At 45.0% G+C, this 213,079-nt stretch overlaps 2 protein-coding genes and 1 long non-coding RNA gene across 7 annotated transcripts; all 3 read right to left on the bottom strand.

The window, feature by feature from the left end:
* Positions 1–13,026: 13,026 nt before the first annotated feature.
* Positions 13,027–17,506, bottom strand: LOC128898624 (uncharacterized). Its single transcript, XR_008462923.1, has 3 exons — positions 16,563–17,506; positions 14,600–14,752; positions 13,027–13,281 (listed from the first exon to the last, which is right to left on the bottom strand). It is a non-coding gene; the product is annotated as an uncharacterized LOC128898624 (long non-coding RNA).
* A 1,564-nt stretch (positions 17,507–19,070) lies between these two features.
* Positions 19,071–46,685, bottom strand: TRAF3IP2 (TRAF3 interacting protein 2). Its single transcript, XM_054173991.1, is given in 14 exon segments — positions 19,071–20,071; positions 21,666–21,740; positions 22,878–22,994; positions 24,905–24,973; positions 26,675–26,763; positions 28,143–28,315; positions 30,831–31,020; positions 34,808–35,563; positions 35,793–35,835; positions 35,838–35,879; positions 38,070–38,172; positions 40,557–40,632; positions 44,398–44,836; positions 46,644–46,685. Coding segments are annotated over 14 exon segments (2,361 nt in total). The 3' UTR covers positions 19,071–19,924.
* Positions 46,686–53,185: 6,500 nt separating this feature from the next.
* Positions 53,186–179,651, bottom strand: FYN (FYN proto-oncogene, Src family tyrosine kinase). Of its 5 annotated transcripts, none has more exons than XM_054173961.1 (14): positions 179,291–179,651; positions 118,957–119,027; positions 99,059–99,193; positions 86,069–86,326; positions 85,035–85,131; positions 80,179–80,277; positions 78,979–79,082; positions 74,756–74,905; positions 72,299–72,463; positions 67,847–68,026; positions 65,938–66,014; positions 65,667–65,820; positions 56,777–56,908; positions 53,186–53,594 (listed from the first exon to the last, which is right to left on the bottom strand). In XM_054173961.1, the coding sequence occupies exons 4-14, from the start codon at positions 86,313–86,315 to the stop codon at positions 53,386–53,388; spliced, it is 1,614 nt and encodes a 537-aa protein (XP_054029936.1). In that variant the 5' UTR covers positions 86,316–86,326; positions 99,059–99,193; positions 118,957–119,027; positions 179,291–179,651; the 3' UTR covers positions 53,186–53,385. The 5 variants fall into 5 exon arrangements, with proteins under 5 accessions (XP_054029936.1, XP_054029939.1, XP_054029940.1 ...); XM_054173964.1 differs by lacking the exon at positions 72,299–72,463 and adding an exon at positions 71,595–71,750; XM_054173965.1 differs by lacking the exon at positions 72,299–72,463.
* Between the last annotated feature and the right edge of the window lie 33,428 nt (positions 179,652–213,079).

Raw genomic sequence — 213,079 nt, 5'->3', positions numbered from 1 at the left:
CATCACAGAGAGTATTTTAACTATTGAGTTAAGAGAGTCATAAGGCATAGATTTTTCAATGCAGAAGGTCATGAGGCTGCAGTTTCACTGGGTTATGTGCTGCATTTGCATAGACAGATATTCAGACAGTTAATGGTAGTGCAGAATGCTTTAATGATTTTCATTTGCATCAAGCTGTTCTCACCTCTTAGGAACATAATGGATAAATAAAAGAGGCCTTTTATTTGCTCTTCATGAAAGTTACCAGTGATTAAGTGATGCTGAGGGAACAGATTCATGCTCTCATTGGAAAAAAAACCCACACAAAACCCAACAGCAAAACTGCCCATCAAAGCTGACTTCTAAGTGACCTACTTCATTCTGATTTAAAATGGCACTTGAATAATTGATTTTAATGTTATGCACATTTCCTAACTCAGACCACAGGACTGGTCACCCCAAAGCAACAATACAGAAATAGTTATTACATCATACACCAAATACTCATTTATTGTGGTACCCTTTGTAGTGCTGAGTTACAAACAAAGCTGTATACACTTGGATCAGTATTTCACCCAAATGGATTCAGCAGTCACTTTTAGTACTAAAGATTGTGTCCAGAGTGTAGTTGTGGGGAAACTGATATTTGTTTTGTACTCTACTCTGGTGCTTCATAAGAAAGTCCATGCCATGGGCTTGCTAGAGATTCCTTAAGGTGTTTCCTCTAAATTTTGTTCTCAGATACAGAGTCTTCCTGTGGAAGATTTGTCCAAACCTTCCTAGAACAGGGCAGATTCTCTTATAGTCTTGCAAGTCTTGGACTCTTGCTGCTCAGCATCAGCTTTTCCTGCCATGTATCAGCTCAGAAGCCCTTTCTTGGCAGTGGCTGAAAGGAAGCTAGCTTACATTTTCTGAAGGAATTTGTGTGCAGCTTGGCCTCTTTTGGTGTGATCATGGAAAAAAACAACCTGAGTGGTCTTCACGGCTCTTTGAGACTAGAGCTCTGTTCTTAAATCCCTTTGTGTCAGAATGGTCACACTTAAACCTTTCTTCCTAATCTACAGTCACCTGTGCCACGATTCCATTGCCCTAATACAAGCACTGGCACCTCTGTGCCAGTACTTTTTCAATTATGTTTTCTATATATTTTGGCATTTCACCTTTATGTGTCAGGTTGAGAAGCACAGCCAAGCCACTCCATATCCCAAATACCCAAATTCCAGTAGTCTGCATGTAGGGTACTAAAGTACAACGCTCCTGATGGCAACTAGGATGAATAGGCTTTCAAGTACTTGGGTCTTTTGTTTTCAGTTAATTGCTTCCAGCCCTTTCAGTTTCTAACCTTCTGCCTTTGAGATACTGATCTTGAGTACTTCTCGAGGCATTCAACTTCTGTCTCTCAAGCCTATGTCATTTAAATCGAGATAGAGAATTTGACTTCATGTGTTTAGAATACCTTCCATTTTCACGGGTTTAATAGGATATTTGGGGAACACAGAATATGCAAATTCAGACCTGCCGAATACATAATTTTAATGGCCCTTCTGTTTTATACTGGCTTTGTAATTTGTCCAGTGTTTGACTGAGGGCTAATTAAATTACTGAATTTACAATGAGAATGTATTAGTCCATCCTTCCCTTCACTGATTTTAATTTTTTACTCCTCCAGTTAATTTTCTTTTAAATCTGCCTTTGTGTTCCCAGTGTGGCAGAAAAGGACTAGTCAATGGCCTGCACCCAGGGGCTGTCGAGGGAAATGTCTGTCTGCAATCAATCTGCCCACTGCAGGGGAAGTGCTGGGTATCCTTACACATACAACAAGGATGGCTGAATTCAGTGATCACTGCCTGACCAGCATAACAATTCCTCTGTGATTTATGGCAGGGTGGGAGAGCAAGGCTTTACATTATATCTAAGAAGAGATCTGTGCATGAGAGGCTATGACTCTGCTGTGTTAGGAAGAAAGGACCCGTTTGGAGGGATCTGTAATTTCACTGTATGGGAAGATGCAAAATGTCCTCACACATGAGAATAAAGTTAATTACTGACAACCTACTTCATTTACATGTGTTGTTGTCAGTGGAGGTACTTTATATATTGTGTTTACAGCCTCACAATGGCCTTGATCATCTTAATCTGGGTGTTTAGTCATGCACTTAATTGCAGTGCATGGGAATATAATTTACTAAGTATGTATGACTAAGGAGATGTTCCAGAAACAAAATCTAGAAGGGAAGGTGAAGCTTTCCAGTTGCTCTGATAGAATTACAGCAACTCCTTGCTGTTGTGGGAAAACTCTGTTCAAACCCAACAGTGTTCTTATGGTTTTAATTGAGTGGCAGAAAATGACTTCAGTGTGGTCATCCCTGCTAAGAGATTCTTTAAACCCAACATTTGCCATTTTTTCTCTTGTGATTTTTTTGTTGGGATTTGTTTGGTTGGTTTTGTTTTGTTTTGTTGCTAATAGTTGCCTCAATGAATTGAATTTCTAAACTATGAATCCAAGGAGGATGAAATGTTTTCTGGAGAATCTGATCCAGATGCATATTACTGTTTCAATTAATATCTTTTCAAGTGTTTAGGGTGAGGAAGGGTTTTTTTGAGGGGGTTGTTGGTTTGGTTTGGGTTTTGTTTGTCTGTTTTTTAACATATCCTGGTTAACTTAGGAAGAGCCAAATTTTTGCTGTGTAAAACTCCAGGAAAATCAATAGCACTTCAGCAGGGATTCATGTGGCCTTTGGGTTTGGGATGGTATCATATTGCAAGCTCCTAAAATAAGACTGTTTGGAAAGCTACAGGCTTCCCATCTTTTTGTCTGGAAAAGTTATAAAATGGAACAGGCAGGCCTTTCACTGAGCTGCTGAGAATGCAGTTCTGGCTGTGTAATCAGGACTAAATAAGGAGCAAGATCTGCACTAAAAATAGAAATTAGGGCTGATCCAACTGCAGTGTGAGTTATAATCCTCTCACAGCAAAGGGCTGGTAGGTTCAGCTGAGGACACTCAGTTACAGGGAATCAAACTTTATCCTGCTCCTAAAAAGCCATCATACCCTAGCTGCCCTGACCAGATTTTTACCAGCCAGCAGAACTATTAATCATTCCTGCAAATTATTTAACGTGTTCTTTCAGATTACTATTTTCATTATTATTATCATTGTTGGAGAGAGGATTATATTTGCCACATAGCAAGAGGGAAACGTGGGTTGGATTTATGTAACTGTGTTTGAAGAACATGGGGGAAGATGACAGAGGGAGATTTGCTGCACTTTCCTCCTGGCTGGATAAGCACATTCTTATCGCTGCTGCGGGCGCTGAGCTCCCTGCCTGCTGGCATTACGTGACTCCAGTGGGCACCCTGGGCTCAGCTGCCTCGTCACAGGCTGTGCAGTTCCCCCTGTGTGCTTTGAGGGAAGTTACTCTGCTTGTTTCGAGAACAAAGTACAGAGCAGGGTAGGTCATTCCTGCCCCCTCCCCTCCGCACCGTTGGTAAAATAATTCAGAACATGTTCATCTTGTATTTGTGTCTTTCCCTCCAACTGCCACATGCCTCGTAAGCTCAAGCCAAAACTTGCCCAGGGACTTCAAATATGTCCTTTGATAAAGAATGGATTATTATTGCTTATTTATTGTTAGGAACATTTAGCTATTAAATATTTGGATTACATGAGCACAGCCAGCTACAGCTATGCTCTGCTTGCTTTCTTTGCCTGTTCCTGTATATCTTCAGGCAGTGCTACAGCAAGCATGAACAAATGTTCTGTTACTCCAGTCTTAAAAGTGAGAGATTTTGTAACAGACTTCTGTGATTAATCATCTAATTTCATCTTCTTTATCACAGAATCATAGAATGCACTGGGTTGGAAGAGACCTTTAAAGGTCATGTAGTCCTAGCCCTCCTGCAGTAAGCAGGGACATTCCCAACTTTGTATATGATTGCATATGAAAGTTAAAAAAAGCCCAGTAGACACCAAATCAAACTCTTCTACTACCTAAGTGTTAAAAGTATTTTCATCACTTTTTAGTTTTCCACGAGCCACAAGAATGTGTAGCTGGAAATGCACTCTGCTGATGTACTGCTTGCCTGCTGACCACAGAAGTAGCTCAGTCACACTGGAAAACAGTCAGTGGAGGAGAAACATCTGGGTCATTTGACACATGGGAAAGCTTAGACAGCAGTGGGAGTATGTGGAAGAAGTCCAAAAGGCAGAGATCATCAAACTTGCATGGGCCAAGAACAAGGCAAATAAAATACACAGCAACAGTGAGTCACGAATCAGTTGTTTGGTTGCATTTTCCTTTCTTCCCTCCCCCATAATATGAACCACAATATTCCTTGTTTCTAAACTGCTATCCCAGCACCCACATCTCTCTTCCACCTCCTATGCTGAGTGCACAGCTCAGCAGAAGCTGTGAGCAGCTGCCTCACAGAAAGGCAAACTGATCAACACCATCTTGTTAATGGAGAGGCAGCAGCCTCCTCCAGCTGAGTTCAGAGGCCTATTTTTCGTTGTTTTGTTGTTGTTGTAGCCTCATTACTTGTGCCTTAAGAACAAAGAGCCTATTCTCAAAGAGCCATGAAGGCCACTCAGATTGTTTTTTTTTTCATGATTACACCAAAAGAGACTGGACTGCACACGAAATCCTTCAGAAGATGCCTAAGAAAAATACAACACAGACAGAGACTACGCTGACTTACTTTGAGCCCTTGTCAAGAAGGGGCCTTTGAGCTGAGCAGCGCAAAAAGCTGATGCTGAGTTGCAAGACTCCAGGACATACTGTGGAAAACTCTACACCTATAAGAGAATATGCCACATTCCAGGAAGGTTTGGAGAAAGCTTCCACAAGGAGATTCAGTAACCAAGAAAAAAACCTTAGAGGAAACACCTTAAGGAATCATGCCAAGCTGAATTTTCTGGGGGTAAAAAAAAGGAGTGCATGGAGTCCAGGAGGCAGAGAGAAATTATGGCAACCAGTAATTGGTGTGAGTGCTGAACACTGAGATGTGTGTCTCATTGGGGTTTGGTCACATTCAAAACTTCAAGTGATGAATTAGTTCATTTACCAACTTAGGCTAATTTTTTTCCTAAGTCTGTCCAGGGCTTTGCATTTGTTTAACCATGGGCTATGCACACCCAGGTTTTGTATATTTGGAACAAATCATTTGGTGTCATAAAAGCAACATAAAAAGAAAAGAAAAGAAGTAAAAGCCTGCAGTGCAGAGACACTCATTTTAGTGAATTCCATGTAAATAAGCTAAATAGTTAGAGCAGTTTAAAGCTTGTGCTTAAGAAATCACACCCAACTCAGCAAAGGCTTGTTACAATTACACATGGAAAGAGAAAACTCATCTTAATAGCGTATTTTAGGCAACTGAAAGCTGTACAAAGGGGAAATGGCACTACTTTGACTCACAGTTTCAGCCCAGGTAGGGACTTGGATGAGCCTGATTTTAAGCTAGAAAAAGTGGTGGTGAGCTAGGCAGTATAACTGCAATGTGAAGAGATAACTCCAAAACTGAGCATGAACAGATGTGGAATTCTCCTTTATCTGCCTTTTCACAATTAACTTTGAATGTAATGAAAACATGGCATAATTCTGTGGGTCCTTACACATGCAGAATGAATTAATTGAAATGAAGATTTATTTTTTTTTCCTTACAGAGGATTTGCTTATTTATTTTTTTTTTGTCAGGGCCCTTTCAAAGTACAAGGGGAGGTCACAGCTGTTCTTTTCATTCACATGTAGCCTAATAAAACAAACAACATATGCATGGGGATAGGAGTTTAGCACTCAGAACACGGGGATTTGGATGTGCCTTTGAAAACTGTAAGTAACAGATTCTGCTTAACTTTTATCCTAGCCTGATGTTTGTGTTGGAGCTGAGGTTTTTGTGTGCTACATTGGTCAGGAAAACAAAACCTCCTCTCACCAAATGCAAGACAGCAAGGTCCACATTGGCATTCTCAGCCATAATTGCAATTGTCATAAGGCTTCTAGATGTGCAGAATTACTATGTTTACATAATTGCTTATGACCTTCATCTGTACTCCAATGAAAGCTGACCTGAAACCTTGCTGAAAATCCACATTTAACCTCCATTTTATACTGCAAGCATACAGGACTCACCCCAGATATGGGCACACCACCTCCTCCTCAGAGCACGTTGGCATCTGGGTACCTGGCTGAGCTTGGTGGGTAGCACCAGCACAAGCGGTCTGCAGCTGGTCCTTGCTGTCATCATGTGTCTGGAGCAGAGAGAGCCTGGGGAGAGAGGGAACAGAATACACCAGGCTTACTTCTGGTGCAAAGGACTTTCTGTTCCATCACAGTGTAGGCAGAGCTGTGGTGGTCTCATTTCCCCTGGAACTTCCAAATACTGAAGATTTGAAAACAAACCCAAACCACATCACTCAATTTCTTACAAGTCAAGCAGGAAGATGAGCTGAATCTTTCATTCAAAGCATACTTCAAAAATATAAATCAATTAGTTCCTCAATATTTTCTTTTCTTATTGGGAGACACAGAGCTGCAGGAAGCCATCAGTTTGCACCTTGTCAGATCTGCTTTTGAATCAGACACTGAATTTCCCCTTGACTTCCTCAAACCACAGGACACTTACCTCTCACTTTACTCTGAAAAGACCTTAAATCCAGGGAAATTAGACTGAAACACTAGAAAGCAGACAAATATTTCAGTGCAGAATAGGTGGTTGCTGTTCTGTGAGAGTAGCAAGGATGGATTTCCTGTAGGAAATGGGTGACTCACAGCTTACAGATTAAATCTTGACCCCACACGAGTCATGACAGAAAGTTATTGTCATCTGATACTTTTTAGATGGCCTCTTCACAGTTAATTCAAACCCTCAAACCAGTTTCCAGTGGACAAATACCTAAACCAAAAAAAGCTATCATCATTGTTAGTGATTTTGCAGGGCTCTGTGTCACCAGTGTGAGAATGTGGCATTTATTCTTTGTGCCAGGGAGATATTAAATTACAGCACTTGCACAAAATCTTCCTTTGGGGGGTGTGTGTGTGTGCTGTGCTTAGTCTGCAGAATAGTTGGGTGAAAGATTTCAGCAGACACTCCTCTTCAAAACACAGACAGGAAATCAAAAACATTTGAAGGAGTCTTCTCAAAACAGAGCTCTCTGAATGGACATATTCACAGCAGAGGTCAACAAGACAATGAGTTCTATGTTCCAGGGATAGCTGTTTCCCTTTGTACTTACCTGCCAGTCCTTCTAATTCCCAGATTACTTGGCAAAACCAAGTAAAACACAGCAAAATTCATCTTTGTAATCTCAACTTGTCAAAAGAGTCCTGGCTTCCAAATATCCTGAATAGAAGATCTGCAGAACCTACCCACTTCCTGCATTTGGAGCCACTGAACAGAGGAATGGTTTGATAGTCTGTACTTAAGCTGGGTCCCTCTCTTGGCCTGCATGCTGGGTGGCTGTTTTCCCACCTCAGACTGGAACCTGTGTCTGGCTCCTCAGCTTCCAGCAGTCCCTATCCTTGACACAAATGTTATGCTCTTGGATGACTTCCTGGAGGCCATCACTTCAGTGACAAGAGTGAGGGAGTACAGCTGAGCACTCAATGGCATCCTCCTACCAATGACAGTGACAGAGCTCCATGTGAACTACATAGAATTCATCTTTCTGTGTTCTTCCCTCAAACCACATGTTCCTGAGGACAGTCATGTCTCCACACTTGGGGTGTAACAAGTACCCTCTGAACTACAAAGGTGATGTGCTTTAGGGTATTCCCTTGACTCTTTCTACCTGGTTACATACTGTACTGCAAGTCTGTTTGAAGGTTGTCATGGCAGTTCCAGGTAAACCCTTAGATCATGTGCTGTCAGAGCAGCATCTGTGCTGGCAATTTCACCAAGAAAATTATTTGTCTTAGACATTGACAGAGCATCGACCTGCAGCTCTGTCTTCCCAATTCAACAGATGTTACACAGACTACATTAACAACTCTTGATGAGTTACAACATAAAGCATTGCTCCAGCTGCAGCCTCCCAAGGATCTGAGTCAGCCGTGGAAGCAACTGATTGTGCTGAGTACTGCATGGTGGAAACACAGATATATGTATATTGCATACAGATAACTGCTAGGAGGAGAACAGAAAATGTGTTACCTGCCAGTAACTGAGCAGTGCTAGACATGAACATATCCTACACAGCTCACATTTTCTGTCATTGTACTCCTGCACACTTGGGTTTCTCATCCACATAAGGTGCACTGAGTGTGCTGCTGCCCAAATTAAGATCTCAAGGAACCTCAAGGCTTAAATGTGCTGTATAATGGAATGCCAGGCCTCACAGCCCCATAAGCAAATGTCTAACTCTAGCAGATATGAGGGTGGTGGAACACTGGAACAGGTTGCCCAGGGAGGTGGCTGAGGCCCCTGCCCTGGAGATATTCAAAGTGAGGCTCTCCAGGGCCCTGGGCGACCTGGTCTAGTTGGGGATGTCCCTGCTGACTGTGTGGTGGTTGGACTGGATGACCTTTGGAGGTCCTTTCCAGCCTGGGCCATTCTGTGATTCTATGACATGCACATAGTCCTCTCCTTGAACTACTGGTGCTATATTGGACGTCCCATTTCATTTGATCAGAGGCATGAAAAGCTTTTGCTACAGGTTCTTTGTGCAGTGAAAGCAGCACTATCTGATAGCACAGGCATATTCAATCCTGCAAAGGATAAAGCTATTTAAAACCCACCCACAAGCCAACAGTAAGAATACCTGAACAAAACACATTTGCAACAGTCTAAGCTGTTACAAGTTAAGCTATTATTCTTAAACTCCAAATTGTACAACATTCTAATGACATCATTAAATAGCTGGGTTTAAAGCTGTGCCTGCACGGCAGTGTGCAGTTCTGCTGTCAGGTACAGCAGTTAAGAACCCAAACAAAATTACCAACAAACATCAAACAGTTCTAAGACAAGAGTAAAGCCTTCATCTCTAAAAGCAAAAATATGGACCAACCCATGATGAAATAAAAATTGGCAAGACCACATCACACTTGCTCTTGAAGAATTCTGTGCATTTGCAAATCACAGCCAAGCAAAACTCAGGTAGCACCTGTCTACAGTCTGTGTAGTTGCAGGATGTATCTTCTGCCAATTCATCCTTTAAATAATGAGCACTTCAGTGCAATCACATTGTTGTCAGACTTTACATACCAGTGGCTGCAACTTTTCACTCTCTCATAAACAACAACAGTAAGCAAAACTGGGGACTGGATAGAGCAAAACTGGGGAGTAGAATAGAATAACCAATCACCCTATCAAGTCTCCTCCTAAACACCTCCAATGATGGTGACTCCACCACCTCCCCAGGCAGCCCATTCCAATGGGCAGTCACTCTCTCTGTGTAGAATTCAGGTTGGACTTGATGATCTTTGAGGTCTCTTCCAACCCTGGTGATACTGTGATACAGTGAATTTCTTCCTAACATCCAGTCTGAACCTCCCATGGCACAGCTTGGGACTGTGTCCTCTTGTTCTGACAGTGCAGAACTGGAGAGTGGACAGTGCAGAACTGGGGAGTGGACAGCCTGATAGAAAAACCAGGATTCAGAAGACTATACCAACATGCAGAAAAGACTGGGAAAGTGAGAGCAGAGCAGAAGGAGGGATAAAGAATAAGTTCTGATGAAAGAGTCAATGCCAGCAAATGTCATATCCTACTCTCAAGAAAGAAAAGCACAGTAGAGCACAGATGGAAATGGGAGGGTGTGTTCATTCAAACCCACTGTAGGAAAGCAAGGCAATTGTTTCTGTCCCATTCTTCACTGTGTTTAATGCTACTTCTGCACAGAGCTGTGCATTGTGATGACTGAGGGAAAGCTATACCCAGCACTGAGGCTCTGAAAGGCAAGCACGTGCCCTAAAAAGAGTCCTGAGCCACAGAGACTGGAAATAAACAGTGGTGCTGATTTCTAGAGAATTCATAGGCCTCCTGAAAGGCAGGGATCACATTCAGACTTGATCTCCCAGTTTAGTTAAATAAAGCTACAACTGTTCCCAGCAGGTTTGTTTTCTTGTGAGGCAAACTCCAGCCTTACCTTTGCCCTTTTGTCTCAGTGGCAGACCAGCATGTACATATGAACACAGAATTATTTGATTTTCTGTAATGATCAACCCCAAATGTTATTTTACCTTTGCCAGCTTTGTGTAGGGTGATGTGCCATCTTGCATATTTATTTTCCTGGAGTGATTCCCAGAAGTATGCTATGTTTTTTTCTTGCTCATATCTCATCAGCTTTACTTCTGAGTTATGTACAGCAAGTTTTCCATCCCTGGGGACAGGCCTACACAAGAAGTCTGTGGACAATGTTTAACACATCCAAGAATGAAGCTAGTAAAAAAAGCACCTACAGAATGGTACTCAAAAATTGATCCACTCCAAAATTCCAGACTAGATAGTGACTAGGTTAGCATCCTGTGGTAGGACAAGAGGGAGTGGGTTTAAGCTGAGGGAAAGTAGGTTTAGACTACATTTCAGGAAGAATTTCTTCAGTATGAGAGTGGTGAGACTCTGGAATGGGTTATCCAGGGAGGTTGTGGATGCCCCCTCTCTGGAGGTGTTCAAGGCCAGGCTGGATGAGGCCTTGAGCAGCCTGGGCTAGTTGAGAGGCATCCCAGCCCACGACAGGGAAGTTGGAGCAGATGACCTTTAAGGTCCCTTCTAACCTAAGCCACTCTATGATCTGTGGTTTAGAGCACAAACAGCCTTTACCTGCTTTGCCGTGTAGAAGGAGGAGACAGTGAAGATCAGTAAGTTGGAAAGAAATGTTGCTTGTTAGTCACTGAAGCAATTCAGCTGCTACAGAGTTAAGTATCAGTCTTACAATAGACCTTTGTAATAGGATTATGTGAAGGGAGCAGCACAGAGAGCTGCCAGCCATAACCAAGAGCATTCTCCAAAGTGTTGTGCAAAAGCAGCCTTGTGGCCACACAGGCTTCCTGGTGGTGATGCTCAAGTGATTACACATCTGTGCCAGACTGGGCACTCTTGCCCTGTGCAGTATGTCTGCAGAGCAGGAGGGAAATGCAAGGGCTGTAGGTGTGATGGAGCAAGGAGCACTGCCAGTTTGGTTCCACCAGGTGTCATTGACAGTTGTCAGAGGTGCAGGACAGAGCTGCTGAGGTGACATGATGTTTATCACCCTTTACCCTCTTGTTTCCCCTCACATATGAACTCCCAAAGCAATTCCTTTTAAGATGCTTCACCCAGTGACCCTAAAGAGCTGCTTACTCACCAGGATGATATGGAGTGAGGCAGCCTGGGGACAGGCACACCAGATCTGGCTTTGCAGCTTCCGCCGCCCCAGCTACAACTCTCTGAGGTCTGGAACCTAGGCTCAAGAAAATGCAGCGTCAGTAAACAGCTAAAAGGAAAGGCATTACCCATGCCCCAACCCCATGGACTGAATGAAGGGTCCCAAATAAAACCAGTTACATTGCTTAAGCCCAGCACTTGTGTGTCTCTCCACATGCTCGCTGACAGCAGAACCATACCCAGCTGAAACAGCTGCCTCTTCTCCCCTGACACCTGAGTGCTGGCAGGGCTCCTGGCCCTCTTCTGTGTAGCAGAGCCTTTGCAGCTATTCCAGTCTGCTCTTGGCTCACAGCAGATACTGGCACAGCAGATCCTGGCATCTTACCCTGGTCACTGGTCCTGTGGGCATTGGTGAAAGCACCAGGGTTGAACAAGGGCTGCTGTTTGACCTTTCCCTGGCACCAATGAAGTGTGGTTTACCCTCTGGTGATTTGGGTTGAGTGAGATTTTTATTTTTTAAACAAATCAAAGTAGCATCTGTTACTCCTGCCTTTATGCTCAGTTTTTGTTTGGTTGAGGTTTTGTTTGTTTGTATTACTTTGTTTTCTTCAATAAGAAAGGAATCACTCAGAAGCATGACCGGGCTTGCTCACAAGTGGTTACATTTAGCTGCAATCTGCCTGCTGAGCTGCAGGAGGAAAGCTGCACTAGTTTGAACTGGATTTAGTAGCAAGGATATTTTGATGTGGGGCAGCAGAAAGAACATTGCAGAACACTGCTGTGCTGTCCTGAGTGGAGGCAGCCAGTGAACTGCACGATTTCTTTCCATCTTTGTAACCAGTTTGTTATGCAGAGAGGCAATGTCGTGGGATTCAACATTTTATCTGCTGGATTTCCCCTGGCAGCATCTGAAGAAGTTCATTATAAGTGTTTATCACATGATCCACTTAATCAAACCACCGACACTGGGAGAATAAAGTCATTTTAACAAGACCCTTCAGAGCTGCCTTATAAGCTACTCACTGATACCCTCTTCCTCGGTGAGTGTACAAAGAGTTTCCTTGTGCCCTGGTCCATGATACAGGAAGTTCATTATCCCCAGCCCAAATTCAGATGTAAAGAAAGGAAGCAGGGCTTACAAAGAAGCAACAGATAATTTGCAAAGGATTTTAGTTGGCCACCCAGATCCCAGATAGAGTCACACTGTGAGCTCTCCAGAAGAACAGCTTTCTGCTTTCCAGCCTTAGGCACAGGCAGCAATCTATGTAGCTGACTCTAACACAAAGTACAGAGACAGGTGAGAAATCATTTGCTTCTGTTAATTAGAGGTTTGCTAATGCAGGCATGTGAGGAAAAAAAAGAGAACTCAGAACTGAAATAATGTTTTTAGCTGGGCAACAACACATATACTGCAAAACAGCAGAAGAGCCAGTACCTGGGCTGCTGCAAAATGCCTTGAAAGCCTGCTAAACCCCAGTGTGTGCTGAGATGCTGAGGCTTGTCTGACAAGCTAGGAGCTCACAGACATGCTGCTGTTTAGCAGCTATATGTCTGGTGGGATAAAATGTATTTCCCTGGGACCTTCCTAGGAACCGTTCTGGTGACAGGGAGCAGGTCAGGGGCTACTTTGCCTCCTTGAAGGCATTCATTTTACTGAGCTCAGTCACAAGCAAGGTGATGCCAGGTCTTCTGTCCTTCACTAGATTTTCTCACTGATGCTATTTCACAGGGTCCTGTAAAGGCTTACCTTCTTGCTATCTGCTGCAGACCAGTCTGGGTGCCATCACAGACCAGTCCTAATATAGACATGCCCTGGATAATCTTCCCAAGCACCACTCAGTCTCCATGAAATAGCACCACTCAGCTGCACCTCTTCTTGCACCTCCCAAGCTCGTGTGAAGGTCACACCAGACCAAGTGTTGACCTTGTGTAGGGATGCACAGGCTGAGCCTGATGTAGGGCTCCACATAAACAAGGAGCATTGGGCACTTCAAGACAAGCTGCTCTGCAAGACACCAAGAACAGGAAAGGTTGCAGGACTGAGAAATATGGACAATGGAAACAAAAGCTCCCTAGCTGGTTTGATGGGGATGATGCTTTTGCCCCAGTGCAACTTCAGTGAAGCAGGTCACAAAATCCATGCCAGTGTCCAGGTAGTGCTTTGGGGGAATGGTGAAACCTGTCTCTGCAATGCCAAAGTCCCTCCAGCCTAGAACTTTAAAATTCATCCTGTTAATTACTCCTGTGAGTAATTAACTCCAGCCTGGAGTGAGCAAGGAGTCTGGACTGCATCACTCAGCAGATGTGAGGATTTGAGATGTGCAGTTTTCATTTGTGGTGCTACAGGAGACTTGTTTCCCATGTGTTTTGTCTTCTTGTGATGCAGCCAGCAGCCTCTTAATTGCTGGTGCACCAATGTACCAAACAGGTATGGCTCAGGAGGGAATGTGCTGCTTTAGGAGGTTGGCTTCCAACTAATGATTTAAAACAGGGCACAAAATACTGGTTTGCTGTAATTTTCCCTCTTCCTTAAAGAAGTAAATACTAAATTATTTTAGCTCTTTTAAAATGCAGCATGAAGCCAAGAAGAAAAAAGAATCTATTGCAGCTGGTTAGTTTTGCTGCTTCATCCAGTTTTATTACAGTAGAGTTCCCTTCCCTTTTCTCACTTCTTTATCATACTCCCTGTCTGTCTACTCAGTTTCCATTGTGCATATTTAAAGGGCCCTCCTCCATCTCTCCTTTGGGACAGTCTGACTGCTGACTTTCTGCTGTTTCAGCTGCTACACAGACAGTGCTTCAAGAAAAAAAAGTCCCTCTCTTGTAAGGCTGTGAGGAGAATGGACCCATAAAACTCAATACTGTTTGTATGCACATAGTACTTCAATCATTAAGGCTCCCAAAACTTCACCTAAGTGGCCAGTTTGCTATCACTTCATCTGCTTAGCTACAGGGAGTGGAGCACAGGGAGTTAGTAACTTTCTGCTCTCTGCAGCAATGCAGTAGTATCACAGAATCTCAGCACGGAGGGGGTTGGAAGGGACCTCTGAAGATCATCCATTCCAACCCCTCTGCTAGAGCAGGAATAACCAGAGTAAAATCACACAGAATATGCTCAGCAGTGTTTGAATGCCTCCAGAGACAGAGCCTCCACAACCTCTCTGGGCAGCCTAGCAAGAGTGAAGAATAAAACTTCTGTTTTCCAAACGACTTTGCAGTGCAAAGGATGTTGTGTACACCTAGGGATGAAAGCATGCACTCACTGCTCCTGGGCCAGTCAGCAAAATCCCCAGCAGTCTTACCTGTTCAGAGATTTTTCTCACCAAATTGCTTCCTTTGAAGACTGCAGGCTTTTTGAGAGTGGGCTGCAGCACCTGCTGCTTGCTGGAAGTCCTGAGGCTGGCACAGGAGAGCTTTGCAGTGCTGAATGTGCCAGTCACAAAGCATCTCATTTAGCAGATTTTCACTGGAGGCAGCTGATGAGAAACAGAACAGACGTGGTGTAGGGGTTGTCAGCCCAAGTCAAGGAAGGCAGCTCTGTAGAAAGCCTCTAAGATAATACTTCCAGAACACAATCCTTTAGGAAAAAAATGAAATGGAAAACTCCAAAGAATGAGATTCTGCCAGGATGAGTTCACTGCAGGTAGTGCTGGCCATGATTTTTTAAAGTACATTTTAATTAACTCTTTTTAACACTGGGGGTTTTGTGTCCAGTGTCTGCCATCACAGTACCTTCTCCTGCAGCCCCAGAAACCCCACACTTCTGTGGCTCACTGGGGCTTTCCCACTGTGCATCTTCTCCCTCTCACCCCGCCAAAGACTAGTACAATACAACAGAGAGGACTTCATCTACCCAACCTGCAAGCTGGGTACTGAGAAGTCACCTACTCCCTAGCAGGATCTGGGCCACCCCTTTGCCCACAGCAGCCAGTCCTGCAGGGATTTGCTGTGTTTCACCTGAGACTCCCTGGATCCATCCATTAGCCCCAAGGGTTTGGTGGCTGCAGAAGCTGCTGCAAAGCTCCCCTGGCCTGAGGGTTAGGTGGGCAAGCAGCCACTTGTCCTCTATCCCTCTGCAAACTGGACAGGTCCTTGCTGTCTTTCAACAACAAAGAAACGTTTACAAGCCCCCTGCCATTGCTTTTGGTGGCACAGCTCCCAGTTTGCTCAGGCCTGCCCAGCGGTGCGCGGTGCCCAGAGCCACGGCGGGGCTGAAGTGTGGTCTCGTTTGTGTGGTCCCATCTACAGCAGCGAGCCCTTGACATGGAGCCTAGCTGGCAGGTCTGGCCAGGCTGGGACACTTTGGTTTAGATGCTTTTTTGTTTGTTTACAAGTGATCTTGGCTGCAGACAGGGACACACACAGCTGGTGGTCTGTGCACAGCTCCGTGATCAGGCTGAGGCAAAAGCTGGAGTGAGGCTGAGCTCTTCCAGTTTATTCCTGGATTAATCTGGAGCTGGCATTGGAGAGGCTGCTGCTCCGCTGCCTCCTCCTCCAGGCTGGCATCTTGGACCATTGTTTGGCGTTGCCTGAATGGGCAGCAGCATCCAGTGTCCATCTGAGCTGTGGCTCAGAGCAAGCATGTGATGGATGCCTCTGCTTGCTCCAGATGTGCTTCTGCCATGGGCCAGAGAAGCCCTCTCGCTGTCAGCAGTAATTGGTTTAATACAAATACTGCACAAACACAGATGTTCCTCCTCCACCAATTACAACAGCATCAGACGAGCTGGGAGGAGAGGTTCCTGTCTGAAGGTCTAGTGCCTCAGAGGGGGCTCTGCAGGTGGCTTCTGTGAGATGCTCAGGTGCCAGTGAGGTTCGTGCTGGCTGCAGGGACCTGTGTGAGCAGCCACTGGCACAGCTCAAGGAGGAACACCACAGTGATTTCCACGGATGCTGATGTGCCGCATGCAGACCTTAAGCTTCAGGAGAGCTGTGCTGGGGACTGGGGAGAAGAAGCAGCAGCCCATTGGTACTGGAAACACAGTATTAAGGGAGTGCTTTCCTGCAGCAGTGTTGTGACAGAGGGTGGTGAAGGGGGAAGGTTATGACCTTCTGGGCAGGATCTGTTTCCCAACACCTGTTGAACAGCAGCAGACCTGCAGGTGTGGGCAACCTGTTAAATTAAAGCCACAGTATGACAAGAGAGATGTTTGCTTTGGAAGATAACATGCACCTGCTCAGCATGCTGAGGGTGAGGAAACTCCCTGAGCTGTGCTCTCCTTTGTTACCACAGCAGATCTTTCGCACTTTGAGACCACATGGCTCCCTCTTCTCCTCCTCCATTACCTTGTAAGACCAGGCAGCTCCTTCAACTTTCCCAGTGCCTCCTCTCCCACAGCCCAGAAGTTGCTGCTTGTCCTCCATTAGTGCATCTCGTTGTGGAGCTCCCCTGAGCAGCTGCTGAGGTTTGCTGCCTGGACTGATGCCGTTACGAAGATGCCCAGATGTCCAGTACCTGCAGCCCCGTTCCTGGCTGGAGACAAGGCAAAGCCATGCTCCCAGCAAGGTGCCCTTTGGTGGGGCTGCTCTAATGAGCCAGCTTCCTTATCTGCCTTGCTGCTGGCCCCAGAGAGGCTGCAGGGATGTCTGCTGCTTTACTTTCTTAAATGGCAGCAAATTATGGCAGTTAAGAGCCTACCAGGAGAAAATGAGCTCTTAGGGCAGCATTTCATGTCTTGTGTGCAAGGCTTTATTGGATTAACTTTGTAGAAGAGCTGCTGCACACTTCCCTTGCTGGAGCTTAACTGTGATAAAAACTTTACAACCATATTTTTGTCACACAGATGACTTGCATTAAAAAAAAAAGTAATAATAAAAAATCTTTAGATGTATTAATATCATCTGAGCTTTGGCAAGCCTGCAAAGCAGACTTTTTCTCAGTGATCTCTCTCTCTTTATCTCAAGGCTGCACTCCTCTCAGTGTTGAGTATGTGACTCTCTTGTTTGGCTCCTTATTTTCCAGGTTGGGAACAGTGCATTTCCTCTCCCACACACCCCTTGCACACGTACAGGTGCTGTCAGAGACACCCCCAGTGCCACCTTAACCGTTCAAGTGAAGCCTTCTGCCTCTCTGGGTACCTGCCAGCCTGTGGGGGAGAGACTTGCATACTTCAGCTACTTCCCATTATTTACACATTAAGTTAATAACTGACTCAAGAGTTCATCTACAAATGTATTTTAGGGCTGCTCTTAGTACATTTTTTCTCCTCTTGGCCATAAAGCTCTTGTTTTCTGTAGTTCCCTTCCTGTATTTTCCCATAACTCTAATCCCTGTGAGCGCTAAGATGTCAGGTTTGAAACAGGCACTGTACCCTCAGCCTCTCCTCCCCTACCTGCTGATTATTTCATTTTTTCCACTGTCCCCTATCCCTACTTTTGTTGTTTGCAAAAAAAAAAGGCTTTTCCCCTCCCTCTCCCTCTTCACAGCTCCCACCATCTGTCTCTCTACAAATACAAAGCTTTAGGGGAAATGATTCACTAGGCTGCTAGCTCATTACTCACATTCTTCCCATCATGGTTTCTGTCCTTGTAGGATGCTCTGACTAATGTAAAGATCAATGAATCCTGGGAATTGTTTTTCAATTAAAAAAAAAAAAAAAGGAAAAATAATGTCCCAGCAGTTCAATAGATTGAGCTCTCTGCACTTCCTAAACACCAATGCTCAGTTTCTCTTCCTGGCTCTGCTAGCACTGTTTTTCAGAAGAGGAGCACTGAAACAGAAGAATAGAAATGATCACTGGACCATTAATGCAACCTTGTGTAGCACATGATGCAGGAGTTACTTAATGAAATTCCTTGGCCCAAACCAAGCAAATCTGTGGTAAATCTAGAGCACATATTTTAGGATGACAGCCAAAATGATGAAAGGAATTTACTACCCAGCCTTGCTAATCATTCTGAATGCTTAACTGCATTCCCTAATATGCTGCTTTGCAAGCAGCAAAACTGACACAGCCTCATTCCCTACAGATGACTCTCCTCCAGAGTGCCCAGACTGTGCACCCCAAAAGCTCCCAGCCCCCTGACAGTCCCATCTGGGAGCTCCCTCAGACACTCCTCATAGGCCAGGTGCTCCAGGCCCTTCATCAGTCTCTTTGCCATTGTCTGGACATGCTGAGCACAGGGGGATGATCACCTCCCTGTTTCTGCTGGCCACTGTGTTTCTAACCCAAGCCAGGATGCCATTGGCTTTCTTGGCCACCTGGGCACATTGCTGACTCATATTCAGTTGACTGTTAACCAACACCCCCAGGTCCTTCTCCAAGTTGCAGCTTTCCAAGTCTGTAGCTTGCTGTGGGGTTATTGTAACCCAGGTGGAGGATCTGGCCTGTGGCCTTGTTGAACTTCATACAATGAGCCTTGGCTCATTGATCTAACTTGTCCAGATCCCACTGCAAAGCTTCCCTACCCTCTAGCAGGTCGACACAGGTGCCCTTACCCCACTCTTTGTCCTCATTTTGATGAGCTTTTAAGAAGGATTTCTGTCCTGATGTTAGGGTTGTCACCATATACTAGAAAGTTGATTTCTTACTGGGAAGTTTAGTTTTGCATTTTGTCACATGGAAAATGGACATCCCTTCCCCACAGGCAAAGAGGTAGCAAAAAGCAGCACTGCCTAACACAGTCTCATGGAGCCTTGCTGCTGGCATGGCAGAATTTTAAGCCAAAGGGTCCACTGTTACCTCAGTAAGGTTAAGGCAGTTTTACAAAAAAGAATCCTCACCAAAGTTGTACTTAAGTGCTCTGCAAAAAAAAATGTTCAACTTGTAGCACTGGTGATGTCACTGAGCCTCCCTGGTTGCCAGCACCCCGTGGCTCTCCAACGTCTTCGATGATTTTACTGTTCCATACTGCACACAAGTCGTAGGAGTCAGTGTTACTCCTCTCAGCAGCTGCTGGCTTTCCAAATGCCAATTGTCCTCATTTTTAAGTAGGGCTGAGGAGCAGTGATGAAGCTAAAGGCCTGCTCTAGAATATCCTGTAGTGTTCCATGGTGCTGCCAGCACACCCATACCCACTGGGGCAAGCTGTAAAGAAATGGAACTCCAGAGGTTTCAGATTTGAAAGTATTCTAATTGAAGAAAGTGTCTTTGTGCAAGACAGGCCAAGGAAAACTTGCATTACCCACCAGGCAGTTACCATTTCTCCATTGTTCCCAACAAAACCCAAAGCTGATGCAGTCTGTAAGATTGCCTTACAAAAGGCAAATGTATTTAGTGGTGTATATACAGATTGGCTGTTTGCTAATGCTATCCAAAGCAGGAATATCTTTACAGAGAAGCCCTGAGCAAAAAGGAGGATGCAATTTTTATTTTACACTTATTGCAACATTATTTCTGGTATTTTGTTTGCTGTGTGGACTGATAAAGGAGCATGTTAAGACCAGATGTTCAAATGAAACTGGGCAGTCTTATCATTTGCAGCTTATCTAAAGATCTAGAGAAGAGTGCTCTGGACCCCATCAGCTTCAGAAATAGATGTTGAACATGGTAGAGGTTACAAGCCGAGCCTGAGTTACCCAAGACAACCAATTGCTTTAGCAGAAAGAGTGTCTTCTGTCATCAAAAAGAGCCATCTGGAAGAGGGCTGTCTCCCTGCCAAGAACAACCCCTTAACAACAACTTGTGGTGCACTTTAAGTAACAGCCTTCATAACGGCACAACCTGGAGCGTCGGTAAAGGTCCGACTGGAGGGGCGATGTACTCCTCCTCCCTCAGCAGCCTCAGAAGGATGTTCTTCTTATTCTTTGGCCAGTTATAAATGTGAGTGTTCTGCAGCCAGGTGGGCACATGTTCCTGAAAAATAAGGGGGGAAAAAAACCTATCAAAATCCTGTAAATCCTCCTGAATCTCTACCAGAATCTTGCAGATTCCATCAGACCCTACCAAGCAAGGTTTCGTTTTGTCTGTTCTAGGCACATTTTAATTTGGCTTCAGAATGGTATTTGGGTTCCTAAATAAATGAACTCTGTGTGATCTCACAGCTTGCCTGCCTCTCTTTTCTGCCATCAGGTTGGCTAATTTCACCATGTTTCAAAGGGAGTCTGATCTCACTGACAGGCATCTAAAGGCTTGTGAAAATAAACACTGGGAAGAGAAGGGAGACATTTCAGTGCCCCTGCCAGGGAAAGGCCACCACCTTAGTAGCTGCTGAAGGATCCACACAACATGCCCAACCTTCAGAGGAGAATCAATAGGGAAATAGCACTTTTCATCCTGGTAGCCTTCTCTCCCCCCTCCCCTTGCACCCTCCTTTGCCAAGCGTGGTGTCCTCTGGCCACCTGCTGAGCAGGAGGTTGAAGCCACTGCTGAGCTTGTGGAGAGGCTACTTACTGCATCTCCTGATTAGCAGGGTCAAACCCCTACCACTTCCTGCATCCTAGGAAAGATGCAGCTTTTCAAAGGGGTTGGCTAATTCCCATGAACACAATGAAGCTGGGACCACCAAGGTTATATTAGATGGCCTTTTGTTACGCTCCAATCCACAAGCGCACTGGGACCTCACAGCCCTACAATCATTGAGAATGTCTAATTTTGACTCATGTTCCAAAATTTGAGCATCCAAAGGAACACAAAGAGTATTTCCATAATCTTTTAACATGCAGCTGTACCTGGGGGGTAAAATGGCAGCTACCCAACAGTGCACAGAGCATCTAGCCACAAAAAGTGACCATGAATGCAACGCATCCATTCCACATTTGGGGAAGAGTGCAATTCTCAACTGGTACTGAAGCATTTAACTGTTTTGGCCTTGGATAAATCCAAGAGATTCTTTCAGAGTGAGGAAGAAGCAAGGGGAATCTGTTGCATTACTTATTCTCTAATGAATCTTCAAAACCAATACAGAGAGCAGATGAAATTGCAAGTCCTAAAAAAAAAAATCATCTTAGCTTGCCTTTGATGGGCTCATCAAAGTTCAAGCAACAGCCTAGTACTTTAATATTTATCATCCCCTTTATTTTTATATTCTCAAGCCACCCTCTTCCAGATCCTCACTTCACATCAGTCATAAATCTCTCCCATCTCACTCATCAGCATCACATCTGGACAAGATTAGAAAAGGGTTAATATAAAAAGCATGCTGGCTGGATAGGTTGTTTCTCCCTATTTAAATTCCTTCAGTGCTCAAGACAATTTCAGTTTTAGTTGTACATTCAGCAGCAGCAATAGATTTAAGCACTGATTTATATTGTGGGTGAAATGGTTTTTATCTGGATGTACATAAACTTACAAAACTCTTCATGTAAAGTGCAGCTTTGCAATATTACTACTGGGATGCTAAGAAGCAAGAAATTGAGGGTTTGGGGGTTGAGATTTCATCTGGTGCACTGTGATCAAAGTAATATGTGCTTAATGATGCAACAAGAATACGTGCATGCATGTATCTCACCTTTCTGGCATTTGGGAAGAGCACAGGGATGAATCTGAAGTTCATGCTTCCTTGCTGTATAAACTCAATCTGCATCTAGAATAGAACAGATTGCCTGGTTTATTGTCAGGACAAACTCATTTGTCTCTGCGTGCACCTGAATCCTCTGCACAAAAACGTTTGCTGCTTACTTAAACTGCTCTGCTCTTAAGTGATTTGATCTGTTGCTGGTGGACTCAGTACTGTTGTGTTTGGCCACTTAATCTGATTCTTCATTGCTAAAGAAAGGGTACAGGAAAGATCTGTCAGCGTTTCTTGAACATTTAGTTCTGTAGTGTGAAATAATTGTGGGTTTAGCTGCAGTTGCAATCCCATGAAATCTGACTGCAACTGATGAAGCTTGACTTGACTAAGGCCCCTCTTCAAGTCTCCAACAGGGTGAAAGATTTCAGCTGGAGGCCAGCTCTGTGTCCCAGTCTGTGACTCGTGTCTGAGCTGGGACCTGGCCTGTCCACCGTGTCCCTGAACACAGGCACCCCAGGGATGGTAAGGACAGTAAACAACTGCTGAGAGCCCAGCTATTAGTGACAGCTTCTGAGAAGTCTGACTGCAGGATCAAACTGGGGAATCAGATGGGTTATAGACTGAGATAGACAGCAAACTGCCAACTGAGGGAGAAAGGAAGCATTTCACTGCTCTGTGGGCCCTTCTGGGCTAAATATCCATCCTGTGGTAGACTGCAGAGATGGGCATCTGTGACCCCTGCTGGTCCCCTGCTACCCTGCACTCCACAGGAGCCCCTCTGTGCAGCTCTGGCCTTCATTTTACAACTCCACCTTCCAGTCAGCCTTACTGCTGCCCCAGAAAAGACCTCAGTTACAGGATGGCTGAAGCAATAGGGGCTGGCTCATAGGTCAGGCGCTGCTGGGTAAGAGCGCAGGACAGGGCAACAAAGGCTCGAGAAGGTGAAGGAGGGAAAACCCCACTGAACAATGAAGAATATGGAGAATAAGATGAGCACGTTGAATAGGATTTTTCTCCCTTGAACCTCTTAGCAGATGTTAATGAGCATACGGAGCTGATGAGAGGGAGGATTAATGAATTCCAGAGCGGGTGTTTAACTGTGGGGATTAGGGCAAACAAAGCAAAGAACCTGCCATTTGGAGACAGATTTGTCTTGCGAGAGAGAGAGACGGAGCCTTTGTCAACCGGCAAGCGCACGTCCTCGCTTACCATCCTGTGGATGTATTTGGTATGTAAGCCGTGTTCATCCTTGTCCAGCTGGGATTCAGCCCCTTCCACATCCTGTTTGTACTTTGGGCTGATTGCTATGATTATCATCACGCTCTTCTGTCGGGGAGAAAAGCACTGCGATGAAACCCAGCGCGTTTGGGAGAGGCAGATCGGAAATCTGCCAGTTTGTGTTTTAAGTGATCTTTCTGTTCTTGGCAAACACCAGAGGGTCTCATTCATCCTGGCAGGAAATACAGGGGAACTCATCCTCCTCATTATTTCTCAAGATCTCATAATATAGAAAAATCTAAATGTCAAGAGATATATCAGCAGCTACCAGTTTACAGTTGGAATCCCTGTAATAAAAAGCTACTTTTTATCAGTGTGTCTATGTACACACAGAGGAAAGTTTGAGCTTCAAATTCAGACCTAAATGTTTTCCAACAGCTTATGCAAAAGTGCATCCATTTATCCATCTAGGGCTTTTCACACATAAAGCCACCAAAGGCAGGGGTCTACGGAAGCTACATCTGGGGCTCTTGGCAACAGTAATGATTTTTCTTGCTGATCCTAGTGGCAAAGTGTGCAGAGGGGGAGGGCTGTGCAGAGAGGAGGGGCTGTTGCAAATGGCTTGGGGCAGATTTAAGAGTACCTAGAAGCTTTGTCCCATCTTGCTGCACTGGGCAGAAGGAAATGCTCCTTGACTTTCTGGGACAGCCTGGATTCTACCTGTGACCTGTTTAATCCCAGGCCCCCAGTGAGCTCAGGTTTCCACAGAGGGGCCATCCTTCATATCTGGGAAATGTCTGCTCCTTAATGGTGGGGCAGTGAAGAGGCTCAGCAGATGAAAGCCTCCTGCTTGTGTTTACCTAGGGCCTGTCTTTCATCCCTATCACATCAGGCTACGTAAGGCTTCCAAGTCTGTGGCTCATAGTCAGCCTGGCACCTAATTAACTCTTTCCTTCTGTGCAGTATCAAGGGAACTTGCCCCACCACAGGGTCAAATACGGTAAGGAGCCATTATCCCTTACACAGACTTAACATACTCCAGAATTACTTTTGCTTGTGCCTGACATGCATGTAAGCACTTACAGATGTTGAGGGTTTGCAGAGACATGGCCAGTTGCACACATCCCCCTGCCTGTGTCCAAGCAGCCCCTTCTTCCTCACATGTGTAAGGGGTTTGAATTTAGAAACTGCCTCTACAGACAGTGGAGGCAAACAAACATTTCTGGGGGAGGTAGACACAGAAGGAGCCTCATGTGGTGGCAGGGAGTTGCTCTTTGCACATCCTGGTCTCTCCTACTGATTGTGCACCCAAAGGTGATCTGCCAGTCTGTATTTTCAGTGATGATGATGTTCTTGGCAAGAGCAAATTCACCTGGCTTCCCCCATGAGGGCATGTGTTGAGCAACAGAATCTCCAGTTTCTGTCCAGCTGAGCTGCTATGCTCAGCTAAACTTTAGAGTAAGCTGTGGCTGCAAGGGACTGCACTGGCAGCAACATAAATCTCTATTTAACTGCTTAGAGAGATACAAGGTGATGAGAGCAAATCCATTATTTGACTAACAGAATACCAATCTCCAGTTTGCATATAGGATGGTTTCTCCAGAAGAACCCCTCAGCATTCTAGGCACCAATATAAAAGCTACAATGAACATGAGCCACTACTATGCAATACAGATAAAGCTTTAACCAAGCACAGCTAAACAACACTATTTAAAAATGAGATGGAGGAACAACTTGTCCAATGGCAGCTCCAGGATGAATGTAACAGCCCACACTAGAATTTGGCAGGAATGCCAGATTAGCACTTCATTGCTTAAAGAAAAAGCTTTGGGACCAGAAGATAGAAGTGAGTGAGATCTCCCTATGCTCTCTCTGCTAGGCCTCTGCCATTTCTATAGGGATATGGAAGACAACAGCAGGGTCTTGAATTTTGATTCTGCTCCTATTGCTATTAGAATAACTCAACCACTTTCCTCAGGTCACCTCTGCCATGAAGAAGTGAAGTTGCTTTTACATACATCACCTAGGTAGCGCTCCATCCACTTAATGATGTCAATGCCACGCACTGCATCCTCAAAGATGTCAATCTGCAAAAGAGAGAGGGGCTGTGGTGAGCATCCTTTCATCTTTCCTCCCATGTGGTGGCACTGCAAAGGCACCTGCACTGCTCCTTAGTTCCTAATGTGCATGTCTAATTCCCTTAGGAAAGGGACACAACTTCCCCTGCAGGCTGGTCAAGGTGGAGAGGCACTGCTGGCAGGTGGAGTGGGGGTGCTGTAGGCACACTGCTGGGCTCCTGTTCAGCTGGCCTGCCATCCTGTCTCCCCAGTTCCCACATCATTCTTTCCTCAGTGGAACCAGGAACAAACCATGCCCATAAAGAGTAAACAGGCAAAGTTTGCAAAGCGGCTGTCCACCTTCTTTATCTGTATGGCTGCAAATGTCCGCTCTTGTCTGGCTGCAAAGGTGGATACTGAGCTGTGTCAAGTTTTAGCTTCATATTGAACTCAGTTGTCAGGCTGTGTGGTTGGAAGTCAGCCAGGTCACTGACACTGCATACCCAGAGTTTGCAGCAGCAGAGAGGTGGGTGGAGGACTTCATAGGGCTGGATACAACCAGCACCACTCACTTCCCTGCACATTCAGTAAGCCCAGCAACTGGCAATCGATGCAGTAAATATTAACTTCTCCAAGCTTTTGACAGAAGAATCGTGCTCTGCTCTCAAGTCCTTTGAAAGCACAGAGCATATTTGTTCCCTCACTCTGGGGCTATTTTGCTGCATTTATTATTCTGCATCAGTCTCCAAGAATTGCCTGTCCAGCAAAGGTGCTGTTAATGAGCCTTCTAATCCCTACCTCTGTGGTGCCCAAAGCTTTCACGTGAATTGGGCATAATACAGAACTGCTGGAGAGAAGTACAATTACAGTGTCTGGAAAAAATCTTTTGATTCATGAAAATAAATAAGCATGTGCAAAGCCCCCCAGTGAGTCTTGTTCACTTTAATGATAGCCACTTGCTTAAATGCTTTCCTGAACTGAAGCCAAAGAGTGAAGGCTGAGGGGTCAGAAAGCACATGCACTTGAAATAAGAAAATGTGAATCAAGATTCTGATGAACACTGACTCCTAGAGCCTCTGGGGATGGTTCCCTTAGGGCTATTATGATGAAGCAAACTCAGGAGAAGTTAAATGAAAATCTGGATGGTTTATGGGATTAGACAGTAGGACACAGACCTTTTCAGGCCAGAGATTTTGGAATCCCATTTAACAATGCAAGAAAGCCAATGAAAACATGAGATGGGCTGTTTCATGAAACTGGGTGAAATACACTGATTTTAGAGCATTTTTTAGCAGAAAGGTAGTGACATGTGAAGAACTGACAGTGTAATGGCACTGCAGGAAAAAAAGCTGGGATGGGGTGAAAATGAATGTGACCTTTTCTTTAATATTGACATTACAGCTCAAATGAGAGACAATGTTAATGGAATAGCTCACACAACCTCATACTATTGCCCATCTGCTATCTGGTGCCACAAAATGAAGTTTTCCAAGGTCATTACTAACACATTAACACAATTTTATGCTTTGAATAGTATGAGAAACAAAAAGGCAGATCATTTAAGTCACAACTTTTAAAGGCAAGGCTAGTTCATTTTAGTTGTATCTTTTAACCTGCAAAACGTGGTGATAAACAGAACATTGAAATGGACGGTGTCTGGCCTCTGCTCTTTAGAAAAGCATCACTTTCCTACCTTGGTTAAAGCAATTTTGTTCCAGGAGGAATACTTACAGCAGTTTGAAATCCATTTACAAGCAGGAAATTCACAAATTTCATGACCTCCACTGCTGCATCCACCGAGTAGGTTATAAAGACCTTGCCTAGGAGAGTCCATATGGAGATGTGATGCATTAAAATGCAACGTTCAGAAGGTGAGACTTCTCACAACCCTCCTTTCCCACCAGGGAGTTCTGCTCACCTGTGCCTCTTTGGATTATTTCCAAAAAGGATGTGGATGGTGCTGTGGCTTGGTGCTGAACTCAACCCCCTGTACAGAAACCTTGCTCTAAATCTAAGCCTCTACTGCCTTGCTGCTGGCAAGTACTGCTGTGGAAGCTGTAGAGGGTAACTTGAGCTTCTGCTCACCCTGCCCTGTTGCCACAGCTGCTTCTTCCTCAACTCTCTGGCATACAGGAGGTTGGGCCCTCACTCAGAGCTCGTGCCACTGGCACCGGCTGTAACCAGCACAGCTTTCCCCCAAACCTCACTGAGGGCTGCAGAAGCCCTTGCTGGTGCTCTGCTGCCTCACCCTACAGCAGCATTAACCCCTTGTGCAGGCAGGATGGGTGGCAGATGACACCAACATCTTCAGCTGTCCTTGCCATCATGAAAGGAGATTTTTTACTAATTAAAGAAACTAACTAAAGGGATTCTTTAGTTAGCAAGGAAAGAGAAAACCAGCTGCTTAATCAAACCCAGCTGTGCATGTGTCACAAATGACACAATTTTACACAGCAATTCCTGTATCTAGGACACACTAATTGATAAAGCAGAGTCTATCCAAGAGTCTGTCCCCAGGCCAGAGATATGCAGCTGTCTGGATTTGAAAGGTGATTCACAAAATGAAGAGCAAAGGAAAAATCAAAACTTTAGGAGAGATGTGGAGAGTTCTTAGTTATGGTATACCTCACCTGCTAGCCAGCACAGCTAGGAGGAAGACAGTTTGCTGAAACCTAGTTTCAGGGGCTGGTGGCAGGAGAAGCACCTCAGTCAGTGCCTGTGCTGCCCTCAGCCCTCAGCATGGGCTCCCAGCCTAAAGTTCTCTCCACTCAGCACGTCAAGGAGAAACTGAGGTCAAGACTCAACATCTTTGTCTGGTTTGAGACAGGCAGAAGTGCTTTATCCCTAAGGCTTTGTTTGTTATTAGTCTTTTACTGTAAGCTTCAGTGCCTCCTGCCTCAAAGGGACATCCTGTTTAGCAAGAAGTCATGAAAACACTCTAAATGGTATTTATTTTTTGTAAACAAAACAACAAGCAATTAATGACAATTATGTTTGCAGGATTCAAGGGAACGATTCCCTCCCACCAAACACAAACACTCATACCCTACAGATGTGGCAACACTCAGTGTTTTCTTTTCTTGTTGCCTTTGTGTCTTAATGTCTTTCCTCCTGCCTTCCCACCCCCAGAGCTTTCCCACCTAAAGCTGTCAGGCTGTGCTGTAAAATCTTGCACAGAACAAATTTGCTAACCACTTACGCAACTCCTCGGGCAAATTGCTGGTTCTCAGAGTTCCCTTTGCTGCAGGGTTACTGAGAGGTCTTGGGACAGCAGCTGGAGAAGGAAAATTGTCAGGACAACAGCATGCTTCATCTGGGCCACAGGCTTGGGGGGGCATCTGACCATCAGGTAGCTGGTTGTAGAGTTGGTTTCTACAAAGCAAAGCAAGTCAGGGTTTATAAATGGTTTCTTTCCAGGTGAAATTGAGATTGCTTTTTAACAACACACTAAGAACTTTATCTGCATATTAACTAGGTAAGGTTTTTGCAGACATGCTTGGCTTGACATTCCTACTTAGTTATTGCAACATCTTTTGAGCAGATACCTTGGTGACCACCTGCCACAAGAAGCAGTTGATTGCAGAAGCAACATTAGCCAGAGGAAGTAAATACAGCTCATAGCTGAAAGCTGTTCAGTTTGCCATTAGCAGAGGCAAAGGCTGTTTCTGGGAGAGAAATAATGCCCTGTTGTGGAGCTTCTTAGGCATGTATGGGAGCAGGGTGGCACTTGGGTGACATCTTCCCATTATCTAAAGGGTGCTTCCTGGCACCTTAGATGCTCTCAGAATGTTTCTGTGCAGCTTTGGAGGCACAGCACAAGGTGGGGATTAGGAAAAATGTGTGTACAAGGCTACTCCAGCTCCAGCTCTGGCACAGGTTGGAGTGTCTCCAGTTTTGGACAAAACTCAGAGCCTGGCTGAAGAGAACAAAGACAATTTACTTGACCAGCAAGAGCAGACCCAGTGAGGATTTGTCCTGCCAGGGAGTTCTACAATAACCTTGCCTAACGTCTTCTCCATTGTAACAAAGGGAGGGAAGGTGATGATTTCAGCAAGTTTAGCTGTTCTTGTCCTACTCCACTTTGCCTTCATAGTTTAAGCCAATAGGAAGGGGAAACTGTAGAGATTTTTATGTGAGGTGTGCTTTGAGTCTGCTGGGTTGAATCTGTTGGTCAAGTGTTAGGTTTCCCTAAGAGCTGTTCCCCACAGAGCTGTGATGTTTAGTCAATCAAGCCCACTCCATTTTTTTCCCCCTTTGCCTTCGCCTTCCTTAAATGAATGATGACAGGCTGGTCACAGCATGTTTTCTGTTGTCACATTAAGATTTGGTTTATTCATTTTGGTACAGATGTTTTCTGTTACAAAATACTCTATAGGCAAATATTACCAGCATATAACTGCTGTTCCTGGAATCAGCATGGAAACACCAGCCACGCAGCCGCAGGACAGCCCTCACATATTCTGCATTTCTTTTAGCAGAAGAAAGTAGCAAGAAGAGCAACAAATACCTCAGCAGCAGCCAAAAAAACCCCAATGAATTACCCTGGGGCTAATTTACAGATCTTCCCAACACTTCACCTTATCTAACAAATACACTACTTATTAGGAAATGTTACTATTGCAAAGTAGTACTTTTCCATTTTAGAATAGAATAAACCAGGCTGGAAGAGACCTTCAAGATCATCGTGTCCAACCCATCACCACCTAATCAACTAAACCATGGCACCAAGCACCCCATCCAGTCTCCTCCTAAACACCTCCAATGATGGTGACTCCACTACCTCCCTGGGCAGCACATTCCAATGGCCAATCTCTCTTTCTGTGAAGAACTTCTTCCTAACATCCAGCCTAAACCGTCCCTGGCACAGCTTGAGACTGTGTCCTCTTGTTCTGTCACAGGTTGCCTGGGAGAAGAGACCAACCCCCACAAACTCATACAAACTCCTGAGTGCAACAATCTCTGCTGCAGGTACTGCCTCATCTCACTGACACTTTTCTGTCACAGACCCTAAATTCACAGGCCACAGCAGTGTGGCTTTTCAGTTATCCACCCTCTTTTGTCCCAACTATTCTCCCAGTTTTCTGCCAGGAGCATGTCATGGAAGCGGACATTTTCAAACACAGATGCCTGGAAGTTCAGAACCTCTGAAAGCATGGTGGAACTTAAATAAAAATGGCCTGATTTCAGCTGTCCTCAATACCTGAAGCTTTGATTTGTCTTCAGGTAGCTGAGTCCAGAGAAAGCCCTGAAGAGACAGTATTGCCTATCTGTCAATAACGTCCTTATAAGGAGGCAGATCTAATGCCTAGTAAATTAAGATTGGAAATCTAGTCAAAAAGCCTGGGCTGAGAAGTGCTAGACATGGTTTATTACTAGATGAAACAGCAGAGAAAAGGCTACAAACTGCAATGTAGGGAGAGATAGCAGTGGCAGACCAGATTTTCTCCCTTTTTCTCTGCACTACAGAAGAGATAAGAAGGAAATCAGTGGAAGCCAATGATTGAGGCGTCCCAGGCTGGTGCAGCATAAAGCTGAAGCCTGCAGCGAACTGCCAAATTGACCTCTGCTCTTCAGCAAAGCTCTAAGGTTTCAACTGAGATATTTTTCAAGCCCTCATCCCTTTAACCTTCAAGTGTTTAACTTCCTTAAGGCACACGTTTCAGGGTGTGCAGTAACAACATATCGAGTATCCGGCTTTGAAGTTCTCTAGGGTAAGGTCAGGCCCCTGCTGAGTGTGAAACAGCAAATAAAGACAACTACCCAGCATCTTGCAGGCACCCCTGCAGCCTGGGCACACTCATGCTGCAAAGCATCACAGCTGCTGGTTGAAAGTCCACCAAAATCAGAGCTCCCAGCACACGCAACCCACCCCTCGAGGCATACTTACGGGAAGCGAGGAGGACCAGGGGAGGAGCACATCCTCTGGGGCGGTCGCTCTGCAGTGCCCTTGGGAGGAGGAAAGTTGGAGTAATTGGGGATGACTTGCTGGGCCGGGCGGATAACTCGGATGCAAGGCCCAGGGCCGGGAGGAAGCGGTTGTGATATGTGTGCGAAGCGTTGGTAAGGAGCTCTGCCATCTGGGAGGGTGAGAAAGGAAAAGACAGCAACTTAACGTTTCAGCCAAGACTTTTTTGCCTTAATTTGTGTTTATTCCTTTCCAGGCACGTCCTCCCTTCATGTCTTGGGAAACTGAGCAGTTTGGAGGCATTTACAGGTATCTTAAACCCCGATTAAGGAAGGGTCTACAATCTGAAGTTTCTTATTTCCCGTTCACACATGGCGAGGCTCAGGCTCCCAGGCTGGGCTGGGCTGGGCTGTTTGCACGACAGTTAAACACTCAGGGCTGCTTTGTCCCTGCACTTACCACACCTCAGTGTTTTCAGCTGCTTTATTTTTTAAACACCCCACCCCTCCACCCCCCCTTTTTAAGTTTCTTTTTGGCACTAACTTGTGCAAATGAATCATCTCGGTGCTCTCCTGAAAGGAGATGCAAAGTCCTGGAACAAATCAGTTTGCAACGCTGAGGCTAAACAGACTGTGATTATTGTAAATGAAAAAGAGATAAAAGAATCTCTTGGTTTGTTGCTTCACCCCGTACGAATTTTCTGCCTAAGTGACCTTTTAAGGCCTTGCTGCTGCTCCTGTTGCTATCCAGGAGGCTGCAGGGGAAGCCCAAAGCAACAATTTTGCTCCAGTAATTCTGCAAAGCCGTGCACACAGAATGCTGCTTAATAGCTAACGTGCAGGGGAACTGTTGGCATAAACTGAAAGAGAAAGCATGGTAAACTGTTTGTTTCCCAAACAGGGAAAAGGAATTTCCACCACCACCCCTATTTTTTTCAGCCTTTCTGCCTGCAGTTTTCATTAGGCAGCAGCTCTGTGCACTTTCAAGCTGCTGTGTGCAGATCAAAGTCCAGACTGGCAGGGCTTATTAGCACTGCATGATTATGGTGTTATGAGCAGGCTCTGAAAGCTGCAGTACTCAAACACTCTCCCTCCTCCACCCCTAGATTTTGTTTCTAATCCTTTAAGCTATTTTGGGGTCATGCTTTCCTCTTCCTAGCAGCCATGAGGGCTCATTTTTTTATTTCTTAAAAGAGAGGGAAAACAAAGCTCTGATGAAAAAGTCCAATTACAGGAGATGATACTTAAAAAACATCCCCAACCAAGCAACTGCAAAGAGATTCCTGATGAAATCGTGACTGGGCAACATCAAAGAGTCACAGAATCATCTTGGTTGGAAGAGGTCTTTAAGAGCATCAAGTCCTACCATTAACCTAGCACTACCAAGTCACCACTAAAGCAGGTCCCTCAGCATCACATCTATACATCTTTTAAATACCTCCAGGAATGATGCCTCCATCACTTCCTCAGCAGCCTGTTCTAATGTTTTACAACCTTTCCAGTGAAAATTTTTATTCTTAATATCCAGTCTTAACCTCCCCTGGTGAACCTTAAGGCAACCTCTTCTTATCCTATCACTTGTTACTTGGGAGAAAAGACCAACCCTCTCCTGGCTAAAATCCCCTCTCAGGTAGCTGTAGAGTGTGATGAGATCTCCACTCAACCTCCTTTTCTTCAGACTGAACAACCCCAGTTTCCTCAGTCTCTTCTCACAATGCTTCTCTCGATTCCTCACCAGCTTCATTGCCCCTCTGGACATGCTCCAGCACCTCAATGTGTTTCTTCTAGTGAAGGGCCCAAAACTGAACCCAATATTTGAAGTGTGGCCTCACCAGTATCCAGTACAGTGGAACAATCATTTCCCTCCTTCTGCTGGCCACACTATTGCAGCTACAGGCCAGAATGCTGTTGGCTTTCTTGGCTCCCTGAACACACTGCTGCCTCATATTTAGTCAGCTCTTGACACACACTCCCTGGCCTTTTTCTACTGGGCAGCTTTCCAGCCACTGTGCCCCAAGCCTGTAGCATTGCATAGGGTTGTTGTGGGACCTGGCACTTGGCTTTGTTGAGCCTCATACAAGTGGCCTTGATCCATCAATCCAGCCTGTGCAGGTCACTCTGTAGAGTGTCCCTAGCTTCAAGTAAATCAGCACTCCTGCATAACTTGGTGTCATCTGCAAACATGAGAAGGGAAGGTGGCAGGGCTGTGGGAGATTCAGTTTGGTCTCCAGGCTTTTAGGCCAGTGCTTCAGCAGCTTCCTTTGGATCTGTCTGATGCTGCAGTGTTTTGGTGGCTGCACAGAAACACGGCACAGCCAAGCGCTGGTGTCTGCACACCCCAGCAGCCAGCAGTCCCATGGCGCACAGCACTGCTGCGAGCAGTTCTTTCACTTCAGAAGCACTTCTGTTGATGCATCTCAAATAGCAGGTGTCCAGAGCCAGCTCAGAGCCTATGGGCACAGTTGCTATTCGCTGGGTGAGGCATGTTGCAACACACAATCTGCAGAGCTTTGTTGTGGGTTGCCACTGCCCAGCGATTATCTGAAGCACAAGGAGCTGTCAGGAGGTGATTTACGCTGTACCGGCCATGTGAGAAACAGAAGTGCTGTTGCCAGCCTCTTGGCCCTGCCCAAATCTGCTCTAGCCATCTGAGTTTATTTCATTCTTTTTGCCCTCTGGATATGGTTGAAATGGTAGTGATTTTTCCAAAGAAAGCCTTTTCAGAGTTCCTGCTTTAAAACAAAATGGCCTCATTCAGTGAACGTCCTACTTCTCACGATGCCTGCATGTGGAGGAGGTAAATGGAGGCAAACACTGAGGGGTGTTGTGCAACTAGGCCTTTGTCTGCTTCAAGCTGAACTGAAAGGAGAAGGTACAGAAAGAAAACCAGAGGATGTTTTGCAAGAGTTCAGCTGTGGACACTGACGAAAGTTAATCTGCAGCCCCTTCCCCTTGACAAAGTCCCAAGCTCAGAGGTGCAAACTGAGGCTTGGGAACTCCCTCTCTCTTACATACCTAATTAGAGCACATTGCTGGAATGACAAAACTCCTCAAAATGCAGTGGAGTCAAGAGAAGGTTAAGAAAACAACAAAAAGGGTTATCAGAACTGGCTTTTTATTACAAAGCCAGCCCAAAACAGGTCAGGGTCTCATGAGTCTAATGTAATATAAATTATATTAAAACAATGATATTGCTGTTGAATGTTCAAAGCTCACTTCATAAGAGATAAAAATCTCAGAGACTGCAAAGGAATACTAATTAGCAGCAGGCTGTAAACTGTGTAGTCTCCAAGAGCCAAAACACCCATATTGATAGAGTCACACCAGTTCTCAGTGATACAATCACCAGCAGCTGAGAGGGCTCCATTTTAAGTAATGAGCTTTCATTTAGAGCTGACAACAGGGAAAAAAAATATATGAGGATGATGGATGTGGTGGCTCTTTTCACACAGAAATAGAACACATGGGTCAGTTTGGTCACAATGCTGGGAGATACTATTGACAAACATCAAGGGTACCCTCCCATCCTGATTCAGCAGGAAATTCTGCACTTTGGGGACCCAAGTGGGAGCAAGGAAAGCTTAAGAAAACAACAGGAATTAGCTTGGTATAGGAGGCTGCTGAATGACTGATGCAAGGAGGAAGGAAATGACTAGAATATGAAATAACAGCAGGGAGAAGGCTGTGTCTGCTCAGCATGACTGACAAAGGCTAGTTTCTAGGCAAAGTTATTAGCCTTCAATTGATGAGGAACTGTGAGCTTTTGAACTTTTGATCTGGCTCAGTGGTTCTGCACCAGAGAGTCTGGCTACAGAACCCTAAAATATGGAAATATAGAACACACTGCAAGTAAAAAGGTTAATAATTGCATGCAGTGCATTGCCATGGAGTACAGTAAGAAAACAGTAGCTTGGTGAATGATGGCTGGGATACCCCTGTGGGCTGAGCAGTGCTACTCACATGGACCCTGGAGGGGCTGCTCCACCGGGCAGCGGTGCCCAAAGCAGCCATGGGCTTGCGAGGAGGCGTTGGGATGGGGCAAGCGCTGGCACATAGGGCACTGCTGCTGCTCAGGTCCTAAAAACTCCCTGGAGATCAGTGGTCCTGGCAGGTCCTGGGAGTTCAGCACAGATACCAGTGGTAAGGGAGGCTCCAGGTGCCTGATGCCCATGACATCTTGTGACTGGGAGTCGCACCCCATGTCCACCTTCCCCAGTTCTGCCGGGGGTCTGCTTCCTGAGGGTTGCTGTGACTGTGTACTCCCTTGGCAGCTCTCCTCCACGGAGACCTCAGGAGCATCAGACAAGCTCTGCTCTGATTTACTGGAGTTGTGCTTGGTGTCAGCTGAAAGCTGTGATCTTGGCTGCATGTCTGGTCTGTCCACAGCTACAGGATGCATCTTGGAGGGAACCACTCCAGCTGTTGATTCACCAGGGGGACAGAAGTGTCCATCTCCATCAGGATTGGTATATCTTGACCACAAGCTGCTGTCTGGCTCTACTGATGGTGCTGACTGATGATGTGCTGGTGCTCTGCAGAGGCATGATGGATCAGCCACAGGCTGAGGCATCCCAGTGACATATGGTCTCTGGGACTCCTCATCCTCAACATCATCTCCAGAAGGCGGCAAATCCTTTTCCAAGACATGCTCAGGAAATGGGGACCACGGCATGGACTCATCCACTTCTACCGGTATGCTTCGCCCCACAGAAGTGCCTGAAGAAGTGGGAGAAGAAATACTCAGAGGGACAGCACTACAGAGGAATACCTGCTGTCAGCCATCCCTCAGTGACTGTGAGCTGGAAGACTGAGGAACAGTAAGGTTTCTCGAGAATGTCAAGGTTTTGTACAAAGAAAGAAGCAAGAAAACAGCCAGAAAAATCTGGCTGAATTTTGGTGAGGCAAGAAAGCAGAAGGTTAGCACAGAGTTACAGTTTGGACTAACCTGACACAGAGGCCATTTCCAAGTTTTGAAGTCACACTGGAAACAAGAGTCAGCTGCCTTACTGCAAGGCCAGGATTTCCCAGCAAACTGGAAAACAAGAGAAAGGACTCTTGTGAACGTGGTACGGTTTCACACAGGCAATAACCCTAAAATAACTCCATCTGAGAGACTGGAAAAGAAATACTGGTCAGAGTTCTGGAAACTGCATTGTGCAAACCAGAGGCTTTTATGGGATTTCTGGAACTCAACTGTTCCTGCTGAGGCTGGAGCAAGGAAAAGCACATGAGCTGTCTCTCAAGGGGGTAAGAGCACACGAACTGTCTTTCAGAGGTAATTTCTGCACCTGTCAAAAGTGCAGACTGCTTAGGTCTGGAGGTTTGGCTCAGGCACATGCCAGGGAATACAATCACTTGCAATTATTTCACTCTGGACCTTCTAATACCAATCAGCTTCACACTGATGCCTTGGATCTAAACTTCACCACACACCTAGCTGAGTAACTTCAACTCTAAAGCTTGTCTCCTAAGTGTTGCTGCTGATTTTATCAAACCACTTCATCCAGCCCATTACCACATGGCTGCTGTTGTTTCAAATTACTGAAAATTAGAAGACAATTCAGAGATGTTAGTTACTGTTTGGATCTTTTCCCCTTCCATCAGAACATCAAAATTATCACTTTATTTTGGGCGTGCTGTCAGTACATTTGCTCCAGCCAAATGATCCCTGATGATGGATGCCTCTGCTCCAGCTTCACTCAGAATGACAGCAGCAGTGGTGGGTGAATGCTGAGTGGGCTTCAGGAAGTGCAGCCATCCTCATCCTCATACAGGGGTGCTGATTAGCTTGCTCCCAGCAAATTTTAGTCTGTTACTGTTGAGTACAAAGAAACAAGCCCAATGCTCAATTTCCCCAGCTATTTTCCTTCTATCACATTGGAGAAACTAAAATCCCAAGCAGGAGAGCTAACAAAGAATGCACTAAGCACTCAAGTGATGGGCATTATGTTTGGCAACAGAATCTGCCTTGAAAGCTTGGTAAAGAAAGTTTGGGGAGATTTTAGCAAACTAAGGATTTTTCCCAACTTAAATCACAGCATCCTGAACAGAAAGCTCAAATGAAGAACAATGACCACAGTAATTAAAAACACTTGAATAGGATCACAGGGAAGTATAAGGCAGTGCCACAACCTTTACCCTGTAACCCACAGCAACTCTGTAAAAGCAAATGATGTGCCCTGTGCTGTAGGGCAAGACTGAGGCTTTACATTTATGCTGGTCAGAAAAAAATGACACATATTTGCCCCTAAAAGCACCTCTGGCATAGAAAATTCTGGGTGTAACCTAGGCTTATTTGCTGGGAAGCAGGATAAAAAGCTGTGCTTTGCTGCTGAGCTGCAACATAAATCTCCTCTGTGTAACTTAAAAACTCATCTCTGCAGAAGATTTACCAAATATTTGTATGTATCTCACGTTACAACAAGCATGTCCACAGGGAGATTTATCCTGGGATAACTGCAGTGGGATAAGGGGTAAATTTCCCCACGTAGGCAAGTCCTGAGCACAGTTATTGGAGGCACCCACCCAGACTGCTCTGACAGCTGCAGGCTCTTGCGTGAGAGCGCTGGGGCTGGTGCCAAACCAGCTCCTTCCCATACAAGCTCCCAGCGTTGAAATGCTGACAGTCAGCTCAGCACCATCACACATCTCTCCCTGTGGTTTGCATCCTTTTTCCTCTATGCCACATCACTAGGGCCAGCTCTGCTTGCTGAGTCACGGTGCTCTGACAGCCATAACTGGTGTGATGGGAAAGGGAAAACCTTGAGCTCTCACCATCAGCTCAGGGCCATGACCGGGACTCGTGCCATGCTGTCCTCTGTGGTGCTGGCAGTCTCATTTACCCAGGACCTTTGGTCAGATGGCACTTTAAATGACGGCTGCCCCATGACAGTGACTCACTGGGACTGCACAGTGCAAGTCAGAGTTACATCAATTGGGGTGTAAAGCTGCTGAGTGGTCCCCTGCCAGACTCAGAAGTGCCTGTGAAGATCAGGTGTCAAACTCCCTGCACGGCATCTGCTCCTCTCAACAGTTTTATAAACCTGACCCTGGGATCATCTGGCCTTGAACTGACTCATCAAGCATGTTTCAACTTGTGGACATCTCCATCCATTTGCTTGCAAGATGAACAACACACACTTGAGCTGCACCAATCATACTGTAAACTCTTATTTCACCTACTGAGCATCTCCAGAGAACTAGTTCCTTTTGCTAAATTCACCCTGGTGATCACAAAGCACAAGTTCAGCGATGGGGCACTGGGGTACAGCTCCACCTCATGAGCCACACACATTAGCTGAGCACCCCTCTCATTAGGTGTAATCCTAGGCAAACAGCCAAACAGGACTTTTCAGAAACAAACTTGCAATGCCTCATACACGAAGACACTTCCTGGATGGTCTCTGAAGTAGCCAGGTCAAAAAAGCTACAAAGTACTTTTGTCATGGTTTAACCCCAATCAGCAGCTGCTGGCTCACTCCCCACGCCTAGGAGAATGGGGACAACCCAAACCCAGAGTGTAACTTGTGGATTGAGAAAAGAAGAGTACAATAACTAAACTATAACAATAATTTTAAAAACTATTATAATCATGGCAATGGAGAGGAATGTGATGAAAAGAGAGAGAGAAAACCCAAGAAAAGGACAAGTGACACACGATGCAGCTCCTCACCACTTGCTGACTGATGCCTGAGCGGTGATCGACCTGTCCTGGCCAATTTCTCCCAGTTTATGTTCTGAGCATGACATCCTATGGCATGGAATATCCCTTTGGCTAGTTTGGGTCAGCTGTCCTGGCAGTGCTTCCTCCCAGCTTCTTCTCCACCTGCTTATTGGCAGAGCCTGGGAAACTGGAAAATACTTAACTTAGGATAAAGGCTACTTAGCAACAACTAAACCAGCAGTGTGTAATCAACATTACTCTCCCCCAAATCCAAAACACAGCACTGTACCAGCTACTAGGAATAAAATGAACCCTCTCTCAACTGAAACCAGGACAACTTTGAGTTCTGATCCTCTATATTCAACAGCCTTTAGTTTAGCACCATGCCAAGAAGACATCTCTGTGGAGAGAGCAAGAATGCAGTCCAGAGTTCAGTGGAGGGAATCTCTCTATTGACTTCAGGAGGGTTTTGGACTGGGTGTCAGATGGGATTTAAAAATTACTAAATCCCTTTGGAGCCTACAACCTCTGAAGTTTTTGGTCTTTTTTTTTTTTCAGTTCCATTGCTAACCTCTGACTCTCTGTGAAAAGGATCATGCACAGGCTGAGTGAAGCTAATGAAAGGCATAACATGGGCAGAAAAGAACTTGTTTCCTTCAAGTTTGTTATGCAGCATATTTACTCTGCCTTTTGGAGGAGATATCATGGCTTTGTTCAACTGTACTGCAAATGCTCAGCTACTAAACTCTTCAAATGGAGAGGTTTAAAAATGTCTTTCCTATTAGCTTAGCCCTCTGTGAGTATAAATGCCTCTCTATCTCTCACATCAACTTAATATTTAAATGACAGCCTTATTTCCTTCCTGTGCAATAGGAGCTAAACATCACGACAAAAATCACTTCAAATATCTCAGTAAAAATAATGTGGTCAGACAGAAGAGAGATCTGATTCCATCACTGCTGGCTTTACCTGCAAAACTTCTCGGTTTTTTAAATATGGTTTTGCTTAGACTCTCTTGCAGGACAGCTGAGCTTTGATACCCATGCACAATCCCTGTGGAGCCAAAGTAGGAGACATGGGGGAGCTGAGGGCTTCAGCTGTGAAAACAGACATCTGGTTAAAAAGGAGGCAAAACGACCTCCTCCTCCTCCTCCCTCAGTAGCTCTAGTTGGAGATAGAAGCTGTTACAACAGCAGGGCTCTGTCTGTAGAGATGGCCCTGAGAATAAATGAAGCCCAGGACAAGCTGAACACTTTTTGAGCAATGCTGGCAATGGTATGTGGATGGGAATTCCCGAGAGAAATCCCCACGCTGCTGGAAATCTTACAGAGGATTCGGAAATCTCTTCCAACAGCAGTGCTTCAGGATGTTGTTTCTGCTCTGCTGAAGATCCTCAGCTTTTGGGAAAAAACCCAACACTGAGTCCATGATCCTGGTATTCTGTGTTGCCTTACGCTGCAAAGTTTCATCAGGTTTCCTTTGACTTTTCTAGTTAGCTTATCCTGCAAGCATAGTTATGCGTAGGGCACCAAAGCTTAGGTCTCCCACATCGAAGCATTAGGGTAAAGGAATGCTTTAGCATATTGAAACATCCTCCAAAACCTGTAGCCTGATCCCCTTTCTGGCACAGAGACTGCTGGAGAGCATAGGCTGTGCCCAATGTAATTTTCAAAGGCACTGCAGCTTCAAGTCAGATCATGATACTGCCAGAAAGCTTCACGAAGTTAATATCCCCCCTGCACCTATGACTATGCAGAGATTACTGATAACCAGCTGGAGCCCTTGCATGTAATAAAGTGAAGAGGCCCTTCCTAAAGGGACGGAGCAGTCAGGCCCGGGCTGCTCTCAAAAATGTTGAGGCAGCTCCTCATATCACCCTTTCTCCTTCTCTTCCTTCTGCTGCTCATGCATCCAGCGCTTCAATGTGCATTAACTCAGCAAATAACCTTCCTGTGTGGGTGCTCAGTGACCCAGGCTCCTGGGAAAACCCCCATCCTGCTCCCTTGTGAGGCTTCCCACCTGGAGAAGTTCTTCCAGGGCTCCTACCAGGGAGCTGGGAGGGAGGCTGCCCAGCCTTCCTGCTTACAGTTGGCAGCTGCTGGTGATGGCTGCTCCTGGGAAGCTGCAGGAAGAGCATAAATGAAGAAGAAATTCTTCTGCAGATTAGTGGAGCTGGACTTCAGCACTCAAGTTGGAAGCAAGGCCTAAAGTTCCCTAAAAACTGTCCAAGAAAGGTCAGGGTCTGGTCAGAGAGAGGAAAGGTGTTGAGCTCGGGCTCTTATGTGCAGTTTTCTTGTGGCTAATTGCAAAATCCATCAGGTATTTCATCTGCTTCCCAGCACAACAACTTGCCAGGATGCACTGTCCCAAACCACACTGAACCATCTATCTGGTTTTGATTAGGAAACTTCTGTCATGAAGAAACAGAAGAGAGACTCTGCAATGCAGGCACAGCTGTGCTCTCTGTCACTTCCAGAAAGGGGTAAAATGTCTTGGCTCTCTTAATTGAATTTGTATTTGCCTACACTGCTAGAAAAGAAAATGCTAGCATGAGAAGGAAACTCACCTTCCTTGGTGCACAACACACAAGGGAAGGGGTTGTTACTCACTGGTCATGGCACTTCTGAAGTGGCACAGGGTATAGATTAAGGGGAGATCACAAGGGGTGAGGACAGAACTCTGCTTGAGTCCTTTAAGGTCTTTGGTACTGCTGATATCCATCTGCAGGATGGGAGCAAGCGGATGCAGAATTTGCAGTCTGCCACAAGGATGTTGTTGTGGTTTTGCTGGGGGAGAATCACAGAATCAAAATTCTGTTGAAGAAAGCTGTGGTTTTGGAGAACGCTGCAGCACCTGAGCTAGTAAGAACAAAGTTAATAAGCCACTTTGCTTTTGTTCATGGACAGCCATGGTATGCAGGTCTCCATAGCGATCACAGTCTTCAGCAGTTTTGAGCCAGCCAGGTGCTAAAGCCAGGGCAGCTGACCCAGGCTGGCCAGCAGAAGTATTCCATACCATAAACATCACACTCACTATAAATTTACATTTACTAGGCATGGTCTCTTCACCTCAGTGGTCACTATCCCTGGAGGGTCCTGCCCCTGATACTGCTCCCAAGGTCTGCTCTCCTGTTTGCCGTCAGTCTTGCTTTTGCTAGGGGTTGTGCTCAACATCCAGCATCCACTGCTGGGAAGTGCACGGCTCACCATCACTGCCTGGGCTGAGCATAACTTTGTGTACTTTGTATTAATGTTAGGGGGTAGGGTAGTGTTTATTATTATTCTATCAAAGCTGTCTCCATTTCAACCCACAGGTTACTTTTCCTTTTCCCAACTCCCCTCTCAGGAGGTCACTGAATGACAAAACTGACTAAATGGAGACAGATGTACAGCTTGAGGTTGCAACAAATGCTGTTGCCATGGGGTCAGATAAAAGTATATAAATACACTTGCCTTAAGTGCAGCTTTCTCTACACAAACACTAGACACAACTTTCCTCAAAAAAAGATGTCAGAGATGAATCCTGGAAGAGCAAGTGCAAATGTGGGAACTGTTTTGAGTCTACAACCTAAATAAACACAGCCAAGGAAATACCAACTCCAGAGTTTCACACTTCACCATGAAGAATTTTGGCTGCTGTCACCATGGGCACTTAGCCTCTCCCTTGGGTACCCTCCAGAGAGAAGACTGGAGCAATGTGCCATCTTCCTAGCTCAGATCTTAAGCCCTCTAGGGCAGGGAATATTTATTTTTATGGCTTTTGGAAAAAAGAAGTAAAAGAATACAGAAGCAACGTTCCTCTTCCACACTGACCATATAGTTGATCTTACATTTTTTCTGCAGCCATGGCATGAAGGACTACATGAGCCAGGGGAACATCCTTCCAGCCCTCCCTGCATGGCAGATTTTGCAGCACTAATGTCGCTTCACTGGGCAACCCATGCTGCAAAGGCTAGTATAGACCTGATATTTTTTGCCTCTTCAGTGTAGACTTCAGTACTCATGTAACTGGAATGCTAGGCAACAAGTAGTAAGAAACTGGAAGAGCAACACCTTCAAGTAGGATCCAAACAGGCATCTCACACATAGGCAGCATTCCCTGACACTCTTCAGATATCTGTGGAATATGAAAATGCCTGCAATGATCTCAGATAACCTTAAAAGCATGTTTGCTTTCCAGAAATTACTTCCCACCCACTTCTGATGCTGACAAAACTCTCATAGGCACTGAATAACCCACAAACTGCAAGATCCCACAGCCCCAGGACATCTGAAAATCCTGGCACAAAATCTGGGCTAGCTGAGTGTGACTGGATGGGGGGACAACCCTGAAGGGTGTGAATCTCCCTAGCCTGCTTTCCCATGGCCTCCTGCCTTATGTTGAAGCCTTCACTTCCTACTAAGGGAGAACCTGCAGCATTTCACAGGGCTGAGTCCCTAACTGCTCTCCCTGTTCTGCAGGGCAAGGGCTGCAGGGTGTGCGGGTGGTGGAAGGGCGCAGGGAAGCCTCGGGGACCTGATCCATCTTCCTCAGCTGGTGTGAGAGCAGCTTCTCTCACTTGCTTTCAGACATGCATGAATGTATTTCTTTCAGATGTGTAGCCTCTGCTACACTTTAAAAGCCACAGTGGAGGGCACTGGCACACACAGACACCAGAACTGCACATGCCATGTTTCTGGCCTTAGAAAGACAAAAAGATAACCCAACCCCACAAAAAAAGACCAACATCATGCTTCAAGATATTGCTGGTGTTCAGCAAGAGCAAGGCCAACCTCAGAGGCTGATGGCACCACAGGCAGCAGCACAGTTGGCAGATGCTTGCCAGGAGCTGTTGGGACAGCCCTGTTGCCTGTGCCCCTTGCACTTCTGTCTTCAATGTCACCTACTGTGGGGTTCACAGCCCTGTCTGGTGGTGGCTGGGCATTGCTGCCTGTCTGAGATGGTATGAACACAGCCTGAACCCACCTAAGCTTGCAGCAAACATGAATTTCTGGTCTGGTGTGCAGTGGTGGTAGCCAAGGACCAGCAAGCCCAGATCTGCCATTCCAGCTGCCTAGCCAACACTAATCCTACAAAACCCATGTCTTGAAACAACCAGGGAAATGGCAGCGGGGTTTATGCAGCTGCTTTTATCCTAAGAAACACTACTGCCTTGCTCCGACTGTTTCCATACCAATGTCATGGAGGATGGCACAAAAGGGATCTATGGTCCTGCTTTCTGCAGGCTTGTCAACCACTTCTCCCGGTTCCAGGGGGAGCTGGAGAGGAGGAGAAAAGAGAGGAGAGAGGAAAGAGGAGGGGAAAAGAGAGAAGAGGGGAAAGAGGAGGGGAAAGAAGGGGAGAGAAGAGAGGAAAGAGGAGGGGAAAGAAGGGGAGAGAAGAGAGGAAAGAGGAGGGGAAAGAAGGGGAGAGAAGAGAGGAAAGAGGAGGGGAAAGAAGGGGAGAGAAGAGAGGAAAGAGGAGGGGAAAGAAGGGGAGAGAAGAGAGGAAAGGGAGAGGAGAATAGCCGTGGGCCAGCAAACCACCTTGAGCTTGCCCAGTGGCGCAGGGCTGGAGCGGGCTCAGGCCTGGCTGCCAGGCACCGCTACGTAAAGCCAGCAGGCCAACATTTCGACACCAGGCGTGTCCCTTCCCTCTGTTTACCCCCAAACCCTCCCGACTTTAAGAGGAAAAAAACCAACCTCAACAAACAACAAAACTGCAGCGAAATGGCTAAAACATGTTGTAGCCATCTGCAAAACTCAGGCTCTCGTTAGACGAGAGGAGGAGAAAAGGAGCAAGGAAGGAAAAAACAACCCAACAAAACCCAACCCCAGAGAGCCAGAAGTGGGTCAACAGCTAATTACAAGCAGGGACCGAGACCGGCAGCATCTCTGACAGCGCTTACCTTGTGGGCTGAGGGGGGCCGAGCACAGCGGGAGGGCTGCTGGGCCTCCCGCCCGCCCCGCCGCTCCCCGGCTCTCCTTCCTCGCCGCCCTTCGCCTGCTTTTACGACACCCTCCCGGCCTCTCCCAGGTAAGCGGCAGAACTGGCTCGGCAGCAGGAAGTGGAAGAGGCTCGGCACGGCTTGGCGGTGGCGGGAGAGCCTCGGCGGGGGAGTGACACTTGGACGCCCAAAACTCTCTCAGAGCGCCTGGCGCCGCGGCGGGCTGCCTCTCCCCGGGCTGCCTCTCCCCGGGCTGCCTCTCCCCGGGCTGCCTCTCCCCGGGCTGCCTCTCCCCGGGCTGCCTCTCCCCGGGCTGCCTCTCCCCGGGCTGCCTCTCCCCGGGCTGCCTCTCCCCGGGCTGCCTCTCCCCGGGCTGCCTCTGGAGCGGCCCGGCGCACAGCTGGCCGTGGGGGAAGCCCAGGGTGATTCCTCACCGGTGCGCCTCACCGGGAAATCACCATTCCCTTTCAGTCCTCGGTCACTCGCTGCCAAATGCTTAACCAGCTGTGATTCAGGCTACTGAACCCAATCACATGGTGGTTGTAAGAACTATATAAAGAACAACAAAAAGGGATTTCCTGTCTGTTTCTTTCTTTCTTTCTTTCTTTCTTTTTTTTTTTTTTTTCTCCTTTTCCTTTCTTTTTAGGTTAGACTTCTAGACAGCTCCAGCTTTCTCTCTGCGCCCTCAAGGAGCAGAAGCTGGCTGTTCCCACACGTTGAAACCCTTAGGCAGCTGCACAGCTCCTGACAGCTGAGCAGCACGTTGCTGATGGGGGCACGGTGGGGTTTGAAGAGCCCCAGTAAGCCACACCAGCTGGTACATGGCCACAGTGCCAGGCTCCGCAGCCTGGTCCCTGCTGTGCCCACTGGTCAGAGCTGTGTCCCCCAGCCGACACCGCTTTCCTGACCCCCCATTCAGTGTGTCTCCCTGCCAAGAAGCTCTGCCTGATCTTTAGCCTACATTCCCTCAGTTTAACCCTAAGAGGAGTCTGACTTGGCTGGAGCTTGTGCACGGCTCTTCATCTTTCAGGCATCCATGGGCTGCCGCCACTTGCTGTCACAGCATCTGATCGACCAGCCCGTGTGTGCAGGGACATCTAAACCATCCCCGAGCTCCTTGCTTAGGCAGTGCCACCACTTCTCCTTCCTGTGCCCCTGGGGCAGAGGCGGGAGCCAGCTGCCCGGCATTCCTTCCCTGGCACAGGCCCTCGAAGGGTGCCCACTGCTCTGCCAGCTCCTTTTCAAGGCCAGGAGGTGCAGCTGTGAGCCAGGCACTTCTGTCCTCTTGTCAGGGAATCACTGCTCACATCTCTGGATGGAAAACTCAAGCAGCTGGGAGCAGTGTGTGTTCTCAAGCCCGGCGGTAAACACAATTGTATCAGTGGCAGTGTAGTGACGCCCTGCATCCTGAGCTTACCTGCCTCCCAGAGAAACCCCATGACGGTCTGACCCATCCAGATTTATTTCAGCATTTCAAAAGCCTTTTCTGGCCCCCAAACTCAGGCCATCCTAATTGCTTTCTTTTGTTTTCTTTTTCTTTTATTTATTTATTTTTACTGACTTGACTGAGAGCTATATCACACTCTGAACTCATTAGAGTTTCTCTCTTGTATGTACATTATTTACTAGCAGAGTGTGACACATCCTTTTGGGCCCTTCATAGAAAGTACAGATAAATATTCAAGTGCAGGATGAGTGTTTTCATTGGCAAGGCAACTAACATGGACTTTTTTTTAACACTAAGTTATTCCCAATCCTTCAGGACTTGTAATATTTCTTTTTTTTGGTTAGGAAGGGACTGTGAGTACTGAATGTACTTCTTGTATTGCCTACCACATCTATATATTCAGAAAACTAAATCAGGAGTGGTTTTGCTTCCAGATGATTTAGTGTTCAAATAAAGAGCTGTCATGTTACTCTGCTTTAACACTGGTGCTGTGAATTAACCTGGAGACACTGCAATGAGTATTTAATCCCATCTGCCTCAGCACAGCACACACAGCACTCTCACTCTGGTTCTCAGCATTTGGGTTGCCCCTTGTTGCTTTTGTGCTGTGCCTGAACCTGGGGCTTTCTTCCATGTCTTGCTAGGCACATGTCTACAAAAAATATTCTCCACTTACTTTTTTTTTTTTTCTTTTTTACCCTGCTTTGGCATTTTTCAGTCACACCCTGGAGAGGGCACCTGGAAGGAAAGAAAACAGTACCTGGATGTTAGCTTGTGCAATGCTTCTAATTAAAGCTTGCATAATGACAAAAATCCCTCCTGCCATTTGTTAAGATTTTTCCCCACAGCATTATGCATCCTCTTAATTAAGAGCAGAAGCTAAGTAATACCTATTTTATTCCCTCTTGCTTCCAATTAGTCATCCATTGATAATTACCCACTCAACATTTGACAATTAACAGAGCCCCCACTCTCCACAGAACTGGGGTGTGTAGTCCTTCAGAAGTGACACGTCTAGAATAGCATGAGGGGAGCTGCGTGGGTGAGTAATGGGGCGAGAGGAAGGGGGAAGGAGAGAAGAAGGCCACCCAAGTGGAACAAAAGATGTGTAACATATGCAAATGTTCAGTATGTGGGGTGTGTTTTATACACTGGATGTATATGAGGTCATATACAAAGCTCAGCTGGCAGCCGTGCTTCTTCAGGGAGACATGGGAATCTGAAGGAACACTCGAGCTCTTGTGTGATCAAACATACCTCTCCTCTGTCTTCAGGATGCAAAGCAGTTCCTAATTTGGCTCTTTACCTCTACTTCAGCAGGAGTTAGCATCTGCTTCTCCACTGTCACCAGTTCTGCAAGCTGTATCAACACAACCCAGACCAAGCCACAGAATCACAGATTGTTAGGGGCTGAAAGCGACCTCAGCAGATCATCTAGTCCAACCCCAAGACCCAGCTGCAGCTATATGCAGTCATGCCTGAGCTGCAGACAATGGCCAGGACCATGACAGCTCTGGAAGCCAAAGGGACATCCAGGGAAGCTACAGGTCCCTTCTGCATCCTTCTCCCCTCTGGGAGCCTGGCTCAGTGGCAAGGATGACCTTGGCCTTGTGCAGCAACAGGAAAGATGTGCTGGGACCACCACACTCCTTTTGTAGAACCAAGAAACCTTCCTGTATGACTAGCATTTTCTAGCTGGGGAAATACAGCAGTGTAGTGGGGCTGGAAGGCAGCCCAGAGCCTGAACAGCAGCAGTGAATAAAGCATTGAGGATGCCAGGGATTTTGGACAGGCCTCCAGCGTGAGGCTGAGCCTGAGGGTCAGCGACAAAGGCTATGACATGGTTAGACAGCTTCTCTGCATTGCTTTTTCTTTTTCCAGATGAAAATCCATCCATTACAGGGCTCAGGGATTTTGTGTGAAGCTGTGACAATAAGTAGCTGAGCAAACTTCACAGGGCTGCGGGGCCTCGGCAACAAACGCTGATGCACAGAAAAGCAAACCAGAGCCCTCGGCAAGCTCTAGCCCGGCTGCAGAGCAAGGAGGATAATCTCACTTCTCTGCTCTTTGCCCTTTTGGCTATTCAGAGAGCTTAATGCTGACTTATTCCCAACAATGAGCCAAACAATCAAACTTCCATCTGGCCTGGCCAGGCAGATGCAACATTTGCCTACCACTCACAGGCACACCAGTCCTGCAATATTTTTTCCCATCTTGAACATAGACTATTTACCCCTCCCCTGTGACACACAAGATATTTTCACTTGGTAACAGAAACTGTAGTTCATGCTCACCAGCCTGCTCTAATCTGATCACCTAAATCCCTGGGCACTGCCAAACACAAGCACTGCGAGCACAGCTGGTGCTGCAGCCTTTGGGTCTCCCCCTCCACGACATGATGCACTGCCTGCCCCAGCTAATCACCGTCTTTTCCTGGGAGAGCACTCTTGTGCCCTTCAGCCCCACTGCATACTCACATCACAGCTCCCAGACTGCAGCCATGGCTTTGGGAGAAATGTTTTCTCTTCCTGACTTGAAACTCAGCAGCAGGTCACTCTTTGCAGTAGTCAGAGATCTCCAGTATGACAGAGCTGCGGCAGCAGAGCTTGCTGCTATCACCTCTCTCCTGGTCTGGGAACAAAGGTTATAACAGATCATGTAAGGGGGGAAAAAAGAAGTGGAAAAAAAAAGGTCAAAGCCCACGAAATTCTCTTGTGGTTAACATTATTCTGTCTTCTAATCTACTCATGTCCCAGTCTCACATTTTTGTTAAGCATTCAGCTGCAGGGGAAGAATACAAGGAGATGGATTGACACGTCTGTAGGTGTAGATGTTTGTGCGTGTGAAAGGCATTTTGAGATGTAGATTTATACACACCCAAACAGAAGAACACTGGCTGTATGAAAAGTCAACAGAAAATATCCAACAGACTCAAGCAAAGCTAGCATTTCCCCTCTAGCATTCAAAGTGAACCTCAGTAACCTGGTTTTAGCTGTCAGAAGTTCTCCTGACAAATTCAGAAGCACTGAGACAGAGAGGCTAACACCCTGTGCCAGTGGTATGCTGGCAAGGGGTCTCTTTCCCTTTTCTGCTGAAAGGACACGGGTTCTTACCAGAAAAACCTGAAATTGAAGTGCTCCCTTCTTCAGTTAAGATGGCAGGGAATGCTGCCCCAATTCACAGAAGCCCCTTCAGTGATAGAATTTCCCTGTGTATGAGTCACAGGAAATTATAATCACTGCTTCCCGAGACTGCAGAGCACAATGAGATTTGTGAGCTACACACAGACTTCAATTATTCTTGAAAGACAGACAGACCCTCAGACTGACACAATTGGAGAAAATAAATATCCTTTGTCTGCACTGCTGGTGGTAATTTCCCATTAGACAGGAAAAGACTTCTTTGACAAATGAATATTGTCTACACATTAGAAGAGGAGCTACTGTATATCTCCTAATAGCTCTTGCATGCCTGGGCTCAGGGCCCTTTAGCCCCCTGGGTACAGTGTGGTAGCATTCATTAGCACACTGCAGCATGTGAGAAAAGCACGGAGCGTGTTCAGATACATTTGAACAACTTCCCACTCAACTTCAAGTTATGCGGCAAGGTCAGGTCCGTTTAGCTATCTACCTTCTCAGTCTGCAGGTAGTCCAATCCAGTCTGGAAGATCCAGGAGGAACACTTGCACTGGAGAGAGGGATTTTTTCCCTTGTCATTTTAGCAGTTAATCACTTTTCTAGTCTGTATTTACATCACGTTGCTATGGTGGTAATGAAATCAAAAGCGGAGCGTTACCCAGAACTAAATTCAGCGCTGTTCAGAGAAGCCAAAGACTATAATATTAGTGCAAGCTTTAGCACAAACTTTGGACCTTTTTGAAGATCACCAAGTCTCAAACCTCTCCACAGAAACATCTCAACAGACATTAGTGGCACTGACAGTCCCTTGGCAGCGTTGCATTTCTCTCTGCCACTTTTGCTGGGACCGGCTTAAAATCTTTTGGCCTAGAGCTGCCTGGGTCCACCCCACAAAGTCCTTTCAGCTGCTTTTAGGTCACCTTTTCTGGAACTTCACTGCCACACCATGGATTAATTTGGGGTCAGGTGTGCTGGTGGGGGGAAGTGTTACGCCAGTTTTTTATCTGAATGGGATTCATTTAACCTTACATTAAAAAAACCCCACAACATTGGAGGCAACAGGAGATACTTACTCTCATAATACTACTTTTACAGTCACCACACAGCTGTTAGTGGTGCAAACACCGTGCTTTAGAAAAGGGTTTTTATTAATGTATAGCAAAAATGCTTACAACCTTGTTTAAATTTTTGCTAATGTTTTTATTTGAGAGATTAAAAAACCCAAACAACAAAACTCCCAACATTAAGAAAAAGAAGCAGAAGAGCTACCGACGAGAAATGGTCTGGATTTGCCACTCAACAGTGGCAGCAGTCTGCACACAAGCCAGTTGCAGGCAGAGATGTGGCAGAGACCAACATGGTACTCGTAGACTGAATGCAATACAAGAAACAGCAAATCCAAGAGTCAGAATAAAGGCCATAAAACCCCAACAACGCCCCAATCCGAGTCTCGCTTCCAATGAGAAACAGGCAAAAGTAATGTCTTAGGCTCATCCCACGTTACAGATGGAAACTACACTTCTGTCTGTGGCACAGCAAAGGCTGCTAAGAAACGTGGCAGAAGGGCCATGCTTTGCCACCGAGCACTGGGCTGAGGATGTGACATGTTGGCTTCACCAGCCTGCTGAGTTTACTACAGAGTCCTCAATTCAGTGGATGACATTTTAAGGCAGGGGGGTAGCTGTGGGGAAAAAAAGAAGACCACAACTTGCTTTGTAAGTACTAACAAGAAGCTAAAAGTCTGACAAGAATTATGGTCTCTTTAGTACTCCACAGCTACAGGTACAGCAACATTGAATATATCATGTACATAACATTACTTAGAGACTCTACATGTAAAACGTTAACCAATGCATCATGGAAGTCTGGTAACAAGCAACATTGTCATAGAAATTCACACTTCAAGAAAGGCTAACTGTGGCAGCCTCCTTTGCAAGAGGATTTTCAGTCAATGTTTTATATATATTCAAACAAGGATGACACTTTGTTCTCCGAATCTCAATTCATTATTGGGTTAGTTTTCAGGAATGGGGGGGGGAGGAAAAAAGGTTCTCCTTAGAAAAACGTGGGAATGGTTGGAATATGGATTCACAACCCAAGTATTAAATAATTAAAGGGAAAAAAAAAAAGGAAGAAAAAACAAACCCAAAAAAGGTTTCAGCTATCAGGAAGTCTTACTTGGCCCACAGTATTTTAAAGCAATAACAGCAATACAAGGCATAGAAAAATCTTTTCCTGCAACTCTTGTAGAAGTATTCGAGTTAAATGCCACAGAACTACAAAAGAACAGGCTGCTGGTAGAACAGAGAAATGAAAGACCAGCTCTGCATTCAACCATCTTCCTTACAGTCGAACTCCAGCTGTTCCAAAACACATTGGCTTCAGAATTTGGAAGATGCTGTCCCATAGGCAACTGGTCTGCATACTCCTATGAAATATGATGTCCCAAATGGATGACACCCCTTCTGGGAAAGTTTTGATCTCATCTCCACCGCTATCTTCACAGTTTAAACCAAAGAACAACTATCCAAATGGAAAATGCTCTTCCCCCACCTCCCCCTTTTTTTTTTCCTCTTTCCTTTTTTCTTCCTCTTTCCTTTTTTTCACCTCTTTCCTTTTTCCCCCCCTCTTTCCTTTTTTTTTTTTCCTCCTTCTAATTACTAAACAAAGAAAGTTAAACAGTTTTAAAATGCCAACTTGCAAATAAACCATAACAAAATGCAATTAAAACTTGAAAATGTGCAACTCAGTATTAAAAACTCAATAGAAATAGAAAGGATTTTTTTTTCTCTTTTTTTTTTTCCCCCCCTTTTTTTTTTTTTTTTGAGGGAGGGTTAAACCTAAGTAATTCAAGGCTGGGACAGACAACTGAAAAGGTAATACTTTGTTCTGTGCATCCCCCATGAAATGTAAAAGAAGTGCATAGTAATTCCACTGGAGAACTTGCAGACAGAAGGTAATTTCATTAGCAGTACAGGACACTGAACACACTTATTTTACAATGGAAAAATGTTACACAGAAAACAGGGAAGAAAAATAAAAAGAAGAAGAATCCTAGTTGCATGACCAACAGTTTAGCAGGTGGACATGGCTAAAATGCTATGATTTTAAGACCATCTGAATGTGGTTACACTGTTTAATAAATCCTTGTTTTTTTTTTCCTGTTGTTTGTTTGTCTGCTTTGAAACATTTCGGTACACAACGTTTTGATACAAGAAGTCCTTGCAGTTTCGGCTTTCCAGTTCAAATGGTGATGGTGCCATTTTGTTTGTTCTCTCTCTCTCTCTCTCTTGCTTTAAATATGCTCCTTTTAAACTCCAAGAACAGATCATCACACACTTGTCAAACATTGGAAACATTACTGTAAATACAGCACATGGTTCCTGAAAGAGCAAAGTTTTACAACCATCTACAGGTACATCATCGGAAAGAAAAAAAAACAAAAAACAAACCACCCCAAAAAAACAAAACCCAACCCAAAAAGTGCAATCCAATTTAAAAAGAAAAATAAATCATGCTTGGCAAAAGCCAAAAAATTCGATCACTGGCTCTTCAGAATCCCACCAGTGGTTTCTTGGTTGTTTGTGGTTTTTATTTTGACGCGTCTGCAGTAAAATTATCGCTTCCTGGGTACGGCTGCAGCAGGATCCATTCCATCCCAAACGAGTCTCCCCTGCACTAGCACCCATATACTGTATGTACAGGTATGTATATATATTATATATATTTTATATATAAAAAAAGCAAAAAAAGAACCCAACAAAAACCAAACCAAAAAACCCCAACCTGTCCTGATTTATCTATTTTATTTTTTTTTTATTTATTTTATTTTATCTGTTAAAACATTGGGAACAAAAAAAAAAAACCAAAAGAGTTTTAGACAAAGAGGCCACTTCTGGAAAATAATACTTCTTTGTTGGTTTTTTTTTTCCTTTTTCTTTTTTTTTTTTCAGTTGACTCAGGGAGAAGACTGGTTAAAATCACATAGGTTCTGCATCTTAAAAAAAGGAAAGCACTAGGATCAGTTATTGGCACTGAGTTGCTATTTACAATGAACAGAGAGGGGGTTGTGGGTTTTTTTTTTTGCAGTTTACAGAACATCGATACAATGCAGTTTTGGAGTCTTTTGATTAAGATTAAAAAAAAAACAACCCAAGTGTTTTTGTTTCTCTCCTTTTCATCCAGGACATTCAGAGTATTAGGACAAGTGGTCATAGGTAAGGGCTGCAGAAGTTCCCGGCTTCAGCCCCCTCCTGTGCGCGGCAGCGGTGCTGGAGGACGATGTTGCGCTCTGGGGAAGCCGAAGGGCAAAGGTGGGGCAGGAACCCCCTGGTAATTCATGATAGTGTCTGGAGACCAGGGGATTTACAGGTTGTCTCCGGGCTGGTACTGGGGTTCTGTTGCAGTGAAGTAGTCTTCAAGGAAACCCTGCAAATATTCAAAAGTTGGACGCTCCTCTGGGTCTTTTTTCCAGCAGTGGATCATCAGCTCATGCAAGGAGATGGGACAGTCCTGAGGACACGGCATCCGGTAGCCACGCTCTACTTGCTCCAAGACTTCACGGTTGTTCATGCCTGTGAAGGGCAGACCAAGCCACACTGTTAACCTGCAGGAAAATGATCTACAATACAGATGTGGTTTGCTCGATCTTACTGATTTCTTCTCCTTCAGACAAGTGACACAAAACCATCCCAGTGTCCTGTCTCAGCTCCTCTTCCTGATTTGTAACCCTGAGACACCAAACATTTGATATTTTGATCCTCTGAGACCCGATAACAAACTGTATGCTAGTAGGTTGGACCTGATGATCTCAAAGGTCTTTTCCAACCTGGATAATTCTATTCTACGAGCCACCCTGAGGTGAGAGCGGGGGATGGAAAATCATAAACAGCTCTTCACTTCCCTTTTTTTTTTTTAATTAAAAAATATAGGGGGGAAAAAAAAAACCCAACTTAGAAAGACATTTCTGCCTGAAATTGTTGTGCTTTTTTGTCCCTGGAAAGTCACTCCAGCCAGGTTTTGTCACTACAGTATAATCCAGGAAAATGTTCTCCTTATCCTTTCTCCTTTCCCCTCCCTCCCAGTAAAACCCAGATATGAAACTGAACCAAGTAATCCTCATGTTCCTTACTGGAATTTGTGCAACCAGCCAGGGCTGCAGCACCTAGGATTTGCCAAAGAAATCCTGTCAGCTTTGACACGTGCTGCTAATTTAAAAATGAACTTCAGACCCGTTTTTTAATTCACAATCAATTGGATTGTTAGTCAGACTTACAAAAGTAGCAGCATTTCAGGCACACTCTTTACCTCTTAAGAGGCCTATTTATGTTTACAAATCTATTATCTAGATTTGCTCATCTTGTTCTACAGGTTTTAGTGTTTCTCTTTTGATAGCAGAAGCCTGTTGTATCTGTACCTCCAACACCACACAGAATATCTGAGCAGCCTCTGCAACTCCCCTCTCCTAATGAATACCTGAGAGAGTTTCAACTCTTCTAGTAAATAATAAATTAAATTCAGCTCTCAGTATGCTTCTAGACCCCTCAAAAGTTTACCCTAAAATCCTTAAATCTGTGGAATAAAATACTTGGCAATATTCTTCTGCAGACTCCAGCTATTTCACCTGCTTGAAAAGTCACTTTGTACTCATGAAGTTTCTAGAATTACCATTTGGATCAGGAAGGAAACATCCAGTTTCCCAAAGATGAGTTTCCCATTAGCTTGTTATTCCCTGAGAAGAGCAAAAGTGAAATAGCCACCCACCATCCAGCTTTATTAATAAAACCTCCAATAATCTTAGGATATGGCTACTCTAATGCTCAAAACAATACAAATCTACTGCCCATATGGACTGGGAACAGCCATGCAGTGCTGCTTGTCTCTTCCTAGGAAAGCTGCAGTAGTTAAGAGTTACTGTGACATAAAAGAGGATGTGAGGTTTCCAGATGTGGCTGAAGAAAACACTGGAAAATGCTTTGGAGTGCTCTGAGGAGCTTCATTTGGTGGAGCACAGCAGATGTGCCAACAGCACAGATTTGGATACTGCTAATGGCAACACTACTGTCACTGGGCAGCATCCTCACATCCACAGCAAATAAGCTGTAGAGATTACTCTGGGCATTGTGAAGTCCAGTGAGTACAGGGATGGGTTTAAGTCACTTTGTTCTTGCTTTCTTCTACTGGAATGAGAATTGTGCTCTTTCAAGGCCCACTGCGTGCTTTGAGACCACCGATCAAACAATACAGGCCCAAATGTTTAAAGCAGGACTCCCAACAGCTTAGCTGTTGCCCATCCCCAGAAATGCTGTGGTTTAGGTTCCCCAGGAACCCAGAGCTGTGCCTCTCTTTGTGTTCAAAGGCTCCTCAGATGAGGACCCATTTGCCCTTCTCCAGCACAGCTGAGAAGGTAAAACTGTGTGGCACTCCAGAAGTTCCGGATCGCTTTGGCACTCTCAATAGAGATACACAACCGAGTCAGGCTGGGTTTTGAGATTGGTTCATTCTGATCTAGAAGCAGAGTTTCTAACTCAAATGGACAGCCCCAAAAGGAAAAACAGAGATGAGAGCACAGTAATGGGATATGAATCTTTCCTGAGAAGCTCAGGAGGTCTTTGTCACCTTAGGAAATCTGAGCCCTCTCAATCCATCACACCCACATTGCAAAGATGGACTCTTCTGAGAAAGCTTCACTTCCCCTCTCTTGTTGCCTCAGGCCATAAAAGCTTTCCCAGTTAGGGACTGGGGAAAACGAGACCAAACTGAAACCTCTGAACATTTGTGAGATTCAAATGCAAACTGAAGGCTGTGAGGAGTGTTGCCCACCCCCTGGAAGCAAGGCCCTGTCAGTTAAATCCTGCACATCTTTAGGCCCTTTCCATCAAACGCACACAGCTGTACTGGTGAGGGTGGAGAGATCTTTTTTCTTTTTAATGAAAAGAAGAAAGGTGCAGCTCGATGCCCTGTTGTTGGGTATCTGCACTGATAGGAAAATGAAAAGATTAAGTTCTTTTCTATGTAACGGACTGCTTTCTCCTCACCCCTTTTCTCTTCACCTGAAAGTCTACATCTTCAAGGGGGCAACAGGATGAAAAAGCTCTTTCTGCACAGGCAGATCCAGTCTCTCCTCCTACAAATCTTAATCCATTGGATACTTGGCAGGGTTTCAACAAAGAGCCATGGGGCCTCTGGTTCCCCCATGCAGAGAATCTGGCCCCACTGTGACCCTGCTATGAGCTCTTGCCTGCACATTACAGATTTTTTTTTCTTTCCTTTCCATCCATCTCAAAACCAAGGATTGAAATGGAACAGTTTATCAAAAAGAGATTTGGCAACAGCAGACATTCAGTCATCAAACCTTGCAGAGACCCAGAGTGACAGAATAAATGGAGCACAGCCACTCTGGGAGTTTAACTGTTGGTATCTTAGAGTGAATGCAATCCCATGGAGAGCCATTTGCTCCACAATATAGTCATTTTACATTGCTTTCATTACTTGGCTAGAAAGTGTATTAATTGAATTGAGAACAATTAAAATTATTAGAAATGATAGGTTGGATTTTCTGCCCTCTTGTGATTTTTATCATGACCATCACATAGCAGTGTTCAGAGTCAGGACTGTTTTCAAGCATATGCAGAACTTGGGTATGATAACCATCATAAACTGAGCTCAGTGAACATAAATTAACATTCCAGCTTAAGCATATCACTCATTCCCACTCCTTTCCCCAGGTGAAGCAAGGCTCAGGCTGTTTTCTTACCTGGGTATGGCACTCTCCCTTTTGTAACCAGCTCTGTCAGCAAGATCCCAAAAGACCACACATCTGACTTTATTGTGAACCTTCCATACAATGCTGCTTCTGGGGCAGTCCATTTAATGGGAAACTTTGCACCTAGTGACAGAAAAAAATGAGTCTTAATCAGAACAGAGGCAGAATGGAAGCATCAGTTCACAGGTGACTGTGGTGTTCTGCAACACGTGCAGGTGTGCAACCCTGCAGGCAAGTGTTAAACAGCTCCGTGGTCTGAGAGGGCAGGCAGGTGGAACATGTAGGGCAGAAGGAAAGTCTTAGCAGGGAAGGGGTGGATTTGTCCCATGTCCCAAGAGAAGGCTAAGGCATTTTAATTTGGGTTTGAAGTTCTACAAAAGAAAAACGAAGTTCTGAAAACCATAAGCCAAATCCAATACACATCCCTGCAAAATGTTTTAAATTAACAGCTCCCTGTGATATCTGCAAGTCAAACCCAGCCAGCACGTACAAATGGAGGGCTGGAAATGCACCTCCCTGTTCCTCTGCTTGAGCTGAGCAGAACACAAAACAAACAAAGATGGTAAAAATATCAATTGAAAACAAACCTAATATTTCATTAGAAACACGCAAGGACTTCAAAATAATGCTGCTATCTGAGTTGCTCAGAGTGCAGTGATGTCAAGGCACAACTTTGGCCTGTGATTTATAACTTAACAGTGTACTTTAAGCTCCTGGCACTGGAGAGCCTGCAGTGCTTTAAATACGTGCAGTTCTAACGTGCTCATCCATCATCAGAGCTTGCAGGAGCCAGTTGTGGTAAGGATGGTAGGATAACAAGCCTTTAAACACTGATTTATTTGCTTTCCCAATCATTTAACTGTTTTCTTAGGGAAAATATTTTTCAGTATGACTTTAAAGAAAAGTCTTGTGGTACTAATTAACTCCTAGCATGTATGAAAAAAATATGCAGACACGTCCCTTGTGCCTTGGATTAACATAGAGGCAAAAAGAGTTGTGTTGCTTATTGCTGAGCCCTAGTGACAAACACGCTTCCATTTGGAAACAGACTGACTTGGGCTTCTCACCTCCCCCTCATAAAAGTTCCCTTGGCTTCCAGGAGGAGTGTGGAAAGTGTAACAACGTGGACAAATCAGTCTCAGAGAGTGAAGTTACAGCTCCCTGCCGGCGCTGTTCTGCTGTCGCATCCAGCGCTCAGTGCCCAGCGTCTTCTGCCGTATGCTGCGGGGTCTGACTTGACTCAGAGTGCAAAGCAAACACGGTGATTCTCATGTACTGGCTTCATAAAACATCAGCTGTGCTAAAACTTCTCCTGCTCTACATGTAAGCGACTCTAAGAGATGGTATTCCTCAGAAACAAATGCATTTTTCTAGGGAGAACTGCAGTGGCTCAATCAAGTCCTGCTAAATGGAAAGATGCAGGACAAAGTTTCAAATCCCTACTGCCTGAAGCCAGGAATTTAAATCTAGTTAAGCATCAACACACCAGAGGTTAGATTTGAAAGGAGGATTTTTAGGTGCCTATCCACTTTCACGAGAAGTTGCCTCCTCTGTATTTGCACTAGTTGCTATGTGGGCAGGAGCTAAAACGTGGGTACTCCATGCTGAACTCGGTCTCCCTTAGACTTCATGAGACTAATATTCATTTACAAGACTGAAAGTTTACAGAATCTCATCTTCTCTTCTCAACTGCCTTGCTCATGGTGTCCCAGATCTCTGCAGCAGCAGCAGCCTGCCATCACTTGAGCCTCTGTCCTTGACACTGGCCATGCTCCAGCGGCATTGGCAGCCACGTGGGGTTGGCAACCAGCTCTCCTGGCCACTGGCACATCCTGGGCCTGCATGTCCCTTGCCAATCCCCAGAAGAACTGCAGGCTGTGTATGTGTGTGGTGGCTAAGTTCCCTAAGCCCACAGTGCATGGCTTTAGATGGGCTTGTGCTGGCCTGCCATGAACAGGGGCCAGCGTTCCTCTGCGCTCTCATACACGCAGCTGAGGTAGAGCACACACCCCACGCCTGCTGAACACATAGCTGCAGGCAGGCCAGCAGCCTGGAGCTTTGGATCTTGGCTGGTGGTGTGTGAGGTAGCTAAGTATGAGGGTTTGCTCATTTCTGTGTTGCACACATTTGATTCAACACTTTTAGTTCTTTTTCTTTGATCAGCTGTGTTTTTCTGAGAAGCTGGGCCAAAGCTGGTCTAATTCCCTTGGGCTGATTGCTGGTGCTAGCAATCACCTACACCTCATCTTTGGAGGAAAGAAGTCTCTTCAGACTCCTTTGTGGCCAGCTCCCCTGGTATTTTTGCCTTCCCTACCTACTGCTGGTGTGGCCCTGGGAGGGGAGTGTGGGGTGTGTTGAGGGACCATGGGAAGATGAGAAGCAAGGTAAGGAGGTGAGAAGGGAGGGACAATCCCAGCACAGCTCTTTTCTCAAGAGCTGGAGCAGTACAGGCCCCACTGCACTGTAAAGAGCACTGCTGGAGAAGACAAATGGTCTGTGCTACAGGTTCTCCGTGACAAGAGAACTACTCATGACATTTTTTTGTGGCCCCTGCTGTGGGTGACTCTCTGGCTAAAACAAGTAACACAAAAATCACACGGTCTGCATTCTGCAGCATTTCCTCAGCTTTGGTTTGAATGATAGATGGGGAGGAGGGAAAGGCCAGGTTGGCAGAGAAGTCATTAGCAGAGCCTCGTGGTTTGCTGGTCCTGCAACACATGCTGATGATTCCCTGCAACCCAGTATGGCAGAGCCATCAGTGAGGGGACAACAGAGACCAGTGAGGATGCATCAGCGTGGCCATGCCTGCACAGCTGCAGGTACCACATACACACTGCCACAGCACAAAGGGATTACACACAGCTTGTGTGGATATGTGTGTGTCCGACAGGGATCCTCCCAAACTGCTGCCTCCCATACAGTGTCTGGCACAGGAGACATGTCTTTGAAAACAAAAAAAATCCCCAAAGGTGTTGAGCACTGCTCTGAAGCCTCCTGACGCTGTGCACGGCTCCTGACTGACACAGTCTCCAGGTTTACTCTCTTCCCAACACATTGATTAAAAATCCCATCCCCTCCCTCTTCCCGGGCCTCAGTAGCTTATTAAACAAGCTGACTTTGTGCTGCAAACAAATTACAGCATCAGATAAAATGCATATTACTGACAAGCACGTTAATAAATCTGATAAGCCAAATTACCCCAGCTGACAAGGCAGCCTCTCTCCTACTTTGGAGGCAGATTTTACATCAGTGAGGGGATTTATCTTTATCTTTTTTTTGGTCTTAGCTTTGCTGGAACTCATTTCATTACAAACTAGCAGGTCAGTAACTCCATGAGTACAAATCACCAGTGCACTGCATTCATTAGGTCAGGATAGCCTGTCCTTGCCCCAGAGTGAGGTACTAATCTGCAGCTTTTATCTCTGTCCCTTTTTGGGAAACATTTCAGCCAGAGGAAAGCCTTTTTGGGTTTCTGCTCACAACATCAAGTCAAAGCTGCTTGTACAATTTACTGTTAAGGCAGCCAGCCCTGCCTCCTCCTGAGTATTTTTGTGAGGCTCAGCCCTGTTCTTGGGACCTCTGCCCGGCTCTGCCCAGGCATTCAGACAGGTTACGTCCCAGGAGCATTTCCTTGGGAAAAATCAATCAGTGGCTCTGTTTTAATTCTTTGTCAGCTATAAGCAGGCCACGTGATGAGGAGGAGTGGAGGGGGCTGGGATAATGGAGTGACCTTGATGTACAACTCTCAGCACTGTTTCCTCTGAGTGGAGCAAAAAATCCCTCTGGAGAAGCAAAAACCTCTGAAATTCCTGCCCCAGGGCCATGGCCAGCTTGATCCTGATCCTGTGTCTGGAAATGCTACAAAGCTGCTGCCTCTTGTACACAAAAAACCCCAACCCAAACGCAGCACCCCAAGGCCTAAGACCCGAGAACCGGGGCAACTCTTGGGTTAGCGAGCAGTGAATGTTGTGCGGCACCGAACTGCTCCTGGGGCTGGAAAGGGAAAGCCACAAAAGGTAAAAGCCAAGAGCTGAGGCAAGCCTGGAACAGGAAACGAGTCAGCCCTGGTAGGCGAGGGGGATGGCGTGTGGGAGACTCTGCACAGCTCCCTCTCCTGTGCTGCGAGAACCAACGTGAAAGTACAAGCCTGGCAACACGTCAGTGATCAGAGGCAGGCTCTGCAGGCTGACCCCTCCCCAGGAAATGGGGTCCAGGGGGGGAACTGGGAGTCTAAATGCTGCCCTCACCCTCTGCCTGCACATCCCCCCCCCCACTTCCCCTCACCCTTCCTTTTGACCTGGCCATGCTCCTTCTCACAGAGCAGATGGCATCTCTGTAGGAGCAGACCAGTGATCCCCATCTGGGACCCCAGGGACTGTCTGTTAAGAGCAAGAGTCTTTCCTCCTGGCCGCTCCACGGCTTGCCCAAGGCTGGCAGGTAAAAGCAAGAACAAAGCCCTGGGTGTTACAGCCCACAGCACAGCCAGTGGTGAACAAGAAAGATCTGATTAGCTGGTGAGCTGGGAGCCAAGCCTCTACAAAAGGACAGGGGAAAGCCTAGAAGGAGGGGAAAAAAAACATTTAAAAAATCCCTGCTCATTTCTAGGAAATCAAAATAACAAACAGCACTTGTTTTAAAGCAGGGCTGCAAGGAGGTATTTCTAAGTGTTAGGGAAGCAAAAATGATCTGAGAGTTTACAAACACATACTAGAGCTCCCAAAATAGCTCTGACTTGTCTGGAAGGCATTGGAAAGATCCTTATTGTTTAATGTGTGCTCCTGCAAGTGCTGCCAGTGTGTGCCGTAGAAACATGGCCTGGAAAAGAACTCTGCTTTTTTTGGGTTGTTATTATTATTATTATTAAGGCACTTTAAAATTTGTATCAGCTGCTACTGCTTAGAATAGTAACAACTCTTCCCCACAAACTCTATGGAGCAGTCAGCACTCTCCACAAAAATGCCCTGTGCTTGGCCAAAACTCCACATAGCTGCAAGCCAGATCACTTCAAGGGTAGCAGAACTGCATGGGAAATTCTGTGTCGGATGGAAGTCCATCTCTGGCCTGTAGGATACTGGGAGTTTAAAGTCCTGCCTTACAGGACCGACACAAGCACCATCACCAATGGAAGGCAACAAGACTGAATGCCTGACACTGTGGTGGGTGGGGAAGATGTTGCAACAGCAACAGGCAGAAGCAGCAAGCCCCAGCGGTGCAGGCTGCAATCCTGTCCACCAGCGCAGCCTTTGCAATGGGCGTCACTTTAACAGGCATGCTTTTCCCCCTTGATTACTCACTTCCTCTACTAGCAAGAGGAGCCAAATGCTCATTACAAGCCAAAACCTTTTTTTTTTTGGTTATAATGTAATGGCAGTGTATGGCTGCTAGTCACACACTTTAAATCATTAACAACACGACCATCTCTTTCCTTCCTGACAGATGCTGAGAAATGGCAGTGCAGACAACGAACTGCTTTTTATTTACCTCTCATAAATCAGGAGCAGTCAGGCCTCCTTTGTTCAAACCAAAAAGAAAATAAACTGGTCAGTAAAGTGTTACCAGTGCACTGAGTAATACCCATACAGGTTCAGGAATCCTGCACTCCAGCCTGCTGGGGCTCAAAGCATCCCCATCTGTTTCCTTTCAAAATATTTAATCCGAGACAAAAGTGACAGTGGGGGAAGGGAACGAGAGATCAAGCAAGGCTGGAGAAAACCACCTCTTCCCCACATCAACAAGGAGCTCTGTACTAAAACACTTAAACCAAGAGAAGGACAACTGCTGAGGAGAGAGTGACCAGAGGCTTTAATCTTCACATTTTGTAAGGCAAAACATTTCCTTTCTCCCACAGGAGCTGCCAGTCTGGAGCGCTCCTCTCCCCTCTCCCCCCTCCCCTCTCCTGGCCAGACTCTCCTCCAGTGTCAAAATTCCCACTGAACCAGTAGTCAGCTAGACAAACAGAGCAGTCCCCAGATGCATCCCCTTGGAGGCTGAAGTAATAGGTCATGGGAAACAAGCAGAGGCAACCATTTCCTTCTGATACTGTGGCCTCCACCAAGCAGTGTTCAAACTGAGGCTTAACTAAACAAACCAGGACTGAAACCCACTCAAAGACAAATTCCAGCGGTGCATTAGAAACCACCTCTCTTCCTCAGTAAACTGAAGGTCCTAGGCTCACCCTGGCTGCCCAACTGGCTTGGCAGGCAGGTTAATTGCAATGAAATGTAAATTGAGACTGTGCTGCATGGTCAAAAATGCACCCCTGCCTAAAATAAGCTACCACTTAGGAAAGGATCAAACACCACATTAGTGAAAGTAGGAAAAGCTTTCTACAAGATGCCTGTGATCACAGCTCTTTGGGTCTCTCTTTTAAGGAATTCTGCAGCTCTCAAGGACTTAAGCCTGACCCTGAGGCCAGGGGAAGGAAGCACTGTCCATTGCCCTGAAATATGTGAAGGATGGGGTGAAATCTCTCTATCTGCACCACGAGATGAAGCCAGGCAAACATGACTCGGATCTCTGGATCATCAGAGATGCAGGTTAAATGCCAAACTGCTTCTCCTTTCCCAGCCCCTCTTCCCACAGTACAAGTGATTTCTGCCCACTGAAGAAGGACAAGAGATGCCCACAGCTCTGCTCTCTCTCCCTGCCAGTCCTGGCATTCTGGCTTAAAGTTTTCCCATCCAAAATCCAGTTATTTTGATCGCATTAAAAATATCTAAGCTTCTCCCTCAACATCAGTCAGGTAGGTTTTCATGGCTTTCTAACATGTGAAGAGGGCAAAACTATTCCAAGAGAATTAAACCAGGAAGCAAACAGGTCACCAGAGGATTTCCTAGGGATCAGGAGCCTGAAGAGATGTGGCCAGAAGTGGGTCACATACTTGTCTATGAAAACAAATAATTTGTCGTGTCAAACTGTATGTTGGGTAGCTTCCAAAGGGAACAAAAGACATGGCAGTGCAACAGATAGAAACTGAGATAATACGGGGCCCTGTTTCAAAGCCACTTTGCAGGCTGGATCTGCCTGCCTCATTCAAGGAAAACTACTCTCACTCTACACAGGGAAAGGACAAGCAGGCAGCTTGCTTTCTAGCAGAGACTGCAGACACTCTTGTTACTCTGGAGAGAGTGACATGAGGCTATTTTTTCTAGCAAGGAGCAGTTCCCATCCTCAGGCTGAAATCAATAGTGGTCAACTCTCTGCATTAGTACCTACCATGGGTTTTGCAAGGACACCCCAAAATAACCCAGCTTCACCATCCAAATGTGAAGCAGACAACTTTTTAGGGTGGATGCTGCCTGTGGTCCATATCCCTGTGACTAAGTGCTGTTGACAGCAGTTCAGAGGAGTGTGAAGGGCATGAGAGCTGCTGCTCCCAGGCCAAGACAAAGAATGCTGGAAACTCTCTGGCTCCTTCTGTCAACACTTGAAAGATACAGAGAGGTTAGCTCTTTCCTAAGAACTAATGGCAAACCCCAGGCTGAAACAGGGACTTCTGGTCAAGAGAAGAAACTCCCAGCAGGGAGGGGTGACTGCAGGTTATGAAGTACTTAACCAACCTGAGCTTTCTGAAGGCACACAGCAGAGTTTAAGGGGACACTGCTTGGCTTTGGCACCAAAATGGACAGAGCAGTATTTACCGACACATATTGAGCAAGCACGACCAATGTGCTGCCAGCAGAGAGAGAACAAAACTGTAGCTCTGCAAACTTGGACCAACATCTGAAAACTAAGCATGACTTGCAAAGAATGAGTAACTACAAAGAGCCTGTGCCATTGCCTCAGTCTGAAAACACACACACACACACTTTACCAAAAGCTGTAATAGTCTTTGATACATTTTTGTAGTGGTGGGCTGTGCCCAGAGCTGTGTGGCACTGCAAAGCAGCTTTCCAATTAAACTGACTTTGTAAGTTCCCAAAGAAAACACAGCGCTCAGAGAGACAGCTCCATGGCATACAGACAGAATTCTTTCCCCCATTTCAAACAAAGAAAGAAGAGCACAGCAATGTTGGTAGGAGTTAGTAAATACTAGAAGGCACACTGCAGCAAAAAGACTTTACAAAGGTTTTTCTAGATTACCCCATTTAGACTTTCAAGGCTGGTAAGTAAAGTATCCTCTTTGTTATGGCACCACAAGGATCTTGTCTTTACTGTCCCTTCAATCACCTGTGCTCTCACTCACCATCTGTGTCATTTAGGTCAATTTTTTTAAGGAAGACAACTAAGTATGTTCTCTTTAGGACATGCATTAATCAGTGAAGGTCTGGGCCCAGGAGTTTAGAATTCACTAAAAGCACCCCCAAAGGATATCACAGAATGTGAGGGGCTGGAAGGGACCTTGGTAGATCATTCAGTCCAACCCTCCTGCCAGAGCAGGTTCACCTAGACTAGTTCACACAGGAGTGCATCCAGGTGGGTTTTGAATGTCTCCAGAGAAGGAGACCCCACAACCTCCCTGGGCAGTCTGCTCCAGTGCTCTGTCAGTCTCTCAGTGAAGAAGTTTTTCCTTATGCACATATGGAACCTCCTCTGCTTCAGCTTGCACCCATTGCTCCTTGTCCTATCTTTGGACATCACTGAGCAGAGCCTAGCTTCATCTTCTTGACACTGCCCTGCACATCTTTATAAACATGAATGAGGTCACCCCGCAGTCTCCTCCAAGCTAAAGAGCTCCAGCTCCCTCAGCCTTTCCTCACAAGGGAGATGTTCCACTCCCTTTGCCATCTTTGTGCCTCTGTGCTGGACTCTTTCAAGCTGTTCCCCGAGGCTCTTCTTGAACCTAGGGGCTCAGAGCTGTGCAAAAGCTTTTTAGAGCCATATGCCACTCTACCCCTGCCACAAGAATGACAGTCAGTACTATGGCTGCTGCCACACCTACCTTGTCTGGCTGTATATTCGTTGTCCTCGATCAGTCTTGCCAACCCAAAGTCAGCAATCTTGCATATAAGGCCATTCCCCACCAGAATGTTTGCAGAGCGCAGGTCCCTGTGTATGTAATTCATCCGCTCGATGTACGCCATCCCCGCAGCCACCTGCCAGCCGGGAGAAGCAACCATTGTCAAACGAACTCAGACATATCCAGGCTATAAACCCAGACATAGCCAGGCTATAAACCCATGCATGTACACCTCAGTGCTCAGAAGACAGACCTGGGCTGCCATGTCCACCAAATTCGGTAACTTCAAAGCTCTTCCTTCTCCGTCTTTTAAGAAATCCAGCAAACTGCCTGCAAAGGCAAAGTTGGCACAACAGAGAGATGTTAGAGGCTCCTGTTCATCAGGATGGAGGTGCAGCAATGTGTACAGTGTTAAAGACAACAAAGCTTCCAGTCCAAGGGGACAGTTTCAAAACTCCCCCATGCTATCTTAAGAGTTCTCCTGCTCTACTTGTTGCACTCTGCTTTAAGTCTGGCTTGAAGAAGAGTGTGTCACTGGCCCTAAGAGAGCTGCAAGGAGAAGAAGCAATGTTAGTTTTAATTTTCCTGACCATTACTAAGAAAGTTGATTTTTCTTAACTTGGCAGCGCTCTCTAAAGCTGCATACCTGCTGCTCTCAAAGGCCTCAGCTAGCAGCAAAGCATCGTTTCAGTTCCAAGCCACACAAAAAGTCAGATCCCAGCTCAACTTTCTCCAACAGAAAGGCCAGCCTGGAGGCTGGGAAGCTCAATGGGGCTAGCATTAACAAGGGCTAATTTTCCTTAGGAATTAGTGGTGCTCTGTCTCTAGGTAACCCATAACCAAAAGTAGCATGAAGCACTACATTTAAAAGGCTGCTATGCAAAACTAGAGAAGACAAAAGAGATCAAACAAAAGCAATTTCAGCAAAAGCAATAAGGCCAGAGCTCCTCTGTGCCAAGGAAAGCAAGGAGGCTCCCTGAAGCTTTTTAAAGAACACCTGGGATGCTACAGGTCCCTTCCCAATCTTGTCTTCAAACAGAGAAGTGTGGCAGTCTCCTTTAAGTAAGGTCAGTGAATGGGCTTAATAAATAAGGGGGAAAGACAGATGATTAGGCATTTCTCCCCTGACAAATCTTCAAGCCTCAAGCTCTGATCCAGAGATGTAAGATGTTACAGTAAAAAGTAGTAAAGTGAGCCAAAATAAACCACGTACTTCAGAAGGATTTTGAGAATTCTTTTTAAGGGGGAAAGGCAAATGCTTGTCACCAAGACATATGATTAAAATGTGAGTTAGCCAGGGCTTGGATGCCTCTGAGGAGGGACGTGGGCAGGCACCTGCCAGGAAAATAAAACTCAACTCCAAACAGACTGAAAAAAAAATGCACTTAAAATTTCAGAGTGTATCCTCCAATGTACAATGAAACTTCCCTGTGAGAACTGATGTTTCCTATTTGCTTCATTTGCTTTTCCAAAACAAGCAGATTTTTTTGTGTGCTGCTCTCAGCACCCCTGCTGGAGATCTGATGGAGTGAAAAGTTTTCCTTGTCTCAGCTTACTACATTGGTACCAGATAAGTAGCTTGAAGGGAAAAAAAAGAGAAGGGGGAAAGGAAGGGGAAAGAGGAGGAGAAGAATCACATCTGCAAATCATGTATTAAAATGATGAATGGGGTGGACTGAAAATTAAGCTGAGATGGGAGAGCGAGGTGCAGGCGACAGAACTCAGGGCTGCTGAAAGCAGAAACAGAAAGTTTAGGCTGACAAGTGAACGCTGCAAGGACATGCCACATTGAACTCTCTGGTGCCAGGAAAAGGCAGGATCTTGGGGAGCAGCATGTCACATCATTCAAACCTAGAAAATGCAGACCTCCACTTGCCAGGGAAGTTTAGATGCTGATGCAGTTGGAAGTACTCAGACTGCACCAACTTCTCTCTCCTCCACTTAGTGCAAATTTTCTTTGTAGATCTTGTGGATTTCAGATTTTTGAGCCCAGTTCAGAGCCAAGTTCGTAATTCTTTTGAAGCCAGAGGTGAATTCAGCTTTCTGTTCCCTCTCTCCTTCCTCACACCCTGTTAATGCATCACCCTGCACCTTGCTCTGTATCCCCGGGGAACATCAACACAGAAAAAGACAGTTATCAATAGCAGCAGCTCTGACTTCACCTTTGCTCATGTACTCTGTGACAATATAGATAGGTTCTTCAGATACCACAGCATAAAGTTGGACCAATTTGTCATGTTTTAGCTTCTTCATGATTTGGGCTTCTTCTAAGAAGGATTCTGGAGACATAGTGCCAGGCTTCAGGGTCTTGATAGCCACTTTAGTATTTCCATTCCACGTACCTACAAGCACAGATACTTAGTTAGATCAAACATCTTCTGCTCTTGCTGTCCACCTGATGCCTATTGTGACCAAGGAATAAACTAGCAAGGACAGGGTTTCCCATGTTGCCTTCTAATTGTGCCCCTCCCACATTTCCCTCATATTTTATTCTTTTTTCTATTATACTGAAAAACAAGAGTCCCATTGGCACAGGAGCACAATCACCGCTGTCCTACTCAGACAATGCTTCACTGCTGTCCATGGAAGCTTTCTCTGAGCGTGAAACAGGAGTCTCCTGAAATCCACCTTCATGTATTCCCTTGCTAACAAGTAATTGCTACAGACAACACAGATTTGGGTAACAAAACTGCTTAAACTTTCCTTTTGCAAGACATTTTGACATTTTGTTTTTGTTCTGAGTCAGTGGCAAAGAAATATTCACAGAAAAACTCCCAAGAAACAAATTCTGAATTGATTTAATTCTAGAAACACAGGCCTGTTTCCAAACTGAAATGTGTCTTTTTTCCCCCCTTCCCCTCCTCATCCCCAGAAGCCCAGCAGCTGTTGATTGAAAAGGAGGAGGTTCCTGTCCACTACACTTTGTTCTTTACTTGTGGCCAGCACTGAAATGGACAAGTTCCATGGCTTTTCAGTTATCATCTAGCAAGCCTTCTGCAACACCTAAAGCCTGCACAAGGATCCGGAGAAAGCTGACTCAGGGTGTCCCACAAGAGGTGGGACTTCATTTAGGTATTTGCAAGGGGGAGGAGGACTGGAAAGGAAAAACAAAAAATAAATAAATCCAAGCATCTACCTATGTGAACAGTTGGTTGTTTTTTTTTTTTGCAGATGGGGACTAGGGAAGGGAAAGGAAGAGAAATTAAAGTGGGAAGAAATATCACTTCCCTAGTGCCTTCTGGTTATCCCTTACCCAGACTTGCCAGAACCCTGCTCCAGAGCCAGGGCTGAAATGGCTTTGAATGGAACTTGTGATCTGTTGATAGGGAGCTGCTGTGTGATAAGGCAGAACAATGCTAAATGACTTTGGGAATTAATCACATTGGGTAAAAATTACTCCTCTGCACTTCAGCATGAGGATAGCAGAAAGCTTACAAAGTACATGAAGATGCAGACAAAGATCTGATTCCTATAAATTAAGATGTCATCAACAAAGGCAATGTGTGAAATAAGCCTGGTTTGTCTTTGTTAAAAGCACATTAACAGCTACCAGGGCTCAGCTGCTGCATGGGAACTGGTTAAGCCAAAATAACTTCATCATGAGCTTTTGCAGCCTGCCAGAGCACAAAATGAGATGGACTGGCTTTTGTGCAAGTGGTCAGGTCCCAGCTGCCATCTTGCCTAGCCAAGGCCAGGGAAGGAGCAGTGGGGGAGCCTCTGCCTGCGCTGTCTCCTCACTTAGAGGGCAGTCCCCAAAGCCACACACAACACTGTCTGTCTGAGAGGGGCTTGAGGCCCGTTAGCCAAAAGCACGCAGCACAAGTTAAGTTCTCACCATGCCTTGATTTTCTTCTGCTAGGTGCACAGTGATGGAGTAATGTCTTGAGTTACTACCACTGCTACCCGAGCACACTTGAGGAGGACTCTTGAGGTCTTAGTTTTACTTCAAATCAGAGCTGAAGCAGGACATTACCTTAGTGGCACTCCTGTGTAAGCTGGGAAGGATGTGAATTTGCCTCCTGAGGTCCAGGAGTGTGACCAAAATCTTTTCTGATTTTTCTGGGGAAAGGGAGCATGTTGTATCTGGAACCACTGAGGTTCTAGACCAGAAAGTGCCATTGGTCACAGCTGCTTTGCAGAGGTACAACAAGCGATAGGAACCAAGAATGAAACCCTACTTTCATGGGCAACAGGGTTTCTGTCACTGGCATTATTACAGTAGGATTTTACCTGGTGTGTTTCCAGTATTAATTGTGTACTACCTTAATAAAAATCCCAAGACTCCTCCTGTTACCAGGACAGGGTTTCAGCAGTTCTATTTTTAGATGTGTTTATTACTTTCTCCAGTTAAAACAAGAAAACAAACCAAAAAGCTTAGCTATCCTTTCAGCCCAGGTTTCAGTTTAAATTGCTACATTTTGGTTTGGTTGTGGCTTGGTGTGCTTCTCTCCACTAGAAAATTAGCATAGACTTCCCACTGAGTTCCTCCCATCTGTAGTTAGTTACTACTTAATGCACTTTTTATTAATCTTTATTGTGTTATTCTATTCCAACTTGGTAATGCTTCAGGGGCTGTTAACGTTTTTATTATACATTACTTTAAGAAATGTAATTGTCAAAATGGTAACACTAATTATTGCATTTCTGACAGATATTTGGTACTGGTACTTGGCACTTCATTTCTCACAGATGATTTGTTTATTCTTTTCCATTGCATTTGCTCCTTTAGCTTATTGTATCAGTCTATGGCATACAAAGCTGACTGCTTAACGTGAACTTGAAGCTCTCACATGCATTCAAGATGGAGAACAAGAGGAGGAAGCTGCAGCTAACTGGCAGTGCTTTCTCTGCAACAGGTCAACTGTAATTCTCTGATATTCCATGAAGATCCATATTTCTAGTCTAGAAGTTCTATACTTTTCACAGACTTGCTGCAGTCTTGCCATGGAAAACAGCTGCAAGAGCCCAGGAGAGCCTGCTGGGTATTCTGGTTGTACATACTTCAGTGCCACCACAACAAAAAGAGAAGCTAAATGCCTCCACCAGATTTTTCTGAAGGAACAACATACAGCAATTCTTTACTGGAATTGGTCAGTTTAAAGGGGCAACACTGAAGGCATGAAGCACAAAAAAATTAAGCCCATCTCTCATTAAATGACCACTATATTGTGCTTCCATTCTATGGTCATACTAAGATTTATGTAGCTTTTAAATTGCTATTGTTTTACAGTCATTAAAAAAAACAGGGAGGCCCATGGTGGGGCAGTAAGGAAAGCTGGCAAATATGCAGGAAACAATGCCAGTGGGTTTGGAAAATGTCAGTGTTTCTGGACTTCAAAATGAGGGGTCAGCTGGGCTGGGCAAGTCTTGCTTCTATTGTCCCCTGTCTTGATATTGAGTTAGGGGGTTCTGCTGCAGACACAAGTTTCAACAGAGGCTTAAGAAGTGGGTGCATGTGAAAGCTAGCTTGACAATATCAGCTTGATGATCCTTGGCCTTATTTTTAAACTGGGAGAGTGGATGGAAGCATTTGCAGGGTCTGATCCCATAAGAGCTAAGAACAACAGTCAAGGAAAGAAAAATGTCTACTTACAGATTAATTTCTGGTCAGCCACTCTGCCTTACAAGTTTAGCTTCATTCCTATTTTAATGCCTAGCATGTGTGGAGTTACTGAAACAAACCCAGAGCAATTAATGAGGTTTAATGCTCTAACCTCTCATACCAATGTGTGCGAGTGAAAGGAAGCTTCCCCATGGATTACCCTATTCAGGTCTGACCATTTTAGGCAGCACAGACTAACATTCCTACTACCCTGAGGATCTAGGTTTAAGATCTCTACTTGAAATGTTTATCTCTGCCAAGAGGGCCTTAAAAGATCCATCCAAAGCAAAATATATTCTCTGCCTTACCACGCCACACTTCAGCGAAACAGCCCTGACCAAGCTTCTGCTCCAGAAATAATGAATCACGTGCAACTTCCCATGCATCTTTAGCCAATCCAACAGTTTGGGGGGTATTATTCGTAGCAATCACAGTTAAGTTAAAACACAAACCATCAGCTTTCTCTATAGGAGAGGAAATTAATAAAAAAAACAAAACAAAAACAAAACACAAACATACTTATAATCCAAAATGACGCATGCATTGAGAAAGATGGAAGGTGACTCGTCTCTCAGTGCTGCACTACAGATCATTTGCAGACACTGACTTCTGGAAGTTGAAGGCAAGGACTCTTTTTTTCTTTTTTACATTTTATTTTATTTATTTATTTATTTATTAATTAGCTTGCAGAAAAAAGGCTCCTTGGGATAATTAATAGCTTACTATGCAAGCCTTAATTTGTTCTTAAGGCAGCAGTCATTCGTCAAAATCCAAACCTTCCAAGGAGACACAGAATTTCAGTTTTCTTTGGCCACCAGGTGCAGTGAAAAGTGAAGACTGAAGATTTTTCAGAGTCAAAGACATGATTGTAGAAAACTTTTCTCCTGACAGTTTGAGTTTCCTTGGTGTTTTTTTTTCTCCCACTTGTGGGTCACAGTGTCCTACACGTTCACCTTCCATCTTGTAATCCCCACACTGAGAGCTATTTTAGAATAATTGTTTTTCTCCATACCCATCCATACTTCCCCAAACTGCCCATTTCCCAGTCTCTTGATCAACTGTAGGGATTCTCGTGGAATTTCCCAGACATCTTTGGTTTTGACAGACAGATCAGTAAGCCTTGGCATTCCTTTATGACAGGGGACTACTAAGCGGCAGCAAAGACCTGCAGCTCTCTCTGATGGAGCCAGAAGTGAAGCCAACAGCAAAGGAGAGGAAAGAAAAAAATAGTGTGACATGAAACAAAAACAGTAAGCATAAAAACAATGCTACTCACAACAGTTGTTAGTTGCATACCACAAAGCATCCTGGAAGATTAGGAATTGAACACTGAAACATATTCATTTGAGAGAGAACAGGGAATTTGTTTAGTCTCTGCTTTTCACAGCCTGAAATGGAAGGTGACAGCCAATGGTTTCTGTTGTGGGCTCAGGATTTCCCTTCTCCCACAGTGCTGCATTAAGATAACTTCACAAGTAACTGGTACACTAGAGCACAGCACAGCTTTTTAAAAGTCATCTCTGAGTCACAAACAGAATTCTTTCTGTAGTCAACGGAAGAAACGGAGGAGATCAACTTCTGAAAATCACAGCAGGGAAAATTTGGCAGACACTTGTTGCTGTTTTTATTTGCCTAGGTATCCTGGGACAAGGTATTGTCTATATTCTGCTCTGTGAAAAGGTGGTTCTGTAGGTGTCTTGTGAAAGACTTGTTCTGCCATTCTTCCTGGAGGAAACCTTTATTAGTGCATGCTCCAGACCTACATTGTTTAGGGCAGGTTTATTACATTAATCTCTTGCAAAGCCTCAGAGAAGACTGAGCTGTGACAAAAGTCACAAGACACTTCAGCAAGAGTAAACCCAGTTATATATATACACACAAATATGTATACACAGTGCTGTGAATGTCCTATACTGCACAAAGCAGGCTACAATAGAAAGCTTATACAGTGACTTGTATCTTTAAACAAATGCAGGAGCCATGCTGATCTTTACAGCATCATTTGAGCTCCTCTGACCTCTCCCTAGAAGCAAATCTAGGTACTCACAAGGCACTGAGCTGATCTACCTCCCACAATTCAGGGTAGGCAGTTAGAAGCAGCCTTTATGTTACAAGTCAGCTGGGCTAGGCATGGAATGAGGGCTCCTGTGTTCACCTGAGTCTGGGAGACCACAGGTGAACCCTCTGGAATGCGGGGCTGTACCATGCCCTCCTGAGCTACCCTGCCTGGATCCTACTGGTTATGCCTCTCTGTTGCACAGAAGCGATTGTTTCCAGATCTGTTTGTTTCTGCATCTGTGTATGGAAAATAGCCAAATAATTTGACCACAGAAAACTAAAATTTGGCATTTATCAGCTGGTACAGTTGAACATTATCTTCCTTAGATGTCATTTTTTTGATACATTATTTAGCTTAGTTTAATGTAGAGTCACCAGAAACAACTAGAAATTCTCCCAGGCAGCATACAACCATCAGAAACTGGGTGGAGAAGACAGCCAGATGTCTAGTATGAATAGCACAAGAATACAGCAGAGAGAATACAAAGAATACAGGGAAAAAACCCCACCCCACAGAGAAGTTGATTTACCAAGTGAAAATAATGAAAAGTTTTGGAGCAGTGAGCATCTGGGGGCATCTGTTAATGTCATGGAAAAGTAAGGGAAAAATCAAAAGCAAAACAACTCAAAATGCAAATTCCTGCTTAAAAAGAACAGCCGTGCTGAGAAGCATGGCAGCCTCCTATGCAAGTCTTCTACTGGTTGTCCTATGGAGAGGTTTTGGGGGGCTTTAAAGTTGTGTGTGTTGTGCACCAGTGACAGCAGGATGGACTTTTGGCTCGTGCATGCCACATTTTAATCACAGGAATTAATAACCCCCCGTAAAAGCCAGAGCTTGGTGGGCAGACACAAGCAGTGTACACAAAGAAATACCCACCTGGCCATATTTGTATTTAAAATTAGAGCAATCATGATTTAAATGTGAATACTTGGCACATTGAACACAAGTCCACTGGGAAAGGGAGGAAAAAATAGAGTCAGGTAATAAATGCAAATCTTCTGGTCATTGGTTTAGGTGACTGAATCCCACAGTGCAATTCCCTGTTTGCTTTATTAGCAATAGTGCGCTGCAAAGTGGTGCACATCAGCACTGCCTTCTGCACAGGGAATTCATGCTTTGTGATGTGCAAATCAAATTCAGTAATGCTGTTTGCTTAGAAGAGGGAGAGCAAAGGCAAAACCTTCACCTCAGCAGAGTGCTAACTTTTAAAAGCTCAGCTGCTGTACGCTGTGAATGGCACTCAAAGCCATTTGTAACCGTAATGGGAAAGGGATAATGGAAGATGCATTACAACAAGCAAGAGCCATAGCTCAAATGACTCTTTAGGGCATCTTACACATACATCAGCTTAGCAGTAAACACTTTTGTTTTAAAATCCTTCAGAGTGCCATTTGTTATCTGAAAACTTACCTGAATAATGCTGAACCAGCTGCTGGAGAGTTTCAAACTGTGCCCGGGTTGTGATATAATAGCCACCGTTGTCAAGTTTACGAATCTTATAATGTTTGACATGATCTCCTTTCATATCATCCCAGTCTCGGATAGACAGGGAATAGGCACCTGTTCCAAGCAAAGGAGAAAGGAAAAAAAGATGGAAGCAGCCTTTAGACACAAGGATTTTGGTTTGCTGGTCAGTTGATATCAAGAGAAAGAGACGTTGCTTCCAAACAGGTGCTTACTGTAGCTTCAAAAGGAACAAGCGAGTGTAGCACAATGAAGTAAGCATCACAGAATCAGAAAACATCTGGTTGGAAGAGACCTCAAATCTCATCCAGCACTGAAAGGTCAACACTAAACCATGTCCCAAAGTATCAGGTCCACATACTGCCTAAACACCTCCAGAGACAGCGACTCCACCACTGCCCTGGGCAGACCATTCCAATGTCTGATAAACCTCTCTGTGAAGAAATATCTCCTAGCATCCAGTCTGAACCTCCCCTGGTGCAGCTTGGAACCATTTCCTCTAGTCCTGGCTCCAAAAATCAGTCAGCCAACATTAGACTCCTAGGGAAGAGTAGGATGATGGGGCAAGTACATAGCAATGCCTTCTCAAAAAGAGCTCTTCTGATGTTCACACCATGTCCCTTTCACACTTTTCTAGACAGAAATCAGGACTTCTGTGTAAATGAAAACTCACATTTTAACATTTACTACTTCTGGGTGTTAAACTGACTTTTCCTGTTCTACACGCTGGGTTACACTTCAAATACTACAGTCAGTAAATGCCAGTGGATGGCAAATAGCAAGCTTTTCATAGGAGGCACTGGAGATAATGGGTTGCTTTCACTGACACCATGTCAGCTAAGGGCAGGAAAGGAAAACCCCTGGCAGACAACATGAAAGGTGAGTGATTTCCTACAGGTCTGACAGCAAACAGCACCAACAGCTGCTTATCCCAAGTCAGAGTACTTTCCAACATACCCGGCAGCCCCACATCCTCTAGAACCACCTCCAACTAAAGAGATGTGGTCAAAGCCCCATTCCTGAAGACATTCAAGACTGCAGGGGGATTAGTCCCTTCCAACTCAATGCAATCTGTGAATCTGCAAATGAAATGGTTTCAAGAACTCCCCCCAGCTACGTGGTTAAGATGTCTTTCCTGGATGTCTCTCAAGGGAGACTTTTCCCTGACCACATTAACCTGCAACAGGTCACTCTGGTGAGATGCTCACTGCCAAGAGAGCTGCCATACAAAACCATCTCCACCCTGACTCCAAGGACTTCTCAAATTCACTGTTGTTCATCCTCTAAATAGGAGGAAAAGAGCTAGCAGTTACACAGATGATCCTGCTTCATGAGAATGGGAGGCACCCTGAAAGGACTGACAGGGTTTTCATTCCCAAGTGGAGAAAACTACTGTTTAGGATGTTTCTCTGAGGAGATTCTGCCACTAAGTACATCTCTCTCATCTAGGAGTTGAAAGCTTTGTGGGAGGGTTGCAAGTACATCTTGCGCACTCTTTGAACCACCATTCTGAGCTGCACACTGTCAGCCTGCTTCCAGGCCAAGTTCTCCACCTCTGCATTTATGAGTCTTGATCCAGTGGCAGCAGCTGTATTTGCTTTAGTCACGCTCCCTGCCTATCTGGTCACTATTTTAGATTCTTTAGGAGAATATAAACAATCTGTGGGCTCCAGGTCTGCAATCAGAGCTGTGTGGGTGGCCCTCCCTGGACCCCCGCTGACCTCAGATCAAGTTGCAGGACCAGAGCTTTAGTTGAAATCTGGACAAAAACATGGAACCAAGATGGATTTCATTATTCATCTATTTAGGCTGTTGGTTATTTATACTGCTCATTATTATCTGGTGACGAATTCAAGTGTAAAAGATACACGTAGTAAAAATTTGGGCACAAAGACGACATGACAATATATCATACTAATGAATTTTTTAAAACAACAAACCTGAAACCAGACAGCCTTGGAGGGCAGAGATTGAAACCAGGTGAAGGATTACACAGACAAGAGCTGATGAAGTACCTAGGTAGTGAGGCACTGGAAAAAAAACCCAAAAGCCAGCTCAAGATGATTTATTTTGGGAGTAAGAGGAGAAGGCAACCACGATCAAGGGAGGTTAAATTCATGCTGAAGTCATCCACGATGATACTTTTAACATGATCCTGATTAATTTTATTATTGTTATTATTTAAAGCAGAAGGGACACTTCTAGGTCACAAAACAATTCCTGCCTCAAGCCCAAGATGACTGGGCTGGAGCAATGCATTTTGAGAAGGCTTATGGGAGAATCCACCACTCGAGCCCTCCCAGATGTCTCTCTCTTCTCTCATGAGCAAGATCTCTCTGTTTGCTTCTAATGACATGCTGAAATACCACAAGGCAGAGAAGGGGAGTAGGCATTTCTGACAAAACCCAAGCCGGCTGGTTTTTTCCCCCCTAATGGCTTTGATTCAAACTTAGCCTGAAGATGCAGAAAGCCTCAAGTTCAAATGCAGAGAAATGAAGCTTGTGTTCTAAGTCCATCCATGGTGGATTACTCCATTTCCCCAATGCTTTTGTGTCTCACAAGAAGCTCTGGAAAAAAAGCCTTGACTGAGCTAAGTAAGCAGCCCTGCAAAACATATCCTCTGTTGCTGTAGAGAAGGTGGTCAGCAGACCAAACTGATAATGTGGTTTAGAGAAACAGTTTTGTGTTTGTGGTTAGGATCCACAGATGTCCTCACGAGTAAGATTTTAAATGAAATCCTGCTCCTCATACCCATCACAACAACTGCTGCTGAAAATGAACAGGTGGAGGCTATCTGCAGAATAGCCTCACTGCTACAGAAGGTATGGTGAAGCTGTGGGGTGACAAGGTAGGAAGCTAGCTGTCTGAAACAACAGCATGTCTGCTCAGGTTTGGTATCAGGAAAGTCTTCAGAGTTAAAGGCAGTGATGGAAGAATCCAGTGACTGCAGGACTCAAAAATACAACACAATTTTAGATGACAGAAGGATGGTCAGGTAGAGAAGAGTGGGAAGTAGTGCTGCTCTTTAAATCCCTTTGCCATCCAGGATTCCAACCCTTCTGCATGCTAACTCTAGCTGACAGAGTGCTCTGATAAAAAGGCACTGACAAGGCAGTGCTTTACTACATGAACCATCATCAGACTTCAGAACTTACATGGAATTAATTCTACTGAGTTATGCTTCCCAGAGCTATTGTTTTGGGTTGCTGGTTAATTGAGAAATGGCCAGGTTTGTTTTCACTTAGTTGCAGGTTTTCCACTTAATAGCTGTATGAGTTAAAGAGATCTTTTCATACATGTGAAGCTTTGAAGATGATGTTGACAGGCCTCATGAACACAATGTAAAAGCAAAGACAGCACACACCAAGACAACTGGAACTCCTCCAATAATTTGAGGCAAGGAGGAGGAGGATATATCCTTCCACTTGACTACTTCAGTAGAATGATGTATCCATCAACAGTACATTCAAGACTTTATGAATATATCAATTAGATTATTATTTTTATTGCTAATACCTTCATTTAAAACTGCCACAATCTTTTAATTTATTTTTAAATTTAGGGTTTGGCTTTTTTTTTATTCCCCCAGGCATCTAGAATTTGAAAAGGCCAGGAAATCCTCTCTTTCCAAAATAACATGCCATACCTCCTTCCTCCCAGAATCTTACCTTATGTGCTCCAGGCAAGAAGGTTCAAATATTCTGCTTGCTCAGAAAGAGTAATTTTCACCAAACTAGACTGGACAGTCCCAGCATATATTCCCGGTAAGCTGTCTGGCTGTGCCTGGATCTGAATATGGGCACCAGGAAGTCTGGCTCCTGTAGCCCCATAGCTGCTGTTCTGAGGGACTACTCTCCACCCAGCTCCACTGCAACAGTAATGTCCTAAACACTGGTGTTGAGAGAGACAGGGTGATGTTCAGAGTGTGACAGCACCCTGCCTGTGCACGACTTGCCCTGCAGACACCATGCCCATGGCATGGGTTGCACTTGGTCTGCTCTCTCCTTTGAATGGTCACTTGAAGACCTGAGATGCCAACATCTAAATCTGTAGCACATATCTACACAAGATGACACTTACCTCTCTCCTCATACCACTGAAAACAGAACTTCACTAAATTAGCACAGTTTTTCTCATCTGTCTTCTCATGTGATTTGTGGTCATCTTACCTTTGGTAGTTTCACTCTCTCGGATCAGGAAGGTACCTCTGGGGTTTCCGAATGACAGCAGCTGCCTCTCGGCGTCTTTTCGGCCAAGTTTGCCAAAGTACCACCTTGGGGAAACAACAAACTTGGTAAGAGAAAACACTACACAGGATTGCTAGGTAGTGTCACAGAGCTCAGATTATTTGCAGAATCCATGGCTCCTCCAGTGTATTCAACCACCTTTGCCATACTGTGTCTCTTTGACTGTGATGAGAAGCTAATGTGACACACTGCAGAGCAGATGTTGTGTACCTGATGCAGTAGCACTTTGCATTAAGCCTATCATCAACAGATGCTGAGGATGCTTGTTTGGGGTTCTTACAGCATAGGGCAGGCTTTGACAAAGAGGGAGAAAGACATAGTGAGGGGGAAGGAACAGTCAAGGAAAAGGTGATGCTGCTGAAGAGCATCACTTTTACAGATGTTGCAATAAACTACCTATGAGACTTACACACTGATGTATTAGTGTTCAATGTTTTTCTTGCAGCACAGCTATAAAACCTCAGCAGAAGGAGCAGATGCAACCACTTTACTGTGGCTGTATAAGACTTCCAGGGTTTCAGTACCTTTTTCCTTCCTGCAGCACTTTTTATTTCTAATGTTGTGTGTTTCACAATCAGCCAAGTTCAACCTGAAATACAGACTACAGCAGTACTTGCTCAGCTGTGTAAACTCTGCCAGTGTATCTTTTCTGCTGTAAGTAGTAGGGATACACACAGCAGTCCATTGTCCACGTGGATATGTCCTCATTATGCTGCCAGCTGTATGCATTGTAGGCATCCTACCTGTTGGAAGGTATTTGTTGATACAATGTGCCCTCTTCAACAGTCTGCACACTAATTGATTCCAAATATTTTTACAAGTTGATTCAGGGAAACCAAGGGCACCTTTTGCTTGAAAGCTTGAAATTAGTTGACACTTGAATAAAGGAAGCAGATCTATGTTCCTTTAGACTTTCTTCCTTTGTTTTGACATTGAAAAAGCACTGGGCTTGTGCTGCTTTTGTTACTAATTACCTAATTATTTATCAGTGTGACTAAGGACTGAAGTTAAAATAATGTAAATCATTTGAAAAAAAATTGCTGCAATCAATCAAACCCAACTCCTCAGGCCTCCTTCAAATACCACACTAATGGGCCTTTATGACAAAAAGAGAAAACATACTCTTCTGCTTGGATGGAATCGACTGGAGCCACATAATTACTGGGAATGTAACCAGTTTCTCCTGTTGTCAAGGACCGGGCCTCCCACCAGTCTCCTTCCCTGCAGAAACAGAGGTGAGGAGAAGTGAGAGCAAGACACAGCTGTAAAGGCAATGATCTGACTTTGCTAACAGCACCCAGAGCTGTGTGGTGCAAGAAGAGACAGCAACTCATCTCTTTATCACCAGCGTGCTTCTGAGGGAGCTGTTTGCATCTGCACCCAAACACCACACACAGTTCTTTATACCTGCTGTTACTGCAGCACTGATAGCAGTGCAGCCTTCCTCACCTAGCATAATGGCCTAAACAGTCCTAACAACCCAGTGAAAGCAGGTTTGGTGAGGGCTGGATTTGGACTAGAATGTGGAAAATTATCTCCATAGCAATTATTTCCATCTAAACATGAGGAAGAACTTCTTTACTTTGAGGGTGGTGGAGCCTGGGAACAGGCTGGCCAGAGAGGTGGTGGAGTCTCCATCTCTGGAGTCATTCAAAACCCAGCTGCACGTCATCCTGTGCAACCTGCTCAGCTAGGTGGTGGACTAAAGGATCTCCAGAGGTCCCTTCCAACCCCTACCATTCTGTGACTCTGTGGTTATTCTAACACAGACCCTTGAGAGAGCTTATATAAAAGCTGCTTAACTGAACACTGTCACATCCACTGCCAATTTTTAACTGCTGATGGGGATAATTAACCTGAAACCCAAAGGCATCAAAAAGCTATCTGGCAACATGGAGTTTTAGCTGGCCCTTAAGGATCACACTTCCTTCTCTAGACTCCCTCTCCTGGCCACCTAGAGGAGGTATCTGAACATAGCAAAGAATTTAGCTGCATTTTCAAATACTTAAAACCCCTCTATTCTTCTACAAGAAGTAGATATAGATGCAGGACCATCTTATGTCAGCATTTCACAGCTGTGGCATCCAATTTTGTCATGCTCTGGTGTGCACTGGGACACGGTGCAGTCCTTCAGACAACTTGCACTGCTGCAGAATGAACAAGTTTGAGGGAAGTTTATTTCCCAGCTTTTAAGAGGAAGCAGCCATCTGGGATTTGGCAATTTGCATTTCATCCTCAGCACCAAAGTTTCCAGCATTTAATTCCTACCTTTACTCAGAAGAGCTCTCCCCCCCCCCCCCCCTTTTTTTTTTTTTTTTTCCCCTCTCCTATTTCTGGACTGCTTAGAAACTTTTCCCCAGTTTCCCTCTCTGTAAAACAGAGATTTGTTCACTGAATAAAACACTGTTATCAAACGTGGCCAGACAATTCAGCCTCTTCTGTCAGCAAGCAGTTACACAAACCCACATTGCCAGGAAGGGCTGTGTCAAGGTGAGCTCTTACACTAAAGTTTGAACTCTGCTTTCTTTAACATTTTGAAAGGAGGATGAGCTCTGTGGAAAACAATGGGAAAAGAGCTTAGTCAGAAAGGAGACCTTCCCCATTCCACAGTTCCAGAGCAGTGAAGAAGAAGCAAGCAGCTTTTCTAGAGGCTGGCTGCTGACACTATTTTAACAGACCTTGTGGTAAATGGCCCTGTCTGTTTACAGCCCTAATTTTGCCAGCTGAAGCCCCCACAAGCTGCTGCAGAATGTTTCTGAGAGATTATGCCATACTGTGGCTGATAAATTGTACCATCACATTTCTCCTCCTTGCTGTACAAAGAGCCCACTAGATGGAGATATTTTATCATATCTAGGGAGGAAAAAAAGCAGTCCCTTGGATGATCACAGCGTCAAGAACAACCCCCTCTGCTTTGACAGAGAAGCTTAAACCTTTCAAAGCAGTGCCAAAAAGGAGGAGAAAAGCAGACTTATTTGACAGCTCCTAATTTTAGACACCCAGCTGAAGTAGGAGTAGTATAAGTCAATGGGGCTAGCCAGGGTGTACAGGAGTGGTGGTGGGGATGCAAGGGATGGCCAAGTGATTCTGAACCCCAAAGTCAGGCTGTGCTCTGAACCACCCCTGTGGTTGCCTCTTTCCCCCAGACTGCCCTGGGTATCATTTCTGACTTCAAATCACAGGGATAACCTCTGCACACCACTTCAGGTATTGCTGACCTGAACTCCTAATCCAAAGCATAAATCAAATCTCATTTAGCTATAAAAAATTAAATCCCTACCTCTCCAAAAATTCCAGACAAATTAGTTTTGTGCACATATAGGCATTCTGGTTGCAAGTAGCACTGTCAGACTCTTAACAAAAGGGGTTCTTTTTCTTCTCTGGTAAGACCTCACCTGCAGTTCTGCATCCAGCTCTGGAGCCCTCCACACAGGAAAGACATGGACCTGATGGAGTGGGTCCAGAGGAGGAATAAAAATGATCAGGGGGCTGGGAAAGCCTGTCATACAAGGACAGGCTGAGGGAGCTGGGATTATTCAGCCTACAGGAGAGAAGGCTCTGCAGAGACCTAATAGAGACCTTCCAGTACATAAAAGGAGTTACAGAAAGGCTAGGGAGGGACTGTTTGCAAAGGTGTGCAGTGACAAGATGAGGTGCAATGGTTTGGAGTTAGAGAAGAGCAGATGTAGATTGGATGTTAGGAACAAGTTCTGCACCACGAAGGTGGTGGAACACTGGAACAGGCTGCCCAGGGAGGTAGTTGAGGCCCCATCCCTGGAGATAGCCAAGGTCAGGCTCAACAAGGCTCTAAGCAACCTGACGTGGTGGAGGATGTCCCTGCTCACTGCAGGAGGGTTGGACTAGATGGCCTCTGGAGATCCCTTCCAACCCAGCCCATTCTGTATAATTTCTGTTACAAGAGAGGAAGCACTCTTACAGCAAAGCTGCTTTCTGAAGATTCCCAGCCTGGCTGTCAGTACCCCAGGACTGTGATGGGATCTGTGTTTATAAGGAGACAGAGATGACTGTGATAGGAACTGAGCTTCTATGACCCTACAAGAAAATCAGTGGATGCTTGTTGTGTGGGTTTGGGTTTTTTTTAATCTCTGTTTTTTTCTTTTCCTCCTCTTAGAAATCCTTCCTCCAGGCAGTAATTACCTGCATCAGAAAGCAACCACCCACACATGGGGGAATCTCTCTGCTGACTCCAGCTATGATTACTCTGCAAGTCCTGGTGAGCACCCCCTGACTTCATCAGCTGGCATGTGTCAGGAACCGATAATCTGTGGAATACCTTCTTGTTTCAAACTGTGGCACAGTTTGTGCAAGGTTAGGAGAGCAGCAGGCAACATGAACAAAAATGGGTAATAGGTTAAAAGAGGTGTTGATTTTTTTTTTTCCCTCCTAAGTGCCAATTTAGAAGTAGAGAGGTTTTTAAACTGCTGCTCCCTCTACAAGTTGTAACTGAAGCTTCTGTGCTTTCATCTACATCAAAGCTCTTCAGCCTCATGGCTTCATGAAATATTCCAGAGAATTACTTGATTTTTAATTTTTAATTCTTTTTGTTTAACTTTAATGCACATTGAGTCAACTCCAACCCTGGAGTTGTTCCATTAAAATTAACAGGAGTAGCACTAGGGATGAATTTGCCTCACTGATACATGGTGGAACAAAAAAAAAGATGAGAGCAGTATCAGAAAGCCTCTAGAAAGTGACATACTTGGCTGTTAACCCATTTTTACCTCTACATGACAGCAGTACTGCACAGAGCCTTCCATTTTATGTTCTCAGCCAAGAATTACAAGATGTTCAGATATAGGTCAGTGGCACATTAACTTGTAGATGTTATTTTGAAATGGCTAAGGGATTTTTTTTTTCCCTTTCCTATGAGTAGTTAATAAAATTACTTTTAAGCTGATGGTTCTCAGGGTGGAGGCATGGGTTTCATCCCACTGTACAACAGTGCATTCTCTGCAGAGTTTCCTACCGTGTTCTGCCTGCCTCATCTACCTTTAAAAGAAAAAGCTTTTACACTTGGAACACAATTATGGGCAACATCTCTTTTGTCAATCAGCTTTTAGCTCACTTCTGTGTAGAGATACTTGCAGCAGATTGCAGAAAGTGTTGGTATCTGCCTTGCAGAAATTCTGTGACAACTGGTGAAGCACAGAGCTGGTACCCTCACTTCTAAATGTGAGTTCTCTGTGAAACGGTAAGCAGTGAATCACAGAATTGTCAGTGCTGGAAAGGACCTCAAAGATCATCTAAGTTCCAACCCCCCTGCCATGGGCAGGGACACCTCACACTAGATCAGGTTGCTCAGAGCCACACTCAGCCTGGCTTTCAAAACCTCCAAGGATGAGGCTTCCACCACCTCCCTGGGCAACCTGTTCCAGTGTCTCACCACCCTCATGGGGAAGAACTTCTTCCTAACATCCAATCTGAATCTACCCATTTCTATTTTTGCTCCATTCCCCCAAGTCCTGTCACTACCTCACATCCTAAAAATTCCCTCCCCAGCTTTCTTGGAGCCCCTTTAAGATACTGGAAGGCCACAATAAGGTCTCCTTGGAGCCTTCTCTTCTCCAGACTGAATGGCCCCAACTCAGCTTCCATAAGAGAAGTGAATAACACAACCTAACACTTGTTTTTGAAGCAAAGCTGTGTGTGCTTGAAGGGTTTCTTTCAATAACAGAGCACTTTCCAAAAGTACACTAAACTCAAAGACAGTAAAATTCACAAAGTAAAATTCACAGAAGAGTAAAATTCATAGAAGTAAAATTCACAGAAGCACAGAATGTATCTGGTTGGAAGAGACCTCAAAGACCATCCAAATCTAACCCTAAATTCCTACTTGACTATCTAACTACTTGAGTATCTTGAATATCTAACATTTGTATTTGCTTAGTTTATAAGTAAAATCTAGTGTCCACATTACAAGTTTAAAAAGAGTAAAGCACAAATCAATCCCCACTTACGAGCTGTTCAGTATTTGAAATTTTTCTCCTTTCTGAAAACTCAAGTCATCTTCTGTCCTTGCTTCGTAGTCATAAAGTGCCACAAAAAGGGTTACACCTAAAGAAGAAGGTAGAATAGAATAGAATTAGCCAGCTTGGAAAAAGACCTCTGAGATCATTGAGTCCAACCTATCACCCAACACCATCTAATCAACCAAACCATGGCACCAAGCACCCCATCCAGTCTCTTCCTAAACACCTCCAGTGATGGTGACTCCACCACCTCCCAGGTCAGCACATTCCACTGGCCAATCTCTCTTTCTGTGAAAGAATAAGTGAGTGAGTTACACTGCATCACAAATAAAAGGATGCTCTAGAGATGAGGTGGGTAAGCCAAATTACTACTGTGGCTGCTGAGAAGCAAAATAAACTGAAGTGTCCTACTTCCTGGGCAACCATTCTAATCCCTGTGCTTTTCTGAAGCCACTGGGCATGCCACCTCCCTCACTCTGTGCAGTCATCAGTACTCTGAGTTTGGTATCCATTATACACACTGTAGGATCTCAAGTGGGCAAAGGGGATTTGGAGAGAGAGAGTTTAGATATAGCCACGCCATGTATTAACTGTTAACTGCTTCAGGTGGCTTGGACCACACTTTGCACTCCCCAGCAGAGGGATGAGGCAGTCAGTTAGCCAAAGACATCATTTCTCACCCTGGAAGTTAGGAAAGGCAGGACTGAACATCCAGTTCCACTCCTACTTCCATTCCTTGCACTATTTAATGATGTAACTTCCCAAAAGCAGCATGCTGAGACAGGTGTGCCTCTGCTAGAATTACAGTGATTGATACTCACTAACAAGACTTTGAGACTCACCTGTTCCTCCCCCAAAAGCAGCATGCTGAGACAGCTGTGCCTCTGGTAGTTATGTGATTGATACCCACTAACAAGACTTTGAGACTCACCTGTTCCTCCCCCAAAAGCAGCAAGGTGAGACAGGTGTACCTCTGGTAGAGTTATGTGATTGACACTCACTAACAAGACTTTGAGACTCACCTGTTCCTCCTCTCGTACGCAGCGTCCCTGTATGAGAGGAGGAATTGACTCCACCAAACACAGTCAGTCCTTGGCCTCCTGTGGCATGGAAGTTGTTGTAGTTTGGGATCGAAGTCACACCAAAGCTAGGATAGTGCTGCGGAGTGGGATCTGTCCCATAGCGGTAGCCTGAGCTTTGAGTTAAACTGCCATCCCTCTCGTCAGTCAGTTTGGTTGCTTCTTTATCCTTACATTGCACACAGCCCATTATCTAAAATCCTAGGAGAAGGAGGAAAAGGACAGGTGTTCCTCATTGGTGCTTACTGGATCTCTACCTATGATGACAATCAAATTAAGCTCACCTCTCAAAGGCGAAGTACATTGAAAAACACCCCACAGTGGTGTGACTATAAACAGCAAGATGCTGGGGAAAGCTCACACAAAATCCTCCTCACAGTGGTTTCCTACAAAGACATGGGGAAGGCAGGTCCTGCCTGCTCTTAGGGTAGTGGCAGTCCTCTGTCCTGCCCAGCAATGGACTGCACGGAGATAGTGTGGGATGGAATCCCTCTTGTTCACCCTTCACCACAAGAGCAAGAAAGGCAGGGAAAGGACAGCCCAAAAGCACAGCAGGAGCTATTCAAATCTCACCTCAAAACACAGAGAGAGGCACTTTAACCTTGCCAGCTACACCAGAGCTGACCTCACCTAAAGGCAACACAACATTTTGCATTGCAGGAGCTCTGCATGACAGGCAAAAAAGCAGACATGATGAGCCCACAGTTATTAGAGCCCAGGAAGGTAGGGGAGAGTTATCAGATGGCACAACTAAAACCAAAGGAAGCACCTTTTATGCAGCATTGAGCTGAAGGGTAAAACCTGCTGGGAGCAGAACATGAGTTCTGTTTTCTTACCTTGAGTTGAGAAACTATAGAAAGTCCTGGAAGAATGAACATGTCAAATGCAGAGCATCACAAAGTAGATTTTGAACAGGAGGAAACCAAGAGAGCACAGCTTGGAAAAGGCTGCTCTAAGGTTTCTAATCCTTGTACTCTCTTGTACAACACCCTCACAGGGCACTACCAGGGCCTGGGATAATCTCTCTTAATTTTAGATGCCTACCTGTCTCTGGGTGGAGGGGGACAGAGGGTGATTTGCCATAACTGAGAAGCAGCCCTGACAAGTTAGTTCTGTTGCCTAGCCTTGCTTTTCATTCCTGAGCTCTAACAACATTTTGTAATCCACGTCCTGGCATTACTGAACTCTTTCCTATTGACTCAGGCTGAACCTAGATGCAAAACTTAAGTTTCTAAAGCCAGGTATGAAGGACCCAGCGAATCAGATGCTTGTCTAGATGCATTCTTGATCTGAACTGGTATGGTGACTCTTAGATGCAACCTGGCAAGCAAACAACATCCTCTGAACACTGGGCTACAAGAAAAGCAGTGACAAGAGAAAAATCTTTAAAAATTAGACTTACTACAGACATGTTGTCCAGACTGTATAAACAGGGAGAAAATGCAGACAACAGAAAAAAAATGTAACAAACATCCTGCCCCCAGCCCCAATTGCTTTTCACATTTCAGCCCGTATCTGTCACTCAAGGTAAATAAAAACCCTACCACATGGAAGCACAGAATGTTAGGGGTTGGAAGAGACCTCGAAAGATCATCGAGTCCAAATCCCCTGCCAGAGCAGGATCACCTAAAGTGAGTCACAGGAAGGCACCCAGGCAGGTTTTGAATGTCTCCAGAGAAGGAGACTCCACAACCTCTCTGGGCAGCCTGCTCCTTTATCAAATATTCTCATTTTCCTGTAGCTGCCAGCCTGACTGTTTTCCATGCCTTCCCTACCCCAACATCAACACAGGAAATTGGTTTTGACAGACTCCTGGGAGTCAGAAAAAGCATATTCCTCTGCTGCTAATGCTTGAGAAATTGTGCAGCAGCTTCCTGCCTGCCTGTGACAGTCCAGAGTCTGGATACCTGCTTCCTACAGCTAAGCTGCCTAATTACAAAAATAAAAAAGAATAAAACCAATCCTTCTGTTGGAGGCTGTTTTCTACCATTTGAAGATACCTGCAGTTATTCTGCAGGCCTGCTCAGAAAAGCAAGCACCATTTTAATGTATTTCCCTGCACTGCATTGCCTGCAGTTAGCACAGCTCTGCTGTCTCTTGCTCTTAAGCTTAACTTCAAAGTGTTCTTTTTGCTTTTCTTTATTTCAAGACATCACTTCCACACAGCAGAGCTCCCTCACCAAGACATTTCAGTGTCTTCACACAGACACAAGGACTCCTGACTCTGCACTCGCTACCACAGGTGGCACGGCCTGGGATTCCTCAAGAAACTAAAGTGACAACAGGTTGAGGGAAAGCTGTTTGCAGCCTGGAAGCTGCAAAATGGACTGCTTTTTGCTACTGCTGTGGCTGCAATACCAGCCTCCAGCCTCTGCTCACCCTGCTAGCTGAGTTGGTGCTGGGGGTGCAGGACACCATGCTGGGGTTCAAGGTTTTCCATCCCCAGGACATTCAGTGAGCCTGCAGGGACTACAACATATGCAGAGTGCCCATCCAGCTTCGTATCAGCTGTGAAAAATTGCCTGTGGAGATCTCTAGGCTGCTTTTACCCATTTCAACAGCAAGGCAGTCAAGATCCCTCTGTCTGGAGACGTCAGAGATGAGGTTTTTCCAGCCTCTCTCAGAGCCAAGGAACCCCACAGGCAATGCCATGGAGCAACGCAGGACCACAGGGAAGATGAAGGCCTCATGGGGTGACATCTTATCATAGAACCAGTAAGGTTGGAAAAGACCTTAGAGATCATCAAGTGCAACCTGTCACCCAACACCTCCTGACTACTTAAGCCATGGCTTCAAGTGCCACATCCAATCCCCTCAGAAACACCTCTAGGGATAGCAACTCCACCACCTCCCTGGGCAGCACATCCCAATGGCCAATCTCTCTCTGTGAAGAACTTTCTCCTCACCTCCAGCCTAAACTTCCCCTGGCACAGCTTGAGACTGTGTCCTCTTGTTCTGCTGCTGGTTGCCTGGGAGAAGAGACCAACTCCCACCTGGCTACAACCTCCCTTCAGGGAGTTGCAGAGAGCAAGAAGGTCTCCCTTGAGCCTTCTCTTCTCCAGGCTAAGCAACCCCAGCTCCCTCAGCCTCTCCTCTCCGGGCTGTGCTCAAGGCCTCTCCCCAGCCTCGTTGCTCTCTCTGGACATGTTCAAGTGTCTCAATATCCCTCTTAAACTGAGGGGCCCAGAACTGGACACAGGACTCAAGGTGTGGCCTAACTAGTGCTGAGTACAGGGCACAATGACTTCCCTGCTCCTGCTGGCCACACCATTTCTGATGCAGGCCAGAATGTCATTGAGCCTTCTGAGCCACCTGGGCACACTACTGGCTCATGTTCAGCCAGCTGTCAACCAGTACCCCCAGGTCCCTGCTACCGGCACAGGCAGAGCCCAAGGAGGCTTTGGGAGGAAGAGATGAGTCTGGGAATCACTGTGTGGGCCCTGATGCACCTCTCTGAGAGCGTGGCTCTGGTACGCAGAGAGCAAAATGCAGGCAAAGAGCAGATGCTGCATGGGAGACGCCACAAGGGAAATCCCAGCTTGAGAAAAAGGGCAGAGAGAGGAACAGGGAAGAGCCATTAAAGCAAACTGGTTAAAAGATGCAAGTCCTGGAATGTTGGCTTATTCACCTCAAAACAGTTCAGTGATAGCAGGGCTCAACTATTTAAAGAAGAATCTCAGCAACCTTTTTGTCAGCCTGCAAACTGACTTCCCTGTGAAACACTCCTGCCGCCTTTTCCTCTCCCAGCTCAGTTTCTCCTCTTCTACTTTTCCCCATGTGTTTTCATGGAAAAAGGGTAAAAAGGAAAAACAGAAGAATAAAAAGAGATGGGGCAACATGAAATCTGGGAGAACAGTGTGGGGAAAGAAGTTCAGCTAGAGCAGGGGTGAAAAAATAACCAACCAACAAACCACCTCCCCGAAACACGGGGGGATTTCACGCAGCAGTTTCCAAGTGCTGACAAGACAGCCCTACACGCTTCATTTACACAGTGATGAGGAGGAAGTTAAAATGGCAAAGCAGCTGCAGAAATAAAATTGTTCATGGTATTAATTCTGGGGGGAAAAAAAACCCCAACAAAACAAAAAGTGAATGAAGCAGGAGATGGCATACATGTGTACTGGTAAGCGTCAGAAAAATAATGGGTTGAGGTTTTCTTTTTACTATGAATAATATGAATAGAAAACCAGCAAATGATGTTTCTTGATTTTGTTTTTTTTGGGGGGGGAGGTTTGTTTGGTTTTGGCTCCCTTCATTTTTTTGCTGCACACAGGGAAGGAGAATGTGATGCAAAGTGAATGACTGAGGAAAAAAGGCTTTTTCTTTCACTTGCCCTCTCCCACTTCGTCAGTGTCTAGACAATCCGTGTATAAAGGCTGCTTGATTGTAGCCTCTTGTAAAATGTGACAGAGGGTGTGACATGCAGGCATCTTTTCAAGCCCAGTGCCTGAAAGTTGTCTGTTCCTGGCTCAAAGAAACCAGCATCACAGGGAGCTGGCTAAATGTGAGAGAATACATGTGTGCATCTCCATGCTTCAAGTGATTTCAGCTAACTCAGGGGTTTCACAGACAATAAATATAACCTTCACTCAGCATTGGCCTTTGTGTCAATGAATGGATTCCAAAAAACTAATCTCCTTCAGTATCACAGAGCAGGCTTTTAATATCCTAAACTCTCATCTCCCTGCATGTCAGCATCTGGAGCTGTGGAAGGCTGGAGTTCCTCAGCCAGCTCTGAGATCACCAAACAAAATCTGGAGCTGTTTTACACTGAACTCCCCAGAGAGGAGCACACAACGTTGTTTATCCAACATGCTGCACAACTTACAGGAAAGGAGCAAGATTTTATTCCCTTCCATCAGGAGAGGCAGCATTTCTCTGATGTGTGAGTTATGGCTCTCATGCAGCATTATCATAAAGTGACAGCAGTGGTGTTAGAAGGTGTGGAACTGGCCTAATTAAAATGAACTAATGCAAGCAAATTGAATGTGTTTGTTTGAAAGCAGCGTTTTCATGGGCAAAATAAAACATGTGTTTTCATGAACACATAAAACATTTACATGGTTTTAAAGACTTCCTTAGAGACAAATGAAACTAATCATTATGTGATTTGTCTCCTTTCTTGCCCTTGTTCTATTTCTTGGACTCCAATATTCACATGGCAAGCAATCCTACATTAACCTAACCTGAGCAGTAATTTCCTCCCACATGGAAACATTATTCAACAAAGATATAAAATTAATTATGTCATTATTAATTATTTATATAGGCATAGCACCTTAATTACTTTCAGTTAAGAAACAGATGAAGGCAAAGGAGATCTTAACACTGCTTTTACTATCACAAATCACTCTCCTTCAGCTTTGCTAATGGCTCTCAATACAAAATGAAAGTCAAGGCAGAAACACTGGCCAAAGCCAGACATCCTCTCCATTCAGAAAAGCAAAAGTAGTCCTCTGTTAGCTAATGAAAGCTTAGGAAAAGCCCAGGGGCACCAGGAAAAGTCAATTGGTCATGCTTCAGTTTTCAAAGTTAAAGTTGCAATGTGGTATTTTAAAAGCAAAAGTTATTGATAAGCCATTGCTTAATCTACCTCCTGCAATTGTAAGCCATTAGGAGAAGATGGATGGGGGCAAGACTGGTGTAATTCCCTCCTTCAGAGCATCAGAAGTTTTGCCATAAGACTTTGCAACTCACAGTTGAAAGTCTGAATAAGAGCAGCTTTTCAGAACCTGCTTTTTTTGTGTGGGGGTCCTCAAAATGTTTGAGAGAGGAGTACAGGGAGATGCAGTCTATTCTGCAGCCTCCTATACATGCCATAGCTTCTATCCTCCAAGCCCTAGTGTAGAAAAGGAGGTCTCCAACCTGCTGAAAAGATGTGGAGCAGGTTCAGACCCAGCAGGGTGCATTTTCCTTCCTTTGGGTTTTCTCTGATTTCAAAGAACTTATTTGAGTGAAAGACATGAAAGAGAAAGGCTGGATGACTGGTAACTGTCAGCTGTCTTTTTCTGACCAAATCTTACAAATCTTGTCTGGAAAGCATCAGCAGGAAAGCTGAGTTAAGAAACAGTTATATTAAAAGGGAATCAGAAGAACAAAATCCTTGGCTTTTATTCAGTCTCTGTGGCGAACGTGCTTGTTAATCAAACCAAGGGTTGCAAGCAGCATGGCTATGAAAAGTATATGCTCTAAGGGACAGCTTCTTGGTGTTTTATGTTTTGCTGAAAGTGCCACAGAAGTTTCAGTCTGTGACATCAAATAAGCCAAACTGCATGAGCTATGGTAGGATTTCATATTGAAAACGCCACATTCTGAGTTACTGTGAAGATGCAGAAAGGACAGCACAGGCTTCCCAAGAAAAAGAACTATAAAAATTGTTGAGAGACTGTAGTTTTCTGTGGAATGCCTCCTGCAGGCTGGATAGGGGGAACAATCAACACTGAAATTCACCCTGAAGTTGAAGTGTCTTACTTTTTATGCCACTATTAGTAGCTCCCTGGAGAGAAACTGATGGAGAGTGTATTTTGAAACACAAGCCTAGGACACATTAACCCCCCCCTAAGTTTCATTAAAATCTTGTTCCCCCACTTTGGCCACTACAAGTCCTCAGGAAGGCATTCCAAGTTGGGCAACAAACAGGCACTTAAAACTAGTCCTATGTAGGTCAGTAATTCTCATGCTGCCTGCTTGCTGACCTCTCTTTGACTTCCATCTATGCTGATGGGGGCATTTTGGATTTCCAGAATTAATTCTGTGTCAGTTTAAAGCTAACACACATTAAACATGAAACAAAGCAGCAATGCTCATTGCATTATTTTTATCTATTAACTCTGGGACTTTTTAGAGGTCTGCCTTTATTTCAGCTTGACCAGTGATTCCACAGTTTTTAGGAATCAGAAAGCAGGGCAGAAAGATACAACAAACACTTTCAAATACTTCAAACTCTTGGGTGTTACTCATTATTTCCTCAGGCTTGTGAGTTACTATGTATATACACACATACACAACATCATTTTTATACTACTGACCTGATCTAGAAAGAACAGAATTTTACTGCCATGTGATAGATCTGGTTCAGCCTTGAAAGAGACTGGGGATTTGTGCAGAGTGCCTGCAAATCTACATGTGCACCACACCTGTCATACTGCATTAAAACATATAAATCAGAGAAGCAGCAGTAGCTGTCCTGTGACTATTAAAGATATGCAGAAAAATCTCACATGCACCACGTGGATTTGTGAACAAAAGGTCAGAAACACCAGGGCCAAACTTCAAGTCAAGTATGATCAATGGCTGCATTGAAACAGTGCTTTCAGGAGGAAAACAGCAGTGAAAAATGCCTGAGCTGCATTTGAGTCTTTGAAGAGAGTCCTATAACATTTCACTCTTGGATTCTGCTTTAGTGGGCTGAGCAGAGAAATCTCAGCAGTTTAACTGCCTGTTTGTCTGCAGCAGCCAAAAATCAGGACACTGCCCAGTGTCAATGGACATCCGTGGCTGGAGGAGTAGTCCTGGATGAGCTCCTGCTGCCATACCGTGCTGGCTCAAAGCAAATGTCTTTTACAGTGCTGGAGTGATCTCAGTATTATTTCTTGTCAGCATAAAGTTGCTTTGGAAGTCTTCTACAGTGGTGGCAGAAGGGATTCAGGAAAAGGAGCAGCTCCTGCTGCCATGAGAAGAGCAGACCCTGCATGAAGCTTTGAAGTGCCATGTTCTGCCCTGCTGTTCCTCCCCATTTACTGAATGACTGAGGAAGCAGCCCTGGAATGACAGCTTCTTGACACTAAAGATCATGCTGAAGTTGTGACATGTCTGCAAAGCACAGCACTGTGATCACCTTCCACCTCTTTTCACTTTGGGACTGGAATTAAAAGTTAGTTATGAAAGATGAAGATTTTATCTTCCTGCCAGCCTTGGAGGGCAGCACCAGAGAAGAGAAGGTGCATGCTGAAAGACTGCACTGGACTACAACCAGACCCTTGACTTCAGCTTTCCATGGGGCAGGGTGGGTGGCCACTGAATGCCAGAACAAGATAGCAATGAATGTCCTGATAAGCAGATCCATCATCCTGCTGGTGGTGTATGGTCCCTCTCCAGCAAGAGATTTATTACAACCTAGACAATCTATTTTTTAATCTATAAATCCATACAATCTATTTATTACAAAATAGAGAGGGAAAATGAAATCAATCTCCCAGCCAGGCAGGAGGGACAATAACTGTGTCCACCTGCAGTGGTGGTCTGAGGGACAGTTGTGGTGGGGACTGGCCAGTAGCTGGCTGGAAGGGAAGTCACCTGTATTAGCACAATGGGCCTGATTGAGTAGCCATAATCAAGAGCCCCCCAATGCAACTGATGCAAAGAAAGGAGACAAGGCCTCCATACTGCCTATAAAACGACACATTGCCACCCTTTTAGGTTTCTGCAGCTTCTCTGCCAGCTCAGCCTGTGAATGGCATTCAAAACCCAGTGAATTCTTTTCCACCCTCTGTGATACAGCCCTTTCAGCAAAATCAAACCAGAACAAAACCTAAGCAGCGATTAAAGCAGAGTCTCACCCTGCAGTCTCTTACAGTAACAATAACTGAGTTGTCTCCTACTGTCTCAGGGCTTTTATGACTTGGGAAAAAAAAAAGATGCCCTAGAAAAACACAGCACAGGAAGATCAGTTCTGAGGAGTTCTTTTGCCACATCATCCAACTTCACTTGTAATCTGAAAGAAAGGAGCTTACATGTAGCTAACTTGAGAAGGAGGGTCTGCAGGATTCACACTCATCAACCAAAGAGCAAGTCAGACTCAAAACTGCACTTAGGCTTTCTTTCTGCCTGCTTAAAACGAGGGAAAGAAAGCTTTGAAATGAACAGCTAAAGGTAGCAGCCAAAGGCAGTCATTCTGCCCCTGTACTCAGCACTGGTTAGGCCACATCTTGAGTCCTGTTGTCCAGTTCTGGGCCCCTCAGTTTAGGAAAGATGTTGAGATGCTGGAAGGTGTCCAGAGAAGGGCAACAAAGCTGGGGAGGGGTTTGGAGCACAGCCCTGTGAGGAGAGGCTGAGTAATCTGGGGTTGCTTAGCCTGGAGAAGAGGAGGCTCAGGGGAGAGCTTATTGCTCTCTACAACGACCTGAAGGGAGGTTGTAGCCAGGTATGGGTTGGTCTCTTCTCCCAGGCAACCTGTGACAGAACAAGAGGACACAGTCTCAAGCTGTGCCAGGGACGGTTTAGGCTGGATGTTAGGAAGAAGTTCTTCACAGAAAGAGAGATTGGCCATTGGAATGTGCTGCCCAGGGAGGTAGTGGAGTCACCATCATTGGAGGTGTTTAGGAGGAGACTGGATGGGGTGCTTGGTGCCATGGTTTAGTTGATGAGATGGTGTTGGTGATAGGTTGGACTCGATGATCTCAAAGGTCTTTTCCAACCTGGTTAATTCTATTCTATTCTACACAGAGTAAACACACTGCTTACTCTACAGTTAAACCCTCCAAAGGATGGGTCTGGTTCTGAGTAACACAGGAGAATGCCATGTGAATACAGCAGTGAGATTTCAAGCTCCACTCCTCTTTCATCAGGCTGCTTGCGGTGACTATTCAGGAGCTCAGAGAAGGGGGGGGGATGGTCTGCACAAGCGTTTGGAGCTAATGTGCCTAAATGTTAAAGTGCCTTTTAAGTAGACAAATTAGAAAACCTGTATCAAGAGCACCACTGCTGCAAATGCCAGAACGGCTTTACCTTGAAAAGAGAAGTGAAACAGTGTCTCCACTGATTTCCCCTTTCTTTTCCCCACCCTTAAGAGAACAGAAAGATGATTGCAGGTTGATTCGCACTGTTCTGATTCCCCCCCCGCCCCTTTTCCCTTTCAATTCTTATTTTTAGAATCTCCCCAGGATTAATGGATGTTCATCTGATCCACAGCATGGGAGCAGCACAGAGCTGAATGTAAAATGGGGAATCAGGATGGGCAAGGGGGAAAGGGAGCAGTACAAGTTCAGCCTGTTTGGTTCTTTGCAATAGCTATGAGGCACAAAAATTGCCTCCAAACCCCCCTCATCGCTCCCTCTCCAGCCCTCTCTGCATGTGCACAAACAGAACCAACCTCCTCTCTGCCTTGTCTGATTTCTGTTTGGTGACTGAAGAACTCAAGAGGATGTGACAGCAAGGAAATGGGAGCAAGCTGACTCTCAAATCAGGAGATGATTTACTTTGAGGCCATTCCTGAAGCCGTTCCCTCCTGAAGGGGCTCTGCTTTCACCTAGGTTGCTACTGCTAATACTTCAGAAGTGTTATTTAAATTCCCTATTTGTCCAGTTACACTGGGGAAAAGAGCACACTCTGTACTAAACAGAAGCAAATGTTTGCCTGTGGCCAGCACACAGAGAAATCCCCAATCTTCTCACCATCACTTTAGACAAGGTGGCAGACACATTGAGTTGAAGGCCAGTGAGCAACCTGAGTGCTGATGGTACTGACTACATCAGTAACAGGAAGATGTGAACATTCTGCCTACATTTACACACAAAAAACCACTGCTAGTGAGACCTGTTCTCTCAAACCCTGCTGTTGCCACTGTGGTTTCAGTGTGTGGCAGCTTTGCTTAAGTGTCTGGATGGGGTTAAGTTTCTTCTGAGCAGCCCAAAACCTGCTGTGCTCTAGATCTGTGATCTTTGTTCCTCCCTTTGCCTCTGCAGTGAGGAGGCTGGAATGGGTGAGAGGTTTGGAGAGGACACAGCTGTGACAGCTGTCTACAAGATACACTGCATCTATGTGGGCTGCACCAAAAGAAATGTGGCCAACATATTGAGAGAGGTGGCTCTACCACTCTGCTTTGCTCCGGTGAGACCTCTCCCTGAGTACTTGTCCAATTCTAGGGCCCTCAAGAGAAGGATATGGACCTGATGGAGAGGATCCAGAGGAAGGCCACAAAAATGATCAGAGGGCTGGAGCACCTCTCCCATGAAGACAGGCTGAGAGAGTTGGGGCCGTTCAGTGCATGGCAGATCTGTTTTTAAGCTTTATGTCCACATCTGAGAGGGAGTGGAAGAGACAATTTGATTGTTCACAGCACAATGACCACAACGGGAAGAGCTTGTGGGATGCAACTAACCACACACAGAGCTAAACCCCATAGTGGTCACACCCTCCCATGCCACATGCTGCAGGACCTGCTGTCTTGTCCCTGCCCCACCAGGGACAGTAATGGGCAGAAGCTGCAGTGCTGACACAAGCACAGCTGACTGCTGGTTCTATGATGGAGCTACACCTGAACTGCTTTTGAGTCAACTGTGGTTCAGCAGAGGAGCCAGACAGTCCCTGCTCTAGACCTTGCCTCTGTAGGGAGAAATGCTCACAAACCAGAAAGTTTCTGGTTGTTTAGACAGAAAGGGAATAGCAAATAGCTAATTTTGTCTGTGGCCAAATCCAGACTAGTAAAAATTTATGCAATACATGCACATGCCCTCTTCATATACACACAAATTAAAATCACAGTGCCTGCTTTCTGAGAGGCAGTTTCACAAAACTATGGCAAATGGAAGTCAAACCAGGCTGAAGACAGAACACACAGAAAGTTGCTGACATCTGCAAAAGCATTCAGACCTTCCCTATATGCCTACAGTGTTACAACCAAGAAAAGAAGTCTGGGCTAGATAAAAATAACACACAATGGAAAAAAAAAACACCCACAACCCAAAATAAACAGCTGGTAAACCCACCAGGGAAGTGAAAAACCCCAACATATAGAATCTTACACACAAACCAATCACATGAAAAGGGAGAGGAAAAGATAATGAGTAAGAAAAGTTAAAAATAAATGAATATATATATATAAAGGAAGCAAGAAGATATGAGGAAAAATTAAGGCAGAATCAGATATATAACTTCCTATTTTTCTCATCTGAGTATGAAAGGCAAATCCTGAAGAATAAAAGCAGGAGAATCATTCACAACAATACAACAGTGGCAGAAGTTATCCAATACATATTTCTGATCAGCACCCAGGTAAAAGGCTGATGATCTGTTTATGATGATGATGAATTAACTTCCCATCACAGCAGCCCCTGGAGAGGGGATGTTAAGCAGCAGACAGAGGATTGTGAGTGCTGCAGATTAGCTGCTAGGAATAAACTTGTCTCAGAAGGTTCTAGAGCCTCAAAGCTGCTCCTGCTGCACCTAAAGCAGCTCTAATTCCCTGGGGAAGGACCAGAGGTAGGAGGAAGGCTCATGCTGGGCCACTGTTTAAGAAGGGTAAAAAGTAATTACAGGGCAGTTGGCTGAGTTTGTAGCACTTTGCATAGGTTAGACTAATCAACATAGGACTCAATAAAATCTTCAAACAAAAAAGCTCTATAATTAAAGTCACTTAACCTGGCTTTAAGGAAAACAGATCCTGTCAGGCTAATCTTACAAAAAATTCCAAGTTCACTTGAGGAAGGCAGCATTGTTGACAGCTTTACAAGTCTTAAGTAATTTGACTTGCTCTGTAGCACCTCTTTATGAAGAAACTGAACACTTTGAAGCTTGTATGGAGTGTCTCCATCTGTACATGAAGGCCAGGACTTGACAGGTGGGGAGCACCCTGTGAGGCCAGGCAACAATCTCCAAGCTGACTTTAAAGTGAAGTCACTTCTGAGCCCACAATTACATTAAATGTATTAAAAAGCTGATAAATGAAGGAGGCCAAAATGCAACTGTAAATGGGAAACTGTTCATTAGCCAACAGATGGTTTCCTGTTGGGTTCCCACAGCTATTGGTGATCATCCCTTTACTATTTAATAGCCTTATCAGTAACCTGGATTAATGTTATTGTGGCTAGACATGAGACTAGTGACAGCAAAACCTAAACAATGAAAGGACAAGCCTGGCACAGAGCAGCCATGCTCTGCAGAAAGATGGGAGAAACCAGCTGAGGTGTTAGAATAAAGAACACAGGCTGTACTTACAGGATGAGAGGGAGAGAGAGGACTCTATCCTCCAAAGTAGAGACTGAATATGAGACCAGGGCTCCTGGGAGGCAGTCAGCTCGACATGAATTCCCCACAGAAGGCTGTGGCCAAAAGGGCTAACGTGAGCCTCAGCTGTACAAACAAATGAAAATCAAGAGATGAGTAGGTAGGTTACAGTGACACTGTACTTGGCTCTCCTTCCTATGCTCTGTGTATAATGCAGCAGGTTCTGCTGCTCCATTCTTCAAATAAAGTGTTGGAAAAATTGGGAAAGCGTTCAGAGGGCAGAAATTAAAGAGCTGAGAACACTGGCCAGCAAAGGCTTTGTATACACAGAAAGCTTAAAGGGAATTCTCTTATTCACAGCACAGGAGAATTCATACGGGGAGTGGATTTGCTGAGAGCAAGCTTGAATCTAGCAAGGGCGGAAAATGCATTGGAATCAGAAGCTAATCCAATCCAGACTGTGAACAGGTGATTTTGGGTTGGTTTGCTTTTCCAGAAGCGATCTGTTATGGGCAGTTAACCAGCAATTAACCCTCTAGTACCCCAGGTTGTGAAGCACTGCCCATCTCTGCAAAGCTGTGAAAACCACCACCCTGGATTTAAGGGCACACAAGCATGCAGCTCAGCCTATAAGGCATGAAGCAGGAACTCCTGGCTCCACACAAAACCTCAGTGTGCAAGTTCCTCACACTGAGATGCCAAGGAACCAACTTCTAGGAAACTAATGGGGTTTATACCAGCTCTGCCACTGAGGCAGTGCCTGTGACTCCTTGCCTCAGCAACTCACTTATCTGCTGCCTGCTCCTGCAACCACGTCCCAGGGATTTACCTGGGATCTCATCTCAGGATCCCCCAGCCACAGATGGTGTTCTTGGAGAGTTAGGCTGAGGGAAGGAGTCCTCCATACCTCTCCCAACTTTACCCTTTGAGATGAATTGATGGACTAGCTAACTTCTGCAGGAAAACAAGCTAGGGGTGAGTGGACATGAGAACCAATTCCACAAGCACCTCCCAGATCACTCAGCGTATCTGCGTGTCTTCTCCTTCCTTTTTACCCTGCTGAGTGCTGCCAAGTAAGATTTTAGCTATGTGTCCCAAAGATGGAGTCTAGCAGGTGGGCTCCTAGGTACCATGCACTCAGCAGGGGTCCATGGCTACTGAAATAGCTTTAAAATAGTAAGAAATAAGTCAGCTGTGAGGGTTGTCCTTTGATTCCAGACACATAGAGAAGGAATTTAAATGAGAAAATGTGAGACTAATCCCATCTGGGTCTGTAAGTCACCCAGACCAGACACAGAAATGGTATGGAATCTAATGCAATGAACCCCAGAAGTGTCACTTTCACAAATCTCAAGAGGCATCATTGACCTGAGGCTGGCTGCAGTTTCTGCCCCAATTCCAGTTTAATGTATTCCTGTCTGACCCCCAAGCGACAGCGCTGCTGGAGAACACACTAAGAAACAAACGCAGGCAATTGCTTTGACATAATCCTCTTGGACGCAGGCAGAGCGAATGTGCTGATGTCAACAGAGACCAGAGAAGAGTTTTACCCAATCTCCTTTCTTCACTGAGGAAAACAATGAGAGAAAACAAAGCATAACCCAAAGCCCAGCTAAAGACATGCCTATTGCTCCAGCAGCAAAACTGAGAGATGCTCTCTAAGAAATGAGAGAGCCAAGACAACTGCTGCTAAAGAACCATTTGGATGTACACACAGCATTTTATTTATAGCTTGAATTTAGAGGACTTCTGCAGATAATTGATTCTATGCACGCAACACGCAGCACTAAACATCTGCCCATAAAGAGTATTCATCTAAAACCACAGGCACAGCATAATTCAGTCCCTTATGGCCACACAGTACATACAGAGGAGTTCCAAGACAACCTGCATCAGTGTTGCAATGTTGAGGAAATATGGGCTCCAAGACCACCAGGCATCAGGAATTATCTAACACTCTGGCCCCTGGATCGTGTGGTGTCCTGCTGCTTGAATAAACATGCAAGAAGAAAACATTGGAATCGCTGCTCTAGACAGTCAGGGGACAAAGGCTGATCAAAATTACAACTGAGGGTCCTAAAGAACTCCTTGGCTTTCTCATGCTGTCATGCTTGCTTTGAAAGGCATTTTTTCAAGATGATAGAATAGAACAGACCAGGTTGGAAGAGACTTTCAAGATCATCGCGTCCAACCTATCATCCAACACCACCTAATCAACTAAACCATGCAACCAAGCCTACCAAGACCCTATCAAGTCTCCTCCTAAACACCTCCAATGATGGTGACTCCACCACCTCCCCAGGCAGCCCATTCCAATAGGCAATCTCTCTGTGTAGAATATCTTCTAATACTAGGAACTGAAATGAAACTTTACCACCTACACCGACTCCTGTAAGGTCTTTGACATGGTCCCCTACAACATCCTTCTCTAGTGGAGGATGTCCCTGTCCAGGGTGGGAGTGTTTGACTGGATGACCTTTAAAGGTCCTTCCAGTCCAATCTGTTCTCTGGATGATGATTCTCTTATTAAATTGGATTCCCACCTCTGTGGCTGCTCTCAGGATAAGAGGGTGGTGCAGTCAGTGTAGCTGGAACTTAATAGGGTGATCAGTTGGTCTTGACAATCTTGGAGGTCTCTTCCAACCTGGTTGATTCTGTGATTAACAGTGCTGGAAGACAGCTTGTGGGTTACTCATATTACTGTAGACAGAGAGAAACAAAGCACCTGCCCTCTAGGATTCACAGAATCACCAAGGCTGGAAGAGACCTCAAAGAGCATCAAGTTCAACCTGTCACCGCAGACTTCATGACTAAACCATGGCATCAAGTGCCACATCCAATCCCCTCTTGAACACCTCCAGGGATGGGGACTCCACCACCTCCCTGGGCAGCACATTCCAATGGCTAACAACTCTCTCTGTGAAGAACTTTCTCCTCACCTCCAGCCTAAACTTCCCCTGGCACAGCTTGAGACTGTGTCCTCTTGTTCGGCTGCTGGTTGCCTGGGAGAAGAGACCAACCCCCTCCTGGCTACAACCACGCTTCAGGTAGTTGTAGACAGCAATAAGGTCTCCCCTGAGCCTCCTCTTCTCCAGGCTAAGCAACCCCAGCTCCCTCAGCCTCTCCTCACAGGGCTATGCTCGAGGCCTCTCCCCAGCCTCATTGCCCTTCTCTGGACACATTCAAGAGTCTCAATGTTGATTAAGGCACATGAAAAAGAAAGGACAATACACCACCTGATTTTGCCTAAATGCATAGATGATACAAGACTAAAAGCAAGAACCAAATGCAGCCAGCTCTCTTCACTGCCATTTGTCTGAGAAGAGCAAGTTTATTACTTCTCCCATGCTGCAGAGCCGCAGTTGTTATGACAATCACAGCACTTATGTAGTTCACGCTCAGTATCTTTTCAGAGCATGAGACATTCAATCATCTGCCAGCTACAAACACTTCCCTCTAAACATGCTCATCTGACTCCAGCTTTCAGTGGCAGCAGGTTATCACTTGTTTGGCTACTGTGGGCCGTTACAACGATTTTTTTTGGCAACAGGAAGCGTGTGCTCCGTACGCAAGAGCACTACACTTACAAGAAATAATGCAGGAAAGTGAGCTAATTTCTATGCTGCTTCCTTCCTTCTGCAGTGTGCTGCATTGAGATGTTTGTTCCAATACACAGACACTAGTTCAAGGCCAAGATTTTATTTACCCTGATCCCACAAAACACAGCCGAGCTGCAATTCAGACACCTCAAGCTGTTGTACTGCATTCGCATTCATGGAGGTGAAATTTCTCTTTCCCAGTCTTGTCCACGACTGGATAGCTGCCTGACAGCACCAGACTTTTAAAGCTCCCGTGAATTAGGAGCACTTCCCCAAGACACAGACAGTACATCAAGCAGGAAGCATCAATTCTGAAGGGTCTTTGTTGTGGCCCTGAACCTCAGACTGTAAGAAAAAGGCCATTGTGCTGCTTTTAGGGAAAGAACACAACCTCACAAAGCGCTGCACCCATCCATGGACATCACCCTGCTACCTCTGCTGGACAAAGAAACGTGGCTGAGTGCTACGCTTCACTCCCCTGCTTCAGCAAAACCAGACTTTAATTTAGGAAGTCTGAGGCAGCCCTTTAAGAGCCAACTTTCAAGCACTCTCTTATACTCATCCTATTTATTACTGTGACTGAAGATACATGTAGGTAATAAATTATAAATGGCCACATGCAACTGCCTCTGCCTGTGAGCTAAAAGCTGGCAGGGGACTCTGCACTGCTCCAGGGCCAAATCTGCACCAGGCAGGCTGCTGAGTTTGGGGAGTGTTGAGCACCAGTGGATTTGCAAGCTGACCAGTCAGTGCCGACTGCTCACTGCTGAGGTTCTTGGGAAGGGACATCCAGATGGGTCAGGCAAGGCCAGTACTCTGAGCTGGTTGGCATAGCTGTGGAAATAACCCAGACTTCATTTGTTCTATGCCTTCCGTGCTGTTCCAGCACTACAAACCGATAAACCATCAAAACTCTTCCCCAGCCTTATCCTGCATTTTTGGTGAGATGACAGGACTAACTCTCTTTCATCTTTATGTCTTAGAGGGGTAGGGGAGTTAAAAATATAAAGCTTGCTTTGTTTTGTTTCTGGTGTCAGCAGCATGCAAGGCAACACTGACTCGGAAATGCAGAAGGTTTCCCTAAGGCTGGGCTGGAGCTTCTGCTTTTTGTTTGCATTGAGGCATTTAACCATCTTCAGTGAAGATTTTCTTGAGTGTGAAAAATGAAGCTACATGTTTGCTTCTGCATATTATCTCTCTTTTTTTTCCTTCTTCCCCCTCCCCCCCTTCCCCCCCCCCCCCCCCCCCCCCCCCCCCCCCCCCCCCCCCCCCCCCCCGAGCAGTTTCTCAGATGCCAGGAGCACAAATGTAAGCAAAAGAAAACAGTCCCCATCTCTGTCAGCTTCCCAGCACTATATTTTGTTTTCTTGCAAGTTCAGCACTGCTTTAAATGGCAGCACCCTGGAGTCCCCCTGCCCCCAACAAGTGATACATATTAGTACATCTGTTTTCTCTGTAAAGTCTTTCTGCATTCTTTGCAGGGCACAGGAAGGATGTGGGCTCCTTTTCACATTCAAATGAGGCAAATTAGCCTCTGCCTGGTTTCTACAGTATAATGCTTATTTTACATTGAAGCGTGAGAACAGAGGAGGAAATCAAACCCAACAAGCTAGGTGGGTTACAGGTTTCATTTTGGTGAAGCCCCTCTCAGCTTTCTTTTGCAGACAGCTTTCCCCAGCGTGTGATTTCAGGATGGGGTTCAGAAGTTTAGGAGTGTAAAAACAAGCAAATAGTTTGCACAAAGAAATTGCAGCCACAGATAAATAAAACATGAGAAAAGGCTGCAAATACCAACCTGAATCAGCAGGGCTCAAGCAATCCCAGAGGATTCCCGGAGTGAGTGGCTGGCGACAGTGGGAAATGCTGTGCTGGGCCTTATACTTGCAAACAAGGATCAGGAGGTGTGCAGGTCAGGGGCAGCATGGGCTGTACTGACCAGGGGACAGTGGATGGTCTTTTTTCCTAATTCACAACCCCACAAAGAACAGACTTTGGTCTCTTCAAGATGTCTGCTTAGAAGCATCCTGTGGGATACAGCCCTGGAGAAAACAAAGGGTCCAGGACAGCTGATTGATTTTCAAGGATCACCTTCTGCGAGCTCCAGAACAATCCATCTCAATTTGCAGGGAGTCAGCTCAGGCAGCAGGAGGCCCACAAAGAGCACCTGACTAAACTCAAACACGAAATGGAAATGCACGTGAGATGGAAGCATGGTCAGATAGGTTTAGAAAAGCCAAAGCCCACCTGGAGCTGAATCCAGGGAGGGCTGTCAAAAGCAGTAAGAAGGAAGGGCTGCTTTCCACAGGTCCTGCAAAAGGGTTCTGCTGCTGAATGGGACATCAGTGGTCTACCCCACAAGCTGATACTAGGGCAAATACTGTTTAACATCTTCATTAGTTGTAATGGTATAGATCTGTATGATGGCACAGAATAAATTCTCAGATGGTTTGAGAAGACTGGTTGACATCCCAGATGGTTGTGCTGCCGTTCACAGGTACTTTGAAGGGCTGCTGAAAGGAGCCAAGAGAAGCCTCATAAAGCTTGACAATGGGAAAAGCAAAGTTGTGCACCTGGGGAGGAATAGCCCCATGCTGAGGTTTGCCAGCTAGAAAGCTAGGTGTTCCTGAGGACACCAAGTTGGACATGAGCCAGCAATACTCCCTTATGGCAAAGATGGCCATCAGCATCCTGGCCTGCATTAGAAACAGCACTCCCAGCAGGTCGAGGAAGGTGATCCTTTCCCTTTACTCAGCACTGGTAAGGCACACCTGGAGTGCTGGATTTGTTTGGGGGACTCCTGAAAATATGAGGCTCTCCAGTACAGAAGAGACATGGCCATATTCAAGTGGATCCAGCAAAAGGCCACAAAGACGGTTCAGAGTCTGGAGCATCCCTCCCATGAGTAAAGGCTGAGAGAGATGAGACTCTTTAGCCTGGAGAAGAGAAAGCTCAGGAGGATCTTATTAATATGGATAAATACCTCAAGGGAGCCAGTAAAGGAGACGAGCCAAGACCTCCCAGTGGTGCCCCATGACAGACAATGGGCATAAATGAAAACACAGCAAATGCTTTTTAAACATAACAACCCTCCCTTTTTACTGTGAGGGTGTTGAACACTGGCACAGGTTGCCCAGAAAGGCTAAGGAGTCTCCACTGCTGGAGATAACAGGGCTGGACAGGGCTTTGAGACACCAACTCCAAGTCAACTCTGCTTTGAGCAGAGGGTTGGAGTAGATGATCTCCAGAGACCCTTTGTAATCCCAGCAATTTGTGATTCTGCCAGCTCATATGCAGACCTGCTGCCCTTATTAAAATCCTCCTCTGGCTGCTTTTGGAAACTGGAGACAAAGGCAGCAGTTCAGGTATGTAATCAAAGCAGGGCAGGGAAATGGCATGGTTCAAATTCCTGCTTCTTTTAGTAAAGCTAAGAGACAGAAGAAAACCTGAACAACTGCTTGGTAAACTGTGGTTTACCACAGGCAGTTAGCACTAGGTGGAAATTCAACAGAGAGCCGTTATGCTACAGCAAGCTCTGGTACACTTTGTGCATGCTCTGTGTGAGGTAACAAGCTCCATAGACAGGCAGCTGCTCTGGAGTACTTGGGTGCTCTAATCGTGCATTGATGGCAACCTCCCAGGACAAACAAGCAAGCCCTTAATACTGCTGACAGTCATGTGCTAGGTTTGACAGGTTTTACTGAGAGACCTGGAGGAAGTTTTGGCACACCTCCTAATGCATGGAAGTGCTTTATCCAGCTCGGTTGCATCCTCATCCACGGTTTTGAGAAGCTCCAGTCTTACAGCAACCAAGGGGCTGTGTCCTTGGCCAGGAGATCTCCAAGGCCCATGGATGAATTCCCCCTTCTGCTCACACACCATCCTTCAAGACTAGTTGTTTTTTTTCTTGTTTTTCCTCCTGGTCTGACCTGAGTCACTGTACAATGACCTCCTGTCCCAGCCTGCATGAGCACAGCCCAGCCATGGCCTCCCACTCACCCTCATGGGAGCCCTGAAGCCTGCTCCGGCCTCAACAGGGAGGTCACAACAGAGCAGCAATAATTCTTGCTTCCTTGGTGCTGACATGGGTTTTCCAGACACCTGGCTACCCAAAGCACACAACATCTACTGTTCTAACTCTCCTCTCTCCCCTCCAAAGCCAAAGGCATCCAAATGGATTAGTCTTGCAGGGTACAACAGGAATGGGGACACCATTATGTATGTTGGCCTCAACTCTCCTTCTTCTTGCTCTCTCCTTAAAACAGCAGCACAAAGCTTCAGCTCAGAGACCTAGAATAAAGGCAATCCAGTCTGGGTTTAGCTTCAGACTTCCCCCAAAGCCTGAGCTTGCTCAGTCTCAGGCTCTGGCTGTGCTCAAGCAGCAGGAGCAGCAGGGATGCTTGATCAGACCCTGATGCCTTTAACAGTGGCTTACTCAAAAAGTGTTGTGCCAAAGGGGTCTGTGGAGGGGCTTGAATAATTCAGGAAATTATTGGGGGGGAAAAAAAAAGGCAAGTGAAAATATATTTTAGGCATCCTAGGAATAGCCAGCTTCTCTCTACTGAGACAGCCACAGCCCTTGTAATCCATAATTTACATTGTAGCCTGTTAAGATAATGAGATTTATTATTCCTGTCACATGTCCTTTCTGAAGATGCTGGGAGGGTGTGGGAGAAGGAAGAGAGAAAATTAGTTATCAGTCACTACTTGCCAAGAGTAGATTAAGCACTCCAGAGTTATATATTCATGTATAAGTGACTCGAGGGAGTTTCACCTATTCTTTTTCTCCTAGTTTATACTTTTCTCCTCCTGTCTCATGTCCTTTTGTTCTCCTGTTGCTCTTGGTCACAGCCTGCCTGTGATGGATGAGGTGGTGAGTGGTGAAGTTCTGGATTTTTCCCTTTCACCATGAGATTTCTTTTGCACTCCCTTTTTCCCTTTTCCCAGACCTCAGAGCATGCCTGACTCCTGGGAGCAGAGCAGAGACCAAGAATAGAGTTAATCTTCAGCAGTGTGATAAAAATCACTCTCACACAGACAACTGGAGAAGGATTTCAAAAGAGGTGTTGTGCCAAGCACCTGATAGCAAAACCTGAAATTGATGCCAACCCACACCTTCCTGCTCACAGACACAGCCTGCTCATTTCCTACCCACCCAGCACTCCTTCTCTACTAATTCTACCTAGAACTATCAGCTCAGTCAGCACTGAGCATACTCTCACACCAAAATGTGCTGTGCTTTCAGAGGCCACTATTTCCACAACAAAACAACAAGCACTGCCACACTACAAGTGGGGTCACCTCAGAAAGCTAGTGAGGGAGCTTTTAGGGTGTCAGGTAGTGATAGGATTGAGGGGAATGGGTCAAAACCAGAAAGGGTTGGGTTCAGATTGGATGTTAGGAAGAAGTTCTTCACCGTGAAGGTGGTGAGACACTGGAACAGGTTGCCCAGGGAGGTGGTGGAGGCCTCATCCCTGGAGGTTTTTAAGGCCAGGCTAGATGTGGCTCTGAGGAACCTGCTCTAGTGTGAGGTGTTCCTGCCCATGGCAGGGGGGTTGGAACTGGATGATCCTTGTGGTCCCTTCCAACCCTGACAATTCTCTGATTCTATGATCTCTTTTTAGCCCCCCTCCCTTGGATATAGTTAGTAAATGCATATTAAGCAATCAGATTGGAGGCATGGGACAGGAGAACAGGACACATGGAAATTTGATACCTTTGGTGCAATCAGTCTAAGACACTGAGGAGTGTACAGGTGAGCTAAGCAGCTGGGGAGGGAGGAAAGAAGAGGGCAGCATGAGATGCAGAAAGGACTAGCAGCTTGCACTCTTAATCCTGGAGTGCCAGCTGGCAGCTACATGTTGCTGGTTGCGTGTGGGCTGTGAATAGAAGAGAGGAGATGAGCCTTTAGGGGAGGAGCTGTCTGATAAATCATTAATGAATGAAAATATGAAGTAATCTGTCTGCCTAGAAGGCAGACTTGTCTAATGATGAGGATGATGGACTAGGAAGGCAGAGATGAGGATCCTGTCTCCCCCACAAGACCACTGGCACACCAGCTCCTTTTGCTCTGCCTAAGGACACACCCCCACGTCCTTTCTACACATGGACACAGAAACCCCAGGATCTAGGTGAAAACACCAACATTTAGAGCAGCCTTTTGTGACCGCTGCACCCTCAGCTTCTCTTTTGTTGCAGGCAGCACACAAAGAACCAATCTCCCTTCTCACAGACAGCTTTCACTAAACCAGAGCTTTTTCCAAAGCCATAACAAACCCCAGCACGACCTTTCGCCAGCGCCAGTGGCATTTCATTTCAAATCGATTAACTCCATGCACAGCACCACTTACCCAGGGGTATTCTGTTTTAGCCATCAGACTGCTGGTTAGAAACATAAGGGTATGCCTGTGTGTGGACAGTGACAGGCTGCTTTCTCTTTGCTCTCTGAAATCAAGAGGAAAAAAAGCAGCAGAAGTGATGTTGAAAGGTGCGTTGGTGGTTCTGGGGATAGTTGCAGGGACACCAGACACAGGCGGTCAGGAAGTGTTGAGCTTGTCAGGGGAAGGGGCAGGAGGTCAGCTTGGTTTCTTTTGCACAAAGACCTAGCAGGATGTGTCATGCAGCACAGAATCAATACAGACCCTGCATGAAAAAGTAATCACTGGGTTTGTACAGTTCTCAGGCTTATTTGGAAAGATCCTCACAAAGGTGAGTCCCAGATGGTGTGAAAGCTTCCACTGTCTTCACTTTGCTCTGTCTTAAAACCCCCTGAATGCTTTAAAATAAACACCTAAGTAAGACAGGGCACAAAACAATGTGAATCCATCTAATGCTAGTACATATGTGAGTTAAGAGACAGAAGGGCTTTATCAATCAGTGTCCTTAAACTCATGATTTTCCAGAGCAAGTGATGAGTAGATTGCAGCAAAAACCATAAATAGAAGACACATATGGCCATGACAGAGCCTATGTGCACAGAAAATTAACCAAGTACCTGAGCAGAGCTGTGGAATTTAACTGCAAACCTATTTGCAACACTGAAGTCCAGTTTAATTAGCCTGCCAAAGGCCCATGAGCCACAACAAAGTTATTACCATTCACCAAGGGACCTGTTCAGGCAATTTTACAAGGAAATTGCCTGTGCCTATCTAATTGCTAAGAAGTAACTAAAATTACCTTAGACCTGAAAAGACCAACAAAGAAGAAGAAGGAACCTCAAAAAAGAAGCTTCAAAAGGCTGTTCCTGTAAATCACAACCATGGTAGCTCGAGGATGAGCTCCCTGGAGAGGCTACCAGTCACAGTCGAGCAGTTTTCCACCCAGGACAAACATAATGCAGGTGAGATAAGCTTACACCACACAGAAGTAGGATTTCTCACACATGTGAGCCTTCTACTGGTTATTGAATGCATTTACATGATAAGTGGGCTTTGTAAATTATCCACTGATGATGTCATACAGATTTAAATAATCTCTGTTCTTTGCAAGCCGTATCTGACACTCTAACAGCCTTTGCAAAAGATTTAGCTGGGCTCTATTGAAGAATCCTGTTTTTAAGGGGTGGTGTTATTTTTTCTTAATCACAAGATGAGCAACAGCTATAAAATTTAATGAATGGATTGGGAGGGCTTTAGACATTTCCAGATCCTTGCAGGAAAGCAATACACAGCGTCAGAGGGAATTACTTCTGTGAATTACAGGGAGTTGAATTGGAGACTGCTACAGCTAAGCTTGTTAAGACCATAAATGCACAGCATTACCTGTCAAATAACCACAGAAAGACATTTGGCCAGTCACTTACTAGCTGATGTCTTGCCAAACTGACCAAGAACAGCCTGGACATGAGGAGGAAGTTCTTCCCCATGAGAGTGGTGAAGCCCTGGAATGGGTCGTCCAGGGAGGTGGTTGAGGCCCCATCCCTGGAGGTGTTTAAGACCAGGCTGGATGAGGCTCTGGCCAGCCTGATCTAGTGTGGGGTGTCCCTGCCCATGGCAGGGGGCTTGGAACTAGATGGTCCTTGTGGTCCCTTCCAACCCTGACTGATACTATGATACTAACAGGTTTCTACCAGCACTGTAACCCACAGCTACTTTGATGCTAAGCATGGATTGCCGTCATTTCGGTCCGTGCACCCCTCGCCTGCTATTTTGCTCATGTGTTCTGGGTTTAAGGAAATAGAAAAACCAAACAAACTCCCTTCACACTCCCCCACTGCACTGACACATCTGACTGGGACAGATGACCTGGATTCAAACTGGTTAAATACAAGCAAGGGCAAGTGGCGAGCAGACAAAACAAGCTCCAAGGGGATTTCTCTCAGACTTCCACAGTTTCCCAGTGCTTCAGCAAACCCTGACTTGCAGAGCACATTACATTTGCTGTTCCTCTTGTCCAGTATCATTAGAGAACTGTCTGTCAAAGAACAGATTTCTACCAGAGCTGACTATCAACCCAAAGAAACTCTACAACTAATTGCCAGCTGTGCCTGGGGTGTCTTCCTCTTCCACCACAGAACTGAAAAGACTTTTATATGTGTGTATATATATATTATTTTATATACTATATATTATATACTATTTTCTTGTTTTAAACAAGGAAAGTTTTTGTCTGGGTGACAAGTAGTAGTATCACCAACCTACAGGAGCCTAGAGCTACACCTTAAAACTCCTGGAGTTTATCCCAAACAAAGAAAAAGAAGATAGCAAGACATTGACTACAGTCTGAGACAGCTTCAAAAAGAGGAGAAATATTCAGGGGAAGAAATTAAAATTGCTGGTTACAGTGGAAGAGAAGCAGCAGTGATAATTTGACAATCCACAAAGCAGTGTCTTCAGCATGCTCTTACTTTCTCAGGGCGGGCAAAAGGGTGCTGCAAGCAGCCCCTTAATTTAACACAAGCTTCCCTTCTGCTTTGCCGGCTTTGGATGGTGCCCTCTCATCTGAAACACTTGGCTTATAAATGGTCTGATCCAAAAAGGAAAATGAAGATACACACTGTCATGTAAAACTGTTTATGCTAATCCCCCAACATCATCTAATGACATCCAGGAAAAGCTGGTGGTTAGACTCAAACTAAGCCTCCCTGCGTAATTACAAACAGACAGAGGGCAAAACCCCAAAGCAAAACATTTAAAGAAGCAAAGAGAACAATCTTGAGCTCCTGCAAAGGCATTCAGCAGATACCAAAATGGTCATAAAGGATATCTTAAAAATAGGACTCTGGATGTTGCATAGTTTTCCCAGCCAAAAAAATCTACCACTTCACTCAAAACCAAATTTGTTTCTCTGTGTTTTGACACGTTTGGCATAATCACCATGGCAGAAAACAATGAGAAGCCTACAGCACCCATCAGCTGTCACTCCCTATGTTTGCTGTGTGCCTACAATGCATTTGGAGATACATTGCTCTATAGATAGAGAAGAATTCCATGTAATGGATAAGGCACGTAGTGACCTAAATATTTCTCATCAAAGGATATAAATGGAAAGAAATGGGGGGAAGAGGGAATTATGTTTGATAGCAAACAGCATGCAGCAAGAAACGAATCCTCTACTAGTGTAAATTAGCAAAAGGGAGGAAATGGACAAAAACTCTTAAGTGTCACATACAGCCAAGAAACACCAGAGCAAAATGACAAAATCACTTCCTAAAGCAATGACCAAGTCCAATTACAGCCAACCAGACTCAGCACCCACCACAGCGACGGGTGCTGGTGTATCTCGGCAACCACTAACTTTAAGCACACTGTATTACACCTTGGTGTAAGTTCCTGCTTGAAAAAACCCCAAACTTTTTAACTCTAGACAAGCAGCAAAAGAGGGCAAGAAATGATGGGAAATCCTGGTTCCAAACTGCGCAGTTGAAATTTCTTCCCACAGAGTCTTCTTGCTAACTAGCATCTTAACTGCATGAATGGGAAGGGTTGTTAACCAAGAACCGAAGCAGTTAACATTTCAGGTCACATCCAAGATCCATGCATATTCAGGCTCTGAAAAGCCTCCTGGTATTCCTGCTTTTATCCTTCTGCCTGTAAAGCTGCTCTCTTCAGTTAGGCTGATTTTTGTACAAAATAAAATACAAGGTAAGAAATGCAGCCTGGTTTTTAAAAGAGGCAAAACTTGTGCAGGTAAGTCAATACAATCTGAGAGGTTATTACAGGGTTAGATACCACTTTGCATAGGAGCAGAAAGGCAGGAGTCTAGGATTCTCAGCACAGTATTCACAACCCTAGCAGGCTGAGCTAGCAGATTTTATATTTCTCACAACTGCTGTTGCCTGACATGATCAAGGACACACACAATCTTTAAGGCTTTTCAAGCTTTTGCCATTTCAAAGCAGATTTCTCCCTGCCTTGTAATAACAAATGGGTTGGGCAAGAATAGCATTTACACAGTCGTCCCCTTTCTTATTTTCTCTTCCCTAAAAACAAGAGGAGCAATACAACTTGCTGTGTTAGGTACATTCCTAGAGGTGGGCAGAGAACAGGTATAAAGGTCACCAGGACAAAACATTGTTTATTAGAAGGCTGTATAAACCTCTGCTGGCTCTGAGGTTTTCAGGGTGTTTTCTTCAGCATGAACACAAACTGCTCATGAATTCAAGCTCACCAAAATTCACCATCAGTGATTTTTCCCAATGACATGTCTAGGGAGGAGCTCACACTCCCAGACCAGCGGAGGCTGTGTGGGACTCCTTGGAGCCCATGAACGCTGTTCACCATTGCTGGCAGGGCTGCTGCAGAATGATTCAGAGTGCTCCATGACAGAGCACTTGGTAGTACTATACTAGGCAGGAATGTCCCCCACACCACTAAGCACAGGCCTTCAAGATCTGCTCCTCTTCATTTTTGTTTTGAAATGGGTGTTGTGGGACAGCACTGCAGCGTTCTCGAAGCACACACTATGCATGATCTCCACACTAGTTTCTGTTCTTGGGTTTTCTGGACCGCATCCCAGGCTTTCTTTTATCTTTGTGCTCAGCAAACTGATTAATATAAATAACTCAACACCCAAAACCATTCAGCTTTTGTAATCTCCAATGAGATCTCTCCTCTTCTTGTGCTCCTCTGTACACTGTTTCATTTTGTTCGTGCCAGATGAGCCTTTAAGCCAGAGGGAGACGTAAGGAGAAATGAGAGGTGGAAACAGACACTTGTGCCTAGAGGACCATTCCAAACTTACTGGAGAGATAACTTGCCTATATGCAAAGTACTTAGTGCCCAACATCAAGTTTCACAGAAGGCACAGAGAAATCTCCCAAACAAGTAATAATAACTCAATCTCCTTGGTACTACAGTATCCTGTATCACACAGGTCCATTCCGTCCTCCATTTACTTTTGGCAACCTCTGCTGTACTTGGATGATAAAATAATCTCCCAAATGATTGCAGCTCTAAAATCTATTAAATCCATGAAGTATTGATGAGGCAGAATTAACATCCAGAGAATTACATTAACTGCCTACCTCCCCCCTGTATCCATAAAAGAAACTCTGGAAGTAAAGCAGTACCACAGCTCTGGTCAGGAAAATACATCCATCCACACACCCTAAGCTCTAGCTGTATTCACCACTACAGGATGTATTCATTTAGTAAGAGTCTTATCCACAGAAGTGGCCTTATCTGATGCCCAGAAATCATGCTCTTTTTTTAATCTCATGTATGATTCATGTCTTTCACACAGCACACCATGCAAACCAGGTGCTGGGGAAGAGCCCTGCCCCTCTCCACGGCATTTCTCACTCCCAGTGCTGCAGGGCTCACTAGCTGCAGGATGAGTGCACTGCCTACTAAGACCCTGTTGCTGCCTGATTATAAACTTGGCACAAACAGCCCCAAGTTTGGCAATACTCTCCATGCTGGATGTTTGCTGGGAAGTTGGTTTCTCTCTCTCTTTTTTCTTTTCCTCTCCTTGCTTTGTTGCTGCTTTGGATCTTTGGCATGACCTCAGCCAAAATTTTTTCAAGCTAATTCTGAAGCAAGGCATGGGAACCTAGAGTGATTTGTTCATGTTAAAAGCTTCTGCTCACCACTTGAACAGCTTGAGAGGTTTTGTGATTTGGACCATAATCTCGTGAGATGTCAAGGCAACATTTCTGTAGTTCCATCTCCGCAGAAAACTCCCAAACAGAAATAAATTACTAACCTCTGAAAAAACAAATCCCCATTTGCATGAGCTCACTGAGGAGGTGATGCTACCTAGCAACCAAGTTCCCTAGAAATCCCACCTACAATGCCCCCAGATCCTGTTACCAGCTAGGGGGGGACCTGCCTGCTCCAAACTCCACTTTAAATGATCAGAGCTGGATGTGAAACCAGGGATGTGTAAGGGTACTCCAACTCTGAATCTGAACGCAGAGCAAGTTGGATGGCAGTAGCTCCTGCAGGGTATCACATACACATCTTTATTCCATTCTGAAGAGTGGAGGAAGGGGAACAAGGAGGTATGAGAACGTGCCAGTGTGATGGAACGGGAGTTTTTGTATCAACTGTGCAGTGGCCAAATTACCCTGCTGCACACAGAGAAAAGAGCAAAGTTGATGTAACACTCCCTGAAGCAACATCTGAATTTCCAAATTTAATGCTCTTCTATCAACAGAGCACTTGGAGGGCTTGTTATCTAGATGTAAAAAAACCCAACCAATTTATCACTTGCAAAATCCTATCATGGATCTTTCAGCTGCTGTAACATCACTATCTACTTTAAACATCTCTGCCATTGAGCCAGCTAAGAAAGCTTGGCGGTCTAGCTGCACCTACTGCTCTGTTCCACCTGCTGTCTTATCTGCCCATCCCTGTTTCTTCTCCAATGGCTACAGCCAGAGGGGCAACCAGTACCTACTGGGATCATACAGGAAGGCTGCATGTCAGGTTTATAATACAGCAGCCCCTCTGTTCCTTCACAACTTGATCATCCTCTGATCTTGATGACCGCAACCAGCTACAGGGTCTAGATGGATAGGGACAGAGCACCACCAAGTACAGCATAAATCGTCCTTAGAAATACTAAAAACCTCTTATGAAAGGCAACAGTTTCAAGGGGAGTCTGGACTGGCAAAGAGCAGTCTACGGAAAGAAATCAAATCACAGATCACCCCAAGCTTTGCTGCCATGCTCCTTGCAGTTAGAATAGAATAAACCAGGTTGGAAGAGACCTTCGAGATCATTGCATCCAACCTATCAGCCAACACCACCTAATCAACTAAACCATGCAACCAAGTACCCTATCAAGTCTCCTCCTAAACACTTCCAATGATGGTGAAAGACCACCCCATGACCGCCTGCTGAATGTTGGGTTCAAGGCAAGGCAGGTCAGACCTGTAACGCCACAGAAATACCTGCTCTGATGTCCACAAGGCTGCTTAAAGAAATCTCATTCAAATGAGGTCTTTCTCACCCTGCTCAGGAAGACATCACCAGCTTAGCTGAGGGAGTTTTAAATTCACCCAAACTTTCCCTCCCAGTACTCAAGTATACTTCCCTAATTGGCTCCTAAAACCACTATGAATTTTTGATCTGGAGGCTGCATGACCTTTTCCAGGACTTTGATACATGATGAATAAATAACCACTGAGCCTCTGAAGTCAAGACAAATTTAAAGTGTTCTCTTGCTGTCCAGTCCACCTTGGATCAGGGGGTGAGGGCAGAGAGTGGACAAAACTGTTTCCTTCTCTTATATGTTCTGTAATTATCTTTAAACTCTCTGGGAATTCTGAACACCAAAAGGTAAACCTACAGTGGGGTCAGAGATACTTCAGAGATCCTTACAGATGACAAACTCCAGCTTCCTGATTATTCTGCTTCAAAATAGTATTTTGCAAACAATCTGAAGTAGGAAGAGGGGAAGGAACAGCTGTGAAAACAAACAAAACTCAGAGCCTGTTTAGATATTATAATGGCTGCAGGAAAACAATATTAAATGCAAGGGCAGAATCATTGAGTATGGAGCGGTAAAAACCCAGCTCCAGACTGGCCTGAAGAAATTCCTGGTTGTTTATTGTTTACAGCAGTGAGAGGTAGTTTTCAGGAGCACCAGTTTATCACCTAACCTTTTCTCAGGTTCTAAGATTCAACCAAGTCAAGCAGCCATGCCCTCCAAGCCTGAAGATGAACTACAGGTTGGGAAAAAGTCACCCAAGCAGAACCTCTGTGAAGCAGATTGTGCTTTTTTCACCCCCACTCACAAGATTCTAGCACCAGTGTGGCAGCACATTGCCTTGCATTTACCAGAAGCAGCCTTCGCTGATTTTGAAGTCTTCTCCAAGACTCCTCTTTCACAGGCAGGGAAGATGCAAAGTCAGCACTAATCAAGAGTGAGAAATGATGAGAAGCAACAAGGAAGCGCTTCTTCACTCTGAGGAGGGTCAGACATGGGAGCAGGTGCTCAGGGAGACTGTACAGTCTACAGCCAGTTGAATTTTGACAATCAGGGCCCTGAGAAACCTAACCCAACAGCACCTGTTTCAAGTGGGGGGTTGGACAAAATGGTACCTGGCAGTTTCTTCCAACCAAAATTATTCTATGATTCCCAGAAACATGCTGCTTCTGTCTCTTTCCTCCCGCTGCTCTTTAACTATGGTCTTTTACTAAGGCCAGCCATGGAGACCTGGCTGGTCTCAGCTGATGTACCTCTGACGGCAAAGGAAAACTCTACAATCTGACTGCCAGGTCTGCCACAAGAGATCACTGTTTGTGAATTGACTCTACTCCTTGACCTGTGGGCACCACAGAGATCAGCCAATCTATGAGCAGCTTTTAGGATCAAAGTATCATTACTACCACCAAAAAGAACACTAGATATCAATCCTGTCCTCTACTGCAGAAGCCAGCATAAAAATCTCATGGACTAATGAGCTTGTGCTCTGGTCTGTGGCTCACCTTTGGCTCTGCAACTAAGTTCTGGTTAAATAATAGTTTGCATTTCCCAGCATGTGGATATAGCTACAGGAGGTGCAATTGACAGAAAAGTCAAATTGAGAGAAAATTGCTTGAAAGGATTTTTTGGGTGTGTTTAGCCAACCTCTTTGTAAAATCCTGCTCTTGGTTACCATATCTTTGCTTATCTCTAGAAGCATACATTCTGCAAAAGGGTAAACTGTCTACATTTTAACATCTGCCAGCTAATCCAGATCTTTCTGTATGATGTAACAACATCTGGGTTGGTTTTTTTTTTTCCTTTCCTCTCTTCAAATGGCAGAGAAGAACAAGTGTTCTCACAGAGCCAGTCTTTGATTTTTCAGTTTTCTCCCCTGCAGGCTATCTGACTCTGAAGTCTTCTGCCAGTGGAGAATAAGCCAGTTTTCATCGCCAATCTGCACACTCTGGCTGAAGAAGAAAAAATACCAGTCCAATACTGTTCCTGGCCATGGGAAAGAAGGAACACAATCTTCTGCTGGATTCTTCCCCTCCCTTTTTTTCTCCTCAGGAATGATGGCAATTGAATTGCATTAGCCAGAACTGTTATGTATTGGCAGTCTACTAGAGAGAAAAGCAAGACGAGCCTACAAACTTCTCTCAGGGTTACTCCCCTCCAGTTGGGGCATGTCTCTAATTACCTCCCAGTACTTCTCTTCCTCCTTCTCCTCACAGCAACACTCCTCAGCAGCAGAAACACACCACACATGACATGCTCTAGTCCCACAGTGCCTGTAGGACCATGTCTGAAGGAAACCGGTGCCTCTGGAAGTGTTGCATAGAGAGCAGCCAGAGAAGCAGCAAAGCTTGTCACGCGAGGTGGAAAGGAGGAAGAGGAAAACTGGTACAGCATGCAAGCGTTAACTACAGCCTTATATCCCAGGCAGAGTCAAATCATCTTAGCTCCATGTGGCAAGTGACCCAGTCAGATGTTCTGGGAAGGGCTGGAAAGATTTCAGAGTGACTGGACACCCCCACCACTTTGGGAGGGATGTGCTCCCTCAACGTTATTCTCGCTCCTGATGTTTTTTATACCACCAGCACGCGTCTTTGTTCCCCTTGCTTTTGAATCAGGCCTTTGTGCTGCTTCTACTCTAGGTTTTGGCTCAACCACTCTCCAGCAGAACAGAACAGCTACAAACACACCACGCAGATGCCTCTGGAGCAAATGAAGCTCCATTCCTTGCCCTGAGGCCTGGCATGCTGTTTTCTGTTAACGCTTCTCATCCTGCCACTCGCTTTACCAGAGAAGGAAAACCACATACAAACAACTGCACCTCCCTACTCTCCATCAGCTAAAAACTCGGGGGGTGGGGAAGCTAAACCAATATTTCTGAAAATCTCATTGAGAACCAAAATTGATCAAGACCACAACACTTACCAGAATTTCCCCCCCAAACAGAGCAAGTTTACATTCACCACATTTCCTCAGAAATGGCTTGAAAACATGCCCTGTAAAATAAGAGAGAAAGGGAAAAGTTAGTGACTGGAACACACAAGTTACCATAAGTTACACTTATTTCTCCCTCTATTAGCATTTATCACCAAACTTCCACTGTTCCCCACCCCGTTAAAACAGGAGGAAAGGTAATTGGATTTAGAACCTTCACAACTAATTATTAAATCCCACTGGTATTATGCAAAACACCACAAGAATTGCAGGACTCCCCCAGCCTGCTCAGACACATCACTGTCACCGGCACGACAGCTCTTCAGGGCGGCGAGGTCCACAGCACGAAACACGCAGCAGCGTACGGCAAGTGTGCCAATTATTTTTACACCCAGCCCTGAAGAAAATGCATTCAGTTCAGTATCTGAGGAGGGTGATTTTGCTTTAACAAACTGTTGGTGGAATACGATGCACATAAGGCTCTCAGACTTCTTGTTTTGAAACCCACACAAAGAATAGCGTTTGAGCCACGTTACATTTTTAGACTATATTAATTACTCTGCATTCTCTGGAAGAACAAAGAAGGAGAAGTAGTTAACACAATATCCAGTCTGACACACACTAGGGCCACTTTGAAGAAGACACAGAGCAGAAGTGACAAACGCCATCATTTTGCCAACCCTGAGTAAATTTCACATGACAGCTCCTCCTTATTGCTCCTCGAGGCGAAATCTTTGAGCGAACAACCCGTGGAGCACAGGCTAACAATGATGTGAAAACGTTTAGTCTGGAAACTCCTAAAACTCCAAGAAGATGGAGGAGCTATGGCCCTGCTGGTGTTCAGGTTTGGCAGCAGTAACTGTACAACAAGCGGAGAAGGGCACACATTTCAGCACCCAAGTGCCCGCACCAGTGAAGCCAGACTGAATTTGAATAGCTTTAGACTCTCGTTCCCCACCAAGTGCATGGCTGAATTTTCCACAAGCCACAGACAGATGACTTGCAGCTCTGCATAACTGATCACAGAAACCTGCCTCAGCTGCAGAAGCAGCAGATCTTTGCACCAGCACCTCTCCTGAAGGATGCTGGAAGCATCTGGAGGAAAGGAAGGGGTAAATGGCTTCTTAGAATCAGAATCAATAAGGGTGGAAAAGACCTCAAAGATCATCAAGTCCAACCTGTCACCCAAGACTTCATGACTACTAATCCATGGCTTCAAGTGCCACGTCCAATCCCTTTTTGGACACCTCCAGGGACGGTGACTTCACCACTTCATTGGGGAACACATTCCAATGGCCAACAACTCTCTCTGTGAAGAACTCTGCTCACCTCAAGCCTAAAGTTCCCCTGGTGCAGTTTGGGACTGTGTTAGGTCAAATTACTTTTACTAGTCATCATTACATGAAAAGTAGCTAAGAAGAAAATTTCTACTAAGGAATAACCAAATAAATCTTCCCTAAAACTCAGCAACTGGATTACACTGCTCTAAATCCAGATGAGCACACAGACCTCTGATCTCACCAGGCCGAGGCTTCATTTTGGGTGGAGAGTTCAGGGAAGGGGTTGAAGGGAGGGGGGGGAAAATGAAAAAGGAATCATTACAAATCAGAAGAGGCTGTTGTGAAAGATTTTAGGAACAGGCATTTTTTTAATCACAAAACTACAAACCCAAGCATTGTCTTTCTGTGCTTGCTTGCTTTGATTAGTGTCTGAGGAAAAAACCCGAGGCGTATCAAGGAAGAAAGACAAAACCCCAACACCTCCTCCCCTTCTGCACAGTTTGGCAGAATTTGTGAAATCACTGGATAAAAGATGGGTCTTAACTGTTTTGCTCAGGTTCAAGGAAGGTGATTATTATTCCAATGCCATCTATTTCCCTCCCTAGCTTCCAGGCATTTGGCCTGGAAAGAAAAATCAAGTCTAGAAACTCTGCTTCTGCCTCCAAACTAATTGGATAACATCTGCATGCAGAAAAGTTAGAAGCCTGAGATGAGCCAGGTCCAAACCAATCCAATAGCACCTCCACTCCAGATTAGCTCATTATTTTCTTCTACACCAAGAGACTGACTTAATTTCCCCAGAGAAGTGACAAATAAGGGAAACTTCACTTCATGCTGAGAGTCCCATGAATACTTGAAAGACAGCACCACTGCCAAGTGGGACTGAGCCCCTCCCGGCACTGGTGCAGAGCTTCTGTATGCAGCCCAGCAACACTCCCTCCCTTCCTCCTTCCCTCCCTCTGTTCCTTCCTCCCTCCCTCATCCCAGCTCAAATGCCTGTGCAGCGAAAGGGGCTAGAGGAGCAACCAGGATTACAAAGAACTGGCTGAGACAATCCCTGCCTACTCTCGTCAACTGCCAGATATGTTTTTGTCAGTTCATACTGGGAGCAGAATGAAGTTTATTACCACCAGCAAAAGAGAAATCACTGTCAGGAGACTTAGTAACTACTATATCCTCAAGCCTGCACTCTCAAAGCCATTAACATCCACCAACTTCCAGGATCTTTGGACCAAGTCCACTGTAACTCTAGACAAGACCCCACAAAACCCTTTTATTACAGCAAAATTGGTTCGGTGACAATTTACCCCCCATTTGCAACAGATGAGAACATGATTTAAGGCATAAAACCAGTTGCACAGAGGATTCTGGTCTGGTACATGTTGCAGTTATTCATGCAAGTTTCACCCAGCTAGAGGAAGTGTCTGGCTGAAGTCATAAGTGATCTTAAATACTTTCCAAATGCTAGCAGATGTATTTTGGTTTATGAGGCTTAAACAGAGAAGAAAATCTACCTGATAATAAGCATCTGTCAAGTTTCTATTAGCTATCAGCTTCTGCTGATGTTTTCTCAAACCTCAAGTAGAAGTGGACATCCCTAGCTCTTGGGTTGCAATTTACTCATCAAAAACTGGTAAGAAGGTGGTTTTCAGGTAAGAGAACAGTTTGCAAAGGAACATATCTGGGTCAGGAGGTGTAACCTATCAATGAGCTGGATCCACTTTGTAGGCAAAGTGCTGGTTAGACTGCAGAGCAGTAGCTGTTTTACAGCACATCATACCACATACATTTAGGACCACAAATTAGCCCGGGAAGCGTTTTTCAGCAGTGGGTTACTATGGCCCTACTGTAACAGACAGATTTCCAGACAGATTGAGGACTCTGTTACCTGGGAGGCTGCTACAAATGTTCAGAAGGGTGCATTGTTTGCTTTTACTTAGGGTGCAGCATTTTCCACCTATTCCTACCATTTTACGATTTGTAATCCTACTAAACCCCCTCCCAAACCCATTAAAATAAAACTTTCTAAATGCAACACTGAACCCAAGAAGACAAAAAGTCTCCTGCATACTGACTGTATATGGCCATAAAGGAACTGCACATCTTAACTTACATACAGTAATCTTTTGCTGTGCAATGCCAGATTGTACATAAAAGACTCTTTATCCTGTGAACATCTGAAAGCTTTCCAACAATGAAACATTTAAATTTTAAGGGAAGCTTGTAGGCTTGCTCTTAGACAGAGACAGAAGCTTCCCTGTTAGCCTGAAGCTACCCCTTGCAAAGTGAGGGTCCCTGCTAGCAGGCACATGGTATGAAAAATCCCAGTCAGCAACAGGATGGGGGGGGAGGGAGAGAGCTGAGCAGCAGAAAAGGGAGCTCCCACAGGAAGCACCTCTAACAACGAGTCCAGACACAACCCTGGAAAACATCAGATGAAAATAACAAGCAACACCATTAGAAGACCCTAGGAAGACTAAACACCACTCTGGTGGTTCATCTTTCCAGGCCAAAACCTGGAAAGAAGACAATGGCTACAGGACAGGCACCTTGCATTTCTTTCATGTGAAAGTCACTGGGATTCTGAAACAGTTACTCCAAAGCTTCATGCAGTTGCAGGATGTAAATAAGGATAACTAGGTCTTTGTCTCAAAGGCCTCCCAAAGGAGTTAGTAGTTTCAAAACAAAAACGTTTGTCTGTTTGGATGTGTAAAAATACAGCTTACAAATGTTGCCCTTTGGAGCAGATGCAAAGTCACTGCTGCAGCAGCAACAAATCCTAAGAAACAGGAAACACAGGAGAAAAACTTCAGGAAAAGCAGCTTTGCTTGAACATTTTGTGCTTCTATATAATGGAGCTATCAAGAGAAAAAAAAACCCACAACCACAAACTGTGTTAAAGATCATAAGCTGAATTGCTTCATTTCTTTGATCTCCTCACACATCGGATCTATTGACTTATCTTTAGCAGACATGCTGCTGTCAGCTGGTCTCCACATCCTGTGTGTCCTGTGGCTTCCAGCCCCACTGAAGCATGCTGTTTGCTCTTCTTGTCCCTGGGATGCTTCTCTCCCACAGGCAGTTTCAGCCCCTTGATTGTGCCAGCTCAGTCACAGTGATATCAGCACCTTTCCTTTCCAAGCAGGATAAACTAAACTTAAAATCTTCCTGCATGGAGAATACCATCACAGGTAGAGCATGCAGATGTGTATAGAGGTAGCAGAGGAAGACACAATGAATTAGAAGATACTAAAATCATTAAGAAACCCTTGGTGGGACAGCTAGAGGTTATGATAAGCCAGTGGAGCACAAGACTGTGGGTACCAGTCACAGAATGGCAAACACAAGGGCACTCGTGGCCCATTCCTAAATCCTGCCTTTTAAAATCATTCTGAGAAGACCTCACAACCTGTGGCATCCTGTGCCACCTGCGCTGCGTGGAAGAGAAGCCAATGTTTCTCTTGGTGAGATGAAAGCCAGTGTGTGTACTGCTCACTGTCCCTGGGTCAGGCAGCCACCAGCAGTCACGAGGGCTGAGCAATCAATAGAGGAAGCTCTTAGCAAGCTCAATACCGAGCATGCATTTAGACTGAGAACATCACTCAGACATGAGGAGCACGTGATGGCAGCAATGAACTCAAGTTCTCAACACAGTAGCAAAATGACTTCATTAATTGTGAGGAGAGTGCTGGCATTTCTCTGTGCAGAAAAAAGAGAAGTACTGTGCCCCAAATAATGGCAATAATAATAAAAAAAAAGAATAAAAAGAATGAAGCCAACAATCCTAAAAATAGGTTGCACTCTTCAACCCTCTGAGCTGGCTCCTAGAAATGCTGCTGGGCAACTCTGGAGCTGAGGGAAGGCACAGGCAGCCAAGGACGCAGTTGTTGGAGCCAGTACCACATCCCTGCCTGCACATCCTTACCTGCCTGATAGCTCAGCGGCATCAGGGAACCACTTGCACGGCCAGAAATAAACCCTCACATCATTACGAAAGCTAAAGAAAGAGAGAGCAAGGACAAAAAAAGGCAGCATAATGTAAGATTTTCAGAAGCTTTTGGTTCAATAATTGATTTTGCAGTTTGTCTCCAAGAAGAAAATGTTTTTCTTCTGAAGATACAGGATTGACCCTGAAGTACCTTTAGCAGAAACTGGCTAAACAGCACATTTATAAACCTTCTGTAAAAGCAGTGAAGGCCATTTAGAAATCCAATTACATTGCAAGGTAAAACCAGGATTTTATAACTAAAGAAAATTGGCTTTAATACAAAAGGGTTTATAAATACTTTTGCCCTCCCCCTTAGGAGAGACTCTTACTTATGCAATAAATATTTGTGTGTTTTAATCAGGATATATAAATGTAAAGAAACTAATATATATATATATATATACACAATGAAAACGAACCCATAAATATACAGTATATATAGATTTTATATGCTAATGTTGCCAATACTCTAGTATCCACAATGTCAGCCATTCTTACTGTGGAAGAACTCATAAAGACAAGACACACATGGGAAGAAGTGGTCTCAAGTCATGGCAAATTTACTCCCAAGTGTTAAATCTTTAAAGAATTCCTCACATACCCAATATTAGAATAGAATAGAATTAACCAGGTTGGAAATGACCTTTGAGATCAAGTCCAACCTATCACCCAGCACTAATCAACTAAACCATGGCACCAAGTGCCTCATTCAGGCTCTTCCTAAACACCTCTAGTGATGGTGACTCCACCAGCTCCCTGGGCAGCACATCCCAATGGCCAATCTCTTTCTGGGAAGAAATTCTTCCTAATATCCAGCCTAAGCCTCCCCTGTCACAACTTGCGACTGTGTCCTCTTGTTCTGGTGCTGGCTGCCTGGGAGAAGAGGCCAACCCCCACCTCGCTACGACCTCCCTTCAGGTAGTTGGAGAGAGCAAGAAGGTCTCCCCTGAGCCTCCTCTTCTCCAGGCTAAGCAACCCCAGCACCCTCAGCCTCTCCTCACAGGGCTGTGCTCCAAACCCCTCCCCAGCTTTGTTGCCCTTCTCTGGACTATTCTTAGGACAAAGTGGGGGAGAAAATGGAACTAAGTTAAGTAAAAACAAAGTTAAGCCAATTCATAGATTTAGCTAATTTGATATGTCAAAAGAATATTCATATCTTGTATGTGCAATACTTTAATCATAGAATCAAGGAGTTGGAAAAGACCTCAAAGATCATCAAGTGCAACCTGTCATGGGTTAATCACTCCATATTTTGTAGGTTTTGTTTTGCTAACTACTGTAATTCCAGCTTTTAATTGTGCCCCACGAATGAGGAAGGCAAAAGGCATGTCTCTGCAGCAGCACTGTCATCTACACGTGGTCCCATTTCCTGATGTGAAATGTGAAAATGTGGGAAACAGGCCCAAAGTTTGCAAGAATGAGCTATTTGTGAACCTATTTCTGTCTCAAAGGCAGGCCCCGAAGTGAAAAGTAAACAGCGTTTAAGAGAAGAATGCAGCAGCACAATTAAAACACAAACAATGAAAATGCTGCGAGTAAACTAATTGTTAACTACCACCAACTGAAAATAAACTGTTTCCTTTTTTGCTGTGCTCACTTTAATCTTCTGAGAGGCAGGAAGGGGGAAGACGGGAGGAGGCAGCAGCTTCAGACTTGTGGAGCTTATCAAATCCCAGATCGGATGATTAGAGCGAAGCTAAGAAGAAAACATCCTCTCTTCCCCACCTCCCTCCCCAGAAAGGAAGCACAGCCTTTAGGACCAATCTGCAATGTTTGTTTGTTGCTCTTTAAAGGATTGCTCTGGAGAGCATTTTTCCTAAGCTGTTTTTATCTCTTCTGGAAGTTTCAAAATAAACAGGAGTACTGGAAATGGATGAACAGAAAATGTGGCATTCTGGTTTAGTTTTGTTTGTATAGTGAGTGAGGCAAGTGAAGCCAACAAAGAAGGTCCTTGGTTGTCATACAACACAAAGCAGAAGGGAACAGAAACTTGAAATCTGAGAAGCATCCCTGCAAAACCTGGGAGGGGGGGAGGATGATAATAACACCACCAGCAACACCAATAATTAATAATAAATTCCCCCATGGGCTGAAGGTGAAGAAGAGTGAAATAAAGAGGGCTGTTTCTCATGCTGCTCCATTGATTATTTACTCACTTATTTTAATGATGAGATTTTATGTTGGTGAGTTCTATATCCAGGAAAGGGGAATAAAAAATGACAGCAAAAAACCCCCCAAACCAGCAACAAACAAACAAAAAACCTAACAGAAAAAAAAGGTCACTGTATTTTGACAGTCTGCTTTCCAAAGCAATCCCCCTGCTCTCTAGTGGTTTCCAAAAAAGAGTCTCACACCACAAGGAAACAGGAAATGAAATTCTTGGGACAACACACTAGAAGTACAAGCAAAAAGACTTTGCAGTAACATAATGTTTCAGCTGTGAATGCAGAATCAAGTATTTACTCTTTCCCTTTGTCCTTAAATACATCAGATCTGTCCTCAGAAAGCAAGTGGCCCAGAGTGAACCCCAGCAAACACCAAGTCTGTGTGATCCCAGGATTGTGCCCAATTGATATAAACCTTTTATTCTTTCCTATTGCCCTTAAATACATCAGATCTTTCCTCCCAGAGCAAGAGGCCCAGAGTGAACCAGAGCAAACAAAGTTTGTGTAATTCCAGGGTTGTGCTACACTGATATAAACCTCTTTGCATCACAAATGCATTTATTTGACCGAAATATCCTGTGGATTTCAAATACCCTTACTATTCAGCATCACACCTCCTCTTACTTGTTTTGTCTTTTGTTTTTCAAGATTAAGCAAATGCCTGAGTGGCAGAATGAATAAAAGTGGATTTCCAGCTCGTTAGGGCTTATAACGCTGAATTGACAACGCGAGTCCCTCCTGGGCTGCATCCCCGCACTCCTGGTTCCCCCACCCTTCAGGGTGTTTGATACCTGGCCACATTTGCTGGGCAAACTTTGTCCAGCTGCCCCAAGGATGCTCATGGCCCCCTGCCCCAGCCAACCCACACCCAAGCCATCTCCTTACAGCAGCTAATCCATTGGAGAATGGACTGGGAAGGGCAGTGCTGGCCCTGAAGCCCTCTCCCTGGATGGAGACTGTCTGCAGTTAGAAAGAGAAGGACTGGTGTGCAGACACACCAAGCTCACAGCCTCGACCACACTTCCTCAGGAAACTAGGTGAAAAAAATCTGGTTTTTCTCTTGCTGTGCCCCTGCTCCCTGCCCCCAACTATGCAGATGCAGTATAAAAAAAGAAAAGAGTAGCAGCATAGATGCAAGGCTTAAGGGCTACACTACAACCCCAAACAACATCTGGATTACTGTCTCAGGCATGTTTCAGAAGTGTCATTGGCTTCCTGTTTAATATTCATATTTTATTGCTGCATAAAGTCAGCCTCCACTCAAAGAGCAATGTATTACTCTCACATCCTCTGAGCAGATACTTCATGAGGATATTCTGGTTTCTTGATATTCAGAGCCCTTCTGTTGGTATCAGCAGATGCTTGAGCACACAGCACACAGAAGTCAGCTCTCCCTGTTAAAATACAGCCACACAATCACAATGGCCATCAAGGCTGCTGCCCCACTGAAGGCAGGATCAAATGCACTTAGTTGTTCTTTTTTGTTGGGCCACCTGACCTAGGTAGGAAAAAAACCAAAACCACAAACAGATATCCTTTGGGGTCTGAGTCCCTTTCTATACCTGAAACCTCATCCTTGAGTGGCCCTGGTCCAGCCCTCTGCCACACCACTTGCTCTAGTAAGAGATCCCTGCCTGCAAACCCTCCTGTCCTTGCATTGCCATGGTTACAACGCTGCTATTACCAGGCATGTAGAGCCTATTTTTAAAAGGCTGCAATGGCTGAGATGCTGGTTAAAGCCTTAATCTTAATAAGGTCTAAAAGTCCTCCAACAAGTGCTTACTATTCGTACAAGCGCAGTGCTGCACTCCAAAAGGAAAAGATCGGCGGTGAACTGCCTGAGGCAGGGACTTTGCATTGCCTCCATCCCAGCAAAAGAAAATATGTAGAGGAAAAAAAAACCCACCCCAAATCCCAGGAGTATCTTAAAGAAGAGTCCCAGAGGACAATAAAGTAGTCCTGCCAACATTAGCAGGGTGGGTTAGGTCAGTAGGAAACCTGTAACTGCTTCTTAGAAAGCAGCTCATGTGTGCTGGAGAGGCTGACATCACGTGTGGCTGGAAGAGCCCTCTTGGAACTGGCTCACAAAAATAGAGATGGTGTGACAGGGTTGGGTGGTGAAGACAAGCAGCTTGTGCTGAATAAAGAGGGAGCCAAGTAAAGGAACACACAGGGAAGGTTATGGTGTTAAAAAAATGAGGAAACTGAAAAAAGAATTCCATTTGCAAAGACATTCCAGACAGATTTATAAGTGGAAGAGGCCAGAGAAAAGGATGCTGCATCCAGTCAAGACATCAAATGAGCACTGAGGTGTGAATTGCAGCTCTGTGGTCTGGAGAGCACAGGACATTTTATCACTAGAAGACACTGCTGATCTCAGAGTAAAGACAGAGAGAACCAAGATGGACAGCTTTTGGCTCAACTGAGGGACACTGGTGTTGTCCATGGCAACAGAGGAGGGAGATAATGGAGAGACCTGCAGGTGGAGGGAGGAAGGGATGAATCAATGGGTATCTGTTTAGCCCTGCTGAATAAGACTTGATAGCTTGGTATCCACAAAGAAGTGAAGACAGACTAATTGAGGTTACAGCATCAACAAGGCAACAGAGGACTAGTTTCATGTTCCAGACCTAAGAGCCATACATATGTATATCTACATATCTAAGAGTCTATGATGATTTTTACAGATATAATTGTACAGAAATACATATTTACATATATACATGGAATAGTTCAGTCTGTAGGCAAAGGAATGTGAAATAAAGTTGTGTGCAGAAAACCAGAAGAGAAACAAAGGCCTGGACTCCCTGCCAAAAACAGAAGTGGAAAAAAAAGCCTTTTCCCTTATATCTTTTTCACAGCATGACAGGTAACAAAGGGCATAGTATCAAAATGCTTGCCTGGTAACCCCCTGGAAAGTTTAAGCAGACCAAAAACTAAATAAATACCCTTGCTGTCACCAGCTTCTGCCTCCTGCTGCTCAATGAATCCTCCCATGTTTGGAGGGTGGGCACCCAATGGGGTCACACACCTCACGGGATGTGTGAGCAGCAGTTCCTCGGCTGATACAACACCCCTTACAAGACCAGGGATGTGTATTTTGGTCCAGTGATGGATGTGTGTGTAGCCATGTGTCAAATCTGCCAGCATGCTGAGTGCTGGAAACAAATGGCACTTTCAGAGCAATGCATCTGGGTCACTGCCTGCTCTCACTATGCCTCCGAGGGCCTTGAGGAAGAAGAGTGGAACAGGGAGGAGCAGGATGCAGATTTGAGGAGCTGGGCTGGCAGGTAATATCTAGGCCACTGGCTGTGAAGTGGATACCCTCACCCTGCAACAAGAGACGTGGATTTTCAGTAGTGTAAGGGTAAGTGCACCTCTGAGCGATGGGGTGGCAGCGGTTCATTTCCTCCCTCCGCTCAGTTTTGCAGGTGTAATCTGGATTACAAAAGCACATTCAGCCTCCACCCCCAGGAGAACAGACTGCAGAGCGCTGAGGAGTAGCACACAAAGCACTCTCAGGCTCCACCGCCGCGCGCTGTAGCTGCTGTGGACTCCTGCATTTAGGAACTGTCCCATTTGCTCCGGCCCTAGAACGCAGCTCCCCCCTCCTGGCTGGCACACAGGACCTGCCATTCATGAGGCCCCCCGAGCGCAGGCTCCAGCTGCAGAATGTGGGTTACCAGAAGCAGGAGAGAGCTGAGAGGGAGCATTCAGAGCAGCACGTGTGCCACTTCCAGCCATGAACGCCTTCGATTATGAACCCTGCAAAATGCATGAATGGCACAGGCCGACGGCACAGTTCCTGGAAGTACATCTCCACAACAATCCTATGGAAAAGAGGGGAGGGATGTGTGCCTGAGAGCCACACAGGCCAGACCGTCCTGGGGTTTTCCCCTTTTTTTTTTCCCTTTTCCTTTTGAGTATGCAAAGCAGTGAATTAATTTCCCCTCCAAAAACTATCAGCACAATCTGGGAGCTGCTGCAAGGGCCAGTTGTGAAGATCACAGGATGTTAGGGGTTGGAAAGGACCTCCAGAGATCATCAAGTCCAACCCCCCTGCCAGAGCGGAACCATAGAATCCAGTACAGGTCACACAGGAACACATCCAGATGGGTCTTGAAAGTCTCCAGAGAAGGAGACTCCACAACTTCCCTGGGCAGCCTGTTCCAGTGCTTCGTGACCCTCACAGTGAACAAGTTCCTCCTCATGTTGAGGGGGAACTTCCTGTGCTGTAGTTTACATCCATTGCCCCTTGTCTTATCACAGAGTGCAACTGAGCAGAGCCTGTCCCCTCCCTCTTGACACTCAGCCCTCAGATGTTTATAAACATTATTAAATCCCCTCTCAGTCTTCTCTTCCAGACTAACTAGCCCCAGGTCTCTCAGCCTCTCCTCATAGGGCAGTGCTCCAGTCCCTTCATCATCCTCCAAGCCCCTTGTTGGACTCTCCTGAGTAGACCCCTGACCCTCTATGAACTGGGGAGCCCAAAACTGGACACAATATTCCAGGTCAGGTCTCACTAGGGCAGACTAGATGGGAAGGAGAACCTCCCTTGATCTGCTGGACACAGTCCAACAGCAAACACCAGCAGCAAAACTGTGCATGCCAAGAGCATCACATTCATTTCTCTTACACATACTCTCACACCTAATGGCAAAATGGCAACAGGATTTGGGGCTACAACAGTACAACAAAGTCACTGGCACTGCAGCTGGCTGGCCTGTGCAGAACTGCCACCTGCCACATCAATGTGTCCTTCTTGCCATGCACCACAGCGTTGGATCGACAACCAGTTCCTCTGGTCTGCTTCCTCTCCCCAGGCAACTAACAAACCTGTCCAGCCACTGTTTACTCCACTTTGTACCCATCTACCTGGACACAGAGCTAGAGCAAGTAGTTTGAAATGCCTCATACATGAAATGTATCAAGAAAGTGAATTGACTTGAACTTGTACATGCATGTGGGGAATGAAAACAGCATGGTCTCCACAAGCAGCCAGATGCGTTCAGAAAAGGACAAAGCAGGAGAGCACGTTTGCTCATAAACACGTGTGTTTTATCAACTGCCTGAACTCCAAATCACTTCCTTTTCCCAGACAGACACCTCTGGGTCACAGCTTTCAGCTCTGTTAACATTTCAACAGCTCACTGGCTGCCATTTCACAGGAAGAACAGGAAGGGACGTGGACTAAGCATCAGATGGCTAAATGCTGAAACGTGTTGACATGGAAGAAGGAAATCTTCTCCTAAGGAGAGGGCTTCCAGTACCAGGACTAGGTAAGAAGTAAAAATAAAACATTGCAGTTGTGCAGAGTGACATCTATGCATCATACAGCTGGGACCACTTACGTCCACAGCCTCCGCTGCACCAGCGCTAACAGAAGATTTTCCTCCTGGGCAAGCTCTTTCTCACTCTAGGATTCACAGTGGAGCAATTACAAGCTTCCTGAAATCCCTGTGAACCTTTCAAAGCTTGCAGTAGCTGCAGCTTCTGACCCAGACTGACTGCAACCATTATTAGAGAGCAGGGCAGTAGAAACCACTGCAGCCTAGTTGAGGGTTTAAACACCAGTGAGCGAGGACTTCAGCACCTTTCATTTTGAGGGGGGAAGTGCTGGCATCTGAACAGGCACATACACAGTGACAAGAGCTTACAAAGCATTTTGTAGGCTCGGAACAAACCCCTGTTTGTGAGATTCCCTTAGTGAAGGAATTGATGTTAACAGAGCAAGCTATTTATAGCACCTCTCCATAGAAATAAATTGTCTGTTGGTTCCTGTCCTCCTGAAATACAGCTTTCTAACTGGAGAAACTTCCTTTACTCTGCAAGCATGGGCAAAGGGGGGGCATGGGGAAAGGGAAAATACTCCCCAACATACACTCTGCCACCTCCAGTCATATTGCAGATGAGGTGTCCTTGTGCTCTTGGCACAACAGGCCATTCGTGGTTTGAGCCCCTGTGCAGCCACACCACCCTTCTCCAGCACCCTCGGCTGGACAGCTGGCATTGATGTGTTGGCTGTGCCGTGGCGCTCACAGCTTCGAGTTGTGCCTGACAGATGCACATATAGGGATGGACTGCTCTTCCCAGGCTCCTCAAGCCACACACACACACAATTATAGGCTCTTAGCCAACATTAATCTGAGTGTACCTACCTTTTGTTAGCAGTAGGGCAAAGCAGGAGGGAGAAATCCCAGCCTCTCCCCAGCCAGGCCTTCAGAAGATCCTAAAGCAGAGTGTGTTCACATATCAAGATGATGGTGGGGGGGAGGGGCTGGAACACCTCTCCTAGGAGGACAAGCTGAGGGAGCGCAAAAATCACCACAGAAAACCTCACCTACTTGTTACCAATGACCCAGATCCACAGTCTGCTTACTACCCAGGCTTAATTCATTATTTCTGCAATTTGCTCAGACAAGAAGCTGAGCAAACTGCTGCCAACTGACTTCTCTTAATAAAACAAGGTAAAAAACCCAACTAAAACCCCAACCAAACAACAAAACCCAACCAACCAACCACAAAACAGAGCAGATTCACTATTTCAAGGGACAGAAAGGTAGAGGAGCAAATAAATCAGAAGCTAAGCCACACACATGCAAAGAGACAAACCCCACAATTTCTGTCATTTAAATATTCCCACAAATGAGATGCAATTAATTCTCCACAGGCATATCTGGGGGACTTCTGCTGCTGGCCTTTTATAGCTGAAGACCAGAGATACTTGGCCAATAAACTGTACCACAGTGTTCAGAGATTACAGTTTAGACCTGATGACGAGGAAGAAAAAGAGATAAAGGGCTTTTTTTTTTTGACCCACAAAAGGTTTTCACTTTGTGTCAAAGGCTTTTATTTCAGACTAAAATAACCTCACTTTCTCCATTTGGGACTCTACATATCCTCACTGTCCTCTGCCCTTTCCACACTGCAGCCAAAAACACAGGCTCTCACTGTATACTCTTGCCCCTAAATCTCATCCATCACCAGAGCTTCACAATAAAATCCCTCATAGATGGCTCCCTCACACTGCTTCTTTCCTGTACCTCACACTGACAACTCTTTGTTGGTTTAAAGAAAAGGGCAAGTCTTAAATCTAATGATTGTACCAATAACCCTAAATTAGACTAATTGGAACCCTGAACTGAAAAGAAAGCTTTAAAAGCTATAGGCTGCCCATATATTACCATGAGACTTTATTAAACTATAAATCTGTTGATTACAGTCTTATTTTCTACAGACAGAATTATCTTAAGCTAATTTGTTGCCCAGCATAATAGCATTTGGTGTCTATAAAGAAAATGAGATTATATCAGGGTAAGTTTGTTTGTAATTTTAGATTAACAGAATTAAACACAGCCAAGTGTTCACAGAGAGGAAATAATGAAACACAATATGTTTTCCTTTTATTTTCATGGCATAATGTCTGGTACCCTGCAAGCCATAAGGAAGCACCTTGCTTCCCAGCACTTGAAATATTATTTGAAGAGAAACATTTCTCCCTTCCCTGTTCCACAAAGAGTTTGCTTGAGCTGAGAGATGACATCACTTGCTGTAAAGGCATAGAACAAATACAGAATTGGGAGTGTTGATAAGCAAAACCCTGAGCTGTTCTTATCCTTTTAATGCAGAGGCTCTTCTGCTGCAGTTCTTTCACTGCCTCAGTTCCATTGATTTGCCTGTTGGTTACATGGCACCGACTGCTGTCTCCTGGAGACACTGAGGTTTAAAATCAATCACTTAAAAATGTTTTGGTTGAATTTCTGAAACAGTGGCAGAAGTGAGCAGGAACTTTGGAGGCTGGCTGTGTCACCCCAGACGACCTGCCTTGAACCACAGCCTAGAGGGAAAAGCAGACAGCACCCAAAGTGTTTACAACCTTGCATTCAATGCAAGTAGAAAGGTACACACACTAAAATGTAAGCTAAAGGGTAAGGGATACTTTCTTGGGCTGACAGCTCAAACCTGTAGTCCCTCAGACTCACAGCTCCCTAACTCACAGGCACTGCACCAAACAATCAATGACTGATCAAATCACAAACCTCTGGATGAAAAACAACACACAAGCTTCTACAGGGTCTTTTCTCCACCCCACCTCCTTTCTCAGCAATGGCTGTGATGTAGTTGTGTCCACATCATCCCTAACTCTTGGTCATGGCTGCATTGGGATGCCTTCAGGAGGAAATGGATGGCAGTAGTCCCTTCCAACAGGAGAAAACAGATGACAGCAGTCCCTTCTAACCTGGTATTCTATGATTTTATGATATTTGCTCTGCCTCAAACCACAGTTTCTACACATGGGCTGTTTGGGAGGGTTGTGAGGACATGAAGTGATGGTGGTGTGCAGGCACAGCTGCTTCTAAGCTCTTCCTCTGCCCTCCTCTCCCCTTCCACTCTGAACCTGCTTCTTCACAGCGGCTGGCAATCAACTGCAAAATCAGCAAGTCTTCCTTCTGGCAACCACTATTCCTAATCCTCATTCTGCCCAGTGTCAGAGGCAAAGAAAGAAAGAAAGAGAGATCTCAGTAGCTTCAGCTATTTATTTAGCTTTGCTGCAGAGGTCTCAGCAGCTTTGTTACCCAAAAGGTAAACAGCAGCAGTGACGCACTCCAAGAAAGCATCCCTCAAGCCTGCTCTGAACAACAAAAATAACTCCTGCCAGCACCAACTGCCATGTGTCAAAACTCAGTGCTATTCTTGGAACAGATGCAGGCCCAGGAATGGTTTGGTTTTTTTTTTTCCTTTCTTTCTGTCTGTCTTTAAAAATAAATAAATAAATAATAAAAAGGCAGCAAAGTAATTTCAAACCAGTCCAAGCAACACATGTGATGTGTGTGACGGCCTTGGCAGCCACTGATTTTCTAACTGATAATTACTGGCAGTTTATCAGCCATAACAGTTTGAGACAGGCAGTTTGACGACGTTAAGGGACGCTGCTGAACTAAAATACAGTTCCCACAGGCTCCCTCCTGCACACTTTCCCCTTCCTGCCAGTTGGAGAATTTCAAGGGCTCAGCTATGATCTGGCAAATCCTCCCCCTGGCCCTGCGCTGCTTCTCAGATCACTGCCAGCAGGGCTCTGTTACATCTCCATAGCATACATCATTAAAAAAAATAATTCATTTTTCACAATGTATTAATTGTGCCCCCTCGGCCACATGACTGCAAATAGCTCTGGCAAACAACTGCACCTCAATGAATAAAAAGTTTGTTTGACCGGAGAGTAATTGGAGTTGCTTGGCACTGAAGATGAATACAGCAACGCTCCAGCTGACACATCTTACAGAGATGGGCCTATCAGGTCCCCTGTGCTTACTTGTATGCACAATAGACAGCAAATAACCTTTCTTGAAGCTTCAGACTTAAAAGAGCAAGATTTCTGGGCAAAAGGAAACATTAGCCTCTTTAAGGCTCTGAATGACTGGATTTATCTACTAGCCCTTTGCAGTCAGTAATCCACAATAAAGAACCTTCAGAGATGAACTTTGACAAGTTCTATTATTGGTTGTTTTCCCCTCCAGCAGATGCAGGATTTATATTAAACACATCCATAGGCACAAAATGAGCTGGCATTCAATGGATACTAGCAAGAAATGAACAAAAAAAAAAAAGAAGAGAGGTTTTATGCTTTGTTTTGGTTTGGGTTTGTTTTTTAACCTGAAAACTGATCTTTCACATTGCATCAAGCAACTGTAACTCTACACTTGGGTGAGTTGAGCAAGTTAAATCACAGGTATTAAATCTCTGGAATGTCAGAGTGCTATACCCACTTTCAGCCAAACCTTCAGTGCTCCTGGTGTTTTCTGCTTCAGCTAAGCACACTTCATGCCATTAAGTGTTCATATGATACAGCCATCAGCTGCATGTGGTTTCCCCCTCTGTCAGGTTTTTACACTCCCTGCCTTTTAAGGGTTTCTAACAATAACCTCTCTCTGCCAGCAGTTTCAAAGTTTCTGCACACAGAGGAAATGTACATCCTTCTGCATCCAAAACTCACCATTCTTGTTGCCAGGGATTTTATGGACTAGGATCTTCACAGAGGCAAAGCCAGATACTTCACATCAAAAGGATCAACACCACTCAGGGCTCCTAGCGTGGAAGATCTGCGTTTGTCTGATCATCCTTTCTGCCAACATCAATGGGAAAATTCCCACTTATTTCTATAGGAGCAGGGAAAAGCCACAAAGCATGTACAGCTGCTGCCTACTGTCAGTGAAATGGGAGAGGCTTCTTACCAGGGGGGAGCAGAATCCACCACAAAATCTGCAGTCAGAAATATCACAAATACTCTCTTCTAACCTAAAATATGACACATGAGGGTGGCAGGCTTTTGGAAAGGTAAAGGGGACAAATGAACCATTTAATCTTGTCATTTGAAAGCTCCAGGTGTGAACTACAACCTTTCATCTCACTTTAACTCCACCACAGTGGTCTGAACCCCACGGCAAAGCAAACATGCAAGAGAAAACGAGCCCAAAGCCTTAACAACAGACTCCAGGGTGTACTAGAAAAGTAAGTGCAGGTGCTTCTCCAGATGACTCCCTTCATGGCCTCTGTCAAGGATGCTGCTCTCCAGCCCTGAATCCAGGGACCCCCCCACAGCAGGTTCATGCCCAGCTCAGGAATAACCCTCACCCATTAGCACCCTTGCTCAGGGCTTGGCTGATGTCTGAGTGTCAGCAGGACCTGTGGTCCCACAGACATCCCTAGGGCAGGCCCAGGGGCTCTCAGCAGAGACTGAACACAGGTAGCTTTAGCCTCCACTGCCCACCTGACAGCTCTCCCTGTAGTCTTCAGAGAGGAGAAGTTCAGTTTGCTCAGAAAAAGCATTCCAAGCATCATCTTTGTCCAGCTTTTCATGGATTGGTAGGTATTTCTTACAGATATTATTATGAAATTAAATGGTGCCCTTGCAAGTCAAAACACTTTAGAGAATGCTATTAAAAAAAATAATAATAAAGAGAAAGTTTTCCTACCTCTCTCCTCTTCCAACACATTAGGTGAAACATTAGTTATGGAAATCCAAGCAGTGGGAGAGAATCTAAAGAGGACACCCACTGGAAGGAAGTTTCATAATGGATCAAGTGTTCAGCCCTGTGAAGGAACCTCAGATGAAGTGTGGAGAAAGAGGTATGGGGTAAAAGCCTCCTAGTGGCAGAAGAAAATCCTTAATAGGAGAAGGAAACACATTTGCAGTGTAAATCAATGCCAGGTGGTGCTGCTCAGTCACTAGGGGGGGGATTTCCAGGACAGTGGCGAGGGTGGGAGGTGGGTGTGTTGAGAGGGGAAGTACCTCCACACAAAAATCCCCATCAGCACTCCTTCTTGACACAGTGACACAATCAGCTTCCCACTGGTAGTATCTGCTCTACAAGTGGTTCAGCAGAGGTCTGCACAGTGTTCCCACGGTGGGGACCAGGGCAGGGAAGCACCACAGCAACAGGTTTGAAAGCCAGCAAGTCAAAAAACATATGTAGGTTCTGGAAATAGCCAAAGGCAGTCTCTTCTCTGGGAGATGTTGTGGGGCTTTTTACAGGGTCCCTTCAATGCTACACACCTCATAACTAAGACTCCAGCAATTGTATCTTGGCCTATCTGTGTGCACACACACCTGCTCTGAATGGTCACAAGGCAGAACCTCACCCAGCAAGAATTACCCAGACCCTGCTCAGAAAGTCTGTGTCGTGCACAAGAGACTGAAAGAGAGAGATGTTAAATACTTGGCATCTGTGGTTCTGAATGTAACCTGAGTCAAACCCACCCATCCAAGCAGGCAAAACACAACTGCAAACAGATTTACAGAGAAGCTTCCACTTATTTGTAACCTGACTCTCAGTTTGTGAAACATCTGTGTTGATCCTCTTTGTCTTTCCTTTTAAGCCTGCCTCCTTGCAGCAAGCTGTAGCTGTGATTAGTCATGTCTGCTTAGGCGAGGAAGCTCACTTGGCAACAGCAGGGCATCATAAGGTCAGTGGGTGCCTATGCTTTTTGTTTCTGTGGTCACTCCACAGGTTCCTCAATGCACCCAAACCCAACATCCTCTGACCCTCACCAAGTTTGGCAGAATACACAAACCAAAGTCAGGTAGTACTTGAATAGGCTTCTGCAGCTAGTGGAGAAGCCAATTCACTGAACCTCATTTGTTTTGAAGTGGGGAGTTTAGGTGGTAGTGATTACCTGAGCAGGTAATTGTGCAGGAGCCAGAGGAACAACAGTTATCACTCATCTTTCACTGAGAAAAGAAAGAATAAATAGAAGCTTCCTTCCTTGCAAGTGTAGATACCTTGACAAATTGTAAGGGACCAACTCTTCTTCAGGGGACAGAGACAGATAAAAGGAACAAACAGCTTGTTCCCCTCACAGATGCTACATGGTCCCTGAGATGCCCACAGCCAACTCCCCCCCCCATGTGTTAGGAGGATAGTAGAGGAAGAAAGAGAATAACCTAGAGCTCACCAAGGGCACTAACAACATTAGCAACACCATGTTCTCATCTGTAATTTAGTAAGCTAGACCAGATCTAGCATGAAAGAAAAGAGCTTCCACTTTCAAGGTCTTTACTGGACTACAGTTTCACGGGAGATTTCTATTCACACCAAGACCCCACCAAAAGCACCTCTAATAGGAAACTGTGCTCCCAAAGGGAAAGTACTCCATTAAGTATCCAAAGTGTACTCCATATGTTTCCCCAGCTCTCAAGACCAATACTGGAAAAGGGCAAATAATTTGTGATTTCACAGATGTGGTCCTCAGCCACATAAGATAAGAACTCAAGGCTTCAGTCTGCCTATAAGGCTACATGGTAGAAATAAAACAACAAAACCCCACCAAACCCCAAACTATTCACTGTACATATTCTGGGGAAACAGCACAGAAGGAAAGCCAGAGACATGAAGCAATTACCTCTCTTTTCCTCAAGGCCACATGATCCTCAAGATAGCTCCTCTTATTGCACCACCAGTTGTAACCTCCTGGCAGCTAACTCCTTCCATGCTTACCAGCTAGAACACTTTCATAGACACAGATAATCTTCACTATTTATCCACCAGTTTCCTTTTACAGTTTAAAAATCAGTAGGCAGATTAACCCTACCTGCAGATCTGTCTTCACACAGCTTTGCCTATAAACAGTCACCTCATTATCTTCAGCAATCAAGTTTGTTTGGTTTTTTTCTCCTAGTCAGGAGTTGCTGCTCTCAGCTCCATCCTCTCTTGCTCTGCAGTCACTGCAGAAGACAGATATCTGTGATTAACTCAGAGATGCACCATGTGCTCTGAGATCAGAGCTTTTATTCCAGTCCTTCCTCTTCACTTCCACCTCCTCCCAAATCCACCATTACATGTAGCTTGCTCCACAGTCAGTAGGAGAGTTGCACATAGGATGGGAACTCTACAGCAATGACCTCTGATGAACTTCAGGTTTCCTTAGAGCGAAGTGCAAGCAGTTTCTTGGGAACAGTTGTTCCTGGTTTGCACAGTGGGCATTGCAACAAGTTGCTTACAGCATTTTCTACAGGAAATAACTCATCTGTAAGTGGAAAGTCACATGCCTACCTCTGAAACAGTGCTACAGCTGCACCCATGGACAGCCAAGAGGCAACTGCACAAGTGCTACTGTGTGGGAAGGGGACAGTTTAGTGCTCAATAGCAGGGACAGTGTCACCTCATAGACCAAATTCTCCCACTTGAGCACAGAAAAGTTACAGTGAACACCACCATGCAGGAAGGAGCATCTTGAAGCACAAGTAGGCATTACCCAGAATAGTGCTGTTTCAGCAGAGCAGCTGGATTTCATAGGACTGAACATGCTGATGTCCAACTCAACAGTTAGTGTAGGCACATAGAAAACCATGCCTTCTCCCACTTCTACTAACCCACAAGGAGACACAGTATTGTCTTCAGGTGGGAACAAGACCTTGGTTGCTGTAACAGCTCTGTGTCCAGCTTGTGCTAAGGAAGTACCACAGGATGCTAATCAACTCCACATCCACCAGAAGTCAGCCAGGTTATTAACAGATGGAAAATACACAAGGAGCCTTCTCTTAAATAAAAGGCTTGTGCTTTTGTGGTGGCTTTATTTTTCCATTTATTCTGATTCTGGGATATTGATCTCTTTCAGTATGCAATTTTTATGATTCCTAGCAGTATTCAAGTCAATGGAAAAGGACATTCATGACTGGGTGTTTGAAGGGAAGAACATACCAGGATGTGCAGAACTGTCAATATCAAAGAATGGTGGCAAAGCTGGGCTAGATTTGAATTCAATTCCTTTTTCCTATCTCCAAATGAGGCTAGGAAAAGGGAGACTTTGCTGGATCTTTTTTGGCTGCTAATTCTTGCAGGGGAAAATTAACAAAAGGGACACTAACTAGGGGGAAAAGCCTCAGCCAGCTGTATGTCTTTTGGATCATGGAAAGCACAAAACATGAGAAAAATGCTATTTCTTGATAAACACAAACAATGTGACACTGTGCAGTACAGCAAACTCGAGGGAAAGGACTAAAGCCCAAGCTTCTAACTTGTGAATAACATTAGATTAGAAAGGAGCATGTAGGTGTGATTCTGCATGGTTTATCTATCTGAAAAAAAAACCAGTTCTCAGAGGTATTGCTTTCATTGAAAGAGTTTTTATTGCAAAGACTTTCCTGACTTGGCCATCTGTTGTATTTGGAGCCTGGGTCAGTAACTCAAATACACCAATGAGGCCATTTCCTTCCTCACACCAGCTGTCCAAAAGGTTTTGGGAAAGCCATACTCGCTTTCCACCCAAACAGCCAATAACACAGAGCAGACATGCAGCAACACAGATATTTTGTATAGGGTTCATGCATGAAAGTGAGACAGAAAGGGAAGAACAGAGAAGCAGAGAGAGCTGAGATTACAGAGAGCTCTCTGAAAAAACCACCCCAAAATCTCGTTTTTATGACAGTTAGGCTGAAGAAGTTATCTCCTTCAGTTTGCATTGCAACAGCACAGGGCCTGACCTGAGGTGATGACTTTGTCCATTTTCCAAGGGACCATGCAGACATTAAAAATAATAATAATAAGAAAAAATAATCAGATGAATCCAGCAGATGAAGGAAAGAAGTTTCCCTCAAGCCTCAGACATGCTGAAGTCACAATCTCAGTTCCTTAGGGATGAAGACAGAACACAACACACTCCTTCACTCTTTGGCTAGCATCAGGGAGGTACAGAAGCAACGATCCCATTCCCTGAGCTGAGGGGATGTGCCTGCCTCAAGTGTGATACTGTTGGTTGATGTAACTTCTCTGGAATCCACCTCTGAGTTTTATGGGCTCTTAAGTCAGATTAGAAGTCCTGGAGGAAGGGAATTCGACACCTTTCACCCTCCAAACTGACAGGATTTGGAGATTTTAGTAAATAACCACCTCACCATCCATCACAAACACACGAGCATCAACAGCAAGGTATCTGGAATTAGAGACCAAGACCTTCCCAGTTCTCAGATCTTAAAATCTTAATTCAAAAAACTTCAGGCAGAATCTTCTGTGCATCTCTCCTAGGAGCCATTATAATGAAGTCAGTGACTATGTGAAAGCAGACGATGAAATCATGAATATATCAGTACACACACACACAAATTCCTTGGAAAAAAATCTCAACTTTTGAACCCAAAAAGAATGAGAAATCATGCTAAAAGGCACAGAACATTTTCATGTTGACTGAAGTAATCCCTGTTTGTCTGGATTATAAACCAATGAGGATACAAGTTAACTAAGCTCTTGAACTTTATTTCCTATATTGACTTGATGATCTTAGAGTCTTTTCCAACCTCTATGATTCTAGAGTTCCTCACTGGAAGGTATAATGGGGTAAAGCCAAAAGAGCCAAAAGGAAGCTGTGGCTGAAGGGAACCAGAAGCCCCCAAGATACTTTGTGATGTGTTTTTCCTCTGGACCAGGATGAGACATGCCCGGCTTGGTAGGCAGCCAGCCACAGGGTCCCAGACCCAGAGGTACTCAACTGCTGTGCTGAGGTTTGTGGAGCACAACAGGGTTCCCACTGTGCAAAGCTCTTCCTCTGACCATCACAAAACACCTGCTAGGTTATTGCTTGCCTTTTAAGCCATATACAATACCTTAACAGTCAAACTGATACACCTTCTCTGTATAGCTACAGTTTGATGTGTTGACAGCGAGAAGGCTCCTGTTGTACAAGCACTGCCTAGCAGAGATGTCACACCAAGCAAGCAGTGTAGCAGGAATGACTAATGAATAAAGCTCAAAAAAAATAAAATAAAAATAAGGGATGTAAAAGGATGTTTACAGATTTCCACATGGATGTGCTCCATTATGAAGCTATAACTTCCTATCTATTGAGTGTTTACTAGAAAGCCTGAGAATTAAGATAGTCTCTTTTGTGGACAGGAAATGATCCAAAGAAAAATTAAACAGATACAGCAATCCACCAACAAAATGGGAGGAAACCCTGTAACTGCTAAATAACCAAAAGCTTACATGGTACTAGAATACTACTGAAAAACAGGAATAAAAATTTCTCTTAGACATGCATTTCCTCTAGCCTTTATATGAGATTTTATCCAGCTCTCCTTCACATCACAGAACGGCAAAATGTTAGGGATTAGAGGAGACTTCAGAAGACCCAGTCCAAACCCCACCACAGCAGGATTACCTACAGTAGGTCACCCAGGAACACATCCAGGTGGATTTTCAAAGTCTCCAGAGAAAAAGACTCCACAACCTCTCTGGGCAGCCTGTTCCAGGGCTCTGTCACCCTCACAGTGAAAGTTTTTCCTTAAGCTCATGTGGCACCTTCTCTGCTCCAGCTTGTACTCATTGCTCCTTGTCCTATCTTTGGACATCAGTGAGCAGAGTCTGGCTCTGTCCTCCTGACACTCACCCTTTACATATTTACGTACTCAGAGGGAGTTGAAATGGGACTTTGACAGATTAAAAACTGCAGGATTGGATGTATTTAATTAAGCACAAAACCACATGATGTGATATATATGTTTTAAAAGCCCATTTTAAGCATGACTGATGAGATATCCAGAGGTACATCTGCACTTAGGAAAAAATAATGCATTACACACCCATGCATGAACAGAGAACGTACAGGAAATAATAGGCAGTAATATTTCAACCCTAGGCTCACACTAGTGGTCAAAACAGCAATTAATTTTTTTTCCTGTAAACATTTCATGAAGTTGCTGTATTATAAGCAGACACCCTCGAGCTTGGGGGGGGGGGGGGAATAAAGATAGAATTCAGCAAAACTGTGTCTTTAAAATGCTATTATTCATTTTATCAACTGCAACCTAATCTAGATTTTCACACTGCAGAATTGTATGTTATGTGTGGCAGTTTTAATCTAAATTCCACAGGAAAGGCACTTCCCATCTGCAGCTGAGCTCTTGGTACACACCCAAAGGCTTCACTGGAAAGCTGCTCTTCAGCAGCCAGCAAGAGCAGGGCACATGTGGCCGTGCACACAGCAAACACAAAGAGCTGTGAACTGTTCATGATAAAGAGAAACTAGCATGTGAAATGCAGCTGAAAATGGTTACTAGCAGCCATAGAAGAACTGCTTTTACTGAAGTACCTTGAAAGAATACTCCACAAAGGCCTTTTCCACAAAGAAATTGCACAGAAAATGCCTGGTTATAGAATAGAATTAACCAGGTTGGAAAAGACCTTCAAAATCATCAAGTCCAACCTATCACCCAACCCCATCTAATCAACTAAACCATGGCACCAAGTGCCTCATCCAGTCTCCTCTTAAACACCTCCAGTGATGGTGACTCCACCACCTCCCTGGGCAGCACATTCCAATGGCCAATCACTCTGAGAAGAACAACTTAACATCCAGTTTAAACCTGCCCAGCACAGCTTGAGACTGTCCTCTTGTTCTGTTGGTAGTTGCCTGGGGAAGAGTCCCACTGATGTCAAATTAAGGTCCTTGACTTAATTTCAGCAAGCTACCCATCAGTCTCCAGATTTTTGTTATTAAAATAAGATGATAAAGAGTCCAGAGTCAGTTTATAGCTGAGGCTGACAGTTTATCACCCTGCAGCATGTAACTGCCTGCATCAAATCACAGGAGGGTTTAGAGTTGTTAGCCATTGGAATGTGCTGCCCAGGGAGGTGGTGGAGTCACCATCCCTGGAGGTGTTCAAGAGGGGATTGGATGTGGCACTTGGTGCCATGGTCTAGTATTCATGTGGTCTTGGGTGACAGGTTGGACTTGATGATCCTTGAGGTTTTTTCCAACCTTATTGATTGTATGGTTGTCCCCAGTGCCGTGAAGGAAGCTCCACATAGGAGTCAAGTGTCACTGGGTCTGAACTGGAAACAAGGCACCTGCTAATGACGTTGCTTTGATTCCCAGCTCCTGTCCTGCGTTCATACAAACCTAAGTACATGACTTGTGCAAGAATCACTTAGGTTCTGTTTCCCAACAAGTGTACATTGAGGCCAAATTACTGAACTGCAAAATCATTTAAAAACACACTACCAAAAATTAGTTTTCTTAAGAATTGCTTGACAAGACACCAGAATATTCTGGGGAAGGAAAAAAAAACCCACCCCCTTCAAACCAACCAACAAAAGAACAACCAAAAAACCCCCACAAATAAAAAAGAGGAAAGCAAAGGGTTTAATTCTCATTGTCATTTCCATCCTTCCTCTTGTTACTCCAGAGCTAAGTAGTGTTAGGTTTTTGGCTTCCTTACCACAACAAAGCTGAGACTCCTTGGTGTTTCCACCAAGACAAATGTCAGCTTGACACACCACCAAGGAATGAAGCTTGTGCTATCTATTTATATTCAGAAAGGCAATTAAAAAAACAAACCCAAAATTAAAGTGTTTGGCTTTTAAATTACTGCCACTGCAACACAGGGAAAACTAAACAAAACCAAGTCTCTAGTTACTTTCTGAGCTATTTTAAAGTGAGCTCAGTCTTCATTCAGCACGGCCAGAGAGCAGCAAACAATGGCAGCTCAAGAGGAGTGATTAGATCCTGGATCTGCATATCATAAACGGCGATAGAAGCAAGCTTATCTAGGAGTTTCACATGTCGTGGCCATTAGCAATCGAGCTGAACATACATACAAAGACCACTACAGTCCTTATCCAGAGGAATCAGGAAATGTTGTTTACTATGAGGGAGGAATATGGCTTCCTTCAAAGCAGGCCTCCAGCCTAAAAATGCAGATTACACTAACACGACTACAAGGGAAATATTCAACACAGACCTCTCTGCTGAGGGAAGAATGGTCCACGTAGCCCACATTTCATGTGCCTTGGGCCAGAGGTTATCACTGTATGGTTACAAATACCACATACTAACTTAGGGCAGCTTGTGAACTTCAGTTTAGAAGGTGCCTATTGTGTATTAGCTACCCACATGCATACTTTTATCCTGTGTTATAGCTGCAGCAGAGCATGGAGTTACCCAAAGCAAAGGGCTGAGCTTTTACACAGCACTTACTGACTGCTCAGAAACACATGAGCCGTAAGCATGCACCCCAACTTCCCCCATGCTGACTTGTTTTCTCTTAGTGCTTTGTTTCACTGAAGTGGATTGTGCTCATTTAATGGGGACAATACTAAATTAAGATAGTGCTGAAATAAACTTTTGCAACCCTTTTTTTTTTTCCCCTTGCACACATCCACTGATGGCAAATATCTTAGAAGTTAATTTCCCAGTTGGAAGCAACCAAGAGGATGAAACTGTACTCGTTAGAACACACAGAAAGCAAGCAATAATCAAAAGCCTCATGCATGCTTAACAGAACATTTTGAATTGCTCTTCACCACACTGGTTAAAGTTAAAAAGAAAATGACATTGACTTAACTATATCACTTCATTAGAACTCAGATTCACAAACCAACTGTTTAGAAGTACTTGAAAAGGTTAAAAATAAGGGTTTAGGCTCATACTGCATATTTTTACACTAAAAAGAGAAGCCCCAAAATAATAATAACAACAGAAAAAAGAGTCTCCCAAAGGCTTTAATTAAACACCTGAAGTGCTAATTTCTAGACTGAAATAGAAAACCAGCTGGAAGCATTAATAAACATATTGCTACATCAAACCCCACATGTTAACAATGTAAAGCTAATCTCCAATGTGGTTCTCCCCCCAAAAGGGAAACAAATCAACTCCATCCACTGAGAAACTGCTACATGCAGTGCTTTTTGTACTTGAAAAAACCCCCAAACTTACAAATGCTTACATCACCCCAAATGGGGCAATCCAGCAGCCATTTTAGCAAAGGAAATGCCTCTGCAGTTGTGGCATTTCACAACCTTGCAGCCCTGCAATACTCAGCTTAGGGTGCAGGTCAAGGTCGTGTTTCCAGGCAGTAGAAGGCTAGAAAAGCAACCCACACTAATGAACTACCAGAGATCAGATTTAACTAAGGTCCTCCTGGCTTGTCCAGTGACATCTCATCAAGCCTGCAGAAAATATTCCCTTACTTCCACTGAATGGTGAGGAAGTGAACAGATTTAATACAGCCAAAACGTAGCTCTGATGAGTGCTACTGAAACACACACAATTAATTACAGAGCCGCTTCAGTAGCCAAGATCATTCCAGCTTTCTTATGGCTGCCAGTGACATATGCAGTGGAAGCAGAGACCTTCAGCAAATACTTGAGTGTGGTGGAAAGCAGTTTCCCTTCTAGCAAAGCCACACAATTTTGGTCTGAATACATTCACAGGAGGAAGGGCGGAAGGAGTTGAAGCTGCCACAGAGATGCTGCCTGGGAGGAAGGCTGGAAGCCCAGCTCCCTGTCCTGCTGCCCAGTGTCCTAATGTGAACCATGAGTGAGAGCAGCCAATTCCGTTGAAGAGGCAAACACTTGCTGGAATGAAGCCCTTCATTTCCCAGGACTTTTGAGATTTCTGAAGAATCCCCCCAAAAAATACAGACTGGTGAGATGAGGATGACTCAAGCCTCACAAGAAAACTGGGGAGCAGGGAGGGGGAAGGACTTCCTTTAACATCAGGCACTGCACTAGGCAGCCACATCTCTTGTCCTGTTTCACAAACTGCTCATCAGCATTGCACCACTGCTGTCCTGCACAACTACAGAGTCTAATCTCTGAGTCCACCCTGCCGCTGCCACAAGCTCAAACAGCAGTTTGCACCCCATGTAGGGTGGTGTGAGCTTCCCCTCTGCACTGAGATACCAACCCAAGCTCACTACGCTCTAACCACAGATTTGTCCCCTCCGCCCAGCTGGCTTTGTAAGAGTTACAAGGATTCAGACTAACGATAGACGAGAGGACGTGTGGGCTTATTCACCCACTGGTTTTAATGTGGCTGCCACAGCTTTACCCAGGGCTGCCATGTCAGAGGACTGCATTTTCCCCTCCTTCCAGCTAATCACACTCTTTGCAGAGGCAAAGGAAGAGAAGCAGCCTCTTCTGTGGCTGTGGTCAGAGGCCTCAGCACCAGCCTAGCCAAGCCATAACTGCTTGCCTCGTTTTAACAGGGTGAAAAAAATAATCAAAGAGCTGGCCCAAGGTAAGTGCCTGACAGCACTAAGGAGTGCATTAGCAAGCACATAGCTAGAAGCTCCCTAGCAATTAGAAGCTGAAGTTGTCAGATCACAAACTGTACTCAGGCACCACAAACACTACAAAATTCAGTGAACAAAAAAAATCTGAAATAAGCTGTCTGAGGCAACACAGTTATTATAATGCTGTTCTCTGTACTATAAACCATAATGATTCTTGCTTAGAAAGCCTTTTGTTTCAAAAAGTTTGAAGCAGTAGGCTTACACAAAATTTTCCTTCACAAAGTGGAAGTCTGGCAATTTTGACCTGATTTTGCCATTTATGTGACGGCTGCAACACTGAATGTCCTGATGAAAGGAAATCTCAGCTGAAGCCCATACTCTGATTTCTGCTTCTCAGAGCTCATTCTGCAGCACTTCAGAGAGCTCCAAGACATCACTGTGTCTCTACCCTACGAGATGCAGCACAGATACAGCTGCTTCTTGGGATTTCAAAAATAATTAAAGGCAAAATACAACAAAGGAAGTAGGGAAGAAAGAACAAAATGTGACAGAAGCAATACAAGTCTCCAGCAAAGAAATGCAGGCATGTTCAAGTCTGTTCAAATGTGCACCTTCCTCCCTGTTGCACACTGTATCTCATCTACAAAGCTCTTTTATTCCATGAAAGCTACATGGCTAAAATGTATCCATTTCTGTTAAAAATTGGCTATGTTTCAACACCTTCCCAGAATTTTATTTTCCTGTTCACTAAATTAAAAAGACAAAAAAAAAAAAAATTAAATCTATTCCTAAAAATAATTCCTGTTCTTTTAAAGAATTGTAGCAGGGGGGAGCATCTGATTAAACCAACCTCTGTGGTTTTTGCTGAAAGCAGATTTATGTTTGACAGGATTAAGCTCGCAGCCACCTCTGTTTCTGCTGTTCATTATCAGTGGCAGTTCAGAAGCTCTCCCGGTTCTACTAAGGAAAATGCTGCCAAACTGAAATCCAGCAGCAGCAAAGCCAACCAAACAAGAAAGGAAGCAAAGGCAGATTACTTTGCTGGAGGAGACGCTCCCGTGACTTCGTGGAAGTCCAAAACCACCTCTAGACTGTGTGCAGGAGCCAGAGAAGGCTCTGATGGATTGGCCTCACACTCCCTGGGCATTGCTGCTTTAAGCCACTCAGCAGCTGCTTAAAAAGTGCCCTCAACCTGAGACACCCAGAAAGGTGGAGGGACAATATCACAGGAACATTTAGGCATGGAAACACAGGCATTGGGAACACAGTCTCAAGCTGTGCCAGGGGAGGTTTAGACTCGAGGTGAGGAGAAAGTTCTTCACTGAGCGAGTCGTTCGTCATTGGAATGTGCTGCCCAGGGAGGTGGTGGAGTCACCGTCCCTGGAGGTGTTCAAGAGCAGATTGGATGTGGCACTTGGTGCCATGGTCTAGTTATGAGGTCTGTGGAGACAGGTTGGACTCGATGATCCTTGGGGTCTCTTCCAACCTTAGTTATACTGTGATACAGAGCATGACACAGCCTGTTGTAGCTCTCTTGGAGGATCTTTCTGAACTCCATTAACAAAATGCACAACAGAAAAGACTTAAGTTCCTACTTTCCCAACACACTACTGCTGCTCAAAGAGTTATAAGTTCCAGGACCTCTGCACACTCCTTGCTACTAAGGTCCCAACTTGCTGCAGCCAGGCAATGGCAGTGCAGACACTGAAAGGAAAAGCCACCAACAGTCCCCTTCCCTCCCGTGGCAGGCTTACAAGATAAAACCACTTCTTGGAGCAATTGCCTGTACATGAAGCAGCTAGCAGGGGAATGACAGATGACAGTCATCACCTCCCTGAGTCTTTTCCCTCAAAGTGACTGCTTGAGAACGTAAGTAATTAAAGAGAAAACAACAAGGGTAATGTTAAGGTGGAGATGGAATAACTCTTACACAGATCCCACACCACTGCTTAAATAAACTAATATAAACATGTGTTCTTTTGGATGAAGGACATAAGTTATCAGCACTACAGTTAGAGCATTTCGAGTTTCCAGAGCAAGGAGAGCACAAGTGGTTTGTCATTACATCAACAGTGCTCAAAAGCCTCCAAAAATACTTTTTAACTACATCCATAAAAATTACAGACCACAGCCATGTTTGCCTTGTGATTACTTGAAAGCTAAATAAATCCTCTCTTTGAAGCACAAACAAGGTTTTTCAAGTTTTTACCAAATTTTTTGGCCACAGATTTTATATATAACAGCACAGATTTAAAGCTTATTATACCCTGAGCAGGCCCATTTTTGGAAACACCCTGCTAGCTTGCTTCTTGGATGGGTTTCCATTTGATTCAATCACAGTAATTGTACAGCTCTCATAGTACTCAGAACTAGTCAGGAAAACAAAGAATATTGCAAATTTTTCCATTTATAGATGACTGGGCTGCAGTTTAGTGATCTTGCAACCAGGAGTGGGAGAAGTCATTCACTTCTTTTCATTATCACATGGCAAAAGCAGTTAGAAATAGACTCAAATTACATAAGTTCTCTTTTCCTGCTTTCATATATGTGTCTCTGTACATATATCCTCTTATCCCAAGCCTTTCTCATTACCCTCAAGCCCCCACTCTGAAAAAACCCACCACCCTACATTTATATTTTCAATCCCATCTTTGCAATCAGAGACTTCATGAACTGCATCTATTCCTAGTGTTTTGTTTGGAAAAAATTCCTTCAGGGCCATGTCAATCCTGAAGAAACACCGAGGCCCAGATTAGCATCCTCTTCAGAAAAGCCCATCTGAAGAGATGGCACTTGACAGCATCTGGCAGCTGCAGAGCTGTTGGTGAAGCAAAGGTGGGATGTGATCTCTCTCATCTTTGTATACTGCAGGTCCTACAGGGGCTTGGGAAGAGGCATTATGGAGATGAAGCCACAGCAGAATAGAAGTTTTTCTACAAGCAGCTAGCAGCAAGTCACCATCCTGGGCCAGGGCTGCAGGGGCATTTCTCCATACTCTGTTATACACAGAACAGTATCTAGCTTTGCTATATTGTAGCTATGGTGTTACAAGGGCCACTCAACATCCTATCGAAGGCTTTATCACAGACCAATTACAAAGGAAGCAAGAGAAGATTTGTTGCCTCCTCCCTGCCTCCTGTGGTATTAAAAACCTTTCCAAAGCACCATGATCTGGTTAGGTCAGAACCTACTGGACTTGTGCCACAGGTATGATGCAGGTGTACCACCTGTGGCTTTTGTTTAATGTGGAAAACCATAAAAAAAACCCCAACAACCTGAGGCTGTACGATAGTACCAAAAGAAAAGGAAACAAGGAGGCTGAAGCACCTCTCCTATAAGGACAGACTGAGGGAGTTGGGGCTATTCAGTCTGGAGAAGAGAAGGCTCCAAGGAGACCTAATTGTGGCCTTCTAGTATCTGAAGGGGGCCTACAAGAAGCTGGTGAGGGACTTTTTAGGGTGTCAGGGAGTGATAGGACTGGGGGGAATGGCAAAAAAAAAATAGAAGTTCTTCCCCATGAGGGTGGTGAGACACTGGAGCTGGTTGCCCAGGGAGGTGGTGGAAGCCTCATCCCTGAAGGTTTTTAAGGCCAGGCTGGATGTGGCTCTGAGCAACCTGGTGTAGTGTGAGGTGTCCCTGCCCACAGCAGGGCAGTTGGAACCGGATGATCCTTGCGGTCCCTTCCAACCCTAACAATTCCATGATTCTATGAAATAGCCTCAACTGAATTCTGCCAGGCAAATTTGAAATCCCAAATCTTAGAGAGGAAATTTACAAAAATAAAAAAAAAAGGGGGCAAAAAGGCAAAGCAAAGCAGCAGTTTACATTGGGAGGTACCTGCAGCTTCTCAACACAAAGCCCTTCATTGCTTAGGGAACCTCTGCGACTCTGTAGATCTTTTGTGCTAAAGCTGTATGCACCGAGTTCAGGCTGAGTTTTCTGAGGAGCTGCAGCCAAAACAACCAGCTCACTTCCAAGAATGTAGCTGGGGGGGGGGAGGGGAGGGGGAAAGGAAGAAAAGATAAAAAACCAGAAGCTTTTATTCGGAGAACACAGGGCATTGAATCTTGTCCCAGCGCAAAGGCTTTTCACTCTCCAACTCGTGAGTACTTGAACTTGGAATCCCAGGGCGGCTCTTCCGCAGGGTTTTATCTGCGGGGTTGTATGAGTCAGGTGAAATAAAAATGTCTCCTGCCCACTGCTTTGCAAGGCCTTCCTATGTGAAATTAAGGATGAGAGAATGGATGGCCAGTCTGCTGAATTGAGGCACAGAATGAGGACTTCTCAGCCATTTGATAGCACAAGTTTCCACAGCATTTATTGGTACAAGAGGATGGCGTTGGGACATGCAAGACACGTGCCTCACATGTAACCCAGTTCAACTAAGGCCCATCAAGGACGCTTATCAGATGAAGTCTAAAGAGCCATTTTCTTGGAGATGAGAGAAATATCTGAACTTCTATCACAGTCCATGTAATTTTCTTGAGACACTTCTGTTTTCTACCCATCAAGGATACGAAATCTATGTATAAAACACACTGTGCTCTACGGCATCTGCCCTTCTGGTCAAAAAGGATGATTCCCCTTTTGATACAAAGCAGAATTAAACTGTGATCTCAGCTGAGCATTAATGGGGACAGCAAATATAGCACCCTAAGATAGAGTGCCTACAACATACATAACTTATCTGTGCAGAACAAGCTGACAGAGCAGTTACGTCTTTAGCGAGCTAGACTCAATATAAAAAGGATTTACTTGCATGCAAGAACATTTGCAGTCTCTGTGCAGTTTTACTTTGAATAGATTTAACATTTAACTAGTTCAACCACATTAATCCTTCTGCTCCAGACTCCTGGAAAAGTATTTATCATTTTTCATTTAGAAACTAAAAATAAATAAATAAATAACACAAATAAATGACATTTCCAGCAACAAAAGGTGGAATCTCAAAAGAGCTGGATGCAATAAAGTCAAAACACCACTAGCTAAGCAAAGATGAAACCCTCCCAACTTGCTCAAAAGAAATTAGGATTCAGAGCAAAGCTACACTTTTTATATCAGGATGAGTTTGAAGCCTTAAAAGCCAGAACTGGGTGCAGCTTTCTCTCAGATAGGGAAGCCCATCGTTTTTGAAGTGTCCCAATTGCAAAGGCTAAATTGCAGCAGTAATGATGAAATACTCCAGTCAGAAGGAGCTCTAGATTGAAAATTTAAATGAGAAACCAACTCAGTGCAGTTACTGATAATGCAAGTTAATTAAGAGCATTTTTGAACATTTGTCCTAGTTCTTCACTTTGATTTCCAGGTTCGCTGAAGAGTTTCCTATTGTGCTGCACACCATGCTCCAGGGTACAGCAATAGCTGCCCCTTATGCAACTCCTTTATTCAGTACTTTGAATTCTGAAGTTCATCTTGAGATAAAGGTGTAGAGAAATGGAATGAAGCAAAGCGTGTTTCATTGCCATTATGGAGACAGGCAGAGAGGTGTTTGTATGGCTAAGCCCATCTCCAGTTGTCTCCCATTCTCTGCCATTATTCACTGCCCCTTCCCCTCAGAAGCCTTTCACAAACCCCTCCAAAACACAAACCCCACTCCTTCCAGGTACTAATCGAAGAAATAAACCATGAAGCAACTGAGAGCAAACATGTAAGCCCTAAGCCAGCACATCCCTCCCTCCAAGCTAGTTAAAAATCAATAGAAGTGTTTTGACATTCTATCACAGGTACACAGAGACCAGCAGGCAGAGAGCTTGCCATTGTATTTTTATCCTGAGTAACTCCTGTGTAAACAGTCATGGCACTTGCCCTGCAGTTCTGGTTCAGGGTACAACTTGCTCTTCACCTCGTTGAAACTTCATCCTTCTCAAGGAGAGCGACACACAACAGCTCCACCATCACTCTGGCTGGCAAAATTTCCTTTGAAGCCAGACTCCTGTCTGTTTCAGATGGATGTGAGATGACTCTGCCTTCTGAGGCAGGGTTTGAGCCTACAAAACCAGCTCATGCCTTGACTTGTGAAACTGATTCTTAAAGCACATCTCAGGTACATCAATCAGGTATCCCTCAAAATAAGCTGTAGCCCCCGTAAGCTCAGGCCCTCTCCCTTTTCCTGGAGAACCGCAGGAGAAAGGAGGTTGTCTCCTGCTCTCCACACAGAGAATCCCCATCCCTCTCCAGCAGGCAGCACTCCACCTGCCTGTCACTATATCTCCCACATCTTCTCTTGAGAAACCACCATACAGTTTGAGAGTCTCATCTGACTAGTGAGCCTGAATTCAGATTTTCCTTCACTGCTCAAACCTCTTTGCTCACACTTTACCAAAGCACTTGTCTTCCTTTTTGCCTTTTTCTATTTAATGTTACTCTCCCAGGCAGACCTCAGAGAAATCCCTTGCACAGCAACTTTTGCTCTCTGTACCACATTCAGTTTGCATCTCCCAGATAAAAATTCTCATCTCCTCTTCCATAAGTTCAATTTTCTGCTGCTAATGCTCCTGGCTCTCTAAATCAAGCATATTTGTCAACCTACTTGCAAGCAGTCCCACTGCAAACATACATGCTTGGTAAAGCAAAGGTATGTGTAGGAATAAGTTGCTGAACTTGAGTAAGACATTAATCTCCCTCTTGCTTCCTGCTCCCCAGTTCAAGCCCTCTCCAAGGGCTTGTTATCTTCCCTCTGCCTGCAACCACCTCTGTGCCTCTTTATCTGAGCCACTATTTCCACATCTCAATACCTTCCCCTCACTCTCACCAGCCTCATTCACAGACTGGGACAATGCAAACACCATTATCCCGCTCTTGAAGGGCAGCCCAGACAAAACTAAATGTTCTGCACTGCCACATGCCAAGCAGGCACATTCTAAAATAACAAAGTGTGTATTACTGCATTTAATTGCAACACAACCTAACAGCTTTCTGGTCAAACTTCCAGCATCTCCAGAGCTTTTGTTAAAAGCTGGCTTCTCTGGCTTCGATGCACACCCATCTGTATTACGTAGTACTCTACGGTTTAGGCTTGTCTCAAGGGTATGGTTTTTGCCTTCGTGTCAACATTACTGCCTTCTGCACTCTTTCCTGTCCTGACTGTATTTCCTGACCTCACCACCTCCTCCCCAGAACCTTTTCTCAACTTTTATTAAAAAAACCCACCCATGTTCTGTTCCTCACCTCCCTCACGCTCAGACACCCACTCAGACTCCCAGGCTTGCTTGTGCTCTGCTGCCTGCACACTGTGCCCGAGAGTGCTGCCAGGCAGCTCTGTTCTCTGGAGAAGCTGGGGGAAAGAAAAAAAAGCAAGCCCACCTGGACACTGCTGCTCTTTCTCCCTTACCTTAGGAAAGCAGCAGTCCAGAGTTATACTTTCCTTTGAAAAAAGGGCTGGCTGCAGCTATGCTCTCCCAGGCAGGATCAGTCCACTCCAAGTGGAAGAATGGGTTTTATAAGAGTCTTCACTAAGGATGGGAGGAAAGCAGCACAAAAAAAGGAATGATTGCAAACACACCACTTCTAGTAAGTATTTGTCAGTGGATCTTAATTTCTTCACTCCATGCAAAGCCTACACTACCAATCCATTTAAATGTTATTTTGTCTGCAAGAAACAGCACCTTCTTCCTTGCCACTGATTTCCTGACTTGGACAGGCTCATAGAAGGGTTCACAATCCTTTTACCATCTACTTCATTAACAAGCATGAAGTTTTCCACTTCCTGCTTAGCTTTCTGTGAGCTCTGAAGATCAGGAGATACACTATTAAAATGCAATTTGCTTGCAAGTAAGCACAGAAAGGATAAAGTGGAATAAAATCTTGCAAGTACTGCTTATTTCAAGGCTTGTGGCTGGTGCTAAGATCCCTCATTCCGTGGATAAATAATGCTTTTTCTTCAAAGATTGAACAGCACAAGCAAAATCTCCCAGGCTGTTCTGCTAACACTACTTCTCCCCTAAAAATAAAGTCAAAGAGGTTTTCAGGCCAGTTTGTTCCCTGATCTCTCCAACAGAGCAGCGGTTGGACATTCAGCTCGACTGGGCTGCAGTGATTTTGGGGAGTGGAAACAGTATATTGGTATCACAGGCCAGTGGATTGGTGTGGGAGAGGGCAAGGAGAAACATATACAGATAAATTGAAATAGCTTCTCTTAATCTTTCAGGTCCTTTAAAGTGCTTGGAAGTCATATAGAATTAGTGTTTCCTTCTCGTAGGCTTCAGCAGAACTTTGCAGGCAATATTTTCATTGTAGCTGAGAAAAGAAGATTGAAGTCTGGGCTTCACTGAGCTCCCCAGGTAGAATGACAGTGGTCTGAATAAAACAACAGCTGGCAGAAAATGTCAGTTATTAAAGAAATGAAACCCTCAACACCGTGGACATCTATCATCTTCCCACAGTGTTTTTGTGGCACAGATGACTCAGTCACACAATTGTAGTCTTGCCTAAAAGCATCTTTCCTGAGCTCTGAGGCAAGTGGGCTAGAGCTGTATTTCATACATACTATATTGAATAACCTTTTCCTTCATGTGTTGTTTTAACAGATGAGCATATCCAAAATGGATCACAAAAGGAGTCCCTCTCAACAAACACACTACTGCAGTCAACCAGTGCAAAACCAGTACACAAATAATCTTAAATAAAACCAAGCAAAAGGACATAAGACCAAAGGATCCTGTGGTCCAGCATCCTGCAGCTGGAGTGAGAGAAGCTCCACACAACACTAACCTCTGCACAAGCCAGAGGGAGAATTTATTCTCCCCTTTACCCAGAAAGAAACAGAGAGGGAGGGAGAAGAGGAAATGGCAGAAAGTAGATAATCTCTATTTTACACTGACAGACAAAATGACAATGGAAAAGCCCACTGTCCTCTGGAGACCTCAGGAAACCAGGCACAGGATGTGCCCCTTCCAATTCAGTAAGTGAAGTGTGTGTGCTCTGGCTGCTTGTGTCCTGACAAGCAAAGAGATTGTTTTCTTACAGTTGCAACCACAAGCAGCACCACACTTTGCAGACCCCCTTGCTGTTTCTATCTTAAAGACAACCAATGTATTCCTCAATAAATATGTGCATATTTAAGTCTAGAACACCACCACAAAACCTGTTTGATATACCTATAGCACTTCTGACCTGGGTTACTTGATTCCATTAAGCTGAAAACAGAAAATCACTCACAGACACAGCTGATCTGGGTTTGTGTTTGTATGTTGTTGGCTTTGTCTCTCTCCCCCCTTTCCTGTTCAAAGAAGCCAAAACAAAACTGCAAATCCAAGTTCCATCAAAAGGCTTTCATGTAACCTTTTCTCAGAGCCCAGTACAAATGTTTACTCACCTCTCTCAAAATGTCATCAACATTGTGTTGGGGACACGCAGTATGGGCACCAAACCAGCTTTTATTAATGGGCCCAGGAAATTGCTCTTTCCCTTCTTTTCTTTACACTCCTTCAAATGTTTCCTCAAGTGCCCAATACTAAGGGCTTTTCAGGATTTCTTTCCCCCCTTTTTTATTGTAACTCATAAGCAGCTTACACAAGCACACCAGGGATTATATGAATCAAATGCTATTTTATGGCTTGATTTTTTTACTCCAAATAGAAGTCAATTGCTAAACACAACTCTCCCCTAACCTCTTCTCACATTTGCCTCCCCCTTCCTTCTGAAAAATGAAGTGATAGTATCAAATAAAACCAAGTGAGGGGAAAAAAAATTGCCTTTCCCCAGTAAATAAAGTAACTTTTCAAAGCCCTGGTTGATAATTAGCAAGTCTGTCATGTTTAACTTAAAAAGTCATTATAGCTGTGAGGCCCAGAATGTTTTTACAAAACAGAAGGAAATTAACATCTCCTTTTTATTCCCATTTAGAAAAGTTCTGACTGCCACACTGCCAGCTGTTCAATGACTGCCTTTATGCCTCCTTTCTTTGCACTGACTGTACAAAGGGTGACAAAATTTCCATTCACATTTAACAGAGGATTAGTCTATGAACTCCTTCAAAAAGTTGTGTGCAGTTTCTGTCTCCTGTGTCTTCTGCCCATCCATAACCTTGCTGACCAGCACAAGTGCATTTCATGATGTCCTCTCACCCCCACTGCAAGCATGCCAGAAATTTATGTGTCCCTCTGAAGCCTCTTGCTGAGGGTTAGGAAAGGATTAACCATTTGGTGAATTTGTGCTTCAGGCAGCAGGGGGGCTCCAAACAGTTTTGAACAGTGTTTTACCCAATTATCTTTAAACAGAGGATAGACTAGGTTATAAAGTTAAGAGAAATTAAGCTGAGAGTATTAACTCTCAAAGGAGATGAGCAAAGGGAGATCATAGGACCCAGAGTGCTTCACAGAAACACATGAAAAAGTAGGGGGGTGGGGATGGTAAATTACAATTGTGCAGCTGAGTGCCAAAAGTCAAGTTCTCAGTTTCCCCAACAACTTTCAAGTATAATTGGGTTTAAAATAAAACAGATCCTGACAGACACAGGATCACTATTTATGCTCTGACTCTGCTTTGTGTTACATGTAAAGGAGAGTAAGGTTTGATATGCATCCACACAGAGTTCTGCCACAGTACTCCCAATTAGTTGTGTTTAAAAAAAGGGGAAAAAAAAGACACTTTGGCCACCCAAGCCCACACAGTATGAGCTAGATAAAGACAAGTGGGAGTTTTGAGATCCTCCAAGGTGCCAGGCTACCTTACACACTGTCTATAACCCACTCAGCAAGCCAACCCATGGCTCAGACCTTTTCCCCCCCAACATATACACCACTGTTCCACCCGCAGGAGAAATAAGGTGCCTGCGAACGCCTACAGCCCCAACAGCACCAAATTTCTGTTCTGCCTTGTGCCTTTCTGGTTTCTCACTCACACAAAGGCTGGTTTGTCATCTCTGCCACGAGTACTGCAAGCAACAGCAAATTGGTGTGGTTCACATGTGCTGACTTGACTCTCAGTTGGTGCTGAGAGCTCTCCGGTTATTGACTGTGCTGCCTCATAACTGAATATCATCAAGCTTCACTCCTCACTTTTGCCTCCCCCCATCCCACTGCAGATTTGTATTCAAAGATCAATTCATATTTTTGCCATGGAAATACACGCAAGGTTATGAAGTTATGCACACAAACACCAGACTTCCAGAGCTGTTCCTGGCTGTGCTGCTTGTGATTGCCCCAACCTGCCCTTGGCTTCACAGCGATGCAGTTCTTCAATAAAGGATCACACTGAAAGTTTTCTATAAAAGCACTCTCCTCCAGGGCTCCAATGGTTGATTCTTCTTCCATGTGGGCACTTAAAACTCCACCCCCCCTTCTTTTTGACATTCACTGTCATTTCACAGAACAGTCTTCCCAGCCTGCTCTGAAAACACAACCCCTTCACTGATGGGCTCCTGCACCACTCAGTGCCTGAGTTTTCCCTCACAAAGCAAGCCTTTTTTTTTTAATAGCATCCTAAGACACCAGGAGTATTAGTGGCACTTCATGACAAAGAGAAGATAAACTCAAATGTATTCTTTATTTAGATGCCCAGTTTGAGACAACCAAAGCTTCAGTGCACTCAGAGCAATGAGTCCATTGACTTCCTCTGCAGTCGCACGCATTTGACACTTCTCCACTCACCCCACAGTCTCTCAGCACAGCTACACAGCTAAATAAGACACTTCTCATAATGGTGTGTGCTTAAGTGGAATTTCTTTTCCAGATGCCTAGCTGATCCTTGCCTTTTCCTTCCTACAAACTTCCCCACCCCTTTCATGTGGCACCTCCTGGTTCCTGCAAGAGATGGAGCTATGATTTGGCAGGAGCCAGTCTCTCCCATTTGCGTCTCGCTCTGCTCCTGCATGCATAGAAGGGAACTGAGATCTTCACAGCTGAAAAGCCCAGGACCAAATCATGCAGCTAAACCCCAAGCTGTGATGCACACACACTAACACTGCAAGCACTTACAGAGCCTTGACTTAAGGAAAAAAAAAAACAACCACGGAAACATTCTTTGAAATGAGGCTATTTTAAGACTGTTAAAAGCAAACTAACCTTTCCTATCCCCTGAAAAATTTTCATCACATGAATGCCTGTGATTAATCAGCAGGCTAATGCATAGTTTCTCCTTTTTAAACTCAGAGAGAAACTGGAAACTTCATGCTGCTTCTACCTCTGTGCTAAGCAGAATCAAGGGAAGGGTAGAGAGGTACACACCACTTCATCAATAGAAGTTGTGGGTTGCTTGCTACCAGCAGAAGGGCAGAACACAAGGCTTTAGAGCCTCACTTCAGTTACCTCCAAGGTCAGGCAAACCAGACTCTGGAATTCACAACTTCTCCCCCAAACTGCTTGGAAGTCTTTTGCCTGCCATGGTCTATGCAGAGAAGCTAGTGAAATTGGTTGAGTTGAATAAAAAGGAGAGAGTGGGAAGAGAGTAGAGGAGCAGCCTGGAAAGATGTAGAAGGCTTTTCCAAAGAGGCACATTTTGCATAAAATGACAGTGTATTTTACTAGCCTAAGTAATGCAGGCAGGAATAACAGACAGGCTTCCAGGACCTGTGCCCTTTCAGTCTTCTGTTTGTTGACATATGCTGAGGATAACAGAGATACTCTGTATGAACACTGATGTCAGCTGGATATTAGAAGCTCTCCAATGAGTGAAGTGCAGAAGATAGCAATTTGGCATGTTGGAGATGCTTCTCCCTTGAACCATCTGGGATTCAGCAATGACCTGTGTTCACCATGTCCTAACCTGTCCTGTTAGGGCAGGAATGATTTAAGATGCCTCCCCATGCTCTGTTTCTGCAATGCATGACTTGTGCCATTCTCTGAAGCTGTTCTCAGACAAGCAAGGTTCATAAAGCCTCACCTTGCACCTGCCTGCCCTTATTTCAAAATGCCTGTGTACTTTGTGGCTTAAGACCCAGCCTGAGTCAATGCTGATTTAAATACACACATGTTATGGCAGTACTGGATACAGGCACTGCAAAAAGCCAGGGCAGATACTTTGTAGAGATTATGGGCAGGCACTCCTTCCCCTTAGCACTCACTGCTGAACAGTGCTGATGCACAAGCAGCACTAACAGCAGCCAGAAAGCACTGGGCAAGTGCTTGTAACTGTGCTGGCACTAAAAGACTAATCTTTGCCATACCAGTAGGTAGGAAGAACAATTTCCCTTACAGAAGCAGGAGGTTGTTAGTACATAGGTATTGGCAATACTCAGCAATTACATCTCCCAACATTTCACTCTCCTTTATGAGGGGTGTAGCAAGTCTCTCCAAAAGCAGCAGAGCTGTTGCAGTTGCAAGCTCCTCACTCTCAGAAGTAGCTGTGAAAGGATCTGTTCTGGGCATGTATTAGCAGCCCACACAAATACATAACAGGAAATATAATAAAACCAAATTACTATGTACATTATATTTTCCCTCTAGACACTTCTGCATGACAGTTTAGGTGAAGATAACTGAGAAGAAAAGAAAGGGTTGTGGTGGATGTGACTAGCCACAACTAAACCTACTGGAGTTCAGGGCGCCATCATCTCTGTGATGAGGGTGGATGTCCACAAAAGCCTGCAAGCTCAGCCAGCTGTCAGGATGCCTTTGCACTGACATGTCAGCCCAGGTACCATAGGAGCATGGACAGATGGATAGACACCCACATGCCCCTTTAACCTTTTGACCAAGAGCAGGGCCAGCACTCCACCTTGCTGTCCAGGCGTGAGCAGACTGCAATGGGTGGACATCCCTTCACTGTCTCACAGGCTCCTGCACTTAACAGGATGGTAAAACCAACACAAACTATGCCTCAGGGTACCTCTAAGAGTCTGACTCAGAGCTCTGCACAGAACAGCACCACCTCATCATGCCTATGAGGCAGCAGCCTCTGGAAGAAGGACAAGCCCCAAAACAGTAGTACATTGAAAAAAAATAATTCCATATATCCATTAGAGCCCTTACACAGGCAGATAAATCCCTCTCACTGTATAAGTTTGATAGAAGAAACCACCAAATTAAGCCAAGGTGGCTCAATTTGTCCAGCCCTCTTCAATATTGCAGGATCCTTAACCATCTCTTCTTTTTTTTTCTGGCTAACAGAACTGCCAAATCATCTTGATGTTTAACAGGAACCCAAGTTTCTCACCCCCCAAAAATTCCAGCAATAGGTTTTTTCTCCTCCCCACACCTCCTTCCTACTTTTCCTCTAGAGGATGCATTTAGCTTGAAGAATTCCAGTAAAAGCAGAAGCACAGGAAAAAAATCCCAGCATGGTGACTGATACCTGTGCTGCTGCTGAAAATGAAGAACAAATATGAAGGGTCAGAGCCTGATACTTGGAGGAAAGGATTGGCCCTAGTCAAACTTAATTCTAGGATTCTTTAATCTAGCAATAAGGTTGGAAAAGACCTCAGAGATCATCAAGTCCAACCTGACACCCAGCACCTCATGACTAACTAAACCACAGCTTCAAGTGCCACGTCCAATCCCTTTCTGAACACCTCCAGGGATGGTGACTCCACCACCTCCCTGGGCAGCACATTCCAAGGGCCAACAACTAGACAGAAACCTCAGCCTAAAAAACAAATGGAAAATTTGACTATTCCCCTTTCTTCTCTTTACTACCCCAAATTTCTCTTACATCAAGTAGTTTCCATCATCGTCACCAAAGTCAGACTAGCAAGACCTTAACATGACCTGGCAGAGTGTTCCTGGAACAGAAAACAAAAGAGATACAAACAAAACCTCATTTTTAGGATGTTAAAAACCCCCATTCCTAGGAGGAAGGGACTGAAAAATGGTTTTACATCTACTGTGTATTACCCACGTGGATTTAAGTATAGTAAGGGTGCACAGAAGTCTTTCTTGGTACACACAAGTCCTCACTTTTCCAACAGGCTTCGAGAGGAACATTACACAGGCACAGATGCAGTCAAGTTGTGTCACTGAAATGCCACAACTGGCTGGTAGAGCAAGTCTGGGAGATTGCTGGGTATGGCCAGAAGGCAAAGAGTCTGTCAAGTCTTAAAATCCTCTGTTGAGCATTGCAAGTTCAAGCGGCTTGGGTTACTTTTGCTCGACAAAAGCCAGATAAACAAATAAACAAACAAAAAGAGTCTGCATGTTAAAAAAATTCATACTGTTGTGCTTAGTTTGCTTGATAAATATTCTTGCTGAAGAAAGAAAGTTTGTACACAGGGAAAATAGGAAGTGCTGTTAAAAAGGTGAAGCAAAGAAAACCCAACTCAGAATCACAGAATCACCAAGGTTGGAAGAGACCTCAAAGATCATCAAGTCCAACCTGTCACCACAGACCTCATGACTAAACCATGGCACCAAGTGCCACGTCCAAGCCCCTCTTGAACACCTCCAGGGATGGTGACTCCACCACCTCCCTGGGCAGCACATTCCAGTGGCCAATAACTCTCTCAGTGAAGAACTTTCTTCTCACCTCCAGCTTAAACTTCCCATGGCGCAGCTTGAGACTCACATAAGGAACTTGAAATTTGTTTGGGGAATTCTGGCAACTCATAATAAATGAGCTCTCATAGGAATACCAAAATTAAGATCAGGTAAGGAAAACATAGCAATAATAATAATAAATGAACTATTGCTAAGAAGGTGCATGCTGCTTTTTCAGGGCCCAGTCACTTAACTAGTAAAAAGCATAGAATCATAGAATTGTCAGGGTTGGAAGGGACCTCAAGGATCATCTAGTTCCAACCCCCCTGCCATGGCCAGGGACACCTCACACTAGATCAGGTTGCTCAGAGCCACATCCAGCCTGGCCTTGAAAACCTCCAAGAAGGAGGCTTCTACCACCTCCCTGGGCAACCTGTGCCAGTGTCTCACCACCCTCATGGTGAAAAACTTCTTCCTTCTTTATCATCCAGATCTCTCTCCACTTGACAGAAAAAAACCAAAAGAGGTCAGGTTCCTTCTTTAGCATGTTCTCTCACTTCCCAAAAAACCATCCCCACAATGCAAAGAACAAGCCCTGCTCAAACCCAGTTAGCTACACATGCAGGCAATGGCATGTACTACACCTCTAGGACAAGCATGTGGCACACCCTTGGGTTTAAGTGCACCAGCAAAGGGAATTTGCAAAATAAAGGCAAAGAGACTATGTTAGAGACTTCCTACCCCTTGTTTTGTTTCAGTACACTGTATCCCTTGCTTTGCATCTTCAGCAAATGTCCTAATTAGTTTTAAGTTGATACAAAGTAATTCTTGACAAGATCTAAGCTTGGAAATTCCTACAAGAAACCAGAACCAGAGGGAATAGGTAGCTTAAACCAGCAGTTGATACCTGATGTGCTTAGGGTCAAAACCTGAGATGCTAAGCCACTACTCACTTGTCAGAGAATAAAGTCAGGAGATGATGGGGGAAAAAAATAAAACAAAAAACCCCAAACCCACCTAAAATCTGACTCAAATCTGTAACATCAAAGCACCATTTCTGACATTTTTGGTTCACAGACATCCCGCACCCAGGCGGTGGGTATGCTTGAACAGCCCAAGGTCAGCTATCCTGGAAGGCAGCTGCATCTTCAGGAAGGTGATACCTGGCTGGGGGGGATAGTTGGTTGGCTTGTCTGCTTGGGCAGCACTGCTAGTGCTTAAACTACTTCAAAAGGAGGAGAGAAAGTAGTTTTAAATTACTTAATTCTCTTAAATAGCACACTAGGATAGGCTCAAGTGCCTCACAGTGAGCAATGCTCCAGCTTTTACCACTCCTTTTATAGAGGCTTTAGCTTCTTTAATTCCCCCCCCCCCTTTTTTTTTCCCTCCCCAGAGATTAAAAATTATATACAAAGAAGCCATTGTATTACTTGGAAACATCTGCCAACATTAACAGAAGATGAAAACTGAGAACATCTTTAGAATCAGCCTCTATTAAATCCATCCATGTACCAGCAATTTCAAAACACTAGGGATTAGCCACAAAATCAGCTCTACCAACTAGCCTTCCAGACAGGGCAATCAAAATACACATATTAAAAATACCTGAGTCACACTGGTGGAACTGATCTCCAACATGATTTGAAGACCTTAGATTAAATTAGAAAGTGTTAAGAAATACACACAAATTTATTCCATGAGAAAAAGGCAGCAACCTTTGAGATCTTCAGCAGCAGCTCCCACTTCAGCAGCCCAATGGACCCATGTAACATCTGAAGCTCCAAGCTCCAGCCCCCTCGTCCCCTCCTCCAAAACCACTGCAGTATTTAAACATTTGGGGTTGGTAACACTTAGCTTCCAGTCCTGTCACCATCCAGACGTCACTCGAGTGAGCAGTCAGGGACAGAATGAAGCAGACTGAAGGCGCTGGCATTGCCCAGGGTAGGTACTGGTCTGCTCTCAGTGCTGTTGCCTCATTTCCCACAGTTTCTACCACAATAATATGCTTTATATTCTTTGGAGAAAGGCACCTTTAGTGACTTCTCTAGTTTGCTAACAATAAGCTAAGCTATCTTGCATAACCTGTTTAAACAAATATTAAGCACAAGCTGATGTACATCCCCCTCATCTTCCCACTGAAACTACTTCACTCAAGCTGCCACCAAACACCAGAAAGCTGGTGATCTTTTCACATGACTTAAATCAAAACCAGAACAAAAAATTCAAAATGCTTCTAAGCTCCCACTGTCTTCCCTACAAAAGCTTATATATGGCAGTCATGGACCCTAGTTTCTGAGTAAAATAAAAGCAAATATAGAAAAGCATGCATGCCCTGGACATGGTCACCTCACCCGAGCAACCCCAGCCAGAGCCATTCTCCAGTTCTGACAACAGGAGCCAGGGAAGGTCTGCGCTCCCAGGGCACATGGAGAGGACCATTTATTACTATCAACAGGACAAATTCCACATTTCCCCACATAATACAGGGATCAGTTCAGTAGTAAGCCTTTGCTTTGGTATAGCTCTTGCACCCCGTCCTTCTGCTACGCAACAATGCCTGGGTAAGCCAAACAAGCTGTGTAACCCAAGGTTCCTTCCCATATCAGAGCAGCTTCTCACCTCTGAGCCCAAATCAACTCAACCTACAGTGACAAGTGTATGAAGTGAAAATACACTGCTAATGCACTTGGGTAGGGCAAAAAATAATCCATCTTTTCATTTTGTAATCGCCGTGAATATAAGCAGCTCTGCAGCATTATGAACAGGGCGTTTTGCACACCCATTAGCTCGAGGATAAACAGCTTGCTTGTGCTGGGAGATGAGAGGATTTGCAAGCAAGGCAAGGAAGGTGAGCAATGGAGAAGCCTGAGGTAAGAAAGCATGAAGACAGGATTGCTATGAGCAGGGCTATGGGAACAAAAAAGGTGAAAGAGGGGCCTCTAAAAGCCTCTGGCAGCCACAGCCAGCACCACAGAGCGGGAACAAACACTGAAAGAAAAATCACAGGAGGAAATGAGTGGTGGCAACTGCCAAAGTAGGAAGGGCTCGCTGGGCTTTTAAGGCTTCTTTCTTTTTTGGTTGTACCAAGATACTCAGGAAGTCCTTGAGGCACAGCAACCTCTCGGCTCAGCCACTTCCCTTGCCAGCAGTCATGCAATCAGCAGACAGTATCCACTCCACAGCCCAGGCACTTACCTTGCCAAAGCCATTTGGGAACCAGAATGTCCTAAACCAAATACTGACATCTTCTATGCATATGCCTGCTTCAGTGAGGAAGATTTATGCCTTTAGCTGCTCTTCCACACTGGGGTATGAAGATGTTTGAGCGAGGTGATGTGAGCTACACACTCAGTGCAGCAGCAGCTGCAAGACAAGTCCCAGATGCATGGGTTTGGTGGTGGATGTGGGTTTCTTTTGTACCCCAATTGCTCTAGTTTTTTGTTTGTTTGTTTATTTTTCCAGGCAAATATTAATTTAAGTACTTAAACCATTAATCATAAAACTTTCATTTTGTGTGTGTTTGAAAACATAATAAAAATCACACAGCATAAGAAGTTGAAGCCATTAAAATGCACAGACTGTAGCTAGTCACATGTACTGCAGTCACCCATAATGGTGCAACACACAATGACAGAGTCCTGGAAATCCAGTGGAGAATAAACACCTTCTGGCTATAAAATCTTAAGCACATGTTCTTGTCCCACAGCTTATGCAAGGCTTATCCAGGTGACACACCATTCAATCCTCATATTTGCTATCTAACACTAACTTTAAAGTGGGTAACTTAGCCAGTAGATAAGTACTGCCAGGAACACAGAATACACACAGTGCATCTCTTTGCATATGCTCTTTACTCTGCACTTCCTTCACCTTTTTACCAAAATAATCACTGTGATACAATCTTATTGCTTCAGGTTACATTGCTGTATGCAGCGTGGCTGTCTGGTGCAAAAATTCACTACAGGGAAAGGGAAACATTTGCAGCTTTGTGTATGTAAACACTGGCTTGGTCATCTGCTTCATGGAATTGAAGCAAAGGGTTGTCTCTGTTCCAGCCCTTTTTGACATGGTAGAGAAGCCTGCAAGTACTTCCCTGGAAGGGAGACTTTCCACCACTCCAACCTGAGGGAAGTAAAAACTGACAGCAAGTGAAGATCTGGCACCAAATAAGCAATTTAATTAGCTGGCAGGTGGAGGGAAGTAATTATTCCTCTCTATGCAGCACTTGTGAGACCACATCTGGAGTACTTGGTCTGGTTTGTGGAGTACTGGGACAAGAAAGACTGACATACTGGAGTGAGTCCAGCGGTTGGCCACCAAGATAGTGAAGCACTTGACATATCCAGGAGAGACAGAGAGCTGGGTTTGTTCAAGACACTCAGCTGGCTGAGGCTCCAGCTTAGAAGTTAGACCTGGCTTTGAGGTTAGCCCTGTTCTGTGCAGGGGTTTCCAGTTAGATTAAGCCTAGATTTTTCTGTTTACATTTTAAAAGGAAGAACAACTCAGAGAAGTTAGGAGGACTACTAAAAAGCATCTTAATAGAAGAACTATTTTAGAAGTACTTTTAGAAATCTGTTAGCTCTAGTCAGAGTTCAAAGAATTTTGTACAACATGACTGGGGGAAGAAAAAAAAAACCAACCAAACCAAACCCAGCCAAACCAACCAAGTTGTAGGTGATAATCCCTTAAATAAAACTAGGTGTCTTCCCCCCCCCAGCTTTAAAGTACAATGTGGAAAAGCCCAAAGCTACATATTTGTGATGACATACACAGGTTTAGCAGGTTTCCATGCCAACAATCAGAAAGTAAATCTACATGAGGTGGTTTGACTGACATTTGCAAGGTATTTTCTCAGAAATGATACCTCATAGTGGCAACATATTGCTGATTGCAGTTGGAGTGACTACATTCCTGGCAAACAGATCTAATTTCTCTTGCAGAGTTGTTCATATCTGTGTTCTCTTAAGCTCTGTGATATTTTACTTCTGGAAGAGAGTGTTAAAGGTGGCACTAAGAAATGCACAGGAACATATTAACCCTTCAAAACTAAATTTGAAACAGCAAGGCCTCTAAGCCAGGTTAGTTGGTAAAGGTCTCACGAATCAGGAAGTGCTCTCCCACTCTCATGGTGACGATTTGAATGGCAATTGCATCCTTTTTGGTGGCTTTTTGTTTGTTTGTTTAGGGGTTGAAAACACACTGCATCCAATTGCAACATCAACCAGTGGCAGAACAAGAGGACACAATCTCAAGCTGTGCCAGGGGAAGCTTAGGCTGGATGTTAGGAAGAAGTTCTTCCCAGAAAGAGTTGGTGGCCAGTTGGAATGTGCTGCCCAGGGAGGTGGTGGAGTCACCATCACTGGAGGCGTTTAGGAAGGGACTGGATGGGGTGCTTGGTGCCATGGTTTAGTTGATTAGATGGTGTTGGATGATAGGTTGGACTCGATCTCAAAGGTCTCTTCCAACCTGGTTAATTCTATTCTATCCTATCATGTTGTTTTAAAACTTGTGGGCAGCTGTTACAGATGGAGCTCCTGAGGAACACAATCACTCCTTTCCAGCAGGGCAGACAATGTAAAAACAAGTCATTTGTAAAAAAATAGAGGATTTCTTTTAAATTTAGAAGATTAATTTTTTTTTTTACTAGTCTTTGGTGCTGTGAAAAAAGAACATCAGTCTGGTTAATCCATTCTTTCAGGTCACTGCTTTCATGTCCCTTCCTTTTTGTGTCAAAAAGTAAAGTACAGCCTCTACAGCACCACACATTGCGGCTCACAGCAACGACGAACACATCCTGGTGGTCCTGGAAGCAGTACAGGCACATTAGCATGATGCTCCCTCTAGGCTGCTGGGGCTATTTTCACTGACACATGAGCTCTTCTGTCCACCTCAGCATAGCGCTGTGGAGACACATCTCAAGTCTGAGGCTCACTCTACACGAAGAAGGAAAAACCAAAGCAATGCTTTTTTTGGCCCACCATCCACATCCAGGTTCAGATTATTCCAAGCACGGTCCTACTGTGCCACATGAGCTCTAAAAAAGATGACAATTGTCTTTTGTAAGACACAAACTCACACAGCCTGACCACAAAAGCAACATTTGGCTGACTTGTTTAACACCTACAGCTATACCGTCAGCAAAATAAAGCAGAACTAACTCTTTTGCTTGGAGAGGAAACAAACAAACAAAACAATCTCAAAACAACATAATCTTACAACAGTTCAGACTAAGACTTGCTGAAAATGTAGCAAGAGCAGAGAGAACTGAGACAAGGACACCTCACCCTTAAAGAAGTGACTGAATTGCACTGATGCCAGAGGAAGTCCACAGTGTGTGTGTGTGTAGGGGGAAGCCTACAAATGAAAGCAGCTTTTTAACCTTTTGCAGGACTGGCAGCAAATCATTCTGAATGCCAAGTCATCAAGTAGTGCAAACTGATGCTCTCCTTGTCCTGCCTGTGGTGACTGAGGAGGAAGGACACGGTCTTCCCTGCGCACTTTGTCCACAGCCTTATTTGTTCCCTTTTGGCAGCCCCACTTGAACATTAGGACAAAGAGTTCTGCAGTTCTAAAGCATGTCAGTAATGCTGTCCTAAGCAAGAAAGACAGAGCTCTACCTCCCCCAAGGCACACAAGGTCATTTTTGACCTTCAGATGTAAGGGATGTTTATTCCACAAGGTCACATCAGATAGCAGCTTTCTTCTCATCCAAACTTTTGGGTTCTTTACATTTTCTACAAAAAGGAAGCTGCTGGAGAGGTGGTCAAAAGAAACTGAAGCCAGCACTGGTGGGGGGGTGGGGGGGTGTTTGAGAGCATACAGCCTGTCATGCCAAGAGTTAAATCCGGCTCTTGTCAGCTTGTCAGTTTCTGTACACCGACCTTATGCCAATTGTCAGCTGATGGGCTGTCTTGGTTTTGGCTGGAGTGAAGTTGATTTTATTCCCAAGAGCTGGTATAGTGTTGTGTTTTGGCTTTAGAGTGAGAGTAACTTTGATACCACACTGATTTTTCAGTTGTTGCTAAGCAGTGCTTATACCAAGGACTTTTCAGCATCATATACTGCCCTGCCAGCAGAGGCTGGGAGCGCACAAGCAGCTGTGATTGGACACAGCAAAGACGACTGACCAAAATGAGCCAAAGGGCTATTCCACACCATACAACATCATGCCCAATATATAAACTGGAGGGAACTGGCTGAGGATGCTGCTGCTTGGGGACTGGCTGAGCATCAGTCAGCTGGCAGTGAGCAATTGTATTGTGCATCGCCTGTTTTGTACATTGTTATTATTATCCCTTCCATTCCTGCCCTGTTAAACTGTCTGTATGTCAACCCACAAGTTTCACTTCTCACCCCCCCCTGAACTTTCTCCCTCATCCCCCTGGGGGCAGGGGTGGGGATGAGCAAGTGGCTATCTGTTGCCTAGCTACTTGGCTGGGATTAAGCCATGACATGATCTTTCCAAGTTTTTCCAACAGCAATTACAGCTAATAAAATGTGCTGCATTAAACAAGTGTTTGATTTATTTTTTTTTACCCCCTTTTGAAGGTAGTTTGCTTCAGTCTAAAACAAAAGAGAGACTGAAAAATAGAACAAAAACCCGGTTGCTATTCCTCCTCACCAGTTCAAAGTATGAAGTTTTATAAGACTGCTGACCATTCAAAGGCACCTGGGGAACACAAAATTTAGAACCAAAACCCTGCATATTCAGCTAAAGGCTTTAAAAGCAAGTGACAAGTGACAGAATCACAGATTGGAAGAGGTTGGAAGAGACCTTAAAGATCATCCAGTCCAACCCCTCACCCAGCACTGAAGAGACAACACTAAGCCATGTCCCCTAAATTCCAGGTCCACGCGTTGCTTGAACACCTCCAGTGATGGTGACTCCACCACTGCCCTGGGCAGACCATTCCAATGTCAGTGAAGCAGTATTTCCTAATATCCAGCCTCAGATGCTGTGCTATTCTAAGAATGATCTTTAAATAATGTTATTCCTTCTTGAAGATTGAAACACCACCACCCTCCTACCCCACCCCACCCCCATATTGGGGCCTAGAATGTCTTTAGCTGAAATCATCAATTCAAATGCTGTCCAGAGAGATAACAACCAGAAATTTCATAGTCTCTTGGCCAACTCACAGCCACATCCCATCAGCAAATCTAGGAGTTTTCAGCTACCTCCCAAGGAGGCAGAACCAGCATTCTTGCTGGTCTTCAGACTAGAGTCTCACTGGACGTGGGCTCCTTGTTCTGAAATCTCATTACTCAGACCTGCCTGTTATCAAAGACTATTAGCCTGCCATGACAGCATGCAAGAGGACCAGGCCACAGAGAGGTCTAAAAACTTGCAAAGGGCCATTAACCTCACCATAAAATAAACACTCCCCCATTAGCCTCAACACTAAGAATAAACACTGACCATATAGTTTAAGACAAAAAAATAGACTAATGGCCTAGTCAAACAACGGAGGTCTCAATTCTGAGTCTTAGAGATGCTTTCTTTATTCCTACCCTAGAAAAACCATGATAATAAAAGAAAATAACTAAAAAAGCATTGCTTCCTAGTGAGACCCTGCCCACAAAGGCAAGCCCAGTCCCAGGAATAAACTAATACTCTTAATGGCCTGAAAGCTGCTTTCTCTTACACCTCCTCTCCTCCCTGCAGGGCAAAAGCAGCTGGCTATAGGACACAAACTTTTTCACCCTCCAATCAGGGGTACCAGCTGGTTTTACAATAAACCCTAAGAAATAAGCAGGTATGGGATTAGGCTATCCCAGAAGAAGGAAAAGTACTTGTGTGGGGAATAGATACCAGTCCAGGGAGTCAGAAAGTAACAGACAAGGTTCCACTGTGGGGGCTTTTTGGACAGTTACCCAGACCCCAGCGTCACAGGGTGTTGGCTGATACAGTGACAGCTACAGCCCTCATTAACATAGTAATGAAGTGTCTACGAGCTAAAAAGAGAGAGAAAAAGTCCACAGGTACCCTTACTGTGTGCCTCACCCACAGCCCAGAGCTGACAGAAGGTTGTTCATGTCAGCTCCAGCTAGGTGCCCTGCGCTTCCATCTCCCAGCATGATGCTACAACCCAGCACGCTGTCACAGCTGCTGCCTTTGATACTGCATGAATTCAGGAACGTTTAGGAATGTGCAATCCTCACAGAACGTATCTATTGTGCAAACTAAGAATCACCAACTGTGTAAACAGCAAATTGTAACTATGGGCTGAAAAAGAGGTTAAGAGCAGCAAACTGATTTAGAACGACTCTGCAGTCTGCCTCATCAACTGTATCAGCCTGGAGAGCGTGCTCAAAGAGTAAGTTCAGCTAAAGGCCAGAGGGAGGAAGAGAATGGAGGCCCCCAAACGACCACCAGGGGACCCCCACAGTATAAGCATGCAGCAGGAGGTTTACATATGTAACAGATTCCATGGGTTAATGTGAATATGCTAATCACTACTTAGAAAAGTGATGATTACACATCAGATGTAAGCAGATACTCTCTGAATTTTACTGGCTTTGACACACTCAGGTGGAGCAATCCCCTATATGCCCAGCACTAGAATAAAGAAATGCTGCTTCCCAACACCTCACTGGTGTTAGGGAGTTTTCCTGCCATATTCAGTAACAGCTTGGGGAACTTCTGAACTAACTATCAACAAGTCTGCCCAATTATTTTGGACAACATCAACTTCAGTTACAGCCCCAAGAGCAATTCTGCAGTTTAAAGGTCAGGCACAGAAGGGAAACAAGGTATTTGTAAGAACCAACCAACCAACAAAACCCCCCACAAACAAAAACCCCACAAAACCCCACCTCTATTATCTGCATGCTGATATCAGAAGCCAAGATAGGAACTGCATGATATTCCAAAGTCATGCCAGGAAAACCTTCGGAGCTGGCTCTTTTGTAAGTGATACAGCTGCAAGTCAAAGATCAACATTATGCAGAGTGCTCTTTCACACACAGGTTGTTCTGACACAAGGAAGGTTAGGAGGTCTTTATTAATAGAATAAAAAGCCTTCAAATGAATGTTAAAGTTTACTTATCAAAACAAAGCCCCAACACAAAACCAAAGCCAAACACACAGAAGTAAAATAATAGAACTCAAAGAAAAAAAAAAAAGATAATAGGAACTACCAGATATGGTCATTGGAGAACTCTGATGGAAAAGTAGCTCTTAAAAACAACAACACACAATGGCTATTTAACAGTAGTTTTCATTCTCATATCCTCTTTAACATCTCTGTATAGTTTCATGTAGCAAACAGGGGCCTGACAAGACAAAAATTATCTGGCAATCATATTTTCATCTCAGACTACACCAAAAAGGCTCAAGAACGATTTTGGTCAAATCTGCTCACATGGGAAAACTGGAGCCAAGAGGAAAAGGACAGTTTCAAACTGAGAAGGTATTTCATCCAAGTCAAGCCAATCATTTGAAGTTTCCTCCTTCCTTCTCCAAAAATCACTAAAACAAGAGATGTCTGCAAATTTAAGTAGTGCCAAACACTTCTTCTCTGTTAAAGCAAATATCCTCACTCCCAGAGACCAGCTTCCTCCACTTGCTTCAGCCAGCTCTTCCCTTGGCCTGTTCCATGCTCCTTGACCCCAGGTACTTCTCTGCTTCTTCATATACTGTCCTGGTGCCACTACCATTATTCTCAGCTTCAAAACACTTTTCAAATTCACCACTGTGAGTGACACAGCTTTGGTGAATTAAAGCATATTTTTAAAGAGTTTCTGGAAGATTCATTACTGAAGGTACATTTTGTCTTAAAAGCAAGGTCTCAATTTTGGGTTAAGATAAATTGTTAGGGCCCTTACAAGGCTTTAAACGTTTATTTCTCTTTTAGAGCTCCCAGAGCTGTTGCAAGGCAGCACTGAGGATGTGAGGAAGATCCTCCCCAGGCTACCTCAAGAGCTGTGAAGCAAAGTGTACTGTGCGAGGTAGAGCCTTTGTTCAGTGCCACCAGCTGTGAGGCCATGCATTTTGGGGACAGCTCAGTAACTACTCTCCCAACACAGAATCCAATACTATTTAGAAGTAGCTCCAGCTTCTTTAAAGAGCTCTGGTTGGGCTTCATAGCACTGAGAACATCACTCAACAGCCAGTTCTCAACATCCCGCCTTTTTGGTTGTAGCCACAGGGTACCTAATGCAGGATGGGATGAAGAATTGCCCTAAGGTAGAAAAGATACTCAGTAGTTGCTGCCTCCTAAAACCCACAGCAAAATAAAACACAATAACAGCAGAGGGGTGACTTTCTCTGTTTGCCTCAAAACACTCTCACATCACAGCTACTGTGCATAGCTCACCATACTAAATCATATGAACAGCATCAACTAACTTGCTCCAAGATTCTAGACCATTTAGTTAATCAAGTAGGATTTATTACTGACAGATTAGGAAATTGTAGCTTGCAAGAAGCAACTTTCAGAGGTGCAAGACTTCCCCAACTCTGGAAAAGCTGAGTTGGAAAAACGTGGGTTAACTTTTCCTCCTATCACTTTGTCACAAACACCAGCAGATGTATTAAAATTGGGATGCCTTTGGTATAAAATAGGAGCTGCCTTATGGGAAGGACAGCAAGTTTAAAATTCATTTGCTGTTCTCTCCCCTGTTGAAGAATGATTTCACTCAAGGCCATGTAATTCAAATCAGTTGATATCGCCAGGCTCAGATGAAAAACGTTCATTCAAATTCATGGTATACAAGGAGTAGAGCTGGTCAGGAAAAACCCAACAGTTTTTTCCCTACAAGAAAATCTAGTTCTATCCATAGCCATGAGCTCAGTAAAACTGTTGCTGATTTTATACTTTAGTGAAAAAGCCAAGATGTCAAAGGTTCTATTTTGTTCCAAGCAGGTGCCAGTATTTAGAGCTGAAATCTTTGCTTTCACAGCAAGTTACTGTTCAAAACAGTCAGAAGCAAGATGAGGTGACATGTTTTGATTGACTTTAAGTAATTGCATTTTTCTCTTCCCCCAGTAAAAGTGCTGATATTGTTCAGTTTTGCCTCCATTCCAAGCGAGAGAATGTTCTGAAAATCCTTTACAAAACACCATTGTTTTCCTGCAGACAGTGGTAAGGAGAACGACAGAGCAGCTTCTCCTTGGCTGCAGACTCCCATAAGGTCAGGCCTGCTTCTTGTTTCAGGGCTCAAGAACATCCACCACAGACAGGTTTAACCTGACCACTTTTAAACTGGGAGGCAGCTTACCTGCCTGAAACTAAACCAGTGCTTGAGCACATTAAGAAACACGTCTGTCCTACAGCACAGTGCTAAGAAGGCCCACAAGCTCCTCAAGGAACATTGTACACTTCTGGGATGTACCAACACAACTCAGAATTTTCACATTGCATCTCAATGGGTCATTTCTCAGTCTAGAAGTCGTGCACAGGGGATGCAAATGCTAGAAATCCTGATTCTTCTACACCTGTACCTTTGCCACCTATTGAAACAAAAGACAACCCCCCATCCCAGCCCCCCCAAAACACCCAACCAAAACCTACAACAAAACAAAACCAACAAAACCCACAAACAAAACAAATAAATCCAAACAAACCCCCAAACCACTATTTTATCAAAATCAGACTAAGGTTTTTAAACTCTGAAAGCAAGCCACTGTAGTGCCAAGTGAAACACCCAGCAGACAGATGCAGCAATAGTTTCACCTCCTTTTGAGGCACTTTACATTGGGTGGCCCTGGGAGAGCTTCCCCCAGCACACCAGCCCTGGGGGAGCGCAGCTCTGACGGGCATAAAGTGTTTTGCAAGGAGCACCAAGCAGCCACATCCCTTGCTCAGGGGTGAGAGATCCAGAGGGGCCACAAATCACCCTGGTAGTAAGGCCCCAGGAAGCTCCACACTGAAGCAAGCAAACTCTTTTGTGGGTTTCTCCTCAAACTGCTGACTTGCAGGATACAGATCTGTAGAGCTTTTGTTACCAAAGGAGTCCTTAATTGCTAGATTTCAATGTGACTGCTCGGGTGAATTAGATCTGGCAGTTCAAGTCCTGTTTTTGGAGTAGTGGGTCAAACTTACTTGTGAAGACACTTCTGTTGGGAGTTTCAAGGGTGGGAAAGGGACAGGAGTTACTGGTCTTCTCCCTCTCAAAGGAAGGTCACATTGACAACAGACAGTGCCAGCAGCAGACCTGCCCATAAAGCAAATTACAAAGTGCTGTCCATGGCACAAACAAACGTCTTTATTATACATTCAAAGTAGTGCCCAAACTGAATTAAGCAGAACTTTACAGAACAAGTTTGAATCAAATATTAATGTGCACCTCAGAGAGAAGGAGGAAGGGGGGGGGGGAAAACCAACACAACCCACTTGTGTGCAACTCTCTCTCCCTGAAGCAAAAGCAATGTAATGCAGCAAGACAGCAAAGTGAAGACATTGGTTAAAGAAAACTAATTGGGCATAAAGTGGCCAACAGCTCTAAGCCTTCCTTAATACAGCTAAATAGATGACATCACAGATGTACCATATTATAGTGTTAAGGCACCATACAGTTTTCATTCATCTAATCACAAGTTTATTACACCACAAATCCAGTGTAGCTCAAATAATACTCAGATTAGCATATTTATCTTGATTCAGCTACGCCATGGGGACCTATCAGACCCCACCCATGCATTTTGGATGACACTATTCAGGCACTGCAGATAAATGCATTGTGAAATCCAGCACAGTATCTCAAAAGCAGAAATAGAAACCTGTCAATGGGTCCTAACTTCTAAAGAGACCTGAAAACGCCTAAGGAGCAACTTGTCTGTACCACCTTCTTCACTTCTGCCTCACAGTGACTGCCATGCCCATATACTAAAGATGTTTATCCTTCACTGAAAACATGCCTTTATTCAACATCAAAAGTTTCCAGAGTAGCCTGTTCAGGATTTTATACATAAACTGGTATTTCATGCCACCACATCTTCCACCAGCAGGCAAGATAGAATTCCTGAAACAACGTGCCTGAAGCACAAACCACAAACACACCAGGGCCAGTGGCCTACCATTAGACAACCTCATACTGGAAATTCTTATTTTGCCAAAGATGAGCCACAGAGATGAAGCAGTAATTTGTTAGAAGTGCAGAAGCAGCAAGCTTGCAGGCCCCCTCTGAAAAGCATCTGAACATTACAACAAGCTAAGAGAAATCTGCAGCTTACTGCCAATGATATACAAACTTCTATGGCATTAACTAGGCAAACTTCTGTTATCTTTTCCCTCAAGATCATAGGCTTATCAGACAGAAAAGGGTCAAAAATGAACCCATTGCCTTTACCCAACCTCCAAGAGATTACCATCTTAGAATTGTTTTTAACAAATTGGGAAAAGGCACCAATCTACTGACACTGATCAAGTGTCACCAGTTGCGTGAGCACACACATCAAGGTGCTGAAAACACCTGTATTGCTGTGGGGAGGGTAACAACCTTCCCACTTCACTAAGTAAATGCTGAATTGTAAGAACAAACTCCTCTTCCTTCCAGTATCCCACTGGGACCAGCAGCGGCTACAACAGATGTAACTGAGAAGTTGGAGATGCTGCCTTCCCTCCCTTCTCACTCCGGGATTTTTCTTCTGGCCTGCATTGTTCACTTAACAGAACTTTGTTTGAAGTGTGTTTTTACTCCTTCACTGCATGACAAACCCACACAGTCAGAAGACAGGCTTATAAAAACCACAGATCTCCAGCAGGGAGCTTGACAGTGGGTGTACCGCTGGACACAGCTCTCCATTCATCATGCACATTCTCCAGATTTCAAGTTGACAGCGTCCCTTTAGCTTAATGAAAACACTTCCTCCACCAGCACATAAACAAACAAATCTTCACCTGCAATTGTTCTAAGCTTCAGACACAAAACGCTAGTTAAAAACGTATCAATAAACCACATCAAACTGGGTGTGGGGATGAGATGCTGTTACAGCTGCAGAGACGGTGAAAGAAGGATATAGGAGTGAAGGAGGTAATTGACAAGGTCTCAAAGGCGTTGCCAGTCCTGTGTGTGTATTTCAAAAGCCCGGTCCTTTCCCACTTGTTATTTAGCATTTTAAGAATGGAAGCGTCTCAGAGTGATTGATGAACAACTGCAGAGGGGTGCTTTCCACTCAGCCTAAACCCTCTCCTCCAGCACCGACTCAGCCCTGCCCTCCCCGTCACCGCTAAAGGGACCAAGATACCATGCCCTTGTTTTCACGAAGTGTCCCCTTTCCCTCCCCGGCCCTCTCCCAGCGCTCACGCACAAGCAAAATCCAGACGGAGCAGAAAGAAGGGGGGTTCCCGAGGAAGCAGAGAGCAAGCCGAGCGGCGTGAAGGAGGTCGAGCGACACGCACAGCGCAGCTCTGCAGACGCAGCAGAACACTGGCACCCGTGGCGTGGCATTTGGTACCTCTCGCTAATCTAAAATGTGGCTGGAGAGGAACTGGCACCAGATCAGCGGCCTCATCTGGGGAGGAACAGAAAGGCTCTAGGGGAAAGACAAGGAACAAGCCTCCTTTCACATCCTACCACCCTTGGGCATTTTGTGCGTCCCTTCTTTCTTCCCTGAAAGAGGCCTTTGTCACAGGCGTGCAGATCCCACACCATTTATTTCAGGGGGAGAGAAGGTCTCGTTATTTATTTCCCCCTTCCCGTTTTTCGCAGTTGGGCGGTAACAAACACCGCGCTGTGCTATGCTGTGCCCCCTCCCCGCTCTCCGGCCTGCGGTCGCGGGGGCGGAGGACGTGGACACGGGCGACCCCCGGGCACGCAGGGGTGCAGCGCCCGCCCGCCCCGGCGATGCCCCCAGCTCTCCCGCGCTGCAGGCCGCAGAGGCCGGCAGGGAAGACGGCGGCGGCGGCGGGAAGGGAGGGTTTGGGGTGTGCGTGAAGGATACCCGCAGCAGCACGGCCGCCTCCCCTCCCCGGCAGCCCCCGCACCCCGTCACCGCTCGGGCGCACAAAGGAAACAAACGCGCCGCAGCATCCCCTCCTCTTCCCGCTCCCCCCGGGCGGCGGCGGCGCAGCGGCAGGCTCCGGTCCCTCTCTTACCTGGAGCAGCTCGGCTCAGCTCGGCTCAGCGCAGCGCGGGGCCGGGGCGGCGCCGCCGCACTCACATCCTCCTCGTTCCGCTCCTCCACCAGCTGCACCCGCCCGGCCGCCCGCAGCGAGGGGCTTCCGCTGCCTCTCCCCGTGGGCAGACGCGCTGCGCCGAGCCCCGGCACAGCGCGGAGGAGACGGTAGAGCTGCAGCCTAGGCAGGGATGAGCTTGCAGCGGCTGTCCGCGTTGTTGCTGCTGCCTCGCCTCCGCTCCGCCCGGGCGAGCGCGGCTCGGGCGCTCCCCTCCCACTGGGGCTCCTGACAGATGGCGCAACCGCAGCGCCGCCGCCGCTCGCTCGCCGCCCGCACAGAGCCGGCAGCAGCCTCCCCCCCGCCCGCCGCGCCCCGCCGCGGGGGCGGCTCTAGCCTGGCAGCTCCGCCGGCCTATAGCAAAGCGCTATAGGCAAGCCGCTGCCGCTCTGACTGGCGGATAGTGAAGGAGGCGGGCGGGCGAGGCGGACCCGCAGCGCCTGCTGCCCGCGGCCGCGAGGAGGGCACCGCCCGGGCACCGCCCCCGGGGAGCGGCGGTCGCTGCGGGCGGCTCGCGGGGGCCGGAGGGGATGTGCCAGGGGCTGCGCCGGAGATGCTCGGCCCTGGCCGCGAAGAGGAGCCGGAGGGGGAAGGAGGAAGAGGAGGAGTAGCCGACCCGTGGCGGGGGTCGCGGCCGGCAGCTGTCATCGTCGGAGCGGTTCACGTTGCTCTGGGCCCCGCTGCGTGCACTTTGCCTCGGGGAGGCGGGAGTTAGAGTCTCAACTTTCCCGATGAATGGGGAACAACCTTAATCAGATTATACCTCTTTGTGCAAAACAATGTCTTGCTGTATTGTGATGATTTTTATCCCTAATTATTGAAATTGGCAGTAGCTGGTTGTAAGGCGGCTGCGGCGGCGAGGAGCAAACACGCGGAGGTTCGCAAGTGTTAGGGGGTTATTACATTTCTGACATTTAACTGCAGAGTACTGCAGCCGGCCGTGTCGGGACGAGTGTCAGCCCCACCAGGGGAGTGGCTGCTGTCCCCACGACACGCCTGGACACCTCTGCTGGAGCTTCAGTCTTGTGCTGCACCCCAAGCCACGCAGGCTTGCTTTGCTGTCTCCCGCTCGCGGTGGCCCATGATCCACGGGCAGGTTACTGGAAAAGGTCCCCTCAGGTTGTCATCAACGCCATAACCCCTCCCAGCATTTCTCAAGGTGTCTGCGTCCACCTCCAACGCCTGTTGAAAGCACCAAACGCTCCAGCTTCAGGTCTCCTTTCCTCTGTAACTCTGCCCATGACCTCGGATGCTCCCGTGCTGACATTGGCGCTTCTCCGTGTCCCTTGTCTCCTAGGCTTGGAAAGTTCTTTTGCCTTAGCACTGAGAAGAAATCATAGCTTAGGCTCCAACAAGAACAGGAAAGGCATGTAAAATACAGATGCAGGGGAGAGAAACATCTTTAAACAGGCTGAAACAGCAAAAAGAACTACAACATAGCTTCTCAAAAAATCAGGTTTATATTTCTCTCCCTTCTCCCTGGATTTGATTTTTTTGCTGCTGGTATTTAACCAGAGAATCATTTCATCTGGATGATTTGATTTCTTGATTAAATTACAGTTTTAAAGATTCAGATGTAACCTCGTTTCCTATCAGGCTATCAACAGTGGTGTGTTTACAGTGAAAAAATGTTTCCCTTCTCAGTCTGTGTGACTGTGTAAGTGACTCTTGATCATTACATTTCAGGATCCTATGGAGTTTGTTCCACTAATTCATATAGACAATTTGTAGAGGGTGGGAATTTCAAAAGAAAGCATCACTCATGTCACTTCTCATTTAAAATCTGATTGTTGATGTGGAAGCAAACAAAATTTGCAGGCTCCTAGGTAGCACATTTTTTGTTTCAGTCCTAATCTTTCCATGCAAATTGATTTAAAAAGAGAGAGAGAGAGAGAAAGGGGGGAGGGGGGAAAGAAAACAAGAAAATTACCATACAGAAGGTATAAACACCATAAGAATAGAAATGTGTGGCCCAGCACAGTCTGGAAGGACAGCAGAGTTATGGACTTCCAGCTTGGAGACTATCAGGGCTGCAAATGGTGCCTTAATACTCCAGGCTTCTCAGTGAAAACATTGCCTGGGAAAAAAAAGAAGTCTTTTTACATGCCCTAAATCTGCATTTTTATGGGTTTATGCTAAATGATGTGATGTCAAGATTTTCCCCTTTCTTTCCTATTCCCTGCCTCTGTCTTCCTGTAGAGCTGCAAAAAGCCATGCCATTTGTTCAGTTGAGCAGTACGAAAATCATGGAGCCTGGTTAGGATTTATTTGTATTAATAATTTAGCATCTCATAATGCAGTGCAACAGTCACGAAATGACACATGAGTGCCTGTTGGACTTCTCAGCCAGCAAGAAATCAGTGTCAGGATTCACAGAGGCGTGTTAAATGGATAATAGCCACAGTTTGCACTGAAAGGTAGTATTTTGAGAAACAATTAAGTTTGTGATAGGAAGGAGAAGTAAAGGCAGTTCTTCTCTAGAACAGGGCAGGACATCAGTTCAGTTTTCTTGGTTGTAAAACTAGGCTGTCTCTCAGCAAAGTCCATCTACCAACTAGATTCTTAGCCATAATTTGTAAAAGTGAGAACCTGAGGAGTTTGTACTTTAAAGGGTCCACGGAGTAGTAAGTTTTACAGTGTCCTTTTCCATCATGAACCTTTTGATTGATACTACCTTTCAGAATAATCAAATGTAACATTCAAGCATTTCACTCAAGCCAGTGCACTAATCACAGGCTAATAGGTCACTAATTAGAATCATAGAATTGTGAGGGTTGGAAGGGACCTCAAGGATCATCTAGTTCCAATCCCCCTGCCATAGGCAGGGACACCACACTAGATCAGGTTGCCCAGAGCCACATCCAGCCTGGGCAACCTGTGCCAGTGACTCACCACCCTCACGGTGAAAAACTTCTTCCTAACATCCAATCTGAATCTACCCATTTCCATTTCTTCCACATTCACCTCAGTCCTATCACTCCCTGACACCCTAAAAAGTCCCTCCCCAGCTTTCTTGTAGGCCCCCTTCAGATACTGGAAGGCCACAATTAGGTCTCCTTGGAGCCTTCTCCTCTCCAGACTGCATAGCCCCAATTCCCTCAGTCTGTCCTCGTAGGAGAGGACAGACAATTGGGTTCACCATTTCATATGCTTCCTCTCTTTCTACATTGCTTAGAGATACTTCCATTCGTTTTGGATTTGTCTGTATTTTACCAGCTATAGCCTGTCATGTATAGCATATTATAATAATAATTACAGAGTAGTGGGGATAAAAAAGGATCTGAACAAAAAGAATCTGAACTTGCCTACAGTATTTCAAGATGCTGACAGTATTTGCTTGAAACATTCCATTGTGTTTTCAGGAGATGCTTTGGCTGGGGAGTGCTAAATGGGTCCTGCTGATTCGCAGGAGATTGCTGCCAGAGCATGCTGAGGTGGCAGGTCTGCCTCCTTGGGAAGAGCTGTCTGAGGTGGGAACAGCAGCCTGGAAGTGGAAGGGAAGGATCTGAACTGAGCTCCTCATCCTGCTTGTCAGTGCTAATATACATGGAAGCTTTTCAGTGATACAGGAGGCAGTGTGCTTATTAGATTTTGTAATGTCGTAGAAATAAAGAACAGATAATGCACCTGAAGATGTATCATTGTCCCCCTTCTGCTGGCAGTGTTAGCCTTCTGCTGAGCATCAGAGGAATTCTGGGAAGGCTGGCTTCCTATGGTGGAATAAACCTGGAGCAAAAAGCCCCAATTTATTCTTAGATATTGCTTTATCTACTTATACAGACCAGCCCTGTAGCAGAGGCATTGAAAAATAGCTGATACATACTCTGTCTGCTGAAAAATAGGCTCATGTAGGGCTTTGTGATTCCCAGCAGCATGTGCTTTCCAAGGAATTTTTGAAGGAAAATGTTTCTTCTCTGTCACTGTTTGTCTCCAAGCCACACTGTATCACACACCTAACGCAGCAATTTTTGGGTCTGAAATGCAAGATGATCCTAAGAAGTATCTGACCCCACAAGCGTTCCTTGTACTACCTGAGAAAAACCTTTGATTTCAGTGCTTCCCTCCCCAGCATACAAAAATGGGACAGCAGTGTCTTCTTACTTGTGCAGTGTGAAGAAGAATTACTATTTGTAGAGAATTAAAGGATTCTGGGCAGGCTGTACTGCAGAAGCTCACGATGAAAATTAATAACTCTGTTTCCATTGTGGGGCTGGGCTTCTGCACAGTGCCACCACTTGAATGAGAGGAAAACAGTATTTCTATTTTTCTCTTTGATCCTTTTAGCCATTACATCACCAAATGAGTCAGGATTCTGTGGAAAAAAAAAAAACCACCCATGATCCTGTGACAAACTCCTGCATCCAACTTAGGGAGGCTACAGCAAGGTTATGTAAACTGTCCCAGTTCTGGCACTAACCAACTGTTGAGTGCTTGACCTTCCACTTTTCACGTTCTTTTAAACTATTTTGGGATGTGATTTCCCAAGGTTGGGATTTTTTTGGTTGGTTGTTTTTGTGGGGTTTTTGTTTGCTTGTTTGTTTGGGGTTTTTTTTTAAGGGCAAAATAACCCAGAGATCTGTCATGTGGATGGAGTCTGATTCCATCTGTATCATTAGCAAATATGAGAATGTTAAAGGATTACAAGAAGATTTCTCAACAAGCCTCCAAAAGCTGGAGCTGTATATAAAGGTAAGGTGCAGTATCCCATGTAAATGCAAGAGCTAAGATAGGGATTGCTTAGCCTGGAGAAGAGGAGGCTCAGGGGAGACCTTATTGCTGTCTACAACTACCTGAAAGGTGGTTGTAGCCAGGAGGGGGTTGGTCTCTTCTCCCAGGCAACCAGCACCAGAACAAGAGGACACAGTCTCAAGCTGTGCTAGGGGAAGCTTAGGCTCAAGGTGAGGAGAAAGTTCTTCACTGAGAGAGTTCTTAGCCTTTGGAATGGGCTGCCCAGGGAGGTGGTGGAGTCACCGTCCCTGGAGGTGTTCAAGAAGGGATTGGATGTGGCACTTGGTGCCATGGTTTAGTCATGAGGTCTGTGGTGACAGGTTGGACTTGATGATCTTTGAGGTCTCTTCCAAGTTTGGTGATTCTGTGATAGACCAGACCTAGAACTGTTAATCCTCTAAGTAGAAGAGAGAAAACTTGAAAATGTAACCACATAAATGCAACCCCCAAATGCATAGAGGTTAAAAATCAGCACAATTAACAGGGAAATATGGGTAATCTGAGGGGTAATAAAGGCATAAAGAGTTTGAATACAATGACTGTGGAAAGAGAAGCCACTGAGATCAAATGTACTGATAAAAGAAAACAAAATACAGCATAACATTGCCAAGGAGGCAGGAAGTGAGAGCAAGAGTGTGATTTTGCAGGCATGTAATAGTAATGCAGTGGAAAGGTGTGGAAAAACAAATGCTGCTGTAAACCTCAGACAGCCTTGTGATACAAATACATGATGGCATCAGAAAACCCTGCCCCAGACCAAACCCCATGGTGCAAACAAAAAACCCCTCAGGAAATCAGATGTAAAGCAAGGAGTAGGATGTTAGTAAATAGGTGAAGTGATAAAGACCGTGTTGTTTGAGAGAGAGCTCAGTCAGCACTTGTGTGAGAGTACTTCCACTTTACCCATGTCATGACAGGATGAGGAAAAGCTAGGCAAACACTCTAGCCAGACAAGCTGCACCTTTGCAGAGAGCTGGAGACCATGACTAAAATACCTTCCAGAAGCAGGGAAGTCATTCTGCCCCTGTACTCAGCACTGGTTAGGCCACACCTTGAGGACTGTGTCCAGTTCTGGGCCCCTCAATTTAAGAAGGATATTGAGATGCTTGAACTTGTCCAGAGAAGGGCAATGAGGCTGGGGAGACGTCTTGAGCACAAGTCCTATGAGGAGGCTGAGGGAGCTGGGGTTGCTTAGCCTGGAGAAGAGGAGGCTCAGGGGAGACCTTCTTGCTGTCTACAACTACCTGAAGGGAGGTTGTAGCCAGGTGGAGGTTGGTCTCTTCTCCCAGGCAACCAGCACCAGAACAAGAGGACACAGTCTCAAGCTGTGTCAGGGGAAGTTTAGGCTTGAGGTGAGGAGAAAGTTCTTCACAGAGGGAGTTGTTAGCCATTGGAATGTGCTGCCCAGGGAGGTGGTGGAGTCACCATCCCTGGAGGTGTTCAAGAGGGGACTGGATGTGACACTTGAAGCCATGGATTAGTTAGTCATGAGGTGTTGGGTGACAGGTTGGACTTGACGATCTCTGAGGTCTTTTCCAACCTTATTGATTCTATGATTCTAGGAAGATTAGATAATCTTTGGATTAAAGAAGCTTTGGAGAAGCTGAGTGATGCCCAGTGCTTCATGGCAAACAGTGGTAATGGCAAGAGCACTCAGGTGACTGGGCTGGCTCCTCTGCAAGATTATGGGCCTCAGCTAGGTGCAGAAAGTTGAGAATGGCTTTTAGAATCCCATCCACAGAAGTGAGTAGTGCCTATCAACAACAGGGGTGGGATTAGTTGGATCTGCTGGGAGCAGAATGCATCTCAACCTTCTGCTGCACCAACAAGGAAACCACAGGGCAGGAGCTAGAGCTGATAGTGGCCACAACCTGTTTTGAGACTTCAGGAAGTGGATTAAAACTTGGCTGAAAATACAGTAAAATGTACTTTTCTGCCATGTCATTCACAGGCATTTGCTGACTTCCCAAGGATTATGTGCCAAAGAGGTAAAAAGCAACACAGCTGCATCTCAAGATAATTTCTAAAGGGCTTTAATATTAGGTTTTTAAATGAGCTAACATTATTTCTACTCTTTCCCCACCACCAGACAGCTGCTGACTTCTATAAAAAAGGAGAATATGTCATAGGCATGGTTACCACATACAACCACTACATACCACCAAGGAAAAGATGATGACCACTTCTCCTGCCCCAAAATATGGCAGCATGACTGAAAAGGCGACCACACCACGTGGTGCTGGTGGCTTGTACTTTGGAATACCAACTCCTCCAACAGAGGCAGCTGGTAGCTTTTGGGCAGAGTTCATTATCACCACAGAACCAAGAGACGTGTCTGGCAATCATGTTTGCTGGGAGCTGTTTCATCATGAAGTTTGAGGATGTAAAGCAACCCAAGTAGAAAATGGCACTAAATCACTAGAGAGCATTTTAAAGGAGTTACAGCCAGTGACTCTCCATGATGCTGAAAACTGCAATGCTACAGTTCTTGAGGTACACAACCAAAAAATATCCCAACAAAAACCACTCCATGGAATTAGATATACATAGCTGACTTCATTTCCTGGCCATGACAGTACAGCAAATGAACCCAAATATGAGAGCCTCAGATTGCTGGAAAAATGGATAACAGAAAGGGACAGAAAGCAATCAAGCCAATTATTTACCATTGTCAAGGAAGCATCTGAAAAGGATCTAAGAATAAACCATATGAAACAAGTGCTTATATCTATCATTATGTAGAGCTGGGCACATGCCAAAGGAGAACTCCCACCCACATGTAGAGAGCACTTGAATTCTGGAGACAGTCTGGGCATATGAGATAGCATCAGAGTTAAAGACAGTTGGCTCTCAGCATTCAGATCACAGAAGCTTCCTCAGGGTGCCTTCTGAAACTGAAGTGTGTCTCTAAAAACCTGGAGATGTCACTATCTGGCAGACATGACCAGGGATATCAAAGACCTGGTAAACAGTTGGGGATCATCTGGGAATGTGCAAAAGCAACCCAAAGCTGATGAAATGTACCTAGCTTTCGGGCTGTCTGTGCTTTAAATAAGGGACAGTGTGGGAACAAACTTGAACATTGGTAGCATGTTGTCCACACTGTTTAATTGTCACTCCTGGCTTCTCTTGGATGACTCAACTTTCTTCAGGACAGTCTTCTGTGCAGGTGACTACCCTGCAGACAGGTGGACATGATCTAGGCTCTCCCACTTGGAAACTGGGTCCAAGGATCAGTCCCTGGCCCTCCCTTATTCAATGGTGTAGACACAGGTAGTTACATGTGCCTCAGACAAAATTAAAGCTTGCTCATCCCTTCCCATCCGCACTGCTGCCTAACAGAGCTGACCTAACTGAGGCTCTGAAATGGCTTTGGCTCCTCATCCCTCCCTGTCTGTGCACACACTGTGGTCTGTCTTACAGGCTGCTGGGAAGCAGATGACTGTCAGACACTGCACTGACCACAGCAGGAATCCTTTCAGCAGGCCCAGTACCCTCAGCCTTGTGCTTTCAGATAATAGCCCTGACTTGGGCCACTCCATTCAGATGATTTACCTTGGAAGAGAAATTCTACATCGTCAGCATCACGTTGCAACAACAAAACTTAATCACACTTTAAAATTGCTGCAGCTCTATTAAAGAAAGCTGCTAAAAAACCATATGTCAAAACCACTCCTGAATGGAGGAACATTCCCTGCAGAAAGTGTTGACAGCAGTCTGGTGAAAATGCTGCCTGTCAAGATGAGGATACCTTTGGTCCTTAGCTCCAGCAAACAGCATAGCAAGAAACAGGACAAGAGGGAAAAACCTATGAGCTAAAGCTCTGAGAACTGAAGTTAAATTGATAAAGGCAGACAAAAATGTATGAGCCCATAAAGATTAAGTATCACAGCAGAATAAGTGCAAGGCTGTTCATTGTCAAAGGGAGAAAAACCTGACAGGTATTTCAGCATTGAGCAAGGGTACTGTTGTAGGTGAGTTTGTACAATTCCTCACTAACCCAGAGGGTCTGCAGCTGGCAAGCATGTCACCCAAGGAGAGATTATCTCTATAGACAGTAGGTTAAGTACTATCAATGTTATCAAGGGGCAGTATTCATGATGATTTTTTGGGACAAAATGCTACTACAGAGAAAAATCACCCAAGTAGGGAGCATTAAACCAGGGCTGTGTGTGGGATTGCATCTAGGGACCTCAGAGACTCAATATATAGTGTCTGATAATTGCAGAGGGGTGCAGTGTAGCTCTTGTCTATGCTGGTACTGCAGCTGCAGTAGAGCTGGGGTGGCTGGGAAAGGCTGTAGCACCTGCAGGGACTCTGTAAAGCAGTCCCTGGTTCATTCCCTTCACCGCTGGCACATGAACTGCTCCATGCCCCTTGACCAGCACACAGGTGAAGGAGCCAAACAGCTGATTGTCTTGTCTCTGCCTCTTTATTCTGCTTTTGTGTACAGAACAAGAGGCATGATGTTTTGGAAGGACTTGAAGGCCAGCCAAAGCAAAAGCGCCAGAAATCACTGAAGCAGCCAGCGGGCTGCGGCAAGAGGGAAGAAGGGGACACTGAAATAAATAACAGACTTTCCATTAATTTCAGGGCAGGCTGGATCAAACCCATTTAAGCCCAAGGCTAGGAATGGGAAATGTCATGCTGAACATTAGGAAACAAACTGTGGCAGTGAGTGCAATCAAGCAATTTGTGGGAAGGGAGGGAGGAGAGCCTTGCCCTGCTATGGGTGGCAGTGCACTACTACAATGCTCTAGGATCCTTTAGAAGGAGTTCTCTCACTGCTATCTTATTAGTAAGGATTTTTTTTTGCATTTTATTTAATTTTTCATCCATTGAGCTCTGAAAGAAAAATAGAGAGAACCCTCTCCTTCCTTCCATCCCTGGGAATAACAGCCAGTTTCAGGCAGAGAAACCTCTGACACTTCAAAAAGCAGCAGCGGAGCTAACATCCTTTAATGAATTTTTTTTGGTGACACAACGTGACAGTGCCCAAGAGAGTCATACTTTGAAAAACAGTTTTGTTATTTAGACTTAAAGAAAGGAAAATTTAAATCTCAGACCAGGAGCCTTTTTTTCCCCCTCTTTGGGGCCTTTTACTTTGCTCTGCGTTGAGGTGTGCAAAATTCACTTTGACATCCCCTGGGTTTGGAATATTTTAAGTGAAAGCTGACTTTTTTTTTTTTTTAACAAAACAATTCAATTTTCAGAGTTTTGGATTTCAGTACCTCAGAGATGCTGGTTCACTGGCAGCTGAGAAGTGGAAATGTGCTCTGTAGGAACCCTCACACCAATATGTGTCCCTGCCCATGGCAGGGGGGTTGGAACTCGATGATCCTCGTGGTCCCTTCCAACCCTGACTGATTGTATGATTCTAGGCTGGCAGCCCCAGGGTCCTCTGCTGCAATGGCATCCAGGTTTCTCCTGTGAAAGAAACTCCCTGTTTGTGCTGTGATTGTGCTCAGTATGTTGCATCTGGTTCTGGGAGCCAGTTTTCTCTTTTAGCAGACTTCCCCTTTACATGCACGTACAAATTGAACGGCTGCTTAACCTTTATCTACCCCTGGCTAATTGTACTCATTTGTTGAGAACCTGTGATGTTTATTGCTATGCAGCATGGCTTTTCCACATGGCATTTTGGAGTACTGAAATCCAGTAATCTCTTGATTCTTTGCCAAAGGTGTTTTCCTCAGTCAAAAGTATTCCTACATCAAGGGTGAGAGTGTTCAAAGACATTCAAGCCCTATAAATTATTCCACACAATACAAACACACAGCATTCACTTTTCTTCATCCACCTTCACCTACTGCTGTCATTTAGCTATGAAGCCATTCTCTTTTATATTTTTTTTCCTTCCCCCCCCTCCTTTTATTTTTTTTTGGGGGGGGTTGGGTTTTGCTGATTTTGTTTTCACTTTTTACCAAATGGACTCCAAACCTATTTTTTTCTGTTTCAACAAAACAAAACAAAGCAAAACAAAAGCAAAGCAAAGCAAAGCAAAGCAAAACAAAACAAAACAAAGCAAAGCAAAGCAAAGCAAAGCAAACCAGACCAAACCAAACCAAACCAAACCAAACCAAACCAAACCAACTTAAAACTACACTTGTTGGAGATTCAGACCTGTCCAGCTTTCCAGCTGCAAATAAACAAGCAAACAAACAAATGGTTCATAGAATAGCTTAGGTTGGAAGGGACCTTAAAGATCACCTAGTTCCAACCCCCCCTGCCACCTTCCACTAGACCAGGTTGCTCAAGTCCGTAGCCAAGCTGGCCTTGAACACCTCCAGGTTTTTTGTGGGTTTGTTTTGCTTTTTTAAGCTTTTACCTTTTAATCTTAGAATCTCTCCAAAACCCAGTTCTGAATATTTTATAGCACAACCCTTCACTCAGCCATGCAGCATATGTACATCCTCTGATGAAGCCCACTACTGGGACTTACATGAGAAACTAGATGAGGTATCTGAAATTACACCAGCACCTACCCAGCTTATCCTCCTCAAGTGATCTTTTTGAGTCAGAAGGCTTCTTAGTGATGCCCACAAAGGGTTCAATGACATTAACTTTCTGCAAAATAAAAGAGCAGATGACTCTTGGAAAGCTAAAGCACACCTCCAGCTCTCAAATACTCAACAATGTCCAAGGCCTGTTGAGATGGTTCTGTTTGTAGTATTCAATATTTAATCCTCTCTATGAGGCAGGTTATCACCAAGTATTAAATAAATAGCTCTGGAAAGTGCCTTGAGGAGTAAACTTGTCCACAGTCCTTGCCCAAAGGCAGGTCCAGCTATACCAGAATGATTCCTAACTTGCATCTGTCACATTTGCTCTTAGAAACCAAGTGATGGATATTCCACAACCTCCCTAGGCAACCTTTTCCACTGTTTACTGTCCTTGTCACTAGAGGAAGCTGTCTCTAGCACCAACCATCAGTCTCACTTGGTGCAATCAAAATGCATTACTCTTGTCCTATCTCCAAAGAGCATATGAATAATTTCTTTTGTCCCTTTTTGCATGTCTCTTGTCCTTAAAGGCTCTTAATGGCTCTCCTTAGTGCTTTCTTTTTATTGTTTTTTTTGGCTAAACTAATCAGTTTCAACCTTTCCTAGCAGGTCATGTTTCCTACACTCTCACCTTTTTGTGCTTGACTACTCCACATGGTTGATATTCTCCATCAGAGATATTATCAGCACCAGACAGAACAGTAAGATTATCTTACATGTTTTAGTAAGAATTCATCTACATAGCTCATTGCAGTCCATTGGAGCCCTTGTAAGCTTCACCAGCTCTGTAAGCCCAAGTTTCCATCCATCTGAGGTGCAAGTCACTTCTTTCTATAGATTGCTCAAACTCACAGAGGTGTTGTTTGAAGATGTAATAAAGAAACCAAAGGAGTGGAGGAAGCACTTTGCAGACAGTGCCTTTGTGTTTTCAATTTGGTTGCATTAATGGAATATAAATGACTTAAGAGGTCTTAACATGCCCTAGCAAAAAGAAAGATAGCATGCTTAAGATGTAAATTTGACAAGTGCTGAAGAGATTCAAGAAGTTCTCTGGAGGTCCCTTCCAACCCCTAACATTCTGTGACTCTGTGAAGTTATCCAAAATTAAAGCAACTGGAGTCATCCAAGCCTGAAACTGCTGAAGTGTGTGGGGAGTGTCAGAGAGTGACACAAGGCTCTCATTTGAGTGAGCCAGAAGTAGCAGTCGAACACAAGGAGGCTCAGGGGAGACCTTATTGCTGTCTACAACTACCTGAAGGGAGGTTGTAACCAGGTGGGGGTTGGTCTCTTCTCCTAGGCAACCAGCACCAGAACAAGAGGACACAGTCTCAAGCTGCACCAGGGAAAGCTTAGGCTCAAGGTGAGGAGAAAGTTCTTCACTGAGAGAGTTGTTAGCCATTGGAATGTGCTGCTCAGGGAGGTGGTGGAATCACCATCACTGGAGGTGTTTAAGAAGAGACTGGATGAGGCACTTAGTGCCATGGTTTAATTGATGAGATGGTGTTGGGTGATAGGTTGGACTCGATGATCTCAAAGGTCTTTTCCAACCTGGTTAATTCTATTCTATTCTATTCTATTCTATTCTATTCTATTCTATTCTATTCTATTCTATTCTATTCTATTCTATTCTATTCTATTCTAAATTCCCCTGTGATGTATGATGCTGAAAATGTTCCGAGGTGATTAATAAAAACAACAAAATTCTCCACTGACATACATTAGAGGAAGAAGCCAAATATTTAGCCACTTACTGTGGGTGAGATAATTTGTCCAGGGAACATCCAGGCAGTACCATGTGACCTGGAAAAATGCCCAAATGAGAATACTAGTTCCTCAGATGTTTCAAATTAAGAACTGTGCCTGGAAGTTAACTTTTCACTTAACAATGAAACCTCCTTTCAACCCAGTGCTTGTCTCTTGTAAGCTGCCAGCAGTCATGCAACTCAAAGTGCAGTCTGACTTTCTGAGTTGCACATGGTTTGTAAATGAGGAAGGGTAAAACCAAAATATCATCTGAAATGCTCTGTGCAAATTTAACACAAAAATCATCTGGAGCTGAGAACCTCCCAGCAGACAAAGTCATTAATGGTCTCCAGTGTTTCCTTCAGAGAGAATGACTTGGTTGGTTCTCTGTATTCTTTAAAGATCTACAGGAAGTTCAAGCAGGGAAGAGGCACAGGTTTATATTTAGTTGTGGACAGAACTTCCTTCAAAATAATACACATCTCAGTCCTGTGAAGTGACCTGACTCCTGCTGTTGTGCAGTCTCTAAGTGCTTCCCTGCCTTACAGAATGCTCAGTATTTCTATTGAAATAGCAACATTTCAGCATGGCAGGTCCTGGTTTATGGATTCTCTTTTGGGCAGGGATCCATGTCCCCAAGGAAAACGTAGTTTGGGTAACTTTGCTTCGAGGATTACCTTTCATCAGCCTTGCTACTGAGGAGAGATGGGGCATAGCAGAGAGATAATGATGTTGTGGCAATTCTTAACCACTGATTCAACCAACTGGTGCAGTTCAGCAGATCCTGCTTGGTCACTCTTTAGGACCAGTCACTACCAGTTTGACTTTCAAGCCTAAGGCATTGGCTTCATTTCTTATCTCTGCTCTAGCTGGGCTGGCTACGTGGAGCTACATGGCAGCTGATCAAGCCACCTTTCTGCTGCTCCAGTAGAAATTAAGGGTGAAGATGTAAAAGCCTTAGGGATCTGTGTAGTCATGGGCAAACTAGCCCAGGTCCTAGGAGTCTCAATGCTGTGTGTGTCCCTAAATCACCCACCACAGCTTTCTGTGAGGACTGGGGCAGCAGTCCACAGCACTGAGGGAGATGCACTCTGGTGCAGGATCCTGTGGCCCCAGGGCTTCCCTGAGCATTGAAATGCTTAAGGCTTTCCTCAGTCTAAATAAAAACATTGCATACTGTGTGTGTGTGATAAATGTTGTTAAATACATCACTGGAGTGCACGGGGAGCCCAATCTGTTTAGTCTGCAGAATACTTTTTGACTTTTTATTTGTAAGCCACAGAAGGGTCTTTGCCTTTAAGCCCAGTCCATGCAAACATGTACACAAAGCCCATCTCTTCCCGGAAAGCAAAACTCCAGGAGGGAGGATGTTGACATTGGAAAGATTTCCTAGGCAAACTGTTTTCCTGTCCTGATGCCTCTCTGGGGTCCCAGATATGATGAACAGTGGTAAGGGCAGAGAGAGGAGGGGGAAAAAAAGAGATAAAAAGCCTTCAAAAGACTTTGTGCTGCAAGATGCCAAGTTTAGTGTAGTAACTGGCTGCAGAAACTAAGCTGCTATTAGAAATCCCTCCTCGGGGTTCCTTAGAGGAATCAGTCTAGGTCTATGCTGTAGTTGTACCACATCCCAAAAGAGCAGAACTACTCAATGCTGACAGTCCTTGTACTGTTTTCCACCAGCTTGTGTTTCATCTCAGAGTGGCTTTAGGTGGGCTTCACTTCGTTTTCCACACTAACTGTGCAGGCAGCCAGGCTTTAGCAGCCTTGTTTGAATGGCATGGCACCTTTAAACAGAGAAGACCACTGTAGTTGTGGCCATGACTCAGTGTTTATCTGATGAGACTTTTTATTTGATGATGAGAGAGGAAGGTGGCTGGGGATCCCTCCCAGACACCATTTTGACACCTAATGGTGTAAAGCCCCAGCTTTCCTCTTCCCTCTCTGAATGATGGAATGGACACTTGGGCTCAAAGAGGCCTGCTGAAAGGAGAAAAAAGGCAAAAGTGGCTTGGAAAAGATGTGTCTTGTTACTTGGGTTGCCCCTCTCAGGATTCAGGCTCCTTTATTTAGAGTTCCCTTTGTTCTGCCTGAAGCGGCTGTGTAGAACAGGAGTCCCCAAGCAGGTTCTCTCTTCTGTGACTGAAATGGTTTTGAGGCAAACAGCATAAGTTTGGCTACAGGGCTTTTGATCTGCAGAGAGATGTTAAAAAAGCCCACAAACAACCCAGGATGACAAGGGATATCTCTCCAACACTAGGCAGTTTGACAGTCCATCTGGGCATGTTCTCTTTGTGCCTGGAGTCTGGCTGTCCATCTGCCAGCTGATAGCCAAAGGTTAGGGCAGATTTACTCATCTCTTGCCTGGGATGAGGCAAGCAAAGCAAAATGTGGCCAGAAATAGGTGCATGCAACCTTGTGGAAATCCTGGTTTGGATTTGGTGGTGACTTACCCTGGGAGTGGAAAGTTACTGCAGTTGTTGCTTAGGCAGAAAAGCAGAGGAATAACAGCACACTACAACCTGCAGTGAGGCAGCATCGAGAGCAGCTCTGTGCTAAGCTCTGTGGCAATCCCTTGGCAGCACTCTGGTGCTATGAAAAATGAGGGAGGGGATTCCCTCACCAGGGAGGCAGGAGGGAATTGGCATAACAGCTCTGCACTAAACCTGTGCAGCTCTTGCCAGCAGCAAATGTAAACCAAGAAAGCAGCTAACAAGATAAAGACATTTCCACACCCTGTTTTTGCATATACCCAGACCTCTATGGTGCTCCCAGGCCTGAAGCCAAAGCTGATGGGAGCAGCAAGCAGCCCTGGTGACCTCAGTGGAGTCACATCTCTCCCTAGTGTTGCTCATTTTGCTATTCTACCCTTGTCACACAGGGGCACAGGTGGTCCTTCCCCTCCCTTTTACTCCCTCTCTAGATGTGCTCAGTCTTGGTAGTGATAAAAAGTGGGCAGAGTATCCCTCATGCAGCTGTACCTGGGATTTACACTTGGACCACTGGTTGCCCATGGGCAGAAGGGCAGGTGAGCTAGAAGAAGGCCTCCTGTGGTGGATCTAATAGGAGCTGCCAAGCCTCTGTCCCGTGGCTGGTGGAGGCAAGGTGGTCCTTGAAAAATCCCCTCATGATCACTGATGAGCCTGGATACATTTGAAGACATGGAGGCAGGGAGAACAACACCACCAAGCTTTGTGCCACGAGGTGTGCAAAGGTTGTGGGGTCCTCTTTTCCCTTTGGGTGGCTTATGAGGTTGTTTTCTGGAGATCATATTAACACTGTTAAACTGCTCTCTACAGCTTTGGAATCAGCAACACCCGTCAGAAACTGTTTGTCTGGTTGGTTTTCCTTTGAGGCTGATTGTTTCCACTCTCAAAATATCACGTCAGAGTGAGTTTTGATCCCTGCAAATGGATAAGGATGTTTGTTGCTCCCAGCAGGACCCCTGCAAAACACTGACTCAAAGGAAAGAAAATAAATCCCTGTGCTGCCATGAAAATTGGCTGTGCTAATAAACATCCCTGTCCTGATGAGCAAGAGGGGAGAACAGAGAGCTAGAAAGCACAGGAAGCCAATGGCTTAGGTCAGCTTTTCAGATCACCCTGACCAGGGCTGACTCTGAGTGAACTGCAGTGAGGAACCTACTCCAGATAAGAAGGTAAAACACTTGCTCATCAAGAGGCTTTTCCACAATACTCTGGTAGACAGAGCTCTGAGAGACAGTGTCAAGAAGGAGTGTGTGAGATCACCAACATTTGAGTGGAACAGCTGGTTTCTTCTGTGAGCTGCAGCAAACCCGCTCTCCTCCCAGACACTCATATGGCACTCCCGGCTCACACAGATGGTTTGTCCCAGGTGAGCTGGGCTGGTACTTATCAAACCTTTCTTTAGCACAGCAGCATCTTCTTAAGATGTATCATCTGATACACCCAGCTGGCAAGCTGTTTAGCTCTTCTCTCTTTGCCCTCCTCTTACAGCAGGATTTCTCCTATGAATGAGATCCCAGTGTGACCTGCTGTATAAATGCCAAGTTTAGGAAAAGCCTCTTATATTTATTGGAAAGCATCAGCAGAGAAGTGAAGGGCTTTGCTGTGGAGTGTAGGAAGTTGGATGAGGGAGCCTGATAAACTCTGAGTTCATTCTAGATTATATAGCTGAAGAAGAGTATTTTTGCTATGTACTGTGCTACCCAGATGAAGCAGAATGTTTAGGTGAGCCAAATTCCAGATGGATATAATAAAACTTCCCATTTTACAAATGCTTCTGAGGAAGACAGATGGATACTAGATGCAGGTAAATCCACCACGAGGACTGTTTCACAGAATCACAGAATCAGCAAGGTTGGAAGAGACCTCAAAGATCATCAAGTCCAACCTGTCACCACAGACCTCATGACTAAACCATGGCACCAAGTGCCACGTCCAATCCCCTCTTGAACACCTCCAGGAACAGGGACTCCACCACCTCCCTGGGCAGCACATTCCAATGGCTAACAACTCTCTCAGTGAAGAATTTTCTCGTCACCTCAAGTTTAAACTTCCCCTGGCACAGCTTAAGACTGTGTCCTCTTGTTCTGGTGCTGGTTGCCTGGGAGAAGAGACCAACTCCCTCCTGGCTACAACCTCCCTTCAGGTAGTTGTAGACAGCCATAAGGTCTCCCCTGAGCTTCCTCTTCTCCAGGCTAAACAACCCCAGCTCCCTCAGCCTCTCCTCATAGGGCTGTGCTTGAGTCCTCTCCCCAGCCTCATTGCCCTTCTCTGGACACGTTCAAGTATCTCAATGTCCTTCTTAAATTGAGGAGCCCAGAACTGGACACAGTCCTCAAGGTGTGGCCTAACCAGTGCTGAGTACAGGGTTTCTTTGCTTGTTTCCACTCCAGCAGTGGAAATCACGCCTCTGAGGGGAGCTCCCAGGTCCTGCAGTGCTAGAACTGTGCAATTAGAACAAGAGGAACTCCCTATCTTAACTTGTTGTGAACCTCTGTATCTGCCATGGAAGGGGGTGAAGGTCTGGTAAAATCTTTAGTTTACACTCTACAGTAATGACGCTGCTAAACCACGACTGCAGGCTGAGGGCTGGGTTTCTGGTGTGATCTTGACAACTGAGAATGAAGTGAATTTGTATGGAAACCAGCAAAGTGATTTTATTTACAGATTGCTGGGTTTTTTTCCCCCAGAAGAATTGCTTTCCTGCCCTGTACACATAATTTAGCCTAATCTCATGTAAATCCCAGGAGTCCAATGTATATCAGATTTCTTCTGCTATCTTTTGGGGTTGGAAAGGAAGAGTTTAATTTGGGGAAACTTTTGCATCTTACAGCCTCCAGTCTTGTTTTCAGCATTCAGAATGTGTATTTTAAACACATTCTTCTCTACTAGTGCTGCCAGCAACGCCTGAAATGATTTTATTGGAGAAGAGTTTAAAAAAACACATAAAATCTCCCTTTACATTCTGAGTTTGTGGTTTTGTTTGGCTTGAGGACTGAAATGTATTTTTGTCTTTAGTTTGGGTAGTTTTGCTATTAGGTTCCTGGTGCTGCATTGTTTGTGCTGTGGCTATTACATAGTAACATAATATTTACTTGCCTAAAATCCAGCTGTTTTTACTGGAACAGAACCCCACTCCCCAACAAGCCACTTCAAATATTTCTGTTTACTTTATGTTATGGGGAAAAAAGAAAAGAAAAGAAAGAAGGAAAAAGATAAAAAATAAGAGTGCCATCTGGAAGCTGGCAGTAGCATTTAAAATTAGTGGTAATAGTCCAGCTAATTGCTAAAGGTACATTACTGGTGAGAAGAAAACTTATCATAGAATCAATAAGGTTGGAAAAGGCCTCAGAGATCATCAAGTCCAACCTGCCACCCAACACTTCATGGCTAACTAAACCATGGCTCCAAGTCCCCTCTTGAACACCTCCAGCGACTCTACCACCTCCCTGGGCAGCACATTCCAATGGCCAATTACTCTTTCTATGAAGAACTTTCTCCTCACCTAGAGCCTAAACTTTCCCTGGCAAAGCTTGAAACTGTGTCCTCTTGTTCTGGTGCTGCTTGCCTGGGAGAAGAGACCAACTTCCCCCTGGCTACAATCTCCTTTCAGGTAGTTGTATGTATCAATAAGGTCTCCCCTGAGCCTCCTTTTCTCCAGGCTAAACAACCCCATCTCTCCCAATGAACCCTGCCAACTCTAGTGCTAGAGCGCTCTTGCCCTTTCTAGATAGATTCACCCCCATCTAGGTCCAGCAGGTCAGGTGCTGTAAAAGTTGCCCCTTGATCAAAGAAGCCAAAATTCTGCTGCTGGCACCATCCCCTGAGCCATTTGTTGATGGCATGGATTCTCCTGTTCCTTTCAGTGTACACCCCTGCCACTGAGGCAGCTGAGCAGAACACCACTTGAGCTCCTGCCCCATCAATCAATTGTCTGAGGGCCTTGAATTCCTTTTTGATTGTCCTTATGCTGCAGGCAGATGCCCAGGGACTGCCCTGCACAAGCACTGTGGGTCCATGGTTGCCTCTCTGCCCTCCTGCTGTGGTTTGGCAGTGGGGCTGGGACCGAGCTGCCCCCAGCAGCTTCTGTGGGCCAGGGACAAGCAGGTGGAACAGGTGGTCCTCCATCAGGGCAGCACAACAGCCTCACCCTGCCTTGCTCAGGGCTACAAGTGCGTTAGGGTCTTCTCCCCTGTCGTATGGTTGCCTCCTTTGCCATCCTCCCTGGTGGAGCTTGCTTTCTTGTCTCTGCACCCCTGAGCAATGTTCCAGAGCCTTTCAATGAATATTCAGGTTGGGTAATTCACTGTTCAAGTGGGAAAAGTTTGTCCAGCTGTATACTGTTTCTGAAAACCAAAAAGGAAGTATTTCCCTCAGTACTTTTTACTTATTTTTACTTATTTTTACTTTTTATTTCAAAGTCAGTGCTGCTGACAGCTTCCTCGTGGGCACACTCCATCCCCTGGTTTGAAATCTGGCCTTTCCCATCGAGGTGTTTGGGAAAGTTTTACTGAATGTGCAGCTGTCCTGCAATGGACCTGAGATGCTGGAAAGGAACTTGGGACAAGCTGCCAGTGAATGCTGTTGGCCCTGTGTTGGGAAACCTGGTGTCCCTGGCATGAAGCAGGACAATCTTCTGTCCTGACCCTCCTGGGAGCTCACAGCTGCCCAAAAGCACAAAGTCCATGGGCTTTGAATTGTGCCCATCCTCTGCAACATGGCATGTGCCAGCCCACCTGCTGCTCCTGATGGACCTGGGAGAAGCCAGCCCATGTCTGGGGGGGTGTTGCTGTGGCTGAGCCAAGGGGTGGCACAGCCTGTCCCCTTTGCAGGCCTAGGCTTTGCCTGCACATGTTGCAGGACGCTTTACAACCATTTGTTCCTCTTGCGAAATCTCTTAGCTGAAATAGCTCTCCCTTCCCCCTGGTGCTTCCCAAACTTGCTGTATTTATAGAGAGCAGTCACAGTCCTGCTTAGCTAGACCAAAGCTGTTCAAATCTCGCTATGCTACTGTTGTTTCTGCTTCCACAGCCTGCTGCTAGTAAAAATTCACCCCCTCAGCTCCAAGTCTGCTGCTCACATCAGCATGCAAAAATAAATGCAACTATGAGGGGTCTTGCTGCTTGATGCAGGAGGTCAGAGGATGATGCTGCCCTTATGATCATCTTTTTCCTGTCTTGGCTTTCACTTTTGACTTTATTGCAAATCTTGCTTCTGCCTCTTCCTGTGGGATTCCTTGTATAGGGACAGACTATATTAACAATCACAGAATCACAGAATGCTAGGGGTTGGAAGGGACCTCCAGAGATCATCGAGTCCAACTCCCCCTGCTAAACAGATGCAGCACTGGCTTTTCCACCCTGTCTGGGACCCTGCAGTGTCACCTCTCCCACTGATTGCTCTTTGTTAGGAAAAGCAGGGAGCTATTGCCATTCAATTCTCTTTCCATTTCTCCACTCAATTATTGCTCAGTACAACTCATTACAACATGCAATCATTCCCTTTCTGGCCAGCATGAATTCCAGCAAGCTGATTTCCAATCAAGTCCTATTTTTGCTATTGCTTCATTTATCATATATATATATATATATAAATAATTTTTTTAAAGGTATGTAGCACACAAGATTCCTACAAGACCACCACTGCAATTTCCCAGCCTATTTTAGTAGCTTCTTCATTGGTATCTAGCAATATTTATGCAACGTTGATTTTGAATATATGTAGTTTAGAGCCTGAGTTTTTGGCAGTTATGGTCTCCACATCTGGGCCATCAGCTCACTGTTAAGTTTTGGACAGCTGCTCCTCTGTCACATTTTAAACACTGGTTTTGGTGAAGGATGGGCCAGCTAGTTTATTTCAAGCAAGAACAAATTGGAGCCACCATTTCTCAGGCAGACTTGGAAGGGAGCAGCCAAAACTGGGGGAATACAATGGATCTTTCTTTTTTTTTCCCTGTGGATGCAGAGAAAGTTTCATTTAGGAGATTTCCTCTATTCCTCTTCAAATGTCAGTCAGGCAAATTGCTCCTTCAATCTGGCTGGTGGCATCTCAGCTGAGAGCAGCCAGACAGCTCAATCTAACTGCACAGGGAGGTTAGCCTGCTTTTCCCTTTTCAAGTAAAACAGGTTTATATGGTTCTGTGGGGCTGGCTGAACAAACAACAGGTGGATCTGAAAAAGCCTTCTGGAAAACCCCTACAGTTGATACACTGGGAAATGAAAGGGGAGTGTGCTGGAGCCACCCTCCTTGCTCGGGTGGCCTGCATCCTGTTAATGCCCTGAGAGAGCAGGGAAGGAAAGGGTGTGGGCAGTGCCAGTGGGAGCCTGAGGATGGAAAGCAGGTCCTGAAAGTTGAGGCAAACTGTGAAAGAGTTGGGACTTTTTGTGCTTCTCCATGTTCAGCCTCAGCTCTCTGTCTCACTGAAATTTCCAGGGTTCAGCACAGATCCCACTTTAAATATAGACGGGCATTTGTGTGCTTGTTATAAAGATCAGTGCGAACAGGGAGGTGGCCACCTAAAAATGGGACATGATGACTTTTCATGTAGTTGCTAAATGAAAATGTGGCAGCACAGTGCAAGGTGTTAAATTACTCAGTTGTCTTGGAGGATAATTCCACTTAGTGTCTCAAAAAACATGCAGTCTGTACTTCCTTACCCTACTGCCCATGCCAGATCTGCTACTGGGGTAATGCAACCAACCTGAAAAAAAAGGTGTTGAACATGCTTTTACTAAATCTTTCACAAGGAGCTTGCAATTGGATCAGATTTTATTCTCAGGCATTGGTCTCTACATCTGCCACAGCCTTTTTCCACCTGGGGTACACAAGGGGAGGAAGGGCAGTCTGAGCTGTCCCCGCTCAGGGCTGTGGGGTGAACAGCAAAGGATGAGGCAGGAGTTTGCAACCCCCCATATGCTCTGTATGCAAGGAAATAGGATGGTCAGTAGTTTAGGGCAGACAGCTGGCCTGGTTTCTAGGTGATCCAAAATACTACAGGCCTTTTGTAGTAAAGAAAAACCCCAGCTCAATCCAACAACCCCTCTAGCCTGAGAATGTTGTCCCTCTCCCACAGGAAACTCCTTTAGCAGTATTTGCCATGGCAGTGACACTGGGAGAGACTCTTTAACACTATGGTGCTGGGCCTGAGCCAGGATGGGTTTCTGGACACAGACTTTGCAATGATGAGAGTCATTCCCCATACCTTGCAGAAATATGCTTCTGGTTTTTGCTTGTCAGTCACCACCACACAGTTGAACCACAGACTCTCATCCCTGCCCCAGCAGCATCTCTGGCCCTGTCTCCTCCAGTGCCTCCCTGCCTCTTTTTGTGGGGTCTGTTAAATGATGCACAGCTGTATTCTGCAATGCCTGGAGATATTTCCTCATTCCCTGGAAACATGGCTGTAAAAACCCCACATGAGCAACTGCTGCTCCAAAACATGTGCCTTTCATTGCACCATGATGCCCCAACTTAGCACATTTGATTCACCCTTTTATCAAAAATGAGGGCTGGGAATTCACACATCTAGGCTGAGTCCAGGCAATGCTTAGTCCCTCTATCTATGCTTTCTGCCCTGCTGCCTGCAGTGCCACCTCTTTCTCTTTCCCTCCTGCTTCTCAGATCTTCCTGTGCTCCTCTGCTTGGCCTGGCTGTGCTGAGGTAGCTGGTATTTAGGAGGTTTATTTAATAAGAACAGGAGACATTTAATGAGCAATGAGACCAAGGGGCCTCCCAACGTGGTGAGGTGGGGCTGGTGATTTCTAGTGACTGCAAGGAGCTGTACAGGTTGAAACCAGCAAAGGAGATGGTTTTTGCTGCTACCTGGTCTTGCTCCTCTGCTGGGTGCTGCCTAGTTGAGCAGGGCTACCTTTATCACGTGTTTTATTCACGTGCACCTGATCCCTCTAAGAGGTTTTTCCTCCTCATAGTGAGTGACACAGCAAAGTACCACCCCACCAAGTGAGGCTCCACAAAAGAAACTCTGCAGTAAATGAACTTCTGCCTTATGAGAAGGTGCCTCTGTGAAACAGCTAATTCATGGCAGCTCCTCATGTGCCGTTTGTGGTGGGGTTTTTTTTTGCTTTAATTAGTTTTAACTTTTGCTAACAGTTCTCTGGTAAGCATCTTTACAGCTCACCACAAAAGCCTCAGTACCCTTGTGCGATTCTCTCAGTAGGGAAGCTGGGAGGAGATGCACAGTCCTGTGGCTCAGCGCAGCCCATCCCTGCTTTCTCTCCCTCTGAGTCACAGCACTATGTCAGTGGGAAGGTCATGGGATTGCAGAACATACCAGTGGCTGGATTTGAGGTTTCTTTCATCATAACCTCAGCTGCTACCTCTTCTCCCTGAATGGCCTCCTGTGGGTTGTTATGAAATCTAAACCATGAGCAGTGTTACTGTATGACCATCCTGTTGATGTTTGGGGTCCTTGGAAGCATCTCTGCCATGTGGATGTGCCAGGTTTGGTACCCATAGATTGGTTTCCCTAGTAACCAATGTGCCTTAATGAGAGGGGGAAACCCAGCAATTTGAAAGGGAAAGACTAACACTGGAAGGGAGTAAGTGGAACAAAGAACACATACAGCAGCTTGGAGCATGCCACAGGTTTTATGAGGTGTGGTTTAGGAGGACTTGCATGGTTTCTTTCCTCATGGGATGTGCAGTCCTGCTTGGTGGTGCAAAGTACAATGGTACTTCACACTACTGCAAGCACACAAATCTTGTGTCAGCCTGTATTTATCCACACACTTATGAGCACATGGATGCAAGAAGAAAATGAGCTTTTATTGGATGCTTCAAAGATAATTATCATACCAATATGTCATGGCCTGTGGAGAAGCAAACATGCCTTATTCTGACCCTCTTTTCTCGTCCCTGCTGCAACAATGGAAGATGTCAAATGATGGAAAGGAACAGGGCTCAGGCAGAGCCACTTTTCAGCTTTTCACTTAGTCAGTGCTGTCTCAAATGCCACATCAGTTGGTATAAAATGATGTTGGTGATAATTTACTCATATATGCTGGACAGAGTCACTGCTAGTGATCCATTGCTGCTTGAGCTGTTGGGAGGACTAACTTTAAGGGATTTGATGAACTGGACAGAGGTGTATTCTCCTTCAGCCACGTGTCAGGGAACAAGTCAGGGAACAAACATGCTGTTTAAAAATATCTCTGAAATGAATTGCACTTGGTGCCATGGTCTAGTTGTGAGGTCTGTTGGGACAGGTTGGACTTGATGATCCTTGGGGTCTCTTCCAACCTTGGTTATACTGTGATACTGTGAATTTATGACATGGAGCCAGTATATAGCAGATCACAGATTTTATAGCATGACATATACCCCTCTGGAAAAGAAATGCTGAGAACATTAATTCTGCAGAAATAATCATTTGGAAGTCAGGAAGCATTCATGGGGAACTCTGCACTGTTGTGGTTGTACCAGTAGAGTACTGGTGTGACTGACAGCACACATAATGCAGTGTCATGTCCATGGACTCAGTAAGCTAATTAGAGGCAAAACCACATAAAGCAAAATTCACATCACCCAAGTTTAGCTGAAGATAGTTGTCTGAGTTAGTCCTCTTGGCTCTGTTTTTAATTAGTGGATAGTAACAGATGTCTCCTGTTGGTGACTCACCCCATCTATTTTAAGTTGCCCATTAGAGGTTCCTGTCTCTGTCCTTTTACCAAGGAGCAATACTAAGGATTACAGTTTAGATCTAAACAGCCAAAGGCAAGGTGAAGCCCACCCTGAGATGGATATCCAGTGAAGGTCTGAAGATCAGAAGGTGGTTACTGAGAAAGGGGATGTTTGGCTCTCTACTCATTAGCCTTGTCCATAAAAAGGGCTAGGATCCATTTGCTGTCCTTGTGGTGCAGCAGGGACTGTGTTCATGTAGTTACCCTCATTTCACCCTCCAGATCAGGGTATCTGCACCCACTCTATCTGTTAGGGATGGCCCCTGCCCAGTGCTAACCCTAGACCTGGACACCATTCAGAAAAGTGCTGTGGGGTTGTGCTGTGTAACCCCGTTGCCAGATTGACAGTGGGGAAAAAACCCAGGAGGGAACCATGACACAGCACTGCTTAGCTCCCTGGTGGAGGTATAGCCGGAGAATCAAACCCAGGACTCTGTTATGAGGAAAGGCACAGCCACTGCTGTGACATTGTGTCTGGTGGGTGAGGAAGTGACTAAGAAATTCGCTGTAGCATGGGCAGCACAAGGCAGGGCTGTGACTGAATTAAAAAAGGAAAATCCACAGGGGTGGTGAAGATCTGGGTCACACACAGAGCACAGCTATTCTGGGTCTGGTGAGGCTAACAGCCAGGCCCAGCATTTTCTGGCAATACGCTCCGGAGCTCCAAGCTCAGTTTAGATGTACAGCCACTTCTTGCCTCCAGAGCCAAGGAGGGTAGCAGCAGCCAAGTGGGGAACATCACAGCTCCCCATCAACATGGTCCTTCTTGTGGAGCAACTGTTAAGGAGAAGGAACCAAAATTCCTTAAAGGAAAGGCAAAGTGAGGAGCCATCAATCACCCTGCAGGGCTGTGGATGCAAGAAGTGCCTTCCAAAAGCTTCCTGTGCTCTTTTCCAGGGGGTCCATATTCCCAGGACACAAGGGTGAGGGCTGAGCAGGAGTTTTCATCCCTCAGTGTCCTTGAGCCTTGCTGCAGGAAGGAAGATGCCCTAAAGGGAGAGAAGAAAGGTAGCTGCAAGATGTGAGCAGCCCAAGGAGGCAGCTCAGGCAGCAGTTTCCTGAGGAAGTCCACAGTGTGCTGTTACCTCACAGCAGCTTGGGCTTGAGTGCATTTTGTCCTCTGATGAAGAGACACAGATTGCAGCTGAGCATGGAAAACCCGATTCATCCAGTCTCCAGAGCACCAGTTCCTCTCTTCATAAAGCCTGAAAGGTGCAGCTCACTGTCTGCAGCTGTGCTGCTCCTGCAGCAGCTCAGGCGAGGCAGTCTGGCTGTTAGTCTCCATCTCCTCCCGGCTGTCTCCCTTCTTTCTGAACACAGATGACAGGCTTCTGTTAAGTGCTTGTATGACACCGAGGGAGGAAATTTTTGCGGGGATGCCCGGGGGTGCTCCCAGCCCTGTTGTGCTTTGTGAGCTCCCTCTGGTGCCCACTGGCCTCCTCAGTGCCCCAGGATCTCATCCCTATTCTCATCCTCTCCCCTTGGCCTGCCGTATTCTTCCAGTGCTGTGGTGCAACATGAATACAATAAACATGAATACATAAACCCAGACTTGCTGCTGTGATGAAAATAAGGTATGGTGTTTTGTGTACTGAAGTGCTACAGAGAGCAGATCAAGTGTACAGGCTGTGCAAGGGAAACTATGACTTGGAAACTATGATTGGATGTGGCACTTGGTGTAGTCATGAGGTCTGTGGTGACAGGTTGGACTTGATGATCTTTGAGGTCTTTTCCAACCTTATTGATTCTATGATTCTAAAATAAATACTGATGCTGATGGAACAGCTTGAACATAAAGAGAGCTTCTGCTAGGGCTCTCAAGATTAGGTAAAGGGAAACTGCAGGTAAAAAAGTGGAGAGAGAGCCCCAGAGACATTAAATACTCCAGGTACAGAGTCTGGCTTAGCTGTTTAAATTCTTGCAGGGATCAACACTTCAACACTGTCCACCAAAACTCAAAATGTCAGCCTAATAGAGTATGCAAAAGTTTATGCAAATATTGAAAGTGGAAGACTAAAGAAAGATTGTTGGGAGCAGAAGCTTTGAATAAGTGAAAGGGTTTTCTAACTTCTTACTGTTATTTTGACCTTTCGGTGTGTTTTTCTAAGTGTTATTGTGAGGCAGTGCTATGTTTGGAAAGGAGGTGTGTGACCTGTGAGGTAGTGTTCACTGGGGAAGATTGCATAAGCAGCAAGGAGCCAGCTAGGTCCTTCTTCTGCAGTGGGGAGAGTAAATGAAATATAACTTAATTCATCTGCTTTTCTGACTGGCTTCCCTCTCCACGTCCCAGCACACACACACACACGTGCAGAGCAGCCATGGCAGTGAGCAGTTGTGCAGTTCTGAACAGAGAACAAATGACAAAATCCTTCTTTATTTTTTTCTTTCATATGTTTTATAAGGACACATGACTTCTTCCTTTCTTTACAAAGCAGAAAGCAATCACTGGCATTCTTGTCAAGCAAGACTGTGAGGCCAGATGACCCTTTGAACTTCTGAGCTCAAGTCTTTTTCTCTGTTTGGTCAAAGTCCTACTACTGTCCCTGCAAGCAGTCTCTCCTGCTGACTGCTTCTTTATTTTTCTGTGCATGTGTGACCTCTTGGAGAAACATTTAATGGTTTCTGCCTCTAATTTTGCTTGCAGATGGATGTTCTCCACGGGCACCCAACCTTCACAGCTCTGGGGATATCCCTTAAGCCTTTCTGTTACCTTTTCTTCTGAAGCAAAACTAAGACAAAAGCTAAATTGGAAAATTGCAATCTAACCCTCCCAATCCCTCAGACTCATGTTGCAGTCCATTGCTCAGAAGTTCAGCATAAGCCTGATAATCAAGTGAGTCCCAGGCAACCAGCACCAGAACAAGAGGACACAGTCTCAAGCTGCACCAGGGGAAGTTTAGGCTCAAGGTGAGGAGAAAGTTCTTCACTGAGAGAGTTGTTAGCCATTGGAATGTGCTGCCCAGGGAGGTGGTGGAGTCCCCATCCCTGGAGGTGTTCAAGAGGGGATTGGATGTGGCACTCGGTGCCATGGTTTAGTAGTCATGAGGTCTGTGGTGACAGGTTGGACTTGATGATCTTTGAGGTCTCTTCCAACCATGGTGATTCTGTGATTCTGTGAGTAAGGTATGGTTTTGGAATGGTAAGTTCCCTGTTGCTCATTTACATTGATTTAGTGGCAGAAGCCAGGTGATTCTCATTGTGTTCAAGAAAATCCCAGGGCCCAGTGCTGTTAGACCCTTTAGGGGATATCATGAATCATATTCTATTCATAGCAAGCCTGCCTGCACACAACCACTACTGCTATTTCCTCTGTTTGTGCACAACTGAGAGAGCAGGGAAGTTCTGGCATGGAAGAGCATTTGTCTGTGTTTCCCAGTCTTTATGGGAAATCTCTGGACCCATTTACTTTGGAACACTCATTCATCTTTTTATAATAATATTGCTGCTTTTTGGAGTCTAATTTTTGGTAGTTAAAGGTTCTGATAGCAAAAGCCTGGTGTCCTGGCCTTGCTCAATCTTTGAAAAGATTTATTTGCTTCTCTTATTGTTCTATTTGATTTCCTATAGGTCATGTTCTTTGGTAGGAAATGATGCACTGCTCGGAGGTGCAGAATAGATGCTGCTGGTTAGCTAAGGGCTACCTCTTGTGGGCTAAAGCTCAATGGGGAAAGAAAAAGAAATAAACACAAGCATTTTCTGAGCAAATACTATAGCCACTGGTGGAGATGTTACTAGCAGCTGCATTAGCTTCTTCAGCTTATATTCCTCTTTTGCACTTTATCCACCTCAAAATAAGATTTGCTATAGAAATTCCTTGTCTGGGCATAGGCTTAATTTTCAAACTGGTCCTTAAGAGCCTGCACTTGCACCAAATCCTCACTTTGGTCTTGACTGCACACAGATTAGAGATATGCAACTCTCATGCTGGGTGTGCAGTGTACTTCAGCCAAACACATGGATAGCCTGCAGCAGTGGCAAATCTTTCTTTTTTTTCCCCTGCCTGAGCACAGTTTTTGTCTTTTTTGATCCTTGTCCAGCTTGAGTGCTCTCTAATAGTACTGATGCTCCAATTGCCACTTGAGCAACCTCTTCTGGGAATAGGATTGCATGGCAATGTTTCAGTTTTACTTTGAAACCTTAGAGCTAGTCTCATCCTCTCCTCTCCTCTCCTCTCCTCTTCTCCACTCTTCTCTTCTCTTCTCTTCTCTTCTCTTCTCTTCTCTTCTCTTCTCTTCTCTTCTCTTCTCTTCTCTTCTCTTCTCTTCTCTTCTCTTCTCTTCTCTTCTCTTCTCTTCTCTTCTCTTCTCTTCTCTTCTCTTCTCTTCTCTTCTCTTCTCTTCTCTTCTCTTCTCTTCTTCTCCTCTCTTCTCTTCTCTCTTCTCTCTCTTCACAGCTGCTGTTATTTCTGATTTTCTTATTGTAATCTTTACAGACATGAAAGTCCCTCTGACAAAACATACTGATAAAAGGACTTTTCTAGTCACTTTGGATCCTTCCAAGGGCTCCACACTAGCCATACTTTCCATTTCCAGTGGCAACATCTCTTTAGAATGGTGGCCAGCACATACTGCTCAAAGGGGCAGCACTGTTGGGCCCCATGGACCTCTTGGCTATTTTCATACCATGGAGACAGTCTCCTAAACTGCTCTAGATTGTGAGGAAATCAAATGTGGTTTAGAGCTTCCTGTCTCAAAAGCCTGGGAATGTTACAAATGACTGAAAACTAGCTCTGTGGCTTCTGGGTCTGTCTGTCAAGTCTGGAGTTAGTCTCCCAGAACTTTCCAAAATCATCCTTGGAAAACAACATGGAGAAGATTACAAGGAGGCTGGTTCTAGGCCTTTAACGTTCTGAAAAGTCTATCTGGGGAGAAAAAAATAAAGCCAAAATCACTCAATTCAGTCTTACACACAAATCTCCACAACACAGCACTGCTTCATGCTGAATGTTAATAGTGATTTGTTTAGCATCCAAGAATTCCTCATACCCTTCTATCCTAGCCCCAAGGGGTGTTGAAGTGTCATGATGAAATTTCATGTGTAGAGTTGTGACCCCATTCCTGGAAATCACTGGAGAATAATGAAAATCTTCATCCATGCAAACATCATGTGAGAGCATGACCTTGCTCAGGAAGAAGTGCAGCACAACCAGACATACCCACTGGGGAATGGGAATAAAGAAGACATGGAAAGCCTATCCCGGAAAGGACCTCGGGGGTTGTAAAGTCTGACCCCCGTGCTTGCAGGAAGTCATGCCCCAAGTCTCTGGGGAGGTTCTGATTGGACTCCAGAAGAAAATTTTTCACCATGAGAACAGTTAGACATTGGAATCACCTCCCAAGGGAAGCAGTGGAGTCCCTTAAATGGAGCAGTTTTAAGACTCAGCTTGACAGGGTGCTGGGTGAGCTCATTTCAACCGTAGAAAGGTTGGAGCAGATGATTCTTGGGGTCCTTTGCAGCCTGGCATTCTGTCATTCCATGATTCTATAATTCTCATCTCAACTCCATCTTAAAGTTATCCAGGGGGTTTGTCCTTCCTCCACTCATATTTTGGAGACTTTTTAATCTGCCATCAAGATTACTTCTTATATTTGCACCTTCACACCCTTATGCAATCCGGGTAAATCTGTGATAATGCAATACATGTTATGACTCATCCTTCTCTTTAGGCACCAGCTTAAAATGTCTGTAAATGCAGATGGGAGATAGATGTCCACCAAAAGTATTAGATAAATGCTGGAGTTGATATATCTCTGCATTCTGGGCTTGCTAGGGTCTTGCAAACCCTTCCACTGCAAGATGAATTTCCATGAATTAGAAGAGTGAATGAATGTACCACACTAGTTAGCCAGCTTTTGATTTATGATTGAACCTGAGAAACATTCCTGCCATGGTCTATCCTACCCAGGTGTTGTGTGGATCTTACCAGAAAGCAGATTTGTTGCACGTGACAGCATAGAAATACACCCAAACTTAATGCTATCTCCACTATTCCTTGCCACACATTGGAAGGCTCAGTGTGAGCCTTAATTTATAAAAGCATCTGAAAGAAAGTCCCTTGTGAGAAAAATTTTGCAGCCTGGAGCACTGATTTTCAAACTTTTCTCTTCATGACCTTGTTCTTCCATGGCCTCAGCTGTCCCTTGGCATGAGTGCTTCCAAGCTCACAACTCCAAGAGGGGGAACCACTGACCTAGAAACATTCTCTGGCCAGCAGCTCTGAGGCTACCTCCTTCCTTATTATTTATTTGTATTGCAGGGAGTCCTAGAGAGATGCTGCAGGGTTGGGTCCTGGCAGGGTGGCTGGCAGCTGATGACCAAGAGGAGAAGATGCAGCATCCTGGCCACAGCAGACCAGTTGGCTCTCCATCATGAGGCCTGGTCTAGGCGATGTGTAAGAGGTGTTTGAGGGCATGTCAGAGAGGGCAGTGCCGGGCTGCTGATGGAGTTGTTGCAGAAACTTCCTTTCACAGGAGATGTATGGCAGGGCAGGAAGCATTCCCTAGAAAATCTTTGCAATTATTGAGCAATACTGGGGGAACAATGCTGTGACAGGAATTCCTTTAAATGACCAACACAGTACACTCTGCCTACTCTGTGCAAGGTCTGGAAAATAGTTGGTCTTCTGCTTTCCTTTTCAGCCTCTCTGCATTTCAACATCATCACAGAAATGCTATTTTCTATTACAAAGAAGTGTCAGGAAGGTAATGAATGTGAGCAGAGACATTTGGGTATAAAGCCATCATATACCCAGGGAGGTGGTGGAGTCACCATCTCTGGAAGTGTTTAAAAAGAGACTGGATGAGGCACTTGGTGCCATGGTTTAGTTGATTAGATGGTGCTGGGTGTTAGGTTGGACTTGATTATCTCAAAGGTATTTTCCAACCTGGTTATTTCAATTCAATTCTATTCTATTCTATTCTATTCTATTCTATTCTATTCTATTCTATTCTATTCTATTCTATTCTATTCCATTCTATTCCATTCTATCCTATCCTATCCTATCCTATCCTATCCTATCCTATCCTATCCTATCCTATCCTATCCTATTCACTCATAGTTTCACATTACTTCTTCTCCAGCACATTGCATGCTTTATGTAACAAATGCTACTTTAAATGAGAAATATTAGACCAAAATAAAACATGGAAATATATATATTTTATAATTGTAATTCTTTTCTTGAGCAGGGAGAGACTGCCAGCAATGAGATTAGTGTTGGAAACAGTCCAGTCTTGTAGTTTCTCTATACACATAAATGGATACTCAAGTAGAGGTAGGAAGGCTGGGAAATGATCCTGTGGAAAAGGCATAAAAGAAATAACAGATTTAGGCAAAGGATGAGCTTGACCTGAAACCATAATATGAAACAGTTTAACAAACCTGACTGTAGGTTTCAGTTGCTGAGGTAAAGCCTGAAAGCATATCAAATGTCAGAGGGAAAAAGTAATTTGCAGATGAATCATTTGGAGATGAAGAGAAATTCTATGGGTACTCTTAGCTGGGGAAAAGAAGCAAAAAACCCAAAACTACTTAGAAAGATGATGGCTGTGAGAAGAAATGTATAAATCTGGATATTATGGAGAATGCTTTGGCAGAAGCTGTGCAGGGATGGGGTGATCTGTGCAGAAAATGATTAGACATTAGGTGGCTTCAGCTCTTTATGTGTGACATCTGACTAAGATGAAACATGAGAGGACATGCAAGACATTAGCGTGGAGATGAGCCAGGACTATGTGGTGAGCTCATGTGGTATGTCAGCTGCCCACCACAGAAGCGCCTTCTCCTGTCCTGCCCCTGCCTGGTGTGCCATTTGACACAAGAGAAGAATAATATAGTGAAAATAAAGGGATAAAATAATGCCAGAAAGACATTAGTCTGGAGCTAAGAGTGCGTAAGAAGAAACAGCTGACAAAATATATTGTTGGCCACTGTGATAAGAAATTCCCTGGACAGGATGTGCCACATGAAGATGTGCAAAATCATCAGGAACCATGGTTCCTATAAAGGAAACAAAACAGGAAACATGCCATGAATTATCAACAAGCAGGCCCTGGACAGGTTACATAGCTCAATCCTGAATGAAATGAATAATGTAATGGAGTTAGGAAGAAGATATTTAACTAGCATCATAACATTATGACATAAACACAGTCAACTCAGCAACAACATGTGAGAGGCAGAAGCTAGCACTGCCAGAGTGTGGGATGCTTCATTAAATAAACAGCCCCAGACACTGCTTCAGCATGTTCAGAGGCAGATACAAAAAAGCCAGCATGCCTTGAGACTCAGGAAGCCTTGGGACAAGCTGACTGGCACACGGTTAGCAGTGACAGTCTCCCTACAGGAAGCAATTTCATCAGCATTCCACCTGTAATCCTCACCTAACTACCCTCTGGTTTGCACCTCTGACTTGTGTTAAAGTGCCCTGTGTCTATTTCTTAGCAGGACTGTTCAGCAGGTCTTGGACATGAAGGACTGAAGCTTTTGGTCAAGATGAGCCAAACCAGTAATAACTCCTGCAGAGAAAAAAAAGGGAAAGGGAAAGGAAGAGGAGAA

The sequence above is a fragment of the Dryobates pubescens genome, chromosome 28 (genome assembly GCF_014839835.1).
Source record: "Dryobates pubescens isolate bDryPub1 chromosome 28, bDryPub1.pri, whole genome shotgun sequence".
Taxonomy (NCBI): Eukaryota; Metazoa; Chordata; class Aves; order Piciformes; family Picidae; genus Dryobates; species Dryobates pubescens.
Note: the sequence above shows the minus strand (reverse complement) of the source record. Positions and strands in the feature narration are given on the sequence as shown.

What these genes read in the sequence shown, in the direction of transcription:
- FYN (XM_054173961.1), bottom strand. Translation starts at nt 86,315, where the DNA reads ATGGGCTGTGTGCAATGTAAGGATAAAGAAGCAACCAAACTGACTGAC. An exon ending in GCTGGTTCAGCATTATTCAG is followed by an intron (nt 72,464 to 74,755) that starts GTAAGTTTTCAG and finishes TGGCTCCATCAG; the next exon opens with AGAGAGCTGCAGGTCTTTGC. An exon ending in CACAGAGTACATGAGCAAAG is followed by an intron (nt 66,015 to 67,846) that starts GTGAAGTCAGAG and finishes TTGCCTTTGCAG; the next exon opens with GCAGTTTGCTGGATTTCTTA.